Source organism: Mastigoproctus giganteus, chromosome 5 (assembly GCF_048544385.1).
Source record: "Mastigoproctus giganteus isolate SK-2022 chromosome 5, ASM4854438v1, whole genome shotgun sequence".
Classification (NCBI taxonomy): Eukaryota; Metazoa; Arthropoda; class Arachnida; order Uropygi; family Thelyphonidae; genus Mastigoproctus; species Mastigoproctus giganteus.
Window position 1 is genome coordinate 102,771,040 of NC_143579.1, and position 246,818 is coordinate 103,017,857.

The following is a 246,818-nucleotide window of genomic DNA, read 5'->3' on the forward strand; positions in this document are numbered from 1 at the left end:
ATTATTTTTTTGTAATACAGTATTTCTTGTTTCTTTGGATTTTCCTATGGCCAATGGTTAAATTTTTCACCTTTTTTACTTTCTGCAAGCACAACTGTGACACTCCTTAATATCTTTCACACATTTATAATTTCCTTTAATAACCAAAGCATAGTTAGGCATTGCTTTTAAAAATAGCTGGCACTTTTCAGTCTTAAAGATATTTTTAGGATAACCACATCCCCTCCCCTCCCCTCTCCAAATTCTGGAAAATTAATAAATCATTGTGGTTTTTTTGTATACAGATAACTTTTTTGTGGTGAATTTCTGGACAAGTTCTTTACTGGTTCAACAATAGCCATGCATTTCTCTTCTCACCTAGGCCTCTCTCTCTTTTTTTTTTTTTTTCCGAAATTGATCCTGTGTATTAAGTTATGTCCCCATTGAACATTTTCCATAATTTTCAAGTGTGTAAGCTTTCACGAACCCATCTATTCGCTATAAAAAAGTTATTTTTCCACAAACTGTTCTTCAGCCATCTGAAATAAAGTTCATTTGGATCAGAAATGAAGGAGACAAAAAAAATAAAGAAATATTAGAGGTCAAAAAGACATCTAAGGCCACTTGTATGTATATTATTTATATTATTATTATTTTTTTGTAATACAGTAAAACCTCATTAATTTGAAGTTCAAGGAACTAAATACATCAATTTTGATTTAAGTGGATTCAAAGTACCAGTACTATATAAGAATGCCAGTATTAAGAGAAATTTTTAAGTCAGATACTCTTATTAACCTTTTCATTATGTATATATGTTTGTACATAGATACGAGCAGGTATCAAAAAGTTCGTACCCTGACTTAGATAGAACACCAGTAGAAAGATGCCGTTCACACACCAGAGGTGGAGCCCAGAATCTGAGGAAGGATGCTATGGTTGACAAAGTGGAGCATCAAGCAGTGATCAAGTTCCTGTACTTGCAAGGCAAGAAAGCTTAGAAAATTGAAGAAATGAAAGCTGTGTATGGGCAGAATTGTCCATCCTAAGACACTGTGAAAAAAGTGGAAATGGGAGTTCCAGTGCAGTCGTACTAGTGTCTTTGATGAGCCAAGAGAAGGAAGGCCATCAACAGCCACAGACAGTGAGACGGTTGCAAAGGTTGAGCAGCTGGTGCTGAGTGACAGACGTGTGACAATTCACACGTCTGTCACTCATCATTCATCACAAATGCAGTGGAAATTAGTTATGGGTCTGCCCACAGCATTTTACATGACCATCTGCACATGTATTCCCATAAGATCTTTGCACAATGGGTTCCAAGATTGTTGACACCTTTGCAGAAGCAATGCCGAATGCAATGTTCTTGCCAACTGTTGGATTTATGTAATCTGGATGTTGAGAACTTTTTTGATCGGTTGGTGACAAATGCTGTGTGTACCAGTATGATCCGGAAACTAAAGACATGTCAAAGCAGTGGAAGCACACCTCCTCCCCACCTCCCAAAAAGGCAAAGACCACGCCATCTGTGAAGAAGGTGATGCTGTCCACGTTTTGGGACATAAAAGGGGTTATCTTGACAGATTACTTACCTTGTGGTTCCATGCTTACTGGAGAATACTACAGAAATCTTTTGAAAAAAAGTTACGCGATGCTTTGAAGGTGAAAAGGCATGGAATGTTAATCAAAGGTGTCCGTCTTCTGCCAGACAATCTAGCAGGTCTGTAATTACTCATGTCACCCTCTGATTTCCCTTTGTGAATTGGGATACATTCACACATCACTAGCCCACAGTTATCTCCTGGGAATCCAAAGATACTCTCATAATTATGGCTGTTTGCTTACCTCTTTAGCTGCCTCCCTTAATATAATTGGATAGATCTCATCCACACCAGCTGCCTTTTTTATGTTTAACTACAACAATTTCATTCCACTTCCTTTCATTTATCACAAAATCATTCTGCTCCCTGTTAAACTTAAATGAACTTCTGGCATCCACTTCCCTAAATTATTCCTCATGGGTGAATGTAGATGTAAAATACCTATTCAGTTTGTCAGCAACCTGAGTATTAACAGTTAAACCATCAATATCAAGTGGACCAATGTGATTCATCCTCTTCCTTGTGGTGTTTACATAAGTAAAAAAGACTGCCATTTTTCTTGTGTCTTGCATGAATTCTCTCATGTGTGAATGTAGATGCAGTTTCATAATGACAAAGAGCAGGCCTTGAAATCCCTGGTACCTTGCTTTCTGAACTGCTGTATGTTTTGAAAGAATCACTTTCACTTCTGTCTGTGGCTATTGTTAACCCACTATTATTGACCCACCTAACATTGTCTTGATAACATCCACAAATATTCTTGCACCCTTTTTATTTAAGCGCATCCCCTACCTGTAAAAGCGGCCTCATCTGTTAACAAGCACAGTCTGTGTGCTGAGACAATTTCTACTCCATGAGCCTTGCATAATCTCTTCAAGACCAAATTGCTTGACAAGGATCTAATCACGTACTGCCTCTTATTGTGTCTGGGCAGAATTGCAGACATTTTCACATATAACCCTAATTTGCAACTTTTTCTCATCATTGTCCTGTACTTGTTAAGTAAGTCCTCAGATCTCCCACTCTTATTGTCATTAGTGCCAACATGTACAACACTGTTGTGTACATTAGCACTAATGAAAAGCTGAAAGGTGATCACCTTTTAGTTTGCAAGTGCTGGAGGCATAAAATTTAGGATCAGCTGTTCACACAGCAATAGATATTTCAACATTTCATAACATAATAAGGTTTCTTGTTGTTTCTTCATTAAAACAAAAACAATTTAATGTAGAGTTTACAAAAAAAGTGTACTCACATTGCAAAAATCCAGATGCATTTTATTTGGAGCAATTCTGCTAACTATCCTCATTGGGAAGTACCACAGACTACATCAGAGGTCATTGTACGATATGACTGTTGACATGTTAATTGGAGCCGACTGGGCTAGCCGGGTGGGTAAAGTGCCTGCCCGGCAACCCAAAGTTCACGGGTTCGAATCAAAGTAGTGCAAAAACCTTGAGAGGTGCATTATGGCCACAGAAGCCGATGCGCCAACAACAAAAAAAAAAAAAAAAAAAAAGTTAATTGGAATTTCTCCCTCCATTTTTGCTGTAAGTCTGATTGATCTGCAAAAGGAGGGATATTCTGATGACATAGTGTCTCCTTCTGGAATCATAAATGATTGTAAATTCATTAGAATTATAGACAACGGTGAAGGAAGCTATTTTACTGTTATCCATGCCAAAGTTGATTCTGGATTGGAGGCCATCTGCAGGGACCTAAATTTATTTTGTTTAATACAGAACAAGTGTTTCCTTTATATCATTTTAGCCTGCATATAAAAAACAATTGAGATTATTTTTATGACAATAAAGCTGAATATATAATATTAAAATAATATGTAGTGAATGCTAATAGCAATGTGACAACATAGTATGCAAAATTGAAATAGTGCAGACAGTCAAGTACAAGTCAGCTCCTAGTATTGGTCCTTGACAAGTCAGAAAATGCAACAACCCACATTAGCCTAAGTTGCTATCAGAAAATGTGCTTTGAGGGCATAGCTGATGAGCTGACAGATTTTGTAATGATGAAATGGATGAAGTATGCAAAACTATTTGATCCAAAACCTTTTTAGATAACAAATGAATGAAATATTTATATTAATGTCTTTTGATAAAAGATTAGGCCTGATGTAGCCGAGTGGTCAGGAGCGAGAGTGCAGAGCACGCGTTCTTTGAGTGGACTGGGGTTCAAGCCTGTGCCTACTAAATACAATAAATATATTTGTATTGACGATTTATTGTAAACTCTACTGACTTGGTTGTCATGCCGGTGTATAAAGAGAAAATTTATTTATTTATTATATTGTTTATCACTTACTTTAATATAAAATGATTAAGAAACTGTGAAACTGTTTGGAAAACTGTGCAACAAAATTTAGTAATGACTAGATAATCAATAATCTATGCATTGCACTCACTCTGTAAAGAACAGAGAACAAGATGTATTTTTCCAAGCAATATTAAAAAATTATTTTAAGTAATTAATTATTTATTTATTTTTGGTTGGTAGAGCAAAAACCTAGACTTTCTTTGCACCATATGACTAATACTAATATACCATTAATATAAAATTTTCCCAGTATATAGAAACCCCAACATGACTCATACACCGAGTGATCATTGAATTACGACCATCCCTATGAAAACTGAATGCGACCCGTTGACCACGTGAGGTACGAGAGTGCAGGGTTAGTCGACATACGTAGCATAGATAAGGTGTCAGTGGTTCAGTAGGTAGTAAAATTCCAAGCGTGATGGGTAAAAGGAAGGATTTATAGGACTTTGATAAAGGACAGATTGTGGGTGTTCAACGAGCTGGTGTCTTGACTTCTTAAACGGCTGAACTGGTGGGGTGTTTGAGAGCCACTGTAGTAAAAGTGTAACAGGACTGGCATCAAAATGGTCAACCAACGACCCGATGGCAAAACTGCAAAGGTCAGTGAAAGGTTGATGTTAGAGGTGAGCGCTGGGTCTGACGTTGAAGAATTAATAGCACTGTTAATAGCACTGTTGAAGAATTGACTACCAGTACAACGTGGACCAAACCGGAACAATATCTAGCATGACCATGCGTCGCCCGCTCGCACGTATGGGCTATACCAGCAGCGACCCCTATGGCATCCTCTCCTAACCAAGGTTCATTGGCATAAAAGACTTGCCTGCTGCAAAGAGCATGCAAGTTGGACGTTAGAAGACTGGAAGAAGGTGTGCTGGTCGGATGAGTCACTTTATTTACTCCACACCATGGATGGTCATGTGTGGATTTGGCATCAACAACACGAGGCTCTTGATCCATCATGCATGGTATCAAAAGTGCTGAGCGGTAGAGGCAGTTTGGTAGTATGGTGTGGGACATGTTTCACTGGCAGGAACTTGGACCCCTGGTGCATGTTAGCATTAGCATTAGTAGAGGCATTTGATGCAAGAAAGCAAGCTTATGCAGCATCAGCCAAAAAAAAAAAAAAAAACCCACTTCCACTTCACCCTTCTGTTTGTTCAAAATACCTGTCCAGCTGAGCCTTAAACTTATTTAGGCTATCAACCTCCACCACAAGGGATGGCAGTCTGTTCCACCAACCAACCACCCGCTGGCTAAAGGCAAAAGAACAAGAATGTGGAACAATGTATCAGTGGTCTCTGCTATCGTCAACTGCTCGCTGACTGTGTACACCCTGCTATGTTACACTTTTTCCCAAATGGCAATGGTGTTTTCCAAGGTGACAATGCGCCGAGCCATCGGGCACTTGTTGTGCAGAAATTGTCTGAGGAACACAGTTCTGATTTCCAGCATATCGATTGGCCTCCGAACTCCCCCGAAATCAATCCCACTAGGGCACTTGTGGGACACTATGGAAAGGCATATCAGGGGTCTGGATACACAAATCACCTCCATAGCTGACCATATTACACACAGCTTGGTTGGCCATACCTCCCGAACGCTTCTGACATCTTTTTGAATCAATGCCACTTTGGATAGCTGCTGTACTGAGGGCAAAAGGAGGACCTACGACGTATTAGGTAGGTGGTCATAATTCAGTGATCACTCAGTGTATAAGGCAATTCCACACCCTTTGATTATGAATATGTCCAAATTTCTCAAATATACACAAGTATCTATAGTGGGCATTAAATAATGCAGGTGTGGTTGATCTGCAAAACAATGAATTACAATTACAGAATGCATGTGATTCTATATAACATGTAAAAAAAGATAGGTCTTAACACTAAAGACTAAGGAATTTCAGTCCCCCCCACTTTTAGGGATGGGGTCAAAAAATCCACAAGTAGATGAAAAATTTAATTATTTCATCTACTTGTGGATTTTATATAGCAGAACATCAAAACATAAAGAAATTATATCACTCTGATTACTACAACCTTCGTGACAGACATGACAATAAGCATCAAAAATTTAGAAAGCAAATATAGTAGTTCCAATATAGGGTACTACTGTGTGCTGCAAAGTCTTGCTATATCCACTGAGAGTATCGTGTATTAGCTGCATCTGCTAGAAATCTGTTCTTCTAATTATACATGAATGTTCTCAATGATCAAGTTTATCACATTATGTAAAGGTTTCTTTTATTGTCTCTTTACACAATAACTGTTGAATTTTACTCTCCTCAAAGCCAGATCTGAAGTCCTGGTTACTGGGATCTAAATGAAGGGCTTTTTCCATATCTGTGACAGCCAAATCAAATTCACCTGCATGAAACAAATACATAAATGAGCCTTGGAGACAGGAATAGGAACAAAAGAAAAATTCTTCAAGGCACTGATCAAACTGAAGTGGAAACAAATAAAATAAAAACAGCAAAATACCTATAAATAAGTGGATATATACAATATAGTAAATGTTATAATAAAACTGTGCATAAATCTAAAAATATATAAATTTAAATCTGCTGGTACCTTGGGCTACTATATCAACCAGTGCCTGTACTGTATCAGTGTACTCCATACTCTATCCAACATGAGTGTTGGATAGAGTATGGAGTTTGGACACACACCATGTGCAGTGTCCAAACCATATTCTCCCCAACATGCTTGAGTCTGCTGTTTTACTAGTGTCTTGTGTCTTATATCTTCTTCTTCTTTAGTGTATCAGTCTATCGACTGGTTTGCTCCTTTGATGAGCTGTCTCCATTTCTCCCAGTCTTGTGCTAGGTGTTTCACTTCTGCATAGCTTCGAAGCCCAGTTTCCTTCAGAATTGTATTTATGATGGTGTTTCTTGGTCTTCCTTGTTTTCTTTTTCCAGCCGTTTTGCCTTCCAGCACATCCAGTAACGTCCCTCTATGCCTCATGGTGTGTCCGATCCATTGTAGCCGTTGTCTTCTGATTCTTTTTAGCAATTCTCTTTCTTCTCCTATACATTGTAAAACCATGTTATTACTCATTTTTTCTGTCCAGCTAATCTATTCCATTCTTCGCCAGCACCACATCTCAAAAGCCTCTAATTTTTTCAAGTTTGTTTTGCTTAATATCCATGTCTCTGCTGAATACAAAGCAGTTGACCAAATGTATGTTTCCATAATTCTTTTTCTTAGGTCTAGTGACATATTCCTTTGGCAGAGAGATTTTACCTTTAAATGCTTGTTTTGCCATCGCAATTCTTAAATCGATTTCACTGTGACAAGATGAATCTTGTGTTATAATTTGCCCTAGATATTTGAATTTTGTTACCTCTTCTATTTTTGATCCATCAGTTTCAATGTGAAATTGTTTTAGCTTTTTACTTATCATCATAATCTTTGTTTTATTAGTGTTAATCTTCATTGCATATTCCTTCACTTTCTTAGTTAACTGTTTTAGCATATTGGGCTATCTGCAAGGATCACCTGATCATCTGCAAACTTGACTGTGTTAAGTGTTCTTCCACCTATCTTTATACCTAACTTTTTACCATCAAATGCTTCTTTGACTATTAATTCTGCAAACATTAAATAAACCTGAGGAAAGCAGGCATCCTTGCCTCACTCCTCTCCCTATTTTTGCTGTTTCTGTCAATTCTCCGTTTAACCTGATGATGTCCTTTTGTCTTTTATACAAGTCAAATATTAGCCTAATTAATCTTTGTGGACATACCATGTCAAATGCTTTTGCATAGTCAATAAAGCACACATACAGATTCCTGCCATTGTTTATCACTCTTTCGCCTAAGAATCTTAAAGTTCCTATTGCTTCTTTTGTAGATAAGTTCTTTCTGAACCCACATTGTGTATCCTCTAAAAAGTGTTCGATGTAGGATTCTATTCGTATTTTTATGATTTTTAAGAGAATTTTGATGCATGTGATACGAGGCTGACGTTTCTGTAGTCTTTGCATTTGGTTGGTGCAGATATTTTTGGTATTGGTACTATGATGGTTGTAGAATGTTCTTCTGGCCATTTTCCTTCACTATATGCTTTCACAATCAATCCAAATAGTGATTGCTTGAAGTATTTGATCTTGTTTTAAGTTTTGTTGTTCTCCTTTCTCATCATATTTCCAAGTGTAACTACATGGTTCCGTGTATAAATCCTCTATATACTTTCTCCATTTCTCTTGTTGTTCTTTTGCATCGAGAATGGCATTATCTTTTTCATTCTTGATTGCTCTGGAGCAAATTCCATTACGTTTTCTTGTTATTTCTTTAATTTTCGTGTAGGCCCTATCTGTTCATCCATACTGCATTAAGGTTGCTATTTCTTGGCATTGTTCTGTCCACCATTTATCTTTTGCTTTCCTGCATCTTCTATTAATTTCATTCTTGAGAGCACAGTAATTATTTTTCCCATCTTTTGTTTTCATATTTTTGAAGATTATTCTTTGTTCCATCATTTGAAGGATGTCTTCTGTTATCCATGGTTTTCTTTTCATCTTGTTTACATTTCCCAGAAATTTATGAGCTGCTTTGTTTATAGTTTCTTTAATGTTATTCCACATCTGGTCAATATTGTTTATCATACTTTCCTTATTTACCTCATTATAGCTGTTTGTAGTATTCTGGAACAGTATTCTTATTTCTTCATTCTTTAGTTTTTTATTAGGTTCCATTTATTATTTATTTTCTTTCCATTAATTTTCTTTAGCTTTAGTTCTGTTATTTTCATCATTGAATGGTCACTGTCCACATCTACTCCTGGAAAAGACATGGCTTCTTTTTACCTGATTGCGGTATCTTTTTTTCACCAGAATGTAGTCTAACTGATATCTACAAGAATCTCCAGGATTTTTCCATGTATACCTACGTCATAGTGGCACCTGAAACCAAGTGTTGGTTACTACAAATCTTTCTTGACTACAAAAATCAATTAGTCGTTGTCCCCTCAAATTTCTTGCTAGGAGCAAGAAATTTGAGGGGACAAATTGATTCCTAGCCCAAAATCTACAACAATATTTCCTTCTCTTTTGTCTCCCATTATAATCATATTATCATTTGATTTTGTTTTTCTCAGAAGTTCTTCCAATTGTTTGTAGATCTCTTCTACTGTGTCTTCATTGATGTTTGATGTAGGCATGTAAACTTGTATTATTACAATATCAACTGGAGCTGCTGCAAGATGGGTCATTATAATCTTGTTACTGATTGTTTTCACATCTGTCAAGGATGATGAAAAACGTTTTGACATAATAATTGAAAGGCCTCCCTGACTTTTATCACTTTCTGAATGTATTATTTTATATTCTCCACTGAGGAATTCTCCTGCATCTTTCCAACGGGTTTCAGCCAGTCCCAAGACATCTAGTTTATTCCTTTTCATCTCTCTTTTAACATTCTCTAATTTTCCAATCTGTAGCATAGTGCGTACATTCCATGTTCCAATTCCAAAACAGGGATTTCGCTTGCTGATGGCCTGGAAAGCACTGCTACTTCCCCTTCCAGGCCCGAAATCACATTGCCTATATGCATTGTTGATCCCAGAATTGCCAATTACTTTAATTCCTCTTTGACTGCTCATCATTGGTTTTCTTGGGAAAAGAAAAAGTAACAGGGTGGTTTCCCCTTGCCTTCTTTCTTTAAAATTTGTAAGTCATAAATAATTTCTTTATTATTATAATTTGTTTGATTTTACAGGCTATGTTTTAATTTCTTTGGATAAATCAATCATTGTTTAAATATAAAATAATTAGCTAACTAATTTCATTGTTGAGAATGTAACCCCTATTTTTAATCTTATGTCTATGGGATTTAATTCTCGCTTTACGAGTGCGTGCTAGGAATGAATTAACTCGTAAAGTCGAGAACTACCTGTAGTAATTTCCATTTTATTTAACATAAATATCAACTTCAATTATCAATAATAAATTACAAAATAAATATCACAAAAGTGAAAAATATTTGTATATGCACCATAGTTTTGAAAGGACAGTAAACCATTGTTAATCCAGTTACAGTTAGTTCAGATTTCAGATAATCAGGATTGAAATATAAAAAATTCTCACTACATAATTTCTAGTAATGACTGACAGACTGGTTTAAGTTTAACTTAAACCAGTCTGCCATTCATTAAAATAAATAAATATATAGATATATATATATATATATATATATATACATAAATAAAGTACTAAAACAGATATAAAATAAAAGTGTTAAAATATACATAAATAAAAAGCAATAAAACAGAAGCTTTTGGGGCAAGGTGTCCCTTCATCAGCTAGTTGGTGAACGGTGTACTGAGTATACATACACATTGGGTAAAATAACAGAAGACGACTGGGCATGATCATAAATCACAACTCTGATGCCAGTAACACAATATTACGCATGTGTAAGGAATGCCAGCACTCATCGCACTGTAGTATAGCAGGCTCCATAATGGGGTCTACTATACTATGTGAACCCCCCTATTACGATTCATAGTACTGGTACAGCTGACTATGTGGAGTGCCTCAAGCCATGAGTGTAGGCAGTAATCACGTGAATAGCCGACGGTTTTAAAGTTGCATTGGGGATCAAGGTTATGCTGCTTGACCCAATAATGTTTAGCAACAGCAGAGCGTTCAAAGGTAGCAGTGCAAAGAGCCACCTTGTGCTTTGAGACAATCTTTTAACCTCCTGGCAATCTCACCAAAATAACACATCCCACAATCCAGACACATAGTATGGTAAAAGAAACCATTCCATAAAAAATGAGGAACAGGTGGAGTGCCTCAAGGTATTTTCACTCTGGAAATAATGGAATGCAATTTCCTACCAGGGAATTAGGCACACACTGTATATGGTAAGAGCATAAAATTCTAGCAAGACATTCCGACATGCCTGGATAATAAGGGATGTAGGCAATAGAAAAACTCATTATCATGGCGAGGATTCGATTGAGTGCCAATATCATGAGCTTGTAACTTACACCTATCCAAAACACCAGTGGGATAACTGCAATTAGAAAGCTCCATTCTGACTTAAGAAATCTCCAATTGCCTAACACTAATCAAACTGGAATGCGTCCATGCATGGGTAAATAAGGTACGAGCAGTGCAATGTGGATGTCCAGAAGCAAGTGCAGACCCATAATTAGTAAATTGGCCTGCACACATAGGTTTCCTGAAGATGCAGGGTGCAAAGTGTGTACCCACACTTTGGACTACGATGTCTAAGAAAAGAAGAGTATTATTTATTTCAAGTTCAAGAGTAAATTGAATGAAGGGTGAAAGGGAATTGAGATATTGAATTTTTTTAAAAAAAGTATTATTAAGGATTTTATTATTCATTTCTGAGGGTGAGATCATGGTTTCCTTTGATGTGGTCTCCCTGTTCACTTCTGTCCCTGTGCAGCAGGCTGTTGCTTGTGCGAGGCAACCTTTGGATGGAGATGCTACCGTGAAAGACAGGACCTCGCTCTCTACTGATGACATTTGTACTGCCCTCAATTTGTGTTTGACTGGTAGCACGATCATGTTTAACAACTGCTTCATCATGAATTTTTTTTAAAATCATGAATCATGAATTTTTTTAAAAGTATTATTAAGGATTTTATTATTCATTTCCGAGGTTTCCTTTGATGTGGTCTCCCTGTTCACTTCTGTCCCTGTGTGAGGCAACCTTCATCATGATTTTTTTTTTGAATCATGAATTTTTTTTTTGAATCATGAATTTTTTTAAAGAGTATTATTAAGGATTTTATTATTCATTTCCGAGGGTGAGATCATGGTTTCCTTTGATGTGGTCTCCCTGTTCACTTCTGTCCCTGTGTGAGGCAACCTTCATCATGAATTTTTTTTTTGAATCATGAATTTTTTTAAAAAGTATTATTAAGGATTTTATTATTCATTTCCGAGGGCGAGATCATGGTTTCCTTTGATGTGGTCTCCCTGTTCACTTCTGTCCCTGTGCGAGACACCTTCATCATGAATTTTTTTTTAATCATGAATTTTTTTTTAAAGTATTATTAAGGATTTTATTATTCATTTCCAAGGGTGAGATCATGGTTTCCTTTGATGTGGTCTCCCTGTTCACTTCTGTCCCTGTGCAGCAGGCTGTTGCTTGTGTGAGGCAACCTTTGGATGGGGATGCTACCTTGAAGGACAGGACCTCGCTCTCTACTGATGACATTTGTATTGCCCTCAATTTGTGTTTGACTGGTAGCACGATCATGTTTAAAAACTGCTTCATCAGATCCACCAAGGCACAGCTAATATTGCTATGGAGGAACTTGAGTCATATTTTTGAACCTACCTGTTCCCACCACCTGTGCATAGACGCATTCTAGTTGCAAAGTTATATCCACATTATGAGAGATGCCAGAAGGGTGTGGTGGTAATGTATTTGGAAAATTAAATGCACTAGGCATACCACCACCACCACCACCCAGACGATCGTTTCGAAGCTTTTGGCTTTGTCATCAGTGGGCGGGTAGGTAATACAACAAGCCATCTCAGTTGCGAAGTTATATCCACATTATGAGAGATGCCAGAAGGGTGTGGTGGTAATGTATTTGGAAAATTAAATGCACTAGGCATAATCCTTATGTATTTAATTAGTGCATTTAATTTTCCAAATACATTACCACCACACCCTTCTGGCATCTCTCATAATGTGGATATAACTTTGCAACTGAGATGGCTTGTTGTATTACCTACTCACCCACTGATGACGAAGCCAAAAAGCTTCGAAACGATCGTCTGGGTGGTGGTACGCTGAAAATAAATAACTGTAGTCTTCTCTACTAGAGAAGCGTTATTTATTTGAAGTAATTCAATAGTAGCTATCTTGTTGTGAAGGCAACCACATTATGAGATACAATTAAAACGATGCCTTCTACGCTACAATCGTAGCTCAAATCTATGGGTTAACTATGGTGTATTTACACCGATATTATATAGTTAATTATCAAAACCCATAAGGATTATGCCTAGTGCATTTAATTTTCCAAATTAAATATTTGTAAATATAAAATATTCTGCATTACACACGTATATAATTATGTGGTAACTACTTATGTATCAAAATTAAACTTAAAATTCCAATTAAAATCATGAATTTAATTGATCTAAATTGATTTTAATTGATGAATTTAATCATGAAAAATGTGTTGATTTTGGGTTGTACTTTGGCCCTCTTCCTGGTAAACTAAAAGGGGTTTTAATTTTAAATCCCCCGCATCGTTACCACCCAACAATAACATCAACCGACCCTTTTCCGCTTTGAAACCTGGCATGTTTTTTTCCTTCTTTCAATATGAAACTTCTTTTAGGCATTCGTTTCCAAAAAAGTCCTGCTTCATTTATGTTAAAATCTTGTTGAGAAGTATAACACACAATACCCCTCTTCAATAATTTTAACAAGTTCTTTTTTGAAAGTTTCGGCTACTTGATCTGCACTTGTGGCTTCTCCCTGGATTTTAAATCTATTCAACCAGCCCTTACTAGTTCTCTCTCTCTTATAATATTTAACTTACCTGAATTCTGCACTGGATATTATCTTCAATAAAATTAGTTAAAGTCTCTCCATTTCAATCCTAATAGCCCTAGTTGCCTGCAGCAGAACAGCTGTCTTTCCCACTGCTAAAATTAATTCTTTATTTTTTATAATTGTTCTTACAGTTAAACTTGCCAGTCCTAAATTATGGCACACATCCGCTTGTCATTGATTGGAATTGATTTGCTTCAAAATGTCTAATTTAATTTTGAAATTCAATCTTTTTCTTACATTTGTAGTCTTCATACTTCGTCCACACATTGCTTTTTCATTATTATCCACCATTATTAACTCTTCGAAAATGTAACTGCGTTGTTTGCATTAATTATGATACAATGTTCGAGTAAACTGTCCATTATGCACAATGTCTAATACTGTACTGAGTGATAACTAGACTTCGGGTATGTGCATATAACGCAAATATTACAAGCAATATACTTGATCATTTTTTAAAACATTGATCTCAGAACTACATAACAAGTCACTGTACTGCAATTAAATTAGCATGCGAGAAAATTTCACTGAGCGTGGGAAAATTTCTCAAGTCGGTGTGGGAAACGTTTTAATGCTGTTTTGCTATTCATTTTCAAGCTATCAACTCCATCAAATGAAACGATTTCGTTAAATATGCCAAAAAATGCAATCTGTAAAAGAGCGTTATAATGATTTGTGACAGCATTATAGTCAGATACAGGTTATAATATAAGAACAGCGTTATAGCGAATCAGTGTAAAGTGAACCGCAGTATAACAAGGGCCTGCTGTATCTTTATATGTGTCATCAGTCTTGGTGGTGAGAACTAAGACACTGGTCCTTCAATTTTTTGCCAGTAGGCTAACACAGGTACCAATACATCTACTAGCATAACGGTGGATATTCCACCCCAACTACTGTGAAAAATCAAAAGCAGAATCAGCAGCATTATTCATAATCATAGTTATCAAATGAAAATCAGGGCCCTAGATTGCTATTTTATTTATTTATTTATTTTTTACACTGGGTGGGGGGAGGACAAACCACCTCTAAGTGCCTTAATATTGGTAATGTTGTTTTCGCAGTAGATAGCCTCCACAAGGTTACTATTAAAAAAAATCAAGAAACCAGTTTCTTGCTTCCAGCAGCATCCTAATGCAAGGTCCTTGGCAGTCACATAAATTGTATCACTGTAAATCTTCTCCCATAACAATTGAAATAATTACTCCTATAGTCTCAAATTTGTTATATGCTGATATAAAATAATTATGCATTTTACTGATATGCTGATATAAAATAATTATGCATTTTACTGATATGCTGATATAAAATAATTATGCATTTTACTGATAAGAAAAAAAAAAAGAGAAAAGTAATATAGTTGGAGGATGTTGTGTGGTGGTTTTCCACTGATTCTAGCTAATAGAAAGCTAGAACCAGTGTATAAGCTTTCTTTGCCATCATACCATGTGAATATTAAGATAGTTTATTTAGCTATTAACAAAATCACCATACATTAAGGTAATGTTTAGGGAACCTTGATGGAACCCATCCTCTGACCATGCATGGGCTATTGCCATGCTGCTTGCTGAATGTCTCAATTCTGACTGTATGTTCTCTGAACGTGCAGTCAGAATTGAGACTTCAACTTCTTCACTTAAAAAAAACACAACACAACACAACAACACTCAGGGTTTGAAACAAGTTAAAATTAGCCTACTAGAAATTGTATTAAATGATTATGTAATGTTGTCTTTTTTCAAGGAACAGAAAATTTTGAATTTTTTTTTTTTTTTTTTTTGCTTAGTAGTAATCATTAACAGTACCATTTACAAAATGTATTCTGCCCACTCCTTTGCTCGTTTATGCATCCCCAAACCATCCAGTCCAATGGAAACTTCACTGTTGATTAAATACAGTCAGGGTGACAAGCTTTGCTAGATCTAAACTGAATGTAGCATATACCATCTGATTCATGGAGGTTAAATTTGGATTCATCAGAGAATATTACAAATTCCAATTGCTCAATTGTCCAATGAGGTTAGTCTTTTCTTCCCTGGTCCAGTCTATTGTGCCAAGGTTACTCAAAAAGAAATGCCAAAAAAAAATGTGGAATTGGACCACAATGGAAAAGTACTGCAACACAGAACAGAATTTAGAAGTGTCTTTGCTTTTGTGAATGTAGGGAAATTCCACAGACCTAAAATCCACATGGAACATATTAGAGTAAATGCAAGTGATAGAAGTATCCAACCAAGACTTGTGATGAGTAGTCTAAAAGCATATTGACTTCGTAAGAAGCCCTTATTGACAAAACAGACTGGTCACACCCAATGTCTGCAGCTGTATGTTGACTAGAAAAGCCTTTCCTATATGCCATACCACTACTGAATAGAATGTGAAGACAGACAGCAGCAGGTGAATGCTTTATAAACAAGATATTGTAGTACCACTAATATTAACAGAATGATGATGCAATATTACACTTTTTTACAGGATGATGTCATAGTGTCTTGAGCTGACATTATTTTACCTATTGTGGGAGTTAAGGGAACGTTAAATTTTAAGAGTGATGCAATTTATCTGGCCACCACTGTAGATTATGCAGTTTAATACAGTTTTTCTTTAATTATTAACCAATAATATCATAGCATGGGTTTGAACGATACAAAGTTTTGGTTTAGGAAACAAAAACCTTGCTTGTCTATTGTAGCATTTCACACTTAATCCAAATTGCCGAACCTGCAATCGAGTGATATATGTTCAACAGAATTAACTAAAGAATTCTATTATTGCATTAAAAAAAAAAATTCCTGCTTTCAAGTTTACACAATGTACAAAATTGAGTAACAGCAGTTGTCAGCCAATCAGAAACCAACGAAAGATGCATCATGGGGTTTTATTCCCACTGGGAAACTAAAGCACAGTTTCTTATAGTCCCATGTAATTTAGAATAGCCAAAGCAAAAGCACTTAACTTAACACGAAGTACACATTTCAAAGTAATTTCAAGATAATAATTATTATTTATTTTTAGAGAAACTTTCAAAAAAATACTGAATTTTTGAATGTCCAATTCATGAGGTTTTACAGCATAAATAAATAAATAAATATCCTAATCTTGCCTTAACATGGGATTTGTTTTCTTTGAGTATGCCTTTCACATGATTTATAAGATATCCAAGTTAAGGGAAACATGACAGCTTTGTCACTTGGTGAAGACAGACTTCTGTAGCTGCTGCAAACAGATAAGTTTTCCTTGGAATTTTATCATATTTTTGATTAGTTAACGCATTAATTTGTTTTACAAATAGATTAAATATGCTTAGTAGCATTTGTTAGCTTATTTTTAAATTTAGCTAGTGATTTTGTAAGTTACAACTCACTACTCATTGTGGTGCCTTGGTGGGAATATTAGCATTAGTAGAGGCATATGATGCAAGAAAGCAAGCTTATGCAGCATCAGCCAAAAAAAAAAAAAAAAACACTTCCACTTCACCTTTCGTTCGTTCGAAATACCTGTCCAGCTGAGCCTTATTTATTTAGGCTATCAACTTCCACAACAAGGGATGGAAGTCTGTTCCACCAACCAACTACCCGCTGGCTAAAGGCAAATTTCCGCACGTCTATCCTACATCTGTCTTTCCTCAATTTGAATTTATGCCCTCTCAGGTGATTATTCTGAGCGAGAGGAAGAATCCCATCAGCATTGAGCATGCTCAAACCATTCAAGGCTTTATACACCTCTATCAGATCACCTCGCAGGTGCCTAGTCTCCAGACACTGTAATTTGCAAAACTTGAGCGTTTCTTCTTAAGAGCTGTTATTGTTGTTATTTTGTTTTTAGGAGCATTAGCAACTAAGGCTATATTGCTCCGGGGATATGTGGTGGTCATTCCCCAACCTTTCCGCATCCTCCGTATTTGGTGGTGACGGGCTCGAACCCCGGTCTAATCAAGAAGCGTGTGCTACGCACTGCTGCTCCTTCCCACCTGGCTACGGAAGCACCAGCAACCCTTTGTTCCATTCACTAATACTGTTGCCCTTCTCTTTACTCATTCCAGCAGCTCTACATCCTTTTGAAATGAGGCCTCCAGACCTGTATACAGTACTCTAGGTGTGCCTGACCATTGCCTTATACAAGGGAATAATCACCTCCTTATCCCTGCTAGAAAAATTCCTGTATATCATTGACAAGACACCAAGAGCTACTCTTTCAGCCCGTCTGCACTGCTCAGAGAACTTCATATCTGCCTGCACAATTACTGCCAGATCCTTTTCATTCTCTACCACTGTCAGTATAGTACCATAGAGTTGATACGTTGCTCTGGGATTGCTGTTTCCCATATGTAGTACTTTACATTTGTCAATGTTAAACTTCATTTGCCACCTCTCAGCCCATCTGCTCAACCTTTCCAGATCCTGTTTCAGCAGCATAGCATCAGTAGTGTCCTTAACAACCCTGCCAACCTTTGTATCGTCTGCAAACTTGGACATTAAGCTTGATATACCATCATCAATATTATTTATAAATACAGAAAACAATAATGGACCCAACACTGTACCCTGAGGGACTCCACTAATAACATTAGTCCACGATGAGCAGTGTCCACTGATTACCACTCTCTGTCTTTTCCCCCTCAACCACCCCTTTATCCATAGCAGCAATAGTAGATATCGTAGATAACCAGTAGCTCAGAAGAACAGTAGGGTTAAATTGTAATAAATAAGTATTTTGAAGGTGTTAATCATCTTTTGGGCATATATCTTTTGTATTTTATTGTATTTTTGATTAGTTAACATTTTAATTTGTGTTTCACAAATAGATTAAATAGGCTTAGTAGCATTCGTTAGTGTATTTTTTAAATTTAGCCAGTGACTTTGTAAGTTACAACTCGCTACTTGTACTAGTGTATTGGTATTTTGGCTGGAATATCGTCGTGTAACAGTAATGCAGAAGAATAGTAGGGTTTTAATTGTAATAAGAATTTTTGAGCTTTGAGCACTCACTTTTTGAGCATGTATCTTTTGTATTTAGCTAAGAGTGTAACTAATTTAACATTGTGATCATTACGGTATAGTGTAACTTGATAATGTATATTTTGAACTTGATAGCAAATGTATAATGTAAAATGTATTACTGCATTAGCTTAGTATAGTACAGGAACTCCCCTACTTACGGAAATTTGACTTTACATAAGTTTTTGGCGGCCAGTACAAACTTAAAAAAATCGTGGAAACTTATTTTGCATCCCTTATGAATAAATGGAGGTATTTGCACTACTTTTCATCATTATCATATGTTCCCATTATAAGGATCAATTTTGAATGCCTTCGTGATATTTTTCAAAAGCACATTTCTGGAGGTCACAACCATAAAACGATAAAAACAATTTGCACTTTCTGGTTTATTGGGCTTTTCTGTTAGTGCATCTAATTATAAACGGGTAGTAAACTTAATCTTATTGCATTTGAGATAATACCGATAACTGCAATTGTGTGGGTTTTTACGCTATTATGGCGAAATGTGTTCCCCTTCACTGAAATCTTTAATCACATAAAAAACAAATCTTCATTCCTATTTACGTATTACAATGATGAAGAGAAAAGGACCAATGGAAAGTGCAAATGGTGGTAGTGCCAGGAAACGAACAAAATTGATTTAGAAACGAAGATAAAAATGATTAAGTACGAAGCAGGACAAAGTTTGTCATCTATTGCAAGGGAACTGGGTTTCGCTGCTTCAACAGTGAATACTATTTTATGGGACAGTGCATGTATAAAAGAACATGTTAAAGGATCAATGCATTTAAGATCAACAGTGATCAAAACAGCGTTCAGGTGCTATATTGAAGATGGGGTAAAGGGAAGGGTTATTGCTTCCGTAAAGGCGACTACGATGGACTGAGACAGTATTTAAATTCTATACAGTGGGACCAACTGATGATGTTACCAACAGCAAATTCAAAATGGGAAGCATTCAAAGAACTTATCTTGGAAGCTACTAGGCTTCACATACCAACTAAGAAATATTGTTCAAGGTTTAGGCCAAAATGGATGTCAGATGAACTAATGAGGCATATGGCAGAGAAGAAAAATTCATGGGATACTTACAAATTAACACATGACACAGAAGCCTATGATAGATACAAGTTGATATGCAACCAAGTTACAAAGGAGGTTAGGCAGGCGAAGGCAGATTACGAGAAATCCTTGGCAAGGGATGCAAAGAAAAACAGCAAAGAGTTCTTTACTTATGTAAACTCTAGAAGGAAGGGGATGAATCAGATTGGTCCACTTGATATTGATGGGTCAACTGTTGATGATCCTGCTCAGGTAGCTAACAAACTAAATGAATATTTTGCATCGACATTCACACATGAGGAGTTATTCAGCGAGGGGAATGCCAGAGATGTATTCAACTCTAGCAGTAAGCTACAGAATCTTGAAATAACTGGGAGTAAAGTGGAGGAGAAACTGCTGAAGATAAACACAAGAAAGGCACCCGGGGTGGATGGGATCTATCCAGTTATATTAAAGGAGGCAGCAAAGGAAGTAAGCAAACCCTTAGCCATAATTATGAGAACTTCCTTGGACTCAGGGGAGGTACCCATAGACTGGAAATGTGCAAATGTGACCCCAATTCACAAAGGAGGATCAAAGGCTGACACAAGTAATTATAGACCTGTGAGCTTAACTTCTGTTCCAGGAAAATTAATGGAGGCACTGGTTACAGAAGCACTGCAGGATCATTTAGACAAGACTTCAGTTATAGCTCGGACACAGCATGGTTTTGTTAAGGGGAAGTCTTGCCTGACCAATTTGATTGGATACTATGATGCAGTCATAAAAGAACTGGATGCAGGGAATAGCTTTGATATTATATACTTGGATCTTAGAAAGGCTTTTGATACTGTTGCACATGGAAGACTGCTACAAAAATTGGAGCAGTGTGACATTGCAGGCAAATTGCTGCTATGGATAAAGGGGTGGTTGAGCGGTAGAAAACAGAGAGTGGTAATCAATGGACACTGCTCATCGTGGACTAATGTTATTAGTGGAGTCCCTCAGGGCTCAGTGTTGGATCCATTATTGTTTTCTGTATTTGTAAATGATATTGATGATGGTATATCAAGCTTAATGTCCAAGTTTGCAGACGATACAAAGGTTGGCAGGGTTGTCAAGGACACTACTGACACTATGCTGCTGCAACAGGATCTGGAAAGGTTGAGCAGATGGGCTGAGAGGTGGCAAATGAAGTTTAACATTGACAAATGTACAGTACTACACATGGGAAACAGCAACCCCAGAGCAACGTATCAACTCTGTGGTACTACACTGACAGTGGTAGAGAATGAAAGGGACTTGGGGGTGGTTGTGCATTCAGATATGAAGTTCTCAGAGCAGTGCAGACGGGCTGCAAGAGTAGCTCATGGAGTATTGTCAATGATATACAGGAATATTTCCAGCAGGGATAAGGAGGTGATTATTCCCTTGTATAAGGCAATGGTCAGGCCACACCTAGAGTACTGTATACAGGTCTGGAGGCCTCATTTCAAGAAGGATGTAGAGCTGCTGGAACGAGTACAAAGAAGGGCAACAAGATTAGTGAATGGAACAAAGGGGTGCTCTTACGAAGAAAGGCTTAAGTTTTGCAAATTACAGTGTCTGGAGACTAGGCACCAGCGAGGTGATCTGATAGAGGTGTATAAAGCCTTGAATGGTTTGAGCATGCTCAATGCTGATGGGATTCTTCCTCTAGCTCAGAATAATCACCTGAGAGGGCATAAATTCAAATTGAGGAAAGACAGATGTAGGATAGATGTGCGGAAATTTGCCTTTAGCCAGAGGGTGGTTGGTTGGTGGAACAGACTTCCATCCCTTGTAGTGGAGTTTGATAGCCTAAATAAGTTTTAAGGCTCAGCTGGACAGGTATTTTGAACGAACAGAGGGGTGAAGTGGAATGGTTTTTTTTTTTGGCTGATGCTGCATAAGCTTGCTTTCTTGCATCAAATGCCTCTACTAATGCTAATGGAAAAGCTGTTAATAATATGGATTGAAAATCAGATACAGAAATGAGTGCCCGAGTCCAATGGCCATTCAAGCAAAAGCAACAAGTATTTATAACGATAATAAGGATAGGTATGGCGAATCCCACTCAAGTTCATCACAAGCAATGGGTGGTTTAATAGGTACAAGCATTGCCCTGGTTTCCACAACATTAAAGTATGCGATGAAGTCGCCAGTGCCGATTCTGCAGCTGCAGAGAGATTTTGTGAAGTGTTGGAAAAAAATTGTTGATGAAGGCGACTATTCAATGCAGCAAATTTTTAACGTTGACGAGTCAGCTCTGTATTGGAAAAAAATGCCGGATCGAACATACATTGCCAAAGAGGAAAATACAATGCCAGGTTTCAAGGTGTCAAAAAGATAGGGCCACGCTCTTGCTTGGGGCTAATGCAGCGGGAGATTACAGATTAAAACCACTGACTGTGTACCATTCTAGACATCCTCGTGCATTTAAGGGCATCAATAAAGTCACCCTACTGGTGCATTTCCACTCGAACAAGGAGCATGGATAACAATATCTTTCTTTGAGGATTGGTTTAAATGATGCTTCATTTCGGAAGAAAAATATTGTAAAGACAACGACGTTCCTTTCAAGATTTTGCTTCTATTAGATAACGCCCTTGGACATTCTACATATCTAGATGATTTCAATTCGAACGTGAGAGACATTTTTCTACGGTCAAACACGATTTCTCTCATCCACCCTATGGATCAAGATGTTATTTCGAATTTAAAAGCATACTATTTATGCACAACATTTGCTCAGGCACTGTCTGCAGCAGACAATGAGAAAAATTTTACATTAAGAGACTTTTGGAAATCGTACAATATTTACCACGCCACCTTAAACATTAATATGGCCTGGGTGGAAATTACTAAAAGTTGTTTAAATGGTGCATGGAAGAAATATTCCAACAGCATGTAAAAGGCTACAAAGGGTTTGTAAAAGACGAATCATATAAAGAGGTTGCAGTTAAGATTGTAAAGGTTGCAGAGCTAATTCAGATTGCAGAGCTAATCCAAAGATGTGGAGGAGTTAATAGAGGAAGAGAAGGAATTATCTAACGAAGCTCAAGATGAGCCAAATGAAGAGCCAAGACGCTTCATCATCAGAGAGAGATGGCAATGGCGAGGTTTGAGAAGATGGATCCTGACAGCGAACGATTCTTAAAAGTTAACAGAGGGGTGAATGATATGCTTGCTTGCTACAAAGAAATCTACGATGAAAAGAAAAAAGCCACCGTCCAGTCATCCATTAATATGTTCTTTCATAAGGTTTAGCGGCTGATCCCTTCTAAATTTCCACAGCGGTGTACTTATCAACTGAAGACGTCGATTCTGGCAACGATGCTTGAGAGGTAAAACTTACTGACATTATGCATGTCTCCTCTCTTTTTTTGTAATTTTATAATTTTGAAATTTTTTTAAATTGCACACTTTTGTAATTTTTCCTGCGCATGAGATAAAAAATTGAATAAATACAACAAATAATTCTATTTACATGTTCGTTGAACATTCTTTTTTGATTCAATTAATTCAGCAAGCACAGTTGCGAGGCTGCACAAGCACGAGGGAAATTCTAACTTAAGTAGTGTTCCGTGGAACGCAACCATTACGTAAGTCGGGGAGTTCCTGTATTGTATATTGAAGTATAGTATACTAACTTAATCAATCCAATTTATTAACCTTATTAAATTTTCATTGTTAATTAATTAAATAGTATTTAAACAAAAATCATACCCCAAACTAGTACACAAAGTAGTGGGTACTGTAGTTCAGGGATACCCGAAGGGGGTGATTCACCAACGCATCGCAGCCTAAAAAAATGTGCAACTTGTGAAATATTTACGACCTTTTGAGAACGGGACACGATATTGCCATGGGGGATGTCTTTGTGTGTGCTCGATGTAAGCAGTGTGAAGAAGTTAGGTGCCAACTCAGGATTGTTATGGGTCTTTATGAGAGCTTGAAGAACAGGGTAGATGCCCTCGAAGAAGTTAAATTGAGGGACCCATCAAGCTCTCAGCTGCCCAAATCAATGCCAGAGCTTGCACTTGATCATCAGGCAACACAGCAGCAAACTTCAGGGCAGAATGCTCTGGTCCCACAGGAGCTAGTTATTATCGGTGACTCTATTGTCAGGGAGACAAAATATATTGTGCAAAAAGGATAGGTGGAATAGGACCAGGGTATGTCTGCCAGGGGCAAAAAGTTGATGACTTGTAGAGCAGATATCATCTTTTAAGGGCAGAAAGGATGATACTGTTGTACACGTTGGCACTAATGACATTAAGAGTAGGAGATCTGCAGACTTACTTTATGAGTACAGGTCAATTTTGAAAAAAAAAAAAAGTCGTGAGTGAGGGTTAAATTTGAAAGTGCCTGAAATTCTGCCCAGACATGATAGGAGGGAGTATATGATGAGAGCCTTGTCAATCAATTCAGCCCTGGAGAGAATGTGCAATGCTAATGGGGAAGAATTTTTCTCAGCATGGTGTGTGCTTGTTAACAGGAGAGATTGTTTCTGCAGAGATAAGAGTGCAAGAATATTTTCTGATGCTATCGAGGCAGTGTTAGGTTGGTCGGTGGCATCTCCGTAGCCAGGAGCATCAGTGCATAGATTATATTACGCTTCTTGATTAGACCAGGGTTCGAGCCCGTGACCACCAAATACGGAGGATGCGGAAAGGTCAGGGAATGACCACCACATATCCTCGGAGCAATATGGCCTTAGTTGCTAATGCTCCTAAAAAACCATAAGAACAACAAGGTTGGTCGGAAAACTGATATCTTGGGGGATACACAGACTAAGATTAACAGTAGCCACAGGAAGGGGTGAAAGTGATTCTTGCACTGCTTCTATTGGAATTAGCAGCAGCCTGAAAGCAAAGCACTGGGGATTTCAAGGGATGCTGGGAGTCATCATTGAACAAGTAAACACATGGGTTGTGTTAAGGTAACTAAGAACAGGTGCATGTATACTTTCATATACACCAATGCTAGGAGTACAGTAAATAAATTTGATGAATTTGAGGTGCTGGTTAAGACATCAAAGGTTAAGACATCAAAGCCTTTGATGGCTTAACCAGCTGAGCCTTTGATGTCTGTTATCCCAAAGGCTCAGCCTTTGGGATAACAGAGACATGGTGTCACACAGAGTGCAGAATTGGAATTTGGAGAGTACAATGCGTACAGAGAGAACACATGAATAGAGAGGATAAAAGGGGAGGAGGGATGATGCTGTTAGTTAAGAAACACAAAAATTTAAGGAAGTGCATCTAGTTGACATGGGTGGACAGAGTCAGTTTGGTGTAACATAAGCACTGGGAAAACCAAGTTGAGAGTTGATTTTTGATTTTTTGATTTGGTAGTTGTTGGCGCATCGGCTTCTGTGGCCATATTGCACCTCCCAAGGTTTTTTGCAGTACTTTGATCCAAGCCCGAGGCGGGAATCGAACCCGCGACCTTTGGGTTGCCGGGCAGGTACTTTACCCACTCGGCAAGTTGAGAGTAGGAGGGTGTTATAGGCCTAATGACTCTGATGAGTACAATGAACAACTGTACAGAGAAATAGAGTGGGCCAGTAAATCAGGTTGTCTTACAATGGGGGATTTTAATTTCCCAGCTATAGACTGGAACTTGTGGAATGGTCACTCACACACTAGCAAGACTTTTGTGGATTTACTGGATTATTGTTTTCTACAGCAGCATGTTCGAGAGAGGCAACCAGAGGGAGTAATATTCTTGATCTGATTATCAGCAGTGATTCTTCATGCATTAAGAATCTGAAGATAAAGGAACCACTAGGTGGCAGTGATGACAGTATACTGATGTGGCATTTACTTAACTCCTTCCTGGAACAATTTTTTTCCTGAAAATGTGCCATAACAGATAGACTTTTTTTATTTTACAGAGTATGCATCATGCGAATACTCATTGTATAGTTTTTTGTTGTTGTTGTTGTTATGGGAGTTTAATGGCGCATAAGCTACTATGGCTATAATGCGCCTATTCATTTTTTATATAGGGAAATCAGAAAAGATAAAAAAGTCCAATCTGCTTCAGAAAGTTGAAAAATTCGAAAATATTTGCCTTGTCTCCAATGAGATTCTCTAAAGTTATTGGTTTATTAAGATTTACCAGTGATATCAGGGTTGATGCTCTGTCTTGTCTATAGTAGGGGCAGTCAATGAGTATGTGTTTAACAGTCAGATTTATATAGCAATGTGGACACTGTGGTGGATCGTCTCCTCTAAGTAAATAAAGATGGGTTAGATGGGTATGACCTATTCTTGCCCTAGACAGGACTACTTCTTCTCGTCTTGATGTACGGATACTGGAGCACCAATTTTTTGGATCGTGTTTAAATTGAAAGAATTTATTATTTGTTTGAGAGTGCCAGATTGTTGTCCATTCTGACAAGCATGCAGCTTGAATAGCTACTGCAAAGTCTGATGGCGGAACAGGGATATTAGTTAAGTCTAAGCTAGTTGGATTTTTTGCGGCTTTGTCAGCCAGTTCATTGCCCAAAATACCAGAATGTGCTGGAATCCAACAGAAGATGACCTGTTGATGGCGTTCTTCAATTTTTAGTAATATGTTTCGTATTTCTTCTATAACAGGGTGAACTTCATCTGAGAAATTACATAAAGCCATGATTGAACTAAGCGAATCGGTGTAAATAACTGATTTTAAAGATCGATCAGCACAGAGATTTTGTAAGGCCAGTTTAATTGCATATATTTCAGCTGAAAAGATACTGAATTCAGATGGAAGGGATACTGAAATAACGGTATTCGGGAACACTGCAGCTGCTCCAACGTTTGAATTTGATTTAGAGCCATCTGTATAAATTGGGGAAAAATCACTATATCTTTGAGTGTGAACTGCATGAAGTTGTATGATATTAGATGCTTGTAAAATGTCTTTTCCCCATTGGCAGAGATAAGTGTCACAAGTCACCAGAGGAAGAGAAGCCCATGGTGGTTGACAGCAGGTTGCTACCTGTTGTACGGAATGAACGGAAAGATTCCAAACTTCCATCAGTTCAAGGAGACGAAGACCAGCTGGCTTTACTATGTTAGGTTTATTTCTGAAGAGGTTTTCTAGTGGTGGATTGAACAAGTATGACTGAATCGGATGCGAGGCACAGCTTTGTATCTTAACGGCATACTTTAGTAACAGTGTTTTTCTACGTAACGATAATGGGGGCTCATGAGCATCAATATAGAGACTATGTTTGGGCGACGTTCTAAAAGCACCAAGTGCAATCCTCAAAGCACTGTGTTGAATGGGATCAAGCCAGCGTAATGCGCTCATTCTGGCAGAATCGTAGATGGGAGCTCCATAATCAAGGTGGGATCTGATTAATGACCTGTATAGCCGAAGCAGAGAAGTACGATCTGCACCCCATGTTTGGGCAGATAAAGCTCTGAGTATGTTTAACTTTTTTAGACATGAAGTCCGTACATTTTTAATATGGTCTAGGAAATTTAACTTGTTGTCAAGGATTAATCCTAGAAATCTGATATTATTAGTGACCGGGATGGAGACATTAGAAATTTGAATTTCGGGATCTGGATGAAGTTTGCGCTGCCTACAAAAATGAATTGCAACTGTTTTCTGCTGCGAGAGCCGATAGCCATTGATGCTAGCCCACTTTTGTATTTTATTTAGTGATATCTGAAGCTGCCGTTCAATAGACCTCATATTTTGGGAATGGCAGGAGATGGAGAGGTCATCTGCATAAAGGTAAGTCTCGATTGAATTTGGAAGCTGTCTTGTAATAGAATCTATTCTAAGAGCAAACAGAGTGGCACTCAGTACTGATCCTTGTGGAACACCTTCTTCCTGCATGAACGTTGTAGAGAGAGCATGTTGGTACTGAACTTGAAACGATCTTGTACATAGGAAGTTTTGAATAAATATAGGAAGGTTGCCCCTCAGACCAAGGGCGTATAGATCACCAAGTATGCCATGCCGCCAGGTGGTGTCAAAGGCCTTCTGTATGTCTATTGAAACCATTACAAGATGTTCACGTTTAACGAAGGCATTTCGAATGGCGAATTCAGCCTTGACCATAAGATCTAAGCACGACCTATTTTTACGAAAGCCATATTGACTATGGCTCATTAGATGTTCTGACTCAATGATCCAGACGAGTCTCCTGTGGACAATCTTTTCTAGGATTTTGCTGAGGCAGCTTGAGAGAGATATCGGTCTATAGCTGTGGGGGTTGGTTGGATCTTTCCCAGGCTTTAGAAGTGCCAAAACAGTAGAGTGATGCCAGGAAGCTGGGAAAACATTTTCTGAAAATATACGATTGTAAAAAACCAGCAGCAAGCGCAAAGCTTTGTCATCAAGATGTTGTAGCATCACATAATAAATCCCATCTGGCCCTGCAGCACCATTGTGAGCTGTTCTAATAGCATGCCAAAGTTCAGAGTATTGCAGAGGTTTGTTATATGAAAGAAGGCGGGCAGTGTGAAAGTTTATAGAATGCTTTTCTTTGGTGTTTTTAATTCGTTTGAATGATGTAGAAAAGGCTGATGCTGCTGAGATTTCAGCAAACGTACTGCCCAAAGCATTAGCAATATCTAAGGGACTGGATAGATCTTTTCCTTTCCAGGAGAGAATTGGAGAAGGTATAGTAGGAAACTTACCAGATAACTGTCTAATTTTTTTCCATATAGTTTTCTGATCAGTGTTTCTGTTAAAGGTCGATGCAAAACGGGTCCAGGATTCTTTCTTGGCTTGCCTTTGTACAAATCGTGCTTTTGCTCTTAGTTTCTTATAGTTAATGAGATTGGTTGTGGTTGGACATCGCCGAAATAAATTCCAGGCTTTAATTTTTGCTTTCTTTGCTTTTGTACATTCCTCATTCCACCAGTAATTGTAATGCTTGCGACCAGGGGGATTTGATAATGGTATTGTCTCCTTGGCCACTTTTAGAATATGTGACGTGATGTAGTCTGTCACATTATCAATATTCTGGAGCTGGATTTTTTCCTCATCAAGGGAGATTGATGTCCGAAATTTTGCCCAGTCTGCCCGAACAAATTTCCATTTCCTGCGGGGTTTGTTTGAAGGAGTCTTTGATATTAAAAAATTGCATATGATTGGAAAGTGATCACTGCCCATAGGATCATTTGAAACATGCCACTCTATGATTGGGAGGAGTATTGGAGAACAAATTGAGAGATCTATTGCTGAGGTGTGTCCAGTTGGGAGTTGTATGTGAGTGTGTGCACCAGTATTGAGTATGGTAAGATTTTGTGACTCTAGAAAGCTTTCAATTAGTCGACCCTGTCTATCTAGTTTAGGATCCCCCCATAAGGGGTGGTGCCCGTTAAAATCTCCTAATATACAGAGGGGTGGAGGTATCTGTATGAAGAGATCTTCAAGGTCTTTTAAGGAGTAAGTATGGTTTGGTGGTAGGTAAATTGAGACAATTGTCATTGAAATACAGTGAGTTATATGAACAGCGACAGCTTCTATTTCAGTTTGAAGTGGAATATGTTTAGTTGGGATATTTGAATTTATTAGGATTGCTACACCACCATGGGCAGCATTTGTTCTATTACGATCTCTTCGGTAAAGGCAATAATTCTTTATCGAAGGAGAAATTTGTAAGGTTAGGTAAGTTTCCTGAAGACAAAGAGCAATTGGAGAATACCAGTTAATTAAAGCATGGATGTCATCTGTGTTGCAACGAAAGCCTCTGCAGTTCCATTGTAAAACACTGGCCATTATTTATGTTTAGTTGATGGAGCTGTATCTGACTGTTTTTTGAAGGTGACTGGCTTATTTCGTTCCAATTTTGATTTGTCTTTTTTGAAAACTGGTCGACCAGTATCCATTTCTTCTTCAGCGTAGATTTCTAAAATTGGTTCTTCATGTATAGTTGTCCCATCTGTATCCATGATTATGTCCTGGGTACTTTTCTTTGATTTTGGGTTTGTAATATCGGATGTATTAGCACATATCTGAGGAGGAGATGCAGTATTATTTGCCTGGTCTGAGAGTTTGGGCTGTTGTTTATGCACACTTGGTTTTTGCTCAGAGAGGACAGTTCTAGCCCAATCAGAAATTGACTTGGTAATGGGAACTGTGACATCTGTTTGAGTGGAGACGGTTTGGAATTTTTTTACTGCATTAGCATAGGTACTATTTTTGTTTATAATAGGTGAAACTAGTTTTCTTGCTTCTTGGTAGCTGACTTTGTTTTCGATCTTGTATCGTACTATTTTTTTTTCAGTTTTCCATTTTTCACAAATTTTTGAATATGCCGGGTGGTCACCTTTGCAGTTCGCGCACATCATTTTTGCAGCAGAACACTCACTCTGATTGTGATCTGAGGACCCGCAATTTGGGCAGACAGAAACTCCCCTGCATACAGTTTGCGAATGGCCAAATTTTTGGCACTTAAAGCACCGGACTGGGTTCGGGATGTAAGGTCTTACCTGACACCTAAGGTAGCCAGCTTTTATAGTGGTAGGCAGGTTCGGTGTTTTAAATGTGAGTATCACTGTCCGAGTAGGGACAGACTCTCCATCTTTTTTGATGACGATTCTTTTTGCGTGTGTCACATTTTGATCTTGTAGTTCCTGGACAAGTTCATCCTATGATACGTGTAAAAGATCCCACTCTGATATTACCCCTTTAGAGGAGTTTAAGGTGGCATGTGGGGTAACCTTCGTGGGAATTCCACCAAAGGTAGATACTTTTAACAGTCTCTCAGCGTGTCTACGTTCAGTCATTTCAATTAATAAATCTCCGGATCTCAGTCGCCTAACCATTTTTGGAGGGCCAGCCACATTTTCAAGACATTTTTGTATCAAAAATGGGGAAAGCTTACTCAATGGTTGGTCTGTGGAGGAGTGTAGAATTAAAAAGAGAGGTACGGTATTATCCGTTCCTTCTTTTTTTTGCCGTTTAGCATAAGATGTTGTATCATCATGATCTCGATCATGTCTATCTAGGTCTGGATCAAAAGATCCATAAGTGGACTGTTTAATTTTGTCCATCTTTGCTCCTTTTTGCCCTGGGAGGGTGGCTTTCTTCTCCCAGATTTCCAGCCCCGCCACGTGGAGGCAGGAGCGGTGCCACCAGTGACCAAGCGATAAATGAAGGTTAGTAGTTAGTGCTTTGATAAATAATCCTATATACAAGAAGAAAGGTGTCTTTCCTTTCTGTTAGGTACGCTAAATTCTTTACTTTAGAACAGCAAAATTAAATAACTGTGGGAAATGAAGGATACTACTATAATTATCAGCCGCTCTTTGAGAAAATCGCTTTAATATCACTTAGAAATCGCTATAGTCACTCGCTTGGCACTCGGGGCCATAGTTTTTTGTGTTTTTTATAAATTTTTTAGTACAGGGGAGTAATTAACCCATTTAGGCTATCCCGAGTTATCTCATGTATGCCAAAAAGTTTCCAAATTATACAGATTTTTTAAAATAAATTAGTGCTTGAACTAAAAGAAAGGAACAGAAAAACAATCTTCACTACTCATTATATAAATAAATTTAAAAAATCAAGTGGAACACACAAGCAGTAACCTCCCACCACAAGCAATAATCATGAACTAATTACATTCTGACACATGGCCAACGCAAGTAGATATGCGAAGTAAGCGTCGCTTACATGTGGCAGTTCAAGAGTGCGGCAGAATATTTTTCAATATAGTTTTCTGATTGGTTAACACTTATCAGTATTCAGCATTTAGGATGGCAAATTTTATCTTGCTTAATGGCGACACATAGGAACGTGCGCAACTGTTCTGACATTGCTGTACAATAAGTAAATATAAGTAAAATGAAAGCCAGTCATCTGTTGCCAGACGTAAGAAAATTCTGAGAAATCTCGGGATTTATCTGGCTAACGCAAAATTAGCCAGATAAATGCCAGAGAAAATACATTTCAATCCTAAATTTGGAGGTATTATTGTTTTGTTCGGGTATGATTGTATCTCAAGATATTTCATGTAGTTCCAAATCACTTTTAAAACTAAAAACAAGATATCTCGGGATAATCCACGAAGGGATTAAAGATGTAACTACCATCAGGGGTAAAGAGAAGGATTTTTGCTTTCGTAAAGGTGACTACTGTGGTCTCAGAGATTTTTAAAATTTAATACAGTGTGACCAACCGATGATGTTACCAACAGCAAATTCTAAATGGGAAGCATTCAAGGAATTAATCTTGGAAGCTACTAGGCTTTTCATGCCAACTAAGCAATACAGCTCAAGGTTTAGGACTAAATGTCATGGCAGAGAAGAAAAATGCATGGGACACATAAATTATCAGGAGACACAAATGGCTATGTAGATATAAGAAAGTCTGTAATCATGTCACAAAGGATGTTAGACAAGTAAAGGCAGATTATGAGAAATCTTTGGAATACAATGCAAAGAAAAACAGTAAAGACTTCTTTACTTATGTAAACTCTAGAACGAAGGGGATGAATCACATTGGTCCACTTGTCATTGACGGTTCGATTGCTGATGAACCTGGCAAGGTAGTTGGACAAACTGAATGAGTATTCTGCAACTACATCAACACATGAGGAGGTCTGTGGGGAAGTGGAGGCCAGAAGCTTATCAAACTCTGGCAGGGAGTTAAACGATTTTGTAATAAAGTGGAGGAGAAACTGTTGAAATTGAAGACAAGAAAGGCACCTGGGATGGATGAGATCTATCCAGTTTTATTAAAGGAAGTAAGCAAACCCTTAGCCGTAATTATGAAAGCTTCCTTGGACTCAGGGTAGGCCTCGGTGGACTGGAGATATGCAAACGCGTCCTCAATTGACAAAGGGGGGTTCAAAGGGTGACACGAGTAATTACAGACCGTCTAACTTCTGTTCCAGGGAAAATAATGGAGTCAATGTTTAAGGAAGTGATCTAGGATCTTCTAGACAAGACTGCATTTACAGTTCAGACACAGCATGGTTTGTTAAGGGGAACTCTTGTCTGACAAATTTGATTGGATACTATGATGTAGTCAGAAATGAACTGGATGCAAAAAGTAATTTTGATATTATATACTTGGATTTTAGGAAAACTTTTGATAATGTGGCACATGAAAGATTACTGTACAAATTGGAGCAGTACAGCATTAAGGGTAAGTAGCTACAATGGATAAAAGGATGGTTGAGTGAGAGAAGACAGAGACAGTCCCCCAGGGTTCAGTGTTGGGTCCATTGTTGTTTTTGGTATTTATTAATGATATTGATGAAGGTATATCAGGATTAAAGTCTAATTTTGCAGACGATATTAAGGTTGGCAGGGTTGTTAATAACAGTAATGATAGCATGCTACTGCAACAGGATGAGGAAAAGTTGAGCATATGGGCTAAAAGGTGGCAACTGAAGTTAAACATTCACAAATGTAAAGTACTGAATATGGGTAACAGTAAACCCAGAGTAATGTATCAACTGTGTGGTACAACTGGGTAGTTGAAAATGAAAAGGATCTGGGGTAATTGTGCAGTCAGATATGAAGTTTCTAACAGTGCAGACAGGCTACAAGAGTAGCTCATGGTGCCCTGTCAATGATATAAGTGAATTTTGCTAGCAGGGATAAGGATGTGATTGTTGCCTTGTATAAGACACACAGGTCTTATACTGTATACAGGCTTGGAGGCCTCATTTTAGGAAAGACAGAGTTGCATCTTTCCTAAAATGGGGCCTCATTCTGGGAAAGATGTAGAGTTGCTGGAATGAGTACAGAGAAGTGCAATGAGATTGGTGAGTGGAACAAGGGGTTAGTGTTACTAAGAAAGGCTTAAGTTCTGCAAATTGCAGCTTCTGTAAACTAGGCACCTGCAAGGTGATCTAATTGGGGTGTATAAGGCCTTGACTGGTTTGAGCAAGCTGAATGCTAATTTGAATTTTCTCTTGCTCAGATTATTCACCTGAGGGGATATAAATTCAATTTGAGGAAAGACAATTATAGAATATATGTGCAGAAATTTGCCTTTAGCTTGCTGGTGGTCGATAGTTGGAATGAACTTCCATCTGTTGTAGTGGAGGTCAACAACAAATAAGTTCAAGACGGAACCAGACAAAGATTTGGAGTGAATGGATGGGTGAAATGGGAGGGTTTTTTTTTTTTTGGTTTTTTTTGGCTGATGCTATATAAGCTTGTTTTCTTGCATCATGTCTCTGCTAATGCTTAAAACTTTCAGTTTCAGATATACTGTGCTTAAACTTCATGTTAAAAGAGAGAAACTTGGTAAAATTAAATAATTTAACACCATATTTGAAATTGATAATATCACAATTGTCTTATAGAAAATGTAAAGCACAGTATATAATATATAATATGAATAAAAAAAAATGTTTACTTACTAAGTCGATAATGAATGGTACCTCTATTGTATAATGCAACTGCAAAAGCTGCATCATAATTCAAAGCTTTGGTATAATCTTGTATCGCTTCATCAAATTTCACTTGCTTATAATAAATGAGTCCACGATTATTATATGCACAGGCTAGTGCTTTATAACTAAAAAAAAAAAAGCAACATTTTGTAAATGTGCAAACCTATATACCAGAATAGATACAGTATGTCAAACACATGAACACAATAGAAAGTACTATTTCAATCACACAATTCAATTAAAAAATAAATACTCAACTGTATTGATCCATTCATAATGGGAACTCATTTAAGCACAGGAGAAACTTGATTTATAAATAGTAGCTTCTGCTATTAGACTTGATTTAATGCTTGTAATGTTGTTCTGGTCAGAGCAACAATTAATGATGTTACCAATACATTGTTAGATTTTAATGGGGGGGGGGGCTAAAGAGAACATTATTATTCATATGGGGACTAATGATATTACACAAATGTGACCTGACCATTCACTGGATAAATAAAGGAATATGCTGGAAAAATAAATTATCCAAGTAAGGTCAGAATGTTTGTGTCTCCAATTCTGCCCAGACACGCCAGGAGAGATTATAGACTGAAAAGAATTATGGAGTAACTCAAGATTTTAGGGAATCTGCAAGACTGTGAATACTATTACTATGTGTTGTAGTGATTGATTAGTATTAGAAGTGGCAAATGATCCAATGAAGCAAATTTATACACCATCTGGGGGATGTGTGACAAAAATTTCTCTAGATCTTCCTTAAATTTATTCAAACTACCCACTTCCACAACACCAAACAGAAGTCGTTCCAAGAATCAACTACCAGCTGGCTCAAAGAAAATTTATGCACACCTATTCTGCAACCATCCTTCCTTAATTTAAATTTATGCCTTCCCACACCATGTGTGTGTTGCCTGAGCAACAGTAAGGATGCCATCTGCATTTAGCTTACTAAAGCCATTCAAAGCCTTAACCACCTTAATTCAATCTATTCAGAGGTGCCCAAGTTTCAGACACTGCAATTTGCAGAACTGAAGTCTTTCTTGGTAAGAGCACCTTTTGTTCCATTCACTAACCTTGCTGCTCTTCTCTGTGCCTCTTCCAACAGATCCACAATCCACATCCATCCTAAAATGAGGTTTCCAGACATGAATGCACTATTCAATATGTAGTGTAACCATTTCTTTATTACAATGGGATAATCATATTCAAATTTCCTATATATCATCATTCCTATATACTGTATTTCCCCACGTATAAGACACACCTTAATTTTGGGGCTCAAAATTTGAAAAAAAAAAAAAAAAAAAAAAAAAAAAAGAATTACATAAAGTTATTGAACTCAAGTTTTATTCATCATAAAATTCATACAACTCATCACTGTCAAAACTCCCATCAATTAGCTTGTCCTCATCTGTGTCTGATGACGAATCACTGTCTTCATATATTGCCTCGTCTTCAGTTCCATCTATGGCATTTGAAATGCCACACTTCTTAAATGACTTGACAACGATCTCAACCTTGATATTATCCCAGGATCTTTTCACCCAGGTACAAACTTCTCCTATAGTTGGTTTCTTCACTCTTCCTGCTGGTGTCAAATTGTCCCAAGAAGACTTCATCCATTGGTTCCATTCGCATTGCATGTCAGCTTTGAAGGGTTTGTTAATGCTGACATCAAGTGGTTGGAGCTGGGATGTCAAGCCTCCAGGTATGACGGCAAGTTTTGTTTTTTGCTCTGCAGCAATTTTCTTTGTGTTTTTTGTTATGTGTGCCCTGAACTGATCAAGCACCAATAGGGCAGGTTTGCATATGAGCCCACCTGGTCTCCTGCTCCAAACTTTCTCAAACCAGATCTTCATCCAATCCTGATCCAACCAACCCTTGTCATGAATGTGGACAATCACTCCTCGAGGAATGTCTTCTTTTGGCATTGTTTTGCATTTGAAAATGCATATATATGACAAAACAATGAAATTCAAGGACCTTCTGCTCATAGCTTTCAGGCATCTTTTGGGCAAGTCTGGTGTGTGTACGCATGCTTAGTCCATTCTGTTTCATGAACCTGAAGCACCAATTGTGTCCTCCTTTGAAATCAGTAACTTCTTTTTCATCAGCAATTCTTCTTGCCTCATGCTGAACCATCTTTGCGGACACAGGAATTCCAATTGCCCTTTGCTCCTCAATATATATCTTCAATTCCCTCTCTAAATCAGGCCATTTTGCTGATTTGCCTCTAATGGCCTTCTTCTGTCGTGGCATTTTCAGTAGGGTTTCTTCTTCACATAGCCAGTCTCGGATTGTTTTCTCAGTTGGAGGAGAAGGACCAAACTTACGTTCAGCAGCAATTTCCATTCACTTTTGCAAACTGGATCACTTTTAACTTGAATTCAGCACAGTATGAAAATCTTTTCTGAGCCATTTCTGGGCAGAACGTGGCAAAACGTAACCTAATATACCAGTAACAAGTGCGAAACAATGAGCGCAAAGACAACAAGCGCGAAAAAGCGGGAAAAAGAAGTAAAAAAAAAAAAAAAAATCTACAACCACTGCATAAGACTGCGCGCATCACTGCGCGTGCGCGCCTGCATACAGGTGTCTTAATTTTGTGCTCTTCAAAAGTGTGCTTTTAACAAGTATCTAACTTAAGGAGTTTCCATTTCTTCGAGTTAAAGTGTTTCACCTACTCGCTGTGACTACTCTGGGCAACTTACAGGGATTCTCTTGGACGATTTCAGGTAATTTTATTCATTTTTCGAATTTCAGTAATACAGACAAAGAGCTTTCTTCTGCATTCAACTGGCTGGTCAAGGTCAGCAGTTAGCGTCTTCCGGCCTACATACACTGTGTTATGCTTTCAAACGTTTCAAGCCCTAGAGCTATGTTGGACAAGCTAAAGGTCACGGCTAATTACTGACTGTCACTACGAATCGCATCGGAAGGGCTGCTTGGCATATTCTGTTCTTCTGTTTTCTTTTCCACAAGACTATGGAGAAATTGTTAATCTGTACAAGTTGTAGCATCCAAGTGGACTATGCACTTCAATGTACATCCTGTCTTGCCCATTATTGCGGATCCTGTTCTCCCTACGCGAATCTGAAAAAACTCGCTAAAAAAGTAAAAAAATTCTGGAAATGTGGGTTATGTAAGGGTGGCGATCAGTCTAAGGACTCAATAAATGATGACTCATTAGATGATGCCGAGTTAACATGCCCTCCGTCGTTAACATGGAATGGCACGCGGAGCGTAAGCAGTGACGAAGGATTAACACAGATTTCTACAGCTGTGAAACAACTCTCAAACGAGTTCCGCAACTTCCAGAAAGATCATTTAAATAGAGCCGATCTTATGGCTAATAAACTAATTGAACTTATGGAGTTGACAAAACAGGGGTCTCATAATGGGAAGCCACTGACAAACAACCTCGATGATAGCACTCAGTTCCTGCAATCTGAGAAAAAAATACTTGAAACTGAAAGAAAGTGCAATGATGAAGTTTATTCAGATTTTGTTACTAATCCTGAGCAAGGAAACGTTCTTATTAAAGCTCAATTACGAGAGCTGAAAGACTATATCACGGTACTGCACAGGGAAAATAAGGAGATCAAACTTATCCTCCTAGATATATTTAACAAAATCGAACTAAGGAATCTTGGTGACCCAGCTAAACTGACGAACTTACTTAATTCAACTGAGCTTATCCGATTCTATAAAAACTATGCCCAATCCAGCTTAATTGCAATCTGCCCTCATTGCGCACGCAATCATGCTGACAGCCACTCCACACTGGCTTCAGGAGAAGATTTTTGCGATGTAGAAAAACGGAATCAGCCAGCTAAGAAATCAACTGATCATAGACCGCAGTCCTCCTCAAACAAGATCGATAGATCTGATGAAAAAGTTAGTACCCTCAGGAAAGGGAAGAAAATGTCTGATGTTCAGGCTAAAGCAGGAAAACAGAGGAAACCACAACAAACTGGCTCTGCAGGCGAAGCCAACATCAGTAATCTCATACCTATTGGTAACAAGAGATCAGAGTCTGAGGTGTCTAAAGTTCCAAAGGATAAGGCACTGCAGGTGGATTTCGACGTAGGCAGATTAGAGGACAGAAACATCGAAACCGGTAGAAGTACTAACGAGAATAATAACAAAAAATCCAGTAGAAGAACTCACGGGAATGATAACAAAGAAACTGGTGGAAGAACTTACGAGAATGATAAGGAACCAATTGATAGCAACACCTCTTCAGCTCATTATCGTGCAGCCAATTATCTCTCTTCGGCACACGCACCTTCTCAATGTGAGGATCGCCTACTCAAAGGCAAATACAATCTCACTGTAGTACCATGCAAATCCAAGTTATTTATTTCCCGGCTCAGTCCACACACAAAAGTAGAAGTTTTACATGAATTCATCAGAAACGAAATCGGAATGGTTGCTGAAGTTCGTGCACTTAAAACTAAACATCCATCCTACGCTTCTTTCCTGGTGACCTGCAACGCATTGGATGAAAGAAAACTACTGGATTCCCTGTATTGGCCTCCCGGATTAATAATCAGGCCGTTCAAAATCTACAACAAGAGTACAAATAATTTGGAGAAGAATGATAGTTAGCAATCACGGTGCACAAACAACTCTTGTTCTTTTCTTTTCCAGGCCTCTACTGATCCTGTATATATAGGGAGAGCTGATGTTGCCTGTCAGCAATCTCTTCACATATATTATCAGAACTGTAGGAGCTTAGTGAATAAAATTGACAAATTTAGAATCTCGCTCTGCTCTCTGGAGTTTGATATATATATCTTCACAGAAACGTGGCTACACGATGGGATTCTGGATTCGGAAGTGGCAGCAGTGGGCTATACTGTCCTAAGAAGAGACAGGGGATCTAGGGGAGGTGGTGTCGCGATTATTATCTCAAACCAATTTGCAGTTACAATGCACAGGACTATCCAAAACATTGAAGGAATCTTTTGTCAGCTGAAGGTTCATAATAAAACTGTTCTCATTGCAGCTATCTACCTTCCGCCTCCGGTCGATCTTCTTCTTATGGAGAGGCTGTTGCAAGCACTCTGTGAGTTTGAAACGTTTTTTCACCAGTCGGATGAGGTGTACTTGTTTGGAGACTTCAATACTCAACACTCTCCACTAGGCATCGAGAAGTCAACCGCTACAACTAAGCTGCTATATGACATCACGTCAGAACTGGGCCTCAAGCAGTATAACAATACTTGTACTAGAGGCAAGGCGATGCTGGATCTCATTTTTGCATCCAAACAGATCCGTATTTTAGAAGCAGTTTCATTTCTGCCGTCTGATCACAAGGCTTTAAGATGTCAAATAAACATATCACAGAAAAATAGATGCACAACTCCTGTTCCAGCCAAGCTGAACTTTAGGAGAGCAGACTGGCAACTATTAGGGCGTGAGCTCGATTGCATTGATTGGTTCTCATTCCCACGGATAAATGACCTTGACGCAGTCACCGATCATCTTATTAGCACAATCTCCTCTATCATTCAAGAGTTCATACCTCTCAGTAAAAATTACAGGAATAGATTCCCTCATTGGATGACGACAGACATAATTGCGATTATACGAGCCAAAGAACAGTGCAGAAAACTCTTTAGGACGACACATGATGAATCATATATGGCACTGTTCAAGGAACACAGAAGTAACGTTAAAAAGATGATCAGAAATCAGTACGCTCGTTATATGCAATCAATTCAACACAGTTTCACAGTAAATGGAGACCTAAAGCCGTTCTGGAACATGCTAAAGAATTCTAATAACTGCTCAACAGGAACAAAGATCATTGATTCCGATGGCAAGCCTATAACCTGTGACAAAACGAAAGCAGATCTTTTTGCAACCTTTTTCTCCTCCTTTTCAGAGAAAACAGCAGCTACTGCTGCTTCAGCTTATCAATTTCAAGTCATTAAGGATGATACACTGAATAATCTCTCGGTGGACACAGACGATATCATTCAAGCGCTTCGGAAACTAACAAAAGATTTTTCTGCAGGCCCAGATAAGATTCCACTTATCTTGTGGAAGAAATGCTTTCCACAACTTAAATATATAATATTGCATATATTCAATCTTTCCGTTAAGTCTGGTATCTACCCCACTCACTTCAAGACTGTTAATGTTATTCCTATCCCAAAGAGAAGTGCAAACCACTCACTAGAGAATTACCGTCCCATCTGCCTTATGAACTCGCTGGCAAAAATTCTGGACACTGTCATTCACCACCGATTAATGGAATATTTTAATCACTTCATCAGCGACTGCCAACATGGCTTCACCAGGGGCCGATCAGCTACCACTAATCTTCTCACCATCTGGCAACAGGTTCTAGACACAGTCGATCGCGGGGGACAGGTTGATGTGATCTACACAGACCTTACTAAGGCTTTCGACAGTGTCCCGCATAATCAACTTGCTCAAAAACTAAGCCACTATGGAATACTTGACCCTTTATTATCCTGGTTGATGAGTTATATCTCATATCGAAAACATACAGTGATCATCGGACAGGAAGTCTCAAGGGAATTTTTTCCATCGAGAGGAGTACCACAGGGATCATCTCTTGGGCCTCTTTTATTCACCATCTTTATCAACGATCTACCGCAATTTGTTGAGAGAGGTGGTATCAAGATACTAATGTTTGCCGATGATGTGAAACTATATTCACCTATCTGCAGTCAAGATGATGCAGTTAACCTTCAGACTGCTCTCAACTCTTTTGCTGATTGGGTTGCTTTGAATGGTTTGGAGGTTAATACTATGAAGTGCAGCTCTATTTCCTTTGCTGCTACGAGGAAAACTAAGACTTTAGTTAATGAATATTACATCAAGGAGATGCCGATTTCCAGAGTTGACGAAGTTAAAGATCTGGGAGTTACTTTTACCGCTACATGTGGGTTTGAAAAACACATTAGGAATATATTAAACCAAGCGAAAAAACAAATTGGCTTCATTAAACGGCAGACGTACAGATTTCAAGATCCTCAGTTCTCTGTGCTCCTATTTAAGACAACTATACTCCCTATAGTGGAGTTTGCTTCTCCTGTATGGAACCCACACTATGCATACTTGATACAGCAAATAGAATCGCTCCAGATGAAATTTATCCACTATCTTTCCAGACGTAACCCCATGTTTTACCACAGAATCTTCTACCGGAATCTCTGTTCCTACTTCAAGCTTCAATCTCTGGAAACTCGGCGAACTGTTCTTGATTTAAAACTGTTGTACCACATCTTCGCTGGATCAACTTACCTGCCGGATCTTCTATGCCATATTGACCTTCACGCTCCAGCGGTGGTTACTAGACAGAAGACTACTTTCCACATCGGAAACTCCAGATTAGAGATATCCAGGAACTCCTTCTTCAAAAGAACATTGGCACTCATGAACAAGTTTGACTTGGATATGGCTGTGAACAAGAAACAATTTCACAGAACTATTTGGAGTAAGTTGACCGATTGACGGATGAGTTCTGGGCTAAAGATGTCCTTATTAATTCGTGTGTGTGTGATGATGTCTCCTGCAGCAAACTGCTTTCTGCGAGTTTACATAGCGCTGGACTTGACGTCATGAATATCTTTTTATTTTTGTGAATTGAACTTTTCCCGTTTCCATTGTACAAAGTATATTAGTCTACCATTTATTTTTATGTTTGTACAACCTTTACTCTGTTATACACTTTAACTGGGCGAATGCCTGTTGTGTATATTATATGTTAAAAATAAATAAATAAATAAATAAGACGCACCTAGTTTTTAGACCCCAAATTTTTCGAAAAAAGGTGCTTCTTATACATGGGGAAATACGGTACTTCATGAGCTGTCCTGGCATCCTGCCTGCACGATTACTCTCCAGGTCTTTTTTCATTGTCCATAAAGTATCACACATTATGTTATTCTGGGATTACTGCTACCCACAAGCAGTACCAATTGCCACTTCTCAGGCCATCTGCCAAACGTTGCAGTAGCATATGCTGATTATTATCATTAACCACCTTGCAAACTTAGACAATAAGCCTCATATAATAATATGCCTTCATCAATATCATTATTAAATATCGAAAACAATAATGGGCCCAGAACTGAACCGTGGGAGACTCCGTTAATAACATTAGTCCAAGAAGAGCAGTGCTCAATGATAACCACTCTGTCTTCTTCTTCTCCTACTGAACAATTTCTTTATCCATAGCTGCAACTTGCTCTTAATGCCATATTGCTCCAATTTGTATAGCAGTCTATGTGCAAGAATATCAAAAGCTTTTCTGAAATCTAGGTATATGATGTCACAATTATACAATTATTTCATCCAGTTCCTTTGTTACTGAGTCATAGTATCTAATCAGATTGGTCAGACTAGGTTATCCCTTAACAAATCTATGCTGTGAGTGCAGTATAACTGCATTCCTGCCTAGATGGCCCTACATTACTTCTTTATTTGATATATTCATCCCTATTCCTAAAAAATTCCTCATGCATGAATGCAGATGCAAAATATCTATTAGCTTTGTCAGCAACCTGAGCAAGATCACCAAAAGTTACACTATTCACGTCTAATGAACTTATTCAATTAAACCAGTGGTTTTCAACTGGGGTGCCGTGTAATTTCGGCTTAAGTTACTTAAAGTTATTATTATTACTTTGAAATTTATACATTTATTTCATTATAAAAAGGTCTACGGTATCCATTGTACCGTATCTTTTTAATTTTGTGGTGATCTGTAACTGATCTTTATTTAGTACCTCTATATAAAGAATAAAATTATTGTATAGATATATATTAAAAGGTCAAAAACCACTGTGTTAGGTATTTCATTTGGCCTAGGGGGTGCTGTGAAAAAATTACTGGGACACTAAGGGCACCGTGAACCGAGAAAGTTTGGGAACCTCTGGATTAACCCCTTTTCTTCTGGTGTCTACATAAGTAAAGAGGCTTTCTTTCCATTTTTTGCCAGAGACATCTCATAATCTGCCTTACCTTAATGTTATTAACTTAAACCCCCTTATTAACTTTATTACAGACTAGTTTGTACTTACTGTGGGATTGTGTCATCTGATATTTATAATCAACTCATGCATTTTTACACTCTGTCACGAGTCTCATCAGTTCACCTGACATCCATTTAGGTGTACACTTTGAACAGTTCATAATGATATCAGTTGGTGCCACTGAAATGAATTTAAAAATGTCTAAGGCCATTGTAGTCATCTTTACAAAAGTAATATCCCTTCCCTTCAACATTAACAGTAGTTACACCTTTAATTAAATCCTACATCAATACATTGTGATTGCTGGTAGTTCCTTTATCTTCACAGACTTAAGCATGATGAGTCACTGCCGATATGCTGATGCTCTATGATGCAGTATGTTCCCACATCTGGGATGCTGTCTTCAAAACCTCTTTCAGGCTACTAGACGCTATTCAAAAGAGGAATGCCAGTTTAATTAATGACCTGTTTCTTATTCTCTCCACTCTCTGTCTCACAGATGTTCTGCTACATGCCTTTTCTGTATTGTTGTGAATTGGCTTTTATAATCCTCCCTCTCTCTTTCAAACCTCAAACCAGTCTGTCTGAAAACATGCTGCACCAGTCAGCATCTGTTTACTGTTCAACTTCAAATTCACAGAACCAACCTTTGTTCTTTCTCATTTACCCCTTCAACTACCGAAGAACCACCTTTCTTAACCTGTATTTCCTGACAATTCCAATCTATAGAAATTCAAATCAAAAAGTATCTTCTTCTGTTTTCTCAATTTTAAACCCAAGCCCAGTACTAAGTACTATAGGTTCTAACTAGCACCTTTCATGATTGGAGTTTTCATTGAAAAAAAAAAAAAAAAAGACCAAGATTATTCCAACGGGTGGTTAATTGTTGGAACAAACTTCCATCTGTCGTTGTGGAAGTTGATAGCTTAAATAAATTCAAGGAGGACCTGAACAAACATTTAGTGGGAATGGTTGTGTGATTTTTTTTTTTTTTTTTGGCTGATGCTACATAATCTTATATGCTTGCTTTCTTGTATCACATGCCTCTATTACTATTACTAGTGTGCGAGGAGAATTCTCTTAGTAAGTATATGCTATATACTTACTATATACTTGTCCATATTGCATGGGTAAGGGGAATGGTGTTAAACTTCCATACAGAAACTGTAATTAAAACTGAAAGAAAATAGCAGAATGAAAACTAAAAGCTCATTCTATTAATTAAATAAAAATAAAATAATAAAGAAAAATATCATATCACAAAATTATAATAGCACAAACAAAAACAACAAAAAAAAACTAAACAGGATATTTCTCTGTTATGTGGGCCAGCATCTTGTTAAATCTATTTGAAAACAATGCCAAAACACTCCTCCATCATAAGTTGAACCCGAGAACTTAAAACGTATCTTCTGCAGTTCCACTCACTTTTTTCAATCTTGCTTAATAAAGAACTATTACACTATTAACAATAATTCACAAATAATCAGCCAGTTTCTTGATAATTAACTGAGTATTGACTACTTTCCTTTCAATGTCATATGCTCCAAAAATCTCTCGCAGCTTACTGTTATATCTACCTTTATGGTACTTCCCTTTTGAAATTTTAGTCCGACTTATTTGTACAAGTTTACCAGTTTTTCTAATTTCAACAGATCACTGCAGCAACTTTCACAAGCACCTATCCTGAAAGAACTGATAATAGTCTACTGTGCAGTGTGGCTGTCAATAGTTAATAATTATGTTAGGGTGGTAACTGCAAGGTCAGACAATAATGGCAGATGATATTTTACTGCCCTATTAAAATAAAAAAAAAAATCCAACAAAATACTGTTGAGATTTAGATTTTGACCATATTTCTAGAAATGTCAGCCTGGGCTTCACATTCATCAAACTATAATTCTTATTGCATTTATCACATCCTAAAATTAGTGAATTATCTCTTCCAAATAATTATGGACTTCACAGATTATCCTTAAAGAAAATAGAGCTATGAAAATAAAATACAGGCAGTTCTTTACGAGTTCTCGGGTTTATGAGTCCCCCCCCCCCGCAAGTATCAAGTATCAACAAAATCGAAAATATGAACATTAATTGCAAAAAATGAACGTTAAGCATTCATAAATACCGCATTTCAAACCACGTAGCTATACAATATAGTGTACCCAGCTTTACAATATTAATCCGTTCCAGAGACCCCAATAACACATTGTTTATTGGTAATTCATTTCAAGATCTCGGAAGTTGAAATTTTCGCTGTATAACTAAGCTATTTATCTCTTTAAAATGTCATTTTTTAAGGTCACGAGCATGACCTTAAGGCCATATAAAAGATTGTGAGCATGGTTTGTAAATTGTATCAGTTACCAATTCAAATTATTAAAATGCACTACACTTCCATTGTTATCATATGTTCCATTATAAGAATCAATTTTAAATGCCTTCGTGATATTTTTCTAAAAGGCACATTTCTGGAGGTCACGACCATAAAACAATAAAAACAACTTGCACTTTCGGGTTTATTGGGTTTTTCTGTTAGTGCAAGCAATTATAAACGGGTAGTAAACTCGATCTTCTTGCATTTGTGAAATACTGATAGCAGGAATTGTGTGGTTTTTTATGTTATTATGGTGAAATGTGTTTCCCCTTTACTGAAATCCTCAATCGCATAAAAAACATAAATAAATTTTCAGAATCTCCTCTTCATTCCCTTTTTTTTTTTTTTTTTCAAGCTTCGTAAACTTGTTACTCCAGTGAATCACGTTAGTTGCAATTTGTGTGTGCCGTTAAAAAATGCTTATGCATACAATCGTGAAATTTATAATTAAAAGTGATTATCTTGGAAACAAATGCTTCTTGAAACATTTCTGAAGACGACAACTCCTTGTGCAACAAACCAACGAGTGCTGAGCCAATAATGAGTGATCAACGAGTGTACATTTAGTCGATGATTTGTTGTTGTTATTTGGATTTTAGGAGCATTAGAAATAAGGCCATATTGCTCCGGGATATGCGGTGGTCATTCCCTGACCTTCCCGCATCCCCCGTATTTGGTGGTGACGGGCTCGAACCCCGGTCCAATCAAGAAGCGTGTGCTGCGCACTGCTGCTCCTTCCCACTTGGCTACGGAGGCGCCTTTAGTCGATGATGATAATGAAGAATAAACATTCTTTAACATTTGCAAGTCGTAAATAATTTCTCTATTATTATAATTTGCTTGATTTTACAGGCTATGTTTTCATTTCTTTGGATAAATCAATCATCGTTTAAACATAAACTAATTTCATTGTTAAGAATGTAACCCCTATTTTTAACCTTATGTCTATGGGAAATAAATTCCCGCTTTACGAGCGTGTGCTAGGAACGAATTAACTCGTAAAGTTGAGAACTACCTGTATAAGAATACAGTATTATAATCAGGATAAAAACTAAAAACACCACTACACATGGAAAGCCTTAACATATCTAACAATATGAATATCAGGAAAAAACTTCCCACAAAAATTTTACAAAAAAAGAAAGATTGCTTTTCTGTTAAAAAACATAACAATAAAATTAAAGGAAAAAAAAAAAAAAAAAAGGATTTTCAGAGACATTATTAATATACGGTAATCCCACATATTACAGAAATGCTTTCCTGCAAAAAAGTGTGGATTTTTTCCCCCTTGCTTGTTCCTTCCTCACTGTGGGAGTGTTAGTAACCCTTAGTATACTCTTCCCCTCTCTCATATGTACGGGCCAAAACACTGCACTAAGCATACTGGAGGTCACCATCAAAGGTGTAAACCAATGTAAGAAGGCATTCAGATGTGAACCACTTTGTGAGAGCAATCTTGCCCCTCAATGTCACCAGGCAAATATCACCATTTTGTTTACTGAAGTTTATCCATGTTTAGTCCCCAAAGCAAATTTCTGGCAATCCCCCCTCTCTTTTATCATGCAATATGAGTCATGTCTTTGGAGTTGTGATGGGCATCATGACAAGGTCCAATATTCCTCACATTTGGAGGGTACAGCTCTAAAACTGATTCCACAGGCAAGTTGCTAGAGTCCAAACCTATTTGCTGATGCTAATGAGGCAGTGTTGAGGCAGGTGAATCGGAAAACTGCTAGTTTGGCAGGATACACACACTAAGTACCACATATGGGAAACAGTAACCCCAGAGCAACGTATCAACTCTGCGGTACTACACTGACAGTGGTGGAGAATGAAAAGGACCTGGGGGATTTTAATTTCCCAGATATTGACTGGAATTTGTGGGTTGGTCACTCGCACACTAGCAAGGCTTTTGTGGATTTATTGGATGATTGTTTTCTACATCAGCATGTTCGTGAGGCAACAAGAGGGAGCAATACTCTTGATCTGATTATCAGTAGTGATTCTTCATGAATTAAGAATCTGCAGATAAATGAACCACTAGGTGGCAGTGATCACAGTGTGTTGAAGTGGGATTTACTCAAGGAGGTAACTACCATCAGAGGTAAAGGGAAGGGCTTTTGTTTTCGTAAAGGCGACTATGATGGTCTGAGACGGTATTTAAATTCTATACAGTGGGACCAACTGATGATGTTGCCAACAGCAAACTCAAAATGGGAAGCATTCAAGGAACTAATCTTGGAGGCTACCAGGCTTTACATACCAACTAAGAAATATTGTTCAAGGTTTAGGCCTAAATGGTTGTCAGATGAATTAATGAGACATGTGGCAGAGAAGTAAAATGCATGGGATACATACAAATTAATGGGTGACATGGAAGCCTATGATAGATATAAGTTGGTCTGTAACCAAGTCACAAAGGAGATTAGGCAGGCAAAGGCAGACTACGAAAAATCCTTGGCAAAGGATGCAAAGAAAAACAGAAAAGAGTTCTTTACATATCTGAACTCGAGAAGGAAAGGGATGAATCAGATTGGTCCACTGGATATTGATGGTTCAACAGTTGAGGATCCTGCTCAGGTGGCTAACAATCTAAACGAGTATTTTGCATCTACATTCACGCATGAGGAGTTATTCAGGAAGGAGAATGATGTAGGTAAAGTAAACATTGGCAGTGAGCTGGATGATTTTGTAATAACTGAGAGGAAAGTGGAGGAGAGATTGTTGAGGATAAACATAAAAAAGGCACCTGGGGTGGATGAGATCTATCCAGTTATATTAAAGGAGGCAGCAAAGGAAGTATGCAAACTCCTAGCCATAATTATGAGAGCTTCTTTGGACTCAGGGGAGGTACCCATAGACTGGAGATGTGCAAATGTAACCCCAATTCACAAAGGAGGATCAAAGGCTGACACAAGTAATTATTGACCTGTTAGTTTAACTTCTGTTCCAGGTAAATTAATGGAGGCACTGGTTAAAGAAGCACTGCAGGATCATCTAGACAAGAATTCAGTTATAGCTCAGACGCAGCATGGTTTTGTTAAGGGCAGGTCTTGCCTGACCAATTTGATTGGATACTATGATGTAGTCACAAAAGAACTGGATGCAGGGAATAACTTTGATATTATATATTTGGATCTTAGAAAGGCTTTTGATACTGTTGCACATGGAAGACTGCTGCACAAATTGGAGCAGTGTGGCATTGGAGGCAAATTGCTGCTATGGATAAGGGGTTGGTTGAGTGGCAGAAGACAGAGAGTGGTAATCAATGGACACTGCTCAATGTGGACTAATGTTATTAGTGGAGTTCCTCAAGGTTCAGTGTTGGGTCCGTTGTTGTTTTCGGTGTTTATGAATGATATTGATGATAGGATATCAAGTTTAATGTCCAAGTTTGCAGATGATACAAAGGTTGGCAGGGTCGTTAAGGACACTACTGACGCTATGCTGCTGCAACAGGATCTGGAAAGGTTGAACAGATGGGTTGAGAGGTGGCAAATGAAGTTTAACATTGACAAATGTAAAGTACTACATATGGGAAACAGTAACCCCAGAGCAACGTATCAACTCTGCGGTACTACACTGATAGTGGTGGAGAATGAAAAGGACCTGGGGGTAATTGTGCAGGCAGATATGAAGTTCTCTGAGCAGTGCAGACGAGCTGCAAGAGTAGCTCATGGTGTCTTGTCAATGATATACAGGAATTTTTCTAGCAGGGATAAGAAGGTGATTATTCCCTTGTATAAGGCAATGGTTAGGCCACATCTTGAGTACTGTATACAGGTCTGGAGGCCTCATTTCAAGAAGGATGTAGAACTGCTGGAACGGGTACAGAGAAGGGCAACAAGATTAGTGAATGGAACAAAGGGTTGCTCTTACGAAGAAAGGCTTAAGTTTTGCAAATTACAGAGTCTGGAGACTAGGCACCGGCGAGGTGATCTGATAGAGGTGTATAAGGCTTTGAATGGTTTGAGCATGCTCAATGCCAATGGGATTCTTCATCTTGCTCAGAATAATCACCTCAGAGGGCATAAATTCAAATTGAGGAAGGACGGATGTCGGATAGATGTGCGGAAATTTGCCTTTGGCCAGCGGGTGGTTGGTTGGTGGAACCGACTTCCATCACTTGTTGTAGAAGTTGATAGCCTAAACAAATTTAAAGCTCAACTGGACAGGTATTTCGAACGAACAGAGGGGTGAAATGGGAGTGGGGTTTTTTTTTTTGGCTGATGCTGAATAAGCTTGCTTTCTTGCATCATACGCCGCTACTAATGCTAATGCTAATAAATTAACAATGGCCATAGGCAGAGGTGAAAGTGATTCTTGCACTGCTTCTATTGGAATTAGCAGCAGCCTGGGAAGCAAGGTGCTAGAGATTTCCGGAACTGCTGGGAGTCATCATGGAACAAGTAAATATATGGGCTGTGTTTGGGTAACTAAGAGGAAGAACAGGTGCATGTATACTTGCATGTACACCAATGCTTGGAGTGTAGTAAATAAATTTGATGAATTTGAAGTGCTGGTCAAGACATCAAAGGCAGATATTGTTGGAATATCAGAGACTTGGTGCCACATGGATATAAGGAATGCAGGATTTGAATTTGGGGAGTATGTGTAAAGAAAGAACACAGAGGATAGGAAGGGAGGAGGGGTTACGCTGTTAATTAGGAAACAAAATCTAAAGCAATGCATCCAGTTGACATGGGTGGACAGTGCGATGTTGAGTCAGTTTGGTGTGACATAATCACTGGAAAAGCAAAAATAAGAGTAGGAGTGTGTTATAGGTAGGGTGACCAACCCTTGATCAGCCAATTTCAGGATATCGATCTTAAAAAAATTGGGGGAAAAAAAAAAAAAAAAACAGGATTTTTTTCATTGGTACATCAGATTACAAAATACCTTGTAATATTAACATATGTACACATTCCTTCTTGATTATTATACATATATAGGTGTATCTTGGCATATTAATTTTTAAAATAGGTAGGCTGAATAAATTAGATACACGTAGGTAGGTAAGTAAAATGTTTATTCATTATTAGGTCAATGTCAAACAATCGACAGAACCTAGCCTTCTATTATTTTTTAATATAAATAATCATTAGTCTAAAACTAAACTGATAAAATTCTTAAAATAAAATCAAAGAGCAATCATCAACGGAACGTAAAAGCAATGAAAAATCAACATAAAATGCACTTTTTCTCATCACACATTATACGTAATAATAAAATTCTTGAAATAATTATACCAATACCAAATGAAATTTGGCTGCATAATTTTCTAAATTTGTGTTTAGAAAAATTAAACAATTTCAATAAAAGAAACTAAGATTTTTTTTAATTAAATGGGAACTAAAGTAATCACTTCTTTAATCAAATAGTAACTATAAAAATAAGTATGTGAAATATTTCAAAGCTTGAAATTCTATTTTTTTTGTGACTTCACACATTTAAGCATATATTTATCCTTCAGGACATATCAGTGAAATTCTTCACAAGTAAATGGATAATTTACCTTAACTTGTAGTTCTGCCTTTATATTTTCTATAAGTAATCTATTTCTGTTATTGCTCCAGGCATTATTACAGAGTGAAAATAAATGATCTGCTGAAGCATTTGAAGCTTCAAATTGGAATACTTTGAGAAAGTTATTTAACCCCTTGTTCTGGCTAAAAGGCTTGTGCCATTTTTTATACGAAAATTTTGCTTGGTTTTCAGTTTTCTTTTTCTGAAATCATAATATTCAAGACCTCTTTTACTTGACAATATTCTTTGTAAAGTTCGTCAATGTCTATTACACCATCAAAAGATAATTTAGTCAATGCTCCATGAAGTTTATCAAAACTAAACATCTTTTTTTAGAGAAAAAATTTGCATTTTAGACAAAATGCTATCTTCAGAAAAATTGAAACCCTCTTCAATATACTTCAAAACATTTTTGTACCACATTATTAACTGACTTTTAACAGAAGTTTTCTCAGATATTGGCAATTGTTTTAAAATATTTGAAGCTACAAAACCTATAAATTTGTCAGCAATCCTTTGTGTCAGTTTGGTCTTTAAATTAGAAAGTATCTCAAATATTTCAGAACTTTAATAGAATGTCTTCCTTTTCTAATAATATTACAGTTTCATGAAACACTTTCAAAACATTGTGAAAGAAGGCTAGATAACATTCAATTTTTTCAATTTCTGAAAAATATTTCAGCAAAGTGGTTGGACAGGTTTCTCCAAGTGACATAAAGTAAATTTTCAAAGCAGGAAGTCCCTTTAAAGTCTTTCAAATGTTGGATATAAAGAAAGCCAACGTGTAGTAAATGTCTAAGTATATTTGATACCAGCTTCTTCAAAACAAGATTTCAACTTTTCCACCTGCTTTATGTGATAAAATAAATGACTGTATACCTTCAAAACTAAATATTCGACATCAAAATCACATTTATCTATTGTAAATTTAATAGAATTATGAGGCATGTGTGCAGCACATTGAGAAGGATAGAGATTTGCATTATCTTTCAATATTAATGGATAAACAGAATGATGAATTCCAAAATTTACATTTGTATTATCAGCTGAATAGCTTGAAACATTCTTTAAATCTAGCCCAAGTTGTTTTCAAATTTAAATGGATTGGTGTGGTGGTTTCATCAGGATCTTCATAGAAATCCAACAGACAAATCTGTAATCCACAATTTGGCGAATAACACCTTGCTAAAATCGGAAAAACTCTGACACATCCGTGATTTGTTGCATCAGATAACATGATAAAATATACACCATTTCTCAAGCAGCTAATGTGCTGTTCTAAAGAACTTGGTCCCAACATGTTGTGTGCAATAGTCGCTGCTTTGGTTCTTCCAATAGTAGTTTTCATAGCAACCTTTGAATCTGAGAATAAAATAGATGATAAATTTGCATGGCAGTCAAGAGATCTGTATGAAATTGTACGTTTCACAGCGTGATAAATTTGGACAAATTCAGCCAGTGGCAAATCCAGGTATCATTGTGGGGGGGGGGGGTCATGCCGACCAGGCTTTTAAGTTTTTTTTTTTTTTTTTTTATAATGCCTCCTGCATTCTTTTTCTTTAATTTCAAATTTTTGTTTAAGGAGGGCATATGCCCCCTTTGCCCACCCCTGAAAACACCCCTGATTTCAACAACCACTACCTTTTCTTCTTTGGAAGTTAAAATATCTTTGTTCAAAAATTGTTGTAACACGGGTTTTTTTTTTTTTTTCCAAGTTCCGCTCACAGTGTTGATGCTCTGATCCGACACAATGCATTTTAACATCATTAAATCCCCCATGAGAGATACTAAACGATTTTCTACACAAATTGAAATAACTTTTGTAACATGGGGAATCATTTTTCTTTATAAAATCGTATTTTTGCAGCAATTCTTCTCTATAAACACACATTCTTTTCATTTTCTATCTCTTTTTACCTTCACCGCTGTCAGACACGTTTCTTTCAACTTGAACAAATAAATAAATAATTAAATCAAACTAGTATCTTTTTAAATTTTACAATAACGATAAAACAAATAAATAACATCCGAAAAATTATGCGTGATTACTATATCCAGAAATGCGCACGTTTTTCCGTTTCTACCTTACGCTGCTACACACGACTAAACTGACTGCTTTTGTTTCAGTTCTACCCCTTCCCTCGCGGGCAACCCCCAGACACCCCCCTGTGTTATCTATACATGCCAACAAACATGTTTCAAACATACTGCAATGTGGCAGCGCGCACACACGTACCAATTAGAAGCTTAACTTTTGTGTTTGTGTCCGGGAATCTAAGACAAATAAACGGAGATTTATTTTATTTAAACTTCCTATAAACATTCACGTTATGCTAGTTAATAAATTTTAGTAAGATCTACTATTTATTTTATGTGATAAATCAGAACAAATTGCGCCCCATCTAGGGTTATTTCGGGAGGCCTCTATAGGGAGCAGAAAAATGGGATGCCCCTCAAAATTTGGGATGGTTGACCACCCTAGTTATAGTCCTAATTACCCTGATGAGTAGAACAAACAAATGTGCAGTAAATCAGAATGTCTTATAATGTGGGGTGGATTTTAACTTCCAGATATTTCAACTTGTGGTTTGGCCACTTGACTTATGGATTTACCACAAGACTTATGGATTTACTGGATGACTGTATTCTACAGCAGCATGTGCAAGAGGCAACCAGAGGGAGTACTACTTTTGATCTTATTATCAGCAGTGATTATTCATTCATTCAGAAACTGCAGATAAAGGAACCACCCACTAGGTGGCAGTGATCACAGTGTACTGATGTAGGATTTACTTATAGATTTAACTACTATAAGGGGTAAAGGGAAGGGTTTTTGCTTTCATAAAGGTGACTATAGTGGTCTTGGTTTTTAAATTCTACACTGTAGGACCAACCGATGATCTTACATCAACAGCAAATTTCAAATGGTAAGCATTCAAGGAAGTAATCTTGGCAGCTACTAGACTTTTCATACCAAGATATCACTTTCACATACCAATGGACACAAATGGGTTTGTTAATTAAGGGAAAGATTTAGGCCTAAATGGATGTAAGATGAACTAATGAGACTCATAGCAGAGAAGAAAAATTCACAGGAAGCATATAAATTATCATGTGACACAGAAGCATATGGTAGACATAAGCTAGTCAGTATTCAAGACATAAAGAAGTTAGACAAGTGAAAGGGAAGATTACTAGAAACCTTTTTTTTTTTTTGCAAAGAATGCAAAGAAAAACAGCAAAGGCTTCTTTACTTACATAAACTCTAGAAGGAAGGGGATGAATCAGATTGGTCCACTTGGTATTGATGGATCAACTGTTGATGATCCCGCTCAGATTGCTGAAAAACTGAGTGAGTATTTTGCATCTGGGGAATTCTGAAGGGAAATGAAGGCCAGAAGCTTATTAAGCTCTAACAGGGAGTTAAATGAATTTGAAATAACTGGGAGAAAAGTGGAGCAGAAATTGTTGAAGTTAAAATAAGAAAGGCACTGGGGTGGATGGGATCTATCCAGTTATATTAAAGGAGGTGGTAAAGTTGATTTTCCTCAGATTGGGTTGATGTAAGAAGTGGGGGCTCCCCAAGGATCAGTATTAGGACCACTGTTGTTGTTTTTAATTTTCATAAATGACATTGATGAAGGGATAGAGGGCGTGATGTCTAAATTTGCAGATGATGTTAAAATTGGTAGAGTAGTTAATGATCACTGTCAAGCTGAGCTTCTTCAGAGAGACCTAGATAGACTTCAGGAATGGTCAGAAAAATGGCAGCTATGCTTTAAGCCAACAAAGTGTAAGGTATTACACCTGGGAAACAGTAATCCCAAAATAACTTATTCACTTGGTGGAGTTCAACTAAACCCAGTACTGGAGGAAAGGGACTTGGGTGTTACGATACGGTCAGACATGAAATTCTCTGAGCATTGTAAACAGGTTGCAAGGAAGGCCCATGGCGTCCTATCGATGATCTATCGAACTTTTGTAAGTAGAGATAGGGATGTGATAATCCCATTATATAAGGCTTATGTTAGACCACACTTGGAATACTGTGTTCAAGTATGGAGACCGCGCCTAAAGAAAGATATCGAGCTTCTTGAAAGGGTGTAAAGACGGGTAACTAACCTGGTGAGATCGGCAAAAGGGCGTCCTTATGAAGAAAGACTTCGAATATGTGAGTTGCAGAGTTTGGAAACTAGAAACCTTAGAGGAGATTTGATTGAGGTGTTTAAGGCTCTGAGAGGCATCAGTAAAATGAATGAAGACGAAATTTTCAAGATTATAAATGATGCTAGAACTAGGGGACATAAATTCAAGTTACGGGGGGGGGGGATGTTTAGATTGGACTGCAGGAAGTTTTATTTTAGCCAGTGAGTTATAAACTACTGGAATAAGTTGCCTTCATGGGTGGTAGAGGCCGACAGTTTGGGGAAATTCAAAGGTCATCTGGATAGTACTTTCGGGTAAGGGAAGCGCATAGGATGATAGGTTTAATTTCCTTTTTTTTTAATTAATTATTATTATTTATTTTATTTCTTTTTTGTTTTTATCATTATTTTGTTCGGATTTTTTTTTTTTTTTTTGGCTGGTGCAGCATAAGCCATAGGCTTTCTTGCACCATGCGGCCATTACTAATACTAATAAGCTTGTTTTCTTGCATCATATGCCTCTATTAATGTTAAAAACACTATTAATAAGGAGGCATTCATATCACTAGTATATATAATAAGTGATTCTTGCACTGCATCTATTGGAATATGCAGCAGCCTGGAAAACAAGATGCAGGGTATTTCAGAGACTGCTGGAAGTCACTGAGGTACAAGTAAACACACGGGTTGTGTTAGGGTAGCTAAGAATAGGAACAGGTGCATGTAAACTTGCATGTACACAAATCATGGGAGTTTAGTAAATAAATTCGAGCTGTTGGTCAAAACATCCAAGGCAGATATTGTTGGGATATCAAAGACGTGGTGTCATACAGATATAAGGAATGCAGAACTGGAATTTGGGGAGTACAATGTGGAGGGAGGAGGGGTTATGCTATTAGTTAAGAAACACAAAATCCAAGGAAGTGCAGCCAGTCGACATCGCTGGACAGTGCAGTGTCGAGTCAGTTTGGTGTGACATGAGCACAGGGAGATCAAAATTGAGTAGGAGTGTGTTATAGGCCTCATGACTCTGATGAGTATAATAAAAAAACCGTACAGGGAAACAGAGTGGGCCAGTAAATCAGACAGCCTTATAATGGAGGATTTTAATTTCCCAGATATTGACTGGAATTTGTGGGTTGGTCACTCACGCACAAGCAAGGCTCTTTGGTGAATTTATTGGATGATTGTTTTCTACATCAGCATGTTAGGGACGCAACTAGACGGAGTATTACTCTTGATCTGATTATCAATAGTGATTATTCATGCATTAAGAATCTTCAGATAAAGAAACCACTAGGTGGCAATTGTCACAGTGTGCTCAAGTGGGATTTACTCAAAGAGATAACTACCATCATGGGTAAAGGTGACTATGGAGGTCTGAGACAGTATTTAAATTCTATACGGTGGGACCAACTGATGATGTTACCAACAGCAAATTCAAAATGGGAAGCATTCAAAGAATTAATCTTGGAAGCTACTAGGCTTTACATACCAACTAAGAAATATTGTTCGGGGTTTAGGCCAAAATGGATGTCACATGAACTAATGAGCCACGTGGCAGAGAAGAAAAAATGCATGGGATACATATAAATTAATGGGTGACATGGAAGACTATGATAGATATATAAGCTGTTCTGTAACCAAGTCACAAAAGAGATTAGGCAAAGGTAGATTATGAGAAATCTTTGGCAAAGGATGCAAAGAAAAACAGCAAAGAGTCCTTTACCTATGTAAACTCTAGAAGGAAAGGGATGAATCTGATTGGTCCACTGGATATTGATGGTTCAACTGTTGATGATCCTGCTCAGGTGGTTAACAAACTAAATGAGAATTTTGCATCTACATTCACAATGAGGAGTTATTCAGAGAGGGGAATATCAGAGGTGAATTAAACTCTGGCAGTGAGCTAGATGATTTTGTAATAACTGAAAAATTGTGGAGGAGAAATTGTTGAAGATAAACATAAAAAAGGCACCAAGGGTGGATGGGATCTATCCAGTTATATTAAAGGAGACAGCAAAGGAAGTAAGCAAACTCTTAACCATAATTATGAGAGCTTTCTTGGATTGAGGGGAGGTAGCCATGGTCTGGAGATGTGCAAATGTGACCCAAATTCACAAAGGAGGATCAAAGTGTGACACAAGTAATTATAGATCTGTTAGTTTAACTTCTGTTCCAGGAAAATTAATGCAGGCACTGGTTAAAGAACCACTGAAGGATCATCTAGACAAGACTTCAGTTATAGCTCGGACACAGCATGTTTCTGTTAAGGGAAAGTCTTGCCTGACCAATATGATTGGGTACTATGATGTGGTCACAAAGGAACTGGATGCAGGGAATAACTTTGATATCATATATTTGGATCTTAGAAAGGCTTTTGACACTGTGCACATAGAAGACCGCTGCACAAATTGGAGGTGTGGCATTGGAGGCAAATTGCTGCTATGGATAAAGGGATGGTTGAGTGGGAGAAGACAGAGAGTGGTAACCAATGGACACTGCTCTTTGTGGACTAATGTTATTAGTGGAGTCCGTCAGGGTTCAGTGTTAGGTCCATTGTTGTTTTCTGTATTTATAAATGATATTGATGATGGTATATCAAGCTTAATGTCCAAGTTTGCAGATGATACGAAGGTTGGTAGGGTTGTTAAGGACACTAATGACAGTACACTGCTGCAACAGGATCTATAGAAAAGTTGAGCAGATGGGCTGAGAGAGAGAGAGATCACCAAGAAAGAGAAGGATGATACATTGACAGTGGTAGAGAATGAAAAGGATGGACTTGGGGATAGTTCTACAGGCAGATATGAAGTTTTCTGAGCAGCACAGATGGTCTGCAAGAGTAGATCATGGTGTCTTGTCAATGATATACAGGAATAAGGACGTGATTATCCCCTTGTATAAGGCAATGGTTAGGCCACACCTTGAGTACTGTATGCAAGTCTGGAGGCCTCATTTTATGAAGGATGTAGAGCTGTTGGAACGAGTACAGAGAAGGGAAACAAGATTAGTGAATGGAACGGAGGGTTGCTCTTATGAAGAAAGGCTTAAGTTTTGCAGATTACAGTGTCTGGAGACTAGGCACTTACAAGGTGATCTGATTGAGGTGTATAAAGCCTTGAATGGTTTGAGCATGCTCAATGCTGATGGGATTCTTCCTCTTGCTCAGAATAATCCCCTGAGACGGCATAAATTTAAATTGAGGAAAGACAGTTGTAGGATTGATGTGCTGAAGTTTGCCTTTAGCCAGCGGTAGTTGGTTCATGGAACAGACTTCCATCCTTTGTTGTGAAAGTTGATAGCCTAAACAAATTTTAGGCTGAGCTGGACAGATATCTGGAATGAAAGGAGGGGTAAAATGGGAGCGTTTTTTTTTTTTTTTTTTTTTTTTTTTTTTGGCTGATGCTGCATAAGCTTGCTTTCTTGCATTATATGCCTCTACTAATGCTAATATATATATATGTGTGTGTGTGTGTGTGTGTTACCCTGACAGCACCAGGGGGTTCCCCCCATCTCAGCGTTATATTTCTTTGTACATGTGACATAGAATTGTGTGGAGGCCAGAGATTTAAAAAGTGTGTGGTGAGTGGTTTGTTGTGTAGTGTTGCCCCAGGGGCTCACATCTGGTGAGTACAGGCTTGGTACATCCAGGGTCCTGAGCTGGATATCAATCATTCTTCTCTTTCTTGGTGATTTCTTTCTACTTGTCTCTCTCAATTTTTTTTGGTCAGTGCAGCATAAGCCTCAGGCTTCCTTGCACCATATGGATTATAATAATAATAAAAAATAAATAAATAATGGCAGAGTCATGCCTCTACTCTGCCAGCAAGTAACGCAAGGTAGTCAGAGGCATTGTCAAGGCCACAGCATGTGAACAAACTGTGTGTATATAGTAGTAGTAGAAGCATGTAATGCAAGAAAGCAAGCTTATATATCATCAGCCAAAAAAAAAAAAAAAAAAAAACACATTTTACACATCCATTCCCTCTAAAAGTTTGTGTCCAGTTCCTCCTTGAATTTATTTAAGCTATCAACTTCCACAATGACATATGGAAGTTTGTTCCATCAATTAACCACTCGCTGGCTAAAGGCAAATTTTGGAAGTTTATGGAAGTTTGTTCCAACTATCAACCATCCGCTGGATAAAGGCAAATTTCCGCATATCTATTCTACAGTTGCCTTTAATTTATGTCCCCTCGGGGCCTCCGTAGCCGAGTGGTCAGGAGCGGGAGTGCAGTAGCACACGCTCTTTGAGTAGACCGGGGTTCAAGCCCCTGACTGCTGAATACGGTCGATCTGCCAACCCGCACTGGACCAGCGTGGCAGATTATGGTCCATTTCCCTCAGCATGAATTGTTGAGGAGGCTTCCATCCTGCAGTGGGTTGTAATGGCTGCACTTTTTTTTTTTTTTTTTTTTTTTTTATGTCCCCTCAGGTGAGTAATCTGAGGAAGAATCCCATCAGCTGATGGGATTCATTCAAGGGTTTATACATATCAATTAGATCACATACCAACTGTGTGTAGTATCACACAGTTGGTATGTTTCTTTGGGGTTACTGCTACCTATATGCAGTACTTCACATTTGTCAATGTTAAATTTCAGTTGCCACCTCTCAGCCTATCTTCTCAACTTTTCTAGATCCTGTTGCAGAATATCTATCATTACTGTCATAAACCCTTCAAACCATTGTATCATCTGCAAACCTAGACATTAACACTGATATACCTTCATCAATCTCACTGATAAATACAGAAAACAGTGGGCCCAACACAAAACCCTGGAGGACTCCAATAATAACATTAGTCCATGAAGAGCAGTGTCCAATGATTACCACTCTTCATCTTCTTCCATTGAACCATCCTTTTATCCATTGCAGCAACTTCCTCTGGCTAAGGTAAAGAAAGCCTGCATGAGAAGCATGCAAAAGTTCGATGAAATTTACTGGTAAAAGTACTTTGCTGTAACAGCATTTGTATTGTTGCTCACTCAATAAACAGGTGGTGGGTGTTATCAGTCTGGAGTAGAAGTTGTATCGCATGGGGAGCTTGAAACCCTCCCGAAGTGGAGGGGTAACCTGACCTTTTTTCTTTAGAATCACTGGTGGACTAGAGGATAAATTGTTTATTAAGAAAAAAAAAGGCAAAGGTAAAAGATCATTTAGCTCCCTGCTAGAATTTGATAAGCTTGTGGCCTCCACTTCCCTACAGACTACCTCATCTGTGAATGCAGATGCAAAATACTCATTCAGGTTGTCAGCTACCTCATTAGGTTCATGACAATCAAACTGTCGATATCTGGTGGCCCAATCTATTTCATCCCCTTCTTTCTAGAGTTTACATAAGTAAAGAGGTATTTGCTGTTTTTCTTTGCATCATTTGCCAAAGATTTCTCATAATCTGTCTTTGCTTGCCTAACCTCCTTTGTGACTTGTTTACAGACTTGCTTATATAAACAATGGGATCAAGTGTGTCTTCTGTGTCACCTAATAATTTATATGCATCTCATGCATTTTTCTTCTGTCACGAGTCTCATTAGTTCATCTGCCATCCATTTAGGCCTAAACATTGAACAGTATTTCTTAGTTGGGACAAAAGGCCTATTAGCTTCCAAGATTAGTTCCTTGAATGCTTCCCATTTAGAATTTGCTGTTGGTAACATCATCAGTTGATCCCATTGTATAAAATTTAAAAACTGTCTGAGACCACTGTAGTCACCTTTACGAAAGCAAAAACCCTTCCTTAATCTTTGGATCTTCGGATAGAGGAATCACTAGGTGATTCCTCTATCCGCAGATTCTTATAGAATGAAGAATCACTGCTGATAATCAGATCAAGAGTATTACTACCTCTGGTTTCTCTCTGCTGTAGAAAACAATCATCCAATAAATCCACAAAAGCCTTGCTAGTGTGTGAGTGACCCACCCACAAGTTCCAGTCAATATCTGGGAAGTTAAAATCCCCCATTATAAGACAATCTGATTTACTGGTCCACTATTTCTCTGCATAGTCGTTTATTGTATTCAACAGAATCATTAGGCCTCTAACACACTCGTACTCCTCTCAATTTTGCTTTCCCAGTGTTTACGTCACACCAACTGACTCAACATTGAACTGTCCACCCATATCAGCTGGGTTCACTTCCTTAGATTTTGTTTCTTAACTAACAGCATGACCCCTCCTCCCTTCCTATCCTGTCTATCCTTCCTGTACACATCGTAATCCCCAAATTCCATTTCTGCATTCCTTATATCTGTGTGACACCACATCTCTGATATCCCAACAATATCTTGCTTTGATGTTATGACCAACACCTCAAATTCACCAAATTTATTTACTGTACTCCTAGCATTGGTGTACATGCAAGTATACATGCACCTATTCTTAGTTATCCTAACACAGTCCACGTATTTACTTGCTCCATGATAACTCCCAGCAGTTCTGAAATCCCGAGCACCTTGCCTTCCAGGCTGCTTTTTTTTTTTTTTTTTTTTGGTAGTTGTTGGCGCATCGGCTTCTGTGGCCATAGTGCACCTCCGAAGGTTTTTTGCAGTACTTTGATCCGAGCCCGAGGCGGGATTCGAACCCACGACCTTTGGGTTGCCAGGCAGGCACTTTACCCACCCGGCTAGCCCAGTCGGCCCTTCCAGGCTGCTGCTCATTCCAACAGAAGCAGTGCAAGACTCACTTTCTCCTCTGCTTGCACCTACTGTTAATCTATTAGTCTGTGAATCACCCCAAGCTAGCAGTTTTCCGACACCTAACACTGCTTTGACAGCATCACTATTGAGGCACTACTGCCAAGTATTCTACTAACAAATATGATTTTGATTACAGGAAGTCCTCAGTTGTCACTTCGTTAATTTGTCATCACTTGTCTATCATGAGTATTTATTGAGAATTTATCAAATTTTCTTATAAATTTCTATAGAGCCTTAGTGTTTATTTCAATTGTTTAAATATTTTCATGAATAATTTAACAAAACCTAAAAAATTTTCACGTTTTAAAACATTTCTTACTGTTATTAATGAAAATGTAACTTTTCTGATGAAGTTTATATGGAGTCTGAAAAGTATACTTTGCTTAATTATGACATTTAATAGCCTGCAGCAAAAACTGAATGTTATTTGAAAGTTAGAAATGCTGACAGACATTTCACAAGATTAATCTATGCTGTCAAAACTTTGGTGTGATCTGCTTCCAAAAAAAAAAAAAAAAAAAAAAATTAGTATTGAGAGGCTGCACAAAATGTTACTTATATAGATGGCACCAAAGTAACAAGAATAAGAAACAACATTATGAAATAAATGGAACACTTTTATCCATCTGGAATAAGGATATGAATCAATGTTTTCATTAGTATGAAGATAATTATGAACATGAAGAACCAAATGAAAAACATTCTAATGTCAATCATGGATGGTTTGATTCACTTTAAATGCAATTTTCTGTTATAAAGAACTTCACAAAGAGAAAGAAAAGTAAATAAAACAACCCAAACTTAGTTCTTTCTTTTAGAAAAAACGAGACTACAGTAATTGATCCTTGCAGGAAAAAAAAAAAAAAAAAAAAGGTGAATTTTATTTATTTATAGCTTACAACATGAAGTTTACACTAAGGGGCAAAACAGTAATTTGAGGATACAATGTATTATAAATGGGAGGGGCTTCAGCCATCTGTACTCTTTATTCATTTGTAAAATAATAAGAAAAGTTTACCTCAATATAATACGTAGAACACTTCCGTATACTCTACAGCAATTAAAATGAAAAAAAAAAAAAAAAAATCAAAAATCTTACATAATTAACCCCAGGGGCTCAACATCTGGTGGCATGGCTTGGCACACCCAGGGTCCTGAGCTGGATATCATCATCATTCTCTTTCTTGGTGATTTCCTTTTGTTTCTTCCAGGGTAATTCAGAATTTTTTTTTTTAGCTGAGCTGGTGCAGCCTAAGCCTCAGGCTTCCTTACACCATATGCTAATAATAATAATAATTACAGTAAAAAATAAAAAATAATTAAAAATCAATTGAACACAATTAAAAATCAATCTAACGCAATTAAAAATTAAATTAATTAAAAGAAATTTAACGAAAAAATTGAAAAATGATTTTCCTTTCTGAAGCTGACAACGCTTTTCGATCGCATGTCGTGATCACAGGAATGACATACGGCTGAATAGGGTAAAATTTGCTTCCTAAATAAGCCCTTTTTAAAATTAATTTTAAATAGGGATTATTTGTCTCCATGCACGCGTGTAAAAGCCCACAAATCGGAGATTAGAAATGGCCGGCAAACATTAACAGAATTCTCATGTAATTTAATTGACAGTTTCTGCAATTAATAGTCTGGTATAATTACGTTGGACACTTAAATATTTTGGCCTGGTTCAATAAAAAAGTGTTTTTTGTTAACAGCATGAAAGGCTAATTCTGACTCTGCTGAATGAGAAGCACGAACTGAGGCCGCATGTTCATTTACATGAAAATTCAGAGGAAAACGCATAGAACCTTGGTACGACGAGTTGCAATCCCAGCAAGAAATGTTGTATACCAGGTCATTTATTTGTGTTGCGAACGAGCAAATAACTGAGCGATTTTTCAGCATAGTGTGTAGTCTCCGTATCGGCCTGGCCACAATTTTAAATTCGGTATCTTTAAAGAATCTGTTAAGCTGTTTGGGCCACTGTTTAACATATGGGACAGAAATAAAATATTTTTTAATTTTTGGTTGATGTAGTATTTTGTATCCTATCCCTAGCTTCAAGTCATTGTACTCATTCAATGACTTGAATGAGTACAATGAACAATTGTACAGAGAAATAGAGTGGGCCAGTAAATCTGAATGTCTTATAATGGGGGATTTTAACTTCCCAGATATTGACTGGAACTTGTGGGTTGGTCACTCACACACCAGTCAGACTTTTGTGGATTTATTGGATGATTGTTTTCTGCAGCAGCATGTTCGAGAGGCAACCAGAGAAAGTAATACTCTTGATCTGGTTATCAGCAGTGATCATTCGTGTATTAAGAATTTGCAGATAAAGGAACCACTAGGTGGCAGTGATCACAGTGTGCTGAAGTGGGATTTACTCAAAGAGGTAACTACCGTCAGGGGTAAAGGAAAGGGTTTCTGCTTCCGTAAAGGGGAGTACAGTGGTCTCAGACAGTTTTTAAATTCTGTACAGTGGGATCAACTGACGATGTTACCAACAGTAAATTCTAAGTGGGAAGCATTCAAGGAATTAATCGTGGAAGCTACTAGACTTTATATACCGATTAAGAAATATCGTTCAAGGTTTAGGCCTAAATGGTTATCAAATGAACTAATGAGACTCGTGACAGAGAAGAAAAATGCATGGGATGCATATAAATTATCAGGTGACGCAGAAGCCTGTGGCAGATATAAGCTAGTCTGTAATCAGGTCACAAAGGAGGTTCGGCAGGCGAAGGCGGATTACGAGAAATCTTTGGCAAAAGATGCTAAGAAAAACAGCAAGGATTTCTTTACTTATATAAACTCTAAAAGGAAGGGGTTGAATATGATTGGTCCACTTGACATCGATGGTTCGACTGTTGATGATCCTGCTCAGATAGCAAACAAACTGAATGAGTATTTTGCATCTACATTCACACGTGAGGAATTATTACAGTTTGAAAATGGAAGAAGGTTATCAAATTGTAGCAGTGTGCTTAATGATTTTGTAATAACTGAGAGCAAAGTGGAGGAGAAATTGTTGAAGTTAAACATAAGAAAGGCACCTGGGGTGGATGGGATCTATCCAGTTATTTTAAAGGAGGCGGCAAAGCAACTAAGCAAACCCTTAGCCATAATTATGAGAGCATCCTTGGACTCAGGGGAGGTTCCCACGGACTGGAGATGTGCAAATGTGTCCCCAATTCACAAAGGTGGATCGAAGGGTGACACGAGTAATTACAGACCAGTTAGTTTAACTTCTGTTCCGGGTAAAATAATGGAGTCACTGGTTAAAGATGCATTGCAGGATCATCTAGACAAGACTGCAGCAATAATTCAAACACAGCATGGGTTTGTTAAGGGAAAGTCTTGTCTCACAAATTTGATTGGTTATTATGATGTGGTCACAAAGGAACTGGATGCGAAAAATAATTTTGATATCATATACTTGGATTTCAGGAAAGCTTTTGACACTGTTGCGCATGGAAGACTACTGTACAAATTGGAGCAGAATGGTATTAAGGGTAAGTTGCTACAATGGATAAAAGGATGGTTAAGTGGGAGAAGACAGAGGGTGGTAATCAATGGGTGCTGCTCTTCATGGACTAATGTTATTAGTGGAGTCCCACAGGGTTCGGTGTTGGGTCCACTGTTGTTTTGTGTATTTATCAATGATATTGATGAAGGTATATCAGGCTTAATGTCGAAGTTTGCAGATGACACAAAGGTTGGCAGGGTTGTTAATGACAGTAATGGCAGTGTGCTACTGCAACAGGATCTAGATAATTTGGGCAGATGGGCTAAGAAGTGGCAACTGAAGTTCAACCTTGACAAATGCAAAGTACTGCATATGGGTAGAAGTAACCCCAGAGAAACGTACCAACTGTGTGGTACTACACTTAAGGTGGTAGAAAATGAAAAAGACCTGGGAGTAATTGTGCAGTCAGATATGAAGTTTTCTGAGCAATGCAGACAGGCTGCTAGGGCAGGTCATGGGGTTTTGTCAATGATATATAGGAATTTTGCTAGCAGGGAAAAGGAGGTGATTGTCCCTCTGTATAAGGCAATGGTCAGGCCACGCCTTGAGTACTACGTACAGGTCTGGAGGCCTCATTTTAGGAAGGATGTAAATTTGCTTGAGCGTGTACAGAGAAGAGCAACACGATTGGTGAGGGGAATGAAGGGATTCTCTTACCAAGAGAGGCTTAAGTTCTGCAAATTGCAGTGGCTGGAGACTAGGCACCTGCGCGGTGATCTGATTGAGGTCTATAAGGCCTTGAATGGGTTGAGCACGCTGAATTCTGATGGGATCCTTCCACTTGTTCAGATTACGAACCTACGGGGACATAAGTTCAAATTAAGAAAGGACAGATGTAGAATAGATGTGCGGAAATTTGCCTTTAGCCAGCGGGTGGTTAATTGCTGGAACAAACTTCCATCTGTCGTTGTGGAAGTTGATAGGTTAAATAAATTTAAGGAGGAACTGGACAGGCATTTGGAGGGAATGGTGTGATGATTTTTTTTTTTTTTTTGGCTGATGCTGCATAAGCTCCTACACTTGCTTTCTTGCATCATGTGCCACTACTACTACTACTACTACTACTACTACTACCCTAATTCGGTTTATTATAGCAAGGAGATAACCCTTGGTATACAACATTTCTTGCGGGGATTGCAATTTTCGTACCAAGGTTCTATGCATTTCCCTCTGAATTTTTGTGTAAATCAAAATGCAGCCCCAGTTCATGTTTCTCGTTCAGCAGCGTCAGAATTAGGCTTTTTAACATATTTTTTCTGAATTCAGCACATTGAATTCAGAAAAAGTATGTTAATTACTGAATTCAGCATGCTCAACCCATTTGAGGCCTTATACACCTCAATCATATCACCTTGCAGGTGCCTAGTCTCCAGCACTGCAATTTGCAAAACTTAAGCCTTTCTTGGTAAGAGGATCCCTTCATTCCCCTCATCAATCTTGTTGCCCTTCTCTGTACACACTGAAGCAACTCTACATCCTTCCTAAAATGAGGCCTCCAGATCTGTACGCAGTACTCATGGTGTGGCCTGACCATTGCCTTATACAAAGGGATAATCACTTTTTCGAAAAGCATTGTCAGCTTCAGGAAGGAAAATCGTTTTGCAATTTTTTCGTTAAATTTCTTTTAATTGCGTTAGAGCGATTTTTAAATGTGTTCATTTCATTTTTAATTGTGTTCAATTGATTTTTAATTATTTTTTATTTTTTACTGTAATGTAAGATTTTCGATTTTTTCGTTTTAATTGCTGGAGAGTATCACATGGAAGTTGTTGTTGTTGTTATGGGTGTTTAATGGCGCATAAACTACTATGGCTATAATGCGCCTATTCATTTTTTATATAGGGAAATCAAAAAATTTTTATAAAATCAGAAAAGATTTAAAAGTCCAATCTGCTTCAGAAAGTTGAAAAATTCAAAAATATTTGCCTTGTCACCAATGAGATTCTCTAAAGTTATTGGTTTATTAAGATTTACCAGTGATAGCAGGGTTGATGCTCTGTCTTGTCTATAGTAGGGGCAGTCAATGAGTATGTGTTTAACAGTCAGATTTATATAGCAATGTGGACACTGTGGTGGATCGTCTCCTCTAAGTAAATAAAGATGGGTTAGATGGGTATGACCTATTCTTGCCTTGATAGGACTACTTCTTCTCGTCTTGATGTACGGATACTGGAGCACCAATTTTTTGGATCGTGTTTAAATTGAAAGAATTTATTATTTGTTTGAGAGTGCCAGATTTTTGTCCATTCTGACAAGCATGCAGCTTGAATAGCTACTGCAAAGTCTGATGGCGGAACAGGGACATTAGTTAAGTCTAAGCTATTTGGATTTTTTGCGGCTTTATCAGCCAGTTCATTGCCCAAAATACCAGAATGTGCTGGAATCCAACAGAAGATGACCTGTTGACAGCGTTCTTCAATTTTTAGTAATATGTTTCGTATTTCTTCTATAACAGGGTGAACTTTATCTGAGAAATTACATAAAGCCATGATTGAACTAAGCGAATCGGTGTAAATAACTGATTTTAAAGATCGATCAGCACAGAGATTTTGTAAGGCCAGTTTAATTGCATATAATTCAGCTGAGAAGATACTGAATTCAGGTGGAAGGGATACTGAAATAACGGTATTCGGAAACACTGCAGCTGCTCCAACGTTTGAATTTGATTTAGAGCCATCTGTATAAATTGGGGAAAAATCACTATATCTTTGAGTGTGAACTGCAAGAAGTTGTATGATATTAGATGCTTGTAAAATGTCTTTTCCCCATTGGCAGAGATAAGTGTCACAAGTCACCAGAGGAAGAGAAGCCCATGGTGGTTGACAGCAGGTTGCTACCTGTTGTACGGAATGAACGGAAAGATTCCAAACTTCCATCAGTTCAAGGAGACGAAGACCAGCTGGCTTTACTATGCTAGGTTTATTTCTGAAGAGGTTTTCTAGTGGTGGATTGAACAAATATGACTGAATCGGATGCGAGGCACAGCTTTGTATCTTAACGGCATACTTTAGTAACAGTGCTTTTCTACGTAACGATAATGGGGGCTCATGAGCATCAATATAGAGACTATGTTTGGGCGACGTTCTAAAAGCACCAAGTGCAATCCTCAAAGCACTGTGTTGAATGGGATCAAGCCAGCGTAATGCGCTCATTCTGGCAGAATCGTAGATGGGAGCTCCATAATCAAGGCGGGATCTGATTAATGACCTGTATAGCCGAAGCAGAGAAGTACGATCTGCACCCCATGTTTGGGCAGATAAAGCTCTGAGTATGTTTAACTTTTTTAGACATGAAGTCCGTACATTTTTAATATGATCTAGGAAATTTAACTTATTGTCAAGGGTTAATCCTAGAAATCTGATGTTGCTGGTGACCGGGACAAAGACGTTAGAAATTTGAAGTTCAGGATCTGGATGAAGTTTGCGTTGTCTACAGAAATGGATGGCAACTGTTTTCTGTTGTGAGAGCCGATAGCCGTTGAGGCTCGCCAATTGTTGAATTTTATTAAGTGATAACTGAAGCTGTCTTTCAATAGACCTCATGTTTTGAGAATGACAAGAGATGGAAAGGTCATCTGCATAAAGGTAAGTCTCAATTGTATTTGGAAGCTGCTTAGTAATAGAATCTATTCTCAGAGCAAAAAGAGTGGCACTCAGTACTGATCCCTGTGGAACACCTTCTTCCTGGATGAAAGTTGGGGAAAGAGCATGTTGATATCGAACTTGAAATGATCTAGTATGTAGAAAGTTCTGAATGAATATAGGAAGATTGCCTCGTAGTCCGAGAAAGTAAAGATCACTAAGTATACCATACCGCCAGGTGGTATCAAAAGCCTTCTCTATGTCTATTGAAACCATTACTAGATGTTCATGTTTGACAAAAGCATTACGGATGGCAAATTCGGCCTTGACCATAAGATCTAAGCATGATCTGTTTTGGCGAAAGCCATATTGACAATGGCTCATTAGATGTTCCGACTCAATGATCCAGACAAGTCTTCTGTGGATAATTTTCTCAAGGATTTTACTGAGGCAGCTTGAAAGAGATATGGGTCTATAGCTATTTGGGTAGGATGGATCTTTTCCAGGCTTCAGGAATGCCAAAATTGTAGAGTGATGCCAAGATGCTGGAAAAACATTTTCTAAAAATATGCGATTGTAAAAGACCAGGAGGCAGCGCAGAGCTTTGTCATCAAGATGTTGTAGCATGACATAATAAATCCCATCTGGCCCAGCAGCACCATTGCGAGCTGTTCTAATGACATGTAAAAGTTCAGAATATTGCAGAGGTTTGTTATATGGGAGAAGACGGGTAGTTTGAAAATGAATAGCATGCTTTTCTTTAGTGTTTTTAATTCTTTGGAATGAGGTAGTATAGGCTGACGTTGCTGAGATTTCTGCAAAAGTATTGCCTAAAGCATTGGCTATATCTACTGGATTAGAGAGATCTTTTCCATTCCAGGAGAGGATTGGAGAAGGTATGGTAGGAAACTTACCAGACAGCTGTCTAATTTTTTTCCATATTATTTTGGGATCGGTATTTCTGTGAAAAGTGGATGCAAAACGGGTCCAGGATTCTTTCTTTGCTTGCTTTTGTATGAAGCGTGCTTTTGCCCTTAATTTCTTATAATTAATGAGATTGACTGTGCTCGGACATTTCCGAAACAAATTCCAGGCTTTATTTTTTGCTCTCTTTGCAGTGGTGCATTTATCATTCCACCAGTAATTATAATGCTTTCGGCCCGGCGGATTTGATATTGGTATTGTGTCTTTAGCCACATTTAGAAGATGCGACGTGATGTAATCTGTCACATCATCAATGTGCTGGAGGCGGATTTTTTCCTCATCGAGGTCAATTGATGATTGAAATTTTGCCCAGTCTGCTCGGACAAATTTCCACTTTCTGCAGGGTTGAATTGAAGGAGTCTTTGATTTCAGAAAGTTGCATACTATTGGGAAGTGGTCACTGCCCATGGGATCGTTCATTACATACCACTCTATGGCTGGGACTAGTACTGGTGAACAAATTGAGAGATCTATTGCTGAGGTGTGTCCTGTTGGAAGCTGTACGTGTGTCGGTGCACCTGTATTGAGTATAGTGAGATTTCGTGCATCCAAAAAACTTTCAATTAGTCGGCCTCGTCTATCCAGTTTTGGAGAGCCCCATAATGGGTGGTGCCCGTTAAAGTCCCCTAATATACAGAGAGGTGGAGGTATCTGTACAAAGAGGTCTTCAAGATCTTTTAGAGAGTTAGTACAGTTTGGGGGTAGGTATATTGAGACTAGTGTTATTGCGCTATGGAGAATTATACGAACAGCAACAGCTTCTATATTAGTTTGGAGTGGGATATGTTTAGTTGGGATCTTTGAATTTACTAGGATTGCCACACCACCATGGGCAGCGCTAGCGGTATTTCGATCTCTTCGATAAATGCAATAGTTCTTTATCGAAGGAGAAATTTGTGTGGTTAGGTAAGTTTCCTGTAAACAAAAGGCAACCGGAGAATATTGATTAATTAGGTATTGAATATCGTCTGTGTTTGAACGAAAGCCTCTGCAATTCCATTGTAAGATGCTGTGGGTCATTTTGGTTTAGTTGAGGATGATTCATCTGACTGTTTTTTGTTTGAGGAGGATTTCTTTCGGTCTCTTTTCGGAAAGGTAGGGCGACCGGTATCCATAGTATCGTTTGCGTGAAGTTCTAGTATTGGTTCTTCATGATCTGGGTTTACATCTACTTCCATACTACCAGTGGATGATTCAGATTTATTGTTGTGTTTAGTAGTTTTCAGTTTTTCTTTGTCATGCGGGACTGTCCGAGTCTCAACTGGGATACTGATTGGAGTGTTGGTCGATTCACTGATTTTAATTTGATGTGTGTCTTTGACAGGGTTTGATAATGTGTTTTTAACCCAGTTAGCTAGAGATGTGCAGGGAGGTATGGATACATCTGTTTGAGCTGCTGTTGAATTAAAGCTTCGAGTGTGAGCTGCATATGACCGACTGGGCATGGTCGACATAACCTGTCTGCGTGCCTCGGGGTACGTAACTTTGTGCTCTATTTTATATTTTTGGATTTTCTTCCCCGTTTTCCACATTTCACAAGATTTGGAAAAGGCTGGATGACTTTCTTTGCAGTTGGGACAAATGGGACTTGAGGCTGAACAGTCTGTTTGTGTATGCTCCTTGGACCCACAAATTGGACAAATGGCATCACCTCTACATGCTTGTTGCGAATGTCCATATTTTTGGCATTTAAAGCAACGTAGAGGATTAGGTATGTAAGGCCGTATTCGGCAGTTTAAATAGCCAGCTTTTACTGAGGTTTGCAAGTCTGGGGTGCTGAATGTTAAAATTATGGATCGGGTTGGAACAAGATTTCCATCTTTTTTGGTTTTTATACGTTTTGCACTAATTACTTTTTGATTGCCCAGTTCCTGTACTAATTCCTCTTCAGATACTGTAATCAGGTCCCACTCTGTGATGACACCTTTTGACGAGTTTAACGTATTGTGGGGAGTTATAGATACGGGTATCCCAGCAAAGGTTGTTGTTTTAAGCAGCCATTCTGAATGTTTTGAGGAGGCTGTTTCGATTAGGTCTCCGGATTGCAGACGTTTAACCATTTTGGGTGTACCAGCAATGGATTCCAAAAATCTTTGGATGACAAATGGTGATAATTTGCCGACAGGCTGGTTGGAGAGCGAATGTATTACAAGGAAGTTTGGCATCTCATTGCTCTGCACTTCTCTTCTGAGCCTTTTTGGATGGTTTAGGTCATCATCATCATTTGGTATGTCTGGCCTTGAATTTGAAGGCTCTAGTGGTGGATAGTCATTTATATCCATCGTTACTCCTTTTCGCCCTGGAGGATAACTTTTCCCCCAGGTTACCGGCCCCGCCACGGGGAGGCAGGAGCAGTGCCGCTCGGAGGCCAAGCGGTTGAAGTGTTAGTTAATTAGTAAAAATATAAATAGAGGAAAATGTAAAGAAAGGTGTATTTCCTTCCTGTGTTCTACTTGTTACTTTTCAAGTATAGAACTGTTTTTAACGTAAAACTGTTTATAGAAATGTGAACGTAAAATATAATTTCAATCGCTTATCAAGAGCACTTTATAAATTGCAAGAATATAGCTTGGCCTCGAAATACACTTGGCACCCGGGGCCTCACATGGAAGTGTTCTACGTATTACATTGAGATAAACTTCTCTTATTATTTTACAAATATTGATATCAACATAGAACATATTGAGCATTACAGCTCTGGTTCATACCATCAAACTTTTTATTCATATAAAAAAAAAAATTATATATATATATATATATTTGCTGTGCAATACATATGCAATTTAATATATACAGAGGTTGATTGGCTCCATCTTTCATCGTGATTCTAGAAATGAAATTATGATGAATAACTACATTGTTCATAGTTACATTCCTAGAACACGCTTTGTGTTTATTATTGTGTTTGTTATTATTCTTCTTCCTATATGGTACCATTCATAAAAACAGACAAGAAATTGGAGTTTCTAATGCTAAGATTGAGAACTCCAACACAGTCTCTCAAGGACACTGAGATTAAAAGATGAAACATCCATTAACATATTTCTTATCTAATTGCAAATTAATGAAAGTAAAGTGAGTTTTTTTTAATAAGAGGCAAGGGTGCTAAGTGGGTTATATTCCGTGAGGTCTTCAAGATAGTAAAATTTGTACAAAACAAGCACAGTATGCTCATATCCTGAACACAAATCACTCAGGACTGAAACTTAATGAAAAAAAAAATTTTTCCTTCTTTTTAATTTTCACTTACACATTCAGACATTATCTCATGGTAGATAAAGTGACAAACAATCTGGAGTGGACTGAAGAACATTTTCAGGGACACAGATTCATAAAGATAACCTCTCATTAAAATCATAATTAGCTATGATTCTCTTTTATTATAGAAAGTGAAAAAGTTTCCTAGTTATGTTAAAATCATTCATTAAGACACATCTAAACTGATGGGCAACAATTTGGGAGCCTATGATGACACTTAGATATCAGTGGAATGGGACATCTCAGTGCCTATTCCATTTGTATAATAGAAGTTACATCATAGTGTGAAATTTAAACTCATAGTCTTATAAAAAATTTTTTTGGCTGGTTAGCATAAGCTTCAGGCTTCCTTGCACTATATGGCTAGTAATAATAATAATAATAATGTTAGCGTGTGCATATGGTTATGCACAAGTGATAGGTATAAAAATATACAAATGGATGAACCAGCATCTGTATCAAAGTGAAATTGTATTTAACATTATTGAACATTTTGATAAAGGAGCATTAAATGATAATTTGAGTATACCAATGAAGCAAGCAATGAAGCATGCTAGTTCAACAACAGTATTTTCAGAATGATTCATAAAGTAGGATTCAAATAGAATTCTAAGTCAAGCAAAAGGTAAATGTTTTCCAAGTTTCTTATTACCCAAGAACTATTGTGAAAAAACTTGTTCTCTGGACCACTGATGAATTGATTATGGTGTCATGAGATTAACAATCCAGGATTTTTATATTTATGATTAAAAAAAAGCACCAACTATAGTAAGCACTATAACAAAAATTAATTGTTAAAATTCTTGACAAGATGGGAAAATTTTTTGGGAGAAATCTCAGAACAGAAGAAAAGTTTCAATGGAAAGAAATAATGTTCCAATTAAGAGAGTAAAGAATTTACAGGAAATTAAATTAATAAGAATAAAATATTTTTTATATGAAATAAGTTATGTTTCATAAGACTTGTAATTAAAGTGTAATATCTGTTTCCTAATTACAAAAGTTTTATATCCTTCTTTAAATCCAAGTAGTGCAGTCACAGGTTTTCTACAACTCCAGTTAAAAAAAAATTATTAATAAAGCACTTTAAGACTATAAGCCTCAGGTTGCAAAATAGTTCGCTGATGTGTAAGTTGGTGCAAGAACATTTCTACACACAACCAGCTACTAAGTAACTAGGAATTGGCATCAAGTACATCTCATATTGTGAATACCTTCACGAGTTGCCATGGTATTACCCTTTTTTTTTTTTTTGTTATTTATTGGCGCATCGGCTTCTGTGGCTATAATGCACCTCCCAAGGTTTTTGCAGTACTCTGATCCATGCCCGAGGCAGGATTCGAACTCGCGACCTTTGGGTTGCCAGGCAGGCACTTTACCCACCCGGCTAGCCCGGTCGGCAGTATTGCCCTACATTGAATAAGTAACGCTTCACCACTGGAGAAGATTACAGTTAAGTATTCGAGGTAGCGCAATACCATGGCAACTCATTGTATTCACAATATGAGATGTATTTAATGATGTCAATGCCTAGTTACTTAGGAGCTGGCTGCATGTAAAAAAAAATAAATAAATAAAAAGAAAGAAGTGTTTTGCATTTTCCATACCAATGCAAATATCGTTCTAGTAGAACTTTGAACCAAACGCTTGGACATAACTTATTCCAGTAATCAACAACTCAATGGATAAAGGAATTAATGTGATTAATGTGCTGAAATTACTTCTCCATTTTGGATAATAGGAACAGCTGATTTGGTCATGCACAGAGAGGTTGAAGGGGCCATCTTGTGTGGATAAGCAATATAAGGTATATGGGTATGATATGTATAAAATATGTATGAAAGAAAAATAATAATAATTACTGGATTTCAATTCATCCACTTTTAACAGCATTTGGGAAGACTGGAGATATCACTCTAAAAGAACCAAAAATAAAATTTGAAAATCCATCTACCAGAAGTCAAGTTATTACATGCAGCAAATGAAATAACTGCCTGATTTCTATTGGTCCAATTTTTAACATTTGGGATGGCTCAACAAATTTTTTTTAAAAGAGTTAAATATAAAATTATATGAAACTCCACTGGGAAATGAGTTACAGTCAAAGCGTTAGTCTTTATAGCGACCCTCTTTTTAACATCCCAACAAGTTATAATGCCCTATATGGTTGGTCCTGGCCAATTTCTCATTAACCTAATGCTATTTTACAATCAGTATAACGACCTTGAAAATAACAGGGTTTCTCTATAATGACCATAAATTTCTACCTCTTAATCTGAATTTTTACTTTTTTTATTGCAATATTCACTTTTAAAAATAACAGAATGCTTCAATATATTGAAGTAATTGCAGCCTCAACATGAGAAATCAGTTATTAAGATTTCCAATGCTCTTTTCTTGCCAGGTAGTAATGAAATGAATGTTGGTTAGAAGTTCATCTCATTAGTTAGAGTGTATGTTTATTGGGATGGCTCCCAGAAAGCATATAGCTTTGCCAATCACAGATAAAATTAGGATTTTGCAAGGTGTAGATAATTATGGCTCGACAAATTTTTTTTAAAAGGGGTAAATATAAAATTATATGAAACTCTAAGACCTACATCAAACAGTTTGTCTTCCTAAGAGTGAGAGTAAACAGCAGATTTCTCTAAACTTTTGATCTTTTTCCAATCTTTCAGAAGTTTACTCTTCTGAAAGATTGGAAAAAGATCAAGAGTTTAGCGAAATCTGCTGCACTAGGTAAAATTCAAGCACGAAAGGTGAAGTATCCAGATCTTGAAAAGGTATTTTTGGAATGGCTAATGAAGATGATGCTATTATACAAACGTGCAGGAAACATTCCCGTAGATGATAATCATTTAAAAACTAAGGCCTCTCTTTCAAAAAAGTGTGGCGAAAATGCAGCCATGGACATTGACACTACAAACGAATGGAAGGAAAATTATTTAAGAAAAACTACCAAAGAACTCTATTAAACAAGATTGTGACATGTCTTGAAAGCAAAAATCAGTGTGAAATCGACATCCTGCAGGCAATATATTTGTGTTTTAGCATGGGATAAAGTTGATGAAAAAGTGATCGGCAACCGCGTCAAACATGCTGGATTTACCACCTTGAATGATGCAATGTGTGAAGTTTCGCATGCTTCTTCTTCTTCTTACAATACAATAATATTTGAGCGTTTGCATCATCACCTAAACTTACGAGAAAACTTGGAAGCTTCAAAGATTATGCAGATATTTAATGTTTCAGGATATACACAGATGAAGAGGAAATCATTGCAGACATAATGGAATCTCCTGAAATTTGTAGTGACAAAGTTGAGGAACCTACTGTGGTCGAACAAGAAGTTTCAGCAAAAGATGCTCATCAAGGATTAGAACTTGTACATCAATTTTTTTCAAGTGTAGCCTATAACTGCGAAAGTAAAATAACTGCTATCATGCACCTTCAGAATTTTCTTGTTAGGTTTTCATAGGTATGTGGCCTATGTAGTGAAATTTACAATTTAATTGTAACCTTACTGCGCTCTATAATCAATGCAAAATTTACAATCATAATTTTCTTGTTTAATACAATATAGCATACTCATATTATAAATAAGAGTATACTATATTGTATTGGTAGCATTACATTAAAATTTCAAGATTTTATTTTTGTTGCTGATTTTATGAGCGATCGATATAACGACTGTTTTTCTCATTCCACTTCGGGATCGTTATATAGAGCTTCGATTGTATTACATGCGGAAGGTCATGGTGAAGACAATAGGCACATTACATATATGCTATGAAAAACCGTACCATTTTTCATTCTCTTCTTGATTCCTGGCTAGAAGTAACTGGAGTTCCTTAATGACTTCTGTAGATTCTTTTACTACATCGTCATAAAATTCTGCTGTCTGTAACTGAGATTCAGACATTTCCAAAAACAAACTTACATGGGCTTATTTATTACAATAACATTATAATTGGAACACAGCATTCTCAATTAACTGGTCTAATAAAATGAAATATACAATAAACATATTTCACAAACTGAAAAAAGTTCCACGGAATGAAAGCTCATAATACTTAATGTTCCACAGAGTAGAAAGGTAAAAACGAAACCACGTACGGGTTAATGTTCCCATTTTAAGTGTATCACACCACAAAGTACTACAGTATCTTCCTAGGGTACAGAGTAATCACAGTAGGATGAAAGAATGATAGCGCCCTCATGACGAGATGCAGTTGTTCTTCTTATTGTGTTATTTGCTAAATTAATTTTACACACCTATTTGAGAATCATTTACAAGCTATTATTTATCAAAATATAAATACATTAACGAAGACCAGTAATACAATATGAATGTATTTAAATAATTATTTGTTCAATACTCTATTGGAAATTGGCGCGATATATCTTATCGGTTGCCATTTTAAATGTTAGATTACGGTGAACATCTGCTTGTTTCACGTGGCGTTCTGATGTATAAAACTGTCCTCTTTTGAAACCTAAAATTAAGATTTTTTTAAAAAAAATTTTATACTCTTTTGTGGTTGATTTCATTTTTAAAAGAAAGCAATGTCCATTTTGTTGAATGCATGTTTGATTTACTATGTGGTTTTTATTAAGTGCGTGAAATTGGAAGAAGCATGCTATTCCTATGGAGAAGGTCAGGTGTATCCACATGAAACCACGCGCTCATCTGGACATTCCCTGCATTGGAGCAAGGCCCAAAGTGAGTTTCCAGATTGACTCTAAAACTGAAATTTAAAAGTACAATTCTTTTTAATTTATGAATATTATAATTTATGCTATCATTTGTATATAAGTTTTATTTTAAATATAATTTAATTTGTAATTATGTTAATTTAATTTATGAATATTAATATGTTTTTATGAATATTTCCATTTTGATTTTTGTGTGGAAATAACTACAGTTATTGCTGGCCTAAAGCACTGCACACTGATGGGATAAAAATTATCCCACACATAAATGTATTTACCCTTATATTTAATAAATTCTTTAAATACTATTTTCACACACCTTTGTAAAATTACAGATAAGTAAATATTAAACTTAGGGCATGCAACAGAAAAAAAAAATTCCAAAAATATTTTTTTTTTGCTATCTGCACAAAAAAAAAAAAAAAAAAAAAGTAACAGAATGCTCTACTGATCATTTTCATGCACTGTCAGTTTTGATATATTTTCCCTACTTAATTAAAATTATTGGAAATGTTAATATATGAACCTAATCAGGTTAATTCTATTAATTAAGATAAATACAGTTAAAAATACTGTTATTCTTACTGTGATAATTACCTGTATAAAGAACATCACATTCTAGGATTGTATTGTATTGACCTATATTGATCACATGCACAACTCTTATTGATGGTCAAGATGTTCAGGCAAATATTAAGTGTTATATAATATGTAGTTTATTTTATTTAAGGATAAGTTAATAGTAGTGGTAGTAATGGAGTCATGTGATGCAAGAAAGCAAGGCAAATTTCTACACAACTATTCTACAACTCTTTCCTCAATATGAATTTATGTCCCCGCAGGTTTGTAATCTGAGCAAGTGGAATAATCCCATCAGAATTCAGCGTGAATAATCCCATCAGAATTCAGCGTGAATAATCCCATCAGAATTCAGATTGAGATATATAAGGCCCACATTTGAGGCCTTATATATCTCAATCAGATCACCTTGCAGGTGTCTAGTCTCCGGCCGCTGCAGTTTGCAGAACTTAAGCCCTTCTTGGTAAGAGGACCCTTTCATTCCCCTCAAAAATCTTGTCCTTCTCTACACGCTCAAGCAACTCTACATTCTTCCAAAAATGAGGCCTCCAGACCTGTACACAGTACTCAAGATGTGGCCTGACCATTGCCTTATACAAAGGGATAACACCTCCTTTTCCCTACTAGCAAAATTCCTGTATATCATTGACAATACCACATGACCTGCTCTGACAGCCTGTCTGCATTGCTCAGAAAACTTCATATCTTACTGCACAATTATTCCCAGATCTTTTTCATTTTCTACTGCCCTAAGTGTAGTACCACACAGTTGGTACATTTCTCTGGGATTACTTCTACCCATATGCAGTACTTTGCATTTGTCAATGTTAAACGTCTAGATCCCAAATTTTCTAGATCCTGTTCAGTAGTGTACTGCCATTATTGTCATTAACAACCCTGCCAACCTTTGTATCATCTGCAAACTTGGACATTAAGCCTGATATACCTTCATCAATATCATTGATAAATATACAAAACAACAGTGAGTGTAAAAAGGTGATACAAAATAGGAGTAAGTGCAGGAGAACAAGTGGAGAAATACCATCAGGACCTGGCACTTTCTTGGCATCAAAGCTGTTCAAAATTCTTCTACATCATTTTAATGGAAGACCACAGGAGACTGGATGGATTGTGCTGGGAATGGTATGAGGGAGTTTAGTTAAGATCATTAAACACAAGTTAAAAGAAAAGTAGGATATTAGCAGTCAGCTTTATCTTTAACTAAGATACAACTAGAACTATCAAGTTTTGACAGAAGTGGGAATAAAGATGGGCCAATAACTTGGGCAAGAAATCAGAATGCTCAGTTAACATCTGAAAAAAAAAAATGCAAATTTTCTATTTCTTGTCCTTCACAATGTAGTTTGGACTGATTAATAACTGCTTTAAAATTGTTGCGAGCTTTGTGTAGGGAGAAAATGAACCTGGAGATTTGGATGAAGCCCATTGTGATATGCAATGTTCTTCTTTAGAACAGCCTTAACACATTTATTTGAAAACCAAAGTTTAGAAAAAGGATGAGATTTTAATGTGGAGTGTGGAATTAAAGGATTGCATCCCTACTAGAATAATTTCACAGTCATGAATTTCATCTGAGCAAATGTTGATATCAGAAGTTTTAAAATAGTAATCCAACCAAGGAAAGGAAGAAAAGAAATCTTGAAGATGATCCATTTTGGCATTCTTGTAATGCCAACCAACGACATTGAGAATGGCCATGAGAAAGGCTGCATTGGAGAACAGACCATCACCAAGTTGTGACCTGAGGTGCCTAGAGGACTACTCACCTTGACTGTATAGTTGGAAGTGTTGTTTTTGAGAAAAAGATCAAGAGTGTTCATTGTGTGGTTAGGATTGGCTAGTATTCTTGTAGGTAAATAAACAATCTCTATGAGGTCATCAGGAATTGTAAAAGCCTCAGCTTGTCGATGAGTTGGGTCCGTGTAACTAGAAAATGGAAGTCAACTGTTAGGTGGGTTGGAAAACTGCTAGCTTGGGGGGGAGACAAAGACCAATAGATTGACAGTAACCACTGGCAGAGGTGAAAGAGATTCTTGCACTGCTTCTATTAGAATGAGCAGAAGCCTGAAAAACAAGATACATGATATTTCAGAGACTGCTGGGAGCCATTGCGGTACAAGTAAACACATGGGTTGTGTTTTAGGGTAGCTAAGAATAGAAACAGGTGCAGGTATACTTGCGTGTACACCAATGCTAGGAGTTTAGTAAACGAATTTGAGGTATTGCTCAAAACATCAAAGGCAGATATTGTTGGGATATCAGAGACGTGGTGTCACACAGATATAAGGGATGCAGAACTGCAATTTGGGGAGTACAACATCTACAGAAAGGATAGACAGGATAGGAAGGGGAAGGGGTTATGCTATTAGTTAAGAAACACATAAAAACCAAGGAAGTGAAGCCAGTCAACATCGCTGGACAGTGCAGTGTTGAGTCAGTTTGGTGTGACATAAGCATTGGGAGATCAAAATTGAGAGTAGGAGTGTGCTATAGGCCTAATGACTCTGATGAGTATAATAAGAAACTGTACAGGGAAATAGAGTGGGCCAGTAAATCAGAGAGTCTTATAATGGGAGATTTTAATTTCCCAGATATTGACTGGAATTTGGGAGCTGGTCACTCATACACTAGCAGGGCTTTTGTGAATTTATTGGATGATTGTTTTCTACATCAGCATGTTCGGGAGGCAACTAGAGGGCGTAATACTCTTGATTTGATTATCAGCAGTGATTCTTCATGCATTAAGAATCGGCAGATAAATGAACCACTAGGTGGCAGTGATCACAGTGTGCTGAAGTGGGATTTACTCAAAGAGGTAACTACCATTAGGGTAGTTACCTCTTTGATGGACTGAGACAGTATTTAAATTCTATACAGTGGGACCAACTGATGATGTTACCAACAGCAAATTCAAAATAGGAAGCATTCAAAGAACTTATCTTGGAAGCTACTAGGCTTTACATACCAACTAAGAAATATTGTTCAAGGTTTAGGCCAAAATGGATGTCAGATGAACTAATGAGGCATATGGCAGAGAAGAGAAATGCATGGGATACTTACAAATTAACACATGACACAGAAGCCTATGATAGATACAAGTTGATATGCAACCAAGTTACAAAGGAGGTTAGGCAGGCGAAGGCAGATTACGAGAAATCTTTGGCAAGGGATGCAAAGAAAAACAGCAAAGAGTTCTTTACTTATGTAAACTCTAGAAGGAAGGGGATGAATCAGATTGGTCCACTTGATATTGATGGGTCAACTGTTGATGATCCTGCTCAGGTAGCTAACAAACTAAATGAAAATTTTGCATCGACATTTACACATGAGGAGTTATTCAGCGAGGGGAATGCCAGAGGTGTATTCAACTTTAGCAGTAAGCTACAGAATCTTGAAATAACTGGGAGTAAAGTGGAGGAGAAATTGTTGAAGATAAACACAAGAAAGGCACCTGGGGTGGATGGGATCTATCCAGTTATATTAAAGGAGGCAGCAAAGGAAGTAAGCAAACCCTTAGCCATAATTATGAGAGCTTCCTTGGACTCAGGGGAGGTACCCATAGACTTGAAATGTGCAAATGTGACCCCATTCACAAAGGAGGATCAAAGGCTGACACAAGTAATTATAGACCTGTGAGCTTAACTTCTGTTCCAGGAAAATTAATGGAGGCACTGGTTAAAGAAGCACTGCAGGATCATTTAGACAAGACTTCAGTTATAGCTCGGACACAGCATGGTTTTGTTAAGGGGAAGTCTTGCCTGACCAATTTGATTGGATACTATGATGCAGTTACAAAAGAACAGGATGCAGGGAATAGCTTTGATATTATATCAAAGAAGGATCTTAGAAAGGTTTTTGATACTGTTGCACAGGGAAGACTGCTACACAAATTGGAGCAGTGTGACATTGGAGGCAAATTGCTGCTATGGATAAAGGGGTGGTTGAGGGGGAGAAGACAGAGAGTGGTAATCAATGGACACTGCTCATCGTGGACTAATGTTATTAGTGGAGTCCCTCAGGGCTCAGTGTTGGGTCCATTATTGTTTTCTGTATTTATAAATGATTTTGATGATGGTATATCAAGCTTAATGTCCAAGTTTGCAGACAATACAAAGGTTGGCAGGGTTGTCAAATACACTACTGACACTATGCTGCTGCAACAGGATCTGGAAAGGTTGAGCAGATGGGCTGAGAGGTGGCAAATGAAGTTTAACATTGACAAATGTAAAGTACTACACATGGGAAACAGCAACCCCAGAGCAACGTATCAACTCTGTGGTACTACACTGACAGTGGTAGAGAATGAAAGGGACTTGGGGGTGGTTGTGCAGGCAGATATGAAGTTTTCTGAGCAGTGCAAACGGGCTGCAAGAGTAGCTCATGGAGTATTGTCAATGATATACAGGAATTTTTCCAGCAGGGATAAGGACGTGATTATTCCCTTGTATAAGGCAATGGTCAGGCCACACCAAGAGTACTGTATACAGGTCTGGAGGCCTCATTTCAAGAAGGATGTAGAGCTGCTGGAACGAGTACAGAGAAGGGCAACAAGATTAGTGAATGGAACAAAGGGGTGCTCTTACGAAGAAAGGCTTAAGTTTTGCAAATTACAGTGTCTGGAGACTAGGCACCAGCGAGGTGATCTGATAGAGGTGTATAAAGCCTTGAATGGTTTGAGCATGCTCAATGCTGATGGGATTCTTCCTCTCGCTCAGAATAATCACCTGAGAGGGCATAAATTCAAATTGAGGAAAGACAGATGTTGGGTAGACGTGCGGAAATTTGCCTTTAGCCAGCGGGTGGTTGGTTGGTGGAACAGACTGCCATCCCTTGTGGTGGAGGTTGATAGCCTAAATAAGTTTAAGGCTCAGCTGGACAGGTATTTTGAACGAACAGAGGGGTGAAGTGGAAGTGGGTTTTTTTTTTTTTTTTTTTTGGCTGATGCTGCATAAGCTTGCTTTCTTGCATCAAATGCCTCTGCTAATGTTATCATTAAAATCACCACGGAAAATTACCTCTCTGTTAGGAAAGTCTAACTAGAGAAAGTAAAGTCTCAAAGAGAGGAAGTCAATGAGTTCCAAGTGATTGATTAGTGGAGTTGAAAGAACAATAGAGGCAACAGATGAATTTGACAGAGTTTTGGTAGAGATTTTAAGCCAGAGAAAATTGTAACGAGGGGATTCCAAATTACTAAATCTTTGATAGGGAATATCAAAGCAGACATGTACAAATACCTTTGGCGCATTATAGCCTTAGTAGCTAATGCGCCAATAAAACCAAAACCAAACCAAACCAATGTACAAATACCACCTTTTGAAGCAAAAGGAATCATACAGCGAATAATTCAGACTACTGAGATGAGCAGGGGTTGAATCAATCGATATTTGGGATTCTATCAGAAAAATACTTGTGGCTTGGCAGACTACAAGTGGAAATGGACATCATTGAGGTTAGAACTGAACCATTTATATTTGTAAAATGAATGAGGAAGTGTTTGGGTGGTTTAGATTTTTTTGCAGATAAGTTTGTACTATTAGTTTGACAATTCATGATGTATTCATTAGTAAGAAAAGGTGGGGAGGTGTGTTGTATGAAGTGATGAAATTTTTGGATATGTTCCCATGATAAGAATATACCCAGCTCCTTGACATAATGCAACCTCAACAATCTCCCCCCCCCTGCATACATACTACTCAAATTCCCCCCAGTCACTATCTGGTAGAGTAGAGGCAGCAAGATTATACACTAACTGATCCATATGCCTTCTGGAGGGTTACCAATAGGTTTGGTCCAGGGGGACTATCTAGCAGCTGGCTTGAGAACACTGTTTTAGAGCTGTATCCTCAATATGTATGGAAGACTGGATCTCATAATGATGTCCATTATAACCTCAAATGACATCAATCATACTTCAGGATAGAAGATATGGTGGGGGGGGGATTTGTCAGAGATTTTCTATTGAGATCAAACATGGGTTCCACCACTTTAAGCTTCCAATAGCATAGATTACACTCATCAGCCAGTGCAGTACCATTGCACTGGTTGATGAGTGTTATCTAGTATTGCCTGGTAAACAGAGGGATGGTATTCTCCGTGTGGTGTGAATGACACACCTTGACCCCATGCTTACATTGGTTCACACCTGGGGGGGGGTCACTTCCATTATACTAAGTGCCATATTTTAGGACTTGCACACGGAGAGTTGGTAGATTTTGCACCATTGTGAAGGTGAGAGGATTTGATTAGTGTAGGATAACCAGACTTTACCAAAGTTCACTTGACTCGTGTCATCTGAATATCAATTCCATCAGTGTTTTAGACTCTCATGTAGCAAGCCCAGCTATCATACTTGATAGAATGTTTGTGACAGCCTCAAGGACCAAACTGGAAGCTTTGCACATATTGCATCAATAGTTTTGTTATGTGGAAACAGTTTTCAAAACATTGTTTCCACAAAGCATATTTTCATATTTATAACTTATAAAAGTTAGGTTGAAGTCACCCTTAATTAGGCAAAAACTTACTTGACTGTTTAAGTTGCTTAAAATGATTTTATCATACTCCCTCGGAATCAATTGAGACTATAACATAACCCTTTCATCTGTAATGTAATGTACCATCTTCCCTTTACTAGAAGTCACCTTATGTCACAAAGACATAAGGTGACATAAGGTCATTAAAAAATCTGAAATTCATATTTTTATCCTAATGTAGGACAAGAACTGCAGACTTTTTTTTTTTTTTATATCCATTTTTGCAATGTTTTTTTTTTCCAGCATGGTCTTGTATTTCTTGACCAAATTTTCAGTTTGTTTTTTAAGGCTTAATTCCCACATGAAACACCATACACCCTTTCTGTAACCTTAGAAACTGATATCTAGTTAGTTACATCATCAGTTTTAGCATCCATCATTTTACTCTGGATCTCTTCCATATGTCTATTTTTTTACCTAATATATTTCTGGTTTCCCTTGTGATTGAATCCCTCAGTAAGACTAGTTCTTGCAGAACTAGAGATACCCCATCTTGGGGTGGGACTTATGGGGGCATTTCTTGGCACGGAATTAAACAATTGTCCCTTTCAAGCCCACAGTTTGATTTTTGGGCATCAACGAATTTTTTTCTTCTTCTTTTTTAAACATGCCAAAACATTGACTTATCTTTTTGTTAATGCATCACAAGATTCAGCATGCCTGAGCATCATGTTCAATAAATTTGATTTATTAGTTTATATTCTTTGCTTAAACATTTTTTTTAAAATGATTTTATCAGCTTGTAGATGCACATAAAAAGTTGTGCATATTTTACACCAAAGAAAATAAACAAAATAAAAAATATATATATATAATGAATAAAATTTTTTTTTTTTTGTGTGTGATTTGATTCAAACATTTGCAGAAAATGTTTCTTTTGAACATTTTCTGCACATCTTCGAAACTGATAAGTGTAAGGAATAAATTCATCTGAAGCATTTCTTGATTTTATTACCCATGTGGTCCTCAGTAAATACCAGACATGTTTGTGGCATTGTCATAAGACTGCCCACAACTAGCAATATTAATAAATTTTTTACAGAAAATTTGTATTATGTTTTCAATTTCATCAGCTTTGTGATCGTTGTTGCTAAAAGTCAACTGGTCAATTTTCATTGAAATTTTTAATAATAAACAATAATTGATCATTAGTGGATATATCAGAAGTTGTTTCTTTGAACATTTTCTGCACATCTTGGAAAGAATTTCTTGATTTTGTTACCCATGTAGTCTTCAGTAAATACCAAACATGTTTGTGGCATTATCATAAGACTTGAAAGTTTTTCAACCCATGTGCAGTGATACTTATTGGCATTAGACTTGAATTTCTGTAGATACAATATATATATATATATTTATAATTATTGATAAAAAATAAAGAAAGAAAGTTAAAACGACAATAACTGTAACTAATATGTAAATAATATTTATGAGTCAATGCAGTTGCAAGCAATCATGCAATACACCCATAATGTCTATAATATTAAGGATAATATAAAGAACCATTGGAATAAGTAAATCAATCCAATAATAATACCATCAGGGATCTAAGAAAACACAAAAAAAAAAAAAAAAAAAATTATATATATATATATATATTATCGCTTTTTACCGACAATCTAAATGACTTCAACTGGGGCCAACCACATTCTGGGTTGGTAAAAAGCGATAAAATATATATATATATATTTTTTTTTTTTGCGTTTTCTTAGATCCCTGATGGTATTATTATTGGATTGATTTACTTATTCCAATGGTTCTTTATATTATCCTTAATATATATATACACACTAGACTCCCGCTAGTCCGAACTAATTGGGACCGAGCCCTGTTCGGATTAGCCGAATAACTGCAATAATGCAGAAGCAAGCAGTAAAACAGGTCTGGTTTATTAAGGAATGAATGTATAGTAAGCCTACTAGCGTTTGTACGCGAGCTTAACACACCGGAAGCAACACCCCCCCCCCCCCTCTATGCTATGACTAATTGCACGCAACATTGTGCATTAAACGTGAATGTTTATATCTTCGCTCTACATTACATTTTATAGTTTAGTTTAGTTCAGTCTGCTGCCACAAAACGGAAACACACAACGTGTACGTTGAAAGATAAGCTGGAAGTTTTGAAAAGGCCGGACAAGGGGGAAAGTGCAACGAAATTAGCAATAGAGTTTGGCGTGGGCAAGGCTACAGTAATTGACTGAAAAAAAACCACGCAAAGATCGAGCAGTTTTGTACCTCTACTTCAGAAAAATCAGTTGAAAATCGACAAACAGTAAGGCCCTCAACGTTTGACAAGCTTGATGAAGCCTTATTCACGTGGTTCACTCAGGAAAGAGGAAGGGGAACACCCCTAAGTGAACCTCTTGTTAGAGAAAAGGCCATTCATCTCAACAAACTAATGAAAGGTGATGAATCATTTAGTGTGAGTACCGGTTGGTTTGATCGCTGGAAGAAGCGCCATGGGATTCGCCAGCTAACGATCACCGGGGAGCAATTATCAGCTGATCATGCTGCAGCAGAGAAATATTTGGGTGAGTTCGCTGATTTGGTATCACATTATTCACCTCAGCAGATATATAACGCTGATGAGACAAGTTTAAATTTTAAGGCTTTGCCCACAAAAAGTCTAGCATCTCAACAAGAAATGCGTGCCCCAGGTTTTAAAATGAATAAGGAGCGAGTGACGTTGATAGCTTGTAGTAATGCTTCAGGAAATCACAAGCTACCTTTGATAATGATCGGTAAATCAGCGAAGCCGAGAGCTTTTAAAAATACGTATGAACATTAACAATCTTCCAGTTCATTATAAAAGTCAAAAAAAAGCTTGGATGAACAGACAGCTTTTCATTGAGTGGTTTCATAATCAATTTGTCCCAGCAGTGAAACGTTTCAGCAATGAAAATGATTTACCACATCGTGCCATTCTCCTCATAGACAATGCGCCGTCCCACCCAGACGTTTCCAAGTTGACATCAGGGGATATAAAGGCAGCTTTTTTACCGCCTAATGTAACACCGTTATTAAAGCCCATGGACCAGGGGGGTGTTACAGTCTATCAAGCTTGCATACAGAAAGAAATATTTTAGGTCCTTGATAGAAGATAACACCAATTCACTTTCTTTACATGAGAAAATGAAACAAGTGAACTTAAGAGATGTTGTATATTGGGTTGCTGAGTCGTGGGAGGGTGTAACCGAGCAGTCCATACAAAGATCATGGAAGAAATTATGGCCCTCTCTCAGCTTTGTCAATAACTCTGACGAAAACAATGACATAGAACAATTAATTCAGCTTGTACAGGAAATTCCCGGGTGCGAGGAAGCAATAGAATCTGACGTTAACGAGTGGATTGCAGCGGATGGAATAGGTCATGACAACTTGTCGGATGATGACATCGTGGCAGCTGTTACCCAAGAAGACTCCAAGCAGAATGATGACGGGAGTGATGACGAGCCCAGTGTTTCTGTGGAACAACTTGTGTCGCACACAGACGCGACAGCGGCCCTTGACCTCGCTTTACGCTACTTAGAACAACATCCCAGCGTTACAGACTACATGTTTATGAAGTGGTGGCGAAACATAGCATCATCCAGCCGATTTTCATCGTTACGTCAAAAGAAACTAACAGAGTTTGTTACTTCTGAAAAATGACTTTTGTTCCTGTTTTGGTGTGCAAGTATAGATCTGTAATTTTAATAGGCCATGTCAAACACTGATTTATTAATTTTGTATTAGTACAGTACTACAATAAAATACAATTGTTTTGTGGAATTCTAAATGTTTTTGTACCATTAATGCCATTTAAATTTAACTGGAAAATACAAAAAATGTATATTTTGCGAACTAAAAAATTTCCTCTCTGCCGACCGAAACGTGTTTGGATTAGGCGGATGTTTGGATTAGCGGGAGTCCACTGTATATATATTGTATCTACAGAAATTCAAGTCTAATGCCAATAAGTATCACTGCACATGGGTTGAAAAACCCTGTGTGTGTGTGTGTGTGTATATATATATATATATATATATATATAGGGTGTCTCAAAAATATTGGTACAAACGTTTAGGGGAGGCAAGTAGAGTAAAGTAAAGAGCAGCCATTATCAACCCACTGCAGGATGGAAGCCTCCTCAACAATTCATGCTGAGGGAAATGGACCATAATCTGCCACGCTGGTCCAGTGGGGTTTGGCAGATCGACCGTATTCAGCAGTCAGGGGCTTGAACCCTGGTCTACTCAAAGAGCATGTAGACAACACATCTAAATGAATGTGAATCGCATAGGAACCCATAACCAGAAACGTCACGGGAAAGTAGTAGCAGAGGCACAAGAAGCAGAAACAACACAAGACAGTAATTAGTGGCAAACATTTATTTGACATAATATTAACAATGGAGTACGAGATGGATGCATTTCATGATGCTACAACAGATGCTCGAAGGTTCCACTATTGAGACGCGATGTATGCATGACACCGACACAGCATGGATTGGCGGACATGGTCCGCCAATCCATGTTGTGTAGGTGTCAAAAATCCATGCTATTTGATAGTAGCAGCAGCAGAGCAGACGAGTCTCGCCACGAGATCCATTTCCGTCTCCACAGGTGATTCATACACGATAGATTTGTGGGCCCCCAAAAGAGAGAAATCAAGGCTCGATAAATCAGGTGAGCGTGGGGGCCAGGCAACGGGTCCACCACGGCCAATCCATCGACACCCAAAACGCCTGTTCAAATGGTCACGAACACACCTTCCATAATGGGCAGGCACCCCGTCATGTTGAAACCAAATGTTGCATCTCAGATTTGCTGGAACATCGTCAAGTAACCCTGGTAGAACTTGCTCAAGAAAGATTCGATATTTAGCGGAGTTCATGCGGGGATGGTAACCGGTATGGGCCGACTAAGCAGTCACTGACCATACCTGCCCACACATTTATTGCGAAGCGATGTTGTGCCACATGGGCACGCACACTGTGTGGGTTGTCTTCAGCCCAAACATGAGCATTGTGCTGATTGAATAAGCCTTTCCGAGTGAAATAAGCCTCATCCATGAACAAAACATAGGCTGGAAAATTCAAGTCTTGAACACTCTTGGAGAAACCACTGCGCAAAAGCCACATGTGCAGGATGATCTTGAGGGAGCGGTAACTGAACCCTTTGGAGATGAAAGGGGTATAAGGAATCGTTGTACCAGACACGTTGTACACTGCAGTGAGACACTCCTAAGGCAGAGACAATGGCACGTGTGCTGGTAGTAGGATTATTCTGGACGGCATTCAACACACTTTATGCCATGGCGGGAGTTCGCATCGAACGTGGTCTGCCTGCACTACTCCTGTTACCTCTAAATGACCCACAATTCCACAAATTTTGATGCACACGTGCAAACAAACGGTGGGCCGGTACATGTCTGTCTGGGAAGCGTTCTCCATAAATTCGTTGAGTGGCTTGTCCATTGCCCTCTGCTAATCCGTACACTAGGTGCATGTCTGCCAGCTCACAGTTCGTATATTGATGCATGCTCTTCTTGCAGCGACTACTGCTTGAATGAGTAAACCAGAAATTTTCCCTATCGCGAACTGATGAAGAGCGCTGTCTACTGACTTACGGTGACGTTTCCAGTTATGGGTTCCTATGCGATTCACATTCCTTTAGATGTTACCTACTTCCCCTAAACCCTGTGTGTGTGTGTGTGTGTGTGTGTGTGTGTGTGTGTGTGTGTGTGTGTGTGTGTGTGTGTGTGTGTGTGTGTGTGTGTGTGTGTGTGTGTGTGTTGACTTTTGTAAGTGTAGGCAGTTTCCATAAGCAGTCCATGTCTGGCTATATAGCTAATGGGAGGTGAAGTTAGGAAAGTACTTATGAAAGCAATAGACACTCATGCACTAATAGCTCAGAGTGTTGAAGAATTTTAGGGGAAGGACAGTGAATAGAATATGATCGTAAAAAATACAGTTTGTGTTCAGGAAATCTGGGGGTGCAAGTTCCAGTACGTATTAGTAACAGCCCTGGATTAGGTAGGTTTTTGCAGTTTGGTTGGTTATTTGGTTTTTTTTTTTTTTAGGAGCATTAGCAACTAAGGCCATATTGCTCCGGGGATATTTGGTGGCCACTGTCTCGAACCCCGGTCTAATCAAGAAGCGTGTGCTACGCGCTGCTGCTCCTGCCCACCTGGCTACAGTGGCGCCCCTTGCAATTTGGAAAGAGTTGTATTTGTCTCTCTGTATATCCGAAAGGTTATATCAACTATAATGTTTAAAATGACCACAGTCTATTAACAATAATAGACTCACTAGCCTTAAGAACTCAATTTTAGAATTAATATAAAATAATAGCTAATAAACCACTTGAATATATATATATATATTATATATAAAGCTAAATTAAAATAGGATATTTGCCAGTAGCATAGCAAACCAGTAGAGTGAAAAAGAACTTGGCCAAATAAAATAACATAACAATAACAGAAAAAAAAAAAAATATATATATAGGGGGGGGGGAGATAAAGAAGAAGAGGGTAGTGTTGAAGCAACATTCCTAAAATAATTTAGAAAATTCAGCCAATTAAAGGAAATCTAGGTGCCCCCCCCCCCCCCTAGAATATATATTTTTATTAATTTCTGCCTATTTAACTTTTGGATTAATTGGATTATATATGTACAGGGTGATTCACTACCAGTGTGACAAACTTGCAGGAGGTGTAGGGGGCACAAAGACGAATCGGAATCACATAGCATTGCAGGGTCCGAAATGCCTTCGTCATGCGGTAGAGGACGTTGAACGGGAGGTCGCTTGAACAGCGATCCCGCTGGAAGTCACCATTTGTGAACCGGTTCCCGAGGCAGTAGGATGGACGAGTATTCAAACGTTGAACTGGCCGACATGCAACTCTCGTATGGAGCTGCGGACTGTAACGGGCGCGCCGCTCTGCGCTTGTACCAGGAACGTTTCCCGCACAGGCGTGCTCCTCATCATATGATTTTCGCACGTGTGCACAGAAGGTTACGTGAGACTGGTTGTTTCACGAGAGGTACCATGAATCGAGAGCGAACGACGAGGATGCCAGACAATGAGGAGAATGTCCTATGTCTTGCAGAAGGCAATCAGAGTACGAGTACTCGAGCGATAGGCCAACGATTGGGTACAGTCAGTCCTCGTATAACACGTGTTTACACTACACGAATTCAATCATACACGATTTATAAATAGGGGAACGATATCTTAAATAAGACGAACCGAATTCGCTTATGCACGATTCGCCTTTGTGTTTACAAGAAATGGCAGTTGAACGCAGAATCACCCCAACCGAACACAACACGATAGGAATGAAGAGAAGATTCTGAAAATGTATTTGTTTTTTTTTTTTTTATCAGTGAGGGGGAAACACATTTCACCATAATAACGTAAAAACCAACACAGTTCCAGCTATCGGTATTATCGCAAATGCAATTAGATCGAGTCTACTACCAGTTTATAACAGATTCCACTAGCAGAAACACAACTGGAAATTGTTTTTATTGTTTTATGGTAGTAACCCCTAGAAATGTGCTTTTGTAAAATGTGAGGTGTTAATAGTGTATCTCTGCCTACGGTGTTGTTTATTCAGTTGCTACACGCGCGCAGCTTTGTTTATATGTATCAAGCGTGCCTCCTCGTTTTGTAATTGTGCTTTATTTTCTAAAAATGAGTAAAATACTTAAAAGGTGTGAAAAGGAAGTGTCCCGGTTAAGACACTGCAGATTCAGAGAGAAAAAGAAAAGCAATATTGATAAACAGAGGCGGACTGGGTCAAAAATTCTTACCCGGGAAAATTTATAGTGGCCTCATACTATGGTTTATGGCCAAAATCACACCGGGGTTTTCCCGGTAAGGCTTATGGCCAGTCCGCCTCTGTCGATAGAGAAAAAAATATGAAATTGTGAAATGCTTTAAGCGAAATGAAAGACCATGTGATATTGCACGTGCTACAGACCTAAACGGGGCAACGCTGAGAATTACAAAGAATGCAGAGAAAATAAAAACAACTTTCATAGCAGGAACAACTCAAAGTGTAATTAAAATCCATTAGATTAAGACACAAAGAATTGGAAGAGATGGAACGGCTGTCATCTGTTTGGATAGAAAATCTAACAAAAAACAAGTTTGCTTACGGCAAAAGCATTAGCAATATTTTTTTACATAATAGTCGTAATAAAATACTTACGTATTTTATTACGATTATTTGTGTTTGGTAATGGTTTGGTTACAAATGTGTGTTCAATCTAACCCTACTTTTCTGATAGGGCCTGTTGTTTATATTGCACGATTTTGCATTGCACGTGGGTTTCTAGGAACACAACTATCGTGCTATACGGGGACTGACTGTATTTCCCAATCCACTGTATGGAGGATACTGTCAACAAACCAAATGAGTTCATACCATCTGCAATGCATCCAATCATTGGAACCTGCGGATTATCCACTCTGGAGGACTTTTGCTACTTGGTTTCTTTAACAGAAATGGTTCGCAAATGCTGATTTCCAGCGGGATCGCTATTCAAGCGACCTCCCGTTCAACGTCCTCTACCGCATGATGAAGGCATTTCAGACCCTGCAATGCTATGTGATTCCGATTCGTCTTTGTGCCCCCTACACCTTGTGAAAGTTTGTCGCACTGGTAGTGAATCACCCTGTGTATATATATATATATATATAAAGTACCATATTTCTATATTTTTATTTTTAACTATATAGCCTAATATTAGTGCACGACCATGGCCTAAAAAGGGTCATGGTCGTGCACTAATATTAGGTTTAAAACCTATGGTTTCAGGACAGGGTCTAGATTTAAAACCAATGGTTTTAAATTTAGACCCTGTTTTAGGGTTAGTATGGAACAAATTTGTAAGCAAATCCACATAGATTTAGCACAATTTGGAATATAAATACAGCATGCCAGTAGAGGCTTTCCATATGTGGACCTGCCTGGTATACAAAACATTGGAAAAACAGGTTCGGAGTACATTCATATGGCATGATAGAGACAAGATGTTTGATTTAAAGTTAATTTTGCAGCAGATATTAGACCTGCAATCAATTTTTTTTTTTACCATTGTTGACAAGGCAGCCAATAACTATGGGATTATCTGTAAAAAGTTTTATATCGACTTTAGCTAAAGAGCTTTATAGCAGTAACACATAAGAAAGTGGAAGCTAACAGTAATATTGCTAGAAAAAGGCTGATAGCTATGAGAAGGTTAAATCTCAACTGCTATAACACCAAGTTTCCATATGTACATTGGATCCCTAAGTTTCATGAATCCTCAATAACATTTAGGTTTATAAGCTCTTGCAGGGATAGTTATGTAGAAGTTCCGCATAAAAAGCTGGAAACATTGTTAAAAATAGTATTAAGTAAGGTAGGAGACACGAAGATTATATTAAATAACGGAAAGGTTTTTTGGATTATCTTAATAGATAAAAGCATTAGACAGATTGGTACATACAGACTTCAAAAATCTGTTTACTAGCATATCGCATAGAAATCTAAAAAAGTTTTGAATGAATATTATAGGGCTATCCCTTGGGATAATTTAATAGACCTATATTTATTTAATTGTTTTATAGTTAATGGTAGTGTGGCTATACCCGTAATACAATACGGGTATAGCCATGGGTGCACGTACTGTATTTCCCCATGTATAACATGCATCTTAATTTTGGGGCCCGAAATTTGAAAAAAAATGTATTACATAAAGTTATTGAACTCAAGTTTTATTCATCATAAAATTCATACAACCCATCACTGTCAAAACTCCCATCCATTAGCCTATCCTCATCTGTGTCTGATGACGAATCACTGTCTTCATATATTGCCTCATCCTCAGTTGCATCTATGGCATTTGAAATGCCACACTTCTTAAATGACTTGACAACGATCACAATCTTGATATTATCCCAGAATATTTTCACCCAGGTACAAACTTCTCGTATAGTTGGTTTCTTCACTCTTCCTGCTGGTGTCAAATTGTCCCCAGAAGACTTCGTCCATTCGTTCCATTAGTCTCTCATGGCAGCTTTGAAGGGTTTGTTAATGCTGACATCAAGTGGTTGGAGCTGGGATGTCAAGCCTTCAGGTATGACGGCAAGTTTTGTTTTTTGCTCTGCAGCAATTTTCTTTGTGTTTTTTGTTATGTGTGCCCTGAACTGATCAAGCACCAATAGGGCAGGTTTGCGTAAGAGCCCACCTGGTCTCCTGCTGCAAACTTTCTCAAACCAGATCTTCATCCCATCCTGATCCATCCAACCCTTGTCATGAACGTGGACAATCACTCCTCGAGGAATGTCTTCTTTTGGCATTGTTTTGCGTTTGAAAATCAGCATAGGAGGCAGCTTGGTTCCGTCGGCACAACAAGCTAGAACAACTGTATAATGGCTCTTTTCATGTCCACTTGTCTTCACAGTTACAGTTTTCACCCCCTTATCAACAGTTCTGTTACTTGGGACATCAAATTGAAGGGGGACTTTGTCCATATTTGCAATCTGTCCCAACTCAAACTGATGTGTCTTCCGACATTGAATGACAAAACAATGAAATTCAAGGACCTTCTGCTCATAGCTTTCAGACATCTTTTGGGCAAGTCTGGTGCGTTTACGAATGCTTAGTCCATTCCGTTTCATGAACCTGAAGCACCAGTTGTGGCCTCCTTTGAAATCAGTAACTTCTTTTTTTATCAGCAATTCTTCTTGCCTCATGCTGAACCATCTTTGTGGACACAGCAATTCCAATTGCCCTTTGCTCCTCAATCTATATCTTCAATTACCTCTCTAAATTAGGCCATTTTGCTGACTTGCCTCTAATGGCCTTCTTCTGCCGTGGCATTTTCAGTAGGGTTTCTTCTTCCCGTAGCCAGTCTCCGATTGTTTTCTCAGTTGGAGGAGGGCCAAACTTGCGTTCAGCAGCACGATTTCCATTCACTTTTGCAAACTGGATCACTTTTCACTTGAATTCGGCAATGTACGAAAATCTTTTCTGAGCCATTTCTGGGTAGAACGTGGCAAAACGTAACCTAATATACCAGTAACAAGTGCTGGTATATTCGAAAAAGCGGGAAATGGAAGTAAAAAAAATCTACAACCACTGTATAAGACGCACCCAGTTTTTAGACCCCAAATTTTTCGAAAAAAGGTGCGTCTTATATATGGGGAAATACGATAGTTCATGTATCATGGCCAACCTATATTTGCACCACTTTGAAAGTAAATTTTAAAAAAATGTTATACTTTATAGATATATTGATGATCTTATATTAATGAGCCAAATTTTCTACAGGAAATGGCAACTTTTTATCCTTCGGATCTGCAGCTTGAACGTACTAATAATGATAGTTTTATTGCTGCCACATTTTTAGATATTGACATTAAAATTAAAGCTGGGAAGGTTGATACTAAAGTGTACGACAAGCGTACTGACTTTAAATTTGAGACTATAAATCTCACGCATTGGCATTCGAACATATCACATAGAATTCATGATAATGTAATTAAATTACAAGGATTAAGAATATGTAATAGTCGAGTTAATATCCTAGCATCTCTAACCGATTTTATCAGCAAGCTATGTAAAAATGGCTTTTCTCGTAAATTTTTATTTAGACATCTATGTAGAACTATTTTTATAGAAATAAAATTATGGCATGTTAATATCTGCCTACAAGATATAGTTAAGAATTTGGGGTCATACTGAAGTGATGTCTTAGGTGGAACTTATGTATATGCTATGTACTTCTCATGGAACAGTTGATCCATGTCTTACACTCTGAAAAAGTTGTACCCATGGTTGTTCTATGAGGAGCAAATTTTTTTTTTTTTTTCCCCCCAGAGGTCATCTCTACTCATATCGTTTCTAATTGGTGGATGCTATTTCCATAATTGTACGAGTCTAAAGAGGGAGCTTTGAACTTTCTTTAGTTGCTCACTGTATTGTTATTAATATCCATATGATGCAAGGAAGCCTGAGGGTTATGCTACACACGGAAAAAAAAAATTTCCCAAGTAACCCTGAGAGAGAGAGAGAGAGAGAGAGAGAGAGAGAGAGAGAGAGAGAGAGAGAGAGAGAGAGAGAGAGAGAGAGAGAGAGAGAGAGAGAGAGAAGGAAATCACCAAGAAAGATGATATCCAGCTCAGGACCCCTGGGTGTGCCAAGCCCATTCTCACCAGATGTGAGAAGGTCGGGTCAGTCCATGTTTTTCGTAGCTCCAAAGCTTCTGTAGGGATGGAATATACTTAAGTAGAAAGGGTGCAAAAATATTTGCTGATGCTATCGAGGCAGTGTTAGGTGGGTCGGAAAACTGCTAGCTTGGGGGGGGGATACAAGGACTAATAGATTAACATTAGCCACTGGCAGAGGTGAAAGTGATTCTTGCACTGCTTCTATTGGAATGAGCAGAAGCCTGGAAAAGATGCAGGATATTTCAGAGACTGCTGGGAGTCATTGCGGTACAAGTAAACACGCGGGTTGTGTTAGGGTAGCTAAGAAAAAGAACAGTTGCATGTATACTTGCGTGTACACCAATTCTAGGAGTTTGGTAAATAAATTTGAGGTATTGCTCAAAGCATTAAAGGCAGATATTGTTGGGATATCACAGACGTGGTGTCATACAGATATAAGGAATGCAGAACTGGAATTTGGGGAGTACAACATCTACGGAAAGGATAGACAGGATAGGAAGGGAGGAGGGGTTATGCTATTAGTTAAGAAACACATAAAATCCAAGGAAGTAAAGCCACTTGACATTGCTGAACAGTGCAGTGTCGAGTCAGTTTGGTGTGACATAAGCACTGGGAGATCAAAATTGAGAGTAGGAGTGTGCTATAGGTCTAATGACTCTGATGAGTATAATAAGAAACTGTACAGGGAAATAGAGTGGACCAGTAAATCAGAGAGTCTTATAATGGGGGATTTTAATTTCCCAGATATTGACTGGAATTTGTGGTTTGGTCACTCGCACACTAGCAAGGCTTTTGTGGATTTATTGGATGATTGTTTTCTACATCAGCATGTTCGGGAGGCAACTAGAGGGAGTAATATTCTTGATTTGATTATCAGTAGTGATTCTTCATGCATTAAGAATCTGCAGATAGAGGAACCACTAGGTGGCAGCGATCACATTGTGCTGAAGTGGGATTTACTCAAAGAGGTAACTATCATCAGGGGTAAAGGGAAGGGTTATTGCTTTCGTAAAGGCGACTACGAGGGTCTGAGACAGTATTTAAATTCTATACAGTGGAACCAACTGATGATGTTACCAACAGCAAATTCAAAATGGGAAGCATTCAAAGAACTTATCTTGGAAGCTACTAGGCTTTACATACCAACTAAGAAATATTGTTCAAGGTTTATGCCTAAATGGATATCAGATGAACTAATGAGACATATGACAGAGAAGAAAAATGCTTGGGATACATATAAATTAATGTGACACAGAAGCCTATGATAGATATAAGTTGATCTGTAACCAAGTTACAAAGGAGGTTAGGCAGGCGAAGGCAGATTATGAGAAATCTTTGGCAAAGGATGCAAAGAAAAAGAGTAAAGAGTTCTTTTCATGTGTAAACTCTATAAGGAAGGGGATGAATCAGATTGGTCCACTTGATATCGATGGTACAATTGTTGATGATCTTGCTCAGGTAGCTAACAAATTAAATCAATATTTTGCATCGACATTCACACATGAGGAGTTATTCAGCAAGGGGAATGCCAGAGGTGTATTCAACTCTGGCAGTAAGCTAGATAATCTTGTAATAACTGAGAGTAAAGTGGAGGAGAAATTGCTGAAGATAAACACAAGATAGGCACCTGGGGTGGATGGATCTATCCAGTTATATTAAAGGAGGCAGCAAAGGAAGTAAGCAAACCCTTACCCATAATTATGAGAGCTTCCTTGGACTCAGGGGAGGTACCCATAGACTGAAGATGTGCAAATGTGACCCCCAATTCACAAAGGAGGATCAAAATCTGATACAAGTAATTATAGACCTGTGAGTTTAACTTTTGTTCCAGGAAAATTAACGGAGGCACTGGTTAAGGAAGCACTGCAGGATCATCTGGACAAGACTTCAGTTATAGCTTGGACACAGCATGGTTTGTGAAGGGGAAGTCTTGCCTATGGATACTATGATGCAGTCACAAAAGAACTGGATGCAGGGAATAACTTTGATATTATATACTTGGATGTTAGAAAGGCTTTTGATACTGTTGCACATGGAAGACTGCTGCACAAATTGGAGCAGTGTGGCATTGGAGGCAAATTACTGCTATGGATAAAGGTGCGGTTGAGGGGGAGAAGGCAGTGAGTGGTAATCAATGGACACTGCTCATCGTGGACTAATGTTATTAGTGGAGTCCCTCAGGGTTCAGTGTTGGGTCCATTATTATTTTCTGTATTTATAAATAATATCGATGATGGTATATCAAGCTTAATGTCCAAGTTTGCAGACGATACAAAAGTTGGCAGGGTTTTTAACGACACTATTGACGCTATGCTGCTGCAACAGGATCTGGAAAGGTTGAGCAGATGGGCTGAGAGGTGGCAAATGAAGTTTAACATTGACAAATATAAAGTACTACATATGGGGAAACAGCAACCCCAGAGCAACGTATCAACTCTGTGGTACTACACTGACAGTGGTAGAGAATGAAAAGGACCTGAGGGTAATTGTGCAGGCAGATATGAAGTTCTCTGAGCAGTGCAGACGGACTGCAAGAGTAGCTGATGGTGTGTTATCAATGATATACAGGAATTTTTCTAGCAGGGATAAGGAGGTGATTATTCCCTTGTATAAGGCAATGGTCAGGCCACACCTTGAGTACTGTATTCGGGTCCGGAGGCCTCATTTCAAGAAGGATGTAGAGCTGCTGGAACGAGTACAGAGAAGGGCAACAAGGTTAGTGAATGGAACAAAGGGTTGCTCTTACGAAGAAAGGCTTAAGTTTTGCAAATTACAGTGTCTGGAGACTAGGCACCGGCGAGGTGATCTGATAGAGGTGTATAACGCCTTGAATGGTTTGAGCCTGGTCAATGCTGATGAGATTCTGCCTCTTACTCAGAATAATCACCTGAGAGGGCATAAATTCAAATTGAGGAAAGACAGATGTAGGATAGATGTGTGGAAATTTGTCTTTAGCCAGCGGGTAGTTGGTTGGTGGAACATACTTCCATCCCTTGTTGTGGAAGTTGATAGCCTAAATAAATTTAAGGCTCAGCTGGACAGGTATTTCGAACGAACGGAGGGGTGAAATGAAAGGGTTTTTTTTTTTTTTTTGTGGCTGATGTTGCATAAGCTTGCTTTCTTGCACATATGCCTCTACTAATGCTAATCGGTAAAATCTTTGCCTTTTTGCATTATTGTTATCTCCAATGTATCGAAAAATTTTGCCCTTTTGCATTTGGTCTAGAGATACATAATACTAGCTATTACTATGGCATTCATTTATACATCTAAGTCACTTAATCTTAGTTGTAATAGTACAAAATTCTTCACACAACGAATTACCAGGAACCCTACTAAGGGATGGGGATTTACACCCCGGTAAAATTCCAAAGTAGTTTCCTGTCTTTACCTATTCTTTTATCTATTTGCTATCTAACTCTAATTCCTTCCCCCTCGAAATCTATTAGAGTAATTCGAGGGAAATTGAGGCGCTACCACTTACTTTTGCCTGCTCCTTTCACCTATTTCTTTGGCTTATGCCCCTTGCTTTTTTCTGACCATTTAGCTACAGTAACAGAAACACTCATGTAAATATTGTAAGAGTAAAGCTATCTGTAGGGCTACCAGTTATATTTTGCCAGGCAGCCGTTCATAAAAAATTTATTGTGCAAGTCATATTCAACAAGTTTAGCACATTATGCTATCTGTAACTTTAACTTGTCTTAAATCTTATCTTAGTTAAAAATTAAAATTTAACTAATTCAAAATTGTCTTTTCAGCTTTTTATACTTTCATACTATTTTATACTTTTCAGATATATTATACTATATTTGGTATATATTAATAAGGTGTGACTGGCATGTACTCACAGAAACAGATGGCTCATGTTGTTACTGATAGCATATATTATATATTGAGAGGTGCTAGCCCCAAGTTGATATGCCTTTCAATGTAAGCTTTATGCAGTAATGGCATCATGATACTCTTGATTTGCTATTATGTTAATTTTAGATTAAGTATGACTTCGCTAGTTTTGATTGATATTTGGTTCCCTTTTTTAGGCCATGGTCGTGCACTAATATTAGGCTATATAGTTAAAAATAAAAATATGGAAACATGGTACTTGTATTTGCAGGCATATGTAATGTTTAATCTAACCTGATGGCATTAATTTGTCCTGACATTTTTACTTTTTTTTTTATTTGTGTGTATGTGTGTGTGTGTATATATATATGTATATATATATATATATATATATATATATATATATATACAGGGTGATTCTAAATTATTGTTGGGGTTTCTGTGGCCTATAATTTTCAAACCAGAAACAACAAAATAAAACTGCTTACAGAATATGAAAGTGTAACTCAAAAAGTTTTATTTGGCAACGCTGTACTCACCGCTTTGACATCTGGTAGATATTGATTGAGATTTAGTGAAGCAGCAACGTTTTGCATATCAGGGAGGGTAAATCATCATAACTGCAGAATATGGGGATCAGAAAACCCTCACGCCACTTGAGAATTCGAAAGAGATAATCCAAAAGTCAATGTCTGGTGTGCTTTATCATGTTCTGAAGTTTTGGGGCCACTTTTATTTGCAGAAAAAACAAAGATGGTGCACTGCCACATTGGGCTCTTATTGTCCTAGAATTTCTTGACATGCATTTTCCTGGATGCTGGTGTTGTGCGTGCTGGACTGATTCTGTGGACGCACTCACCCGATCTTATGCCGCTTGATTTCTTCCTGTGGGGATAGTTGAAGGACATTGTGTACAAGACCCCTGTGACCTCCCTCGATGAACTGAATCTCAGAATTGTTGCTGTGATCGAAACAGTTAAATCACAAATGCTGGAGAACACTTGGAGGGAAATTTGAATATTGCTCGGACATATTACGTGCCATGAAAGGCACGCATGTTGAAGTTGTTTAGCATTCTGCAGTATTGATTCTATAGGTAATAAAACTTTTTGAGTTACACTTTCATATTCCGTAAGCAGTTTTATTTTGTTGTTTCCAGTTTGAAAATTATAGGCCGCGGAAACCCTGACAATAATTTAGAATTGCCCTGTATATTGGAACAAGTGCTCTCCTTTGAATTATTGTTACAATTTACGTAGTATTTCCCATATATTAAAAACTTTTTATTAGCCTAAACTTAATGTTTTGAAGTAACTACTTTTTACATCAGATATAATACTTTTCATTTTTTTTAAGAAATAAGTTTATTTTATATCATATACTATTTTCTCAAAAAACCTGAAGTTTTTTTGAGAAAATAGCTTTAGGTTTGTAGTTAATGTAGTTAATTGATCAGTGTGTTTCTTAAAGCTGTTATTTTTGTTTATTTTTTTAAATTTTTTCAGTTTCTAAAGCTGCACCAAAATGGGAAGGTACAGCCATTGTCAAGGGAGAGTTCAAAGAAATGAAACTTTCAGATTTTAAAGGAAAATATGTAGTATTTTTCTTTTATCCTTTGGATTTGTAAGTTGAAGTTTACTTTGAGATATTAGACTTCCTTTAATATGTTTAATACCATTACTTTTTTAAAATTATCTATTATAAAGTTATTATGATATTGTTATAAAGATATTGTTGGGATATCAGAGATGTGGTGTCACACAGATATAAGAAATGCAGAATTGAAATTTGGGGGGTACAATGTGTACAGAATGGATAGACAGGATAGAATGAGAGGAGGGGGTTATGCTGTTAATTAAGAAACATAAAATCTAAGGGCATCCAGTTGACGTGGGTGAAAATAGTGCAGTGTTGAGTCAGTTTGGTATGACATAAGCACTGGAAAAGCAAAGTTGAGAGTATGAGTGTGTTATATGCCTAATGACTCTGAGTGAAACGAAGAACTGTACAGAGAAAGAGAGTGGGCCAGTAAATCAGAGTGTCTTATAATGGGAAATTTTGACTTCCCAGATATTGACTGGAAATAGTGGATTGTTCACTCGCACCCCAGCAAGAATTTTGTGGATTTATTAGATAATTGTTTTCTACAGCAGCATGTTTGAGAGGCAACTAGAGGAAGTAATACTCTTGATCTGATTATCAGCAATGATTATTCATGTATTAAGAATCTGCAGATAATGGAACCATATGGTGGCAGTGATCACAGTGTACTGATCTGGGCACTTACTTAAAGATGTAACTACCATCAGGGATAAAGAGAAGGGTTTTTGCTTTTGTAAAGCTAACTGTAGTGGTCTCAGACAGTTTTTAAATTCTATACAGTAGAACCAACTGATGATGTTACCAACAGCAAATTCTAAATGGGAAATATTCAAGGAATTAATCTTGGAAGCTACTAGACTTTTCTTACTGTCTAAGAAATATTCACGGTTTAGACCCAAATAGATGTCAGACAAACTAATGAGACTCGTGGCAGAGAAGAAAAATGTGTGGGATGCATATAAATCATCAGGAGATACAGAAGCCTATGGTAGATATAAGCTAGTATTCAAGTTGCAAAGGAGGTTAGGTAAGCAAAGGCAGATTTCTAAAAACCTTTTTTTCAAAGATAAACAGCAAAGACTTCTTTACTTATATAAACTCCAGAAGGAAGGGGATGAATCAGATTGGTCCATTTGATGTCCATGATTCTGCTCAGGTACATGACAAACTGAATGAGTATTTTGCATGTACATTCACACATAAGGAATTTTGTAGAGAAATGCAGGCCAGAAGCTTATCAAACTCTAACAGGTAGCTAAATGATTTTGTAATAAGTGAGATCAAAAATAAGGAGAAATTGTTGAAGTTAAACATAAGAAAGGCTCCTGGGGTGGATAAGATCTATCTAGTTATATTAAAGGAAGTGAGCAAACCCCGTAGCCATAATTATGAGAGCATTCTTAGAGTCAGGGGAAGTCCCCCATGGACTGGAGGTGTGCAAGTGTATCACCAATTCACAAATGGGGTTCAAAAAGTGACCCAATAACTATAGACCCAGTAACTATAGACTTGTGTTCCAGGGAAAATAATGCAGTCACTGGTTAAAGAAGCATTGCAGGATCATCTAGACAAGACTGCAGTAATAATTCAGACACAGCATGGGTTTGTTAAGGGGAAGTCTTGTTTGACCAATTTGATTGGATATTGTGATGTGGCCACAGTGAGTGGTCAGAGAGAAAACTGGATAACCAATTATAAAAAACAGTTGGCAAACCATAAGATGGAAGCTTGTTTAGAATACCTTATTCCAAACACGATCGAAAGCCTTTGAGGTGTCAAGAGCAATTGCTTGTGCTTCACCGAACTTTTCCATTGAATTAGTCCCTAATTGAATTAGTCCCTATTCTGGATTAACATTGATAATCCAGAATATCACCAGTGGATTGACACTGATATAATCCATACTGGTGATCTTTGATCGAATAGAAGGATTCTAGGTAGTTTGAGTTGGCAGTTAATTGATTTCTTCCTTACTTTATAAAGAGTAAAAGTAATTGTAATGGGATGATAATTGGATGGGAGGGATTTGTCACCCTTTTTAGGAACTCGCTGGATATGAGCAAATTTCCAAGCAGAAGGAAAAACACCTTTGGAATAAAAGTGAAAAAAGGCGGTAAAGAACAGGAGTAAGTTCGGGAGCACAGGTTTTGAGAACAAGTGGAGAAATACCATCAGGACCTGGTTCAAAATAAAAAATATTATCTTGAAAGGGGTTCGCGAGTCAAAAAAGGTCGTGAACCCCCTGATCTAGACAAGACCGCAGTAATAATTCAGACAGCATTGGTTTGTTAAGGGGGAAGTCTAGTCTGAGCAATTTGGTTGGATACTATGATGTGGTCGCAAAGGAACTTGATGCAAAAAATAATTTTGATATCATATACTTGGATTTCAGGAAACTTTTAATACTGTTGCACATGGAAGGCTACTATACAAATTGGAGTAGTATGGCATTAAGGGTAAGTTGCTACAATGGATAAAAGGATGGTTGAGTGGGAGAAGACAGAGTGGAAATTAATGGACACTGCTATTCGTGGCCTAATATTCTTAGTGGTTTCCCCTAGGGTTTGGTGTTGCAACCATTGTTGTTTTCTGTTTTTATTCTTGATATTTATGAAAGTATATCAAGTGTAATGTATAAGTTTGCAGATGATATAAAAGTTGGCAGGGTTGTTGATAATAGTATGCTACTGCACAGGATCTAGAAAAGTTGAGCAGATGGGCTGAGAGGTGGCAAATGAAGTTTAACATTGACAAATGTAAAGTACTACATATGGGAAGCAGCAACCCCAGAGTAACGTATCAACTCTGTGGTACTACACTGACAGTGGTAGAGAATGAAAAGGACCTGGGGATAATTCTGCAGGCAGATATAAAGTTTTCTGAGCAGTTCAGACGGTCTGCAAGAGTAGCTCATGGTGTCTTGTCAATGATTACAGAAATTTTTCTAGCAAGGATGAGGAGGTGATTATCCCCTTGTATAAGGCAATGGTCAGGCCACACCTTGAATACCGTATACAGGTCTGGAGGCCTCATTTTAAGAAGGATGTAGAGCTGTTGGAATGTGTACAGAGAAGGGAACAAGATTAGTGAATGGAACGAAGGGTTTCTCTTATGAAGAAAGGCTTAAGTTTTGCAGATTACACTGTCTGGAGACTAGGCACCTGCGAGGTGATCTGATTGAGGTGTGTAAAGCCTTGATTGGTTTGAGCATGATCAATGCTGATGGGATTCTTCCTCTTGCTCAGAATAATCACCTGAGAGGGCCTAAATTGAAATTGAGGAAAGACAATTGTAGGATAGATGTGCAGAAATTTGCCTTTAGCCAGCAGGTAGTTGGTTGGTGGAACAGACTTACATCTTTTGTTGTGGAAGTTGATAGCCTAAATAAATTTAAGGCTGAGCTGGACATGTATTTGGAATGAACGGGGGCGGTGTTTTTTTTTTTTTTTTTTTTTTGATGCTGCATAACTTGTTTCTTGCATCATATGCCTCTACTAATGCTAATATCCTTATCATAACAGATGAGCATACTACAAACAATGTTTTACTGACTTTTAATAACGTACATACAAGATTAAAATTTATATTGGAAAATGAGAATGAACAGACTAGAACGATTTAATTTTTTAAAATTTTACGCTCATGAGGGAGGGGAACAGATTACAAATCAAAATCTACTGTAAAACTACTAATACCAGAATGTTCTTATATCATACCAGTTACTATCCTTTTACCTACAAGTGATCCATTATATTTAATCAGTTTATTAATCCTTACAAATATGCTACAACAGACCGTTACATATAGATATTGAGGAACTAGTTAGCAGATTTTTAAATAGGGGATATCCTCTTGCCACCATTAACAGTATAAGACCACAGGGTGGACAGCACTGAACACAATAACAGAATTAGTAATAAACATTTTATTACAATTCCATACATTGAACAATGGTACAGGTAACTTAAAAATAATATTTTCAAGAATGCAGAATTCCAAATAATAGTGAAACCAACACAGAAACTTGACTCCATATTGAAAAATCGTTCAGTCCTCTCCCCTGGAAACTCATGACATAGTATGTAGTATTTCATGTGGAGATTGTGATTCCTCCTATGTAGGATCGACAAGGTGTCTTTTGGGCATGCGTCTAAAACATCATGTTGCATCAGTTAGAGTGTTACGAGCCATGGTGTCAGAATTGTCTTTCCATGCCATTAACGAGAATCACACTTTCCTGTTCAATGAAGCTAATGTTTTAAACACACAATACAATTATACAAAATTACTGATTGTGGAAACCTTAGAAACGAGACTACATAATAACTCGATTAACATATGGCATCCTTTTCTCATTTCAGATTCATGAGATTTTGCACGCATGTGTATTAACGAGTAATCTCCTACAAATATCGTAGTGAACACACACACATACATCATGCATTAGTATTCCGACCTGTAAACATGACAGAAGTCAAAGCTTGGTCCCTCTTAAGGAAGGAGAGTTTCGTAAATTATTTTCGTCATGTTTTTATTTAGCAGATTTTATTTCAATGATATATTTGTATCGGCGTCTATTTCTATATATATTTGACATAATGTCTTCAGTCACTCAAGGTTTCATGAAGCTTTTAATGTGTCTGGGGTCGGGTTGAGGCTTTTGACTGTGATCCCTGGGTATTGGATCGCTCATGTACTGAGAGTGTTGAACACATTTAATAAATTTAAAGAAGTTTTTATGCATTTTAAATTGGACCTGGAGAGTACAGTATACTGAGGTAATTTTCCAAAAATTTATCCTCAACACAATTTTTTTTTTTTTTTTCTGCCTCTTGAATTATTTTCAGTTTTTCAATAACTGTGAAAGTGCAGGATGATTTTTACAACCTTGATGACAAAGGAGAGGAAGCGATGATGTGGTGGAAGATTGAAGTCTTTTAGGTCATTATCTTTTTTCCCCCTTCAGTGCCTACTGATAAGTACTGAAGGGGGGAAATGCAGTAGCAATTGAAAATGGTGGTCTTTTAAATCTTGTTTTGTGGTCATTGAATGAAGGTGACAGAAAAAGAAACTTGGCAAATGTAAAGAAAACCAACATGAGAACGACGAGAAATGTCGGATAACTTAAGCGGAAAATTAGTTTCCCGATGCGGCACTCTAGCGCTGCTTGCTCGGTAAACACAGTAGGTGTTATCGGTCTGGAGCAAAGTCGAGAACGATATATTGATTGACAGGTAGGCAGGAGCAGCAGTGTGTAGCACATGCTTCTTGATTAGACCAGGGTTCGAGCCCGTAACCACCAAATATGGAGGATGCAGAAAGGTCAGGGAATGACCACCGCATATCCCCGGAGCAATATGGCCTTAGTTGCTACTGCTGCCAAAAACCAAAATAATAATAATAATAATAATAATAACAACAGGTAGGCGTGACAAACGATGTGCTGATTGCTGCACGAAGACAACACACGATAACATCGGTTTAGTATCACTTTAGTAGCACTCGGCACTAATGGTAACTTGCCCTAATGAACGCTTTCCATAATGGTGAAAAAAAGGTCAGGTTACCTCCACTTGAATCCCATGGGAACTCCTCCTGAAGTGTAGGGGGTAACCTAACCTTTTTTTCTTTAGAATCACAGTCATATTTAGAAATACATTCATAAAAAAATAAAATTTATGACTGTATTTTTATTTTCTTGTTCAATAATATGCCCTAATGGTGAAAAAAGGTCAGGTTACCTCCATTTGAATCCCACAAGAGCTTGAACCCCTCCCGAAATGGAGGGGGTAACCTAACCTTTTTTTCTTTAGAATCACAGTGATATTTAGAAATACATTCATAAAAAAATAAAATTTATGACTGTATTTTTATTTTCTTGTTCAATAATATGGCCTAATGGTGAAAAAAGGTCAGGTTACCTCCATTTCAATCCCACAAGAGCTTGAACTCCCTCCCGAAATGGAGGGGGGTAACATAACCTTTTTTTCTTTAGAATCGTGGGTGGACTAGCGCAGAAATTGTTTATTAACAAAATATTTTTATTTTTATAATAAAAAATTTTTATTACTGTACTTTTATTTTTAAAGACACTCGTGCGGATACACATGTATCATAACGTCAATCAACACCTCAATAGCTATTCACTATATATATATATATATATATATAAAGAATCTTTCTTTCTTTTCCTATTGTTTCCTAATCTGACATTTAAAGTTAGGTCAAGAAATATAAGGAAACCTTTTCTATTATTTCCTAACCTACCATTTAAGGTCAGGTTACAAAATACTGTATAACGAAAAATAAAGAAACCTTTTCCTTTTTTTGTAACCAAACCTAAATCAACAATATATTAAAAACACTCAAACTCCAAAAAACCTGTTTTTAATAATGAGGAAAAAAACATAATGAAGAACATAAAAATGAACAGAACGAAACTTTTATTAATTTAGTTTTCATCAAAAAATCAACCAAAGTTTTATTTTCCTTACAAATTTCTTCCATCTTTAAAAGATTCATTGCTACTATTATCTGTTTACCGTTCATCACAAAACTATTATTCACCATTCTTTACTCATAAATACATATTATAATGCCAATCAATGACTACACAGTAGCTTGTTGTCTGTCGTGCCCACCACCAATCATTTCATCGTTTGCCATGCCTACTTGTCAATCAATATATCCTTCTCGATTTCGGCTCCAGACCGATAACGCCTACCGTCTGTTTACCGAGCAAGCAGCGCTAGAGTCTGGTGTCAGGTAACTAATTTTCCGCGCAAGTTATCAGACGTTTCTTATCGTTCTCGTGTTGGTTTTCTTTACCTTAGCCAGAAACTTAATTACCTCTTCAAGTTAAAGGTTTGGTCCCTACTGTTTATTGCATCAGGAAAAGGAAACAACAATCTTTGAAAGCATTTCCCCCAGATGGGGCTGGCGTCCAGTACAGCTGTTGGCCAACACGTGCTTTTACATAAATGGATGGTTTTATGCATTTACATGTTTGCTGCCACCTATATTTAAGAGGCTCATTCAATTTGCCTTAATTTTCAGAATCTGGAGAAATAACAATGTTCCAAAACATTTTCATAACAACGTCCCTTAACATTTCAAAAATTAAAAAGTCTAGAATTCTTAACTAAAAGTGAAGACTTAATTTTGAACTGAGTGCTGTCAATCAGAACAAAAACTCAAAATTTTATCAAAAGTTTATTTTATGTACATAAGAATGTGTACCAAGCTATAAACAACGAGTTGTTGATGCCAATGGCCCAGAGTTAAAACACTGTGCCAACAAAATTAAGCAGTTCATTTCATGTGCCTTTACTTTTATGCCATTCATAAAAGCTTTAGAGTAACCATTTATGGCACGTTAGGTGCTGTGACATCACAGTACAGTGCTCAGGTTATTGTTGAATGCTTATAGTTGTTGGCACAGCAAACATGTTAATAGGAGGGAAGAGGGTGTAAAGGAATTTTGCCAGGTGCTAGTTATTCTAGCTGAAACGATAACTGTTTTAATGCCAGGTGAAAATTTAATTGTTTTGACATTGATGGAATGCATTTCAGTATAAACCCACCTTTTGGTTGAAAATATTGCCACTAAGAAGATTACAAAGTTTATATGGGATTACTGTCAACTTACAGATTATTCTCTCTATTTAGTAAGAGATAATGAGACTTAAAGAAATGATAATCTGTAAGTTGAGAGTAATCTCATACAAACTTCGGCCCAATTAATACAGTGGTTGATACCTCATCCATAGTTTAATGCAGTGCTTTTTTTTGGGATGGTACACAACGGTACGGCGTACCGGCACCTTTATTAAAAGTGATGTGTGACATTTGGATGCAGTACACTTCGAAATTTGTAATATTCCAGAATTTTTATTCATGTTTACCTACTATTCAAATAAGCTTAAAGTTATTTAACTAAATTTGCATTTTTTACTGTCTATTGTTAAGATATTTTCTATATTAAACTTTATAACTATATTTAGAATTCTAAATTACTCAGTTGGATCTCTGTTTAACGAACTTCGTTTATAGCAAATTTTTTTTGAATTCCCCTTGGAAATTACATTTAAAATAGTTTCTGTTGAGCAAAGAAAATTTTCATATAACAAATGGCTTAAGAAAGATTAACTGGGCACGCACTATTCGCACTTCTGGCCTTCAGGCAACTTAGGAAATTAGTGCTGCTGCTAAGCAAGAATTGAGAGAGCTAAAGGGATTACCATTCTACAACTCAGTGGTACCTGTTAAAAACCTATCTGACCACCTGTCTCGCATATGGAGAAGTCGTGCTAGTCAACAGTGAGCAGATCAAGGGGTATTCCCAATGGGCTCAAGTCCATCTTCTACTGGAGTTGTGTCCAACCTTTTCCCATACAGGGGCTGAATTCAAAGTTAGATTTCTTTCAGGAGTTGCACTGAGTGATTCAAGAAAAATTAGTGTATTACATTTTCCATATCTTGTTACATGTAAAAGGAAGTTTCAGTTTTCGTTACCCTTTTTTATTTTCAGGCTATATATAAAAAATGCAAATTTCCAACACTTATGTGTAACAAATCAATGTCACTAATTTATTTTTTAGATTTTATTAAAATTATAAAAAAATGACTTTTGTTTTTCAAAAAAACACCTTACTTTTGCCTTTAAATGCTCACTTTTAGAAAATTTACAACCTTTAAGGATCACTGCTTAAGATGAATATAAGGCGAATAAATAAAAATAATGATACACCTAAAATTGAAAATATTCGAAAAGTTTATTATGTATAGTACACGATTACATTTACTAAACAAAACATTTAACTAATGAGAAAAAATTTTTGATAATTAACAAAATTAAATTTTGATAATTAGCAAAATTTATAATTCACTTTCCACGTAGGCTGTAGGTTGTACTCTGCTATGAATCAATTGTAAGCGCCCCATTTGAGAATTAGGAGGGAGTGATTTTCTTTTACCCTGACAAATACTCATCTGTTGTTTTGCGGAACTGCGTTATTCACATTTTATCACAAATTTTCACTATCTCTGTTTGGTCACAGTACCTGAATATCTGAATGACACCGACATTTTAGACAGTTTCAAAAAAAAAAAAAAAAAAAATTCAAATTTAAGAACTGACAATATCAATGATGAGAAAAGGAAAATGAGGATAGCAAAGGTATTAAACTTTCTAAACATGAAATGTTGGCATTTGGTGAGAAAGAAGTTAAGAGAATTGTCAATTAGGCTTCAGTTAAATGAAAGAGATACAATTCGTGCATTTCGGGAATACCTAATTGATAAGATGGTTTCGGAAGAATTGTAGAGCATGTGCACAGAGTACGATACCAATTTCATCAAGTGAATGAGGATTTTCACAAATGAATCTGATTGTCAGCCCAACCAGAGCGTCGTTGATGACAAAAACAATTTCTTCCCTACTATTTCTTAAAATTGTAAGCCAACCTGTGACACACTTCGATCCAGCAAATATGTTGATTAATGGCTGCTTCGGAAACGTCATTCAGCAATAGACACAAACAGTAAGAAAAGAACGTCATTCAGCAATAGACACAAACAGTAAGAAAAGAAGTCGGAATGGTGTGTTGGGTAAGAACTCGATAAAAATTTGGAATATTCTATAAAAACGTTATTATGAAATTATTTTTACTAATTATTTTTTCTTATTACTTATTTTTTTATATACTTGAATAATAAATTTATGCTTAATAAACTGTGTTAATATACTGAAATTGTTGTTATTATTCCAAAAACATTACTACTAAAGTTCCAAAAACATTACTACTAAATAAATAATATCAGAAAATAATTTTTTAGAGTACTGTACTTTTCACATGTCCTTTTTTAATTTTGAATTTTTCCTAATAGCAAAGAATGAGTACCGGCACCTATTTTTTTACAAAAAAAAAAGCACTGGTTTAATGATTTGGTTAATGTTCATTTCTGGCACTGAGGATTAATGACAGTTTGTCACACAATTTTCAGAAGAGTTCAAGTTCATAAACATACACAGAACACTTTTGCTTAGTGTGGTAGGTTAGCAGAACTTCTACAAATGTCAACGTTAATGCTTGGATCACAGTTTCCATATTGCATTCCAGGAAATAGGTTACTGTTAGTGGGGGGAAGCTGTGATTTGACACCATCTCATAATTAATCAGGTAGTGTAGTTCTATTCTTCAAGGAATCTTTACAAAAGATGAAGCTGCTGGATATTGACTGGCACGATGACTGGCAATATCAGTGGAATAACTCATCACCATTTGGGAAGTTGTTACATAAAAAGAATGACCAAAGTTTAGTAAATATACTTATCAATTCTAATCCACTTAAATCATTAACATTTTTAATTTGCATCTTAATATCATGTCATTTGCATTTTGATTCATCTTCAATACATTGATATTTCATAACTGTAGGAAATAATTTCCCTTTACGCTGGTGCAGTATTTTTATAAATATACATTAGACTTTGGCAATAGTAACATTATCATTCATAGATATTTTAAGATATATTTCTCTTAAAATTACATATTTTGTTGCATCCATTACCTTTCATATATATTCCTGATTAATATGCTTGCAATGGAGTAGAGGGGAGGGGGAGAGAGACTGTTCAGAACTTAGAGTAGTATATTTTTTTATCTTTTTTTTTTTTTTTTTTTTGAGGAATGGTTGGCTGAGTGGAGTTCATATTAGCATTAGCGCATGATGACATTCTCTGTTTTCCAAATTGCGAAGTGTCTGCAAATCATGTTTTATTGCAGGGCCTTCTATAAGTGAAGGTTGATATGACTGGCTAGTCAGCCCTTCTGCTGCTGTGATAGTGTCTTCCTGGTCCAGTGAGTACAGTCTCCAAGAGTAAAAAGGTTGGATAGTAGTGGCCCTTCCTCATTGTATTGATTTCATCGGCGATGGCTTATCTCCCAGACAGTCGAGGTGATTCCTTCCCATTCCATTAAAATGATGATGGAATAATTTTATTTGTTTATTTTATTATTATTTTTTTTTTTGGTCCTTGTGATATCTTCATTCATGAAATGCCTCTCGTAATGTTTTCTAAAATCCTTAGGTTCCACAGGATTGGTACTCAAAGTGACTATTACTTAAAGTTTGGCTATTTATCTAGATGTATGGTGTAACGAAAAGCATTCCTTTTGTACTGATGTTCACTGTGGAGACCAAAAAAAATTATTTTTTTTTGCCTGCTCTGTTAGGGAGTTTCCCTTCAGCTATTTTTGACACTCAATTCCACTCAATATATTGTTAACAAGTTTTATCTATGTTAAAAATCCATCTCTGATGTGAATAACAAGGTCTGATAACCTATACAAGGTTATCAGATCTTGGTGAATTTTAATACTTTGACATCAGTTTATTGATTTATGCATTCTCTTCCTGTTAATTCCTCATAATGCCTTTAAGGTTTGGTACGCAATTAATTAGCAAATTTATACTGGTTTTCTAATGAAATGTAATACCTTTTTTAAGCTCCTATACTATAGGGTAACGAGATGTCCAGATTTTTCGGGATTCCTGATTTTGGGAGTAATGACCCGCTGTCTCAAACTTTTTTTGGGGATGCTGTTTTTTCCTGATTTTCTTGTAAAACTATTTATTTATTTTTTTTAAACTAAATATATGATGTTAAAATTAATTTCCTGACAATATTAAATATAATTTTGTTAATTTAGAATGGCAGTAATATCCTAATAAATAGCAATGTCATTTTATATCTAACATCGATAGGGTATTAATGCAAAATATTAACGTTTTCTTACAAGGCAGTGGCATGTTCCATGTACAGTAACAGTGATAATGATGTATTGGTTTTTACCGTTAGGCTGCAACAGATAGACAGTAAAATGCATGAAATAGTATAATAAATGTTTGAATTTTTTTTAGTGACACTAATTTTAAACAGTGCTTATTTGATAGCCAAATCACCCTTCAAGATTAAAAAAAAAAAAAAAAAAAAAAGTGACTATTAGCAATCCTAGATCTAGCTGTGCTTGCCATCTGTGAAACTAAAAAAAATAAAACAAGAATAAATGAGCAGTGTCTTATTATTATTTAAAATATAAAAATAATAATAAATAGCTTACCTCAATAGACTCAATAAATTGTTATACAGTGGTACCTTGGATCGCGAGTAACTTCGTTTGCGAGTGTTTTGCAAGACGAGCAAAAATTTTTAATAAATTTTAACTTGATAAACGAGCGAGGTCTTGCAATAAGAGTACAGTCAGCCCTCGTATAACACATGTTCACACTACATGAATTCGATCATACACGATTTATAAATAGGGGAACGATATATCTTATATAACATGAACCAAATTCGCTTATGCACCGATTCGCCTTTGTGTTTACAAGAAATGGCAGTTGAACTCAAAATCACCCCAACTGAACGCAACACGATAGGAATGAAGAGAAGATTCTGAAAATGTATTTGTGTTTTATATCAGTGAAGGGGAAACACATTTCACCATAATAATGTAAAAACCAACACAATTCCAGCTATTGGTATAATTGCAAATGCAATTAGATCGAGTTTACTACCAGTTTATAACAGATTCCACTAGCAGAAATGCAACTGGAAATTGTTTTTATTGTTTTATGGTAGTAAACCCTAGAAATGTGCTTTAGTAAAATGTGAGGTGTTAATAGTGTATCTCTTCCTTTACAGAGTTGTTTATTCAGTTGCTACACGCACGTATCTCTGTTTATGTGTATCAAGGGTGCCTCCTCCTCATTTTGTAATTGTGCGTTATTCCCTAAAAATTGCCTGCAGAGCGTCACGTGATCACGTGCTGCTCGGGATTGTGGTTAATCATCTCACATGCTCGGTCTCAGTCGGCATACCTCATTCGTATAGTCAACACTGTAGTCAACATTCGGCGTTGTGACCACGTGTATGTGAGTAAAGCATTTTTTTATTTTGTGTTCAAATGTAGTGACTGTTCTGTATTAACTGTGCACTATGAAAATGGCCCCAATGAAGAAAAGGGTTGAAAAGGAAGGCGGTAAGAAGGAGATGATTAAGGTAGAAGTTAAGAAGGAAATCATCGAGAAGCACGAACAAGGTATGAAAGTGGCTGCTATCGCAAGATTTTATAAGAAGTCTACGTCAACAATTTGCACAATATTAAAGAAGAACTAAGGGGACTAGATGTAGCAAAAGGAGTCACGAGAATATCAAAGCAATGGCCACGTATTCATGCTTTTGGTGTGGATAAATGAGAAGCAACTAGCAGGTGATACTGTGACCGAGAACTTGATCTGTGAGAAGGGAAAGGCCTTGTACGCCGACCTCGTAAGTAAACAGCTAGGTACGTCTACAGAAAACAAAGAAGGCTTCAAGACGAGCAGGGGATGGTTTGATAACTTTAAGAGGAGAAGTGGCATCCATAGTGTTGTGAGGCATGGAGAGGCTGCGAGTTCGGACGCTAAGGCGTTCGTTGCCGAGTTCCAGAAGCTCATGGTTTCAGAGTGTTACCTGCTGCAGCAAGTTTTTAATTGCGATGAGACGGGGCTTTTTTGGAAAAAGATGCCAAAGAGGACCTACATTACAGCAGAAGAGAATGCAATGCTCAGTCACAAGCCCATGAAAGACAGTCTCACCCTCTTTCTATGTGCTAATGCAAGCAATGATGTCGAAGTCAAGCCCCTGCTCGTGTATCATTCTGAGAATCCACGAGCCTTCAAGAAATGCACGGTGCAGAAGAGCCAGTTAAACGTTATGTGGAGGTCCAACAGCAAGGCTTGGGTCACTCATATCTTGTTCGTTGAGTGGATCAACAAGGTCTTCGGTCCTGCAGTGAAGAAATACCTTTTTAGAAAAAAAACTGCCCCTCAAAGTCTTGCTGGTTATAGATAATGCTCCTGCTCATCCTCCAGACCTTGGGAACGACTTACTGGAAGAATTAGAGTTCATTAAGGTCAAGTTCCTTCCTCCCAACACTACTCCATTACTCTAGCCTATGGATCAACAGGTCATTTCGAACTTTAAAAAGCTTTACATCAAGGCACTATTTCAGCGATGCTTCAAGGTGACCGAAGGAACTAACCTTACCCTCCAAGAGTTTTGGAAAAATCATTTCCACATCGTAAATTGCCTCAAAATCATCGATAAAGCCTGGGATGGGGTCACCAAGAGAACCCTCAATCCTTCTTGGAGAAAACTGGTCTGATTGCGTTGAGGGGGTTTGCTCATGAACAGGAGCTGCCAGTTGTCGATGAAATTGTGTCCTTGGGAACGACCATGGGACTGGAGGTGAATAAGGACGACATTCAAGAGCTGGTGGAGGAACATGGCCAGGAGTTTACCACCGGCAAACTGATGGATCTGTATCGCGAGCAACAGCAAGAGGTAATGGAGGAGATCTCGTCTGAGGAGGAGGATAAAAAAATGAAGACATCCCTCTCTTCAAATGAGATTAGGGAGGTGTGTAAAATGTGGGAAACAGTGCAAAATTTTGTAGAAAAGCACCACCCGAGTAAGGCTGTGGCAGTGTGAGCGATGAATCTGTTTAACGACAATGCAATGTCATATTTCCGTGAAATCCTCAAAAGGAGGCAAAATCATTGGAGAGGTTCCTTGTTAAAGTCGCACAAAAAGAAAAAGTCAACAGATAGTAGTGATTCCATTAGTGACAGTCGTCCTACCCAATAATTAATAAATTCGATTGCTTTTAAAAATATAAAAAGGTATCTATGTATTTTGTATTAATCATTTTTACAGTATATGAATATTTTTGAGTTTTGGAACAAATCATCTGGGTTTCCATTATTTCTTATGGGGATATTCACTTTGATATATGAGTGCTTTGGATTACGAGCACGTTTCCGGAACGAATTATGCTCGCAAACCAAGGTACCACTGTAGGTGTCATACATGCAGGCAGCTTTCCTACTATTTCAAAAATTGTCTGTCGTTCCCTATAATAATACATACTTGAATTTTCACAGTACTTGATTTTATTAATCTCTTCCCCAAGGGACACATATACCTCATTGTTTTTGTGGTAGCTGATCCACTGATTCACTAGTCACAAGCATGTCCATGCTGAAAAACTTGGTGGGGCTTACTACCCTTCAAATGAGCTTACAGTTCAGCTGAAGAGGACTTAGGAAATTCCTCATCAATGGGAATAGAACTTAAAACTCTCCAAATGAGTGACAGACAGCAGTGTATTGTGCTGGCCAAGTTGGCATGGAGGATGGCAGTTCCAGCAATGGTTAATAATTAGCTATATATTTTTAGTGGAAAATACAGACTGAAATATTTATGCTGAAATATTTAAAATTAATTTTAATTAATATTTCTTGTACAAAATGAACTCCATTTTTCTTTTAAAAGTAGACTGCATAGGAGAAGTGAGATAAAACCTTTTGTTGACCTTACTGACGTGAGATTTTATTCTATTTGCCATTTCAAAACAATTAATGCAAGTTATTTTGTTTCTATATATGGCATATGTAATATTATAATACGAGGGGATATCAAAATGTTTGTACCCTGACCTAGATAAAACATCAGTAGGAAGATGCTGTTTTTGCAGAGCAAGAAAGTTCAGGAAATTGACAAAGAAATGAAAGTTGAGTATAGGCAGAATTGTCCATCCTGTGGAAATGGGAGTTCCAGAGCTGTCATGCAAGTGTCTTTGACAAGCCAAGAGAATGAAGGCCATCAGCATCCACAGACAGTGAAACAGCTGCAAACAGCTGAAATTTGTTTCATTGCAAATGCAGTGGGAATTAGTTATGGGTTTGCCCACAGCATTTTACATGACCATCTGCATATGTTTAAGGTTTCTGCATGATGGGTTCCAAGATCTGACACCTTTGCAGAAGCAATGTTGAATGAAATGTTCTCGCCAACTGTTGGATTTGTGTAATGTGGATGTTGAGAACTTTTTTGATTGGTTGGTGACAAATGGCAAACGTTGGGTGTACCAGTATGATCTAGAGACTAATGACATGTCAAAGCAGTGGAAGTGCACCTCCTCCCCATCTCCGAAAAAGGCAAAGACTGCTCCGTCTGCGAAGATGGTGATGTTATTGTTATTATTAGCCATATAGTGCAAGGAAGATTGAGGCTTATGCTACACCAGCCAAAAAAAAAATATTCTGAGTTACCCTGAGAGAGAGAGAGAGAGAGAGAGAGAGAAGAGAATCACCAAGAAAGAGAAGAATAATGATATCCAGATTAGGACCCTGGGTGTGCCAAGCCCATACTCACCAGATTTTGTCCATGTTTTGGGACAGAAAAGGGGTTATCCTGACAGATTACCTATCTTGTGGTTCCACGCTTACTGAAGAATATTACAGAAATCTTTTGAAAAAGTTATTCGATGCTTTGATGGTGAAAAGGCATGGAATATTAACCAAAGGTGTCCTTCTGTCACACAAAGCACCGGCTCACACAGATGTTAACACCATGAACTTTGTTGCCCAGTACAACTTCGAACTACTGCAGACCCACCCTATTCTCCTGACCTAACACTGTCAGACTTCTTGTTTCAATAAATAAAGGAAACTATTCCGTAGACACTGCTTTGATTTGTCTCAGGAAGTCATCAATGAAGTGGAATCGTGGTTTCAGGCAAAAAGGCAGACTTCTATGATCAAGGTATTAAATAACTTCAAGTTCAAGAAAATTCAAGTTCCTGTGAAGGTTATTATTTCTAGGTAAGGGTAAGAACTTTTTGATACCCCCCTCTTATGTATTATGTAATATTGAGAATTTGCTTACTATTGTTGCGAGTGAAATACTTATTTTTATGATAATAATTTTCTTTGGCATTACAACAAAAATCAATTCGAGGTGAATACCATATGATGAATTTTATCTGAATCTTAACTATAATTGAAGTGTTAGAAGACATAAGCATCAAAAAGAAAACACCTGTATGCATGTATTAGATTTTATTACATCACAATAAATAATGTTTTAGCATTAACATTAGTAGAGGCATATGATGCAAGAAAGCAAGCTTATGCAGCATCAGACAAAAAAAAAAAAAAAAAAAACCACCCCTTCCACTTCACCTCTCCGTTCGTTTGAAATACTTGTCCAACTGAGCCTTATATTTATTTAGGCTATCAACTTTCACAACAAGGGATGGAAGTCTGTTCCACCCAACCAACCACCCGCTGGCTAAAGGCAAATTTCCGCACGTCTATCCTACATCTGTCTTTCCTCAATTTGAATTTATGCCCTCTCAAGTGATTATTCTGAGCGAGAGAAAGAATCCCATCAGCATTGAGCATGCTCAAACCATTCAAGGCCTTATACACCTCTATCAGATCACCTCGCTGGTGCCTAGTCACCAGACACTGTAATTTGCAAAACTTAAGCCTTTCTTCGTAAGAGCACCCCTTTGTTCCATTCACTAATCTTGTTGCCCTTCTCTGTACTCGGTCCAGCAGCTCTACATCCTTCTTGAAATGAGGCCTCCAGACCTGTATACAGTACTCTAGTTGTGGCCTGACCATTGCCTTATACAAGGGAATAATCACCTCCTTATCCCTACTAGAAAAATTCCTATATATCATCGACAATGCACCATGAACTACTCTTACAGCCCGTCTGCACTGCTCAGAGAACTTCATATCTGCCTGTACAACCACCCCCAGATCCCTTTCATTCTCAACCACTGTCAGTGTAGTACCACAGAGTTGATACGTTGCTCTGGGATTGCTGTTTCCCATGTGTAGTACTTTACATTTGTCAATGTTAAACTTCATTTGCCACCTCTCAGCCCATCTGCTCAACCTTTCCAGATCCTGTTGCAGTAGCATAGTGTCAGTAGTGTCCTTGAGAACCCTGCCTACCTTTGTCTGCAAACTTCGACATTAAGCTTGATATATCCTCATCAATATCATTTATGAATACAGAAAACAATAATGGACCCAACACTGAGCCCTGAAGGCCTCCACTAATAACATTAGTCAACGATGAGCAGTGTCCATTAATTACCACTCTTTGTCTTCTGCCACTCAACCATCCCTTTATCCATAGCAACAATTTGCCACCAATGCCACACTGCTCCAATTTGTGCAGCAGTCTTCCATGTGCAACAGTATCAAAAGCCTTTCTAAGATCCACATATATAATATCAAAATTATTCCCTGCATCCAATTCTTTTGTGACTACATCATAGTATCCAATCAAATTGGTCAGGCAAGACTTTCCCTTAACAAAACCATGCTGTGTCTGAGCTATAACTGAATTCTTGTCAAGATGATCCTGCAGTGCTTCTATTAATTTTCCTGGAACAGAAGTTAAACTCACAGGTCTATAATTACTTGTGTCAGCCTTTGATCCTCCTTTGTGAATTGGGGTTACATTTGCACATCTCCTTCAGTCTGTGGGTGCCTCCCCCGAGTCCAAGGAAGCTCTCATAATTATGGCTAACGGATTGCTTACTTCCTTTGCTGCCTCCTTTAATATAACTGGATAGATCCCATCCACCCCAGGTACCTTTCTTGTATTTATCTTCAACAATTTCTCCTCCACTTTACTCTCAATTATTGCAAGATCATCTAGCTCACTGCCAGTGTTTCCTTCATCTATGGCATTCCCCTTCCTGAATAACTCCTCATGTGTGAATGTAGATGCAAAATATTGATTTAGTTTGTTAGCTACCTGAGCAGGATCATGAACAGTTGAACCATTAATATCAAGTGGACCAATCTGTTTCATCCCCTTCCTTCTAGGGTTTACATAAGTAAAGAACTCTTTGCTGTTTTTCTTTGCATCCTTTGCCAAAGATTTCTAGTAATCTGCCTTCGCCTGGCTACCCTCCTTTGTAACTTGGTTACAGATCAACTTATTAATCACATGTTAATTTATGAATCCCATGCATTTTTCTTCTCTGCCATATGTCTCATTAGTTCATCTGACATACATTTAGGCCTGAACCTTGAACAATATTTCTTAGTTGGTATGTAAAGCCTAGTAGCTTCCAAGATAAGTTCTTTGAATGCTTCCCATTTTGAGTTTGCTGTTGGTAACATCATCAATTGGTCCCACCGTATAGAATTTAAATACTGTATCAGTCCATCGTAGTCGCCTTTACTAAAGCAATAACCCTTCCCTTTACCCCAGATGTTACCTCCTTGAGTAAATCCCACTTCAGCACACTGTGATCACTGCCACCTAGTGGTTCCTGTATCTGCAGATTCTTAATGCATGAAGAATCACTACTGATAATCAAATCAAGAGTATTACTCTCTCTAGTTGCCTCCGGAACATGCTGATGTAGAAAACAATCATCCAATAAATCCACAAAAGCCTTGCTAGTGTGTGAGTGACCAACCCACAAATTCCGGTCAATATCTGGGAAATTAAAATCCCCCATTATAAGACTCTCTGATTTACTGGCCCACTATTTCCCTGTACAGTTTGTTATTATACTCATCAGAGTCATTAGGCCTATAGCACACTCCTACTCTCAATTTTAATCTCCCAATGCTTATGTCACACCAAACTGACTCGACACTGCACTGTCCAGCGATGTCTACTGGCTTCACTTCCTTGGATTTTGTGTTTCTTAACTAATAGCATAACCCCTCCTCCCTTCCTATCCTGTCTATCCTTTCTGTAGACGTTGTACTCTCCAAATTCCAGTTCTGTATTACTTATATCTATGTGACACCACGTCTGTGATATCCTAACAATATCTGCCTTTGATGCTTTGAGCAATACCTCAAATTCATCAAATTTATTTACCAAACTCCTAGCATTGGTGTACACGCAAGTATACATGCACCTGTTCTTTTTGTTAGCTACCCTAACACAACCCATGTGTTTACTTGTACCGCAATGACTCCCAGCAGTCTCTGAAATATCCTGCATCTTATTTTCCAAGCTGCTGCTCATTCCAATAGAAGCAGTGCAAGAATCACTTTAGCCTCTGTCAGTGGCTACTGTTAATCTATTAGTCCTTGTATCCCCCCCAAGCTAGCAGTTTTCGACCCACCTAACACTGCCTCAATAGCATCAGCAAACATTCTTGCACCCTTTCTATTTAAGTGTATCCCATCCCTGTAGAAACATTTTAAGAAACATAGTCTATCGATTTATCTGATAATCTTGCTCTTCTGGATACAGAATTTACTGAAATTGAGAAATTCCTTTCATTTTGGGTTGACGTTGGTTTAATTTGTACTTGAGGCATTTTTTAGTTCTTCCACATTTTTATCTTTCCTGTTGCTTCTTGTACATTAATTTCTTTGGATAATGGTTCTTGTGAAGTATTCTTATCATCTGAATAATATAAAAAGATTTTTCATGATTGTAAATACCACCTTTAATTGCTGTGTTGTGTTTTTCTGAATGTCTGCTAATTCCTCAAATCATTCTCCTTTGAGGTGGATTTTAATTTTTGGGAACAGAAAATGGTGCCAGATCTGAAAAATAAGATGGGGGGCTTCAATGTTGTGATCATGTTTTTCGTTATGAACTCTCTGATAATTTTTTTTTACGTTTCAAACTAATGGCAAAGTAATCACCCTTTTCACCTATCTTAAGGCAAGTTGGATCTTGAAGAAATTTTATTAATGAAATTTCTTCAAGACAGTGTTTCTTCAGATTTCTGGTTAATTTCATTAATCAGAAATTAATTCCATTAATTTCTTCAAATTTGAAGAAATTAATGAAATTTCTTCAATGACACATCTCTTCTTTTGGCATTTTTTTTTTTTTTTTTTTTAATTTAACAAGAAGGTTCACACTTATTTCTGAGTGTTCTCTCCTAAAGCCTTAAATAAAAATTTGAAGACACCTTCACCAGTTAAAAAGGTTAGCATCTTTGTTGACTAATAGCTTCAATTGCTATTCTGGCCAGTTTTGATGGTATATTTGATGCTATTTTTTCATCAGCCTCTGTTATCCACAAATGGCTTAGATTTAGATCTCTGCTTAGGAGATTTAACTTTTAAGAAATCTTTCTATCATATTTTCCATTGTATTCCAATGGATTTTGCAATTCAATAGCAGCTGCAATTTTTTCCCCCCTAAAAGAATTTATATAACTTTGTAGTACAGCATTTCTACTTGTAATTTTCTGAATAGTTTCACAATTTTATGAAGTTTCTGTGCATATCTGCATCCATAAATAGATCATCTATGATGTATTCACTTTCGTTTTCTGAAGAATTCATCCTCAACTTTATATTCCATTTCCAAGTTATCATTATCTGAATCATCGCTTGCTTCATGGATTGTTGAATAAAAAATTCCATTACCACCAAGTGAATGGCATGATTATAACACAACTGCTGGTGAGTTGGGGACAGTTTTCCAAATTTTACCATGACGCTGGCTTCATTGCTTGAGGTGGAAGCAGTGTCTCTTTCAAAACTAATCTTGAATGTTTTTAGTTTTGAATCAAATTGTTTGATCATCTTTTTGGCAGAACAAAAACCCTGTATTCGCATTAAAGCCAAATTTTTGGTTTCCATTGTCGTAATATATAAATTAATGTATTGCCGATTTTGAAAACTACACTCATCCATGGATGGGCAAATTTTTTGTTTTGTTTTCTGCTTTCATTTTACTGATTTTTGATACTATTTCTTGTTTTACAGTTCCATAAAATTTGCACCAGCCAAAAAAAAAATTTTTTTAACCCTGAGAGAGAGAGAGAGAGAGAGAGAGAGAGAGAGAGAGAGAGAGAGAGAGAGAGAGAGAGAGAGAGAGAGAGAGAGAGAGAACAAGGGTCAGAACTAAAAGGGAATCATCAAGAAAAAGAAGAATGATGATATCTAGGGTCCTGAGCTGGATATCATCATTCATCTTTTTCTTGGTGATTCCCTTTTAGTTCTGACCCTTGTTCTTTCTCTTTCTCTCTCTCTCTTTCTCTCTCTCTCAGGGTTAAAAAAAAAAAATTTTTTTTTGGCTGGTGCAGTATAAACATCAGGCTTCTTTGCACCATATGGCTAATAATAATAATGAAATTAACATACAAATTTTATGAAACTGTAAAACAAGAAATAGTATCAAAAATCAGTAAAATGAAAACAGAAAACAAAACAAAAAATTTGCCCATCCATGGATGAATGCAGTTTTCAAAATCAGCAATACATTAATTTACATATTACGACGATGGAAACCAAAAATTTGGCTACATCAGATGTGTTGTTTTGGCAGCGTAAAGCCTTGAGAGCTTAAGCTGTTCCAAATAAATTCACTTCTGCAAATGGTAGATATCGGAATTCCATTTTTACCACCAGCTCTGAAACAGTTTTTTCAAGTGGAGGGCTATTATTGCTAATTGTAAAAAATTTATCAATGGTTTTGGCATTTTTGGAAGTGCAAGGAACAGTCTTCTTTTTGGTTTCATTTCATAGCATGCACACCAACCAAGTGCCTATGTAAGCCTCTTATTGATGATACTTTACGTCCTAGTATTTCTTTTACTCAGATTGCATTACACTCAATCATTACTGGTGCCTCCATAGCCAGGTGGGAAGGAGCAGCAGTGCGTAGTCACACACTTCTTGATTAGACCTGTGTTCGAGCCCGTTGGGCGCCTCCGTAGCCAGGTGGGAAGGAGCAGCAGTGCGTAGCACACGCTTCTTGATTAGACCGGGGTTCGAGCCCGTCACCACCAAATACGGAGGATGCGGAAAGGTCAGGGAATGACCACCGCATATCCCGGAGCAATATGGCCTTAGTTGCTAATGCTCCTAAAATCCAAAATAACAATAACAACAACAACAATCGAGCCCGTTACCACCAAATACGGAGGATGCGGAAAGGTCAGGGAATGACCACCGCATATCCCGGAGCAATATGGCCTTAGTTGCTAATGCTCCTAAAAACCAAATAACTCAATCATTAATTCTCTTGAAATAGTTCCATACATCATTATATTCACTCATCTTCTATGGCCTATAATAAATTACCAGAAAGCAAAATTTCAGAAAATTAAAAATTAAGTTATAGCATTATATATTTATATTAAAATTATTTAAATAAAAAGTTGTTCTAACAAGTTATTTCATTTAGGTGGGAAAAAAAATTGTTCTAAATGAGCATTAATGAGTATTATTTACAATTAATTTAGCAATCAAGGTCAAAAATGAATAATTAAACTATGTTCACTTGAAATGAGTCAAGAAGTCCAGGAAGTGTACCCAAAGCCAGAAAAGGGTTCTTCAAATAACTCTTTATGTATGAGAGTTATCAGGGGCACCTTTATGCATAGGCAGGGTAGCAGTTGCTTGGGGTGGCAAATTGTAAAGGGTGCCTTTTTTTTTTTTTTTTTAAATATAGCACGAGACCAAAAAATAACACTATTAGAGTTAGCCCTTAGATACAAGGTGCGGTTCAAGTGAAACAAGAAATATTTTTAAAATCATTTATTATTTTAAATACAACAATTTCAGTGATTATCCCTTTCAGAATACTTTCCGGCTGTGCCCTTGCAGCACTCCATTCATGATTTCCAGGATCTAAAACATCAGCGGAAGTCCTAAGAAAATACCACCTTTAATTGCTGTGTTGTGTTTTTCTGAATGTCTGCTAAATCCTCAAATCATTCTCCTTTGAAGTGGATTTTAATTTTTGGGAACAGAAATGGTGACAGATCTGAAAAATAAGGTAGGGGGCTTCAATGTTCTGATCTTGTTTTTCGTTATGAACTCTCTCTCATTGCAACAGAGGAATGACACGGCACGTTATCGTGATACAAAAATCATTTGTCTGGCCATAAATTGGGCCATATCTTTCAAATTTTCACATAGTCTTCGTAAAATCCCAATGTAGTGTCTGATTTGGCAGGACAAATTCATGATGGACAACACTTTCATGATGGACAACAATTAACGAACATGACAGGCACAGACTTGACCTTCGATTGAGACATTCTTTTTTTTTTTTTTTTTTTTTTTTTTTGGTAGTTGGCGCATCGGTCCTCGTATAACACGTGTTTACATTACACGAATTCGATCATACACGATTTATAAATAGGGGAACGTTATCTTATATAACACGAACCGAATTCGCTTATGCACGATTCGCCTTTGTGTTTACAAGAAATGGCAGTCGAACGCGGAATCACCCCAACTGAACGCAACACGATAGGAATGAAGAAGATTCTGAAAATGTATTTATGTGTTTTATATCAGTGAAGGGGAAACACATTTCACCATAATAACGTAAAAACCAACACAATTCCAGTTATCGATATAATAGCAAATGCAATTAGATGGAGTTTACTACCAGTTTATAACAGATTTCACTAGCAGAAACGCAACTGGAAATTGTTTTTATTTTATGGTAGTAACCCCCAGAAATGTGCTTTAGTAAAATGTGAGGTGTTAATAGTGTATCTCGGCCTTTACGGTGTTGTTTATTCAGTTGCTACACGCGCGCAGCTTTGTTTATGTGTATCAAGCGTGCCTCCTCATTTTGTAATTGTGCTTTATTCCCTAAAAATGAGTAAAATACTTAAAAGGTGTGAAAAGGAAGCGTTCTGGCTAAGACACTGCAGATTCAGAGAGAAAAAAAAAAAAAAGCAATATCGATAAACAGAGGCGGACTGGATCAAAAATTCTTAACCAGGAAAATTTATAGTGGCCTCATACTACGGTTTATGGCCAAAATCACACCGGCCTCCGGCCCACCGTGGTTTCCCCCGTAAGGCTTCTGTCCGCCTCTGTCGATAGAGAAAAAATATGAAATTGTGAAACGCTTTGAGCGAAATGAAAGGCCATGTGATATTGCACGTGCTATAGACCTAAATCAGGCAACGCCGAGAATTACAAAGAATGCAGATAAAATTAAAACAACTTTCATAGCAGTAATTAAAATCCATTAGATTAAGACACAAGAATTGGAAGAGATGGAACGGCTGTCATCTGTTTGGATAGAAAATCAAACAAAAAACAAGTTTGCTTACGATAGAAGCAAAAGCATTAGCAATATTTTATTACGACTTACGTATTATAATTTATACTTATGTATTATAAAATACGTAAGTATTTTATTACGACTATTTTATTTAATATAATAATTTTTTTACGAATAAAATACGTATTTTATTCGTAAAAAATACTTTTTTAGTATTAAAAAATACTTTATATTTTTATTACGTATTTTAATCGTTATAAAATACTTAACGTATTTTATAACGATTAAAATTACCCGATTATTTATTGTTTGGTAATGTTTTGGTTCCAAATGTGTGTTCAATCTTGGGTGATCGGCACCTAACCCTACTTTTCCCATAGGGCCTGTTGTTTATATTGCACGATTTCGCATTGCACGAGGGTTTTTAGGAACGCAACTATCGTGCTATACGAGGACAGACTGTACTTTGATCCAAGCCCGAGGCGGGATTCGAACCCGCGACCTTTGGGTTGCCAGGCAGGCACTTTACCCACCTGGCTAGCCCGGTCGGCGAGACATTCTTTCTTTAAATGGGGAGAAGAGGGAGTTTACCACTGCATTCATTGAAGATTGGTTTGTGGATCATACTGAGACCAGGATTCATCTCCTGTTATCACTAATTCAAAAAGTTTGGAGTTTCATAAATTTTTACAGATTTGCACTGCAAACTTCTACATGTTTCCGTTCATCTGTGGATACGTGGAACCATTCATGACACACCTTTCTCATGCCCAACTGGTCTGTCAAAATTGTTCTTATTGTTTCTTTGTCAATGTGTACCTGTTCAGCAATTAGTTGAATGCTCATCCAACAGTCTTGGCATGTGATCTCAAATCTTTTCAACATTTTTATCTGTCATGGAAGTTTCTTGTCATTGTGGACATCTTCTGTTCTCTTAACCATTAGTGCCATTCATATACACATGGCCAACTCTTGATTTCATTATGTACACTTTTCCATAATATCTCCAATGTTTCTGCATCATTTTTGGCGTCTCCGTAACCAGGTGGGAAGGAGCAGCAGTGCGTAGCACACGCTTCTTGATTAGACCGGGGTTCGAGCCCGTCACCACCAAATACGGAGGATGCGGAAAGGTCAGGGAATGACCACCGCATATTCCGGAGCAATATGGCCTTAGTTGCTAATGCTCCTAAAAACCAAATAACAAACAAACATCATTTTTACCGAGTTTCACTAAAAATTTAATAACAATTCTTTGCTCTAAATTATCACTCATTTTTCCGCTGAAGGGTTAAAACACTGATGCACTTAAAGAGGCACAGTTCAACCAAAATTTAACTGATTGCAATGAAACAAAAACTGATCTGTAAGGAAAAAAACAAGCTATAGCATGATATGAATGTTATTGACATGCACAGTAATAAGGTGTTGGTATCATTTTAGCTGCACCTCTTTTTTTAATGCATTCATTTCTTAAATTTTTAGCATTAGCATTATGGAGGCATTTGATGCAAGAAAGCAAGCTTATGCAGCATCAGCCAAAAAAAAAAAAAAAAAACCCACTTCCACTTCACCCCTCTGTTCGTTCAAAATACCTGTCCAGCTGAGCCTTAAACTTATTTAGGCTATCAACCTCCACCACAAGGGATGGAAGTCTGTTCCACTAATGAACCACCCGCTGGCTAAAGGCAATTTTCCGCACTATCCTACATCTGTCTTTCCTCAATTTGAATTTATGCCCTCTCAGGTGATTTTTCTGAGCTAGAGGAAGAATCCCATCAGCATTGAGCATGCTTAAACCATTCAAGGCCTTATACACCTCTATCAGATCACCTCGCTGGTGCCTAGTCTCCAGACACTGTAATTTGCAAAACTTAAGCCTTTCTTCGTAAGAGCACCCCTTTGTTCCATTCACTAATTTTGTTGCCCTTCTCTGTACTCGTTCCAGCAGCTCTACATCCTTCTTGAAATGAGGCCTCCAGACCTGTATACAGTACTCTAGGTGTGGCCTGACCATTTCCTTATACAATGGAATAATCAACTCCTTATCCCTGCTGGAAAAATTCCTATATATCATTGACAATACTCCATGAGCTACTCTTGCAGCCCGTCTGCACTGCTCAGAGAACTTCATATCTGCCTGCACAACCACCCCCAAGTCCCTTTCATTCTCTACCATTGTCAGTGTAGTACCACAGAGTTGATACGTTGCTCTGGGGTTGCTGTTTCCCATGTGTAGTACTTTACATTTGTCAATGTTAAACTTCATTTGCCACCTCTCAGCCCATCTGCTCAACCTTTCCAGATCCTGTTGCAGCAGCATAGTGTCAGTGTCCTTGACAACCCTGCCAACCTTTGTATCGTCTGCAAACTTGGACATTAAGCTTGATATACCATCATCAATATCATTTATAAATACAGAAAACAATAATGGACCCAACACTGAGCCCTGAGGGACTCCACTAATAACATTAGTCCACGATGAGCAGTGTGTCTTCTCCCCCTCAACCACCCCTTTATCCATAGCAGCAATTTGCCTCCAATGTCACACTGCTCCAATTTGTGTAGCAGTCTTCCATGTGCAACAGTATCAAAAGCCTTTCTAAGATCCAAGTATATAATATCAAAGTTATTCCCTGCATCCAGTTCTTTTGTGACTGCATCATAGTATCCAATCAAGTTGGTCAGGCAAGACCTCCCCTTAACAAAACCATGCTGTGTCTGAGCTATAACTGAAGTCTTGTCTAAATGATCCTGCAGTGCTTCTTTAACCAGTGCCTCCATTAATTTTCCTTGAACAGAAGTTAAGCTCACAGGTCTATAATTACTTGTGTCAGCCTTTGATCCTCCTTTGTGAATTGGGGTCACATTTGCACATTTCCAGTCTATGGGTACCTCCCCTGAGTCCAAGGAAGCTCTCATAATTATGGCTAAGGGTTTTCTTACTTCCTTTGCTTCCTCCTTTAATATAACTGGATAGATCCCATCCACCCCGGGTGCCTTTCTTGTGTTTATCTTCAACAGTTTCTCCTCCACTTTACTCCCAGTTATTTCAAGATTCTGTAGCTTACTGCTAGAGTTGAATACACCTCTGGCATTCCCCTCGCTGAATAACTCCTCATGTGTGAATGTTGATGCAAAATATTCATTTAGTTTGTTAGCTACCTGAGCAGGATCATCAACAGTTGACCCATCAATATCAAGTGGACCAATCTGATTCATCCCCTTCCTTCTAGAGTTTACATATGAAAAGAACTCTTTACTCTTTTTCTTTGCATCCTTTGCCAAAGATTTCTCATAATCTGCCTTCACCTGCCTAACCTCCTTTGTAACTTGGTTACAAATCAACTTATATCTATCATAGGCTTCTGTGTCACATATTAATTTATATGTATCCCAAGCATTTTTCTTCTCTGTCATATGTCTCATTAGTTCATCTGATATCCATTTAGGCATAAACCTTGAACAATACTTCTTAGTTGGTATGTAAAGCCTAGTAGCTTCCAAGATAAGTTCTTTGAATGCTTCCCATTTTGAATTTGCTGTTGGTAACATCATCAGTTTGTCCCACTGTATAGAATTTAAATACTGTCTCAGTCCATCGTAGTCGCCTTTACGGAAGCAATAACCCTTCCCTTTACCCCTAATGGTAGTTACCTCTTTGAGTAAATCCCACTTCAGCACACTGTGATCACTGCCACCTAGTGGTTCATTTATCTGCAGATTCTTAATGCATGAAGAATCACTACTGATAATAAAATCAAGAATATTACTCCCTCTAGTTGCCTCCCGAACATGCTGATGTAGAAAACAATCATCCAATAAATCCACAAAAGCCCTGCTAGTGTGTGAGTAACCAGCCCCCAAATTCCAGTCAGTATCTGGGATATTAAAATCTCCCATTATAAGACTCTCTGATTTACTGGCCCACTCTATTTCCCTGTACAGTTCCTTATTATACTCATCAGAGTCATTAGGCCTATAGCACACTCCTACTCTCAATTTTGATCTCCCAATGCTTATGTCACACCAAACTGACTCAACACTGCACTGTCCAGTGATGTCGACTGGCTTCACTTCCTTGGTTTTTATGTGTTTCTTAACTACTAGCATAATCCCTCCCCCCTTCCTATCCTTTCTGTAGATGTTGTACTCCCCAAATTGCAGTTCTGCAACCCTTATATCTGTGTGACACCACGTCTCTGATATCCCAACAATATCTGCCTTTGATGTTTTGAGCAATACCTCAAATTCATCAAATTTATTTACTAAACTCCTAGCATTGGTGTACACGCAAGTATACCTGCACCTGTTTCTATTCTTAGCTACCCTAACACAACCCATGTGTTTACTTGTACCGCAATGGCTCCCAGCAGTCTCTGAAATACCATGCATCTTGTTTTTCAGGCTTCTGCTCATTCTAATAGAAGCAGTGCAAGAATCTCTTTCACCTCTGCCAGTGGCTACTGTCAATCTATTGGTCTTTGTCTCCCCCCAAGCTAGCAGTTTTCCGACCCACCTAACACTGCCTCGATAGCATCAGCAAATATTCTTGCACCCTTTCTATTTAAGTGTATCCCATCCCTGTAGAAGCAATCTCTCCTGTTAACAAGTACAGTCCAGGCTGAAAAAAATTCTACCCCTTGAGCCTTGCACAATCTTTCCAGGGCCGAATTGATCGACAAGGCTCTCATCATATACTCCCTCCTATCGTGTCTGGGCAGAATTGCAGACACTTTCAAATTCAACCCTAATTCTCGGCTTTTGTTCAACAGTGACCTGTACTTGTTAAGTAATTCTGCCGGTCTCCTACTCTTAATATTATTAGTGCCAACGTGTACAACTATATCACCTTTTGTGCCCTTAAAATTGTATAATATTGCCAATTGACTAACACTATAACTGTAATTGCACTATGAAAATAACAAAATACTGTGCAAGCTAAGACATTACTGCATCCTACCAAAGTCAACTCTGTCTGTCTGTCTTTTTTTTTTTTTTTTTTTTTTAAACCAAGGTATCTTGGTTTAAAAAAAAAAAGGTTTGGATTGAAATCACCAGCCATTATCTATCCACTACAGGATGAAGGCCTCTCCAGCAACTTTCCATTTCTTTCTGTTTTGTGCAATAGCCATCCATTTACTACCCACAAACTCATGAATTTCATCTGTCCATCGCCATCGTTGTCTTCCAGGTTTTCTTCTAGCTCCTCTTGGGTACCATTCTCCTATTTTCATAGTCCATCTGTCATGCCTTCGAGCTATGTGTCCTGCCCAAGACTATTTTAGTACTTTAGTTTTGATAAGAATGTCCTTTACTTGAGTTTTTTTTGCCTAATCCATATGTTTCTCTTCTTATCTAACAGTCTGGTTCCCAATATAATTCATTCCATTCTTTGCTGTGTCATTTTCAGCTTCTCTTCCATTCCTTTGGTGAGTGCCCAAGTTTCACTTCCATAACTCATGGTGGGTAGTATACATTGGTTCATTATTTTACGTTTCAGACAAATTGGGATATTGCTCCTCAGTGTGTGACTATATTTCCTGAATGCTATCCATCCAAAATTTATTCTTCTCTTGACTTCCAGCCATTTATCATTATTACAGCAGTTGACTTGTCCCAGATAAGTATATGACTCCAGCTTTTCAATTACTGCTCCTTCAATCATTATATCCCTTTCTATGGCATACTTCTTCATCATTACTTTTGTTTTAGCCATATTCATCTTTAGTCCAAAATCCTTACTAACTCTTTGAGAGGGCACTGACTCTCTTTAAAAATTACAGCTGTGAGTTACAGGCTCCGAAAAACCAATAAGTGTTGGCCTTTTTATTTACATAATTGTTATTTTATATTGTACTTAATATGTAGTCTTATAGTTACGCTGGTTATTTTTATTTTAATCTAGATAGAGTTTTTGTGGATTACTACTTAATTTACATAAAACCGTTATTTTCGTTCGAATCTTGCAGCCATTGTTTTTGTGTATAATGGTAGGGAATTCAAAGTTTTCATTGAGATAGGCAGGTAGCTCTAACGCATAATTATATAGATTAATACGCTTCACTGTTTCTATTAGATAGCGTAGTATTGACATTTAATTAATTTAATTTTTTAATCTTGCTAATTTAAAATAGCATGCCCCAAACTAGAGCAGCAAAGCAACGGGCACAAAGTGGCAGGAGTGCTGTGACTCGGGGGAGAACTGAGGGGGGGGGGGCGATTCTCCAAATCATCACAGCCTAAAAAAATGTACAACTTGTGAAATGTTTGCCGAATTCTCTGGAATGGAACATGATATTGCCATGGGGGGAATGTCTTTGTGTGTGCGCGTTGTAAGGAGTGTAAGGAAATCAGGCGACAACTCAGCGTTGTTATGGGCCTATATGAGAGTTTGAAGGACAGGGTGGATGCCCCCGAAAGATCTAAATTGAGGGGCCCATCAAGCTCTCAGCTGCCCACATCAATGCCAGAGCTTGCACTTGGTCATCAAGCACCACAGCGGCAACCCACAAGGCAGAATGTGCTGGTCCCACAGGAACTAGTAGTTGTTGGTGACTCTATTGTCAGGGAAACGGATAACATGCTTTGTAAAAAGGATAGGTGGAACAGGACCAGGATATGTCTGCCAGGGGCAAAGGTTGATGATGTTGTTTAGCAGATATCATCTTTTAAGGGCACAAAGGTGATATAGTTGTACACGTTGGCACTAATAATATTAAGAGTAGGAGACCGGCAGAATTACTTAACAAGTAGAGGTCACTGTTGAACAAAAGCCGAGAATTAGGGTTGAATTTGAAAGTGTCTGCAATTCTGCCGAGACACGATAGGAGGGGGTATATGATGAGAGCCCTTTCGATCAGTTCGGCTCTGGAAGGATTGTGCAAGGCTCGAGGGATAGAATTTTTTTCAGCCTGGTCTGTACTTGTTAACAGGAGAGACTGCTTCTACAGGGATGGGATCCACTTAAATAGAAAGGGTGCAAGAATAATTGCTGATGCTATCGAGGCAGTTTTAGGTGGGTCGGAAAACTGATAGCTTGGGGGAATACAAGGACTAATAGTTTAACAGTAGCCGTAGGCAGAGGTGAAGGTGATGTGAAGGTGATTCTTGCACAACTTCTATTAGAATAAGTAGCAACCTGGAGCGAGGGGTGTTGGGGGTTTCAGGGATGGATGGCAGTCATCCTGAAATAGGTGGGTATATGGGATGTGTTAGGGTAACTAGGAATAGGAGCATGTATGCTTGCATGTATACCAATGCTAGAAGTATAGTAAATAAATTTGATAAATTTGAAGTGTTGGTCAAGACATCAAAGGCGGATATTGTTGGGATAGCAGAGACGTGGCGTCACACAGATGTAGGGAATACAGAACTGGAATTTGGGGAGTACAATATGTACAGAAAGGGTAGACAGGATAGAAAGGGAGGAGGTGTTATGCTGTTAGTTAAGAAAAGCATAAAATCAATAGAAGTGCACCCAGTTGATATAGAGGAACAGTGCACTGTTGAGTCAGTTTGGTGTGACATAAGCACTGCGAAAGCAAAAATAAGAGTAGGGGTGTGTTATAGGCCTAATGACTCAAATGAGCACAATGAACAATTATACAGAGAAATAGAGTGGGCCAGTAAATCAGAATGTCTTATAATGGGGGATTTTAACTTCCCAGATATTGACTGGAACTTGTGGGTTGGTCACTCACACACTAGTCAGACTTTTGTGGATTTATTGGATGATTGTTTTCTGCAGCAGCATGTTCGAGAGGCAACCAGAGAGAGTAATACTCTTGATTTGGTTATCAGCAGTGATCACTTGTGTATTAAGAATTTGCAGATAAAGGAATCACAAGGTGGCAGTGATCACAGTGTACTGATGTGGGATTTACTTAAAGATATAATTACCATCAGGGGTAAAGGAAATGGTTTTTGCTTCCATAAAGGTGAGTACAGTGGTCTCAGAAAGTTTTTAAATTCTGTACAGTGCAATAAACTGATGATGTTACCAACAGTAAATTCTAAGTGGGAAGCATTCAAGGAATTAATCGTGGAAGCTACTAAAAGTTTCATACCTATTAAGAAATATTAATGGCCTAAATGGTTATGAAATGAACTAATGAGACTCGTAACAGAGAAGAAAAATGCATGGGATGCATATAAATTATCAAGCGACTCAGAAGCCTATGGCAGATATAAGCTAGTCTGTAATCAGGTTATGAAGGAAGTTAGGCAGGCGAAGGCAGATTACGAGAAATCCTTGGCAAAAGATGCTAAGAAAAACAGCAAGGATTTCTTTACTTATATAAACTCTAAAAGGAAGGGGATAAATCTGATTGGCCCACTTGATATCGATGGATCGACTGTTGATGATCCTGCCCAGATAACAAACAAACTGAATGAGTATTTTGCATCTACATTCACACACGGAGTTATTAAGGTTATCAAATTATAGCCGGATACTTAATGATTTTTTAATAACTGAGAGCAAATGGAGGAGAAATTGTTGAAGTTAAACATAAGAAAAGCACCTGGGGTGGATGGGATCTATCCAGTTATATTAAAGGATGTGGCAAAGCAACTAAGCAAACCCTTGGCCATAATTATGAGAGCATCCTTGGACTCAGTGGAGGTTCCCACAGACTGGAGATGTGCAAATGTATCCCCAATTCACAAAGGGGATCAAAGGGTGACGAGTAATTACAGACCAGTTAGTTTAACTTCTGTTCTGGGTAAAATAATGGAGTCACTGGTTAAAGATGCATTGCAGGATCATCTAGACAAGACTGCAGCAATAATTCAGACACAGCATGGGTTTGTTAAGGGAAAGTCTTGTCTGACAAATTTGATAGGATATTATGATGTGGTTATAAAGGAACTGGATGCAAAAAATAATTTTGATATCATCTATTTGGATTTCAGGAAAGCTTTTGACACTGTTGCGCATGAAAGATTATTGTACAAATTGGAGCAGAATGGAATTAAGGGTAAGTTGCTACAATGGATAAAAGGATGGTTAAGTGGGAGAAGACAGAGGGTGGTAATCAATGGGGTTTTGTCGTGGACTAATGTTATTAGTGGAGTCCCACAGGGTTCAGTGTTGGGTTCACTGTTGTTTTGTATATTTATCAATGATATTGATGAAGGTATATCAGACTTAATGTCAAAGTTTGCAGATGATACAAAGGTTGGCAGGGTTGTTAATGACAGTAATGGCAGTGTGCTACTGCAACAGGATCTAGATAATTTGGGCAGATGGGCTAAGAAGTGGCAACTGAAGTTTAACCTTGACAAATACAAAGTACTGCATATGGGTAGAAGTAACCCCAAAGAAACGTACCAACTGTGTGGTACTACACATAGAGTGGTAGAAAATGAAACAGACCTGGGAGTAATTGTGCAGGCAGATATGAAGTTTTCTGAGCAATGCAGACAGGCTGCCAGGGCAGGTCATGGGGCTTTGTCAATGATATATTGGAATTTTGCTACCAGGGAAAAGGTGATTATCCCTCTGTATAAGGAAATGGTCAGGCCACGCCTTGAGTATTGCGTACAGGTCTGGAGGCCTCATTTTAGGAAGGATGTAGATTTACTTGAGCGTGTACAGAGAAGGGCAAGATTGGTGAGGGAATGAAGGGATCCTCTTACCAAGAGGGGCTTAAGTTCTGCAATTTGCAGTGGCTGGAGACTAGGCACCTGCGCGGTGATCTGATTGAGGTATATAAGGCCTTGAGTGGGTTGAGCATGCTGAATTCTGATGGGATCCTTCCACTTGTTCAGATTATGAACCTAAGGAGGCATAAATTCAAATTAAGAAAAGACAGATGTAGGATAGATGTGCGGAAATTTGCCTTTAGCCAGCGGGTGGTTAATTGCTGGAACAAACTTCCATCTGTCGTGGAAGTTGATAGGTTGAATAAATTTAATGAGGAACTGGACAGGCATTTGGAGGGAATGGTGTGATTTTTTTTTTTTTTTGTTTTGGCTGATGCTGTATAAGCTCATACACATGCTTTCTTGCATCACATGCCACTACTACTACTACTCTGCATAACTGATTAAGATTTTCCTCTAATTCTTTGGGAACATGGCTTATGACCACAATGTCATCTGCATATCGTAAATGGTTTAAGTACTTTCCATTCACATTGACTCCTTTCTGCAATCAGTCTAATCTTCTGAAAGCTTCCTCAAAGGCAGCAGTAAACAACTTCGGACATAGTGTCTCCTTGTCGAACTCCTTTCTCAATTTTAAATTTGCTACTTTCTTTGTTTAGTCTAATAAAGGAGGTAGTGTTCTCATATTTTCTTCAAAATCATAATATATGGGGTATCTATGCCTTGTCTTTCCAGTGCCCGAAACATTACCTTATGCTGTATGGAGTCAAATACCTTTTCATAATCCACAAATGCAAGGTATAATGGTGTTTTATATTCATTTGCTTTCTCCATTAGCTGTGACATTATGTGAAGGTGATACATAGTTGAGAATCCTGTCCTAAAGCCAGCTTGCTTTATTGGTTGATTCTCTTCAAGTATTCTTTCTAATCTGTTAGTAATGACCCTTGTGAACAACTTGTAGATGTGGGATAACAAGCTAATTGGTCTATAATTTCCAATTTATGATTTGTCTCCTTTCTTATGCAGCAAAACTATGGTTGCGTTATTCCACTCCTTAGGCATCACACCTTTTCTAATGCATTTTTTTGAAGAGTCTTGCAGTTTGTGTCACGTCTCTTGTCCCAATTTTAACAACTCTGCAGTAACTTCATCTTTCCCTCGGGGCTTTCTGATTCTTCATTTTCTTCAATGCATGTTCTGCCTCATCAGGAAGGATATTGGGTATGTTGTATGTGTTACTAATTTGAGATCCATCTTCCCCACTGTTGGCATCATCCCCTCACTCCTTGTATAATTCTCTATAGTAGTCTTCTGCTATTTGAATTATCCTTCTCTGCTTTTTATAAGTACACCATCGCTATTCTTCAGTTTCAGTATCATTTGTCTTTCTGTATTACTGCTCATGGCTGCTGATTTAAATCTTTTGTTTTCCCTTAATGCTTGTTCTACTTTTCTTGTGTTAAATCTTCTTTTGTCCTCTCTGAGTCTCTTTCTAATGGTTCATCATGACAAGTGTTTCTTGACTAATTTTTTTCTTCTTTGGATTTCTTTTTACCTATAGGTTTCTTGGGCTTTATCACTTTCAGAAAGTTCCTTGTCGATATCTTGGTCCTGAGCCGTTTGCAGAAGCTCAAACTTGTTCTCAAGTTCCAGTACATACTGCTTTTTCTCCTCTTCTGTTATCTCAAAGACCTTCATATTATTTACTCCAATCAGTTTTTTTCTTTCTTTTCTTACATCTATATCAAGTATGCATCTTACCATTCTGTGATCACTTCCAACATTTACCTTGTTCAGGACAGTAACATCATTCATGATATATCTTCTGTTAGTGAGGATGAAGTTGATTTCATTAGTTAATCCATTTGGGCTCTTCCATGTCTACTTTCTGTTTAACCTTTTCTCGAAAAAAAAAGTGTTCATTATTGACAATGCTCGAGGTTCTGCAAATTCCACAAGTCTCATTTCTTTCACCAATTCCAAAATTTCCTATAGTTCCCCTTTCTGCACTGTTTTGTCTCTTTCCAACCTTAGCATTGAAGTCCCCCCATAATGATAGTATAGTACAGTGGTTTTCAACTTTTTTTAATAACGGCACCCCTAAGTAATTTATTTTATTTTGCAGCACCCCTAGTCAATTTTCTGACTGTTTGATCCGATTGTCCCTCTCTGTATATATAATATTAAAAAATATATGATATTTATAACAATAATATAATTATAAAAATTATTACATTTCATAATACAAATTATATATATACAGTATATAATTTTATTCTTTATATCAATTATAGATCACCACAAAATTAAAAAGATACTGTACACCTTTTTATAATGAAATAAACATAAATTAAAAAATAAGTTTAAGTAACTTAAACCCAAATTACGTGGTGCCCCTGGAATGGTGTTGCAGCACCCTAATGTGCGTGGCACCCTGGTTGAAAACCACTGGTGTAGTAGGTTTTCTGCTCATCTAGAAGACTCAATTTCGATGTACATTTTTTCAACTTCATCATCATGGCTCGATGTTAGTGCATAAATCATTATAACCTTTAGCTTGTACCTCTTAGAAATCCTAAGTAGTCTTGACACCCTTGATGTACTTCTGAATTCCAAAATGTTATTTTTTATATCTTTATGGACCAGAAAGCCAACTTTACCTTTGCTCCTTTCACTATTTCCATTGGTGTACAGCAGATTTCCACTTGATAAACTTATAAGTGATTAATTTCTTCTTGTTTCAGCTAAACCGATGATATTCCAATTCACATTTTCTAATTCCTTTTCCAGCTCTAATATCTTGTTTTCACCAATGAGCAATCTTGCATTGTAACAGGCCAAGTTCAGTTTCTGTGCATGGCAGCCTGGTCGTACCCAGAGATTCTTATCATGCTTCCACTGTTGTTGTTGTTATTTGGTTTTTAGGAGCATTAGCAACTAAGGCCATATTGCTCTGCGATATGCGGTGGTCATTCCCTGACCTTTCCACATCCTCCGTATTTGGTGGTGACAGGCTCGAACCCCGGTCTAATCAAGAAGCATGTGCTATGCACTGCTGCTCCTTCCCACCTGGCTACGGAGGCGCCCTGCTTCCACTCTGATCCTCTTGCTGCCATAAGAGGGGGAGGTAAAAGCCGCTGGGAACTGAGGGCCATTTGTTTCCTTGTGCTGTCATGTGCTGGAGGGTTTGGTCTTTTCCTCTTCACGCTGACCAGGCGTCTTGAAGAGAACCACTCTACATGTTCGTTGCCACCTAAGTGACGTAACAGGGTTTACCTTCAAGAGGGTGTGCATGAGTGGATTTTAGGTTGGTGGGCCAACTGGGCTTTTCCTAAATCTGAGATAGAAAGATATTGGATCCATCAGTGTCTGATAACACACAGAATGCCTGTTCCCCTCTAAGTGGTTCAAATACATTTCATGAAGTGGAATGTGTTCGAAAGATAAGCTAGGTGATTTTGCCTCATACATGTCATGTTGAAAAATGATCACAGATAACATCCAAGAGGCCATAGGGATATCCATCAGTATGTCAGCCATTGTTGGGAGTTTTATATCCTTTGATTCAATGGTAATGAATCTGTGTATGGTCATGAAATCTGGAATAGTGATAGAGGTGTTATGGAATGACAAATCTTGCTACACCTTGTTTCTTTCTATTGAGCTATTTAGCACACCTGACAATTATACACTACCTGTGCTATGTTAGCACTACAGAAACAGGGCCCTGTCAGTATCAGCACAACAGTGCTTCATATCATACAGTGAATGTCATGCAGGGCTTGTTTGTGGAAACAATATCAAAAAATTGGACTGGCAAGCTCAGATTCTACACCTCAATCCCATTGAACACTGTGGGACAAATTTGAGGTCTAGATTAGGCTTTAGCTGAAAATTACCTTCAAAACTAACCATAACAGCTGCTTTTGTAGGAGGAATAGAGATAAATTCCAGCTGATACCTACTAAAAGTTGGTAGATTGTATTCCCAGGATGGTAGGCTCTCATACAATCCAGTTATAGCTCTATTAAGGTTTTGAATTAAAAATATCTGTATGTGTGTGAATACTTTTGTCCATATAGAGGGCATATGGACAAAAGAATTGATCTAAATCACAAAGAAGGCATTTTTTATATAAAAATAAGATAAACACAGCAATTTTTAACTCTTTTGAATTTTTGAAAAACATTCATTTTAATTTGATCTTACACAAGGCTACCAAAGGTTTACGTGGTATTTCGTGACCAAGAAGAATGCAGGAAATGTAATTTTCACAGTAAAACTATTCCTTATAAATAGTATATCATCACAAATACCACAATTCTAAATTGTTGTTTAACTATCATTATCCATTAACTTTTTTTTTTTTTTTTTTTTTGTTGATTTCAGCACTTTTGTATGCCCCACAGAAATCATTGCCTTCAGTGACAGGATTCAGGAGTTCAAGAATATTAATACAGAAGTTGTTGCTTGTTCTGTTGATTCGCCCTTCACTCATTTGGCATGGTATGTATATATTTATGTGAAACATCATAATAATCAAGGGCATTTTTAGAAAAAATGCAAAATGATACATGAATAATAATTTGCTAGGTGCAGAGAATGTGAAGAAATTAGGTGTCAACTCTGTGTTCTGATGAGAACACAGAGTTGACACCTGTGTTCTATGAGAGTTTGAAGAGTCTGATAGATGCTCTGGAACGAATTAAAATGCGGGGCCCATCAAGCTCTCTGCCCAACTCAATGCTAGATCTCACTTTTGTGCACGAGGCAACACAGTGGCAATCTTCAGGGCTGAATGTGCTAGTTCCAGTTAGTTGTTGTTGGTGACTCAATTGTCAGGGAAATGGGAAAAATATGCAAAATGGATAGGTGGAATAGGACCAGGGTATATCTGCCAGGAGCAAAAGTTGATGACATTGTAGAGCAGATATCATATTTTAAGGGAACAAAAGGTGATATCATTGTACACACTGGCACTAATAACTTTAAGTGTTTGAGATCCATGGATTAACTTAACAAGTACAGGTCAATGTTGAAAAAAAGTTGGGAGTTAGGGTTAAATATGAAAGTGTCTGCAATTCTGCCCAGACGCGATAGGAGGGAGTATATGATGAGAGCCTTGTTGGTCAATTCGGCCCTGGAGAGATTGTGCAAGGCTCAAGGGGTAGAATTTTTTTCAGCCTGGTCTGTGCTTGTTGACAGGAGAGACTGCTTCTACAGGGATGGGGCACACTTAAATAGAAAGGGTGCAAGAATATTTGCTGATGCTATCGAGGCAGTGTTAGGTGGGGCGGAAAACTTCTAGCTTGGGGGGATACACAGACTAAAAGTTTAACAGTGGCCGCAGGCAGAAGCAAAAGTGATTTTTACACTGCTTCTATTAGAATGAGCAGCAGCCAGGAAAGCAAGGTAGTGGAGATTTCCAGGTTTTTTGATTTGGTAGTTGTTGGCGCATCGGCTTCTGTGGCCATATTGCACCTTCCAAGGTTTTTTGCAGTACTTTGATCCAAGCCCGAGGCGGGAATCGAACCCGCGACCTTTGGGTTGCCGGGCAGGTACTTTACCCACTCAGCTAGCCCGGTCGGCAGATTTCCAGGACTGCAAGCAGTCATAGTGGAACAAGTAAATACATGGGCTGTGTTAGGGTAATTAATAGTAGGAACAAGTGCATGTATACTTGCATGTACACCAATGCTAGGAGTATAGTAAATAAATTTGAAGTGCTGGTCAAGACATCAAAGGCGGATATTGTTGGCGTAGCAGAGACATGATGTCACACAAATATAAGGAATGCAGAATTGGAATTTAGGGAGTACAATGTGTACAGAAAGGATAGATAGGATAGGAAGGGAGGAGGGGTTATGCAGTTAGTTAAGAAACACAAAATCTAAGGAAGTGCATCCAGTTGACATAGATGGACAATGCAATGTTGAGTCAGTTTGGTGTGACATAAGCACTGGAAAGAAAAATGAGAGTGTTAGTTTGTTATAAACCTATTGACACTGATGAGTACAATGAACAATTATAAAGACAAATTGAGTGGGCCAGTAAATCAGAGTGTCTTATAATGGGGGATTTTAACTTCCCAGATATTGACTGGAACTTGTGGGTTGGTCATTCACACACTAGCAAGGAGGCTTTTGTGGATTTATTGGATGATTGTTTTATACAGCAGCATGTTAGAGAGGCAACCAGAGGAAGTAACACTCTTGATATGATTGTTATTGCATTAAGAATTTACAGATAAAGGAACCACTAGGCAGTGATCACAGTGTACTGATGTGGGATTTACTTAAAGATGAAACTACCATCAGGGGTAAAGAGAAGGGTTTTTGCTTCTGTAAAGGTGACTACAGTGGTCTCAGAGATTTTTTAAGTTCTATACAGTGGGAACAACTGATAATGTTACCAACAGGAAATTCTAAATGGGGAGCATTCGAGGAAGTAATCTTGAAAGCTACTAGGCTTTTTGTTCGAAATAAGGAATACTGTTCTAGGTTTAGGCCCAAATGGATGTCAGACGAACTAATGAGACTTGTGTCAGAGAAGAAAAATGTATGGGATGCATATAAATTATCAGGCGACACAGAAGCCTATGGTATATATAAGCTAGTCTGTAATCAAGTCAAAAAGGAAGTTATGCAAGTGAAGGCAGATTATGAGAAATCTTTGGCAAAGGACAGTAAGAAAAAAAACAGCAAGGACTTCTTTACGTATATAAACTCTAGAAGGAAGGGAATGAATCAGATTGGTCCACTTGATGTCATTGGTTTAACTGTTGATGATTCTGCTCATATAGCTGTCAAACTGAGTGAGTATTTTGTATCTACATTCACACATGAGGAGTTATTGAAGTAGAGGGCCATATGTTTATCAAACTGTAACAGGGAGTTAAATGATTTTGTAATAACTGAGAGCAAAATGGAGGAGAAATGTTGAAGTTAAACATAAGAAAGCACCTGGGGTGGATGGGATCTATCCAGTTATATTAAAGGATGTGGTAAAGGAAGTAAGCAAACACTTAGCCATAATTTTGAGAGCATCCTTGAATTCGGTCCAAGTCACCACTGAATGCAGTTGTTAAGATGTATCTCCAGTTCACAAAGCAGGATCAAAGGGTGACATGAGAACAGAAGTCAAGCTAACAGACCTGTTAGTTTGACTTTTGTTCCAGGAAAAATAATGTCATCACTGGTTAAAGAAGCACTGCAGGATCATCTAGACAAGACAGCAGCAATAATTCAGACACAGCATGGGTTTGTTAAGGAGAAGCCTTGTCTGACCAATTTGATTGGATACTATTGCATGGTCACAAAGGAACTGGATGCAAAAAATAATTTTGATATCATATACTTGAATTTCAGGAAAGCTTTTTATACTGTTGCACATGGAAGACTACTATACAAATTGGAGTAGTATAGCATTAATGGCAAGTTGCTATAATGGATAAAAGGATGGTTGGGTGAGAGAGGACAGAGTGGTAATCAATGGATATTGCCTTTTGTGGACTAATGTTATTAGTGCTGTGCCCCATGGTTCGGTGTTGGGCCCATTGTTGTTTTGTATATTTTCAGTGATATTGAAGAAGGTATATCAAGCTTAATGTCAAAGGTTGGGAGGGTTGTTGATAACAGTAATAAGAGTATTCTGCTGGAACAGGATCTAGAAAAGTTGGGTAGATGGGCTGAGAAGTGGCAACTGAAGTTTAACCTTACCAAATGCAAAGTACTGCATATGGGTAGCAGTAACCAGTTGTGAGCTATAGTGGGCTCACATGGGCTCATGAGAGCCCATTGTTATTTTTATTTATTTATTTTTTTTTTTTTTGAAAATTTTCAGGCCCATTGTTGAAATGATAATTTATTTTAAAATGAAATCCTGAATTCAATTATTGAGTATCCCGAGCTGTTACTATGGTGGGGCGAGCAGGCAAAATTAGCCAGTTATGTGTTTTAAAATTGCTTCATTTTTAATTTAATTAGTCAGACCTCTGTTTAACAAACTTCTTTATAGCGAATTTTTTGGCTATAAAGAATTCCACTTGGTAATTACATTTAAAATAGTTTCTGTAGAATGAAGAAAATTTCCATATAACAAACGGATTACGAGAGACATCTTTATACATATTGTTCCTACCTCAGGCGTTTAGGAAGTTAGAAAGCATGAATTAAGGGTTAAAGGGATTACCATTCCGTAATTTTATGGTTCCCATAAAACCAATGCAGCCATCTATTCCACCTACCGATAAGTCGCGCTAGTCAATATTCTTTCCATAGCCAGTCAGAAGATTAAGGCCTATTCCTGACATGGATAATAGCCTCTTGTCAACTGTTGTTGTGGTTCCCCCTTTACTCCGGAGAGCAGTCATCTGTTTTTTGGAGAAGTGAGTGATCTATGCCTTTCAATAAATTTCTCCTGTCTATGTTTACATGGCCATGGTAGCTGAATATCTGAGTGATTCTGACAGTTTGGACAGTATTCAAAGAACTAGTGACAGTAACAACGTCGAAGGGGTGGGGGGGAAAAGAGGTCAACTGAGACATTAAATGAACTTTCCAAAGGTGAAATGTTGGCAGATTTTGAAACTGTGTCAATGCCTTCACTGTGAAGAAAATGTTCCAAAAAAAAACTGTATGCATTATATTACCAATCCCCAAAACACCAGCATGATTGATTGAGGAAGATTTCTAAAGAACTTGAAGTGGAAATTATAAAGGTCGGTTGTGTGTTCGGGTCCAGATGGGTGGCTTGTAGCTTGAAGATGGCAATTGCAGTTTGTAGGAATTATCCTGCTTTGTGCAACCATTTTGAAACAGAAGTTAAATTTTCGGGATTATTAAACCAACTTTTAAATCTGGAATTTCTTAACTATTTAGAACTAATGATAGACATCCTGCAGGAGCGCTCTTACCTTCCAGAAAGTTGCAGCATCACTATAGTAAAAGCATATAAATTAATTATTCGAACTGTCAATGCTATTGCTAATTTGAAAAATTCTGGAGGAAATTATGAAGCTAAAATCGAGAGCATTTTGAAGTCGAAAGAATTTGCAGGAATCAAAATCGAAAGTAACAATACATTTAAAAAAATTACCTTTTGACTAGTTATTAAACTGCATTGTTTTATCCTTAAAAGATCGGTTAATGCAACAGAGTAATTTTAAATTAAATAAAGAAAATAATGATATCATTGACGATGAGGAATTGAAAGAAATTTTAAACATCTGCTACCTGAAATTGTGGATTATGGAAGAACCTTTGTCTCCATGGCAAGAGACATGAGAGCCATGGCATGAAAAACGAATAAGAAATTTAAGTTTTTTAATAAAATATGAAAAAAAATGTAATGATTTTAGAGATTTTGTCGAAGACAGTTTATCTTTAAAATTGAGCAAATTCCCTTTTCAATTAAAAAAGCTAGAAATATCATTGAAACCATTGCGATTAGCAGTGCTAAAAATGAGTGAGCTTTTAGTGTAATGAATAGTATTGTAACAATGAAAATGTCTTTGACAATTAAACATATTGCAGATTTGATGACCATAGATCTAAATGAGAAACCATTGCTTCAATTTGATCCAGATCATTACTTCAAATCTTTCCTCCGTAAAGATCACTCAGTTATTGAGCAAAGCAGAAGATCGACAACAACTATTAATAAAGAAGTAAATTCTATATGGCATTTTTAGAATAGATTTTTCTTGAATATTTGTGTAATCATTTTTTTCATGTAATCTATGACTTTTGTGCACCTTTTATAGAATAGTTTGTTTTTTATGTAATATTTGTTGTTACAATATTATTCATTATGCTGAAAGCTCACTCAGTGATGATATGGGAAATATTTTCATGTTATTTTTTATTCACAGTATTAAAATTTTATCTTAAAAAATGTATCCATTGTATTTCCCTAGTTGTAAAAAAAATAATAAAAAAGTAGTGTGTCTTTCGAGCACGCGCAGTAGATGAAACATCCTTCGCGTTTATTTTAGATATTTTGATTTATATATACAGGGTGTCAGGGCTAGAGGTATTCAAAAACAATGGCTTATAATGCGAGAATCACTCATTATATTTTCTCAAATGATAGCACAGTCGATAGGAAATCTCTCCAAGATTTGTTTTGTCACATTTTGCCACATTTGGGGTACAGAGAATCCTCGCCAAGTGATCGAAAATGAAAAGGACACACCAAAAGTCAGTGTATGGTTAGGAACGCACAAAAATGACTTCATCATTCCATTTTTTTTTATAGATATGACTACAGAAAAAAAAAAAAAAAACCAAAGCATGGGTCTTTATTAAAGACTGTGTGTACCAAAGAAAAGTTTGGGATTTGGACTATTTGAAACAGCATATAGTTGAAGCAGTTGCTCTAATAATGCCTCAGATGCTGGAAGAATCTTGGCAAGAGCTCGAGTATTGTTTTAACATCTTTTGAGCTACAAAAGGTGCCCATATTGAACTTTAATAACCTTCATAAAAACTTGGTGAGTTACTCTGTATAATAACAAAAAAATTATTTTAATACACCTTATTGATGCTGAGATATATGTGTGTAATTTTGGATACCTCTAACCCCAACACCCTATATATTGATTACGAAATAAAAGAGCTTTTGTATTGTAAATATTTCATTGATCATTCACAAATTTCCATAATTTCTGGAAGGCAAGATTCCATGGATTTATGATAACTAAAGTAAGAGGCATATACTTGCTACTGCAATATATCTAAATGTCTTTGAATAACAGTGTAATCGAGGTACCTGATCTTTTAGTTGAAATGACATAAGCAGCTGTTCGGGGCACCTAACAATGGAATGTAATGAAAATGCAAGACAAAAAAAGAAATTGTTGACAATATTTGTATTGTTGCAGCATATAACAAATACTTGTATTGTTGCAGTTGTACTTGCTGCAGGAAGTGAGGCGCCTCCGTAGCCAGGTGGGAAGGAGCAGCAGTGCGTAGCACACGCTTCTTGATTAGACCGGGGTTCGAGCCCGTCACCACCAAATACGGGGATGCGGAAAGGTCAAGGAATGACCACCGCATATCACGGAGCAATAAGGCCTTAGTTGCTAATGCTCCTAAAAACCAAATAACAAACAAACAAACAACATAACAACAATGCAGGAAGTGTGATTGTGACGTCATACTACTCAAAAATTCTAAAAAGTTAGAACTCGAGATATTGTACTGGTCACGAAAAATGCATCACTTGCTCTAATCACACTAATGGTGAGTGCTCCGCACAGACTAGTAGTGTGAGCATTGGAAGCGCATCTGGAAAAGGCTGTGGATGATGTCACTTCCGTGACTGATCAGATTTACTCGGTAGGTACCCCCCCAAAGGATGTTTTACGTCAAAAAGTCTGGCAAAAGTGCAAGCCCATTGTTAAAATATTTACAGCGTACCACTGGCAGTAACCCCAGAGAAATGTACCAACTGGGTGGTGTTACACTTAGGGTAGTGGAGAATGAAAGAGATCTGGAGGTGATTAACCCCAGGGGCTCACATCTGGTGAGTATGGGCTTGCCACACCCAGGGTCCTGAGAGCTGGATATCATCATTCTTCTCTTTCTTGCTGATTCCCTTCTTTCTCTCTCTCTCTCTCTCTCTCTCTCTCTCTCTCTCTCTCTCTCTCTCTCTCAGGGTAACTCAGAATTTTTTTTTTTTTTTTGCCTAGTGCAGCAAAAGCCTAAGGCTTCCTTGCACCGGCTAATAAAGATAATGATAATTGTGCAGTCAGATATGAAGTTTTCTGAGCAATGGAGACTGGCTGCCAGAGTAGGTATACAATTGCCTAGATTAAGATTTTCCTCTAATTCTTTGGGATCGTGGCTTATGATTACAAAGTCATCTGCAAATCGTAAATGGTTTAGGTATTCTCCATTCACATTGACTCCTTTCTGTGACCAGTCTAATCTTCTAAAAGCTTCCTCAAGAGCAGCAGTAAACAGCTTCGGAGATATTGTGTCTCCTTGTCGAACTCCTTTCTCGATTTTAAATTTCCTACTGTCTTTGTCTAGTCTAATGAAGGAGGTAGCATTCTCATATTTTCTTCAAAATCATAATATATGGGGTATCTATGCCTTGTCTTTCCAGTGCCCAAAACATTGCCTTATGCTGTATGGAGTCAAATGCCTTTTCATAATCCACAAATGCCAGGCATAATGGTGTTTTATATTCATTTGCTTTCTCCATTAGCTGTGATATTACGGGAAGGTGATCCATAGTTGAGAATCCTGTCCTAAAGCCAGCTTGCTCCTTTGCTCATTTAGGGAGAGCACACAATACATTGTGTGCATGGTAATATGCCACATAGTACATGGTAATATGCCATCACTGACAAAAGGCAACCTTAGCCATACGATATTATTGTGTTCTGAAAATGTAACAGCATCTTTCATAAATATATTACGCAATACACACGTTATTATTAAATTACGCAATACACACGTTATTATTCTTCTTTACGGGATTTTTTTCCACCCCTTGATGGATAGTATCAAGTGCATGGGGTAGTTGGTTGTCCGGTTACTATTATTATTATTACTGTTATATAATAATAATAACAACAACAACTCAATCATCATATCAACCACTGTGATCACCATGTCCCAAAGAACCTACATAACAGCTTAGCAGCAATAGGTCTCCCAAGGAACTCGTGCATAAATACAAGAAACCCCAGAAAGTTGAAATCCTCTTACTGTTGGTTTGAGGACCCTCTGATTATCCAATGGTTGTTGAGGATTGTGGCTTTCTGGAGTTCCATGTAAATGTTCTCTGGGAGGCCTATTGCCGCGATCACTATGTCGACTACCATACTTGCGTTACATGCCACATTTCTTTGACTTCCTGTCTTAGGTCTGTGTACTTTGCCTTGGTATGACTACCAGGGTATGTCTGCCAGGGGCAAAGGTTGATGACATTGTAGAGCAGATATCTTTTAAGGGCACAAAAGGTGATATTGTTGTACCCGTTAGCATTAATGATATTAAGAGTAGGAGACTGGTGGAATTACTTAATAAGTACAGGTCACTGTTGGAAAAAAAAAGCTATGAATTAGGGTTGAATTTGAAAGTGTGTGCAATTCTGCCAGACAGGATAGGAGGGAGTATATGATGAGTGCCTCTTCGATCAATGTGGCCCTCGAGATTTTATGCAAGGCTCAAGGGGAAGAATTATTCTCAGCCTGGTCTGTGCTTGTTAACAGGAGAGACTGCTTCTACAGGGATGGGATACACTTAAATAGAATGTGTACAAATATATTTGCTGATGCTATCGAGGCAGTGTTCAGGTGAGTCGGAAAACTGCTGGCTTGGGGGGGGATACACGGACTAATAGATTAACAGTAGCCACTGGCAGAGGTGAATGTGATTCTTGTACTGCTTCAATCGGAATTCAGCCTGGAAAACAAGATGCAGGCGATTTCAGAGACTGCTGGGAGTCATTGCGGTACAAGTAAACACATGGGCTGTGTTAGGATAGCCAAGAATAGGAACAGGGGCATGTATACTTGCGTGTACACCATGATAGGAGTTTGGTATATATAATTGGATGAATTTGAGGTGTTGGTCAAAAAATCAAAGGCAGATATTGTTGGGATATCAGAGATGTGGTGTCACACACATATAAGGAATGCAGAAATGGAGTTTGGGGAGTACAATGTGTACAGGAAGGATAGGAAGGGTGGAGGGGTTTTATTATTAGTTAAGAAACATAAAATCTATTGGCAGCCAGTTGACAAGGCTGGACAGTGCAGTGTCGAGTCAGTTTGGTGTAACATAACAAGGGGGATAGCAAAAATAAGAGTAGGAGTGTGTTATAGGCCTAATGACTTTGAGTATAATAAACAACTGTACAGGGAAATAGTGGGCCAGTAAATCAGAGAGTCTTATAAGGTGGGATTTTAATTTCCCAGATATTGACTGGAATTTTTGGGTTGGTCACTCACACACTAGCAAGGCTTTTGTGGATTTATTGGATGATTGTTTTCTACAGCAGCATGTTCAGGAGGCAACTAGAGGGAGTAATACTCTTTATCTGATTATTAGTAGTGATTCTTCATGCATTAAGGATCTGCAGATAAAGAAACCACTAGGTGGCAGTAATCACAGTGTGCTGAAGTGGGATTTACTCAATGAGGTAACTACCATCAGGGGTGAAGGGAAGGGTTTTTGCTTTTGTAAAGGCGACTATGGAGGTCTGAGACAGTATTTCAATTCTGTACAGTGGAACTAGGGCTTACAATACCGGTCAAAATCTTAACAGCGGTATTTCGGTATTTTTAATTTATGAAACCGGGATACCGGTATTCCAAAAACAAACGTTTTTCTCAATAAATTTTGATGACAATTAGGTACAATAAAGTAAGGAAAAAAACAAGTACTGTAATTACTTGAATTCATGTTTTAAATAAACTTTTATTGCAATAATAAATATTCTGAAAAAAATCATTGAAATATGTATTTATTCTAAAAACAAAGAAATACATTTTGTTACTGCAAAGTTTAGTTATGTTTAAGCATCCACACTACCATTCTGAATAAAGTGAGCTCTTAAGAAACGTAAGCAATGAATAGTATGATCGTTTAAAATGGATCTAATTTTGGTACATATTTGATTAGTGGCAGAAAATGCCCTTTTGGATTCTACTCTGGCTCTGTATATCTGGGTCGACTGAGATAATCGTAGACGATCTCAGTCCATATTTTCTAGGCTTTCAACTTTTTTAATTTATAAATCGTATATGATCGAATTCGTGTAGTGTAAATACGTGTCATACGAGGATTGACTGTAATAACTTTGCTATCATATATTTGGATCTTAGAAAGGCTTTCGATACTGTTGCACATGGAAGACCGCTGCACAAATTGGAGCAGTGCGGTACTGGAGGCAAATTGCTGCTATGGATAAAGGGGTGGTTGAGTGGGAGAAGACAGAGTGGTAATCAATGGACACTGCTCTTCATGGACTAATGTTAATAATGGAGTCCCTCAGGGTTCAGTGTTGGGTCCATTGTTGTTTTCTGTATTCATTAATGATGTTGATGATGGTATATCAGGCTTAATGCCGAAGTTTGCAGATGATACGAAAGTTGGCAAAGTTGTTAATGACAGTACGCTGCTGCAACAGGATCTAGAAAAGTTGAGCAAATGGGCTGACAGGTGGCAACTGAAGTTTAACATTGACAAATGTAAAGTACTGCCTATGGGAAGCAGTAACCCCTGAGTAACGTATCAACTGTGTAGTACTACACTGATAGTGGTAGAGAATGAAAGGGACCTGGGGGTAATTGTGCAGGCAGATAGGAAGTTTTCTGAGCACAGTGCAGACGGTCTGCAAGAGCAGCTCATGGTGTCTTGTCAATGATATACAGGACTTTTTTCTAGTTGGGATAAGGAGGTGATTATCCCCTTGTATAAGGCAATGGTAAGGCCACATCTTGAGTATTGTATACAGGTCTGGAGGCCTCATTTTAGGAAGGATGTAGAGCTGCTGGAGCGGGGGCAGAGAAGGGCGACAAGGTTAGTGAATGGAAGAAAGGCTTAAGTTTTGCAAATTACAGTGTCTGGAGACTAGGCACCTGTGATGTGATCTGATTGAGGTGTATAAAACCTTGAATGGTTTGAACATGCTCAATGCTGATGGGATTCTTCCTCTTGCTCAGAATAATCAACTGAGAGGGCATATATTCAAATTGAGGAAAGACAGTTTGGGATAGATATGCGGAAGTTTGCCTTTAGCCAGTGTGTGGTTGAATGCTGAACAAACTTCCATCTCAATGCTAGCATCCCATTTTTCTTTCAACTCATGTATTAATGATGTTGGTAAAACACCTCCCACCATTCCTAACACGCTCCATTTAATGTCTCCTGTGGTCTTCCGTCAAAAGGATGTCAGAAGGTTTTGATGAATCTTGATGCTAAGAAAGCTCCAGGTCCTGATGGTATTTCTCCACTTGTTCTCAAAACCTGTGCTCCTGGACTTACTCCTGTTTTTGCCACCTTTTTTCACTTTTTTATTCCAAAGGTGTTTTTCCTTCTGCTTGCAAATTTGCTCATATCCAGCCAGTTCCAAAAAAATGATAAATCACTCCTATCCAATTATCGCCCTATTGTAATTACTTCTACTCTGTCTAAAGTAATGAAGAAATCAATTAACTGCCATCTCTTAAACTACCTAGAAACCTTCCATCTGATCATTAATCAGACTTCTGTCAGTGTCGATCCACTGGTGATATTCTGGCTTATGTTACCCATTTATGGACTAATTCAATGGAAAGGTTCGGTAAAACCCAGGTAGTTGCTCTTGACATCTCAAAGGCTTTTGATCGTGTTTGGCATAAAGGTCTTCTAAACAAGCTTCCATCTTATGGTTTGCCAACTGTTTTTTGTAATTGGTTATTCAGTTTTCTCACTGATTGCTCATTGAGGGTGATGGAAAATTGCTCTGTCTTCTAACTTCTCCAATAATGCCGGTGTCCCCCAAGGTTCAGTTCAGTGTGGCAAAGACAACTTAGTTGATTTCAATCCTTCTAAAACTCAGTATTGTGCTATATCTCGCAAAAAGGATTCTTCTGCTCCTATGCTTTTCTTTGTGACACTCCAATTTCTAGGCAAGTTGATATATACCCCGACTTCTAATCTCTCTTGGGACAAGCATATTACAAATATTGCTTCTTCTGCATCTAAAAAACTTGGTTTTCTCTTTTGCTCTCGGCATTACTTTCCTTCCAAACAGCTGTTCACTCTGTACAAATTGCAAATTACCATAGAATATTGTTCTCACATCTGGGGCAGACCCTCTCAGGCTTCTAGATTCCATTCAGTGGAGGGGGGGGGGTTGGAGCAATATGGCCTTAGTTGCTAATGCTCCTAAAAACCAAATAACAACAACAATCAGTGGAGGGCAGTTAGGTTAATTAATGACTCATCTCTAACAGAGTCTCTCCACTCACTGTCTCATAGATGTACTGTTTCTGCTTCATGCCTTTTCTTCAGATACTTCCATGGGCAGTGTTCTTCTGAATTGGCTTCTATAATTCCCACCCCCCCATCTCTTTAAAAACAGTCCGAACACTTGCCGCCACCAGCCAACATCCATTTACTGTCCAACTTCAAACCCACAGAACCAACTTTTCATCTTCCTCGTTTATTCATTCAACTGCCGTTTTCTGTAACAACCTTCCATCATATGTATTTCCTGAAAATTAGTTTACATTTTCAAGTTTAATGTCAACAAATATCTTCTCTTGTCTTCTGAACCTCCAACCCAAGCACGGTACTAAGTACTAACAGGTTCTAATACCTCTCGTGTTTGGAGGTTTCGTAAAAACATTCGTAAAAAAAAAAAATTTTTTTTTTTTTCTTTATGTGAACCCCAAACACGAGAGGTATTAGAACCTATAGTACTTAGTACCGTGCTTGGGTTGGAGACTGAGAAGATGAAAGAAGATATTTGTTGACATTGGACTTGAACTTCTGTAGATTGTAATTTTCAGGAAATACATATGAAGGAAGGTTGTTCCAGAAAACGGCAGTTGAATGAATAAATGAGGAAGATGAAAAGTTGGTTCTGTGGGTTTGAAGTTGGACAGTAAATGGATGTTGGCTGGTGGTGGCACATGTTCGGACTGTTTTGAAAGAGAGAGCGGGAATTATAGAAGTTAATTCAGAAGAACAGTGCCCATGGAAGTATCTGTAGAAGAGGCATGCAGCAGAAACAGTGCGTCTATGAGACAGCGAGTGGAGAGACTCTGTTAAAGATGAATCATTAATTAACCTAACTGCCCTCTTCTGAATGGAATCAAGAAGCCTGAGAGAGGTTTTGGGGGCACCACCCCAGATGTGGGAACAATATTCCATGGCAGGGCGGATTTGCGATTTATACAGAGTGAGCAGCTGTTTGGAAGAAAAGTAACGACGAGAGTGAAAGAGAAAACCAAGTTTTTTAGATGCAGATGAAGCAATATTTGTAATGTGCTTGTGCCAAGAGAAATTAGAAGTCAGGGTAATCCCCAAAAGAGATATATCCTTTTGCCTAGAAATCGGAGTGTCACTAAAGATAAGCATAGGATCAGAAGAATCCTTTTTGCGAGATATAAGACAAGACTGAGTTTTAGAAGGGTTGAAATCAACTAAGTTGTCTTTGCCCCACTGGAGAATTACCTGAAGATTGGCATTTAAGGAATTGGTAGCAGATTTTCGAGAAGTTGAAGCTGATTGAGCAGGACAAGGTTTCTCAAAATGGAAAGTTGAATGCAATGTGCTATCATCGGCAAAACTATGGATAGGATTTCCAGTCAATGGAAGAAGGTCATTGATATACAAGAGGAAAAGAGTGGGGGAAAGAACTGAACCTTGGGGGACACCGGCATTAGTGGAGAAGTTAGAAGACAGAGAGCCATCAACCATCACCCTCAGTGAGCGATCAGAGAGAAAACTGGATAACCAATTACTAAAAACAGTTGGCAAACCATAAGATGGAAGCTTGTTTAGAAGACCTTTATGCCAAACACGATCAAAAGCCTTTGAGATGTCAAGAGCAACTACTTGTGTTTCACCGAACCTTTCCATTGAATTAGTCCATAAATGGGTAACATAAGCCAGAATATCCCCAGTGGATCGACACTGTCGTAGAAGTTGATATCTTAAATCATTTGGAACGAGTGGATGGGTGAAATTAAAAGAATTGTTTTTTTTGGCTGATTCTATATAAGCTTGCTTTCTTGCATCATGTGCTTTTACTAATGCTTCCTGATCTATGAATTTTTCCCTCTCTGAATAGTCAAACCTCCAATTAATCATATTGTTATGAAATTCTTTTTACTTTAATTTAATTTCATTAAAAGCATTACTATTATTAGTAGTAGTAGTTGTGGCGTATTAAGAAAGCAAGCCTTATAAAGTTAAAAAAAAAAAAAAAAAAAACCTTTACACACCACCTGCCCATCCCATCCAATAATTTGTTAATTCTTCCTTGAATTTATTAAAACTACCCACTTATATAACAACAACATATGGAAGTTTGTTCCAAACACTCAATCACCTGCTGGCTGAAGGGAAATGTCCAAGCATCTATCCTGCAACCATCCTTCCTCAATTTGAATTTATGCCCCCTCATGTAGTCTGAGCAAGATGGAAAATTCCGTTAGTATTCAGCTTGCTCGATCCATTCAACACCTTAATCACCTCAATCAGATCACCTATTTTAGTAAGGATCTACATCCTTCCTAAAATAAGGCCTCCAGACCTGTATGCAGTACTCAAGATATGATCAGACTGCTGTCTTGTACAATGGGATAATCACCACTTCATCCCTGATAGCAAAGTTCTTGTATATTATTGATAAAATCTCACGAGTTGTTCTAGCAGCCTCACTGCACTGAGAATTTTATATCTGACTACACAATTACCCCCAGGTCTTTTTCATTTTTCAATATTAGAGCGTAGCTGCTACTCATACAAAGTACCATTCATTTCCCAATGTTAAACTTTATCTGCTATTTCTCAGCCTATCTGCTTAATTTTTCTAGACCTTGTTGCAGTAGCTTATCCTGATACACTGCCAAACTTTGTATCAAATGATTTCCTTTTTTTTTTAATGCTTTGCTGTCATTAGTTTATTGCACAAGTTGTAACAGGAATGGAGTTAAATTTTAATTTAATTGTTTTAATAATTAATTTAGCACAGTGTTATTTTTAAAAGCTAAATTAGCATTAGCATTGACATATGATGCAAGAAAGCAAGCTGATACAGCATCAGTCAAAAAAAAAAAAAAAAACTCTTCCCATTTCACCCATCCATTCGCTCCAAAACTTTGTCCAGTTCTTCCTTGAATTTATTTAAGCTATCAACTTCCATTATGACGGATGGAAATTTGTTCCAGCAATTAACTACCCGCTGGCTAAAGACAAATTTCTGCACATCTATTCTACAACTGTCTTTCATCAATTTGAGTTTATGCCCCCTCAGGTTCATAATCTGAGCAAGAGAAAGAATCCCATTGGCATTGAGCCTGCTCATCATTCAAGGCCTTATACACCTCAATTAGATTACCTCGCAGGTGCCTAGTCTCCAGATGCTGCAGTTTGCAGAACTTAAGAGCATCCTTTGTTCCCTTCACCAGTTTTGTTGCCCTTCTCTGTACTTGTTCTAGCAACTCTACATCCTTCTAGTATGAGGCCTCCAGACCTGTACTCAGTACTCAAAGTGTGGCTTGACTATTGCTTTATACAAGGGGATAATCATATCCTTATTCCTGCTAACAAAATTCCTGTATATATTGACAAGAGCCCATGACCAGCTCTGGCAGCCTATCTGTACTGCTCAGAAAACTTCATATCTGACTGCACAATTACTTTCCAAGTCTTTTTCATTCTCCACTACTCTGAGTGTAGTACCACACAGTTGATGCATTTCTCTGGGGTTACTGCTACCCATATGCAGTACTTTGCATTTGTCAATGTTAAACTTCAGTTGCCACTTCTTAGTCCATCTGCCCAAATTTTCTAGATCCTGTTGCAGTAGCATTCTGTCATTAAGAATCCTGCCAACCTTTGTATCATCTGAAAACAGTTATAAAACATGCATTGCAAACATTTTTTTTCAATTGTATTTCTAACATGTAAAGACTTTAGAGATAATTTTATTTGGAGAATAATTAAGTAAAATTTTGTGTATGCTATTCTGTGCTATCTCTTCTGATATATCTAGGCTTAAAACACCACGAAAGCAAGGAGGTTTGGGTCCTCTGAACATTCCTCTTCTCTCTGATCTTACCCACCAGATATCCAAGGATTATGGTGTATATTTAGAGGATCTTGGTCATACTCTTAGGTAAGGGAGTTAAAGTAACCTGAATGATTTTCAAATATTGGTTATTCCATGTCACATCAACACAGTTCAGAGAAAAAAAATCATGACCATCTGGGATTCTAATAAAATTTGACAAGCTTCTTGGATCTGATAAGTGAGTGATAAAAATTAAATTTCAATGTTCTATGTCAATTAATTTTAGAAATGTAATGCTTCAAAAATTTTTCCTTTTCTTGATTTACTAAATGTGTATTACTGATGAGTCTTGTTAAAAGTTTTATTATGCCTTAATAAGATAGAGAGCTCATTCTGTTACACAGTGTAGGGATGTTCATTTTATATGCAATTTAAGAAAGTTGACCTTTGTGTTTTAAAAGCATGTCACTCACTTTATTTTCCAAGAACGTTGAGTGTTTATTTTAAACAGTATTTTTGAAAAATGTCATATTGGGATATGAACGAGATGATGAGATATTTTGTATAAGTGTGTGAATGCTTTATTGCATGATGAGTCTTGTCAGGACATCATTAGACCTTCTACATTAAATTTTGGTGCTGATTGAGTTACAATACCTATTTTTTTCTTTTGCAAATATTTTTGTTATATGGATATGTGTAGAGTTAAATATTTTTTTTGAACCTTAAAAGTGGCTGCAAGAGTTTTGTGTGTTTACAAATGTAATATTTTTGAACAGCATTGTAATAATTTACTGTCAAACATGAGGTAATTCCAATAAAATTAAGATGTTTCAGAATGAATGATAAAATATACATAGTATTCAGCAAGGCTAAAAATTCAGGGGTGACATGAGTAATTAGAGGCCTGTTAGCTTGACTTATGTTCCAAGGAAGGTAATGGAGCCAGTGTTTAAATAAGTAATCCAGGACCACCTAGACATGAATGCAGTTGTGTTGCAGTCAGAGCATGAATTTTTACAAGGGTTATCTTGTCTGAATAAACTGATTGGATACTATGACACAGTAACAAAGGAACTGGATGCAGAAACACAATTATAATTTTGACATACTATACTTAGATTTCAGAAAAGGTTTTGATACTGTTGCACATAAAACACTGCTATACAATTGGGAACAATGTGGAATTAAGGGCAAGTTACTGCTATGAATAAAAGGGTGGAAGAAAACAGTGGTTATCAACAGATAATGCTTTTCTTGAGCTAATGTTATTAGCGGAGTCCCCAAGGTTCAGTGCTAGACCCATCATTAATTTCTATATTTATTAATAACAATTGTGAAGGCATATCAGGCTTGATGTCTAAGTTTGCAGATGATGTGAAGACAGCAAAAAAAAAAAAAAAAGCCTGCACAGTTCACCCATTTAGTTCTTCGTTGAATTTTTCAAACCCATCCACTTTCAACAGATTGAAGCTTGTTCCAACAATTGACCACCTTCTGGCTTGAAGGCAAACTTCTGTGCATCTATTCTGCAACCAACCATCCTTTTTCAACTTGAATTTATTCCCCTCTCACATTTGTGTAGTCTTAGCAAGTGGAAGAATGCCATTAACATTCAGCTTACTCAATCCATTTGAGGCTTTAAATGCCTCAATCAGATCTTCCTGCAGGTGCCTAGTCTCAAGATGCTGCAATTTGCAGAATTGAAGCCTTTCTAGGTAAGAGTCCCCTTTTGTTTCCTTCACCAGTCTGGTTGGCCTTCTCTGCACTCATTCAAACAGATTTACATCCTTCTTAAGTGAAGAAGCTTCCACACCTGTATCATCAAGGTGCAGCCTAACCATGGTTCTATACAAAGGGATTATCACCTCCTTATCCCTGCTAGCAAAGTTTCTGTATATCTTTGACAAAACTCTGTGAACTATCCTGGCTCCATGTCTGCACTGCTCAGAAAATTTGATGTCTCATTATACATCTCTTTCATTCTCCACTACCCAGAGTGTATTACCACACAGTTGATAAGTTACTCTGGGGTTACATATTACCCATATGTTTATATGGCAACTGCCATTTCTCAACCAATTAACTTACATCTTGTTGCAGTAGCTCTCTTGGATGACTGTTGGGTGGATGTTGTTAACCACCCTGCCAAACTTTGTATCATCTGTAAATTTAGACATTAAGCCTGATATACCTTCATCAATATCATTATTAAATATTGAAAAGAACAATGGACCCAACACTGAACCCTGCGGAACTCCACTAATAACATTAGTCCACAAAGAGCAGTGCCTGTTGATAACTACTGCCTTCTTTCACTTAACCATCCCTTTATCCATAGCAGTAACTTGCCCTTAATGCTGCTCCAGGTTACACAGCAGTCTTTTATGTGCAACAGTATCAAAAGCCTTTCTGAAATCCAAGTATATGATGTCAAAATTATTTTCTGCATACAGTTCCTTGGTCACTGCATTATAGTAACCTGTCAGATTGTTTAGACAAAACTCTGCATAACAAATTCATGCTGTGATTGCAGTATAATTGCATGCATGTCCAGATGGTCCTGAATTACTTTTTTAAACCAGTGATACCTTTATTTTCCCTGGAACAGACATTAAACTAACAGGTCTGTCAAAAATTATGAATTCATCAAAAGGTGATGAATTCATAATTCATCATCTTTTGATCCCACTTTGTGAATTGGGGATACATTTACACATCTCCAGTCCATTGGTACCTCCCCTGAATCAAAGGATGCTCTCATAATTATGACAAAGGATTTGTTTACCTCCTTTGCTCCCTCCCTTAATATAATTGGATAGATTCCATTCACCCCAGATGTCTTTTTTATATCAATCTTCAACAAGTTCTCTTCTAGTTTCAGTTATCACAGTCATTCAGTCAACTCCTCATTAGAGTTTGATAAAATTTTGGCATCCTCTTCCTTAAAGGATTCCTTTTGTGTGAATGTATATGCAATTTATCTGCAACTTGAGCTGGGTCGTTAACAGTTAACCAATAGGTATCAAATGGCCCAATGTGCTTCAATCCCTTTCTTCTACTGTTAATATAAGCATAGAAGCCTTTGTTTTTCTTTGCATTCTTTGCCAGAGACTTCTCATAAACTGCCTTAGCTTGCCTAACCTCCTTTGTGACATGATTACAGACTAGTTTATATCCATTTTTCTTCTTTGCCTCGAGTGTCACCAGTTCATCTGACATGCATTTAGGTTTAAGCCTTGAACAATATTTCTTTGTTGGCATGAAAAGCCTAGTAGCTTCTTCTGAATACTTCCCATTTAGAATTTGCTGTTGGTAACATCATCAGTTGTTCTACTGTACAGAATTTAAAAACTGAGACTATTGTAGTCACCCTTACAAAAGCAAAAAAAACCTTTCCCTTTACTCATGACAGTAGTTATGTCTTTAATTAAATTTCACATTAGTACACTGTGGTTGCAGACACCTAGCAAGTCTTTTAACCACAGATTCTTAATGACAGTAATCAGGGTATGCAACAAGATCTAGACAAAATAGGTACATGGGCTGAAAAGATATAACTAAGCTATTTATCTCTCTAAAAGGTCATTTTTATAATGGAAATTGCACTACACTTTCATCTTTATCATATTGTTCCATTATAAGAATCAATTTTGAATGCCTTTGTAATATTTTTCTAAAACACATTTCTGGAGATCACAACAAAAAAAACAATTTGCACTTTCCAGTTTATTGGGCTTTTCTGTTATCTGTTAGCGCAATCTATTATTATAATCTATTAACTTCGCTGCTCCACAGGTTTCTCCAGAACTCAAGTGCCTTCTGGTTGGGGGATCCTTTGCCTTCCTTTTCCTCTTGCCTGATTTTCCTGTAGAAGTCTCTCTGATTTTCATCAGATATCTTGTTTTCTGTTTTCCATTGGTCACTCTCCCTATAACACCAAAGTCTTGCTGAGTGCCAGGATTTTCTGTTTGTGGGTGTCGAGGTATTCTTCAATCCTCTAATTATAGGTCTCTTGTTTTCTGTGGATGTTGTCTTTCTTTAGGATTACTATTGGATTACTGCTGACACAGAGCGAAATGGAGATTTCGCTCTGTGTCCGCAGTAATCCAATAGTAATAATGAATCCAGATCGCACAGGCCTCTTTAATCATTTTCTTCAGGATGGTGTTCACTTTTCTGATCAGCTTCTTACTTCTGTTGCTTTATTGGTACTGGCTCAGTTGGCCTATCTTCACTCTTATCTATTCTATCTTCTACTGCAGCCTTCTTTCCCAGGATAGTGGTTCCTTGTCTTGGATTTTGTGTTATGTTGTTCTCTGGTTTCCCTGTTGCTAATCCTGGTGGCTGCTACAGTGACACAGTAAATGGCTGTGCTGATAATGTGTAGTGTTACTTCGTTGTTTAGATAATCTGGTTATTATTTGCATATTGAAGTGGTCTATGACTTGCCTCTGGGGTCTTTGCTTCTGTATGGTGTGGGTCTTTGTGCAGTCCATTCCTTTGAATTTTGCTAATGCTTTCTTCTATTCTGGGCATTGCAATCTGTCTATTTGCACTTTGGCCTTCTTTGCTGTTCCTTCTTCAGCTCTGGTTGAGTTGTGTTCATATTCTTTGTAGTTGGTCACTCACATCCTGCCTGATTTTTTTCAAGATTAAAGAGGCAACCCAAAGGTCGCGGGTTCGAATCCCGCCTCGAGCTTGGATCACAGTAAAATGCAAAAACTTTGGGAGGTGCATTATGGCCACAGAAACTGATGCGCCAACAACTAACAAAAAAATAAAGGGGCTATCAGGTTTTTAGTATTAGCAATAGCCACATGGTGCAAGGAAGCTTATGGCTTATGCTGCACCAGCCAAAAAAAAAAAAATAATAATAATAAATTAAATAAAAAAATTAATAAAAATAAAATAATAATAATAATTTCCAAGCTCTGCAACCCACATATTCAAAAGTCTTTCCTCATATGGACGCCCTTTTGTCAATCTCATCAGGCCAGTTACCTGTCTTTGGATCCTTTCAAGAAGCACAATGTCTTTCTTTAGGTGGGATCTCCATTCTTGAACACAGTATTTCAAGTGTGGTCTAATGATAGCCTTATATAATGGGATTACGACATCCTTATCTCTACTAGTAATTGTTCGAGAAACCATTGATAGGACACCATGGGTTTTCCTTGCAACCTGTCTACAATGCTTGGAGAACTGCATGTCTGACTGTATCGTAACACCCAAGTCCCTTTCCTCCGCTACTGGCTTCAGTCCGACTCCACCAAGTGTATAAGTTATTTTGGGGGGTTACTGTTCCCCAGATGTAATACTTTACACTTTGCTGGATTAAATCATATTTGTCATTTTTCTGACCATCCCTGAAGTCTATCTAGGGAACTCTGAAGAAGCTCCGCTTGGCAGTGATCATTAATTACATTTAGACATCACACCCTCTATCTCTTCATCAGTGTCATTTCTGAAAATTAATAAAATAACAACAGTGGTCCTAATACTGATCCTTGGGGAAACCTACTCCTTACATCAACCCAATCTGAGGAATAACCATTTATCCCAACCCTCTGCCTCCTGCCCTGAAGCCATCCAGCTATCCATCTAAGGATTTTCCCTGATTCCAGCTTGTTCCCTGATTCCATCTTATAAAGTAACCACTCATGTGGGACTGGGTCAAATGCTTTGCTGGAATCCAAATAAACCATGTCAAAATTATTCCCCAAGTCCAGCTCTTGAGTGACCCTGTCAAAATAGCTAACCAGATTAGTTAAACATGATTTTCCCTTTACAAAAAACCATGCTGAGTATCCTTCAGAATTCCATTTCTATCTAAATGATCCTGAATTCCATCCTTGATCATTATCTCCATGATTTTCCCTGCTACTGAACTTAGACTAACTGGCTGGTAATTTTCAACTTCACTCTTAGAACTGCCCTTATGTATTGGAGATGCACTGGCATTTTTCCAATCCAACCAAATCACTCCCGAGTCCAGTGATGCTCTCATAATTAGCCTCAATGGTTCAATGCACTCACTTGCTACTTCTCTTAAGATTATAGGGTATATGCCATCAACCCCAGGAGCCTTACTGGCCTGTATGTTTCGAAAGTTTTTTTTTTTTTTTTTTATTCAGTAAATAAATGTGAAATTTCAACAACATTAATTACATTTTTTTCTACTTCACTTCCATAATATCTCATTGACACGAAGGGTTTTTCTTTTGTAAATATTGATGCAAAGTAACTGTTGAGTTCATCTGCCACCTTAGCTGGGGTATCTAATACTATCCCACGTCCATTACATAAGTGTCCGATCTGGTTTGTCATTCTCTTCTTTGCATTTATATATGTGAAGAATTCCTTCCCCCTTGCCAGCAATTTCTCGTAATCTGCTTTTGCTAGCCTAACCTTTTCTGTGGCGCTATTACAGATCAATTTGTAGCTGTTATAGGCTTCAGTACTTTTTATTTCTCTGTAACTTTTCCATACCATCTTTTTATCTTTTTCTGCTCAAGTAATCTGGCAACTTCCTTATTCATCCAACCTGGAATCTTCCTCGTGGAGTATTTTTTTTTTTTTAATGGTATATAAGCATTCAATGCTTCTGTGATTAATGTTTTAAAGGTATACCATAATTCAATTGTATTCACTTTCCGTGAGATATCTACCCAGTTAATAGAGGCCATGTAGCATCTTAAGCTGCCGCAATTTTCTTTCCTGAAATTATAACCCATCCCTTTGCCTTTAATCTAACCACAGGGGCTCACATCTGGTGAGTATGGGCTTGGCACACCCAGGGTCCTGAGCTGGATATCATCATTCTTCTTTTTCTTGGTGATCCCCCTCCTCTCTCTCTCGGGGTAATTCAGAAAAATTTTTGCATAAGCCTGAGGCTTTCTTGCACCATATGGCTAATAATAATAATAATAAAAACTTCTGCTACCTCTCTCTCTCTTCAACCGTAGAACTCTGTGATCACTTCCTACTGCTGGCTCCTGTACTGTCACCCCTATTATGTCATCTGGTTCATGGGTGATGATGAGGTCTAGAATATTCTTTTCCCTAGTACTTTCCCTGACATGTTGATTTAAAAATTTTGTCCTCCCCATTGTGGAGTTTCCTTCCCATTTTCTCCAACAGTTAGAGCCAAATTAAAATCATCAATAATCAAATATTGATGCTTACTTATCCATTCCACTTGCATGTAGAGATTCTCATCATAATCTTCACATTCAAGCGGCCTGTAGATTACCTCATTACACCTGTGCTTCCAACTATCTCACATCATACAGATTCTATACTAGCATGCGAAACGTCTAAATTTGGGAAAGCTTTCATCGCGGTCAGGCTGCTTTTGATAAGAAGGATGACCCCACCATCCCTTCTATCTTCTCTGTCCTTCCTAAATATATTATACATACCATACTGAAACTCACCATTCCCTATGTCTGGTTGGCAACACGTTTCTGTAAGCCATATTATGTCAGCATTACTTGTCCTAACCAGCAGTTCCTAACAATCATCTGTCTCTGGTCTGCAATGACAGTGACCTGAACAGTCAGGAACCATTCCAACCACTTTGTGTAGTTTCATCCTGTGAATTTTCATGTCTGTCTCTAGCTTTGTTATTTCGTGATATGCTTGCATGATGAACACATTCATTTCGATGCTCCACTTCATGCATTGGCTTCTTCCTTCTTGGGTGGTCACCAGCACAGTTGCACAGGAAGCACTTGCAGTAGGTTGGGCTGGATAGGATGGCCCTTCAGTTTTGGTCGCCATATGGGTGACAGTGCCATTTGCTCCATTGTCATCCACTGGAGGCTGTCTCTGAATTTTCGAACTGACCCCTCAGCCTGAGGTCCGAACATGAGTTGATCCTATGTCACACTCGATGCAGTATGTTCAACATTTCTACAACTCATCTTCATCCAGCAATGGAAGTAGACCTGTTTTAGCTTTGGCATTGCATCCAGTGGTGGGTGATGGTTATGGGAGCGACACCAGCTGGAGCCACTCTCCATCTCAGCTGTCACTTTGACCTTGGAGGAGGTAGGTCCGATGAGGTGACTTTCGCAATTTTTTCCCCCTCACAGTGGGATTTGAACTTGGGTCCATGATATTGGTGGTCTGGTATTGTTATTATTGGGCTAATCATGCCTGTTTTTTATTATTATAAAAAACCTTTTCTCTTTTTTATGAGATTTTTTGGCCCCGTGATAGGTACTGGTACCAAGTGCATGGAATGGTTGGTTGTGTCTGGTTACTATTATTATTATTGTTTGTTACTGTTGATCAAGGAACTCTATTGCTGTCCTACAGGTGTTCAGGATTGCAGTTTTCTGGAGTTCTGTGTAAGTGTTATTATTATTATGATCATTGTCAATGCAATAAATGATTTTAGAAACATTTTACTTCAGTACTTTTTCAGAAAACATTTTGCACTTATTGTAGTATCTTCAAAAAATTTAATATTGAGATATGAATTGGATCAGATGTGATTTTTTTGTGTGTGTGTGTGTGTGATACATGCATGATATTATTAGTCATTTTAACAATGGCCATTTTGATACCACTGAAATTCCCACTTAATTTTATATTGAGATACTAGAATGAGTTCTCTATCTCAATAGGAACCAGAGTTATGAACATTTTAATCGAATCAAAGAATAGAAAATATTCAAAATTTCATAAAATTTCAAAATACTGTAACTTTAAAATTAATAGAGGAAGGTGCAATTTCATATTTAGTATTTATTTACGAGACTCAAGAAGTCTGCCAAATTTAATGAAAAGAAAAGATGGCTATGAAGACTACTGTGTCAGTTTCATGTGGAATGATTCAAATATTTCTGTTGTCAATTCAAATAATTCATTGCTGTGCCTTTTAGCTTGCAGTAGCAATGAAGATTAATAATATAATATTAAACAATTTATTTACATCTATATGATATAGAAATACTGAAGGGGTAAAAACTAAACTGGTTTGTAATGTTCTTGCACATACTATTATCTCTTAAGCAGACATGCCCATTTCACACTCATGTAATGAGCAGCAGCCTAGAGAGCAAGTTGCTGGGGACTTTAAAAGCTGCTGGGAGTCACCATGGAACAAGTAAATACCTGGGCTGTGTTAGGGTAATTAAAAGTAAGAACAAGTGCCTGTATACTTGCATGTACACTAATGCTAGAAGTATAGTAAATAAAATTGATGAATTTGAAGTGTTGATCAAGACATCAAAGGCAGATATTGTTGGGATATCAGAGACATGGTGTCACACAGATATAAGCAGTGCAGAATTGGAATTTGGGGACTACAATGTGCACAGAAAGGACAGATAGGGTAGGAAGGGTGGAGGGATTATGCTGTTAGTTAAGAAACAAAAAATCTAAGGAAGTGCATCCAGTTGACACGGGTGGACAGTGCAATGTTGAGTGTTTGGTGTGACAAACATTGGGAAAGGGAAAATTGAGAGTAGGAGTATGTTATAGGCCTAATGACTCTGATGAATACAATGAGCAGTTGTGCAGAGAAATATATTGAGCCAGTAAATCAGAATGTTTTTGTAATGGGGGATTTTAACTTTTAGCATTTCGTTCAAAATACCTGTCCAGCTGAGCCTTAAACTTATTTAGGCTATCAACTTCCACGACAAGGGATGGGAGTCTGTTCCACCAACCAACCACTTTCCAGATATTGACTAGAACTTATGGGTTGGTCACTCACACACTAGCAAGACTTTTGTGGATATATTGGAGGATTGTTTTCTACAGCAACATGTTCAATGGGCAACCAGAGGGAGTAATACCCTTAATCTGATTATCAGCAGTGATTATTCATGCATTAAGAATTTGCAGATAAAGGAACCACTAGGTGACAGTGATCACAGTGTACCGATGTGGGATTTACTTAAAGATGTAACTACCATCAAGGGTAAAGGAAAGGGTTTTTGTTTTCGTAAAGGTGACCGCAGTGGTCTCAGACAGTTTTTAAATTCTATGCAGTGGGATCAACTGATGATGTTACCAACAGTGAATTCTAAATGCATGAATAATCACTGCTGATAATCAGATTAAGGGTATTACTCCAACAGAGTTCTTTACTTATGTAAACTCGAGAAAGAAGGGGGATGAATCAGATTGGACCACTTAACAGATGGTTTGACTATTGATAATCCTGCTCAAGTAGCTGATAAACTGAATGAGTATTTTGCTTCTACATTCACACATGAGGAGTTATTCAAGGAGGTGAATGCCAGAAGTTTATCAAACTCTAACAGGAAGATAAGTGATTTTATAATAACTGAGAACAAAGTGGAGGAGAAATTGTTGAAGTTAAACATAAGGAAGGCACCTAGGGTGGACGGGATCTATCCAGTTATATTAAAGGAGGCAGCAAAGGAAGTGAGCAAACCCTTAGCCATAATTATGAGAGCATTCTTAGAGTCGGGGGAGGTTCCCATGGACTGGAGGTGTGCAAGTGTGTCACCAATTCACAAATGGGGTTCAAAAGGTGACCCAGTAACAATAGACCTGTTAGTTTAACTTGTGGAGTCACTGGCTAAAGAAGCATTGCAGGATCATCTAGACAAGACTCCAGTAATAGATAAGACAGCATGGGTTTGTTAAAGGGAGGTCTTGCCTGACCAATTTGATTGGATACTGCGATGTTGTCACAAAGGAACTGGATGCAAAAAATAATTTGAATATCATATACTTAGATTTCAGGAAAGCTTTTGATACTGTTGCACATGGAAGAATGCTGTAGAAATTGGAGCGGTATGGCATTAAGGGCAAGTTACTGCAATGGATAAAGGGATGGTTGAGTGGGAAACAGCAGAGAGTAGTAATAAATGGACACTGCTCCACATGGACTAATGTTATTAGCAGAGTTCCCCAGGGTTCAGTGCTGGGCCCATTGTTGTTTTGTGTATTTATCAATGAAGATATATCAGGCTTAATGTCCAAATTTGCAGATGATACAAAGGTTGGCAGGATTGTTAATTGTAGTAAACACAGTATGCTATTGTAACAGGATCTAGACAAGTTAGACAGAGGGCTGAGAAGTGGCAACTGAAGTTTAACATTGAGAAATGCAAAGTACTCAATATGGGTAGCAGTAACCCAAGATAAATGTACCAACTGTGTGGTACTACACTCAGGGAGATGGAGAATGAAAAAGTCCTGGGAGTACAGTGGGCTGGCAGAGCAGGTCATGGAGTTTTGCTAGCAGAGACAAGGAGGTGATTATCCCTTTGTATAAGGCAATAGTCAGGCCACACCTTGAGTACTGTATACAGGTCTGGAGGCCTCATTTTAGGAAGTATGATGTAGAATTGCTAGTATAGATAAGAGCAACAAGATTGGTGAGAGGAACAAAGGGGTGTGCTTACGGAAAAAGTGTTTTAATGTCTGTAACTTGCAGCATTTGGAGACTAGGCACCTGTGAGGTGATCTGATCGAGGTGTATAAGGCCTTGAATGGTTTGAACAGGCTGAATGCTGACGGGATACTTCCGCTTTCTCAGATTAAGAACCTGAGGGGGCATAGATTCAAATTAAGGAAAGACAGTTGTAGAAGAGATGTGTGTAAGTTTGCCTTTAGCCAGCAGGTAGTTGATCGCTGGAACTGACTTCTATCTGTTGTTGTGGCAGTTGATAGCGTAAATAAATTTAAGGCTGAACTAGACAAACATTTGGAGTGACCGGATGGGTAAAATGGTATTTTTTTTTTTTTTTTTTGGCTGATGCTGTATACGCTAGCTTTTTGCATCATATGCCTCAACTAATGCTAATGTGCATACTACACATGGGCATGAAATAGTGATGTGCATGCAAGTGCTTGCATAAAGTACTACACTAAGTATTAGTATTAGTCATATAGTGCAAAGAAGCCCCAGGCTTCTGCAGCACCAGCCAAAAAATAAAATAAGTCACTCATTTGACACCCATCTCACATAAGTGTCTGTTTATCTGAACTTTGAATTTACCCAGACTCTCAGCCTCAACTTCCAACTGGAATAAGAGGTAACTTATTCCAGTAATTAACAACTTGCTAACTAAAAGGAAACTTTCGGACAACCATTCTAAACCGTTTCCCATAATTTGAATTTATGGCCATAGTTCTGTAGTCATAATTTAAAATTTCACCCACATTTATTTTTAATTCCATCTCTCAGAGCTTTATACACCTCAATCAGGTGTCCTCTAAGGTGCCCGGTTTCCAAGCTTTGTAAGCCCACATACACAAAGTGTCCTCATATGTATGCCCTTTTACCAATCTCATTGGCTGAGTTGTCTTTTCTTTTTGACCCTTTCGGGGAGCTTGATGTCTTTTTTAACTGCAGTCTCCATACTTTAACATGGTATTTCTAGTGTATTTTTACATTGCCTTGTATACAATGTGAAAACTGGAAAATGAGGTTGATGTTATGAGACAAGTGATGGTGCTGATTTCTACTAGAAATGAACATAAAATGAAAGCATAATTGTTCCTCGAGCACTGCAGTCAAGGTCATTGGAAATTCCCACCATTTCAGAATGTAGCAGTCTATGCTGAACTGCACATCTTTCCTGTGTCTGTGGTGTGGAGGACAGTGGAACAAAGAGCAAATATCAAGTTTTGTGTTCGACTGGACAAAAGTGCCACAGAAACATTTTACATGATGAAGCAAATGTATGGAGAGAATTGTCTGTCTCGTGCTCGTGCATACTCATTTGAGTGGTATAAATGTTTTGCCCATGGAAGAGAATCACTGGAAAATTTTGCTGACTCATCCAGGCCCAGCAAAAACGGTTTGAATGCCAGAGTTTGATTAAAAAGGTGTGGGAAATCATTACAGTGCTTGATGTGTGACATTCCAAATGATTTTCAAAGATCTGTGCATTAATAAGGAAACATTCAAAAAATAATAACCCAGGATTTCAAGGAAATGGCAGTCTATGTGAAGTTTGTTCCATATTCATTAACACACAATCAATGACAAGCACAAGTTGAACACTGCAGAAAACATATTGAGGCCACTGAAAGCAAGTCCAGCATCCTGAATTCAATCGTTACCGGTGATGAGACATGGTTGTTTTTAGTATGGACCTAGAATAAAGTGATAAAGTGCAGAGTGGAAGTTGGCAAACTCTCCCAAAGCCAAAACAGTTCATCAAGAAAGGTCAAAAATCAAAACCATGCTCATCACTTTCTACGATAGCAAGGGAATTGTGCACAAAGAATTCGTGCCCAATGGCCACAGTGTTACTGCTGCCTATTATCTGGATGTTTTGGGATATTTTATGCAGAGAATCTGTCGTGTGCAGCCTCAGTGCACCAGGCAACAAGGCTCTTGTCAGAAATTTTTGAGTACAAAAAAGTCTGCGTACTGACGTACCCACCTTATTCATCAGACTTAGCCCTATATGACTTTTTTGTTTCCCAAGTTACCACTGAAAGGTTGTTATTTTCATGATGTTGACACCATTCCAAGAGCTGTGATGAGAACATTGAACAATATATGAGTTATAGTCTTCCACCAGTCGTTCCAATTGTTTTGTCATCATTGCATGGAGTGTGTTGATGCGGGAGGAGGTTACTTTGAATAAACCAATATTAGTTTACTAATACATGGCTCATTATTTTTTTCTAGAATCAGTCTCATTTTCCAATTGCTGCACTGTGTACAGTGTGATTATGACCTCCCTCTCTTTACAAGCAAATGTATGATAAATCATTGATAGGATGCCATGTTCCTTCCTTGCTGCTTGTTCTCTACTGTTCAGAGAACTTCATGTCTGACCATTTCATAACTCCCAAAATCCCTTTTTTCTTCCTTTACTGTTTTAAGTTTAACCTTACCAAATGTATAAAGTATTTTGGGGTTGCTATTCCCCAGGTGACAGCTATGTTTTAATGCAGCAAAATGTAAGACCTTACACTAAAATATAGCTGTCTCTTTTCTATCTCTGAAGTCTGTCAAAGTCATCCTGAAGAAGCCTTCTTGACACTGATCATTAACCACTCTACTAATCTTTACGCCATATGAAAATTTTGACATCACTCCCTCTAACCCTTTGTCAATGCCATTTAAGAAAATCAGAAACAACAGTGGTCCCGGTATTTATCCTTGGGGAACACCTTTTGTAACATTGACCCAATCTGAAGAATAACTATTAATCACAACCCTCTTCCTTCTGCCCTGCAGCTGTCCTGTGATCCACCTAAGGATTTTTTTTTTTGTGATTCCAACATGTTTTCCAGCTTATACATAAACCCCTCATTTGGGTTATGAGTAGGGTGAACTCTTGACCAGCCAATTACAGATTACAAAATACATGTAATTTCTTGGTTATTATACATATATAGGTATATCTTGACGTTAATTTTTAAAACGGGTAGGTTGAATAAATCAGATACACGTAGGTAGGTAAGTAAAATGTTTATTCATTATTAGGTCAACATCAAACAATCAACAGAACATAGCCTTCTATTATTTTTTAGTTATTATTCTATTTTTTGTTTAGTAATGACTATTTTTTCATCAATAATCATTAGTCTAAAACTAGACTGATGAAATTCCAGGAATCTAAGACAAATAAATATCGAAGATGTAAATAGAGATTTATTTTATTTAAACTTTCTATACACATTCACGTTATGCTAGTTAATGAATTTTAGTATGATCTATTATATTTTATATTATTTATTTTACATTATGTGATAAATCGGGACAAATGGCATCCCGCCTAGGGTTCTTTCAGGATGCCTCTATAGAGAGCTGAAAATCGGAATGTCCTGCAAAATTTGGACGGTTGGTCACCCTGAGCTCAAACTTCCGAGGTCAAATGCTTTGCTGAAATCCAAGTGAACAATAACTAAATATTTCCTACATCAGTTTATGTTGACTGTGCCAAAATAGCTAACTACATTAATTAAACATGATTTTTTCTTTTACAAAAACCCATGCTGTGTTTCCTTCAGAATTATATTTCTATCTAAATGATCATGTATTGACTTTTGATCATTGCCTCCATGATTTTCCCTATCACTTGAAGAAATCTGACTGGTTAGTAGTTACCCACTTCACTTTTGGAACCTCCTTTATCTCTCCTGAATCTGATGACAACCTCATAATTAACCTTAATGGTTCAGGTGCACCCTGTTGCCACCTCCCTCAAAATTGCAACGTTTATGCCATCAACCCAAAGAGTCTTACTAGCTTTTAAGCTCAAAAGTTGTCTAATAAATAATCTTTTGAAATTATTATTGCTAATTTCATGCATTCCAGCTTTGTTCACGCAGTTTTTCTTCACTGTGAAAGGTTTCTGTAAATATCAATGTGAAGTACCTGATCAATTTATCTGCAGCATCAGCTGGGTTTATCTAAGACTTTTCTTTACCCATTACATAAGGATCATTGCGATTCATTTTTCTCTTCTTTGTGAAAAATGAATTCACATATGTGAAAAATTCCTTGTCACTGCCCCTCTTAGCCAGTGATTTCTCATAATCTGCCTTTTCTGGCCTAACCTGTGGTACTCTTACAGATCAATTTGTAACTATTATAGGCTTAATTTTTTTTTTTTCTTTTTTCCCTCTCCTTTTTCCCATTTTTATATATATATATATATATATATATGAGGTCAGCACTTTTACTGTTTTTGGTATGAATTTTTTTTTTTTTATCCTTCCACATCCTCTGTATTTGGTGGTCAAGGGCTGGAACCCCGGTCTAATCAGGAAGTGTGTGCTACACACTGCTGCTTCTGGTTACGGAGGTGCCCTATTATGGGCTTCAGTGCTTTTTATTTTTCTGTATCTTTTCTCTTCCATCTTTTTTTTTTTTTTTTTTTTTTTTTTTGTGTTCCATTAAACTGTCTAGTTCATTATTCATCCATCTAAGAATCCTTCTTGTACTCTATTTTCTTAATGGTATCTATGCATTCAAGGATTCTATAATTACAGCTCTAAAGGTATACTACAATTCTAATATATTCACACTCTCGATTAATATTAATTTGAACATATAGCACCTTAAGCTATCATAATTGTCTTTCCTGAAGTTAAAATTTAATCCTTTTCATTTAATTACTGCTATCTCTCTCTCATCCAACTTATAACTCCATGATCACTCCCTTAAATACTTAAAAAACACTTAAATTTTTTACTTTGTATTGTCATCCTTTATTTTAACACTAATGGACAAAAACTATGAAAAATCTAATTTTTGAAAATTGCATACATTATACATAGGTGTGTCTATTTGTTAAGTTCTTGTCATAACTCACACAAATGGATGCATGGAGCACTTCATGTGATATGCCAAGTGGTCTAGAATCCTGCACTTTTGAATTTCATTCAATGCTCTCCCCAGGACCTATTGAATGGGTGCACCGCCTTACCGCCCGGGTAAAATTTAAGCAATTCTTTTGTACTGCTCACTGATCTCGATTAATATTAATTCGTACATACTATGCAATTGAGTCCAATGCGATAGGAGCATACAATGTTAAATTATGCAATTAATTTTTGCTCTGGATCGCTTAAGTCACATTTATAAATAACAGAAAATTTTATAATATTGCGAAGTATTACACTTCCCGCCCTGCTACTTCATAATGTCACCCAGATGGCAAAATTTTCTGGGGAGAATGCTTTCATTCTTTATTTTTGCAGCATAATACATAGAAGAAGGATGAATACATCAGTCTATACTAAATACACACTGAAATGCTAGCACTGGAGTGAAATTATTATATCCTAAAATGCTCATACATGAATTTTTAGAAATGTTTCACTGATTTTTTTTTTTTTTTTTTTTGTTTAAAGTGCTCAGCTCCATAATGTTAAACTATTGTAGCTTAAAAAATGCAGTTTTTTTCTTTTATTTTTAACTAAGTGCAGTCATGAATGCCAACTTTCACATTCCACATCCCTTGCAAGCTTAGAGCACTGCTTTTTTGAGGCTATTTCTGAATGATAACTTTGTGCTGTAGTTAATATTATGGCTACTTTAAAAATAAATTATTGTATATTTAGTTACTGTGGTTGAGGTTTTGGAAAACTTAAAAAATGGGTTTTAATATTAATGGTAAGGAAGCTAACTGCACTATATTGTTTAAAATCAATAATTTAATTATTTCTAATAGTTTCAGAAATATTTCCATCCTCAGAGTGGCTGAAGGATATTCGGGGTAGTAACCTGCCTTTATATTGTTAAAAGTAAGTGTAGTAACATCGCAGCTTCACCTGAGAAATAGATGACACAATGTCAAAAATTCAATATAAACAAAGTTTGGTGTAGAAATGCACAAAAAAGCTTTGTAAAAAAAGAGATTCATGAAAGTAGGACCTGTGAGACTTTGGACCTGCAGCAGGGCTAGGAAACATACAGCACACCATATGGTTACCACAGAAAAACAACTTGCATTAAAAGAAAAGGAAAAATGTCAAGAAAACTGTACAAGTTTTCAGTTAAATAATAATAATAATGAAAGCGGCAAAATCAAGCAAATTAAACTTAAAGAAAAATAAATTATTAAAAGTATCACCTTAAGCTTTAATAAACACCACGGGGGCTCACATCTGGTGAGTATGGGCTTGGCAAACCTAGGGTCCTGAGCTGGATATCATCATCCTTCTCTCTCTCTCTCTGCCGACCGGGCTAGCTGAGTGGGTAAAGTACCTGCCCGGCAACCCAAAGGTCGCGGGTTCGATTCCCGCCTCGGGCTTGGATCAAAGTACTGCAAAAACCTTGGGAGGTGCAATATGGCCACAGAAGCCGATGTGCCAACAACTACCAAATCAATCTCTCTCTCTCTCTCTCTCTCTCTCTCTCTCTCAGGGTAACTCAGGAATTTCTTTTGGCTGGTGCAGCATAAGCCTCAGGCTTCCTTGAATCGTATGGCTAATAATAACGATGATGGTAGTTAAAAGGACAGCAATAATTAACCTAAAATAATTTAGCACCTACAATAATCAACCTAGGGACTAATAAATTAAATTTTAAGGTACAATTTTTTTCAACAAAAGGTCTTGGACAGACAATTGCTTACCAAAACCAAAGATCTCAAATTGATAAAAGTAATTCTTAAAATTAGAATTAAGAATTTGTAATAAAAATAAAAAATTAGTATAGAAAAGCCAAGTAAGCCAGGTTAAAAAAATAAATAAAATAACAGTTAATAAATAAAAATAAAAATTTAGTTTTCTTAATATTGAATAAGTGACTTAAATACTAATTTCCATAATAAATAAATAAATAATAATAAAAACAATATCAGTAATTAAAATAGATACTGTGGAATTGATTTCATTAGGAACTATATAATGTTTTTTAAACAGTGCCAAATGAAATTTTAAAGTGAAGTTTACATAAAGGTACAAGTCAAAGAATGGTGTACCAAAACAAAGATCTCAAATTGATAAAATATAAGTAATAGCTAGAGTTACTAGCTGTTACTTATATTATTAGTGGGGGGGGGGGATTTATGTCAATTGTCCATTTGTCCTTAACACTACTTATAGGGAAAAGAAAATTGGTTAAAAGAGATAATAATGACACATACAGTAATCAACCTAAAATAATTTGTCCAGCCCATAAAAAATTCCAATGATGCTAAAGTAGCATTTGTCTGATCTATTAGAGATTTTTTAAGTTTACTGTCAACTTGATTGAGAACTTAGTAGGGTACTTCCTGTGCCTGGGTTCCTGACAATGCTGCTAAATGCTGGCTCAGCAGGTAGGTATGATGTAGATTGGCTGCTATATTGACCTGGAGGATGGAGAAAGAACAGGAACAATTTGGTGAAAACTGAATTAGAAATATTCACTCTGCTTGTTAGGCCCATGGAAAATCCAATTCTTATGGGGATGCACAGGAAGGGTATCTTCCAAAGCTGCTAATCCAGAATGAGTTGATCTAGGGCCAGGATCTCTATTTTTGTGGAGTACATGGGTGCAGAGAGTACGGAAGGTTTGTAGGCTTGAATAACAAGTTAGTTAATCTATACAACACATTACATTTCAGGCATGTTAACAGATAGTAATAATACACAATTTAGTTTAAATCAAAATGATCAAAAACATTCAGCAAAATAAGTCCTAAATATTTTTTTTTTTTTTGTTGCTCCTCAAGATGAAATTACAGCCTTGCACATCTGGCATAGAGTTAATCAACTGGATATACAGTTGCCCAATTTTGTGGTACCACAATGCTTACAATGCTCTCCTGCAGCTAAATCTTACTTGTTGGCTTCTGAGCAATTTTAGACGACATTATGTACCAGCAATTTTCAGTAGGGTTAAAATCTGCACTGTTGCCAGGCCAATCCAACACTGTAATGCCAGCATTTCTGATGTATAACTGCACCTTAAGGGAGAAAAATGAGAGAAAACATTAGTGTAAGTATGTTTTAAGCCTTGTGAGACAAGAAAACAAACAAACATCATTAAATCTAAATACCAATTTTGCTGTGTGGCAAGGTGCTGATTCCTGTTGAAAAATGCAGTTTTTGACGTCTCTTTGGTGACGCCTAATAACGGGTTTCAGGCACTCCTCCAAGATAGCAGTGTAGGTTTCAGTGTTCCATTAATAAACTTAATTCTCCCTACCCCTTCACTTGTTATGCATCCCCCAGACCATATGACCGGCGGGGAACTTTACAGTTGGTGGTGTTATGCAGTCAGGATGGTATGCCTCCGATTTTTGTCTTCTGACATATCACTTCCATCGAAGCCATGCAGGTTGAATTTCAATTAGTCAGAAAAGATGACTGTCTCATTGCTCTTTTGTCTGTGAAACATGCATTTTAGCCCAAGCTAGTCGCTTCTTCCTCATTTGTTGGGTCAACAAAGGCTTCTTCTTGGGCCAATAGGCATGCAGACCACATTCATAAAGCAGTCTTTGGATAGTTCATGCATTTTTTCAGCACCAGAGGCCATCTCAAAGTCCAGTAGCATGGCGATTACGAAGGCATAGCCGTTTCAAATATTGACCTTGGAAAGGTGTAGGCACTCTCTTACGGCCTGGTCCAGGTCTTCTCTTCATATCACCGGTTTCACGCTTTAATTTAAGCACCCAGGCTACTGTTGACTGGTGGCAGCCTATTTTATCAGTGATAGCATGCTTAGAAAGCCCTTCCTGGAACAGAGCAACATCTACACTTTTTTTTCTTGTTGTCAACTGAACATATGGAGCCATGCTTACACCTCCACGAAACAGGATACTAATGAGCGTGTATACCCTTCCAATGCCTTATTTATAGAAATGTCTGATGCAATAGAAGCATTATCTGACGCAGTACCTTTTCTTTGCAACAAACAAAATGACTGTAATCAACAGTATCTTATACGTTTCACTACAAATGTTACTTTTTTTTAAGGTGATGCAGTTTTTTTGTCCACCACTGTATATGCTAATGCACCTAAACTACCTCTCTGAAATCTGATTTAAGAAGAATGTGTTTGCTACCTGTTTAGTTTTATGGATCCCTTCCAAACCATAAATTTGCTTCATGTTCTTCAAAGTGATATCAAGATAAGCAGATCGATTTGAAAATGTTTCTTACTTAATATAAGTAGCTTATTTACATCCAGAAATAAATACTAAGTTCAGGTGTATTGTCCGCTACTGCCACATGTACATATACAGTGCGGCAATTGGAAATGAGAATGATGTTATGAGATGAGTGCTGGTGCTGCCATCTACTAGAAATCAACATTAAATGAAAGAGTGATTGTTCCCCGAGCACTGCAGTCAAGGTCAGTGGAAATTCCCACCATTTCAGAATGTAGCTGTCTGTGCTGAACTGCACATCTCTCTTGTGTCTGTGGTGTGGAGGGACATTAGGTATTAGGTATGTTCGGGGTCTGACGGCACCTGGGATTTCTCCCATCTCCGCGTGTGTTCTCTGTATCGGACAAGCCAGAGATTTAAAAGTGTGTGGGATATGTACTGTGTAGTTTGTTGTGCCCATTGTTCATCCGGCCTGTTAGCCGCCGGGCCCCTAGTGAGACCCGACGTTACCAATACCCGCCACAGGGAGGCCGGCCGGGTGTTACCAATATTTGTACTCTGGCTGGTCTTGCCACTTACTTTCCTGGGATTTCAGTGGCTAGGACCAAAAAAAAAAATAATAAATAATAAAATAAAATAAATAATAAATAATAATAATTATAATAAATAATTATAATTATTTATTATCTTTGTTCCATTGGAGGGACAGTGGAACAAAGAGCAAACATCAAGTTTTGTGTTAAACTGAGCAAAAGTACCACAGAAACATGTCGAATGATCAAGCTAGTGTATGGCGAGAATTGTTTATCTTGTCCAGATGTGTTTGAATAGCATAAATGTTTTGCCCATGGAAGAGAAACATCACTGGAAGACAATGAACATCCTAGCCCAGAAAAAAATGGTTCAAACACCAGAGCTAATTGAAAAGGTGCAATCATTACCAATAACTAATGTGCAATTCCCTGAATGATTTCAGAAGATCTATGTGAGGATTTGAAGAAAATTAAGGTCTGTGTGCGGTTTATTCCACGTTCGTTAACAGATGGTCAATGACAGGCACGAGTCATTGACCATTTGAGTTTTCTGAGACTACAGAAAACTCATTGAGGACACTGAAAGCAAACCAAACTTCTTGAATTCAACCGTTACAGGTCATGAGACATTTTCAGTGCAATTCTGCAGCAAACTCTCTCAAAGCCAAAAAAGGTTCATCAAGAAAGGTCAAAAATCAAAACTATGCTCATAACTTTCTACAGTAGCAATTGTACACAAAGATTCATGCCCAGTGGCTAAAGTGTAACTGCTGCCTGCTAACTGAATGTTTTTAAATGTTTGTTGCAGAGAATACGTTATGTGCGGCCTCAGTATGGAGACGACAGCAGTTGGTTCCTTTTGCACGACAATGCACCAAGCCATAAGGCTCTCACTGTTTGGGAGATTTTGGCTAGCAAAAAAAAAATCTGCATATTCTTGCACCTACTGTATTCACTAGACTCAGCCCTGTGACTTCTTTTTGTTCCTGAAGTTCAAGATACTACTGAAAGGCTGTTATTTTCACGACGCCAATACCACTCAAAGATGAGTAGTTTGAATGGTATACCAGTCATCACCTTCCACCAGTCATTTCAGTCAGATTTGAGAGGGAGTTACTTTGAATAAATCAAGGTTAGTTTGACCAAGATTAGTCATACTTCTGGCATTATTCTCATTTTCCAATTGCTGCATTGTGTATAAAAACTTTAAAATATAATTAATCAAGTAATGATTCCTATTTGTTAGCATTGCCCTTTGTAGTTGAATTTAAAAATTAAAACATATTGGACGAACTTTACAGTATTACTTTTTTTTTTTTTTTCCTGGGTCTTTATGTATCACAGAAGCCTATCAAACAAAACATTTTGGTTATAGTTTGTCAATCATCGTGAAACAGTGTGTGCAGCTCTTGCTAGCCATTGTATCCTCTGGGCACTTTGGGTAGGTGGCATAGGTAATTGCCATATTATCTCATTCTGACATTACATTGTTTTTCTTCATAATTAAACATAATTACAGTTTATATTAAACCAACTTTGCAAACTCATATCAACTGGCAAAATAAATAGCTTAAATGTAAACAAGCAGTACAAGACAAGCATTATGTTCTTGTGGCCAGAAATGATATTCTTTACAGCTGAGTCTCTATGCAGTGTGTCACACACACACACACACACGAAAAAAAAAAATAATAATAAATAAATAAAATAAAATAGAAAATAGATTTTTTCATTTTTGTCACGCAAGTGGTTAAATACATGATGCAGCAAACTCTAAAATACGACAACCTTGAAGATTGAGAGATACCAGATTTTAGAAAGATGCACCTAATGATCGAACAATTTTGGAGAAGTGCATTTCAGTGAATAATGATAGTAACACCTAAACTTATTTACATATATAAACATTTACAGTGAAAAATGTAGTACTAGTGGTTAAAGATATATGTAAAAATTCAATTTAGTAGAAATTCCAAAATCCAGCATCCTTGGACTTGACCCTTGTCGTATACTGGAATTTTTAGGCCCTTGTAAAGAGGGATAAAGGATGATATTATCCTTCTTTACAAGGTGATGGTTAGACTGCATTTGGAATAATGCATTCAGTTCTGGAGAAGGTGCAGAAAAGGGCAACCAAATTGATAAGTACAAAAGTAATGCATATATAAATAACAGTTTAGAAGGTGTTAACTGTAAAAAGTTTGACAACTAAACATCTAAGGGGAGATCTAATTGAGCTGTATAAGGCACTGAAGGGGTTGAGTAAAATGAATGAAGGTCTGGGCTCCCTCGTGGGTGAGATTCAACATCCACAAGGGACACAGATGTAAAATTTCAAGGAATAATAAAAATTGGATCTCATGAAGGATAGCAAGTTATCAAACATTAGAATAAGTTGCCTCCCAGTGTGGTGGAAGCAGTGAGACTAGCTAAGATTAAAGCAGAATTAGTATTAGTAGTGGCATATGATAGAAGAAAGCAAGCTTATACAGCATCAGCAAAAAAAAAAGAGCCCTTCTCACATCATGTCTCTGCTCCATCTAATAGTTTGTATAGTTCTTCCTTGAATTTATTCAAACTATCTGCCTCTAGAACACTAAATGGGAGTTTGTTCCAACAATCAACTATCCACTGACTGAAGGCAAATTTCTGCACCCATCCTTCAATTTGAATTTATGTTCCCCTATGGTGAGCTATAGTGGGCTCACGAGAGCCCATTGTTATATTTTTTGAAAATTTGCGAGCCCACTGTTGAGACGATCATTTTTTTACAAATGAAATCCTGAATGCAATTATTGAGTATCCAGAGCTAAAACTACAGTGGGGCGAGCGGGGCCCCCATCCCCAGCAATTTAATGACACAATCAATCAGTTATGTATTTTAAAATTGTTTCATGTTTCATTTAATTAAATTGGGACCTCTGTTTAACCAACTTCTTTATAGTGAATTTTTTTGAATTCCCCTTGGCAATTATATTTAAAATAGTTTCCTTTGAATGGAGAAAATTTCCATATAATGAACAGATTATGAACGACAACTTTGTATGCATTGTTCTCACCTCTGGCCTTCAGGCAATTTAGGTAATTAGAAAGTGCGAATTAAGGGTGAAAGGGATTACCTTTTCAAAATGTTAGTGGTGTCCGTAAAACCTATGCACTCACATACAGAAGTTGCACTAGTCAATGTGCTTTCCATAGCCAGTCAGAGGATTAAGAAGATTCCCGACACAGTTAATAGCCTCTGGTCAACCTGTGTTGTGGTTCCCCTTTACTCCGACAAACAGACATATGTTTTTCGGAGAAAGTGATCCATGCCTTCCAGTAAATTTCTCCTCTGTTTACTTGTTCACAGTAGCTGAATATCCGTGTGATTCCAACATTTTGCACAGTATTAAAAAAACTAGTGATGGTGCCAACATAGAGGGGTGGGTGGGATTGAAGCAACTAAGATATTATATAAACTTTACGAAGATTGGCAGATTTTGAAATTTCATTGAGGCTTTCACTGTGTAGAAAATGTTCTAAAATATAATGGCATACAGGTAATAATTTAAAAAAAAAAAAAAACTGTACGTATTATATCACCAATCTCCAAAAAAAATCAGCGTTGGCTCCATGGAGTCGAAGGCGGAACCGTAAATAGCGTTATGTGAAATGAAAAAATACAATTTCAGCTTAATAAAATCAGTTTTATTTTATTCGGTATTTTCATTTACAATTAACAATAAAGGTTTGTGGTAACCTTTATTGTTGCATGTTTGCACTGTTCTTTTCGATGTTGATGGCTGGGCTTATGCTTCTAATTGATCTTGCTCTCATTTACTCTTACGACTTTCTCTCTTGCGTTCCGCCACAGACTTTGATGCTTGCTTTTCAACATTAGATTTGTGATTTTGTAAAAATCTTTGAACATGTTTAGTTGATGTAACTTTCAGCATCGTCACAACTTAACTAAATGAAACACAATCGCACTGCTGGACAATTGCGAAGTAACTGAATGAAGTAGTTACTTTAGCGAGTTGTTCAACTCTCGAAAACTAAAACCTGATTTGAAATCTAGTTATATATCCTTGTAGAGCTCTCAAAGGGTAACAATCTTGTTGCCTACTGGTTTTGTCTAACATTTATAGTTTTCAAGATATTGCGAAAACAAACTTTGAAAATGCTCAAATATTTCAACTCTCCCAACTTTGCATTGCTATTACTTGGGAACCATAAGAACCACATCAAAACTATTTATAGATGTAAAAACTACATTTCCTACTGAACAATTTTGCAGCTTACTGTTTATATCTATCTATCATAGTTTAGAAGTTGAGAGTGAAAGTAACCAAGGCACAACGGTAAATGACAAAATGTGAACTTTTTAGTTTTTTTCGAATAACATGATATTAAATTTCAAAATTTCTAATTTTTTCTTGCATATTCATCGGAGGCACAGTAGCTTGCCCAACAAAATAAGTATAAATTGTTTATACTATTGTCTATTAGTTTCGGAGATATAACAGCTGTTAGACGTTTCACTTTTTGCGACAGCCTGAGCGCCATAGGGTACCCCCCAGCATAGACTTTATTCACGTCAAAACCAGCAAGAATTAAGAATGATTGCTAAAGAACTTGATGTGGAAACTATAAAGATCAGTCGTGTTCGGGCTACGATGAGCAGCTTGTAGCTTGCGGATGGCAATTGCGGTTTAAGGGAATTATCCTACTTTGTGGAAACATTTTGAATCAGAAGCTAAATATTCCGGGTTATTAAATCGACTTTTAAATCTGGAATTTCTTAACCATTTAGCACTAACGATCGAGATCCTGCAGGAGCTCTCTTACCTCTCAGAAGCTTTACAGATTCACTATGGTAAAAGCAGATAAATTAATCATTTGAACTATTAATGCTATTGCTAATTTGAAAAATTCTGAATGAAATTATGGAGTTAAAATTGAGAGCATGTTGAAGTGGAATGAATTTGAAGGAATCAAAATCAAAAGTAACAACACATTTAAAAAATTACTTTGTGACAAGTTATTAAATGCCTTGTTTTAATCTTAAAGGATAAGTTATTAATGCAACAGAGTGATTTTAAATTAAATAAATAAAATAATGATACCATTGAAAGAAATTTTAAACATATCCAAACAGAAATTGTGCAATATGAAAAAAATTTCCTCTCAGTGGCAAGACGGTGCAAACTGAATAAGAAATTTATTTTCTGATAAAATATGAAATAAAAATTAATGATTTTAGAGATTTTGTCAAAGACAGTTTATCTTTAAAAGTGAGTGAAATTCCCTTTTCAATTAAGAAAACCAGAAATATCTTTGGAACCATTGCAATTAGCAGTGCTGAAGCTGAGCAAGCTTTCATCGTAATGAATAATGTTGACAATTAAACACATTGCAGATTATGATGATCATATATCTAAATGGAAAACCATGGCTTCAATTTGATCCAGTTCGTTATGTCAAACCATTCCTCTGTAATCGTCTCTCAGCTATTGAGCAAAGTAGAAGATCAACAACAAATATTAATAAAGAAGTAAATTGTATATGGCAGTTTTTAGAATAAATTTTTCTTGAATATTTGTGTAATTTTTTTTTTCATGTAATCTGTGATTTTTTTTGTACCTTTTCTAGAATAGTTTGTTTTTTATGTTGTGGAATGTTCAGTGATAGTTTTTGTTATTTGTGATATGGGAAATATTTCATGTTATTTTTTATTCGTAATATTAAAAGTGTATCGTGAAAAAAAAAATGTATCCATTATATTTCCCTAGTTGTAAATAAAAAAAAAAAAAAAAAAAAAAAAAAAAAAAGTCACACTTCTGCCGAGCACACATAGTAAATGGTTTTATGTGAAACATCCTTCGTGTTTCTTTTAGATATTTTGATTTGTATATATTGATTATGAAATAAAAGAGCTTTTGTATTGTAAATATTTTATTGATCATTCACAAATTTACATAATTTCTGGAAGACAAGATACAATGAATTTATGATAACCAAAGAGATGTATACTTGCTACTGCAATGTATCTAAATGTCTCCGAAAACAACTTCAATTGAGGTACCTGATCATAGTTGAAACAACATACGCAGCTGTTTGGGACACCTAACATTCCATTGTTAGGTGCCCCGAGCTGCAAAATGAAAACAGAAATTGTTGACAAATCTTTTTATTGTTGCAGTCATATGACAAATACTTGCAGTCATACTGCAGTAGTAACTATAGGAAGTATGACTGTGATGTCATACTATTCCAAAAAGTTAGAACTCGAGATATCATACTGGTCAAGAAAAATGCATCACACACTCGTACTACTAGTGAGTGCGCAGCACAGAGTAGTAGTAGTGTGAGCTTGTGAAGTGCCTCTGGCAGACACCATGGATGATGTCACTCCCATGACCGATCAGATTTGCTCTGTAGGTATACCCCCCCAAAAGATGTTTCACATCGAAAAGTCGGCAAAAGTGCGAGCCCATTGTTCAAATATTCACAGCTCACTATTGCCTATGTGTAGTCTGAGCAAGACTTAGTATTCAGTTAAGGCTTTGAATGGACTGAGCTTACTCAGTCCATTCAAAGCCTTAACTGAATACTAATATATCTGGAGACTAGGCATCTAGTCTCTAGATGCTGCAATTTGCAAAACTGAAGCCTTTCCTGGCATGACACCCTTTTGCTTCCCTAACTATTCTCATTGCTCTTCTCTGCACCCATTTCAGTAGATACACATCTTCCCAAAATGAGGCTTGCAGACCGCTGTATAATATTCAAGAGGTGAGCCAACCATTGCTGTATATGGGGTAATCAACTCTTTATCCCTGATAGTAAAATTCCAGTATATCATTGACAAATCCCCAGGATCTGTCCTAGCAGCCTGTCTGCACTGCACTTTAACTGACTGCACAATTGAAAAAGACCTGTACCCTCAGTTCTTTTTCAATCAGTGATGGTGATAATAGTGTATTGATGTGAAGTTTTCTTAAAGATGTAATTACAATCAAGGGTAAAAGGAAGGGTTTATTGCTTTCATAAAGGCAACTACAGTGGTCTCAGTCTTAAATTCTATACAGTGGGACTAACTGTTGATGTTACCACAGCAAATTCTAAATGGGGAGCATTCAAGAAAAAAATCATAGAAGCTACTAGGCTTTTCATATCAGCAAAGAAATACTATTCAAGGCCTCAACCATAAATGGATATCAGATGAAATAATGAGAGATATAAGCTCTATGGTAGATATAAGCTAGTCTGCAGTCAGGTCACAAAGGATGTTAGGTAAGCAAAGGCAGATTATGAGAAATCTTTGGCAAAGACTTATTTTCTTATGTAAACACAAGAAAGAAGAGGAGGAATCACATTGGTTCAACTATTGATGATCCTGCTCAGGTTGCTGACAAGCTGAATAAGGACTTTGCATCCACATTGACACATGAGTAATTCTTTAAGAGAGTGGATGCAGAAGTTTATCAAACTCTACCAGTGAGCTAAAGGATTTTGTAATAACTGAGAGGAAAGAGGAAGAGATATTGCCGAAATTAAATATAAGAAAGGCACAATGGTTGGATGGGATCTATCCAATTATAATAAGGGAGGCAGCAAAGGAGCTAAGCAGACCCTTAGTTATAATTATGAGCCCATCCTTGGATTCAGGGGAAGACCCCATGGAATGGAGATGTGAAAATATATCTCCAATTCTCGTAGGGGAATCAAAATCGCTACTTGTACCAGTGTTTTGGTTGGAATATCATGGCATAACCAGTAGCGTAGAAGAATAGTAGGGTTTTAATTGTCATGAATAAGTATTTTGAAGGTTTTAACACTTTTTTAGGCATATATCTTTTGTATTTAGCTAAGGATATAACTAATTTAATATTGTGATCATTACGGTATAGTGTATCTTGATAGCATATATCTCGAACTTGATAAGCTAAAACAATATAGCGGAATATGTATTACTGCATTAGCTTAGCTTAGTATAGTATTGTATAGCCAAGTATAGTATAGTAGATTAATCAATTAATTTATTAATTTTCATTGTTAATTAATTCCATTGTATTTAAATGTAAATCATGCCCCAGACTAGACCAGAAAAGCAACATGCACAAAGTAGCAGGAGTGCTGTGGCTCGGGAGAGAACCAAAGGCAGAGCAATTCTCCAGCACATCACAGTCTAAAAAAAAATGTGCAACTTGTGAAATCTTTGTGGACTTTCTGGAACGGGACATGATCTAGCCGAGGAGGATGGCTTTGTGTGTGTGTGTGTGTGTGTGTGAGTGCATGCACGCACACTAGGTGCACAGAGTATCAACAAATTAGGCACCAACTCAGTGTTCTGATGGGCATCTCTGAGAGTTTGAAGAGTAGGGTAAATGCCCTACTTCAAAAGGAATTGAAATTGGGGGCCCATCAAACTCTCATCTGCCCAACTCAACACCAGAGCTCGCTCTTGTGCACCGGGCAACCTTCAGGGCAGAATGCGCTGGTCCCACAGGAGCTAGTTATTGTCGGTGACTCTATTGTCAGGGAGACGGAATATATATTGTGCAAAAAGGATAGGTGGAATTTGAACAGGATATGTCTGCCAGGGGTAAAAGTTGATGATGATTTAGAGGCAGATATCATCTTTTAAGGGCACAAAAGGTGATATTGTTGTATACATTAGCACTAATGACATTAAGAATAGGAGATCTGCGGACTTACTTAACAAGTGCAGATCGATGTTGAAAAAAAGTCGCAAGTTAGGGTTAAATTTGAAAGTGTCTGCAATTCTGCTCAGATACGATACAGAGGATTATATGATGAGTGCCTTCATATAACTAAAGTAACTGTCAATCAATTTGGCCCTGGAGAGATTGTGCAGTGCTCATGGGATAGAATTTTTTTCAGCGTGGTCTGTGCTTGTTAACAGGAGAGACTGCTTCTACAGTAATGGGATACGCTTAAATAGAAAGGGTGCAAGAATATTTACTGATGCTATTGAGGCAGTGTTAGGTGGGTCAGGAAACTGCTAAGCTTGGGGGGGGGGATTCACAGACTAATAGATTAACGGTAGCGACTGGAAGAGGTGAAAGTGATTTTTGCACTGCTTATATTGGAATGAGCAGCTGCCTGGAAAGCAAAGTACAGATTGACCATAATTTCCACGAACGTAATTTCAAATTTCCCGGGTCGGTGCACTGACCTGCCGCTACTGTTTTGGTGGCGTTGGTTGCAACATCAGCTGTTGGCGCGAACTCGTAAACACTGGCAAGCCATTCCCACTTGTTTTTCTGCATTTATTATTATTATAACCTGCTCACATTTACCCCCAGCCATGGTTCCAATGCATAAAGGAAGTGCCTCTCGTGGTGTCAAGTGCAAACACCGTACACTGTCCATAACAGATAAAGTTGAACTTCTGAAAACATTCAACAATGGTGTGACTGTGAGAAGTTTAACTCTGCTTAATTGTAAATTCCAGAAATTTCTCTCAGTTCCTCTTATTTTAGAAATTTTCTTTTAGCCATTCCTTTTTAGATTTTTTTTTTTTTTTTTACAACACAATATGATGGATGATACAGCATGATAACGAACTTGTTTTCACAAAATATCTAACAGTACCCATAAACTTATTGTTGAGGTTTGAGAGTTTATTTTATCACAATTAGTTTTATTGCAGTGCTTGCCATGCGTGCAATAAACTAATCACAAATGACTTTCATATGTATGCCATAATAGTGTCACACGTATGTGGCCAACATGGCTTCTCAAGAAATAAAGTAACCTATTGGGCCACGTCGGCCACATATATGCAACATAAAAAAACTTTTTTTTGATATTTTAAATGAAAAAAACGACAACACTGACATTACAATATTTATTTTAGAATTATTAATCAAATTATTTGCTAAATATTTTTTGGTCCCTGAAGAATTTTTTGCTTGGCAGTCAATGTGTTAAAGGTAGGATGAGGTATTAGCTGTTGGGTAAACTGTATGTGCTAAAATAACCACTAGGCATCCGGCACCCCACAGGTCCCAACGCTGCCGGATTAGTGATGGTTGACCTGTACTGGGGCTTTCAAAGACTGCTCAGAATCATCATGGAACAAGTAAACATATGGGTTGTGTTAGGGTAACTAAGAGTACGAATAGGTGCATGTATACTTGCATGTACACCAATGCTAGGAGTATAGTAAAGAAAGTTGATGATTTTGAGGTGCTGGGATATCAGAGACATAGTGTCACACAGAGATAAGGAATACAGTATGGAATTTGGAGAGTACAATGTATACAGACAGGATAGAAGGGGAAGATGAGTGATGCTGTAAATTAAGAAACACATAAAATCTAAGGAAGGGCACCATGAGCTACTCTTGCAACCCGTCTGCACTGACAGAAAACTTCATATCTGCCTGCACAATTACCCCCTGGTCCGTCCTTTTCATTCTCTACCACTGTCAGTGTAGTACCACAGAGTTGATACGTTGCTCTGGGGTTACTGTTTCCCATATGTAGTACTTTTGTCAATGTTAAACTTCATTTGCCACCTCTCAGCCCATCTGCTCACCCTTTCCATGTCCTGTTGCAGCAATAGGATCTGGAAAGGTCCAACAACCCTGCCAACCTTTGTATCGTCTGCAAACTTGGAAATTAAGCTTGATATACCATCATCAGTATCATTTATAAATACAGAAAACAATAATGGATCCAACACTGAACCCTGAGGGAGTCCACTAATAACATTAGTCCACGATGAGCAGTGTCCATTGATTATCACTCTCTGTCTTCTCCCCCTCAACCATCCCTTTATCCATAGCAGCAATTTGCCTCCAATGCCACACTGCTCCAATTTGTGTAGCAGTCTTCCATGTGCAACAGTATCAGAAGCCTTTCTAAGATCCAAATATATAATATCAAAGTTATTCCCTGCATCCAGTTCTTTTGTAACTGGATCATAGTATCCAGTCAAATTGGTCACGCAAGACTTTCCCTTAACAAATAACTCGGACCATGCTGTGTCCGAGCTATAACTGAAGTCTTGTCTTAATGATTCTGCAGTGCTTCTTTAACCAGTGCCTCCCTTAATTTTCCTGGAACAGAAGGTAAACTCACAGGTCTATAATTATTGTGTCAGCCTTTGGTCCTCCTTTGTGAATTGGGGTCACATTTGCACATCTCCAGTCTGTGTACCTCCCCTGATTCCAAAGAAGCTCTCATAATTATGGCTAAGGGTTTGCTTACTTCCTTTGCTGCCTCCTTTAATATAACTGGATAGATCCCATCAACCCCGGGTGCCTTTTTTTATGTTTATCCTCAACAATTTCTCCTCCACTTTCCTCTCAGTTATTACAAAATCATCTAGCTCATTGCCAGAGTTTACTTCACCTCTGGCATTCCCCTTCCTGAATAACTCCTCATGTGTGAATGTAGATGCAAAATACTCATTTAGTTTGTTAGCCACCTAAGCAGGATCCTCAACTGTTGAACCATCAATATCCAGTGGACCAATCTGATTCATCCCTTTCCTTCTAGAGTTTACATAGGTAAAGAACTCTTTTCTGTTTTTCTTTGCATCCTTTGCCAAGGATTTCTCATAATCTGCCTTTGCCTGCCTAATCTCCTTTGTGACTTGGTTACAGACCAGCTTATATCTATCATAGGCTTCCATGTCACCCATTAATTTATATGTATCCCATGCATTTTTCTTCTTTGCCACATCTCATTAGTTCATTTGACATCCATTTAGGCCTAAACCTTGAACAATATTACTTAGTTGGTATGTAAAGCCTAGTAGCTTCCAAGATAAATTCTTTGAATGCTTCCCATTTTGAATTTGCTGTTGGTAACATCATCAGTTGGTCCCACCGTATAGAATTTAAATACTGTATCAGACTACCGTGGTCGCCTTTACGAAAGCAAAAACCCTTCCCTTTACCCCTGATGGTAGTTACCTCATTGAGTTAATCCCACTTCAGCAAACTGTGATTACTGCCACCTAGTGGTTCCTTTATCTGCAGATTCTTAATGCACGAAGAATCACTACTGATAATCAGATCAAGAGTATTACTCCCTCTAGTTGCCTCCCGAACATGCTGATGTAGAAAACAATCATCCAATAAATCCACAAAAGCCTTGCTAGTGTGGGAGTGACCAACCCACAAATTCCAGTCAATATCTGGGAAATCAAAATCCTATATTATAAGACTCTCTGATTTACTGGCCCAATCTATTTCCCTGTACGGATTATAAATATTTGATATGTATTAAGTTAAATGTTACGTTTAATTTAATATATATAATCACTTAGATATTACAAACATAACGTTATAACTTAAACTTGATAGGAGACAAAAATTAATATAATGTAATTCGGAAGGAGGTAAAACTCAATACTGAAATATATATATATATATATATAGTGTTATTCCTGCATTGGGATAGAAGTTTAGGGTAATATTTTTAATTGTATTAAATTTACATTTGAATTGTATTAAAATTGAATTGAAATCTTGCCTCAGAGCAGCAAAGCAAAAGGCTCAAAGTAGTGGGAATGCTGTGATTCAGAGGAGAACTGAGGAGGTGGTTGTTCTCTGAATCACAGCATTTTGAAATGTACTATATGTTTGATGTTTGTGGGGCAATCAGGAACGAGAGAGACATGATATTGCAAGAGGAATGTCTTTGTGTGGGCTCGATGTAAGACGTGTGAGGAAACGAGGTGGCAACTAGGGCTTACAATACGGTCAAAATCTTAATTCTGGTATTTCAGTATTTTTAATTTATAAAACTGGGATACCAGTAGTCTAAAAACAAAAACATTTTTCTCAATAAATTTTGATGACAGGTGCAATAAAGTAAGGAAAAAAACAAGTATTATAATTAGTTGAATTCATGTTTTAAATAAACTTTTATTGCAATAATAAATATTCTGAAGAAAATCATTAAAATACAGTTATTCTAAAAACAAAAAAATATGTATTGTTACTGCAAAGTTTAGTTATGTTTAAGCATCCACACTACCTGTCCGAATAAAGTGAGCTCTTAAGAAACATAAGCAATCAATAGTATAATCATTTAAAATGGATCTAATTTTCATACCTATTTGATTAGCGGCAGAAAACGCTAATCCTTTTACCAGTACCAGAATAGAACCCTTTCGGATTCTATTCTAGTACTGAGATAATCGAAGACGATCTGAGTCCATATTTTCTAGGCTTTGAACTTTTTTAGCAAAAATAGTTAAAAGTATTTCATTAATTTCCGACTCAAGTTCATTTCAAAAGAAGAAGTTTCAGGATTATCCTATTCCTGACATGCAGTGATCTGAGGATGTTTTCCTGTGTCAGTGCTAGGATTGAATTCCCAGTCCACTTATCCTTCATAAGATAGAAACCTATAGTAGATAAAAAATATATATATATTGAAAAGAAAAAAATTCTGATTTTTTTTTTTTTTTTTTTTTTTTTTTTTTGTACCCTACAAACCACAGCATTTTATATATTTTTTGGAATAAATGAATTGTCATTTTCGGTGTGTGTATTTTTTTTTTTTTTTTTTTTTTTATGAAAACTCCAAACATGATACATATTAGAACCTATAGTACTTAGTACCATGCATGGGTTGATGGTTGAGAAGATGAAAGAAGATATTTGTTGATATTAGACTTGAACTCCTGTAGATTGTAATTTTTACGAAATATGCATGAAGATTGTTCCACAGAATGGAAGTTGAATGAATAAATGAGGAAGAAGTGTAACTTAATAGAAATCAAGTTTACCAGGGTTTAGTCTTAACTTTTAAGGACTTTTGAGAATTTGGTTTTATTTTTGTGTACATTCTTGTAAGTTTATATTTGGGCCATTTAGGGTTTTTTTTTTTTTGTTTCTTGTCATATCCAAAAATTAATAACAATGGAGGATGATTTTAATGTAAGGTTGTAATGAAGATATTTTGCTAAATAAGAGAATGTCTGTAAAAATCAATATAATATTATTTAGAGAAGAAAAGAATTCTATCAGAAAAGGAAATATGCTTTTATTTAATTATTGTGGTTCTTTTAAATGATTAAAAAGTTATATAAATTACTATTAAAATTATTAGAAATATATGGGAAGGTTGCATGATTTAATATTTAAAAGAACTTATTTAGAGTTTATAAATCAAATAATCTTCAGCATGAGTAACACAAATTAATGCAGGGGTTCTCAAAAATTGTGATACTTCAAATCCCCTCATAGGTAATACTAATGATATTATTTAGGTTACAGTTGGGCAATAAATAAAATATACTACTTACTTTTGATCAAAATAATTACTCCTTGATCAAGGCAAATTACAAAACTTAATTGACATTTTTGATATAACAGATTCTAACAGAATAAATTCAAAAATTCTGTAAAATAAATAGATATGGGAGCATAAAAGAGTTTCTTTAAAAATAATGATCTATAACATAAGTGATAATTTAAAGAATACAATATCTCATTTAAAATGTCACATTTAAGGCAGATATTGTTGGCTTTTGTTAAGAAAAGTGAGAGTTTTAAAAATACTTATCTATCATGCTTCAATAAAAAAAAAAGATCTTGACTATAAGTTGTATATTCATGATCTACAGTTTTATAACTCCTAGATTAATGAGATAAGAAAAAATAAATCACTTAAATAAGGCGTTTTCAAAGGTCAATTCTTACATTGCAGCTTCTTTGCAATATGCATAAAAAAATGGTATATTCTAAAAAGAAATATACCAAACAAAGAAATGGTATATTTCTTTTTAGAATATACCATTTTCAATCACACGATAAATTTTAAAATTATACAGTATTGAACATTTGAAATATTGTAAATAGGAAGATTGATATATTTTATAAACAACAATCAAAATAAAAGAAGATGCATTTGTATCATTTGTAGAAACTCATAACCACCTATTTCTAAACCCAGCAAAAAATTTGTTTTTCATTAATTAGTTTTTCCTTTTTTTTTTTTTTTTTTTTTTCCCCGACATATTTTTCAGAGGTTTATTTATCATTGATGATAAAGGAGTGTTACGGCAAATTACAATGAATGATCTGCCAGTTGGCCGTTCTGTAGATGAAACCCTCAGATTAGTCCAGGCATTTCAATACACTGATAAGCATGGTGAAGTGTGCCCTGCTGGTTGGAAACCTGGTGGCGATACGGTAATAATACACAATTGTTATGTAGTAATTTTTTTATGAAAATAACTCATAATTTAGCTTTTCTTTATTAAATTTATTTTTAAAAAGTTCATTATATATGGTGCATTCAGATTATAAAGTTATGTAATTTATTAATCAGAAGTGGTAGAGAAAGGAAATTTACATAATTTTTTAACATAGTCTCCTATATTTTCATTACATTTTTCGCATCCCCCCCCACAACCCCAAACTGTGAAGGCTGCAGTGATAAAGAATTCTTTAGGGGTGTGTTTAGCTCATTGGTAAATGGCACTAGATGTTGTTGATTGGCTTGGAAACATTCTGTCTTTAATTTTCATGAGAAACCACAAGAAGTCATGCGTGTGAGGTTGAGTAAGTATAGAGGTATGGGATGAGCTTGGATTTTGTCCAAAAAAAATTTTTGCACTTCTGCAACACAATGGAGAGGTGCAGTGTTGTGATATATGAGGATAATTCATGAGATGTGAGCATTTTTGTGCAAATGTGGAAGGATTTTTTTCTTCAGAATCATTACATAGCTGTTTCCTATAAATGCAGTATGGAAGGATGATATTATTAACATCAAAGTTGACAGTGGTGAATAAATTTGCTTCCACTGTGCAGACTGGTGGGTCATCTCGTAACTGAATAGCAGAATCCACATCTAGTCCATTGTAAGAGTTAGTACTAGTACTAATAGTCATTTTTTGGTTGGTGCAACAAGAAAGCCCCAGGCTTTTGTTCCACCAGCCAAAAAATAATAATAATAAATAAATAAAATTAGTGTTAGTATTATTAATGGCAAATGATGCAAGAAAGCAACCTTGTACAACATCAGCAAAAGAAAAAAAAATTCTATCACCTGTCCATGTCCTACAATAGTTTTTCTTAGTTCTTCCTTGAATATTTTCAAACAAACCACTTCCATAATAACAGATGGAAGTTTGTTCCAACAGTCAGTCATCCGCTGTCTGAAAGCAAACTTCCACACATCTATCCTGTAACCATCCTTCCTTAATTTGAATTTATGACCCCTCATGTGTGTGTGTAGTCTGAGCGAGAGGAAGAATGCTGTCAGCATCGAGTTGCTCAGTCCATTCAGAGCCTTAACACCTCAATCAAATCACCTTACACATGCCTAGTCTCCAGACACTGCAATTTGCAGAAATGAATCTTTTCTTATTAAAAGTGCACATTTTTCCCCCTCACCAATCTCATTGCCCTTCTCTACATACTTCCTAAAATGAGACCTCCAGGCCTGTATGCAGTACTCACAGATGCGGCCTAACAACAGGACAATCACTTCCTTCTTGCTAGCAAAATTCCTGTATATCATAGACAAAAATCCACTAGCTATTCTGGCAGCCTGTCTGTACTGCTCAGAAAACTTCATATCCAACAGCACAGTTACTCACAGGTCTTTTTCATTTTCCACTACCCTGAGTGTAGTACAACACAGTTGTTACTTTAATCTGGAATTGCTGCTACCCATATGCAGTATCTTACATTTGTCAATGTTCAACTTAAATGTCATTCCTCAACCCATCTGCATAATTTGACCAGTTTCTTGTTCCACTAGCATACCCTGATTACTGTCATTAACTGCCCTGCCAACCTTTATCATCTGCAAACTTAAACATTAAATCTGATATGACTTTATCAGTATCATTAATAAATTTAAAAAACAGCAATAGGCTCAGCATTGAACCCTGGGGGACTGCATTAATAACATTAGTCAACATAGAGCAGTATCCATTGATAACTGCACTCTGCCTTCTCCCACTTAACCATCTTTTTAACCACAGCAGTAACTTGTCCTTAATGCCATGTTGCACCAATTTGTATACCAGTCTTTTATATGTAACAGTATCAAAAAGGTTTCCTGAAATCAAATATGTGATAATAGTTATTTTTTGCATCCAGTTCCTCTGTTACTGCATTATAGTACCCAATCAAATTGGTCAGACAATATCGTCCCATAACAAATCCACGCAGTAACTGCAGCACAACTGCACTCCTATCTAGATGGTCCTACAATGCTTCTTCAATCAATGATTCCATTATTTTCCTTGGAAAAGAAGTTAAGCTAACAGGTCTGTAATTACTGATGCACCCTTTGATCTCCCTTTATGAACTGGGGATACATAACCACATCTCCAGTATGTGGGGACCTCCCCTAAATTCAAAGATGCTCTCATAATTATGGCTAAGGGTTTGTATACTCCATTTGCTGCTTCCCTTAATATAATTGGATAGATCCTATCCTCTTCAGGTGCCTTTTTAACTTTTAGCTTCAACAATGTCTCTTCAGCTTTCCTCTCAGTTATCACAAAATAATTTAGCTCCCAAATGGAATTTGATAAACTTCTGGTCTCCTTCCCTACAGAATTCTTCATGTGTGAATATAGATGTAAAATACCTATTCAGTTTATCATCAACCTGAGCAGGAATAATTAAACCAATGTGATTCAACCCCTCCCTTCTAGTGTTTACATAATTAAAGAAATCTTTACATCCATTGTCAAAGATTTCTCATAATCTGCCTTAGCTTACCTAACCTCCTTTGTGACTTGATTGCAGACTAGTGTATATCTATCATAGGCTTCTGTATCACATAATTTGTATTAATATTATTAAACCCATTCATTTTTGTTGTCTGCCACAAGGCTCATTAGTTCATCTAATATACAGGGTGATTCACTACCAGTGCGACAAACTTGCAGGAGGTGTAGGGGGCCCAAAGACATATCGGAATGACATAGCATTGCAGGGTCCGAAATGCTTTCGTCATGCGGTAGAGGACGTTGAATGAGAGGTCGCGCGAACAGCGATCCCGCTGGAAGTCAGCATTTGTGAACCTGTTCCCGAGGCAGTAGGATGGACGAGTATTCAAACGTTGAACTGGCCGACACGCACCTCGCATATGGAGCTGCGGACTGTAATGGGCGCGCCGCTCTGCGCTTGTACCAGGAACGTTTCCCACACAGGCGTGCTCCTCATCATACGATTTTTGCACGTGTGCACAGAAGGTTACGTGAGACTGGTTGTTTCACGAGAGGTACCATGAATCGAGAGCGAACGACGAGGATGCCAGACAATGAGGAGAATGTCCTACTTCTTGCAGAAGGCAATCGGAGTACGAGTACTCGAGCAATAGGCCAACGATTGGGTATTTCCCAACCCACTGTATGGAGGATACTGTCAACAAACCAAATGAGTTCATACCATCTGCAACACGTCAAATCATTGGAGCCTGCGGATTATCCACTCCGGAGGACTTTTGCTACAGCATTTGCGAACTGTTTCTTCAACAGAAACGGTTCGCAAATGCTGACTTCCAGCGGGATCGCTGTTCAAGCGACCTCCCATTCAGCGTCCTCTACGGCATGACGAAGGCTTTTCGGACCCTGCAATGCTATGTGATTCCGATTCATCTTTGTGCCCCCTAAACCTCCTGCAAGTTTGTCGCACTTGTAGTGAATCACTTTGTATATACATAAGTCTAAGCCTTGAACAGTATTTCTTGGGTTAGTCTTGGTATAAAGCCTAGTTTCTATGATTACTTCCCTGAATGCTTTCCATTTAGAATTTAATAAAGCCTAGTAACTTCTATGATTACTTCCCTGAATGCTTTCAATTTAGAATTTACTGTTATTAACATCATAAGTTGGGCCTACTGTATAGAATTTAAAAACTCTCTGAAATCACTGTAATCACCTTTATGAAAGGAAAAGCCCTACTCTTTACCATTAACAGTTGTTGCATTGGTACACTGTGATCACTGCCACCCAGTGGGCCATTTTTCAGCAGATTGTTAATGCATGTGGAATCACTGTTGATAATCAGATCAAGAATAGTAGTAGTAATGGCAAGAAAGCAAGCTTATATAGCAACAGAAAAAAAAAAACACATTCGCCCATCCGTACCCTCCAAGAATTTGTATAATTTTCCATTGAATTTATTCACCCCATCCACTTCCACAACAACAGATGGAAGCCTATTCCAACAACTAACCACCTACTGGCTGAAGGCAAACTTCCACACATCTGTCCTGCAACCATCCTTCCTCAACTTGAATTTATGCCCCCTCATGCGTATAGTCTCAGCAAGTGGAAGAATACCATTAAGCTTACTCGATCCAAGAAGATTATTGTATTGCTTTCTCTTGTCATTCTAACATGCTGCTGTAGAAGACAGACTGACCAACCCACAAGTTTCAGTTAATGCTGAAGTTTCAGTCAATTAATAGAAAGTTAAAATCCTCCATTATAAAACAATTCTGGTTTAGTGGCCCACTCTTTTCTCTGTATAGGTCATTACACCATCACAATCATTGGACCTATAACACACTCCAACTCTCATTTTTATTTTTCCTAATTTTTATGCCACACCAAACTGACTCACCATTGCACTGGCCACCTGTGTCTACTGGATGCACTGTCTTAAATTTTATATTCTTCTTAACTAAGTGCATAACATTGATCTATTACCTGTGTATCCTCCCAAGCTAGCAGTTTTCCAATCCATTTAACACTGACTTGATAGCATCAGCAAATATTCTTGCAGCCATTCTATTTAAGTGTGTAGCCCCCCCATCTCTGTAAACACAGTCTTTCCTGTTAACAAGCACAGACCACACTGAGAAAAATTTTATCCCATGAGCCCTGCACATCCTTTCCATTGCTGAGTTGATTGACAGATTCTTGTCATATATCCCTTTCCTATTGTGTCTAGATAGAATTCCAGACTTTTTCAAATTTAATTCTAAATTGCAACTTTTTCTCCACATTGCCCACTACTCTTAATATCATATAACCCTGGGGACTCACATATGGTGAGTATGGGCTTGGCACACCTAGGGTCCTGAGCAGGATATCATCATTCTTCTCTTTCTTGGTGATTCCCTTCTACTTCTGTCTGTCTGTCTGTCTGTCTGTCTCTCTCTCTCTCTCTCTCTCTCTCTCTCTCTCGGGGTAATTCAGAATTTTTTTTTTTTTTTTGGCTGTTGCAGCATAAGCCTCAGGCTTCCTTTATGGCTAATAATAATAATTAGCATTGAAATGTACAACAATGTCACATTTTGTCCCCTTAAAATATATCTTCTGTACAGTGTCATCAACTTTTGCTCCTGGCAGACATATCGTGGTCCTTTTCCACTCATTCTCTTTGCACAATATGTTTCCTGTTTCTCCTAACAATAGAGTCACTGACAATAATTACCTCCTGTGAGATCAGCACATTTTGTCTTGGGAATTGCTGCTGTGTTGCCTGATGCATGAGTGTAAGCTCTGTCATTTAGGTGCACAGTTCAGAGCTTGATGGTTGCCCATTTTGATTCCTTCCTATATACTAGGTAAATAAACTACCTGTAATTGATAAACAAATTATCTATGTAATACCTTCCTCATGTTCTACCAATCCAACTGACCTTTGAACCTTCCCAAACTGTCAGCATCAACCACTCTTGGAGGCAACTTATTCTAGTAACAATTAACAATGTACTGACTAAAAGAGAACATCCTGTAATCCAGTCTAAACCTCTCCCTCTCTATGAATTTTTGACTCTTAGTTCTGAAATCATTTATAACAGTGAAAATGTTATCCTCGTTCAATTTACTTTCTTCTGTTGAGAGCCTTATAGACCTCAATTAGGTCCACTCTATGGTGTCTAGTTATCAAGCTGTGTAGCCTATATATTCAAACTCTTTCCTTGTATGGACTCCCTTTTGTCAGTCTCACCAGCTATGCTGTGTTTGAATCCTTTTAGTCTTGCAACTGCTGTGTACAGTGGAATTATGTTTGTTTGTTTGTTTGTTTTATGGCACATTAGCATCAAAGGCTATAATGCGGCAAGTCAAGTGGAATTATGACCTTTTCTACAAGCAATTGTTTGATAAATCATTGATGGGGCACCGTGGATCCTCCTTGCTTCCTACCTGCATTGCATGGACAAGTTTTGGTCCACCCATTTTGTAATTTCCAAATCTCTTTCTTCAGCTACTTTTAATTCAACCCCACCAAGTGTATTAGTTGTTTCTTGGTTGCTATTCCCAAGCATATGACTCTGCATTTTGCCACATTACAACATAGATGCCACTTTTCTGACTATCCCTGAACCCTATCCAAGTCATTCTGATGAAGTGTTGCTTCTACTAATTCTGCCAGTCTTGATATCATCTGCAAATTTTGGCATCACACCCTGTAACCTTTAATAATGTCATTTAAGAAAATCATAAACAACAGCAGTCCCAGTTGCTCATTCTTGAGAAGATTCTTTAAGTTAGCCCAAACTGAAGAATAGCCATTAATCACAACTCTGCTTCCTGTCCTACAGCTATCCTTGATCCATCTTAGGATCTTCCCTGTGATTCAAACATATTTCAGCCTATTTGGTAATTTCTTGCATGTGACTGAGTGTGAAGGAATTGTGAGGAAGAAATTTATGATTGTTATTTTATTTTACAGTTTAATTGAACTGTACTCTAAAATAGCATATAATCCTAGCCCACAATTCACTTGTAATGGTAAAAAAGTGCAACCCAAATATATATGGGCTGCTGCTGCTTTTCTAATGGGCCATACAATCCAAAAACTATTTATTTCGTAACCAAATTAGTGGCTGTTATCTTGTGCATAAACTTGTATCACTTTAATATGTGAGGTGTTGTCTCCACAGAACTCTGTGGAATGGAGGTGTTCTTTTCTCAGTTTAAGCATTGTCAACAATAATAATTTAAATTTGTGAGGAAGAAAATCACTATTGTAATGTCTTGCAAAAACATCAGTTGGCACTTTGAAATGTAATGTTGATTGTCTTTCTTTTCCTGTTTGATTCAAGCTATGCTCATTTTTTGAAGTATTTATGCAAAATACATATGCAGAAATTTATGCAGTATTTATGAGTTTGTTGGCCCAGCAGATAATGCCATTAGGCATACCTGTTGGGCCAACATTACAAATCTTCTGTCATTTATAAATTTTGCTTGAGAGGACAGTAAAGACATCATGGGCAGTGTTGTCCTCAGAACAATTGGTTTTCATACTTCAAGGAATTATTCACCCAACTTAAGTGTATTTTTGTATCATCAGTTGTTGTTATTTGGTTTTTAGGAGCATTAGCAACTAAGGCCATATTGCTTCCATGATATGCGGTGGTCATTCCCTGACCTTTCCGCATCCTCCGTATTTGGTGGTGACGGGCTCGAACCCCGGTCTAATCAAGAAGCGTGTGCTACGCACTGCTGCTCCTTCCCACCTGGCTAAGGAGGCGCCCTGTATCATCAGACCTTTAGGATAAAGTTCTCAGATTTTCTGATGACTCTCAGTAAAACTTTCCTCGTTCAAATGCAAAAAACTGATGATAACATGCTGCCCTTGCAAGGTAAATTATGCCATTTTCATTATGTTGCACACATTCCATTTGGAGTGTTGTCAACAGCATTCTGCATTTTCCATGAGTGCTGCCATCTAATGGAAAACCTTGAACAAGTAGCACACATGAGTAATACCATTCATGTTCATTAACATGTTTGTGAAATATAAATTTGGAGCCCTAATTTGTATGTGCCATGTAGTAATGAAACATAATTGTATATTTCAGAATATTTTCAGTTTTATTATTAGCATTATTGTAGAATAATTTGATCTCTGCATAGACTAGCTAAGAAGACATGGAGATAATCTAATATTCATACCACATTAAACTTATAATCTTCTAACTCAACATTTATCAGCATGAATTCTAAAATATCTTTGAATATAGCAGAATTTTCAAAAATTATAAATTATTACTAATCAGGAAAAGAAAATGAACAGTTAATTTAAAAATATTTATATGTAATACCAATAACTTTGATACATTGCCTGAATTTTAGTTTAAATTAATTATTAGCTGTCTTTTGCTAGAATGCATAAATTTATAAAACTTCTTAGTAGGCAATATCTCAGTGTGTACTTTTCTTTGTGGGGAGGGGAAGGTCTGAGTTTGCTTTGTATGTTATCTTTGTCATGCATTCATCTGCACTCAAAATTCTTCAATTTCTTGACATTACTCCAGAAAATGCAGTATTAGCATGACCGTGAGGAAGTCAGTTGAACAGATATATATTTGTTCATTTTTTTTTTTTTTTTTTTTTTTTATTGTGTGCTCATCCAGTGATTTGCTAATTCATAATAAATGCAATAATACTACACCAACCATAAAACTGATACTTTATTAAAATAAAAATGGCATAGTGAAAACCAGATTAAAATTGAGCTGGTAATAAAATAAAATATAAAATGCACAATAGAATAAAATGTGATATAAATCACGGAATAAAACCGATTTATTCCGTAGCTTTCAAAGGCATCCGCCTCCTTTATCAACAGTAATACCTAATGTGCTGTAGTACATCCTTAAATATCTGCAGGATCACAGTCCACAGCACATGTTACTACAGGAGCATGGGCAGTATCCTCCATATGTGCATTGGAACTGGAAATGTCTCAGGAGCATGCCAGGTAGAACTGCTCATTCCATCCAAGAATCACAGTTTTGAAAAGGGGATGAATGTGGATTCCCCTGTCTCTGTTAATAGTGTTATGCTTAGAAGAGCAAATCCGCAAACTCTCGAGCCATTTGCGGTCCCAAAATCTATGTGAATGGTCGACAATAACAGCTTCCCGGGAGAGATTTGGTGGTTCTTCTCCCAAAAATGCTCGACCACAGCCGATTTCCCATAATCCGCATTACTATTTTCCCCCATACCATCGTTGAAACAGCATTTTGGTTCACCAGCATAACACATCCCACAATCCGGGCATTTAATCTCATATATGACCCCACTTGTGCCTTCCATAGGTATGGAATCCTTAACCTTTGACACAACTGTGTGCAACCTTCACCCTGGCAGTTGTACACGGTGTGTCTGTGTGCAACTTTTTCTATCCTCGGAGGCACTACAGTGGGACCTAACTCTATCCAATAAGGCACTAACAACACTGTTCTTATGATGGTTAGCTTGTGCCGTATTATAATGTATGTATTGGCCCTAGCAAATGGGTTTTCTATACACACTAGTTTTCACTCTGGGGCAATCCCTATGAATCAACACATCAAGGAAAGGGAGGGTACCATCCACTTCCACCTCTGAGGTAAATTGAATAAAAGGGGAAAAACTATTGAGAAAACTAGCACTTCATCATCATCCTCCCCCCTCGTATAATGGCAAATGTATCATCAACGTATTGTTTCCATGCTCGCATGGGGGGGAACAGACCCCACAAAAAACCTGGACTCACGCTCCTCCATAGCTAAAATTCCTATAACAGCACTAATCAGGGAGCCTATCGCTGCGCCGTGAACCTGCTTATACATTGTGGTTTGAAATACCATGGCGGTACTAAAGAGGCACAGCTCCACCCCGCTACAAATATTCTCCATGCCCAAGGGAGTCCTGCCCCCTTAGGGTGTCATCCCTCTCTAATGCCATACATATGCACCTCACCCCATGGTCGATGAGAATGCATGTAAATAAAGATACCACATTGATGTTTGGTTTATAAATGCTCAGGTCATTGAAGAGGGTGAGATCATGGTGTCATTCTTAAAAGTTTCTTCCCTTTTATTCAGTTTACCTCTGAGGTGGAAGTGGATGGCACCTTCCCTTTCCTTTATGTGTTGATTCATAGGAATGGTTGATTCAATAGAATAGTGTTGTTAGGGTCCTTATTGGATTGGCTTGGGTCCCATTATAGTGCCTTCGAGGATAGAAAAGAAGAGATTAAATGTGTCACAGCAAATCTCAGGAAATGTGGGTACCTCCAGAGGATCTTGGACAAATATGTCTGGGAAGCGGGGCATGAATGTAGAGAGCCATTCGCACCCATTGCCACCGCATACATTCCCTACTATCCGGGATTAACCAAGTGAATTGCTCGAGTATTATGCAATTGCCAGATGCACTGTGTGCAACTGCGGGGTAAAGGTTGCACACAATTGTGTCAAAGGTTAAGGATCCCATACCTATGGAAGGTACAAGCGGGGGTCATATACAAGATTAAATACACGGATTGTGGGGAGTGTTATGTTGGTGAAACAAAATGCTGTTTCAAAGATCATATGGGGAAACATAGTAATGTGATAAAAATTGCAGATTATGGGAAATTAGCTGTGGCTAAGCATTTCTGGGAGAAGAAACACCAAATCTCTCCCAGCGAAGCTATTATTGTCAACCGTTCGAATAGATTTTGGAACTGCGAACAGCTCAAGAGTTTGCGGATTTGCTCTTCTGAGTGTAATACTATTAATAGAGACGGGAATCTGCGTTCATCCCTTCTTTGAAACTGTGATTCTTGGATGGGATGAGCGGTTCTGCCTGGCACGCTCCTGAGCCATTTCCGGTTCCAATGCACGTATGGAGGATTCTGTGTACCACGATCCTGCAGATATTTAAGGATATAGCATGTTAGGTATTACTGTTGATAAAGTAGGCAGGTGGCTTTGAAAGCTAAGGTAGTTTTTATCACTTTTATTCCGTGATTTATATCTCATTTTATTCTATTGTGCATTTTGTATTTTATTTTATCACCAGTTTAATTTTAATCCGGTTTTCACTATACCATTTTTATTTTAATAAAGTATATCAGTTTTAAGGTTGGTGTAATTGTATGCTCAAAATTAGATTATGGGTCTTGGGTATGTGCATCTGCAAGAAATAGCACACTTTGCTGGCTTGATCCCATTCACCATCAGGCCATTTGTATTGCTACTGGTGCAGTCAGAACATCATTTGTCCAAAGTCTATATGTTGAGGCAAATGAACCATCCTTGTTGCTTTGGTGAAACCAGTTGTCTCTACAGTATGCCTTTAAACCGAACTCTCTGCCAGATCACCCCACATGGACATCAGTCTTTGAGCCATGATGGGAAAATCTTTATACTGCCCGTCTGACTGCTAATTGCTCATTTAGCATTCTTGTTCAAGAGCTACTCTGAGCTTAATAATATGGTAGACAAGGTTTCTCGATTGCCGAAACAGTCACTTCCATCCTGGCACGCTCAAATACCAGCATGTGACTTTTTGCTCAAGAATGCGACAAAATCTAATACCTAGCCTTCATTCTACTTTCAGCTCTATTCACAACACCAATCAGAACATTCCAACTTCTTGCCAGTTTACACAGATGGCTCAAAGTCGGAATTGTGTGAGGGATCTGCTGCTGTTTTTCAAGATAATACTTATCTGAGCAGTATCTTACACCCTTGAATGCAGCAAATACATTCAGAGCTGCATGCTATTGAGCTAGCTCTAGTTCACATAAGAAATCGCCAATACCAATCGTGTATTATATATGCCGATACACTTAATGCACTACAGACCTTACAAGCAATGATGCACACAATTCATCCAACCCTGTCCTAGATTCAGCAGATGGTATACACTCTCTATGAAGGTGGATTTGTTATCCGCTTCTTCTGGAACCCCAGCCACATCAAGATTAGAAGAAACAATTTGGCTGACACTGCAGCCACACCAGTAGCCAGCCCTGATGAATAAGCTTGACCTGTCAGTCTCCTATACAGACTACAGGCAAGTATTCTTTAGTAAGTTACATTCTCGGTGGCAAGATTTGTGGCATCCCCAGGTTACAAACAAGCTTTATCGGATTAAGCCTATGATCCATCTTTGGCAGTGTTTGCAAAGAGGAAGTTGTTCTTGCTCAGCTCTGCATAGGACACAGTCATCTGACACACTCCTTTCTGCTGAGTGCTGATGACCTCCTATGTGCTAGCAATGCAACACCATTTTATCTGTTCAACATATTTTTTATCCAATTGTACCAGTTTTAGAAATGCTCATTTTACCTCTTTTACCCATCTGACTGAGCCTTATACACTCAGTCAGATTTTAAATGACAATGGCAATGTGTCAGCAGTTTTTAAATTTTTAAAAGCAATTAATATACACCGAGTGATCACTGAATTATGACCACCCCCTATGAAAACTGGTGCCTCCGTAGCCAAGTGGGCAGGAGCAGCAGTGCGTAGCACACACTTCTTGATTAGACCGGGGTTCAAGCCCGTAACCACCAAATACAGAAGATGCGGAAAGGTCAGGGAATGACCACCACATATCCCCGGAGCAATATATCCTTAGTTGCTAATGCTCCTAAAAACCAAATAACAACAACAACCTATGAAAACTGAATGCGACCTGTTGACTGTGAGGTACGAGAGTGCGCAGTTAGTCGACCTGTGTAGCATAGATAAGGTGTCAGTGATTCAGTAGGTAGTAAAATTCCAAGCATGATGGGTAAAAGGAAGGATTTATTGGACTTTGATAAAGGACAGATTGTGGGAGCTCAATGAGCTGGTGCCTCGATTTCCCAAATGGCTGAACTAGTGGGGTGTTCAAGAGCCAACGTTGTTAAAGTGTACCAGGACCGGCATCAAAATGGTCAAATAACGGCCCGACGGCAAAACTGCAAAGGTCAGCCAAGGGTTGATGTTAGAGGTGAGCGCTGGGTCCGATGACTCATACAGGTGAACAGGTGCAGCGCACTGTTGAAGAGTTGACTACCCAATATAACCCAGAACAATATCTGGCATGACCATGCGTCATGCGCTCGCACGTATGGACTATACCAGCAGACAACGACCCCTACGGCATCCTCTCCTAACCAAGGATCATCGGTGTAAAAGACTCGCCTGGTGCAAAGAGCATGTAAATTGGATGTTAGAAGACTGGAAGAAGGTGTGCTAGTCGGATGAGTCACTTTATTTACTTCACATCGTGGATGGCTGTGTACAGATTTGGCATCAACAACGTGAGGCTCTTCATCCATCGTGCATGGTATCAAAAGTTCAGGCCAGTGGAGGCGGTTGTATGGTGTGGGGCATGTTTCATTGGTAGGAACTTGGACTCCTGGTGCATGTGGAGCAACTTATCAGTGGTCTCCGCTATTGTCATCTTCTTGCTGACTGTGTACACCCCACTATGTTACACTTTTCCCTGAATGGCGATGGTGTCTTCCAATGCTCCGAGCCATGGGTACTTGTAGAAATGGTTTGAGGAACACAGTTCTGACTTCCAGCATATCGATTGGCCTCAGAACTCCCCCGATATCAATCCCATAGAGCACTTGTGGGACACTATGGAAAGGCATATCAGGGGTCTGGATACACCAATCACCTTCATATCTGCATTGCTGACCGCATTACACACAGCTTGGTTGGCCATACCTCCCGAACACTTCCGACATCTTGTTGAATCAATGCCACATCGGATAGCTTCTGTACTGAGGGCAAAAGGAGGACCTACGAAGTATCAGGTAGGTGGTCATAATTCAGTGCTCACTCTGTATATAAAATGATATGAAATATCCAACACATTTTTACTCCTTACTGATTTTAGTTTTTGATATATATATATACATGAACTTTTGATGAGATAACCTTTTTAAAGATTAACAAACTCCTCGCCTCGCTTTTTGAATTTTAACTTTGTAATGGCGCAGCATAACCTTGTTGTTTTTGCACCATAAAAAATCAAATCTTTTTAAAGGTTAACAAACTCCTCGCCTCGATTTTTTTGAATTTTAACTTTGTAATGGTGCAGTATAACCTTGTTGTTTTTGCACCACCATAAAAAATCAAATCAAAACATATAGGCATCACGGGTGCAAGTTTAGGCAAATTCAGAGAGAGAGAGAGAGAGAGAGAGAGAGAATGGTCTGTTTCCCTGGAGATTGTGCCATGGAAAGTGCTGTTCAAGAAGCTGCAGAATTCCTTAGTGGTCTCTGGGTAGTGCTATCTTGCTGGAACTTCTGTGCCATGGAAAGATAGATTTCTAGCACAAAAAAACCTCTGCAGATCTTGAACAAAGGGCAAGACAGTCAGCTAAGTATCTTTCTTGGTTCACAGTAACACTCCTTCCCTGCTCATCTTCCCAAAATAAGATTCTGTGAGATCTTTGCCTGAAACAGCAACCAAGTAACCATCCAGCACATCAGATGGTTACTCTGTTGCTGTGTAGAGAACACATGACACATTTAGCTGGTCATTCAAATCTGAGAAACTGTATTATTTGCTTGTTCACATAGCCATCCAGTGTAAAGTGGCACTCATTAGCAAACCAAACAATTCACAGAAATCATTTATTTTCATGCACATTTCAAGGATTGCAGGCAGAGCACAATTGTCTTTGCACTGTGCTTACAGATCTTGAACAAAGGGCCAAATCCTGTACTTGCAGCTTTAACTCACTTGCAGATAAGAAAAATTATTCTTACAGATTAATTATTCTTTGAAGAGACCACATTTTTTCATACTGAGTTATTTTGCTACACACCACTGGCTTTTCCTGGGTGACCATATGATTTTATCAAACATTGCCCCCGTATTCATGTTATCTGTGGGGAGGTCCACATTTTTTACAATTTTTTCTTTTTATGCTGATGCAATACTGTTCATTTGGTTAGTTAACCTTAATTGAACTCTAATTGGAAATGTTTATGAACAGTTTTTCATACTGGATCCACTTTCTGAGCCTACTGCAAGCAGGTGGATTTCTTGCGTTTAATGGAAATAATGCTCAACAATATAAAAGCCTTTCTCAAACAATGAGAGCCATCACTGGTAAACAAACTTTTCTCATCTATAACCAAAGTCAAACTAATGCAAAATGTCCAATGTCTTGGCACAAACAAACAGCTAATGCAGGGTTGCTAAACTTTGGCATACTTTATTCTGGATCATATTATACAATACAACTTTGAAGGTGCAAACCTCACAGGTTTGCGTAGATCTCCAAAGATCTTTGGCCATGATCTTCAAAGAAAAGTTTTGATAATGTATAATAGAGTCAGTGAAAGCATAGTAGCAGAAAGCCATTTTCACTAAAAGAACTGTACTTGGTGCATTATGGCCTAAGTTTTTGATGCTCCATAAAAAATCAGCTGAAAGAACACTTGATTTAAAAGTGTGATTCTATTATGGATGCATTTTATCAAAATTTCAAAAATGGTGTGAGAGTTCTGTACATACCGGCCATTTAAGATTTCTTGAGTGAAATTGATTTTTGATAATTGAATTAAGGAAAATTAACCATAATGGTTATTTTGAGGTAAAAATATTTACCTCAAAATTTAATCACTTATAGTTATGAAGTTGCAATATACCATATAAAGCAGGTGCAATTGCTAAAAATAAGTTAAAAATTAACATAATATGATATCATATATAATATATCATGTATATTAATGTGATACAATTGTAAATAATTGTATGGTGATTTGCAGTTGTACATTTGCAAATCACCAGTATACAGAGGTGAAAAATCATATACCTCTTGTCATACTTGGGCTTTTCAGATATGGGAGGAGAGTTCTTTTTGATATTATGAATTTTGTGAAATTTGATCATTTAGAAGTACTGATTCTGCATTTTAAGTACAGTCAGTTCTGCTATAACGCAGTACGTGTTCCAAAAAATCTATGCGTAATGATATTTTGTGCAATAAAAACAACAGGGCTTATTGGAAAAATAAAGATGGGGCGGGGAACACTCAAAAAAAAAAAAAAAAAAAATTAGTCTGGTAAGTAAAACACTACCAGACTGAAAAAGTTTCAGACCCAATAAAATTGTTAACACCGATTTAAAAATCTTAAATTTCTAATAAATAAATAAATATTACAGTAAATAAAGCTTAAAAAATAGGAATGAAGAGAAGATTCTGAAAATTTATTCATGTTTTTTATATGATTGAAGATTTCATGGAAAGGGAAACACATTTCACCATAATAAAATAAAAAACCCACACAATTCTAGCATCGGTATTATTGCAAATGCAATAATAAGTATTAGTAATGGTGCAAGGAAGCCTATGGCTTAAGCCCACACAATTCTAGCATCGGTATTATTGCAAATGCAATAATAAGTATTAGTAATGGTGCAAGGAAGCCTATGGCTTATGCTGCACCAGCCAAAAAATAAATAAAATAAAATAATAATAAGAAGAAGAAAATTAAAATATAATAATTAATAAGAGAAAAGGAAATAGACAACCTACGTGTTTCCCTTCTCCTGCAAGTAATTATCCAGCTGACCTTTGAATTTTCCCAAACTGTCAGCTTCGACCATCCTTGTAGATAACTTATTCCAGTAATTTATAAGTCACTGGCTAAAATCAACTTCTTGCAATCCAGTCTATACGTCTCCCCCAATAACTTTAAATATGTCCCCTAGTTCTAGAATAATTTATAACCGTGAAAATTTTGTCCACATTCATTTTACTTATTCCTCTCGAAGCCTTAAACACTTCGATCAAGTCTCTTCTAAGGTGCCTAGTTTCCAAGCTCTGCAACCCACATATTCAAATTCTTATCTCATATGGATACTTTTTTGCCGATCTCAACAAGTGAGTTACCCATCTTTGAATCTTTTCAAGAAGCACAGTGTCTTTCTTTAGGTGCAGTCTCCTTACTTGAACACAGTATTCCAAGTCTAACAATAGCCTTATATAATGGGATTATGACATCCTTATCTCTACTAGAAATTGTTCGATAAATCATCGATAGGACACCATGGGCCTTCCTTGCAACCAGTCTACAATACTTGGAGAACTTTGTTTGACAATATTGTAATACCCAAGTCCCTTTCCTCCACTACTGGATTTAGTTGAACTCCTCCAAGTGTATAAGTTATTTTGGGGTTACTGTTCCCCAGGAACAATACCTTATACTTTGCTGGATTAAAGCATAGCTGCCATTTTTCTGACCATCCTTGAAATCTATCTAGGCCACTCTGAAGAAGCTCTGCTTTGTGGTGATCATTAACTACTCTACCAATCTTTACATCATCTGCAAATTTAGAAATCATGCCCTTTATCCCTTCATCGATGTCATTTCTGAAAATTAATAAAATAACAACAGTGGTCCTAATACTGATCCTTGGGGAACCCACTTCTTACATCAACCCAATCTTAGGAATAACCATTTATCACAACTCTCTGCCTCCTGCCCTGAAGCCATCTAGCTATCCATCTAAGGATTTTCCCTGTTTCCATCTTGTAAAGTAACCACTCATGTGGGACTGAGTCATGCTTTGTTGAAATCCAAATAAAAAGTGTCAAAATTATTCCCCAAGTCCAGCTCTTGAGTGACCCTGTCAAAATAGCTAACCAGATTATACAAAACCATGCTGAGTATCCTTCAGAATTCCACTTCTATCTTAATGATCCTGAATTCCATTCTTGATCATTGACTACATGATTTTCCTGACTACCGAACTTAGACTAACTGGCCGCTAATTTTCCACTTCACTCTTAGAACTGCCCTTATCTATTGGAGATGCATTGGCACTTTTCCAATCCATATGATCACTCCCGAGTCAGTTGATGCTCTCATAATTAGCTTAATGGTTCAATGCACTCACTTGCCACCTCCCATAAGATTATAGGATATATGCCACCCCTGGGGCCTTACTGGCCTATGGGCTTGAAAGTTTTTTCTTTAAATAAATGTGAAATTTCAACATCATTAATTACATTTTTTTAAACTTCACTCCCATAATATCTCATTGACACAAAGAGTTTTTCTTCTGTAAATATTGATGCAAAATAACTGTTGAGTTCATCTGCCACCCCAACTAGGGTATCTGATACTATCCCACATTCATTACATAAGAGTCCAGTCTGGTTTGTTGTTTTTTCCCTTGCATTTATGTGAAGGATTCCTTACCCCCCCCCTCCCTCTTTGCCAGAAATTTCTCATAACCTGCCTTTGCCAGCCTAACCATTTTTATGGTACTATTATAGATTCATTTGTAAACGTTGTAGGCTTCAATACTTTTTATTGCTCTGTATCTTTTCCATGCCATCTTTTTCTACTCAAGTAATCTGACAACTTCCTTATTCATCCCACTTGGAATCTTATTCGTTGAGTATTTTTTTAATGGTATATAAGCATTCAAGGCTTCTGTGATTAATGTTTTAAATTAATCCTAATTTTAAATTAATTTAAAATTTTACCATAATTCATTTGTATTTGCTCTCTGTGAGGTATCTACCCTGTTAATAGAGGCCATGTAACATCGTAAGCTGTCGCAGTTTCCTTTCCTGAAATTATAACCCATCCCTTGCCTTTAACTACTGCTACCTCTTTCTTCATTGTCCACCGTAGAACTCCATGATCACTTCCTGCTATTGGTTCCTGTACTGTCAGCCCTATTATGTCATCTGATTCATGGGTGATGATAAGATTTAGAATATTCTTTTCCCTAGTACTTTCCCTGACATGTTGATACAAATAAAAATCATCTAGTTGATTTAAAAATTTTGTCCCCCATGTGGACTTTCCTTTCCATTTGCTCCAATCAATTAGAGGCAAATTAAAATCACCAATAATAAGATATTCATGCTTACTTGCCCATTCTATTTGCATGTAGAGGCTCTCATCATAATCTTCACAATCACATGGCTGGTAGATTACTCCCACTCTCATTATACCTTTGCTTCCAACTATCTCACACCATACAGATTCTATACTAGCATGCGAAACGTCTGAATCTGGAAAAGCTCTCGTCACATTCAGGCATGCTTTTAAGAAGAAGCAGCATGACCCCACCACCCCTTCTATCTTCCCTATCCTTTCTAAATACATTATACATACCGTACTTAAACTCATCATCCGCTATCTCAGGGTGGCACCTGTTATGTCAGTGTTACTTGTCGTAACTAGCAGTTCGAATTCAGTCATTTTATTGACAACACTTCTGACATTACTGTATAAACAATTAAGACTTAGTGTTCTTGTATAGTTAACTACCCTGACACGCCCCTTAAAGTTAATTAAGCTTGCTTCCCTGGCATTAGCTGTTCACTTATTTGAAATGTTTCTGCCCTCCGAACATCTTCCTATTATGTTTTGTTGCATAACAAACAAGAACTCTTGAGAGATGTGCAAGGGTTACTTTGACCAGTATTATCAGATAAACGCATATAAATATTACCCTTGTCCTTCCAAACTAGCAGTTTCCCTGAACCTTTGAGGTATCCTCAATAATACTGGCAAAAACTCTTGCACCACCTTTGTTTAAATGTATCCCATCTCTACAAATCAGATTCCTTCTACCTACAAGTGTGGGGCAAGCTGATAGAAATTTCCCCCCAAAAAACTTACAGCCTTCAAGTCTTGAGTTAATCCACAAGGCTTTCAGCATATAATTCCTCCTTTCGTGCCTAGGCAGAATTGCAGACATATAGACATTTCTTCAGCATGGTCCTATATTTGTCTAACAAATCCTCAGATCGTGTATGCTTAATGTCATTAGTCCCCACATGAATAATAATACGGGAACTCCCCGACTTACATAAAGGTTGCGTTCCGCAGAACGCTGCGTAAGTCGAAATTCCCCCATACTTGTGCAGCACTTGCAACTGTGCTCACTGAATTGATTGAATCAAAAAAGAAATGTTTGACGAACATGTAAATAGAATTATTTATTGTATTTATTCAAATTTTTATCTCACGCGCAGAAAAAATTACAAAAGCGTGCAATTTAAAAAAAAATTAAAATTATAAAATTACAAAAAAAAAAAAAAAAAACAGAGCCAGGCATAACACATTAAGTTTTACCTCTCGAGCATCGTTGCCAGAATCAATGTCTTCAGCTGATAAGTACACGACTGCGGAGGTTGAAGGCTGTGGAGATTTAGAAGGGGTTGGCCGCTCAACCTTAAGAAAGAACAGATTAATGGATGACTGGACAGTGACTTTTTTTTCTTCTTTTCATCGCAAATTTCTTTGTAGCAAGCAAGCATATCATTTACCCCTCTGTTAACTATTAAGAATCGTTTGCTGTCAGGATCCATCTTCTCAAACCTCGCCATTGCCGATGCAATTTCACGAAATGCCATTGCCATCTCTCTGGTGATGAAGCATCTCGGCTCCTCATTTGGGCCATCTTGAGCTACGTCAGCATTTTCTTCTTTCACTATCGCTGCCTGCAAGTCAATAAGTTCTTCATTATATAATTCCTTCTCTTCTTCCTCTATTAACTCCTCCACATCTTTGGCATCAACCTCCAATTGAAATAGCTCTGCAACCTTTATAATCTTATCTGCAAATTCTCGCCATTTAAACAACTTTTAGTGTGATAAATATTGTAAGATTTCCAAAAGTCTCTTAACGTAAAATTTTTCTCATCGTCTACTGTAAACAACTCCTGAGCAAATGTTGTGCGTAAATAGTATGCTTTTAAATTCGAAATAACACCCTGGTCCATAGGTCGGATGAGTGAAGTCGTGTTTGGTGGTAGAAATATGACTCTCATGTTCAAATTGAACTCATCTAGATGCTTGTTGTTTGTTTGTTTGTTATTTGGTTTTTAGGAGCATAAGCAACTAAGGCCATATTGCTCCGGGAATATGTGGTGGTCATTCCCTGACCTTTCCGCATCCTCCGTATTTGGTGGTCACGGGCTCGAACCCCGGTCTAATCAAGAAGTGTGCTACGCACTGCTGCTCCTGCCCACCTGGCTATGGAGGAGCCCATCTAGATGCGTAGGATGTCCAGGAGCATTATCTAATAGAAGCAAAATCTTGAAAGGAATGTCATTGGCTTTACAATATTTTTCAACCTCTGGAATGAAGCAGCGTTTAAAGCAATCATCAAAGAGAGATATTGTTATCCATGCTCTTTGGTTTGATTGGAAATGCACGGGTAGGGTGGCTTTATTGATGCCCTTAATGCACGAGGATTTTCAGAATGGTACACAGTAATCTCCCGCCGCATTAGCTCCAAGCAAGAGTGTGTCCCCATCTTTTGACACCTTGAAACCTGGCATTGTCTTTTCCTCTTTGACAATGTATGTTCGATCCGGCATTTTTTCCCAATATAGAGCAGTCTCGTCAATGTTAAAAAATTTCTGCATTGAATAGCTGACTTCATCCATAATTTTTTCAACACATCACAAAGTTTCTCTGCAGCTGCAGAATCAGCACTGACAACTTGCCGCATATTTTAACGTTGTGTAAACCAGTGCAATGCTTGAACCTATTAAACCACCCGTTGCTTGTCATGAACTTGGGTTAGGGTTCGCCATACTTTATTCTTAATATCTTTATAAATACTTGTTGCTTTTGCTTGAATGGTCATTAGACTCAGGGGCACTCGCTTCTGAATCAGATTTTCCATCCACATTATTAACAGCTGTTCCATCTTCGATATAGCACCTGAATGCTGTTTTGGGATCATCATTGTTCATCTTAAGTGTGTTGATCCTTTGACGTGTTCTTTTATATGTGCACTGTCCTTTAAAATAGTATTCACTGTTGAAGCAGCGAGACCTAATTCCCTTGCAATAGATGACAAATTTTGTCCTGCTTCATACTTCTTAATCATTTTCATCTTCATTTCTGAATCAATTTTGTTTCATTTCCTGGTGCTACCATCACTTGCACTTTTCGATGGTCACTTTCCCTTCATCATTGTAATACATAAATAGGAATGAAGAGAAGAATTTGTTTTTTATGACTGAAGATTTCAGTGAAGGGGAACACATTTCACCATAATAGCGTAAAAACTCACACAATTGCAGTTATTGGTATTATCGCAAATGCAATAAGATTGAGTTTACTATCTGTTTATAAATAGATGCACTAACCGGAAAGTGCAAATTGTGTTTTTTTTGGTCGTGACCTCCAGAAACGTCCTTTAGAAATATATCACCAAGGCATTCAAAATTGATTCTTATAATGGAACATATGATAACGGTGAAAGTGTAGTGCAATTTCCATTATAAAATTGACCTTTTGGAGAGACAAATTGCTTAGTTATATAGAGAAATTTTCAACTTCCAAGGACTTGGAACGAATTACAAAAAAAAAAAAAAAAAAACTTTTTTTTTTTTTTTTGTAATTCGTACAAAATATGTTTACATGATTTTTTTTTAAATTTGCACCAGCCGGCAAAAACTTACGTAAAGTCGAATTTACGTAAGTCAGGGAGTTCCTGTATTCTCTTTATCTGACAGTCTGTTAGTGACATCATTAATAGTTGCTCCTGGCAGATATACCCTGGTCTATCTATCCTTATTACAAAAAATATTTCCCGTTTTCCTGACAATGGAGTCTCCTAATAAAACTAAGTCCTTTTGAACCAGAGTAGTTTGCACTTGGTTATTCTGTTCTAGTGCCCAAATCAGGAGTGCATCGCTTGGTAGGTTACTAGAGTTCCTGATGAGCTCCCAGTTATATCAGTCTCAAGGGCAAGCACCCATTTTTTCAGTGACTCAAATTGTTCTAGCAATAAGATTGAGTTTACTACCCTTTTATAATTAGATTGCACTAACAGAGAAGCCCAGTAAATCAGGAACTGCAAATTGTTTTTATTGTTTTATGGTAATGACCTCCAGAAATGTGCTCTGCTCACTCTATCACACCTCACAAAATTTCTGTTAGAACAGAAAACGTGAGTCGGCCTATAATATCACTCGTTACCTTGTGAATACAGCAAATGACAACAGTGTCTCCGACCAATACAACTACAGTAAATGGAAATATAGCTGTCACACATTTCATGTTTGATATTCTTTAAGCTTTGTAAACCTGTATGTGTTGCTGCACTATGTTCAGTTTGGTGCCAGGTTTTGCTTTCATCTGGTGTTACTCGCAGACAAAATTGTGCATGAGCCAACGTTAAAATCGCATTATATTCTCATTGTTCCCTAATATATCAGCTGTGTTATAGCAGAACTGGCTTTAGTTCAAAAGTCTATTGAGTCAGTTTGGTGTGACATCAATCACTGAGAAAACAAAAATAAAAGTAGAAGTGTGCTCTAAGCATAATGACTGTGATGAGTATACCAAACAGCTATACAGAGAAATAGAGTGGGCTATCAAATTAGAATGTCTTATGATGAGGAACTTTAACTTTCCAGATATTGACTGAAAATTGTGGATTAGTTACTCACACATTAGCATGACTTTTGTGAATTTATTGAAAGACTGTTAGAAAGGCAACAAGGAGAAGCAATACTCTTGATCTCATTAACATCAGCAATTCTTCTTGCATTAAGAATCTGCTAGTAAAATACCCACTGGATAGCAGTGATTGCAGTGTCCTAATGTGGGATTTACTTAAAGACATAACTACTGGTAAAGGGAAAGGTTTCTGCTTTTGTAAGGGTGACTACAGTGTCTCAGATAGTTTTTAAATTCTATACAGTGAAACCATTTGATAATGTTACCAACAGCAAATTCCAAATGGGAAGCATTCAGGGAAGTAATCATAGAAGGCCACTAGGCTTTTCATACCAACTAAGAAATACTGTTCCGAACTAAATGTATGTCAGGTGAACTGATGAGACTTAGCATTAGTAGAGGCATTTGATGCAAGAAAGCAAGCTTATGCAGCATCAGCCAAAAAAAATAAATAAATAAATAAAATAAATAAATAAAAAATAACCACTTCCACTTCACCCCTCTGTTTGTTCGAAATACCTGTCCAGCTGAGCCTTAAACTTATTTAGGCTATCAACTTCCACGACAATGGATGGAAGTCTATTCCAACCAACCACCCGCTGGCTAAAGGCAAATTTCCTCACGTCTATCCTACATCTGTCTTTTCTCAATTTGAATTTATGCCCTCTCAGGTGATTATTCTGAGCAAGAAGAAGAATCCCATCAGCATTGAGCATGCTCAAACCATTCAAGGCTTTATACACCTCTATTAGATCACCTCGCCGGTGCCTAGTCTCCAGACACTGTAATTTGCAAAACTTAAGCCTTTCTTCGTAAGAGCACCCCCTTTGTTCCATTCACTAATCTTGTTGCCCTTCTCTGTACTTGTTCCAGCATCTCTACATCCTTCTTCATTTATGATTGTTCCTTTACCTACAAGAATACCGGACAATCCTAACCATACAGCCAACCCACTTGATCTTTTTCTCACAAACAACTCTTTTAAGTACACGGTCGAAGTGAGTGGTCCTTTAGGTACCTCATTTCACGACAGAGAAGGCAAGATTGGAATGGTCTCACCTGTTACTATACAATTGTACATCTCTATATGGTAGCCCTCCTGTGACAAACCTTTGTATATGATAATTTTGTATTTTTATGTAGCAATCAACATTTCTTATAGTTATAAGGATTCCTTTCTAAAGAAAGGAATCCTTAATCTCTGATGCCATCCTGGAATGTGCCAAGCCCCTATGTCCACCTGCCCGACGTCGAACGCAACCATGGATATCAGACGAGTGCCTCGACCTCGTGGACAAACGGAAACAGGCAAAGGTGGTCGACTTTGAACGGTACCGGCAGCTAAACCGAGAAGTCCGACAAAGAATGACAGCAGAAAGAGAAGCATACTGGAACCAAGTGGCAGACGATCTTGAAGTGGCGGCATCCAAGAACGAGTACCGCACTCTATACCGCACCCTCAGATGTCTGAGTGGAAAGACCAAATTGACTAGTGACAACATCAAGAATGCTGATGGGACCTTCGTGCGATCACCATCCGAACGCCTGCAACGGTGGAGTGAATTCTTCAAAGCTTTGTATAATCACGACCCACCTCAGGGACCGCCAGCAACAGCACTCTCGATCGACCCCCCTGAGGTCTCCATGGTCGATGTTGAGCCTACAGTAGAAGAAGTGAAAGCAGCCATACAATCCCTGAAGAATGGCAGGGCACCAGGAGTGGACCAAGTCACCACAGAAGCGATCAAAGCCGGGGGAGATGTACTGCTTCGCCGACTACACTCACTCCTCAAAACCATCTGGTGCACTGAACAAATTCCGCTAACATGGAGGAAAGCCATTATCGTACCGATCCACAAGAAAGGTGATAACCGGGACTGCAAGAACTACCGTGGCATCAGTCTCCTTTCCATCATCGGAAAGGTCTTTATGAAGATCATCCAGTCAAGACTGCAAAAACATCGCGAGCAAACCAGTCGAGAAGAACAGGCAGGATTTAGACCCGGGCGAGGATGCTGTGATCAAATCTTTGCCATTCGTCAGCTGATGGAGGAGAGGATCCGGTGTGGACAGCGAACAGTCATTGTTTTCATTGACTTTAAGTCTGCTTTCGACTGTGTCCACCGGCCTGCCTTATGGAAACTACTAGAGGTTGAACATGTACCTCGAAAAGTCATCACACTCCTCCAAACTGCATACAACGGTTTAACCAGCCAGGTGCGCATCCAGAACGATTTATCTGAGGAATTTACCATCCAAACTGGAGTCCGCCAAGGGGATGTAGCCTCCCCGTTGCTTTTCAACATCGTGGTCGACGCCATTATGAGGCAAGCATTCAGAAACAGACAGGGCATACAATATGACAAGGATCACTATGTGACTGACCTGATGTTTGCTGTTGATAGTGCTATCCTTGCCAGTAACGACGCTGAAGCCACGGACATCCTCTACGACATTGCCCGCATTGCCCGGCCATACGGTTTGAAGATCAATGCTGATAAGACAAAGGCCCTGACAACAGATGGGTCGCAAGCCACCATCTGTCTCGAAGGCGTCCAGATCGAGCAAGTGCAGGACTTTAAATACCTTGGGTCGCTGGTCCAGGAGAAGAAAGTTGCATCCACCATGGAAATCCACAGCAGAATTGGACAGGCGGCCACTGCGTTCGCCTCGCACAAATGGTGTCTGTGGAAGAGGACCAACATTTCCACAAAGACTAAAATCCGACTCTTCCGGACTTTGATCCTGCCCATTCTTCTTTACGGATCGGAAACATGGATTTGTCTCAAGTTAGATTTGAACAAACTTGAGGTATTCCAAATGCGATGCCTGCGGCAGATCTTGGGCATCTCTCTTCGCGACCGCATCACTAATGATACCATCCGTGCCAGATGCCAACAGCAACCAACCATTGCCGACCAAATCCAGAAGCGAAGGCTTAGATGGTTTGGCCACGTATGTAGAATGGGCACGAATAGAATACCATCCACACTCCTTTGGAGACAACGACCCACCCAATGGAGCATCCAACGGACCACGCCTAGGAAAACTTGGGCCAAGCAAGTGGAAAATGACTTGAAGAGCCGACATCTCGACCTTAACCAGGCTAGGACTGACGCCATGGATCGTAAGGTATGGAAGAACATCACAGAGCAAGTCCGAAACCCTGCGGCACCTACAGCAGCATACTGGTTGCGTGGCCAACCGCCTCCCCCAAGCTGCCAGCTAAGGACCGAAGAAGAGAAGAAGAAGAAAGAAAGGAATAACTGTAATTATCTTTAGCATTAAAATGTCAAAAGTCCACTTTGCAGAGCACAAAAACACCAATTTGTCAACACTACTACCATATAAATATCACCACTGTATAATTTTAAATATCACTTTTTCAGTTATTTCAATTAAAAGATAAAAGTTAACCGAAAACACCTCTATAACATAAATAAGGTAAGTTATTATAATGTATTAGTACAGTCAGTCCTCGTATAGCACGATAGTTGTGTTCCTAGAAACCCTTGCGCAATGCAAAATTGTGCAATATAAACTATGTGCAATATTGAACACACATTTGTAACCAAAACATTACCAAACACAATAAATAATGGTAATAAAATACTTTCGTATTTTATTACGTAATAAAATATTGCTAATGCTTTTGCTTCTATCATAAGCAAACTTGTTTTTTGTTTGATTTTCTATCCAAACATATGACAGCTGTTCCACCTCTTCCAATTCCTTGTCTTAATCTAATGGATTTTAATTACACTTTGAGTTGTTCCTGCTATGAAAGTTGTTTTTATTTTCTCTGCGTTCTTTCTAATTCTCGGCGTTGCCTCATTTAGGCCTGTAGCACGTGCACTATCACATGGTCTTTCATTTCACTCAAAGTGTTTCACAATTTCATATTTTTCTCTATCGACAGAGGTGGACTGGCCATAAGCCTTACCGGGGAAACCCCAGTGGGCCAGAGGCCGGTGTGATTTTGGCCATAAACCATAGTTTGAGGCCACTATAAATTTTCCCGGGTAAGAATTTTTGACCCAGTCCTCCTGTTTATCGATATTGCTTTTCTTTTTCTCTCCGAATCTGCAGTGTATTCACCAGAACGCTTTCTTTTCACACCTTTTAAGCATTTTACTCATTTTTAGGGAATAAAGCGCAATTACAAAACGAGGAGGCACGCTTGATACACATAAACAAAGCTGCGTGCGTGTAGCAACTGAATAAACAACACCATAAAGGCAGAGATACATTATTAACACCACATTTTACTCAAGCACATTTCTAGGGGTTATTACCATAAAACAATAAAAACAATTTCCAGTTGCGTTTCTGCTAGTGGAATCTGTTATAAACTGGTAGTAAACTCGATCTAATTGCATTTGCGATTATACCGATCTGGAATTGTGTTGGTTTTTACGTTATTATGGTGAAATGTGTTTCCCCTTCACTGTTATAAGAAACATAAATACATTTTCAGAATCTTCTCTGCATTCCTATCATGTTGTGTTCGGTTTGCGTGATTCTGCGTTCGACTGCGATTTCTTGTAAACACAAAGGTGAATCGTGCATAAGCGAATTCGGTTCGTGTTATATAAGATATCGTTCCTCTGTTTATAAATCGTGTATGATCGAATTCGTGTAGTGTAAACACGTGTTATACGAGGACTGACTGTATTGTCAATTCATTTGTATCACTTCTATGATGCTTCTATTTGCATAGAAGCATCATAGTATAATACTATGATGCTTCTATGCTAGTCTATTGCTACTTTTCATCTCCTCTTCTACTTTGTTTCCACAACCATCCATTTTCATGATCTACTTGAACACTAGATCACTTCACTGTCCATACATACTTCATGCATGAGCTATTTTAAATCAACATTATGCAGAGCAGTTATATACATATATATATACTGTATATACTAAAGAAGCACTGGCATAAGTTAGGTAGGATAACTAGGGAGGGTTTTGGTCCCTATATGCTGCAGGTTGCCATTTACCCAGGTTTTATGGATTTCCGAAGATACACAAAGTGGGTATCCCTCTTAGACCAATCGTATCATTCATAGGTAGTCCTACCTATGCTTTATCAGGATATCTTGCCAGACTAATTGCACCTATAGTGGGATGTTCTAGTTTTGTCATTAAAGACAGTAAGGACTTTGTAGGTTTTATAAAAGAACAGTCTATAAGTGAAAATGAGATTATGATTTCTTTTGATATTATTTCCCTGTTCACATGTATTTCTATTAGGTTTGGAGTTCAATGTGTTAGAAGGGCTTTGGAAAAGGATGTGGCTTTAAATACCAGGCCTTTGTTAAGTATTAATGATATTTGTGAAGGTGTAGAGTTATGCCTGTCCAGTACCACCATGGTCTTTCAAGACGTTATGTATAGGCAGGTTCATGGCACGGCCATGGGTTCCCCCATTAGCGCTATTGTGGCTAATTTAGCCACGGAAGAATTGGAAGTTAGGATCTTTGATGGTTTGGAAATTTTCCATACATAAATGGAAAAGATACGTGGATGATACTTTTACCATCATACAGAAGAGGATGGAAGATCAAATACTTAATGTGCTTAACAGCTCCTCCCCTTTCATCCCTCCCGTTTCTTGATGTGTTGGTGATCAGTGAAGGTTGCAGGCCTAAGACTAATGTTTTCAGGAAACCCATGTGCCGGGGACAATATACCCATTATAGCTCAGCACAAACCAGCCGACACAAGAACAGTGTAGTTAAGACCCTAATAGATAGGGTTGGGTCCCACTGCAGTACCCCCGGGGATGGATAAAGAGAGAGAAATTATTAGAGTCACAGCAGACCTCAAGAAATGTGGCTATCCCCAGAGGGTTTTGGATAAATTCATTAGAGGGGTAGAGTCCACGCGTAGAGTCGCCCGCCACTGTGATCACTGCATACATTCCTTACTATCCGGGCCTTACTGAACACATCGCACGTACAGTCCGTGGGTGCCAGATACGCTGTGTGCAGCTTCCGGGATGGAGGTTGTACACAGTGATATCACAAGTTAAAGACCCCATATCAAAAGAAGTTAGCAGTGGGGTGGTATATGAAATTAAGTGCCTGGATTGTGGGGTTTGTTATGTTGGTGAGATGGGGCGATGACTCAAAGAACGTCTGGGTGAGCACACGAGTGCTATAAGAATGGCAAATTATGCGAAGTTTGCTGTGGCAGAGCATTTTTGGGAGAAGCAGCACCAGATCTCCCATGAAGCTGCGGTCATCACTGACCGGTCTCATGGGTTCTGGGACCGTAAATGGCTTGAGAGCCTGTGCATCGGGGCGGCTAGCGGTAACACCATCAACAGGGATAGGGGTGTCCGTATGCATCCCCTCCTTGAAGTGTCGTTCTTGAACGAGATGATCGGTTTTTATTGGCACGCGCTCCCGAGCCATTTCCGGTTCCAGTATGCAGGTGGGAAATTCCAACCATATTCCTGTGGAACCATGTGATGAGTGCCATGAGCCTGCTATTTAAGGATGTTGTCGTACAACAGAAGCACACTGTTGAGAATGGAGTCTGTCATTTCCGAAAGCTACAGTTTTTAGCGCTTTTATTACTATTATATTTTATTATTATTTTAACTTCCATTTTAGTCATATTTTAACCGTCATTTCATATTTATTGTTTTTACCAGTTTTATTTAATTAATGTATTTTAGTTTGCAGTAAAACTTACAATTTCTGGTTGGTGTGAAGTATAATTTTTCAACATGAATTTTCCCAACCTCGTAGGCTTGTTTGGATACAGAGTAGGCAACTTGTTTGTGTACCCATGATGACTGACTATTAACATCTTTACCTGCAGTGGGCAGGGAGCACTGTTCCTGGTCGCTGGTTGACTGGAAGAGTCACCTGATGTGACAAATCAAGGTTCCAGCTCCATCATGCTGTGGACAGGTGTGTATTTGATAGTGAGCAGGATGGAACAGCTGCACCAGACTGCCTGGTTGGACAAAAACAGGCTGGCAATAGTGGTATCATGGTTTGGGGGATGTTTTCATAGACATCACTGGTCCCCTCATCTCCATTGAACATGTCCTCACTGCCAGATCCTGCCATTGCTGTGGACCAAGTTTTGCCTACATGGTGACCATCTATCCAGATAGCACTGGACTCTTTCAACAAAAGAAAATGCCCCATGTCACAAGGCCAGCATTGTGCAGGAATTGTTTGAGGAATATTTCAGCATTTTCTTTACTCCTCTGGCCACCAAATTCCTCTGACATCAATTCCATTAAGCATTTTTGAGATGTGGTGGAATTAAGCAATCCAAAAATTAAACACAAATGGAATGCAGGAATTTGCAATGAAGCACCAGTCCCTTGCTCTATTGCCAAAACTCTAGAATGTCTTTTGTCCAGCTGGCCCGAGGACACCTTCCACTGTCTCATAGAGTCAATGCCATGCCAGGTGCAAGCAGTTATCACAGCAAAAGGTAGTCTGTTTTTGTTTGTTTATCAGCTTTACAGCACAAAGGCAGCAAAGGCTATAATGCACGTAACTTTGGTAAAATGAAATATATAATTTTATCTGTATGAATACAACTCAAACAATGCAGTATAAACTGCATTGTAGAGTTATATACATTTTACATAAGTAAATATTTTTTCTACATATATGGTGTATCTGCTAGGAGGTGAGCAATACTGAGAGAGGCATTCGTCGTGGAGAATGAGGCAAATGTAATTTGTCGGTAACTACGGTATTTGGAGCAATCTATGAGTATATGCTGGACAGTAAACTGGGTGTTGCAGTTTTTTTTTTTGCTGTGGTGTATCAGTGGTCGTAAGCAGATAAAGTTGCGCTAGATGTGTGTGACATCTTATTTGGGCTAGTACAACATCGTGTCTTTTCTTGCATATACTGGATTTCCATGGTTTGAGATCTTTCTTTATACAAAGTAGCTTGTTACAACTTGATTTTGCAAGATGCATTGCCACTATTCAAGACATTGCTTCTTTATAATGAACTTGTACTCTGAGACTGGTGTCCTAGGTAAAAGGTGGCCCAGCACACTATTAGGTAGGTGGCCATTAATGCTCATGACTGGATATATATGTGCACAGATACATATACATACAGTGTTTCATAACATATGGATATAAGTTTAGAATTGAACTGAAACCTGAAAACAATGAAAAAAAAAAACAGTCCATATAAAATGTCTGATGCTTGTTAAAAATGTTAAAAAATAATAATAATAATAAAAAATAAGAATAAGCACATATGTACCTGGTATGAATAAACATATTACTAGATATATATCTATTTATTTTTATTTATTATTTCAATTATTTTTTTCCATTGAAAACTCCATAGTCACTTTTTAAAATTAATCTCGGTAATCATTCAGAATGGACACACGATGATGTAAACTGTTGCCATTATTTTCAGGTCTCGAGTCAATCCTAAAAGTACAGCCTGTATACCTTCATGTTATGAAACTGTGTGTGTGTGTGTGTGTGTGTGTGTGATATTAAGTGATATATATATATTGGTTTTTTTATTTATAGATTATTCCTGATCCCGAAGATAAATTGAAGTACTTCAGTAAGGTGAACAGCGAATAACAAGATTTGAGGGGGGGGGGGTTATGGCTAAATGGCTATGGATTTTAAAGCTACTTTCAGCACATTCCATTATATGAGGCTATTCCCCACATTTTTGAATTAAGAGATGAATTTTATGTTATCTTCCCAGGAACATTTGTATAAAAATGTTAACATTACTGTGTGTGTGTGTGCACACACAGGGTGTCCATAAACCTTCATTACAAAACAAACATTATTGTGTGAATAGGTTACATGATACAAATCTTAAAACCATGTCCGGGTAATAGAGGATATCTTCAATTTTTAATTAGAGGTTTTTGATGTGGGTACCTTTAGTTACTCTGCAAATGTTCCACCTATAATCCAATTCTTCATTTAGAACGACATGTCCCTGGCATAGGCAGAACATACACTGGTCTTTCACAGATCCTCAGAGTAAAATCTAAAGGAGTTGGTTCAGTATTATGGGACCACAAATTTGATCTTCTTCTTCCAATCTGCTTCCCAGAAAACACAGGCTTTTTCAGATATACGTGAAATTCAGTTCAGCCTCAGCTGAACAGAATTTCACGTATATCTGAAAAAGCACATGAACATAGTTTATGAATTTTCTGTACCATTGCAGAACTGTAGGTCCGTGTGGTGGCTTTTCTTAAACTGTGTTAAAAATTTACACGCAACAGTGGTGGCAAACTCCAGCTTGTTGAACCAAAGTATGCATCTCTGCTTTCTCTGGATTGGTTAATTCTACTGTGATTACAGTTTTTAAATTATGTTGTCATCCACTGCAGAGTGCACATTTTCAGGTTGATGAATAAAACCTGGATGATATATTCTATCTCCTGGAAGTGGTTTCAGGTTTGTATCTTATACTCTTTTCTCCCAGTTACATTTCTAAAAGAGGATTGTGGATATCTGATATTTTTATATTAGTCTTTATAGACTTTAGCTTTGTTTTACAAAGCTAAAGTTTATGAAGTCTACAAAGCTAAAATATATATTGGCTCTCTCAAATTCAAAACTTACGAGTTATATATATATTATTGTACAATATAAATAGGTGTTCAAATTACATTCTGAAATGTGTACTAAAACAGTAAAAAATAGTTTAAATTATTACTCTGTATTTACCCAGCTGAATTGTTTTATATTATGTTAAAAAAACTGCAATGAAATAACAGCTTATTAACCTCACAATTTGTAATTAAAGTGATGTAGAGAGATTTCATTATTTTTTGGAGCCTAATTTAATATTGGTAGGAAAATTTTTTTAACACCTTGTCAAAATAGCAAAAACTGGAATTTCCATAATTTTAATAATTATTCATCTTGTAATTTTGTTTGTCTAACTGAAAAAGTTACCTGTTGCTTTGATTGCTATTGAAAAAAATATATATATATTTAAATTTGAAGACTGTCTTTTCTGCTATAGTCCAGAAAAGAAAGTCTTGAATTTAAATGATTTTTCTTCAGATAACTCTTAATATCTTTGAGGACTTTGAATTACTTTAAATGTTAAGTGTATTCAAGTTATAACATTTCATATCTTAACAATGCATAATTGCAGTCTGTTGAAAAATTTGAAGAAAACATCTCTCTTTGAAAATATATAGAAAACATCAATTTTTGCAAAAATATAAGCTCAGTTTTGATTTTAACTGGATCATTACTAATGGATTCATCAGAACATGTCAGATTAAATTAATTAATGGAATTTTTTGTATTATTGCTTTTCTCATTTCCCGTTATATCTTTATTTATTTTAGAACAAACAATTTTTTTACTTATGGAATAACATCTATAATTATTGCTAATTTTTCACATGACTTAATAACTAGGAATTGGCATTTAGAGCTTAGCATGCAATCAGGTCCACAATTAACCATATATTACATTATATAATAATAATAATACAGTTGAACTCGGTTATAATGAGATCCAAGGGACTAAAGAATATTTCTCGTTATTACATCTGTTATTGTAGCTATGTGTTACTTAACCTCACAATTCTTACAGTGCATGTAATAAAAAAAGAAATGATGTCAAGTCATCATTTCTTTTTTTTATTACATGCACACCCACACATACAGATATATACTGTACTTATGAAAAAGGGATAAAATCAGCAATGAATGATCATATCTCATGATTACATAATTAACAGTTTATTTGATAATTTATGTACTATTATAAATAATTCACAAGAAAAATAATTCCATTATTAAAAATTCGATGTAGTGCATGCATTGTTTTTATTTTTTAAAGAAGTCTTCCAGTGTTGTTTGTTTCAAATTTCTTTTAAGGTGAAATTTATGAGCAATATCTTTCATTTTACTGAGATAAAATCGAAATTCAGAATCAATGTCATTGATTTCATAAAACAAAGGAGTTTTTAAAGCAGTTTGTGCCTCTGTGCTTGATACTACATTACCTGGTCACTCGCTACCATCTTCTTCCTTGGTGTTGTCTTTGAAAGCCTCTTTTTCTCTAACAACTTCGAGAATGTCCTCATCTGTCAGCATTTAAGCAATCACATGGTGTTGTCCATGGTCTCATAATCATCTGCACACTTCAACCCGGTATCCAAGTTACATTTCTTTTTGTTAACAATGCGTTTGATATCACATTGTTAATGATATATTGTCATCATTTTCTGTTTTTTTTTTTTTTTAAGGGGGTGTTCTTCATCAACTTCTGTGGGCTTTAGTCCTGCCTTATTAAAACAGTTTTTGATGGTCTGTGATGTGACCATATCCCATGCCTCGCTTATGAATGGGATGGGTTGGCATCAAGAGCTGAAATTTGAATTTTTTCCTCTGTTTCAATGGATTCTATAGTTTCTAATATTAAAAGTTTTCTAAAATGACATTTAAAGCTTCTAATACCATCTTGATCCATAGATTGGAGAACAGAAGTTGAGAGTTCAGTGGTAAAAATACGTTTGATGTCGGTTAGATTGAGAAGAATGGAATGTGATATGCAATTATCTAAAATCAGCAAAATTTTCCTATCTTTTTTTTTTCTAAGCTCTTTGTCCCAGTTATACACTTCTTCAAATATGGATGATGTGTCATCCAGACTTTTTCATTAGCTTGGTATATTACTGAAAGATTTTTAATGTTTTTAAAACATCTTGGATTTTTGGATTTACCTATTACCAAGAGTTTTTTGTTTTTTTTATCAGTTCCACTTTTGTTTGAATAAATCAGAATAGTCAGTTGCTCTTTGGATAATTTTACACCTGTGCACTTTTCACCTTTAAACTTGTGGGTCATGTAGGAGGGCAGTATATAAAACACACTGGCTTCATCAGGATTAAAATGTCACTTTCACAGACACCCTTTCTTATCACATTTTCAATCCAGTCATCATTTCTTTTTTTGAATCTTTTAAGTCCCCCATTATTATAAACAAAATCTGCATATCTAAGTCGATAAGCCAATTTTTCAGCTTGTAGTTTCATTAAAGGGCCACTAATAAGAATATAGTTTATGTTTTATCATACTTAAACATTTTTCACAATGATGGTTTTGAAAGCACTAGTAATGTTTTCCCGATTTTTCCCAATGGTTGACATAGTTGAGTTCAGTCTTAACTTTTTGCAAATGAACGCATTGCTCATTCTATTCTTTAAGTCAAAATTTTTTTTAAAAAATTATTGTGTTCAGTGTCAAACGGCACCAGGGGTTCCCCCATCTCCGTGTACCATACTTTGTAGTTGTGAAACAGAACACTGTCAATGTCAGCGGTTTAAAGGTGTATGGATCTTGTATATGTTTAGTGTTGTGTACCGTTGTTCCTGGTCATTTGGCCCCTAATGGGACCCAACATCTCTAAGTCACAAATAAATTTTCACTTTCTCACTAATTTTCAAAATTTTTCTTACCCCCTGCCATTTCAAAGTAAAAAAAAGAACTGAATTTAACATGCCACAACAAAACCTAAACTACAGAAGCAAAATTGTTTTTAAAATTCCAAGTGTTTTTCTCAAGTGTTAAAAAGACACGTTTGCAAACAAAGATTTGAAATTGCAGGTGAATTCTTCTTTTTGACTGAATTTGAAAGCTGAATGTTTTATACCGATACAGAATTTCAATGGTTAGTATGCCAGGTAATTTCTCTCCCTAGGTCTTCTGAAAATCCATAACAATAGGGAAGAGATACAAAAGAGGATTAAGAGATTGGGGAAAGAAAACAAAAAGCTCAATGCAGGGGTGCACCCACAGCATGGACATGCTCTATTAAACTGATGCAGTAGTGGAATTATCTTCCCCCTCATGAGTAACCTTCAGAGCTCCGTAGGATTTCAGCACCCCATCATGCAGAGTCTTTGGGAATTTTCAGTATGCCACTGGAATGAAGATACAGTGTGCTCTTTGCTTCGTGGTAGCATACTGCACTAAAAGAGGGATGTGGAAAGAGATTAGGGGATAATGTCATAAATGGGCAAAGCAATAATAGGGCTTAGTTCCTTGTATGGCAGCTTGACCACTGGTCATTATAATGGCTTAAAGATTTGCTTGTTATACACGTGAAGCTCTTAACTACTGTGATCACTTCAACTGTGAAATGTTGCCTTTGAAATACATCGTTTCCAATCAACTCTTCTGTTTGCTCTCAGTAGCTGAAATCTTGTTATAACAGTGCTTGTTATAAATAAGTTTGATTGTATTAGCCAATGGGCTAATACAATCAATAAAATGTGTATTATTGAAGGTATAATAAAACTTTAAATAATACACACTGATTAAATTTAAGACATTCTTCCATGTAGCAAACAGGATAAAAGACTTAAAAATAATCTAAAATACCATAAAACAAATTTATTGAATTGTTTTTACAACAAAACTATTTCCATCAGCATTAATATAGTAAAACTTCAGATATCTAGCAGCAGTGGAATGTAAAGTAGAACAGCATTAATGTAGCAACCTGTGACCTTTGCTGGATTTTTGAAATCTAATACTGTACTGAAATGCCTACTAAAGTGGGTAAAACTGGAGCATTTGTAATACTGTTGGTTGCTGTGGCAACTTCATGTTCTGCCAAAACTAATATGCTGTAAAACCTTCAAGAAAACAATATTGTGAGATTTTTCAAAACTCAAGTTGGTTTGATTGTTTTGCTTATCTACGCATCAAATTATTTCACTTTATTTGAAATAATTTGATGGGTAGATGAGCATGAATTGTTTCACGTTAATACAACATCAAATTGTTTCAACATGAAACAATTTGATGTTGAAAATAAAGTGAAAATAAAATTTCACTTTATTTTCAACAGACCTCAAATGTTTTGCAAACAAGTAAATCACTGAAACAAACTGAGTTTTATTAGCAGCCTTAAGAAGTGTGAATACAGATGGATAATAGACACCAGAACTGATAAATGCAGCCATGTATTCCAATGGTTGAAAGCAAAAGGAGAATCAGCCCTTTCAACAAAGAGAACTAAAGGATATCCTTTAGTTCACTTTGTTCTTATATGATATGCCAATATTAATATGACAATTTAAGTATTGACTTAAATTGGCATATTAATTTATTTTTTAGAGTTGCTTTATATTCCTAGTAACAATACTTTAGTTTAAATTGAATTTAGATAGAGATTTTGTAGGTTATTACTTAGTATCGGTAAGGGTATCAAATCCACGTGTGGACAGGTTTTGCAGCTCCTGCGAACGAAAAGTTTTTAATTATACTTAACCATTAGATTAAATTATTTTCTATAAGTAGCTTATAGACCTGGTCAAACTCCGTGGTTTATTTTGAATTTAGATAGCGCGATTTGGAAAGTAAATAATACCTCGTGTCTGTAGATTAACTGTTCGTTACTTGCTGCCACTGTTATACGATACGTGTGCTAGCGTAAAGTTTAACGGAAAACTAGATAGCGAGTATAGTAGTATCAATTAATCAGTAAAATTTATTAATCTTATTAAATTTCATTGTCAATTGAATTGTACTTTTTTAACCAAATAAATATAGTGACCTAGTTATTACAAACGTAACATCATAAATTAATACATATAAATTGACAGACCGACCGGGCTAGCCCGGTGGGTAAAGTGCCTGCCTGGCAACTCAAAGGTCGCGGGTTCGAATCCCACCTCGGGCTTGGATCAAAGTACTGCAAAAACCTTAGGAGGTGCATTATGGCCACAGAAGCCGATGCGCCAAATACCCAAAAAAAAAAAAAAAAGTTAACAGGGGATAAGAAAGTCACATAACGTAACTCGGAGATAATATTCGATACCGAAATACATATATATATATATATATATAGCGTTATAACTGCATTGGGATATAGGTTTAAGGTTATATTTTGTATTGAAATTTTACTGAACTTGCATAGAAATCATGACTCAGACCAGAACAGCAAAGCAAAAGGCTCAAACAGGAGAGAACTGAGGGGGCAGTTGTCCTTTGAATCACAGTCAATTGAAATGCATTGCTTGTTTGATGTTTGTGGAGCAATCAGGAATGGGACATGATATTGCCAAGGGGAATGTCTTTGTGTGTGCATGATGTAAGGAGTGCGAAGAAATCAGGCGCCAACTCAGCATTGTTATCGGCTTATATGAGAGCTTGAAGGGCAGGGTGGATGCCCTCGAAGAATTTAAATTGAGGGGCCATCAAGCTCTCAGCTGCCCACATCAATACCAGAGCTTGCACTTGAACATTACGCAACACAGGGGAAACCCCCATGGCAGATTGCGCTGGTCCCAAAGGAACTAGTTGTTGTAGGTGACTCTATTGTCAGGGAAACGGGGAACATATTGTGCAAAAAAAAAAAAGATAGATGGAACAGGACCAGGGTAATGTCTGCCAGCGGCAAAGGTTGGGTTGATGACGTTGTAGGGCAGATATCATCCTTTAAGGGCACAAAGGGTGATATTGTTGTACACATTGGCACTAATGATATTAAGAGTAGGAGACCGGCAGAATTACTTAACAAGTACAAGACAATGCTGAAAAAAAGCCATGATTTAGGGTTGAATTTGAAAGTGTCTGCAATTCTGCCCAGACACGATAGGAGGGAGTATATGATGAAAGCCTTGTCGATCAGTTCGGCCCTGGGCAGATTTTTCAAGGTTCAAAGGGTAGAATTTTTCTCATCCTGGTCTGTGCTTGTTAACAGGAGAGACTGCTTCTATAGGGATGGGATACACTTAAATAGAAAGGGTGCAAGAATATTTGCTGATGCTATCGCGGCAGAATTATGTGGATTGGAAAACTGCTAGCTTGGGGAGGATACATGGACTAATAGATTAACAGTAGCTGCTGGCAGAGGTAAAAGTGATTCTTGCACTACTTATATTGAAATGCAATTGAACAGCAGCCTGGAAAGCGAGGCAATGGGAATTTCCAGGACTGCTGGGAGTCATAGTGGAACAAGTAAATACATGGGCTGCGTGAGGGTAACTAAGAGTAGAAACAGGTGCATATATACTTGCATGCACACTAATGCTAGGAGTATAGTTAATAAATTAGATGAGTTTGAAGTGCTAGTCAAGACATCAAAGGCAGATATTGTTGGGATATCAGAGACATGGTGTCACACAGACATAAGCAGTGCAGAACTGGAATTTGGGGAGTACAATGTGTACAGAAAGGATAGACAGGACAGGAAGGGAGGAGGGGTTATGCTGTTAGTTAAGAAACACAAAATCTAAGGAAGTGCATCCAACTGATGTGGGTGGACAATGCAATGTTGAGTCTGTTTGGTGTGACATAAGCTCTGGGAAAGGAAAAATGAGAGTAGGTGTGTGTTATAGGCCTAATGAATGTGATGAGTATAATGAGCAATTGTGCAGAGAAATAGAGTGGGCCAGTAAATTAGAGTGTCTTATAATTTGGGATTTTAATTTCCCGGATATTGACTGGAATTTGTGGGATGGTCATTCACACACTAGCAAGGCTTTTGTGGATTTATTGGATGATTGTTTTCTACAGCAGAATGTTCGGGAGGCAACTAGAGGGAGTAATACTTTTGATGTGATTATCAGTAGTGATTCTTCATGCATCAAGAATCTGCAGATAACGGAACCACTAGGTGGCAGTAATCACAGTGTGCTGAAGTGGGATTTACTCAAAGAGGTAACTACCATCAAGGGTAAAGGGAAAGGTTTTTGCTTTTGTAAAGGTGACTATGATGGTCTGAGACAGTATTTAAATTCTATACGGTGGGACCAACTGATGATGTTATCAACAGCAAATTCAAAATGGGAACCATTCAAAGAATTAATCTTGGAAGCTACTAGGCTTTTCATACCAACAAAGAAATATTGTTCAAAATTTAGGCCTAAATGGATGTCAGATGAACTAATTAGACATGTGACAGAGAAGAAAATGCATGGGATACATATAAATTAACATGTGACAAAGAAGCCTATGATAGATATAAGCTGGTCTGTAACCAAGTTACAAGATGAGGTTAGGCAGGCCAAAGCAGATTACGAAAAATCTTTGGCAAAGGATGCAAAGAAAAACAGCTAAGAGTTCTTTACTTATGTAAACCCTAGAAGGAAGGGGATGAATCAAATTGGTCCACTTGATATCGATGGTTCAACTGTTGATGATCCTGCTAACAAACTAAATGAATATTTTGCATCTTCATTCACACATGAGGAGTTATTCAGGGAGGGGAATGCCAGAGGTGTATTCAACTCTAGCAGTAAGCTAGATAATCTTGTAATAACTGAGAGTAAAGTGGAGGAGAAATTGTTGAAGATAAACATAAGAAAGGCACCTGGGGTAGATGGAATCTATCCAGTTATATTAAAGGAGGCGGCAAAGGAAGTAAGCAAACCCTTAGCCATAATTATGAGAGCTTCCCTGGACTCAGTGGAGGTACCCATGGACTGGAGATGTGCAAATGTGACCTCAATCCACAAAGTAGGATCAAAGGGAGACACAGGTAAGTACAGACCTGTTAGTTTAACTTCTGTTCCAGAGAAATTAATGGAGTCACTGGTTAAAGAAGCATTGCAGGATCATCTAGACATGACTTCAGTTATAGCTCGGACACAGCAGGGTTTGTTAAGGGGAAGTCTTGTCTGACAAATTTGATTGGATACTATGATGTGGTCACAAAGGAACTGGATGCTAAGAATAACTTTGATATCATATATCTGGATCTTAGAAAAGCCTTTGATACTGTTGCACATGGAAGACTGCTGCACAAATTGGAACAGTGTGGCATTAGAGGCAAATTGCTGCTATGGATAAAGGGATGGTTGAGTCAGAGAAGACAGAGTGTAGTAATCAATGGACACTGCTCTTTGTGGACTAATGTTATTAGTGGAGTCCCTCAGGGTTCAGTGTTGGGTCCATTGTTGTTTTCTGTATTTATAAATGATACTGATGATGGTATATCAGGTTTAATGTTCAAGTTTGCAGACGATACGAAGGTTGGCAGGGTTGTTAATAACAGTACACTGCTGCAACAGGATCTAGTTTGATCAGATGGGCTGAGAGTTAGCAAATGAAGTTTAACATTGACAAATGTAAAGTAATCCCAGAGTAACGTATGAACTCTGTGGTATCACACTGACAAGGTAAGATATGTTCGTGTCAAACGGCACCTGGGATTTCTCCCAAATCCGCGTGTGTTTTGCTGTATCGAGGACAGTACAAGTCTCTGTCAAGCCAGAGACTTGAAAGTGTGTGGGCCATGTCTGTGCAGTGTGATATGTTGTGCCCATTGTTTGACTGGCTTATTGGCCGCCAGGCCCCAAGTGGGGCCTGACGTTGCCCATACCCTGCCACGTGGAGGCTAGCCGAGTATATCCAGTATCACAACAAATTGCTCTGGCAGGTTCTGCCACCTAGTTTCCTGGGATTTCAGTGGCTAGGACCTAAAAAAAAAAAAAAACGCATTCGACATTAATGCTTAATGGGATTGCTGTTAGGAAATCGCTGGTTGGGGTTGAACGCTAAAGAGATATGTTAAAGGCCTAATAGGTCGGGCAAAATTTTGATGTTATTAAATTTAGACGTGAGGCTATACGCTAGATAAAAGTTAATAGTATTTGTTGTCTTAGAGATTTAGACGAAACCGGTGGAATTTAGACGTTGATTAGAATTTGGCGGCATTGTTAAGGGTGTACCTTGGTCGATTTAGTGAGGGGGGGGGAACATAGAAGAATAGGGATGATAGAGTAGGCATCCCCAAAGAGGTCAGTGGAGACGAGCCCCACCAGGCAAAGTATGGGGGTGTAGACAGGGAGGAGAGGAGACAGAGATCCATCTCCCCCCTTCCTCTGCCTGGGGATGGAGTTTTAAAGGGAACCAGGTTAGAGTACCCAGTTTAGATCGCCAATGGCGTGTTGGCAGCAAAGCCACAGAATGTCTTCGTCAGTGTCATGTTCAGGTAGTGTTAAATCCGGTATGAAGGTCGAGCCGCCCATCCCACTCTGGTGGGTATATGTTAGCTGGCAGTGGGGAACAGAGGGGGTGGGAGAGACACACATTTATTTCATTCATAATCTGCATTCTCACTCTACTTGCATTCTTTTTTTTTTTTTTTTTTCCCCACTCAACTCATTCATCTTTTTCTCACACACCAGGAGGGGATGCAATGATGTGTAGTGTAAATTTAAATACTAATTAAAACGAGTTAGTGTGTACTTAACTGTAGCATTTATGGTTTGTGTTTTTTTTTTTTTTTCTCACATGCTTACACTTTTATTCATTCTTCTAGGTCTCATCTCATTTATTCGACTCTTACTTTCTGCACTGCACTCTCTGGGCACCTCAACTTACGCCGACCGGGCTAGCCGAGTGGGTAAAGTACCTGCCCGGCAACCCAAAGGTCGCGGGTTCGATTCCCGCCTCGGGCTTGGATCAAAATACTGCAAAAAACCTTGGGAGGTGCAATATGGCCACAGAAGCCGATGCGCCAACAACTACCAAATCAAAAAATCAGCACCTCAACTTACTGTTATTCTTCAGTTGTGGTGCAGGCCTAGCCGCAAGTTTTTTTTGTTTTTTTTTTTTTTTTGCAAGCCAGGGGAGAATGCAGTGATAGTGTTTATGTGGTTAGTAAATGTTTATTAGTACAGTATATGTAAAGTTATGTAAGTTATTTTTAACTTTGTATTCTTTTGGCCAATTACATTTGCTCTTCCACTTATTCCCATTCACTCTCTCTTTCCCTCATGCTACGTCACTCTTTCTTTCACCAAAACTGCCATTTATTCCCTTTTACCATAATTCCTAGTTCACTCAGTGCCCAGCCTATTCATTCTATCTTTCATTTTCATTCATTCATTCTTCTTTCATTCTACATTGGATCCCCTTGCCACTAGCTTACTGATATTTTTCAGTTAATCCGCTTCCCTGGCTGCCTGTACATCTCCCTTCCCTGCATAGTTACTTATTTGGTGTGGGGCCCCAGGTTTCTATACACGGCAGGGTAGTTCTGGAGAGTTTTGTTATATCAGGTTTCTGTAAGGGTGCAGAATAGTGCTGTCCTAAACAGTTTTTAAGTCATTGTCTCGGCGTGGTGGGATACTTGGGCAATTTTACTATTGATTATTGTCTAATTGCTGGGGGGCTGAATTGCCATTCTTTGGATTGCTCTGTGCATTTCGAATACTTTCTGTGTGAAAGATGTAAAAGCTTTATAATTTTGCTTTTCTATGATGAACAGATGTTCTCCTCCCCTGGGAAGGGGACCAATCTGTGCTATTAGCTCTGTTCTGGGGATGTCATATATTATACATTCATATAAAATGTGTGCCCAGCCTTCACTTTCGCCACAAGTGCAGTTTGGGTCATCGGTCAAGCCTAAGGAGGATAGTTTCACTTTTAGTGAGCCGTGACCTGTCAATATAAATGTAAAAAGTCCAGGGGCATACCACTTGGGTGGCTCTGGGCTAACCATTGACACCCGTGGCAGAAACCGTTTGGTAACCAGACCTCTGGTTTCCTGCTCCCACTTTGTTTGCCATTGCTCTTGGAGCTTTGTGGCTATTCTTTTTCTTTCATCATTGAAGGTGTTGGTTGTGGGTATGCCCTTTTTAAATATATAAGCCTCTTTTGGCTACTTCCAGGTAAAGTGGGAGAGTTCCGGCCAGCAACTGTAATGCAGGTGTGCTTACTGTGCGACATGCTCTGGAAATAGTGAGTAGTATTGTCCTTTGTATTGATTCTAATTTATTCCTATTTCTTACTATGGCCAAGCAGATGAACCACACACCGGCTCCATAGGTGATAACAGGTAGGAACATTGCATGGTATATGACCGCCAGGGTCTTTCTTTTGAGCCCCCAGTCTGCTCGACCGATCCTGGCAATCATACCCGCATAATTTCTCAATTTATTCACCAAGTAGATCAAATGGGAGTAAAAAGTTAGTTTTGAATCAAAGACCACTCCAAGATATTTTAGTTCTGTTACCATTTTTATAGTGGTTGTGTTAATTTTGATTTGTGGACGTCTGCTTATTGCCTTTTAGAAGTATTTGTTTGGTTTTTTCAGGCGATATTTTGAGCATGTGCATTTGTGCCCACTCCTGCAGCTGCAAGAGGGTGGCGTTTGCTCTTTGCTCTACAACCACTCGTGAGTTCCCTTTTACAAGGAAAATCATGTCATCTGCAAAGGCCAGGCTTTCCACGGGGCCCAGATCCAAGGCCAGAAATTTGTCCAGAACAATATTCCAAAAGAAAGGGCCAAGGATTGAACCCTGTGGGCAGCCTTTATTCACAGGGCATGTCAATTCCTGGAACCTTGTGCATATTGAGACACTTCTGTCTGTAAGGTAGCTGTTTATTACCTTATGAGAGGTTTTGTGGGGCATTTGCCTGGCGAAGTCTCCTAAGGACACTAGGCCATCAGAGTGAGTCAAATGCCCCAGCAAAGTCAATCAATGGAGATTGCCAGCATATATTTCTCCTCTGTGTTTTTAACTGTTGTCAGTAGGTGGTGCATGGCATCCTCTGTGCAATTGCCCTGCTTAAAACCGTACTGATTGTTGGAATGCAAACCTGCTTCTGTGTAATATTGAGCTAATTTGCTATTTATTAGTCTTTCATATATTTTCCCTAGTATAGGGAGTAGGGCTATTGGTCTATATGATTTGGGATCAGTAGGGAGTTTTTCAGGGTTTTTGAAAATTAATCTTAACACAGCTTGTTTCTATATTTTTGGGAATATACCTTCTGTCATATAGTTATTATATAGTGCTATTAATTTATCTGGTGCTATTTCTGCTAATTTTTTGATAATCTCAACCTCTAAGAGGTCAAAACTTGGGCATTTATTGTTTTTGGTTTTAGATAGTGCTATTTCTAAGTCTTGTATGGTGAACAGAGGTTCAATATTGGCATTGTCATATTCAGTGTTTTCTTTTATAATGTTTAGCTGGGTGGGGGAATGATTCCCAGTTTCAGTCTGAATGATACTGTCTAGGATGTTATTTATAGAATCCACCCAACACAGGGTTGGGGTTCCATCTGGTTTGACAGTAGTTTCTAAGATAACTCTTGGCAGCTTGTTGGTCACTATTCTGTACACAACTCCCCAGGGGTTATTGTTTCCAATAGTTCCACCAAATGCCTCCAGCATTCCCTTTTCTTGTCTCTTATGAGGGCTGTACACTGATTCTTGAGAGTTCTATAAGAATTTCAGAATGCATCCACCTCATTTTGTGGCCAAGATGTTCTGGCTCTTTGAAAATGTCTCCTCGCCTGGTGTACCCTACTTCTGAGTATAGTCAGTTCGGGGCACCACCAGGGAACTGTCTGCTTCCTCGGTTTTTTCTGTGGGATAGACAGGGTTGCTGCCGTTTTTGTTAAAATGTTTGTCATAGTCAGTGTTTGCTTGTCCGGGCTACAGTTGTCTGATCTAGACCACTCATTTTCCTGTTTTTGCAGCTCAGCTGCTGTATGTTCTGCAAAAATCTGCGAGTTTGCCTTTTTAAGGTTATACCTCTTGATATCCAACAGGGAGTGTTAGGTTGTTTGTAATTGCCTGTTTAATTTGAAGGAAATGGCTCTGTGATCTGATGTGGTCCAGGCTGGCTGGACACAGCAGTCTGTGATTTTATAAGCTATTGAATTGGTGGGAAGAGTAATATCAGTGTCACTCTCCCACATGGTACTGCTAAAAGTTGGGAGGTTATTTGGTTGGTTTAGCACTTGAAAGGGTGAGGTGGCTATATAGTCTAAAAGTATCTGGCCATTGTGTGTGTGCCTGCTCTGTCTTCCGTACGGTTATGCCATAAGGCTGACTGGCAGTTGACATCAGCACACACTATGATATTTGCAGTAGGTAGCAAGTTTGTGACTACTTGTAGGTATTCAATGGTTGTGTTTATATCTTCCACTGGTCTGGAATATAGTCAAATAATGTAAAACTGGCCTACAGCACTGGTGATATGGGCATACACCCCCACTGGGGAGCCGAGGCGACCCACCTTTGTGACTGTAAGGTCAGTATTTTTAACTACTATTGCTGTAGAAGGGACACCTGAGGTGTATTCTATCAAACTGACAGTGATAGAGAATAAAAACGACCTGGGGGTAATTGTGCAGGCAGATAAGTTTTCTGAGTAGTGCAGATGGTCTGCAAGAGTAGCTCATGGTGTCTTGTCAATGATATACAGGAATTTTTCTAGCAGGGATAAGGAGGTGATTATCCCCTTGTATAAGGCAATGGTCAGGCCACACCTTGAGTACTGTATACAGGTCTGGAGGCCTCATTTTAAGAAGGATGTAGAGCTGTTGGAACTAGTACAGAGAAGGGCAACAAGATTAGTGAATGGTACAAAGGATTGCTCTTACGAAGAAAGGCTTAAGTTTTTCAAATTACAGTGTCTGGAAACTAGGCACCTGCGAGGTAATCTGATTGAGGTGTATAAAGCCTTGAATGGTTTGAGCATGCTCAATGCGGATGGGATTCTTCCTCTTGCTCAGAATAATCGCCTTAAAGGGCATAAATTCAAATTGAGGAAAGACAGTTGTAAGATAGATGTGCGGAAGTTTGCCTTTAGCCAGCGGGTGGTTGACTGCCTGCACAAACTTCTATCTGTCGTTGTAGAAGTTGATAGCTTAAATAGATTCAAGGCAGAACTTGACAAACATTTGGAGTGAGCGGATAGGTGAAATAAGGGTATGTTTTTTTTTGGCTGATGCTATATAAGCTTGCTTTCTTGCATCATGTGCCTTTGCTAATGCTAATGACTTTAGGATATATGTATAACTTCTTATATAACTTTAGGATATCCTCTTGGGCTATTTTGACCAATAGTCCAAGAGGATATCCTAAATATAGAAATAACAGTTAACAGTGTAAAGATATTTAATAAAAGTATATATGTTTTTTCAACGTGGGGTATTTTCTTAGGCTGTTTAATCACAGTTACTATGCAATTCACAGCATGTGATTAACCTGTTGCTGGCATAGTTTTTACATGCATTTCAGAAATATCACTGCTCTACCTTTGGGCTCAGGTTGAGGAGTGTGTTTGCACACTCTGAGAATTTGTGCTGAGAAAGTGGATAATTTTTTGGAAAACTTTTACTTCCTTCTTATTTAAATAGCATATTCATATTCAAGCAATTAAAACTATTCATTAATTTGCATTTAATGTTTTAGTTGTCTTGAATTGCATATTAGCTTATTTTTTAATTTAGCTCAAGACTTCCTAAGTTACAACTTAATATTCATAGAGCCTTTGTTTTCAGGAATAAGCATAGATGTTTCATTGAAATGGAAATAATATTTGAGAGCAGCTTACTGTTCCTCGCATATCGCATTCTTGGTTATATAGGTGTAACTGAACAGGCATAAACTTGACCAACTGCCAAGATCATACCATGCGCATGAGTCAACTGTGCAGTTGCTATGTAATGCAGCTTGGTTTGGTTTTAAATTTTGCAGCTCACTAAGAAATAGCAAGCAGTACGTTGCTCATGAAAAATTAGGATCATTGTTTATCGAATAATCCGCGTAGTAATTACAGGTGACCCCCGCTTAACGCTGATAATTCGTTCTGGAAAAAAAGAACGCTAAGCGAGCACCGCATTCCCATAAGGTAACATATGTATCTGTGAGTTGCGATCAGTGCCATAGGATATTTCCTAATCAATAATGAACGCTAGTGAAAAGATGCACAAATGTCAGTCAAAATATTTAATATTCAAATATTCTGCATTACATACGTTTATAATTATGTGGTAACTACTTATGTATTAAAATTAAATTTAAAATTTCAATTAAATCATGAATTTAATTGATTTAATTTAATTGATGAATTTAATCATGAAAAATGTGTCAATTTTGGGTTGTACTTTGGCCCTCTTCCTGTTAAACTAAAAGGGGTTTTAATTTTAAATCCCCCGCAGCGTTACCACCCAGCAATAAAGTCAACCGATCCTTTGCCGCTTTGAAACCTGGCATGTTTTTTTCTTCTTTCAATATGAAATTTCTTTTAGGCATTCATTACCAAAAAAGTCCTGCTTCATCTATGTTAAAAACTTGTTGAGAAGTATAACACATAATACCCCTCTTCAATAATTTTAACAAATTCTTTGTTGAAAGTTTTGGCTCCTTGATCTGCACTTGCAACTTCTCCCTGGATTTTAAATCTATTAAACCAACCCTTACTAGTTTTAAATGGTTCCACATTTTTTTTTTTTTTTAAATATTTAACTTAACCAAATTTTGCATTGGATGTTATCTTCAATAAAATTAGTTAAAGTCTCTCCATTTCAATCCTAATAGCCGGCCTAGCCCTAGTTTCTTGCAATGGAACAGCTGTCTTACCCGCTGCTAAAATTAATTCTTTATTTTTTTTATAATTGTTCTTACAGTTAAACTTGCCAGTCCTAAATTATGGCACACATCCGCTTGTCATTGACCGAAATCAATTCGATTCGAAATGTCTAATTTAATTTTCAAATTCAGTCTTTTTCTTACATTTATAGTCTTCTTACTGCATCCAGACGCTTTTTGCTTTTGTTGTTGCTTTTTCATCTTATCCGCCATTATTAACTCTTCGAAAATGTACTGTGTTGATTGCATTAATTATGATACAATGTTTGAGTCAACTGTCCGTTACGCATGATGTCTAACACTGTATTGAGTGATGACTAGACTTTGGATAAATGCATATAACACAAATATTACAAGCAATATACTTGATGATTTTTTAAAATGTTGATCTCGGAACTACGTAACAAGTCACTGTACTGCAATTAAATTAGCACGCGAGAAAATTTCACTGAGCGTGGGAAAATTTCTCAAGTCAGCGTAGAAAACGTTTTAATGCTGTTTTGCTATTCATTTTCAAGCTATCGACTCCATCAAATGAAACAATTTCATTAAATATGCAAAAAAAATGCAATCTGTAAAAGAGCGTTATAGTGATTTGTGATAGCATTATAGTCAGATATGGGTTATAATATAATGGTTGGTTTGGTTTTTTTAGGAGCATTAGCAACTAAGGCCATATTGCTCTGGGATATGTGGTGGTCACTCCTTGACCTTTCTGCATTCTCTGTATTTGGTGGTGACAGGCTCGAACCCCAGTCTAATCAAGAAGCGTGTGCTACGCACTGCTGCTGCTCCTTCTCACCTGGCTACGGAGGTGCTGTTATAAAAAAAACAGCGTTACAGCAAATCAGCGTAAAGCTAACTGCATTATAATGAGGGCTTGCTGTAAATACTTTGAAGTTCCTGACCTTGTAGGTTAGCTTATTTTTGTAGTTAACTAAATATTTAGAAAGTCACACCCATTATTTAGAAACATAATAGTGTATAGTATGCACAACCTGAGAATACTGTAGCATTATGATACTATTATATCTTAGTTGTGGGTATTTTTAAATTAAATTTAGACTGAAATCATGCCTCAAACAAGAGAAGAAAAAAAAATAGATCAAAGTAGCAGAAATGCTTTGGTTTCGATGAGAATCGTCAATAGTGGTTCACTTGCAAATTCAGTGACATACTTGTTAAAGTTTTGCAGAGTTATCTGTAGTGGGATGTGGTATGGTTAAAGGAATCTCTTTGTATGCTTTTGTTGCAGAACGTATGAGGAGCTTAAGTGCCAATTCAGTGTTCTGATGGACTCATGTGAGGACTTGAGGAACAGGATGGATGCCCAAAAAGAAATTAAAAAGAAGGAATGATCAATCATTTAGCTGCCCAGCACACTACTGGAAACTGCAGTTGCACATCACACGATTATTAGCATTAGCATTAGCATTAGTAGAGGCATTTGATGCAAGAAAAGCAAGGCTTATGCAGCATCAGCCAAAAAAAAAAAAAAAAAAAAGTAACATAAATAAATCAAAATAACCACTTCCACTTCACCCCTCTGTTCGTTCGAAATACCTGTCCCAGCTGAGCCTTAAACTTATTTAGGCTATCAACTTCCACGACAAGGGATGGAAGTCTGTTCCACCCACCAACCACCCGCTGGCTAAAGGCAAATTTCCGCACATCTATCCTACATCTGTCTTTCCTCAATTTGAATTTATGCCCTCTCGGGTGATTTTTCTGAGCTAGAGGAAGAATCCCCATCAGCATTGAGCATGCTCAAACCATTCAAGGCTTTGTACACCTCTATCAGATCACCCCGCTGGTGCCTAGTTTCCAGGACACTGTAATTTGCAAAACTTAAGCCTTTCTTCGTAAGAGAACCCCTTTGTCCCATTCACCCAATCTAGTTGCCCTTCTCTGTACTCGTTCCAGCAGCTCTACATCCTTCCTGAAATGAGGCCTCCAGGCCTGTATACAGTACTCTAGGTGTGGCCTGACCATTGCCTTATACAAGGGAATAATCACCTCCTTATCCCTGCTAGAAAAATTCCTATATATCATTGACAATACACCATGAGCTACTCTTGCAGCTCGTCTGCACTGCTCAGAGAACTTCATATCTGCCTGCACCACCACCCCCCAGGTCCCTTTCATTCTCTACCACTGTCAGTGTAGTACCACAGAGTTGATACGTTGCTCTGGGGTTGCTGTTTCCCATATGTAGTACTTTACATTTGTCAATGTTAAACTTCATTTTGCCACCTCGAAGCCCATCTGCTGAACCTTTCCAAATCCTGTTGCAGCAGCATAGTGTCAGTAGTGTCCTTGACAACCCTGCCAACCTTCGTATCGTCTGCAAACTTGGACATTAAGCCTGATATACCATCATCAATATCATTTATAAATACAGAAAACAATAAAGGCCCCAATACTGAACCCTGAGGGACTCCACTAATAACATTAGTCCCACGATGAGCAGTGTCCATTGATTACCACTCTCTGTCTTCTCCCCCTCAACACACCCCTTTATCCATAGCAGCAACTTGCCTCCAATGCCACACTGCTCCAATTTGTGCAGCAGTCTTCCATGTGCAACAGTATCAAAAGCCTTTCTAAGATCCAAGTATATAATATCAAAGTTATTCCCTGCATCCAGTTCTTTTGTGACTGCATCATAGTATCCAATCAAAATTGGTCAGGCAAGACTTCCCCTTAACAAAACCATGCTGTGTCCTAGCTATAATTGAAGTCTTGTCTAGATGATCCTGCAGTGCTTCTTTCACCAGTGCCTCCATTAATTTTCCCGGGAACAGAAGTTAAACTCACAGGTCTATAATTACTTGTGTCAGCCTTTGATCCCCCTTTGTGAATTGGGGTCACATTTGCACATCTCCAGTCAATGGGTACCTCCCCTGAGTCCAAGGAAGCTCTCATAATTATGGCTAAGGTTTGCTTACCTCCTTTGCTGCCTCCTTTAATATAACTGGATAGATCCCATCCACCCCAGGTGCCTTTCTTGTGTTTATCTTCAACAATTTCTCCTCCACTTTGCTCTCAGTTATTACAAGATTCTCTAGCTTACTGCTAGAGTTGAATACACCTCTGGCATTCCCCTCGCTGAATAACTCCTCATGTGTGAATGTCGATGCAAAATAATTCATTTAGTTTGTTAGCTACCCGAGCAGGGTCATCAACAGTTGACCCATCGATCTCAAGTGGACCAATCTGATTCATCCCCTTCCTTCTAGAGTTTACATAAGTAAAGAAACTCTTTGCTGTTTTTTCTTCGCATCCCTTGCCAAGGATCTCTCGTAATCTGCCTTCGCCTGCCTAACCTCCTTTGTAACTTGGTTACAGATCAACTTGTATCTATCATAGGCGTCCGTGTCACGTGTTAATTTGTATGTATCCCATGCATTTTTCTTCTCTGCCATATGCCTCATTAGTTCATCTGACAACCATTTAGGCCTAAACCTTGAACAATATTTCTTAGTTGGTATGTAAAGCCTAGTAGCTTCCACGATAAGTTCTTTGAATGCTTCCCATTTTGAATTTGCTGTTGGCAATATCATCACGATAGAATGAAATCCTCCAATGCAGAAAGTGCTTGACGACCCACAGGAAGTTGGTGTTGGTAACTATTGTCAGGGAAAAGGGAAACATAGTTTATAAAAAAAAGAATAGGCAGAATAGAACCAGGATGTCTGCCAGGGACAAAAGTTAAAAGTGGATGACATTGTATAGTAACTATCATCTTCTCAGGGCACAAGAGGTGATATGTTTTACATGTTGGTTGGTAATAAAGATATTAAAAATAGGAGATCTGAGAATTTACTGAACAAGTACAGAGATGTTGAGAAAAAGTCATGAGTTAGGCTATCTACCCAAACACAATAGGAAGGAGTAAATGATGACAGCCTTGTCAGTCAGTCTGGTGCTGTAGAGAGATTGAGATACTGCACAAGGTTCATGGGGTAGAATTTTTCACAGCATGGTCTGTGCTTGTTAACAGAAGAGACTGATTTTACTGGGATGGAATATACTTAAATAGAAGGGATACAAGAATATTGCTGATGCATTCAAGGCAGTGAATCTTAGGAGAGTCATAAAACTGCTACTTTGTGAAAATACAATAGATCAACAGCAGCCAAAGGCAGAGGTGGAATAGTTTTTTTGCAATGCTTCTGTTGGGACATGCAATAGCCTGGAAAGCAAGGCTTAGAGACTACAATCCTTCTTTTGGGGGGGGGGGTTGTGTCCTGATGGGACAAACAAATACAGAAATAAGAAACAGAGAAGAGCAGAAAAAGGTGCATATTACTAGCAGGAATTAGTAGTAGCAGTGGAAAATGATACCAAAAAGCAAGCTTATATAGAATCAGCCAAAAAAGACACACACACACACACACACACACACACACACACACACACACACAACACACACACACACACACACACACACACACACACACACACACACACACACACACACACACTAT

At 37.7% G+C, this 246,818-nt stretch overlaps 2 protein-coding genes across 2 annotated transcripts; one reads left to right on the forward strand and one right to left on the reverse strand.

The window, feature by feature from the left end:
- Nucleotides 1-6,111: 6,111 nt before the first annotated feature.
- LOC150085597 (uncharacterized) lies at nt 6,112-77,460 on the reverse strand. The gene is made up of 3 exons (XM_090374133.1): nt 76,844-77,460; nt 33,880-34,037; nt 6,112-6,289 (listed from the first exon to the last, which is right to left on the reverse strand). Exons 1-3 carry the CDS (start codon nt 76,960-76,962, stop codon nt 6,150-6,152), a joined length of 417 nt encoding a protein of 138 aa, XP_090230259.1. The 5' UTR covers nt 76,963-77,460; the 3' UTR covers nt 6,112-6,149.
- A 107-nt stretch (nt 77,461-77,567) lies between these two features.
- Nucleotides 77,568-226,471, forward strand: LOC150085598 (peroxiredoxin-4-like). Its single transcript, XM_090374132.1, has 6 exons — nt 77,568-77,763; nt 102,449-102,566; nt 141,436-141,552; nt 157,777-157,899; nt 193,838-194,003; nt 225,510-226,471. Exons 1-6 carry the CDS (start codon nt 77,607-77,609, stop codon nt 225,564-225,566), a joined length of 738 nt encoding a protein of 245 aa, XP_090230258.1. The 5' UTR covers nt 77,568-77,606; the 3' UTR covers nt 225,567-226,471.
- Nucleotides 226,472-246,818: the final 20,347 nt, after the last annotated feature.

Bases quoted from the DNA above. Each gene is read 5' to 3' on its own strand.
- LOC150085597 (XM_090374133.1), bottom strand. From the start codon at position 76,962: ATGTCTGAATCTCAGTTACAGACAGCAGAATTTTATGACGATGTAGTA. The intron at 34,038-76,843 runs GTACGGTTTTTC...TTTTTTTTTTAG, and splicing joins CAAGAAGAGAATGAAAAATG to TTATAAAGCACTAGCCTGTG. The intron at 6,290-33,879 runs GTAAGTAAACAT...TGTTTCATGCAG, and splicing joins TACCATTCATTATCGACTTA to GTGAATTTGATTTGGCTGTC.
- LOC150085598 (XM_090374132.1), top strand. From the start codon at position 77,607: ATGTCCATTTTGTTGAATGCATGTTTGATTTACTATGTGGTTTTTATT. The intron at 102,567-141,435 runs GTAAGTTGAAGT...TGTTGATTTCAG, and splicing joins TTCTTTTATCCTTTGGATTT to CACTTTTGTATGCCCCACAG. The intron at 141,553-157,776 runs GTATGTATATAT...TGATATATCTAG, and splicing joins CCCTTCACTCATTTGGCATG to GCTTAAAACACCACGAAAGC.